The sequence below is a fragment of the Lagopus leucura genome, unplaced genomic scaffold, assembly GCF_019238085.1.
Source record: "Lagopus leucura isolate 7727_CA_CO unplaced genomic scaffold, USGS_WTPT01 Super-Scaffold_760, whole genome shotgun sequence".
NCBI lineage: Eukaryota > Metazoa > Chordata > Aves > Galliformes > Phasianidae > Lagopus > Lagopus leucura.
The window spans coordinates 7,960,052-8,206,383 of NW_024962257.1; the positions used below are offsets into that span (position 1 = coordinate 7,960,052).

At 43.1% G+C, this 246,332-nt stretch overlaps 1 protein-coding gene and 2 long non-coding RNA genes across 4 annotated transcripts in view; 1 reads left to right on the forward strand and 2 right to left on the reverse strand.

The window, feature by feature from the left end:
• Window positions 1-97,797, forward strand: part of XYLT1 (xylosyltransferase 1) — a 144,717-nt gene extending 46,920 nt beyond the window's left edge. Inside the window, exons 2-11 of the mRNA XM_042864299.1 lie at window positions 21,085-21,607; window positions 45,957-46,129; window positions 46,731-46,933; window positions 64,444-64,524; window positions 74,207-74,423; window positions 76,041-76,217; window positions 79,576-79,838; window positions 83,144-83,339; window positions 89,659-89,992; window positions 97,171-97,797. Of these exons, the coding sequence (XP_042720233.1) occupies window positions 21,085-21,607; window positions 45,957-46,129; window positions 46,731-46,933; window positions 64,444-64,524; window positions 74,207-74,423; window positions 76,041-76,217; window positions 79,576-79,838; window positions 83,144-83,339; window positions 89,659-89,992; window positions 97,171-97,493 (2,490 nt within the window). The 3' untranslated portion in view covers window positions 97,494-97,797. The remainder of the gene's footprint in view (window positions 1-21,084; window positions 21,608-45,956; window positions 46,130-46,730; window positions 46,934-64,443; window positions 64,525-74,206; window positions 74,424-76,040; window positions 76,218-79,575; window positions 79,839-83,143; window positions 83,340-89,658; window positions 89,993-97,170) is intronic.
• LOC122176062 lies at window positions 84,553-99,742 on the reverse strand. The gene is made up of 3 exons (XR_006177624.1): window positions 99,591-99,742; window positions 96,675-96,790; window positions 84,553-87,506 (listed from the first exon to the last, which is right to left on the reverse strand). It is a non-coding gene; the product is annotated as an uncharacterized LOC122176062 (long non-coding RNA).
• Window positions 99,743-108,775: 9,033 nt separating this feature from the next.
• On the reverse strand, window positions 108,776-239,255 carry LOC122176381. Of its 2 annotated transcripts, none has more exons than XR_006177708.1 (6): window positions 239,122-239,255; window positions 221,290-221,363; window positions 115,326-115,510; window positions 112,990-113,152; window positions 109,543-109,636; window positions 108,776-108,879 (listed from the first exon to the last, which is right to left on the reverse strand). It is a non-coding gene; the product is annotated as an uncharacterized LOC122176381 (long non-coding RNA). The 2 variants fall into 2 exon arrangements; XR_006177709.1 differs by lacking the exon at window positions 239,122-239,255 and adding an exon at window positions 238,090-238,121.
• Window positions 239,256-246,332: the final 7,077 nt, after the last annotated feature.

The following is a 246,332-nucleotide window of genomic DNA, read 5'->3' on the forward strand; positions in this document are numbered from 1 at the left end:
AGCTACAGAGAGTGTTTGGGAACCAGTGAGAATAGGGTGAGGCACAGCTGTGGGCTGCTTACCAGGGGGATACAGCACTGAGTCCCTGATTTATAACCTGTGGCTTCAGTACAAGGATTGGGATCTTCAGCTAGTGCTATACAGCCATCACTGCTCACCACAGGGTCCCTTGGATTTGTCCCTCCATGATGCCCTTTCTAGCCACCTCATAAGGGTTAAATGCAAATATAGAAAGTCCCAAGTCTTTTTTTTTTTTTTTTTTTTTTTTTTTTAAATCACCATAGGATCATTTCTATTTCACATGCAATTAAGCTACAAGAAAATATGGTGGGTTTTTTTGTGTTCTTTTTTTTAATTAGTTGGAATTACTGACCACAATGAGTTTTTCCTCAAGTATCAAATGTATTTCTCATTTATCTTATGGCTTGAAAAAGCTATTAAATTAGCTGCTGAGAAATTACATGAGTTTGTTCTTTGCAGCTTGTGTATGAGCTACAGAGCTGCTCAAGCTCCAAAATTTGGGCAGAGCCTGGGCTGTGTTGAGCCCCGGATCCCATCCAGCACAGCTCAGAGCTGGTGTTTGAGTGTTTGGCTCTCTTCTGCTTCTTGGCAGCAATACATGGATCTAGGTTAACTTAGTCAAACATGCTAATCAGAAGTAGCACCTGAGCAGTCCTTTCTCCTGTGAGTTTTCCCACATCTCTTCTACTTAAGAGATATTTTTCAGTGCTGCTGTGCTTCTGTCTGCCCCCCTGTTTTGTTGGTAACTTCATAGCCCGGGCTGTCATCCTCAGTGTATCTATGCGTGTGAGTAAGTAAGGCCAGTAGAGTTTTGAAGGTCAGTAACTCAGACTTAACTGTTTAAAACGGCATTATATTTTGGGACCTTTTTGCAATGAAATTGATTAATTCCGTTCTATATTAGGAAACTTCTGCACTTGAAAAGTCCTTGTGTGGAGCTAAAAAAAAAAACAACCAAAAAGCATTCTTGTAATAGCTGATTTGTTACAAACATGCAAAGCGAGGAGTGGTCACTTACTAGCTGTAAGTGAATCTTTATGCTCTTTCAAATGACCACAGGAATTCAGAGCCATGTTTATTTAGTGTTTTACAGTTTGTCCAAGTTGCTTCTTACCTTGTTTTATTCTTTGTGCACATCAGAATACATGATGACGATGGTTCACATTCACATTCCCTGCATTGACAAAAGTAATTGCATGTTGCTTTATAGTTAGTTTCAGGAGAACCTAACAAATTGGTGAATTTTCCAAGCTAATCTATGCAAGAAGTTTCATTGGCTTGTACGTCTGGGTCACTACGAGAGTCTGAAAGCCTGTGGAAATTTCTGTTGGCAACTTGAAATCAACTACAAAGAGGTATTTCTTGACAAACAGAAGGTGCTTAAGGCTGGTGTCCACTTGTCAGTAAAGTTCTGTCACTTCCTCAGAGGCTGCAGTTCAGGACTCTGGGTCACGTGGGCACAGTGCGTGAGGTGAGTCCTGATCCAAAGTGTGTGTGAAGGAGACAAACATGGGTTATGGACAAAGATAAGAATGGAAAAGTTACATGTTCCTGTCCACAGGACTGTTACAACTGCTGCTGGGAGCTTATCAGGTGAAGATATCTTCATTAGATGCGTAAATAATTGCTAGGATGTGCCTCACTTCGATGTGATGTTTTATTTAACTGCCCCTGACATGTAAGGAGAGTGAATTGGTGTCCTTAGGCTTCACCTGAGTGAAATACATCATTATGCATTTCCTGTTGTATTCCTGGAAAGGTGCAGTACTGAGTTGTGCTCACAGCATTGGTGTGGGACTCAGTGATGGGTTGGCAGCCAAGAAGAGGCCAGCAGGCCTGGCAGGCAGTGTGCTGGGCTGGAGGGACCCCACAGTTCAGTGAGGGAATACGGCCTGTGGATTGCTTGAGCCGTGGGAGGCAGGCTGGGAAGGAAACAGCAGTTGAGAATGATGTCAGCAGCAATCCCGAGGTTTAGCTCAGGTATGCAGAGGTCATACAAGCCATACCAGCAGCTGGGCTGGTTGGTGGCAGCGGCGTGTTGTGTGCTACGTGGCACTGGAAGATGCACTCCCAGCAGCTGTGAAGCAAAACAGTGAGCATTTGTATCACGTCTGTTGCCTGTATAACTCGTTCTGCAGGTGCTGGGACAGTTGCAGCTTTCTGATCTCAGGCCCTGTTCTGGACACAGCAATGCCAAGGGCTGTGTATTCTCCGGTATAGAGCAGCAATTACTATTTATTTGATATCAGTTAGTCATAGTCACTTCTAATTCATCTGAAATTGTCTTCTTTTGGTATTGATGTACAGAAAAACATTTTTACTCTACCTTTCTTTTCTTTCCTTCTGTGTTTCTACCTTCTGTCACTACTTCATGTATGTGTTTTACATTTCTTCATGTAATACTGAACCCTAGTGCAGACCGCACTTTTCCTGGGAAGGACATGAGCTATTGAAAAGCTGCTTGCTCCTGATTTTGTAAGTCATTGAGTAACCAATGCTGTTGACTTGACAAATCATTCCTTGCTGCAGATGAACAATCAGGATGGCAGGAACTGTGAGCTTCTGTTCAGTGGTTCCTAAATTAATGGTGTCATCTGGGTAGAGCAGTTGTATCTCTTATTATAGTAACATACATTTGCTTCACTGGTGGCTAAAATTAGCTGTGGACCATATGGGTAGCATCTAAGCTTTTCTGGCTTTGCAGAAGTATTGCTTAATGACCATGTACTCAAATGTCTGGCATCACAACGTCTATTAGTTGGCCTACTAAATCAGTGGAACACAAGCTATCAGCTACCACAACTCTGTCCAAAAGATTTGATGACCCTTAGCTGGATTTACTATTGGTGCATGTTCCCATTTCTCTTTACATGGACTTCCATGAGCTGTGTGCGAAGGCTCCCTTCTGTAAATGGATTATAAGCCTAGCAGAGATTCAGTTTGGATTTTCTGAGACAGGGAGTGTTGGTTAGAGGAGTCCTGTTTTGATATTTGTATGGCACGTCTTTACTGGGAAGTCTTGCCCACAGGTTTCCAAAAAAGTTCAGAAAAAAAAATGCATTCTTTTAGTGGAAATTATTTATTGCTTGTGTTACAGTTGAAATGTGTAGTATTTCAGTGGAGATGTGTGTTGTGGAGTGTGTGGGATGAAAGATGCTGTATAAGCATTAGAAGTTTACTACGTTTTACCTAAAGCTGGCCACAGACTGCAGCAAGAGCTCAGAGATAAATCATCCTTGTTTTCTTCCTTTGAATTTGCTGAATGTGCAGGTTGAATTTGCTGTCTCCTGTTTTACTTCAGATGAGCTGTAGTTTTTCTGTGGAAATAACCTTCTGCTTCCCATACAGGCCTGTACGTCTTTCTCACCTGTTTCCTACCACTGTTTTTTGAGTTCTCACAGTGCAGCAGCTCAGCCCCATTTAATTAGGTACATGCTACTCCATGATTGTTTTGCTCTCCTGGTGCTGCACCCATAGGTCCAGGCCTCCTTCAGGGCTGGCTTGTGTCGGTGTGCAGTGCAAGGCTGGCTGCAGGAACAGCCCCTGCCTGGAGCTGTGCTCCTGCAATAACAGTGGGAACATCCCCTCCAGGCTGCTGCACTGAGCTGCTCCTGTCTGCTCCAATGGGTTTATTTGCTATTTTAGGCATGGAATAGTGTTAGGAAAGTGAGTGGCAGCTGAGTGGTAATTGCAGCTATCCTCACTTCAAAATTAAAAAAAAAAATGATAGCAAGAAACGCTAAGCTTCCTTGTGAGTCCAGGGTTTGTCAGCAGCCATGAGTCACTGTGCATTGTGTGAATGGATGAGATGAAGCAGTGTGATGATTTTTCCTTTGTTCTGTAACCTTTCTGAATAACAGGCAGGAATTGCCTCTCTGCGTCTTAGCACCTGAAATTCCACTGGTGTATAAAAAGCTTCCATTCACAAACCGTGTAATCCTGAGTCATCCAACACTGGGAAGATGCCACATCAGCAGCTTTGATGCTGTTACGAAACAGGATATAGATGTGTATCTTCTACATTTAACTAATATCTGGAGGTCCAACTTCCTTTAACTGGGTCAACAAAGAGGATGTCCAATAAAGAGGTTTTTTTCTTTCCACCCACACCTTTCTTTACTTTGTTCACTTGTTGCTTTATAGGACAGGCTGCAAATTTACGAGGTTGCAGTGGAGACAAACAGGCCTTTCTGAAACTTGGTTTTAGAAGAAAAATCAGGAAATGTGAGTTACGTGTAAAATGTAAGTGTATCATCATGTGAAAAAAGAGACACATGCTAAGTTTAATTTGGCCTTCAGTGCTTGTAGTATATTATAAAGTTGTGAATTTATGAGTATTTCCGTTGTGTGCATTTTCATAAGGACTGTAATGGTACTTAAAAACAGGAGGAAGATCTCCAGCATCAACATGAGTCTGCTAGAGGGGGGAATAATGCAGGAGAAACAGGGACTCTTTTCTGATGCGGCGAACTGGGGAAAGAAAGCTGTAGAAAGATGATGGATGTGCTTTTCCTGGCCCACTCTGCTGGTGGAAGAGTGCATAACCAGCAGGGTGGGCAGGGGCTTACAGCAAGTGAAAAACAATGAGTTGTCTGAGAAAGGAGTGAGGCATCCATTTTTGTTTTCTGTGATACCATAAGCCAGATTTTGTCAGAGAGAAAGCTGCTGGGTTGGAGCAGCTTTATCCTGGCTTAGAGGTGCCCGGTTAACTCTTCATTTTACACATGAAAACAGATAATACATGCAGTCTGAATGTGTTTTTTAATGCTACGTTTAATGCCTCTTTCTTACTTTTACAAGACCATCATCATATACACATGTGGGAGATATTAATTAATACAGCTTTACTGAACATTATCCACATAAGCTTTAAGATAGTGACAAAAATTCTGTGAATATCACGCAGTGCCGTGGTAGAGATCTGTTCTGCTGTGAGGGCAGGGAATGCCACTGGATCTGATGAATCCCTTAGTACTGTAGTTATGTGCTTTGCAGCACCATGGCATAGAGGACCAACTTGGGATACTCAAGTGTTTGGAAACTCAAGCTTTGTTGATTATGAATGGTGTTCTGTTCTGGTCCTCGCCTGAATCTGAATGCTTTAAGGCTGAAAAGTTTGGGGGATTTCATTAGCTTTCACTGGAGAAACCAGCAGCTGAAGAAGCCTGACTCATCCTGACAGCACTTCACAGATCAGTCCGCTGTCATAACAGCGAGCAGGATCTGACCCGTGGCTGTTCTTATGTTCCTTTATCCATTTAGAAAAGAGTCCTTTGTTCCTTGTCTGACAGGTCCTCAGATCTGCAAAGGTTGGAACCTGAGCAAGGGCAGCGGTCAGACAAAAGGTGAACTATTGAACAGCAAAGCAGAAGCTTTGACGAGATTAAAAGGAAAGCACGCAAAGAGCCTTGTACCTGGTACATGGCATCTGACAGGAGGGGTGCTGGGCAGCACGGTTCAGGATTGGGTCAGAAATTACAATCTAGATGAAGCTGAGGGCCAAATAAGTGTTGAGCAGACCCAACCTGGGGTTCATTTCGTTCAGCTGTCTGGGGCTTTGGGAGAATAACCATAACAGTGTTTATGAACTCCTCATCCTTTCTCATTGTTTATATACCACATACTTTCCACTGAATGTTTTTGACTTTACTTACATATATATTTGCATTTATTATATTTTATAAAGCTGTTTGCTTTGCATTTTCCTTCTTTCGTCCTAATTTTGCCTAGTGTTCAGGATCTTGGAGAGCTGAGCCCTTTATTCAACATTTCTGAAGGCTGACTGTCTACCTTCACGTCCCTATGTGCTGACGTCAGTATCTGCATTTCCTTGAAATGAGTTATTGTTGAAGGCTTTTTTCCCTGCATCTCCCATTTCTGAATCAGGCATTACTTTTGATTTTATACATTTTGCCATTCAGTCTGCCTGACCTTTTTTTTTTTTTTTTTTTTTTTTTGTATTATCAGGAGCTAAAATCTTCAGCCTCTGGCAATTGCACTGATCTTCAGTTGGGTTTTCTTAAATAAATAAAAAAAGCAATCCTCCCAAACACTTGAGGTTGTACCGTCATCAGCATGAAGGATAAATGGAATAGTCTGTTGTTGACTGATTGCTGACCTAGAATGGAATTCTGAACACAGGGACATTACACCTTGTTTCAGAACTCCTGGGAAAATGTAGCCATTGAACAAAGTGCTCCTAGACAGCATGTGGCAAGGGATTTTCTAAATCTGGAAAGCTGTTGTTTCAGCCCTGTTATTTCAGTGTTCCCTTTGCTTCGTAGTCTTTGTAATGAAAAGTGACAGTTGTTTTACATACTGGAAAATCTTGCATGATTGGTCTCAGCTCAGTATCTGCAGGAGAAAATTAAGATTACGCTACCCACACATTAATGATGAAGTTCCTGTGGCTTTTTAATGACATAATTGTACTTTAAGTACAAAGACGCTGTGTTGGTGAACAAGAGCACTACAGTAAGTCCTAGTGATCACAATCAGATCATATTTGTATGAATGTGATCTGTAATTAGGAGCTACTGCTTTGTAATAGCAATTAAAACAATCCGTGAGTAATTAAATGCTGCTTCTTAAAGACTTTTTGCATTTAATGAATGCTGAGCTTACAGTGAAGAGGGCTCGTGTTAAATCATTTCCTGCAAAAACTTCTCAACTAATTCTTTCTCCATCGCAGTGATTTCTGGGCAGACGCTGCTGGCACTTCACCGCGCTCTGTAAAACCAGCACTGAAGTCATTGCTCACGTACAGGAATGGTCGTGCTGGCTGTGTGCATTTGTAGTTCCAGCTGTTGTGCAGTGCTGGGATTGTGCCCCTCTCGCGGGCAGCCGGTGGCAGAGAGGCCACTGGGGGGATTTTTCAGGTGCCCCTCCTGGCTGTCACTGCTGTTTTCTGTTTCCAGGGGGATTTTGGTGACAGCGCACATTTACTCACAAACAAGGAAGGAAAAAATAATTCAAGTGATTCTGCTGATTTTAATTGCTTCTGTAACAGCCCACTTGTTTACTGGAAACTGTCCAACTCGTCATTGGGTCAGAGTTAAGAATGATAGTAATCTGATTCCCTTTTCAAGGTGTAGAGATTTCGATGCCAAGAGTAAACGTTGCCTGATAGATACCTCTGCCTGCTCTTTTTGAATCTTCTGGAGCAACTGGGAACCAGTGATAGCCCATGCAGATGTTAGCATGCTCTCAAAGGCTTTCCTTTTGGAAGAGCATAAAATTATTTTGAGCATGAGCTGAGAATCTGGGCCCTAGGCAGAACCTAACACTGTTTCTTCTCGCTGAAGGCTTTTGCTATGATAAAGGATAGTGCACGAGTTAAACTAAGTGGAGACGACAGCTCATTCTCGGCTTTCATCACATGCGAAATGCATCTTTTCACATCGGTATTTACAGCAGGCTTCTGCTTGGATCAGGTTTCTTCAAGTCTGCTCGGCTAACATAATTTGATGCTAATAAGGAATTATAAAAGGCAACAATTTCAGATCTGCTGACAAGAAGAAGTAGCCCTGTCTTTATGAGCAGTAGGAACCTGGAGCTTGTTTTCCTGGAGGAGCCATCTCTGTTGCACGTGCTGCTCTGTGATACGGCTGTGCTCAGAATTGCAATGTGTTACCTGCTGGGAGAGCTCATCTCCGGCTATTTGTTTCTTTAGTTTCTTTAGAGTGTTTTTTTTCCTCCTTCCTGTTCGCTGTTCAGCTTGTTGCTGGGCTGCATTGGTATTCCATCCGGCATAGTCCTGAGCAAACACTTTGTGCCATCCTTCTCACGTGGCCATGCTCCCCCAGCATGGTGCTGGCAGCAGGAGGGTGGGAAAAGCAAAGGGAGAATTTGGGGAGCCGGGTGCTCTCCTGCTTTGCCTCTCTTTGCTGTAGCTGTGTGTTGGTAGTGCTGTGGGGTCAGAGCTTTGCCCCAGAGTTTAGAAAATAAAATCCCAACAACTTGCCAACATGAGGAGCTTTTCTGGAGAAAGGTGGATATGTGCAAGGACAAAAATCCTGGAAACTTGCTAAATTTGCTGTTTCTCTCAGAGCAGCATTACATTACTGAGAGGTAGTGGATGAGCAGGCAGGATAATAGCTGCTGTTTGCCTTGGGTATAGGGAAAGAGCTAAGCAAAGTGCCAGGCCTTGTGAGCCAGCAGAGCTTTATCTGCAGCCATCACAAAAAGCACATGGAGCAGTGTGTGTGTCATAGGCTTTGCTCCGTGTAGTGATTGATACATCCATCCTTAAAAAACACAGATTAGAAACAGCTAGCTTCAAATTCCTAATGCTGATAGCTGCGGTAGGAAGATTTTTGGCAGTGCCCTCATCTTGGCAGCTTTTGCATCCTAGATAAGATTAGAGAGAGATTTTCTTCATTTCCTTCAAACCTTTTGGAAAGATTACTCTGCTGGAGTATTATTATTCTGTTGATAATATATAGCATTATACTTGTCAGGTGTCACTTTGGTACTTGAATTGGTTGCATAGTAAGAAATACTAATGGGAAATGCACATTCTGAAAAACAGAACATGGACCATATTATGTACTTTGTTGTGCTGTCTCTGCAAATGAAGCTTTCTTCTGCAATCAGGAAATTTTCAGGAAAGAGTTTTCTTTGAAAAGGTGCATTACAGGAGCACGTGCATCAGGAATGCTGTAGATTATTAAATATGCTTGTAATGGAGGCAAGACTGACAGCTCCTCCCTGTAAGCACTTTGGTGTGAATGGTGTCTTTGCCTTTCACCATTACCATGATGGTTACTGGGAGCTGATGACTGCTGCAAAATCAAGGGAAAAAAAATCCCAATGGACAGAAAAGAGTGGCTAGTTGGGTGGTTGATGGTAGGAACTCCATCCTGCCACTTCCTCTACCCATTGAAATCCACTTAGGTGGCAATAATGCCGCAGGTGCCAATTGCTAACATCATATTCCCACTCTGAGCTTGTTTTAGACCAATGCTGTTGATGTAGGGCATGACTAATCAAAATCCCAGGTAAATTTGATAAATATTTGTACGATATCTATTTGTTGACACAGGTTACACTTTATCAGACTCCATTTATGTTATTTTGCTGCTTTAGAATGGGAAAGATAGGAGGAAGACAAGAGAAAATTTCTAGACAGTCAAGCGGATTTCCATTGATCTTATTATACGTAGTAGTAATTTATTTATTTATTCAAATGAGACTTCAGCTGATTTGGAAGAGATTGGTCCCTAGCAAACCTTTAGGTGTGCTGCAAGCTGGTGCTTGCTCAGGTCTGTGCTGCTGAGGTCGCTTGCATGACTTCCCATGTACTGCTCATGGATGAGGTCTGCGAGTGTGGCTGTGGAGCTGCTAGCGCACAGTCCTGTGCTGCTTGAACAGGTTTCATAACACAGCCCAAACCTGCTGTTTCGATCAAATATTTTGTTAGCAATGATTTACTGTTTTCTCCCTGGCAGGTAGATTGTGAGAAGAATAGGAGGGGATATTCCTGGGGCAGCCACCAGGAATAAAGAAGCATTCTTATGGGCTGAACTTCCCCATGCCTTCAGAAGCAGTGCTTCCTTAGTGTCCCTGAGGCAAAGTTAGCTCTAGGTCACCATAAAAGCTGCAGGCTGTAAATATAAACCTTTGCTATGGTTGCTCTTAGAAGGAAGTACTTTTATGATGCACTAACAGTTCTGTTAGTTAAAATAATGGAGTGCATTGTGATTTGGGATCTTTGCATTCACAGGCTGTGAGAGTGACTGGCAAAGTCAATGTTACCCTGTGCTACCCGGGCAGTGCTGTCAGGTAAGAAGTGGCTGCTGCCTTAGTGTGAGCAGTTCCTTGTTCCTGACAGAATTCCAGGTGGGAGCTGCAGAGCGGCCTGTGAAGGCACAGGGCAGGATGTGACCCCTCTGGGCAGTCTGTGACAGGTCTGGGGATGTGACCTGTGCACAGCGTGACAGGGTTCATTCCTGATAATGTTAGCGCCTGAGCCTGATTTAATGGAGGCTTGAATTAATTCCATTTAATTAAATCATCTCTGACTACTGGCTGGCATACAGCCATGGGTCTGTATGAATCATGCCTGTTTACAGGGGCAGAAAATATGGCCAAACCACATGTAGCTATGACAGGGGGCAGACTATGGCTGTGATGAAATGAGCCTGGCCCAGGCACATCCGTCTCTGCCCCAGCAGGGCATGGCTGGCAAAGGTGAAGCTGCACAGAAGGTCTGGGGCAGCTCTGGGGTAACTTTTGGGGAAGGGGACTTCAGAGCTGTCCTTAGAGAAAGAGCAGTAGAAGAGTCCATCCAGCATCTCTTTGTGTTTGTGGAAGGGATGGAGAAGAGATGTTAGAGGGAAGATGCCTTCCATGGGTAGGAATTAAATGGCAGCGGTTGGTTTTCCACCAGCAAGATGTGGTGCCAGGTTTACCAGATCCATCCTACAAGAAAGTGCTGCAAACACCCATCCGTCCCTCGCGGTCCTCAGGGTCAGGGCAGTGCTTGAGACTTACATGAAGGGATCTGCTTGGCTCACCTTGAGCCGTGAATGCTGAGCTCTGTGCTGATGTGTTTCTAATGCTGGACAGCCATTGCTTACCTGCAGCTGCTCTACATATTTAAATGTTCCTATTTCAGTCTTACTCAAAATAGAGGAAATGTGGAGACCTTTCCTTCTAGAATGTTTGGTTCAAAGGCTTCTCGTGGTGCTGGGCAGCTGAAAAAGTCTTGGAATTAATCTGTTTCTTTTAGTGCTGTTTGTATTAATAGGCTTTGCTGTTCATGCTTGTCATATTGTAATTCTGATTTAACAGCGTTTATCGGTGGAAGATCACTGCAGGGTCTTTAACGATTATAGTTGTTCAAGCTGATAGTCTGAGACTATTAAATAAGCTCCAATTACTTCCCATTTATTTGTGTTGTATTTTCCCTCCAAGTAACAAAATGTAATCCAGAAGTTCATTATTATTCTTTGTATTGTATTTATCTAAATAGATTTTCTACCTAATTAAGGCTGAATATGTTTGTGTTAAACTGACCGTATTTTTACAAGGATATTTTCATTTGTATGTGAGGGGGTCTTCGGTTTCTACCATTCGTACTTCAATTATGCTTAATCTCCATAGCTGCCAGAAATATGATTGTGTTTCTCAGCAGTTCACTGTGGGCTGTCCGAGATTGTTTAGATGTGAGTTGGAGTTGTTCTCCAGTTGAAGTTAGTTGGAATCTAGTTAATAACAAATCATCAGGAAGCAATTTCAAGTGTTTACTACTCCTCTGAAAGACGTTAAGTGTATATGGGCTGAATTTTGGCTGAAAGAAATAAGGATGAAGGCAAAGAGTTCAGTTCACATAGCCACGTTATTTGCTGTGGGATGGATCACTGACACTGCAGTGCAGGAGAAGAATCTTCTGGTGAGTTTGGGAATTGACAAACAAGTTGGCAGGTGATGGGTGTGCAGTGTGGTTGTCGTGTTGGAGTTTGCATTCCAGTGGCCAAACTTTACCCCAGTAAACACTTGGTGTTCTTTATTTATACAGCACCGCCTTTCTGGGCACCCTTGTCACACAGTTAAGTGGTACAACTTGCTGTATGCACAAATACATAAATACACAAAACATTGTTTTCTTTTCATTACCAGAATAGCTCTCACTACCAGGGCCCGCTCCATGCTCCAGGGCCCAGAGCTGTGTTTTGCCCTCCCCAGAGCAGCCCCCTCCACACGTAACCATCTGTCCTGTAGAAATCTATGAGGCACAAGTGGCAGTTGCTTTTTTACTTTATGAAGGTGCAGCATTTTTCAAATGCTGCTTGAGGGTCCTGTTCAGTGAGCACAGGATAATGGGCATTAATGCAAAAAGTCACTTAAATCACCTTTCCTTTGAGAAAGTGCTGACTTCATGTAGGCTCCTTCACGTCTGGGCTTGAAGCTCCTTCATGTCTGTTGGGAGAATTGTACCATCCACCTTCCCTTGGGAAGGAGCTGTGGGGAGGAAAAAAAAAAAAAAGAGAAAAAGGACAAGCAAACCTCCAGGGTTTTTCCTGAGCTTCCTTAGAAACTGTATTTTGCCCTTCGGTTCAGTCCTCCCTCATCTCTTGTGCTGAGCTCTGTTCAGAGATGGGGTTGAGCTGAAATGAGGCCAGGAGGTTGAAAATGCCATCAGTGTTGGAGGGCAGCTGCTCCACCAGCGCTGCGAGCTGCCTGAGCCGGGGTCAGGCATTGCATGGAAGAGAGCAGCATTTGTAAGCTGGGGGCAGCTCCTGACTATAAAGCAAGTTCTGTTACAGACTGAGTAAAATAGTCTTAGGTATCTTCCAGGCCTTCTCTGTAAGTACAGATTTTCCTGAAGAGCCTGAGATAGCAGAAAAGAAGGCTGACAGTTTTTAAAATACTGCAGATGTTTGCTTTCACAGTTCCCTGTAGTTTTATTCCAGACTCTAATAGCCAGATGAACATTTGAAATTACTGTTAATGCAAAAGAGCTGCTCATTTAGGCACTGCACTGAGCTGCAGGAAATGTGAAAATCTGTTCCATCTCTTGAGGGGTGCTCTGTGGTGTTATTACATGATCCAAATCACTCAAAGTCAAATGCAAGCTAGCAGAAAAAAAAACACAGAAAAACTGTTCCGAGAAAAGCAGCCAAAGTTTTGAAGCTGTATTTATTCTATATTTTACCTTATTGCAAAAATAGCATGTATACAAAAGGAAAAAGTATGCACCTTCTATGAGAGCTGCTCTGAAAGTAATGTCACCTGTTTTATGTCAGCCCATGATGTCAGAGGCAGCTGTTGGTGGGATGGCAGCAGAGGTTGAACCTTCCCACCAACATCCCTTTACATGTTGTTGCTGTGTGACAGACAGCAGCAGAGGGGCACTCTGGCACAATGGCATCTGACATGGAAGGGTGGATGAAGCAAAGGGGTGGAATTGAATTCCTCCATGCAGAAAAAAAATGGCACCCATGGGCATTCTTGTTTGCTGAATATTGATGAAGACCAGCAATGGACGTAGCACAGGGAGGTGGTGCACTTCAGCAGTGGGGGCAGTGGGTCACCTTCACTGGTGCAGGTTTTTATATGATTGTGACATGCAGCTCTTGTTCATCACTGACAAAAATGCACAGCTAATGTTGGGGACTATGCTGAAAGATAGTGCTTTGTAGCTGGGAGTTTTCTCTATCACATAGTGCTGTTGTGCTCTTTGTATCTCTTGCAGTTTCCATAGAAATAAATAGGAGGCGTTACTTGCAGAGCAACCTATGTATTAGTGATGGTATTTGTTAGTGCTGTTTCCTGAAGGGCTGGTGCTTTTTCAAGTGTTGGAATTTCCCTTTAAGTCCAAGTGAGCACTTTTTCTCATGATCTTTGTACGTACTGGCGGACTGCATTTGATGCCGTTACATCTTTCATCTCTACCAGCTTTCAAGTTCAAAATCAATAAATTTGTTTCCACCCTTTGTGCCTTTCTCTTTAATGTCAGGCACAAAGTTGGTTCATACATTGCTCACAGAATGATTCTCACAAGTCTTCAGCCTCTGACAATTAAAGTACAATGTACTTATTACAGCAAAATGGAAAAGCATATGGACAAAGCTAACTGCTTTAACATCTGCTGTCGCTTCTCCATCTGCTCTCTGGCTGTGCTCCTGTCCAAACCTGCCAGAAGCACTCATTTTTCAAGGTCTCGTGGCCCATCAGCCACATCCTCAACCAAAGTCCTTAAGTTCATGTTCACTCTGACAGAGCAACAAGATGTCTGCAGTGTGCTGAGATTGGCAGCGCAGTACCAGCAGTGGTACCTCTAGCTATGCTCAGCCTTAAAAATCCTTTGCAATGACTTTTTTGCTAAATAAATAAATAAATAGATTACTATTTGCTACTATTCTGATGGTGACCATCCTTTAGTAAGCATCTGGCAGACGAGTTGGGATGACTCCATACAGGCACACTGTCAGATTTATTCTACAGTGATGGAGACGATGTTTTGGTGTTTTTTTTGTTGGTTTTTTTTTCCCATGGATTCTTACAGAATTATGGTCTCTTTGAGGTCCTTTCCAATCCAAGCCATTCTGTGATTCCCTGTGGTTTGACAAAGAAACAGCCCTCGAGTGTGCCAAGGTCCGAGCACAGGAGGAGGGCTGTGCTCCAGGAGAAGCCTTAACTTGTAGGGATGCCATCCGCTGACTTCCTTGGCAGTTGGAAGGTATAATTATTGAGTAATTAACTAGCATTACAAAATAAGATGTCACAGAGCTGTAATTAATGTTGAACAAAGAGGAGACTTTATTTAATTATCTTCCCATGTAGTGCTGTTAAATCCTTCCTGGTCTCAGGACCAGCCGAATAGATGGTCCTGTGCCCCTCAGGGCACTGCCCCGCAGCTGCACATCCTGATGTCTGTGTTACTTGTGGAACAATGCCAGCTTTGTGTGGGACGGAGCTTTGATAGATACGTGCTTCTCAGCGCAGCAAGCCCAGGGTTTTGTACTTGGAGAGGAAATAGGTCGTGCCAGAGAAAGACTGTGAGCGCTTCCATTCAGGGCTTGCTTGCACATGGTGCCTCCATCTGCGTGGCCTCTGTAGGACTTCTGTGATACTGGGATGGCAATGGATGACTCCTCCAGTGAAAGGCGCGTAGTCCTGCTGCCACAAGGAGCAGCTCTGAGCACTGCTGCCTGCCCAGCACAGCCACCGCTCGCTGGGCGCAGTGCTTGGGGTCAGAGCCCTGAGCCGCACATAAGCTGCCTGCAGTGCCCTCACTCTGTTTTCCCACTGGCTGCCCATTTGTCTGCATGTTAGCCGGTCTCTGATAAGCTATAGAAATAGTGGGCAGTGTACCAAAGCGTGTTCATTCTGTGTGGGAAATGCTTTAATAAAGATGGAGTTTAGCAAATTAAAGCCCGTTCAGGTTTTGGAGAACAACTCAGACTCTTGCTACGTGCAATAGCTTTGAGCTTCAAACATTACTTTTCAATAATGTTACATTGTTATTTTTAGCATCAGAAGCAATCAGTATGTAGTTGGCTGTGATCTCATCCATGCCCTGTGGTATGGAGCATTCCTTCCCAGTTTGGGAGTGTGTGTTATTGCTGAATCGCCATGTATTCACATACAGAGGCCCCAGTGTCATTCAGACTCTCCATGCCAGGGTTGTCGCCATGCAGCACGTGGCACTTTGCCTCTCCCTGACCTTCTGAGGACCAGATACAGTTAGGACCTAAACTTTGTGTTTGTGGAAATCCTTCTCTCAGGCTGTGTTTGGTGATAGACATGACAGTGTCACACCTGAGCTTTGAAATACAGCGCTTGCAAAGCAATGCGAGCCCTCCAAAGGGTTTCTTTAGAAGGGCTGTAAACAGAGCTGGCATTTAAAACGTGAGGAGAAAAGTATTTTGACCTGATTGGCACCTCTCTGCAGAAGCAGAATGGCAGCAGGAGCAGCATGTTTGTCAGCTGAGCTACAGACATTGCACAAGAAGGATGTGCAAATGCAGGTTTGTGGTTTGTCCCCCAAGAGAATCCACATGGTTCCCAGGCTGCAGGAGAAGCACAGCCAAAGTCAGATGGGGTGTGATGGAAATACGAGTCAGATTGCTTGGCTCTTGAGTGTTATGTGTTTGAAACCTGCAGAACTCAGTGATTGTTACAGGAGCCCTCTCAAATGAGGTGGATTTGGGTAGAGTCTGTTTTGATCTGTGTCTGTGCCTGAAAACTATTCTTTTGCAAATACCAGAATGGTGATTTTAATAATAATTTTCTGAGCATTCTATGAATGTGATTAAGTTTGTACAAAAGAAAAATAACATTGTTAGGTGTTGTCTTGAAAACGCTACTTTCATTTTTGACTGTGGATACATAGAGGCTATGTTAATAAGCTCTCTGCTTCTAATTTGGTTCTGGTATAATTTTCTTTTTGTTTTTGGTAATGTATTCAGTGTAATTTGCAAGTGTGTTGAGAGTTGGGAAGGTGCTGCTTACAAATAGTTGGTCCAAAGCTGGAAAGGATGTCTTTTTGAACAGCAAATCCTCTGATACAGATTGTGTAGCACTGCCAGAAGTGGCAACGCATCATTTCACCGTGATCTTTCTCCAGGATTTCTTTGTCCTGAATTGAACATATTTTATATCCATGGCACAAAGTCTGCAGTGAATCCAGCATAGTAAAATAAGTATTGCAGAGCAAGAGAAATCCATCTTCCTATAGCCTGGTTAAGCCCATATGTGCTGCTTTTGTCTCTACTCCTAAACTTTGCAGATGAATGCGATTTATTGTCAGCAGCTGCTGCTGTTGCAAACTTTTAAGTGCTGAGCTTCGTGTCCTCTCCCTGCAAAGCTTGTCCTGCTGACACGTGTGGGTCCTGCCTTGAAACCATTACATTGTGCATAGTTGGTGAAAGTTGCTGAGAAGGAATTGAGTTGTTGACAGGTAGAGACTGTGCTTGATGGCATTCCCTCTTTGCATCAGCAGGTGTGGGTGCACCAGGCTCACCTGAGGCTGCAATCAGAACGTGTCCAGCCATGGCAGTTGTTGGGTGCCCTGTTCGCTTTTTGTTCGGTATGCACTGATGTACATACACGCCTTCTGGTTGGCACAGCTGTTCTGCAGTTGGGCTGATATTTTTAGCCCTCGCTCCTCCCAGATGCTGTCTCTGCAGAGCTTTTGTGGTCTTCTCCGTGCCCCCAGGCAGGCAGCGATTAAAGCCCAGCTTAGTTTTGTGTCTGCCTTTGAAGCGCTTGTGATACATTTGTCTTCTCAAATTCCAGCGTGTACACTTGGAAAGGCATTTCCCAGAGGGGAGCAAAGCACTTGAAGGGAGAGAAGAGTTTGAAGAGGTGAACCTTATGCCAGTAAATCCTCTGTTTACTTTGCTTTTTTCTCCTGAGGTTTCATCAAGGCTTTCTACCACTCTCCTGTGTCAGATGCGATTTGTAAGAGGAGAGGCCCCACACCTCATCCTTGAAGGCTTTTTAGTGCTATGGAGGGGTCTGCATGGGGCATCAGGTAGGGGCTGAGGGCAGAGCGTTCGCACCAATTTCTTACTGTGGGCATTAGAAGAATTACTGGGAAAAAAAAAAAAAGCAAAAAATAGTGGAATTTTGCTCTCCTCCCTTATCAATATGCTGTTTGTGGTACAGCATATTTCTTTGTTTCCTTATTTTTTTTCCTTTTTTTCTTTTTTAACCTGAAAAGAAAAGTCATTTAGTGAGAGTCAGAGAGGGAAAATTGCTAAGATACACAGAAAGATCCCATCGCGGCCTTCGGAGGCTTTGGAAAGAGTTTGATGCAGAAGATAGACTTTTTCTCATTGTTGCAGCCAGGTATTTTGGCCGAATTTCTGAGTGCTGGAATGCTCCAGTAACAGACAGAGAGTGCCTTCAGCTGCATTAATGATGAGAACTAACCATAAGGGTGTTTGCATTGCTGCCGAGCCATGTCCCTGTAGCTCTCTGCACAGCTGTCATTGAAATGCAACACAAAGTTCTCATTTCCTCTTTCATATTTTCCTTCATATTCCATGTATGCAAGTTGCTGAAGTTTAAGGACTATAAATAGCTCAGGAAGTGTTTGGGACATAAAATTTATGCTAATAGTATTAATAGCATTCTAGATGAGTGTTGTCTTTCAGCTTCATATAAGCAGGTGGAAAAAAAAAAAGAAAAAAAAAGCAAGGGAAAAGCCTCCCTGTTTATTTTCATATGTTTGTACACCCAATTAACCGTTGCCATCAGGGTGCTATCTACATCACTATCTCGTAAGTATGAAACAAATGGCTGTAACACAAGAGCCACAAGATGGACCCAGCCCCATGTTGAGCAAGCACAGGCAGGTGCCCTGAGCCATCGCATCCCCACCACCAGGACATGGCTGGCCAGTGAGGCAGCCTTGGGGATGTCAGCATGACCCCAGCACGGCTTTGATCTCACCAGCCATGCAGTGACTGCAGCCTCTTGTGTCTCATTTCACTTGTTTAACCATCCAGGCATCCCCAGCCCCAGGTAGCTTGCAGTGGTTCCTGCCTCATTGCGAGGCTGGCTGCAGCTTATTGCCCCTTCTTAAAAGGGGTTGGTACGAATGCATTTGAGCATAGAGTGAGAGGGAAAGTTGAGCTCTAGCAACAGCTTAGAGAACGTGTGTCTGCAGAGTAGTTATGTTTTCAGAGCTGTTCTGTGTATATAAACGCAAGATGTTTCTATCATTGCATTAAAATAAAGCAAGATGAAGTGTGCTACTGGCATAGCCAACCTGAGGTTCAGAAGTTGGCTGAACAAGAAAGGAGCATGGCAGCTATCAAACATCTGAAGCGCTGGGCCATTACTCAGAGCAGCAGCACCTTGGAAGAGGTGTTAATAAGCTTCATATTTGTCTTGCTCTGTTTGCAGTTTGCTGCTGGGGTCAGGGGTCTTTTTCTTTTTGAAGATATATTGGAGATATAGGATACGTAAAAAGAGTTGGGCTCTGAAAATAGAGGAATTCTTTTTATTTGATCGCTCACAGGAGCAAGTGCTGTCTTGAAACTGTTTTTGGTGGGATTTTTTGTTGGTTTCTTTTTTGTTGCTCTTTCACTGAGATATAAATGTTAAAAATCTTACTCCTTTGTTTAAAAAATAGAAAAAAAATTGATTTTGTGTGCTTTCTACTCTTAAAAATGAGGCTTTTTTCTTAATTTTTTTTTCTCAAAAATAAAAATATTTTGTTTGAAAAACAGTTGTCTTGTGAAAAACCTCTGCATTCCATTTGCAATAGCTACTTGCAAGCTGAGATATTCATGGAAGAGAATCACTTCACCAGATCTTCTAATGAATAAACTATTCAAACATTCCTCGTTGCTGAGCTGCAGAGGTCAAAGCAATACTGGCTTGCTGTGTGACCTTGGACAAGTCATTATCTCAGCCTCCTTGTTGCTGAAATCTGACTGTGAAATAGCTCCTCATAGAAGAGGTGGGAGAAAACAATTAGCTAGCACTGCTGAAATGTTTGGGACGTGAGATGTGGTTGGTAGGTGCTAAGGATGGCTCCCATCAGTCATCGTTAGCCACTGCTGTGATTTGGCAAGCACTGCTTTCTGCCTGCTTAGTCTAGCAGGAGTGGAGAGAGTGCTGGGCAGAAAAAAAGTCCATCAATATTTATAACCTGGTCATCAAATGTTTTAGTAACAATTCCCCTTGCTTTTGTCTGCTGTTGAGCACTTTAATAAGTAGAGATACTGCCTGTTCCATGAGTCTAAAAGAGTGTTACCTGCTAGCCTGAGGGCTAGCTTCTGCGGCTGGAGCAGAGATTCCGATTTCATATTCATTTACGCATATAGGTGCCTCTTGTTCTGGTCTTCTGTGTCTTTCCTCTAACAGATTGCTGTGCTCTCTGATGTCCCTGGGATTGTCCTCCTTTTTCTTTTCTGTCTTATGGACTTTCTCCTATGAATGTGTTCATTCAATTTGTCAATTGCATGCCAGCCAGGAGAGGTTTGCGGAGGTCTGAAGGGAGCCACGTAGCCAGCTCTCAGCAGTTGGGAGAACTTAGATGTTGTACTGTTCTTTGTACATTCTCAGAATTAATTCTGCCCTTTTGCTGAGGATTTCTTTCACGCCTGTCTGATCCCCATGAGCAGCTCAAGACAGCATAAAGAGCGACAAAGGCTTAGAAGTGCTGGTGAAGGACACTTTCAGCTTTGGCCATCCTCAGCTTCTGCTGTGGCTGGAGGACATGGTGCCTACAACCTTCTGCTGTCGCACACCTCCCTTCTCTGCTGTTAGCATTTCTACGGCCTTAGAGTGTGCCTGCCTGGCTCAGGTCTAGGGTCTTTTAGGGATACTGTTCCAGATTGCCTTGCTCAGGCCCACATCTGTGTGGCTTCTGAACATCTGTAAGGCGCAGACCCCACAGCCTCTGGGCGTCTCACAGTGCTGAATAATGGACAGAGAGAACTCCTGTGCTCTGGGTGGTGCCCAGTGCCTCTGCTCCTGGCACCACTGCAAGGAGCCTGGCTCCATCCTCTGTGCACCTTCCTTCAGGTGTTAATGGATGCTAACAAGAGGTCCCAGAGCCACCTCTTCTCCATGCTCAGCAGCCCCCGCTCTCCCAGCACTCCAGGCCTGGCCTGGCTCAGCTCCCTCAACCTGAAGCACGCTGGACAGACAAACAGCCTCCCCCTGTGGCACAGTTTGCATCCCTCTGTCTGCAGAGAGCATGCCATGGTGCAGACCATGGTGGTGTCCAGGTGTAGGCTATGGAGTTGCCCCCCTATTGGGGTTCTTTCTGAGTTTAATCAGCATGTTTTGGAGATGATTTGGAGTACAGCTGCAGGAGGAGGCCATACAGCAGGCTCAGGAAGCCAGGGAGCGGTGTGGCCATTGCAGGGCTGGGACGTGGGCAGTACTGAGGTGGAGCTTGGCTCCCAGGGAGCCCATCTGCCAGTGCACAGCAAACAAGGGTGTTCTCTGATTTCACAGTCCTTGTGCGGCCTGTTGTGCTTTCCCCAGGAGTTGTCACCAGTGTAACCCGTCTGATGGCAAATAAAAATGCGACTTCTTAAAAATCTGCTATTGCAGTCAGTGCTGGGCTGAGTTTCCATGGTAACAGGTGGAGGGGGGAAATCACGAAGGCCATCGTTATTCTGCAGCAGACAAACATTGCACCATGTCCATTCCCTTTCCTTCATATAGCATGTTTTGAACAATACAGCCCATATGGTCAGGATGTTCATCCTGGCGAGGAGACAAGGGGTGCTTTGGTGAGGACTGGTGGTCAGGGCCTGGCCCAGGCCTTTCTGAGGGCTTTGCCATTGATTCTAATGGTGTCAGGATGAAGTCTTCTCCAGTCAACAACTGCTCACAAGCCTGTAAACCCCCTGCTCCATCTGAGATGGAGTCAGGCCCAGCTCAGAGATGAAGGGCAGTGGGTAATGTGGTTGCCTGCACTGATGTCGGAGCTCAGGTGACTTCCTCAGCCTTACCTTTCTGTAACATGACATTTTCCAGTACGCTGGACTATAATTTATTGATATTTTCACATATGAAATGCTTGTAATGCATTGCACATGAGTATTGTAGTAAGAAAAATGTAATTTTTCTCTCTATTTATAGGATGGCTATTTTTCCCACCGACCGAAAGAGAAAACACGAACAGACAGCAATAATGAGAATTCGGTCCCCAAGGACTTTGAAAATATTGATAACAGTAACTTTGCTCCCAGGACTCAGAGGCAAAAACACCAGTCTGAGCTGGTGAAAAAACCCCTTAGCAAGCAAAAGGAGCATTTGAGAAAGAAACTGGAAGAGGAGAAGGTAAAGGAGAACTCGCTGCTGGGGAAGAGCTCCAATGAGGTGGTGCAGTTGGGTGATAAGCCTGGAAAGAACAGCAGCAGCAGCAACCTGAAGGACTTGCACACGCCTCCCATACAGCAGCCGCTGAAAAAAACTGGGAACAGCTCTCCTGAACTGAGGTACGACCAGCCACCCAAGTGCGAGGTAACGGGCAAAGAGGCAATCTCAGCCATGTCCCGGGCAAAGTCTAAGCAGTGTCGGCAGGAGATCGCTGATGTGTACTGTCAGCACAAGCATGGAAAGCTGATGCCGGAGAAGGTGACACGTTTCTGTACGCTGGAGGGTAAGTTGGGAGGTGATGAAGGAGAAATAAAGCAGTGTCTTGGGAGTAGGACTGTATATGATTGAAACGGATTCCTAATGACAAGAAATGGACTTTGCTGCAGAAACATGTACTTCTGTAGTCTGGGATAGCTGGGGAGAATCTGAGGATGTTTTAAGCAGGGAGTTATATGGGTATCGCAGGATCCTTGGTAGATTTATGCTGAATTTCTTTTTCACTTCCCCCAGATTTTTATTGCACTTTGTGATATGAGAATTTATCTGCTACTTTTATTTCTTTTAGTTCTTCGTCTACAGATGCAGAGAAGCACAGTTGAGGTGCGTGTCTTGTCACTGAGTTGCCTGCTTTTCTGGGATCAGAGAATAACTGTAGTTAATTCTGGTGTGTTCTGCTAGCCAGTAAATGAGATATACTGTTGTTACAGCCATTTTTAATGGTTCTGCAGTGGAATTCTAGCTAAGAACCAGAGCCACTAAGCATTTTTGTAAGAGATAACTGTAAGAAACGTAACTATTTTTTTAAGCACAAAAAAAAATCCAGTTCTGTGACTCGCTTCTGTTTTTAATGATCTTTAATCAGCTAAAGTAATTTCCAAAATTACTACTGTAGAGAGCCAGGTGCCAACTGTTGCCTAAGTCAGGCTTTGATTTGTTGCTTGTGGTTCCTGTGTGCAGTCAGATACATCAGGCGTCTCACTGCTTGGTTTCACTTTGCATATTTCACTAGCCCATTTCTGCCTTTCAGTAAGAACGCTTCATGAGCCGCCATTTACTCAGCTGTAAACTTTCACCATAGTAAAGTGCTTGTTTGAAAACAATGTTTAGTTTATTTCATGAGGAATATTTACTTGCATCCTCTAACCCTGACAGCTTACCTGTTCATTGCACCGTCTCAGAGCAGTGGTTACAATTGGGTAGACTCAGTGTGGTACAGAGGGGAAGAGGAGGAGGATCGTGGTGCTCTTGGCTGAATTTGGAGGTTAAACTGTTTTCACAGAGAGTGTAAAAAAGGAGGTGCCCCAGAGGAATATCTCTCTCTAATAGAAGCTTAAGCTTTTAGCTTAGATGTTGCATATTACCACAGTGAATGGCATCAGCACCTCATTTCCCACCTCTGTGACTGTTGTTTTGTGGCTGTGGGGTTGTTTTTGGTTTGTTTCTTTCTTTTACAGCATGTATTTTGGTGTTTTTCTTCCTTTGGTAAAATGGGTAAAATTCATGGTAAAATTCCAAGTCTTTACACTGTGGGCCAATATTGGAGATAAAGAATTAATGGAGCGAGTAGAAGATGTAGTGTTCAGCGTGAATGGGAAGAGAGACAGGGAAGGCAGAACAAGTTATAGGGAGAGTAAAACCAGATCAGCAGAAAGGTAAGAATTCAGCAAAATCAGGCATCGATGGCAGTCTCAGCATCACTGAGTTCCCCTCCAAAGACGTAGTGAAATGGAGTCATTGTCCAATGTGCTTTTATTTTAAAATACACATGAATTTATTTTGAGTTATGGGGATATGCCACCTTAAAATATTAAGTGTAAAAAGACTGTGAATGCAGTTTTTTGGGTTAACAGTGATTAAGTTTCATTCAAATTTTTATTTTAGGCAATGAGGCCTGTTTAAGAAGTATAATTTGGGAATGTATTAACTTAGCCAGATGGATCTTTGTAGAAAATGTTGACTTTTCTTTGCCTCGGGGTTATTTCCTGCTGCCCATGCTGACAGCTGAAGTTTACTGCTTCAACAGCCAGATTTCATTGGCAGAGAATTCTGTACATCCTGTGTTACATATAGGGTGCTCTGGAGCAGACTTGGGAGCTCTGCTGTGGGGAAGTGATAAAGCAGCAGCATATTGAGTAGGACATGAATTGCTTGTGCAAGTGGTGCCAGTGCACAGGCAGGCTGGGACCTCAGAGCTATAGAAGAGATCCAGGCTTAGTAGTGACTTCTGAAACATCTGATAGGGGGTTATTAAGATAGACGTGTAGGAACGCCTGAATCGAAGGTGCCCAGTAGGTGTTAGAGTGCTCGTCAGGACTGGTTCCTGTTCAGCCATTAGTCTCTTTCTATTATAATGCCACTTGGTTGATCTGTTAAATTTTACAGCCCAGTTAAAGATCCATAGATTGAGTTCTGTTTTGTGGTCTCGGACCTTTCCTGCTGCTGCTGTTATCCACATCCTTGGTCAAAGGTGTCTTCATCAGGTCCAGATACGCCTGAAAGGCATTGATCTTCATTAGAAGAGGTTTGTGAAGCACTGGCTATCAACTTTTGGGAACATAAGACAACCTGTTGTCAAGATTGCTGGCGGGGGGGAGGTCTATTTAGACATTTTGACAGTTTATGCATCAAGAAAGCTATATGCTGTCTGTCAGCAAAAGTCAGACATCCAGGCACTTGTTAGCCTTTATTTTTAGCATATAACCACTATCCCTTTCAGTTTGGTTTGAAAAAAGATTTCCTGTCCGTTTTCAGCAGAGCTGTAAAGTTTAAATATTTATGCATTGTAGAAGCACATTCATCCATTATCTCTGTGTATAAATGTGTTCCCAGCGCTACAGTTTCCATTGAGATGTCATCCAGTATTTAATCCCGTTGGATCCTGTCTTGGTTGATCAAAGCCACAAAATTGTTCAACGTAGCTATCAGTCATGGACGTGACTCCATCCAGCTGGATTGTCATAAATGTTAAGCGATACAGTCACTTGAATTGTTATCAGCAGGAACAGGATCTTACAGGCTCTTTTTTTTTTTTTTCTTTTAAATACTTTATTTCCAATGGCAATAAAAAAAAAAAAAAAAAAAAAAAAAAAAAAAAAAAGGATGTAACCATCTTCAGCCTATAAGAAAGGATTGTTAACGCCAGTAGCATGTTGTTTGCCACCTGTATGAAATGCAGCATTGTTTCCATGAGAACAGGAGCAGGCAGGCTGTAGACCCTCTGAGGACATTGCAGTGTCTGCCTTGCAGCAGGACGGGGCCTGGAACAGGAGGAGTTGTCTGCCTTGCTCAGAATTTGAGTAAGCGTTGGCCAATGAGCCCAGCCTGAAAACAGGACACCAGTGCTGCAGACCAGGAAGCTGGTGTCACAGGCTTTGGGTGCAGCCTTATCTGAAGTCAAAGCTAAGATCAGGGCAGCAGGCAGCTTGTAAGTCGCTTCATTTTGAAGGGAGTGTTTGGAGCTGGTAGAAGTGTGTTTTGAGGGGAAATATAGTCAGTGAAGGTAAGGGGGGGGGGGAGTAAGTCTGACACCATCCCTCTGGGGAGTTCAGTTCTTTTCAGATGGGATATGGAGATTAGCAGCCTGCAGACAGCAGGGCTGGCTGCTTCCTTGCTGGGCCCATCTCCAGCCTGGTCTCCAGCCATGCAGGCACTGACTCCCCAGGTGAACTGGACTCAGCTGGTGCTCAGCAAAGCTGGGCCTGGATGAACTGTCGCTTTCCTGTCCATGGCCCTTCTCTAGGGCAGATGCACTGATAAGAAGTGGAAGTTGAAATGTGAACTCTTGGCTTTAAAATAATTTAATCTTAAACCTCTTTGGCAAAGCACAAGTGATATGTGCCACATTATTCCCCAGCAGAGTCCTTTATTCCCATGGGAAGGGTGCAATTTAGGATGGCCATGGTGACCCTGTGTGATTAAAAATTTGAGCAGCAATAAATTACAATTGCACAACTCCACAGAGAGGTGTGTATCAAGCTGGGACTTTCCCTTGCTGATCTTCTTTCCGCAATTAAAGTAGCCCAACTTCAGGCCTGCTGGCTGCATCAGTCCCTGAATTCTCTGCTTTTCACTCTGATATGGATTATGACAGCCCTCAGTTAGCTGGATGTGCAGTTCTCGTTGGTGCTTGGTACTGGATCTGTGAGTAATCAGGAGTGGTTTCTGCATCAGCCCTCCTTGTGGGCCAGCTTCTACAGGCTGCTACAGTCCAGGGGACACTCTGCCCTAATCCTTATTGTTAATTATCCATCTGGGTTTATGCTTGACCCAGATCTGTGGCCCTAGATAGACAAAAATAAGTAGCAGTTTCTTTGGGAGGTTTTTTCTAAGATATTCTGGCAAAAGAAAAGTCCCCAGAAAACCTGCCTCAAGTGAGCCCGATTTATTTTCTGTTGGCGCTACTGTAGTCTTAGCAGTTTTCTGCTACCTTCATTCCTATGGGGTAAGCCCAACTCATAAATAAAGTAGAAAAATAATCAAGCTACTCTGTTTCCACATAACTCACCAGCACTGAAAAAGTTCTTCACAGATCAGACTGCTTTCCCTTGAGTTTCTTAGTGATAATGCTCCTCTGGCACACCGAGGCAAGAGATCTGAATTTCTCATTTGCTGCTGAGGAGAGTGCTCCATTTCATTTTAGAAAACACCGCCTTCTTTCACTCTTCAAGCCATGAGAAAACTGGAACTCTGTTTACTGTATAATATGCACAGGTAGTAGCAGTCTGTATGCCTGCAGTGTGTGTAGCTGAACACTTCAAAGCACTTGGCAGGAGGAGGTTGATTTGCAGGAACAGAGTGGATAAGCCTCACAAATGCCAAATACTCACGAGGTGGAGCAGAGCCGTTCTTCAAAGCATGGAAATGGGAGAATCCTCTGTATAATTTTAGAAGAATGGGAGTTTCAACTAAGCAAATATTAAATTTCACCCTCTGTATATGCATGGGTAAGCACACAGTGACATGTAAATGTATGCCTTTGTTTAGCTCTCACAATTTTGGCATTGCGTTTTTGCACTCACTGGGTTTGATCTAAAGGTGGCTGGACCACAAATTTATCTTTTTCTCCTGGTTTCAGGATTGCCAGTGACAGTGCCTGCTGCTTTCCTGCACCTCTAATCTGTCAGTGTGACAAAATGACTGTGATGAGCTATGCACGGTTTAAGAAGCATATAAGAGCCACTGCACATACAGCCCAGACAGCGTTTTAATTTGCTGCACCATAGATGACTCTGGTTGCAATAAATTTACTGTGAGTAGACTAATTGCAAAATAACACTAATTGAGTAGTTATCAGTGAACAACATCCTGTGGAACAAAACTGCTCACAATTAATAGCATTTAAGCCATGTGCCGTTATTCTGCAGTACACCAAGATGTAATTACACCATGTACAGAGATTGTGTTCTCTTCTGGAAACCGTGTTCCAGCACTTCTTTCTTTATAAAAGGCAGTTTCAAGATTCAGTGCTTGAATTTTAGGTGAAGTGAGCTTCTAAAATGTGGTGTGCCTCCATTGTGCCCTTAGCTATGTGTGAAACAGAGCCAACAATACCAAAATCAGTGAAGCCATGACACTGTAAAGAGGAAAAAAAAAGATACCAGCAGTAACGCACAGACGTAATGATTCTCAGGTTAACTTTTTTGTGGTCACGTGTGCATGTTTTGACAGATGAAATTAGAATATGACAGAGTAATGGAAAGACACTTAGTTGTTTTGGCTGAAAATGAACCCTACCTCATTGTGTGAATGGAAACCAGAGAATAGCCTATGTGCCAAAAGTACATGTATATGCCAGGATCCAAAATGCAGAGAAGCTGCTGCCACTTGTACTGGATTTTCAGTCAGGCATCAGATGGAAGGGCTGTGGTTTTTACTGTGTGCCTGGAGCACTTGGTCACTGGAACAGAAGCGCAATGCTTCCTTGATGCAAAAGCTGCCCAAACACTTCTCGTTGCTCATGGAAGAGATGTTCCAGGGAAAGGGAACCAAATCAATGGTTTATCCTCAAAAGCTGAATCTGGCCAGTGAGTCAGAAACTGGATGTCTTTCTTTGTAGATGGAAAGTCCACACATCTTGTAACGGAGATGAACAGGGCAGCAAATTTGAGGGCAGACATGTGTTGGCGAATGGCATCTTAAGAAAATGCTGAGAGCAGTGCACAGCACTATAAATGAAGGGCATGAAGGCTGAAAAATTCACGACCAGCAGCCCTAGTTGTCACCAAATTGCTGTTCTGGAAAATACTGTCATTTTAGAGAGCATTAGAGGGGCAGCTGGGCAGGTGTGGGAGCAGCTAATGGCCAAATGAGCAGCAGGGGCTTAGTGAGCACTTTGATAAAGGTTGCTGTGTGTGTACAGCAATGAAAGCAAAGTGCTTGAGCAGTGGCTAATGCTCCCGTGATCCTGCAGTGTGCATAGTTGGAGTGGTGTGGATGAGATGGATATGATTGAAGCAAAAGGAGGTTGTTGGTGGGAGCTGGCAGGTTTTTCAATTAAAAATATAGTCAGAAAGTATGTTTAAAAAGTGTTTTGTGGTAGGAAAACTCAAACCATACCAGCAGTTTTGCTTGTTTTCATGTAAAATAGGTGTTGGGCTTCTGATATGGACTCATTGCAGTGATTCAGTGGATGAGTGTTTAAGTGAAAGCATTGCATCTAAATTCTCCTGGTTTTATTCAGTGCTGAGCAGGAAGCTGTGCAGTATGAAGCACAGTAGTGTTAAATCCAGCTTATGTTAAGGTTGTGTGAGCAGCGTCAGTGTTAGTTCTTCCCTAATCTGACTTTGCAACTGTAACAAAACTGTTGGAGTGTCACTGGTATGCATTAAATGTTAATGGGCAACAGCAACTTTCAGATTTGCTTTCAGTGTTCTGTCTGCAGTGTCACCAAAGGTAGAAATAGATTGCTGAGGCTGACTCACTACGCATTCAGCTCTGCATTTCTAACATTTGCATGTCTCTAAGTGTGGGAAAGAAATACTGGTTTTCACAGGAACCTCCATCTGATGAGCTGTTGCTTTGAGGAAAGGAGACTGCTGTGTCCCAGCAATCCCACGTTAGCTGCAGCTCGAGGCAGCCCCTGTTTGATTTGAGGACAGTGAAATAATCTGCATTGCCTCTAAAATAATTGGGGGGGAGGGAAAACCTTTACATTTAATTTCCTCTGCTCAGCTGGCCTAGAGAATTTTCCTGTTTTGTGGCTGCTTGGAATAGATGCCTTGACTGTTCACAGAGTTTGCTCCAGAATTTGGTACACAGTTAGAAGGAATATGCCCTGCTTCAGGCGCGTTTTCAGATGGGTACACGTAGTTGATGAACTCAGGGAATTACTGGGCCTTATGAGACCAGAGGCTGTTCTGCAGTGTCTTTCCCTGGGAATGAGGAGGAGTTGCTGAAGGGATCTACCCTGAATTAAAATGCCAACAGTCTAGGCATGAAGCCAGTCTTATAGGACATTAATGCTATTTTAAGAAAACCACGATTTAGTTGTTTCTGTGCAAGTATTTCTTACACAGAAGGTAGTTTTAAAACATCGGTCTTTTTTCTCCCTGAGTAATCAAGACTGGTATAGAAAAAGTGAATAACAAGAGACTGTAGCAGTGCAACCTCGGATAAGATTCTGAAATTGCTCTGTGTGTATTTAGTCTTCCAGATAAATGCTTGTCTTCAGTTGTTCAGGAGCTTGTTAGATGTGAATAGCCCTGATTCCCTCACTCTCTGCTTTAATATCCATGATAAGTCACTGATTTATCATCTGGTTGTGTCTAAGAAGTCATTCCTGATTGGCACCTGCGTAAGGAAGAGCAGTGCTCCCAGCTCCCAGTATCTGCTTTAATGCACACGCAACTCTAATGTATTCTATTTACAGTCTTACTCACAAACTGTTCCTGGCAAGATCTTGGGTTTCAAGTCCTGGCCTACTGAGAAGTTCGTGGCAGAATTCCATCATTTTCCTTCTCTGATTTTCTCACCAGCCTCCAGGGAGGCCAAGGAATTTTCCAGTTCCCTCTCCCAGAGGGAAGGCTCTCACTGGAGCCAGATCCTAACAACCAGTTCTTGTGGTGGGTGCTCGCCTGTCACCAAGGATGTAAGGATGGTGGGAGCTCTTGGGAAACCTCACTGCTGAGCAAGACAGCTCTGCAAGTAACTAATTCTAACTGTAATTGCTTGTATCATCCTCATTCTGCAAGGTGATTGCTTCTGTTTTCTGGAGACTTGCTCACTGAAACTGAGGGCAAAGTGTTTTGTTGAAGTCTTGATTCATTTGTGTAACTCCTCAGAATGTTAGAGAAACGCTTTGCCAGTGAGAATGCACCCTTCTGCTGTAAATTGCAGCTGAAGCGCTGCTCTTGCTGCTTACTCATCTGTGCTTTTAATTGGAAATTAAGACTTCCAGCCAGCCAGTAGCTACTACTACGCAGCAGAGTATTTTCAACTGCTGAAATCTTCTGTGTACGTTGTGTATTACTGTGCTGCATAATATTGGTGAGCTTGACAGTAGCATGACTAAACAGAACTGAACATTTCCATGTTCTCCATCTATTTGTGAGCTATGATTCATTCTGGGTAATTCACTGAATGGTAGGCAGGAAAAAGGAATTTTAAAGGAGGAATTTACTGCAATGCATGTTGTATCTGTTTGTATTTTTTCTTTTGCATGGGATCTAGTGCTCTGAAATAATTTCTCATTAATTGCACATCTGTAAGTCTCTGAACATCTTTGAAGATTTGGACCAAAGTCATTCCCTGTGTCTGAGGACAAATCATCTTTGATCACTTACTTGAGAGCATGGTAAGGATTACTCCCTTACAAAAAGGAGAGCTGGGCAGGAGAGCCAAGCCTGGCTCAGTTGCCCACCTTGCCAGCCAGCATAAGCAAACAGCTAATAAGAGCTGAGGCAGCTGCTGAGATTAATTGGGAATAACAAGTCTTCTGTGTAGCACATGCTGGGTTTGCCAAGCCACAGCAGAGGCAGCCTATGTGGAACTTAGGTATATTTTTGCGTAATTCTACTGTTTCCTGCCAGGAGATGAAGACAAACCCAAGATTCCCATGAAATATTAAAAGCAAAGTGTGTTAGTAGTATAGCTGATGTACATTACACTAGCTTTGATGACTCATTTAAACACTGTCTTCAGCAACTAAAACCTACTCCAGTATTTGTTTTCCCTCTTAAAAAAGCACACTTTTGAACTTGGTTCCATGAATTGCAGGTGGATTTTCCAAAGTCATGATGTTGTCTTCTCTCTTTACACAGCAGTCCAGAACATAAGTATTCACTTCTGTTTTGGATGCCAATAGCTTTATGTATCTATGTTTCAGGGGGCAGCAAAATGACATATCTCAGAAGGAGACTTCTGTTCCAGAGTCTGTTTTCTTCTGGCCTATTGTTCATTAGCTAATGCCAGAACAAAGGGTACTGCCTGCAGTGAAGCGCAGTACCTCTGACCACTCCATTGTCAAAGTTGCCTATGCACGCACACCTGCAGTCAGAAGTGGAGCCACCAGTCTTGGCTGCATTCCGTAAGTTATTCCATCGTAGCCCGATTTTGCTTTTTATGTTAGTTTATACTCTGCTTCAAGAGTGTGAATGAGTAATCCCGAATCTTTTGCATTTCTGGGAAAAATCCAGCTGCTTTATTTAGGTATCCACTCAAATCTAAGATCATGAGACAGAAATATCTTGGTAATTTTTTAAGATCACCAGTGAAAAAGAAGCTAGTGTTGGTCATATAGGAGCAAGCAAGGTTAAAGAAGAAAAGACGTCCACAGAAGCGTACGGTCCAAAGCAAGCATGTCCAACTTGAGTTGAGGGCATAAGAACCATTGTATGGCAGTTTTGTTTCTAGGAATGTTCTGCCAGCAGGTTCCTGAAAAGCAAGTGGGAAAATCACTTCTGTTGGGATCAAGAGAGATGCTGCAGAGGGGCTTCAGACACTTCTGGCAGTGTTCACCTAGCCAGGAGAAATGAACTCTATTCAGCCTGATCCACTTCTGAATGTCCGTGGTAAGAAATCCTGTTAGATTTAGCTCAGTCCTTTACAACAAACAGGCCAAAGTTCACACGGAAATCCACACATTTTTATTTCTCTCTATCATTTATAGCCATTTGTGGGCATAATTTGCCAAAATTAAGACAGGTACATTGTGTCTTTTTGCTTCCTTCCTATCGGTGCAGATTACAAAAACAAGAGAAGAAATGAGAGAGGAATGAGAGACCCCCATTGCAAGCCTGAAAGGGCTCAGAGAGTTACAGTGGAATTCACCCAACCAGAAATCTCACTTAAGGGAAAAAAAAAAAAAAAAAAGAGGTTCTCTTGTTCTTGCTATGATGAAAGAATATATTTTTCAGAGTCTATTTATTAGATTGTCACCTGAGGATACGATTACTCACAGAAGTCATTAAGGAGCTCCTGCCTAAAGAGTGAGAGGAAAGCATGCTGCTTTGCCGTATCATAACCCATCATATAATACTGACTTTGGGAGCTTGGATTTACCCCTTGATACATTACAGGCTTATTGGGACACCCTAGGCGAGTTACACCATGTACAGACCGGGGATAAAAGGTGCTTAATTCCATTGCAAATTATGTAGGTGAAAACATGATGTGTGGTGGTATTGTTGTTCACTTCCTGTTTAAGTGGATTTTAACATCTGATTATCAAAAGAGTTGGAGTTAATTTTGTTACAGAATAATGAGTTTTTTCTGAGTCTTCAGCAATGCCCAAATGTGAGATCGAAGCAGAATTCTGCTGCACTACTTCCCTGCTTTTATCTGCCCAGCCCAGCACCTTTGCCCTGTTGCAGGAGCTGCAGGGGATGCCTGCTGGCTGTAAGGTGTGCAAGTTGTGCCATGTACCGATCGATTGCTTCTACATCAGAGACCTGGGAGAGGCACAACCTCTCAATTTGGTAGCTGTTAACGTTCTGATATTTGTGCACCAAAACAAATCCATTTACTTTGTTTCAGGATGCCTGGGATGGGAGTTGTGTTTTTAATTATCATATATTTCAAAGACCGCCCCGGGCTGTGTTTGGTTTCCATAGAAATTTTCCTAAGGTAAAATGACTAAACAGTAATTTTTCATTTTGAATCAGCTATCCATGAAAGATTGGATTTAGGTCAGAATTTATTACCCTACAGAACTGAAGCCAATATTTAACATAATGTCAGCTATCTTGATTTTAGAGAATTTTAATGGCCATGCAATTTTATTCAATGATGAAGTTATTTCAGTTGTGTCCTATATGTCTAGGCAATTTGATGTACCGAGCCTTGAGATGGAAATTGGATAAACATGGAAAATGGTGATTGATTGGCAGGAGGTTGCAATAATGTCTGCCTTGATATACCTTTTATTGTTAAATTATTTATCTAATGCAATCTCCAACACTTTTAGGAGTCTTTAAGTTGGCATTAAATCGATGTTTAAATCTTCGCAGTCAGAAAGGCCTCATAACTCATACTGATAAATATCTTCTAACATGTCAGGAGGAATAATGATCCATCTTAATATTTGAAAGTAGGAAAGATATTATTCTTTGTATTTGCTATGAATCCCCATAGAAGGATTGAGCCATAAGCCAGAAGAATTAAGATTAGAAGATAGAAATATCAGAAGGAAAAAGAGTATGGCAGTAGTTTGTGTGGGGAGTTGAGGGTGAGCTGTTTTGCTTGGATGCTACTAAGAATGTTCTCAGTGAGCAGCCGAGAGCTGGCTGGCCTGGTTGCTGGGGGACCCACATGTTCCCTCAGGGCACTGCTGGCTGCTCCTCGTGGTACTGCTGGAGGATGTGGGCTCCTCGGGCTGCCCACACTGAGCCCTTCTCACATCCCAGAGCTGCTCTGAAGGGGTTCGTACCCATGTGTAAAAATAAGCAGGGGATCAGAAGAGGGGAGGGAAGCACTTGGTCTTGTGAGAACTGGAAACAAAACCACAGGATGGCATCTGGATTCGTCCCTTGATGGATAAGACTGGGAAAAGAAATGAAATCCTCATTCAGATGATAACTAAACCTAGAGGAGAGTGGACGAGCAGTGCAAGTTCCTTTCCTTTCTTAAGGAAGGACTTGTTGTTGAACACTAATGCTGCAATTTTCTTTAAATAATAGAAAGCTTTTTGGGTTTGGACATGGAGGTGGAAAATAGTACCGTACAGAGAAATGGGATGTCCAAGTGAGTTTGCATCTTTAAGCAATATGAATTTATTTCAAATTAATCTAAAGCTATCCGTCTGCAGTAGCATGAAGTTGCACTAAAAATACCTTTGAATCCGAGTTTGTCCAGAATTCAGGCAAAAAAGGAAAACCATCAGTCATCCCTGACTACGTTTCAAAGCTGAAAAGGTATATTTCATCACTTGCATGAATCTTGAGTAGAAATAATTGTGATTCAACAATTTCCATTATCTTAGTTGAGAACTGGAAGTGATAACTCGGAGCTGGTCTAAATTGTTGCAGCCTCCTTTTGGTGAAACACTGAACCTCACCAACACAGCAGCTTTTCTGAAATGCCCTCCTGTTCCTTTCGAATGGCATTTGCCGTTTGGCAAATTTTACATTTCTACAGATTAATTGGATAAAGCCAGACTGGAAATGGCACAGTGCTGTGCAGTAGGCATTTTGCATCCCCACAACTTCAGGCTTTGAAAGAACAGTTACCTCAGCGGGTTGGGCTCCCTACCTGGGCTTGTTTATTGCTTTGAACATCCAGACATACTTTTATGACTCATAATCATCCATAAAGAAATTTAACTGTTATTTAAAATGCTCTGTTGGGAAGGCGCAGTAGCTATTAATTAATTATGCATCAGTAAAGCAACAAAAAGGCAGGCAAAGAAGCAGTTAGAAGTGTTGGCTGGGTCTCTGCTGCCTTCAGAGCTGGATTTATGTCTCTGCTCCCCAGGGTTAGCTCACTGGTGAGCACTGGGGCTCTTCCCTTCATACTCCAGGCACTTTCCTTATAAAATACTGAATGATGCATGAATATATTCATTAATTAAAAGTAGATCTGAATGTATCTGATACAGAAGTCTTGCTGGTACTGGTGTGGATTAGGAGGTACAACCGACTCCTAACGTGAGCACGGTGCCAGAAACCATGAGAGGAGAACACAAGCACTTCACAGTGTCTTTGAAATGCATGAGACTGAAGACTTGAGAAGAGTCAAAAGCTCCACCCTAACCCCCCTATGATCTGCTGTTATACACTGCTAAGTGGAATTAGCAACTGAAGTGTATGCTTCAACTAACAAGGTTCACGAACATCAGTTTCACTACGGCATCACTGTGCTGGTGAGGATTAAGGCCAAGGAAGTCAGCACAGAGCTGTGTGTAAGCGGGATAAAGTCAGACCAGGTTACAGAGGCAGGAGGAGCATTCTGGAGATTGCCTACACCCACTGCTGGCTCCAACTTGAGCTGCACTTGGCTGTATTTGGTTCCCATTTGACTTCCATGCTGATTACCATGCTTGCAGCATGTCGTGTTTTTGTGCGGTAATTGGTAATCTGGAAAATTTGTGCGTGCAAAGATTGGTGTGCAAGATTTAATATTGGTTCCTGCTGTCATACTGACAATGAATTAGCATTCTGGACTCTGTAATATGTTCTCAGCAGGCAAATGTAATTAAAGTGAGCACACGTTGGATTTCATATTAACAGTCAAACCACCTTTGGCAAAAGGTCTCTGTTCCTTTGGGATTATACACTAAGGCAGTGTAATTGTGGTGTCAGGTGTAATTGTTGTTTTAAAAAATGTTTGCATCAGTGTATTAACCCTTTCCACAACGTTTGACTTTTGGATTTAAGAAGTGATTTTTTTTGAACGAAAGGGCTGCCAGCAGACGAGCATCCTCATTTCAGATCTCTTCAGCTCTGAGAACGTTCTCCTCTTGAACATCAAGCATTTGGTCATAATGTGTTGAATTAGTTTCCAGAAATTTCAGAAATTGAAATTGGTTTTACATTGAGGAGAAGATGGTACTTTGTGCGATGAAGAAGAAGTGACATTTGAAAGAAATTGCCCCTCAGTTGCATTTGGTTCTTTTAGATAAAATGGGGAATTGTTATGAAAGCTCGAAGTTGATCTGCATTTATATACACAAAGAATTGTTCAGAGCTGAAACATGAGTCAACCGAGCAGAATGTGGCTCAGATGTGCTGATTCTCTTTTGATACTGGTTTAATGCTGTCAATTCACCATTGATTTCAAATGAGTGACTCCTGCCTCATAGGAGGGGACGAACTGAGATGAATTCAGCAGATGAACCTCTTTGGCATGTTTTAGCCTTTGAGCTACAGAAAGAACAAATTCCACAGCTGTGCAAAGGTGCCTACAGCTGCAGCAGTAATTGGAGACCTGGTGATACCTGGAGACCCTGCTGGTCCTGTGCTGGTGACTTTGGGGTGTTTGCCCTTCTGTACATCTAAGGTGCCAGCATTAGGTTCCTTACTGATCTCCCTGGCATGTGGGGAGGCGTATAACCAGTTTCCTAACAGACTGTTGGGGCTTTCCCCTCATTTCTCTTCCCCCCTGCAGCTCCTCATCCCCCAGTTGCTGCTGTTACCTGCAGGCTGTGCTCGGTGCCCTTGGCTGCACAGACCTGCAGCTGGGCAGCCAGTGAGCCTGGAGCTGTCACTGCTGTGCTCTGCCCAGAGCCTGTATTTTTCCTGCTCTTGTTTTTTTAAATAAACATGCCGTTTTACAATCTGTGAGATGTTTCTTGTGTTTCACACTTTCTCGTCTCCCAAATGAGTTTTTCTTAGCAGTTTTGCTGCCAGTTGATGGTTTTTCTGTCCTGCTTTACCATGAAAGCCAAGTTGTGAGTGAATTGTTTAGTTTGGAGCTCCAGTCCTTAAGCAGAGAGGCACTGAATCACATCTGAGCATGGTGTGTTTTGTTTTTCAGCCTCCTCTTGTGACAGGAGTGGTCAGTTAGCTTGTGTATTGTGAGCCGGCAGGTAAAAGAATTCTATTGGAAGCCAGTGTTACCGGATTACACCTAAAGCTTCAAAGCACTTTTTCAGCACGGGCTTTCCCTAATTTCAACACGTAACTCCTTGGACTCGTGCCCTGCTCACAGTGTGCTGCACCACTGCATTGTGCCTGGAGTCCCGCGCTGCTGCACGGCTCTCACTCCTGCACCAAGCTCAGTGCCAGCACAGGTGGGAGCTGCAGGTGCAGAGCTGAAGTAATCTCGGGAATAATATCCATTGTTATCTTTGTCTTTAGAGAGAGGTCAGTGTTAAAATTGCAATTTTCAGCATTGGGCAGATACTCCTTGTATGTGGGAGAGGGCAGACTCCTCTATGGGTTGCTGTTGGAGCAGCTCCTTGACATCCAGACACATCGCAGCCTGGTTAAAATCCGTGGGAAATCTGGAGCTCCAGTCTGTAAATGATGGTGTTATTGCAAGAATGCGTTGCTCATATGAATTCTCCCCGGATGCTTTTAGCTGCAGCCAGTAACTTATCAAAAAAATACCACTTTTCTGCCTATTTTTTTTATTGTTGTTGTTGGCTTCTGTTGTTGTTTTTACAGCAAACTGAAATGTGTACAGAAAAAAAAACACTGCAGATTGCTTTTGTTGAAGAGTTTCCTGTGCCATCAATTTGAGTTTCTTCTGCTAGTGGTATGCTAATGGCACGGAGCAATAGAATGAAAAGTCTTTTGCTTTAGCGACAATACTGTGCTTTTTGTCTCTGTTCTTTGTCCCTAAATATAAGTGTTGAGAGAAACCAGTCCAAATAATTTTCATGAGAACATTAAAAAAATCATCCTAGCTGTGATAGATCAGGTAGTAACTTGTTGCTTGGTTGCAAACCCTGTTAGCTCAGGGGGATGGGTGGTGAAAGGACAGGATGCCCATCCACCTGCTGGGACCTCAGTCCTCTTACTGGTAATGTGTCTCAATAGCTGCTGTCCAGTTGTGAAAGCGGGAATTTAAATGATGCATTTTTTTTTCCTGCATGTTTAATTCTGTCTTTACGAATGAAAAGGAGTTTGGTGTTTAAGATGTGTTATCCATCCGGTGAGCTGTGGCCAGGGACTGTCAGGTGATGGACGCACAGTGTGTTGCAGTGTCGGCAGGGGCTCAGGGCTGTGCTGAGCAGAGGCAGGGGGCTGAGCAGGCATGGAAGCGGCCGTGCGCCCGCAGTGCCGATCCCGACACAGCGTGGAATTGAAGATATGATTTTCAAGGCTCCCTAATTGGATTAGAGGGATTGTATTAAAGATATGTTGACTATGAAATGTTTAGAGGATTAATGCTCCATGATTTTCTTCTTAAACCATCTGCACTAATCCCCCTTGATCAGCAGCAGCTTCTGGAAGGCATTGCAGCCAGGAAGGCAGCGTGGCCCCACTGCTGCCATCCCAGAAGTGCTGCAGTTTGCACTTGTGGCTTGTGTGAGAATTGCCGTTCCTCTCTTTCTCCTCTCTTTCGACCTATGCATGTATGATGAAATCCAGCTAAGGGAGTGCAGCGCTATTTATTATTCAGATGTTATTGTAGCTTTGCATACCGTATGAGTAATCTTCCAAAGTCTGCCAAAGGAACCACTGTTAATTGCTTACAATAGAATATATTTGCTGTTGGAAATGTCACAACATAATTATGTTCTATTTCTCTGTCTGACAAGTAATATACTGGAAGAAAATTGGTCCTCTTTTTCTTCCCTGTTGGGTAAAATTATTCACGCTTACCCTTTCAGTAGTGTACATGGTAGCAAGCGTTCTTGAAGCACAAGAGCTAATCAATGATAAAATAATTAATGTGTCACTATTAAGACAGATAAATGAAAAATACATCATACAGGGAACGTGAAGTGCATGGGGTAAGGTTACGAAAATTTAAATTGCCCAGAATTAGTTGCTCTGGTGCATATAATCCAGAGAGACATAAAACAAGCTCGTTGATGGATGCCAGTATTAAGGGAAGGTCCAGGTTTCGGAAATGTCTCGTGATTCTATCCGGCAGCCCCAGCTCCTGCTCATCAGAAGGCCGCCTTTGTTGCTGGGTGAGTCGATTAGGCCCGGTGGTCAGCAGGGCTGGAAACAGAAAGTGAATGATTGCGTAGTGCAGCTCTGCTGCTTGAAGCAGCCTTGGATAAGCCATTGCTAACCAGTGTCCTCTGCCACAAGGGATATTTCGGAAGAGTTACGTGTCAGCCCACGGGCAGAAGAAAAAGAAAAAATTATTCTCTGAATGCAGAAATTGCATTTATTTGGGAAGCCAGTTTCTGAGGTGTAGCATTTAATGTTTTAGTTTAAACATTTCAATTGTGATTATTTTTTTCACTGACCCACCAGTGTATACAGTGCATATGTATGCACACAGATTGTACGTGTATCCGTGGTACGTACACATATGTGATTCTGATGTCATGTGCATCTTTTATTTCCGCAATATGAGATTCTTACAAGCAATCAGATGCATTGCAGTGCTGCAGCTTCAGAAATCCATGGAGGTGAACTCAGTGGGATGTGGCTCTGGAGTGGAGCTGCCTGGGTGTGTGCTATTTATCTTTTGTCTCTATGAAGAAATTTCTGTTAATTCCACTTACAGTACAACTAGTGTCAGCTAAAATGTAAGTCTGAACTTTGGCAGTGTTTTCCAACACATGCTGCAGGTTTGCAGGTTTATTTTTGCTGCACTGTTAGTGTCAGTCCTTCTCAGTGCCTAACCGATAAACAAAAAACGATAAAAGTGTTCCCTTTTTTCTTCTGTCCAACATCATGTTCGTGGTCATCGTGGGCAGAGAATCAAGGCAGACTCTGTGCTTCAAAATCTGATTTTAAAAAAACAGGGGACAGATGTAATGGGAATCTCAAAGGAAGGGTGAATTTGTAGTTAGCAGCCCAAACCCTCATGTGATATAAACGATCTCGCTCCTACAGTTGCAGTGAAGTTACCCTGGCCTTACACCAGCTGGTCCCGGTGACTGACTGTTCATTTCTTAAGGATATCCAGGGAGACAGTCCTTGATACGGGATGTGAAGGATGGCAGCACAGTGGTAGAGCAGAGCAGGAAAGCATTGATCACCAGGTAACCAGCACGCATGTGTCTGCCTCTTCATTCCTCAGCAGTCTCAGCAGATTCCTCCTGGGCGGTTATGTGAAATAGAGGCTATTCTAACCATGTAAGTGCATTTGTATTCACTGCTTATTGATTACTTGTGCTGTGAGCATGACAGGAAGAGATGGAATAAAGGTTACAGATGTGCCGTTCTCCAAAACAAAAACAAAAATCAAGAAGAAAACACAACAGAGTGCTAGAAGAAAGAAAGATTGGTTTAAATGCTAATTTGAGGCTTGAGACTTGATATGGCTGTATTTCTGTTACAGTTTGTGTTGATGATTTTGGTGCTTTCTTGCTGCCTTGATTGCTCCGTAGCAATGGGTTAGTTTTCAAGACCAGTAATGTCAGGGAGGAAAAAAGTTTGGCTAACATGCTCCAGCAAAGCTACAAGTAACTGAGATGTGCCTCCTGGGAACATGGCCATTTTCATCATTAGAATGATCAGAAATGCAAACTTGATAGTTAGCATAGCAAATGAAGATTAGTGTGTGCTGTGAGAGCAGTGTAGCAGTATCAGATAATTAGACTGTCGTTTGCAAAACATAGGAATGGTTACAATAACTACTTGAGGCTGACTGCAAGACAAGGCGGAATTTGTATTTGGAGCACAGCAAACTGCTTCCAGACCCAGCGCTGCCTCTGTTCTTTGAATCCCACTCACACGATGTGTTGGTATAGCACACGCACACATGTAGTCTGAATTTCTGCACTGGGGTTGATTTTGCACAGTCCTGTGTTATTGCAACAGCTTTGGGATAGAAAAAATAGAAATCTTTGTTCTCAGGGTTCTTCAGTGTGAATCCTTCATATGGTGTAGAGACAAATATGGTGTGGAAAACCAAGTTTCCTGGTGCAGGTTTCTTTTATATCTAATAGACTGTACCCACCCCAATGGGGCAGTGGTTCTTGGATGAGTATTTGCAGTGGTGCACACAACACAAAAGTTAAGCAGCTCTGACAGGAAGGTGACAGAGCAGGGATGGAAATGTTCTCTTTCAATTTCCGAAATAGAAAATCATCAGATTTTTTTCCCTGGAAAAGATAGAAATAATTCATTGTCTTATGATCCAGTTGTGAATATGAAACAGTTCTCCATATGTCTTCTCTCCTCCTACCTTCCTTTCTTCACACACACTTTATTTTTCTGTTCAGTGAAGGTAGAGATCCTCCAGCACCAGAGTTACAGTGCAACTCAACCCAAATCCATGATTATAACCATTTTCCCTTACTATATTGTACTTCTGCAGGGGCGTAAAACTGCTTCACTGTCCACAAATTCACTGCGTAGAAACTTGCAATGATCTCCTGCAAGACCTTGTCCAGCTGTAAGGCAGGACTCCTCTCCTCTGGCTGCCTGCAGCCTGCACTGCCGTGTTTGACACCATAACAGCAGGCCCAGGCCCACATCAACCCCTTTGTTCCAGGCAGGGCTTCTGCTCAGCATGGGAGAACAGTACTGAAATCTGTCTCTTTAATGCTGAACGGACAAGTCATGGAGTGCTTGTACATCACGTTTTGCTGCTCCCCACCTACCTTGCATTGATTTTTGCTTACGGGTTACTTGATTGTGTGAACTTACAGAGGATCATAAATTGCTTCTGTAATTCATGGCAGAGGCTGGGAATGAAAAATACTCAAGAGTTGTTGAGATAAAACATTACTGCAAAAAAATTGAATATCCACTTTTCAATAGCAGCATAATTTCTGAAATTTTATCCAAAGTCCTCGATGCTAATTTGCAGATAGTAAGTACGGGTAACAGCAATTTAAAGGAAATCTGCAGATCATAACCAGGAGCGTTTCATTTTGTAAGTCATAAGCATTCCTCACAAATCCCTATGCCCTGGGGACAGCTGCATGGAAGATCTCTGCTGATTCCATCTCTTCTGCTTTGCTGAGTGTGTTGAAACCCAGTAAGAGAAGGCGTGTGTATGGCCAGCCATGTGAATGATTTGCAGCAGGAGCCAGGTGTGCTTTGCTAAAGGCAAAACCCAGGCAGAGGTGATCAGCAGAGGCACTGAGCCCCATGGTCTGAGCATTGCGCTCGTGGCCTGACGGGAGGCAGGGGGAGGCTGGGGTTCCTTGCAAGATGCATCAGCATAGAAATCCATCTGAATTAAATGTGCTGCCTGGCTCACGTTTTGATGAATACTCACCTGCATTGTGACAAAATCCTATTTGGGTTCTGGGTTCTGGGACAGCAAAATTTGCTTTCTAACCTGAGAGCAATTCACATAGCATGCTTCAGGAGTTACCTTGTCTGTGTAACATGTCCTCACTGGAGGGTACAGACAGGGTACTCTCCTGAGCCCTGTGGCTTTACTGAAATGGATCATTACAGTAACAGAGCTTCCTCTCTTGCTTTACACCAACAAGAGCGTCCTTGTAGATAAGTCCAGAGAAATTTTCCTATTTTCAGGTTGTCAAACAAAGGCTTCTCATAAGATCCTAAAGGCTCACCTGTAAATTGCCACAAAGCTGTTTGTTTTGTTGCTTTTATATGTACACACACTGCCAGCTACTTCTGCTAGTAGTTGTGTTAGAAACATGCAAATTTCTAAGTAGAGATATTTTTTTTATTCCTGTCTCCATTTGAACACAGCAAAACTGTCTTTGTTCTGTGCTAACCAAAATGGAAGAAGTTTCAGACGAAGCCAACCCTGGACATTTCCAGCCTCCTGGATTGTTAGGAGTGCTGAGGAATTAGAATGGAGGAACACAGAGAAAATCTGCAGCTACTGCTCAGTGGCAGAAGTGGTCCCAGGGCTGCTCCTGTGTGTTCAGGCAGGGATGCAGAGCTCTGCCTCTGTGGAGTGCTTAGGGCCGGGATTCCTGCTGTACTGGTAGCTATCTGATTGTGTTATGAATGTGCTATTGGTAAATAGTGTGCTGAACCACACAGCAGTGCCTCTTGTGATGTCCTCTGTCAGCTGATTCATGGTATCAAGGCCTGGCCCATGCACAAAGTGGTGTTCAGGTTGAGTCAGCAGTATCCAGGCATTCTGCTGAACAGACAGGACGATGCCAGACTTAGAGTAGAAATGGATGGATTAATTTACAAAAAAATAATATGGCTCACAGAATTCATTAAAAGGTTGCTTGGTGCTGCTAGAGAAGTCTGATGATCTCATTAATTAGCACTAGAAGTAATAGATTAGTTGGTTCTGAGTTCTTTTGGTGGATGATTGAGCATTATGTGGCACTACAACAAATAGGAAAGTGATTGCACAATGTTTATTACTCTGGCATTTAGTAATACTGCAGTGGTTGAAGAATAAACTCTTAATTATGAGTATTGATTTCTCTGGGGCTTAGAGAAGGCAAGTTGGAACTGCGCTGGAGAAGAGGTTTTCCTGTTACCTGCAAAAAGAGATGTGTTTTTCCTGGCAAACTTCAATGTAAGTTATTGAGCAGGAAGCCAGAAAGGCAACTTCCAATTTTCCAAGTAAGTTTACAAAAGGCATTTTGTCACAGAGCTGAAGACTGCTTTTTTTAATGTGACATGAAGGCCTATGGTGTGCCACATGCATGGTAGGTCTGTTAGGAACACTGTTGTTAGTGCTGTTATACTCTTCCCATTGTTTATACAGCCCTGAACTCCTGCTGTATTTATGGAGCGAAAGAATACTCAGTGTTTCACCTTATTCAGAAATCCAGCTGGTTCTCTATTTAATCAGCAGAGCAGTCTGCTCATCAGCCCCAGACTGAAAACAGAGAAGTGCCAGTATAGAGCTGAAGCAGCACATACTCTGATGTATGGAAAAGTTGCAATGTTCTTACCTTCGTGAAATTCCAGGCAGGCAGGGAAAGGATTAGAAGCCAAAATAGCGTGCAGGTGGAAAATGTGACTGAAAAAACCTGAACCTTAAAAGGCAGAAGGAAGAAACATAGGAAAAGAGGAAAATAACAGAGAGGAGAGTAAGTCACTGCAGGAATTTATTAGAGAAACCCGGTAAAGTGCGGTGGCATTTCAGATGCAAATTCAGGAGGATTTTGTTTTCAGTAATTGCTAGGTAAATGATAGTGTGGATATTGAAAGCAAGTGAGTTTAAAATAAAAGACCCACAATGCAGCTATTTTAAATTCCTGTCACCTTCTGCATATCATTGCAGAAAGCCACTAATTTCAGTAAAGAGGTATCCAAAAATGTAATGAAAACCACTAAAAATATTTGTGCCCACTGATGGGACATCGACAGCTTGAAATCAGAGCAATTTAAATGAAAAATTGCTTGTTTTAGCTATTGCAATTGCCCTTCAGTCTCCTGTCAGTTCTCCTTGTATATTTTTTTCCTTTCACGGTCACTTTGTGTCCCTGCTGCTGAGCTGAAGCCCTGAGCACACACATGGGGAGGCTCAGCAGTGATGTAGGAGGAACAGAAGAACTGAGTGTATGTAAATGCCACAGTAGACAAACTGGATGTGATAGAAGAAATGAAATTTAAATTCTGTTCTAATCTTTTAATCTGAGTTCATCCGAGTCTTAGTGAGTTAGTGGATGATTTTGTAAAGAAATGCCATTTAAGTTGGTGGTGTGCTTTTTAACGTTAGGAGTGATTCATGGCTAGAGATTTTTTGATAGGCAATCTGAACACATCTTGAGGCATTAAAGTTGCATTAATTTGTGAGCAGTACCACTCCAGATAGACTTTCCCTGAGGGGCTGCAAGGAGGTAAAGGTCTTTTACATGGGACAGATAGGCACATATCTGCCTTTCAACCCCTTATGTGGTACAGCAAAGAGCCTTACTGCAGAGATTGGATGCACTTCTCACATGGATAGCTTTTCTTGGCCTCCAGGACAGAAGAAACATGTTATCTAAGGCAAAGCACTACAGAAGTATGGCTGAGGAGAAGGACCTGGAGGGAGTGTCACTGGAGATGCTGAAGCTATTCCTTTCCATCACATGGTGCTGCCTTACAGCAGGATCTGTCTTGTGGTTGTCTAAAGAAACGTTTCGATTACTCAAACAAAAGTGCATAAATCTATTGCATCTGCTGTCGGTGTGTGAGCTGAGCAGAGGGGCAGCCCAGGGGGCAGGAGCTGGAGCTCGCCTCTCAGGACACACTCCTCTGCTCTTCTTTCCCACACAGCAGGGCTGTGGAGCACCCACGGGCTGAAGGACTGCTTTCCTGCTGGGGGGACCAAACTTCCCACCCAACTGAGTGCTCTGGTTGAGCTGGTTATTTATTGGATACATACAGGTGCATTGAATCTGAAGGATCCTGTTACGCCAGAGCACGGTGTATGGGTTAAGTTGATGTTCTTGCATGTGATCACTGCTGCTGCTTTCACCTGGCGTAGCTCATGTATGTCCATTTCTGCACCTTTCTCTGTAGTGTCAAGTGAATGTTTGAATCCTGCTCACATTCACTTCTATTTGCAATAACTAATAACTATTTCCAATATAATTAGAAGTTCAAGCTTTTCAGGACGGTCAGATAGATTTTCTTTTCTGACAAAATGAACCAGAAAGACAGCACAGATGAAAAATTGTACCTTTTTTTTCTTCTTTTTTTTTTGTTTTTTTTTGTTGTTTTTTTTTTTTGTTTTGTTTTGTTTTGAGGAGCTCAGTTGCATTTTAGACAATGATACTGCCTAGAAAAAAAAAAGTTTACGTTTGCAAGGGGGAAATGGAGGCAGGAGTGATTTGGAGTTTGTTAATCTTTGGGGTGCTTTCCTTCTGCTTACATGCAAAATTGCAAGTTCTTCCTAAAACATTTCTATTGAGAAAGATCCTGACAAGGTCAAAGGGATGAAGATGTTGTTAGATGAAGAGTGAGTGGTAGTTTTTAGGATAAAATTAGTGTTTTCTTCTATCATGGTCAGATTTTTGAGATGAAGGCATGTTACACGAAACCAAAACAGGGCTGTCTACATTCCTGAGTAAAAATGTCCCTTCAGCACTAATCAGTACATCCAGCCAAAAACCTACAGTGTGGTGTTTTCCTTAGAAAATTGAGACCATAAATTCCTCTGTTAGTATAAAAAAATAAAAAATAGATTTGAGAAAGGATTCTGAGGCTCAGTCTCACACATGGAGAAGCAGAGGTGCACAGGATGCCATTTAAATGTTCAAGGCTACTCCTGCAGTTGCAAATAGATGCTATCTGTCAAGATAATCCTCAGCTGCTGTTAAATAGCAGAGTTTTACCAGCCTCTCAGCAGAGCAGTGCTGATCAGAGAAATGAGGGTTGTTTGATGGAGCGAGGGGTCTCTTGCTGAGGAGTTAGCTTTGGTATTCTGAAAATATTTTGAACAGCACTTAGAAACTTTGAGGTGATTGCTTTGAAGGTTCAAGTGTGTGTGTCCAGGCAGAGCTTGGTGCGTCTGACTCAAAGAAGGAGCTCAGGCTTTTGGGTCCTTTCCTATGCTCATGTGGCTCGGTCTGGGTGGAAGCCTCCAGGTGGGGACGGTTTTGGTGCAGCATGGGCTGGCACTCCTTGGAAGTTCTCACTTCTCCTTAGAGACTGGTTTTTAAAAAATGAGCCAAGGTCAAATGCGTGCTGCTCTCAGATACACTCAGAGATGTCCTGTGTTTTGTTTTCAAACAGGAAAAGCCAACAACAATGTACAGTGGGATGAGGACTCCGTAGAGTACATGCCAGCCAATCCAGTCAGGATCGCATTTGTCTTGGTTGTTCATGGCAGAGCTTCTCGGCAGCTCCAACGCATGTTTAAGGCTATTTACCATAAAGACCATTTTTATTACATTCATGTTGACAAGGTAATATATCACTGGTTATAAATTGCCTGTCTCACCATCTGTCAGTCTACCCATCTTTGTCATCTTCTTCATCTTCTCTTTACCTCTGCCACATAAAGTGCATGTCACTTCTTATCTTTCCATCTGTTACATGTTTGGAGCCACGTTTTGTATAACTCTTTCTTGTTATCTTGTCTGTGTAAGAGCTTTCATCTCTTTTTGTATGTCTTTGAGTATCTATCCATGTCTGTCTGTTGTACACTTAGTAATTGACACGTTGCTGCAGTGGCCTCTTAAATGGAGAGCTGACCTGAGGTCCTTTGGGGCAGCTGAAGATGCAGGTGTTAACAGAGCTACCTAGGATCTACTGATGAGAAATTATAACTAAGCATTAATTGTACTGCTTAATAGTTACTTGAGTTGTAATGAAATGAGCTAAAAGAGGGAGCTCTACACATTTCATTATTAACATTTTGCAGAAGAAGGCTGTGCGCTGTAGCAGCTGAAGGACAAAGGTCACTACACTCAGGTAGTCAAGAAATACAGCTACTGGTTAGTCAATGCAGGGAGGGACAGTTTTGGACAGAGTAACTTGAATATGTCACTTTTTTCTCCTGTAAAGCGATCCAATTACTTACACCGGCAAGTGCTCCAGTTTGCTAACCAGTACCCAAATGTGAGAGTCACTTCCTGGAGAATGGCAACTATCTGGGGAGGAGCAAGTCTTCTGTCCACCTACCTGCAGAGCATGAGGGACTTAATGGAGATGAATGACTGGCCATGGGATTTCTTCATTAACCTCAGCGCTGCCGACTACCCAATCAGGTACAGCAAGTCTTTTAAGCACATTTAAACACGTCTCTTGTTCCTAAGGGAAGTAAGTACTGCTGTAAGGGATGGTGTTTCTGTGCTGCAAGAAGTAGAGGTCATAGGAGCAGTTTGTTCTGTTTTACAGCAGGAGACTCCTCTTGGTGAGGCTGGTGTCTGATAACCGTGGTTTTGCCTTGGAGACTGTCACCTTACTGTACCCTATGCATCTGTGGCTGCAAGCAGCTTAGCAGAACCAATTCTTCACTTTCAGTGAGGAAGCAGGTGCTGCTCTATTTAGTCCCCATTTCCAGCAAGGGGCACCTAGAAGAGAGGCTGAGTAAAGTAATGGGAAACACCAGAGCTAAATGAACTCCAGGCATGGAGAGATTGCTCCCTGCCAGGGCTCTGATCAACAGTTTGATTTGATGTCTCAGAAGGAGCTGAAGGTGTGAATGTAGATTCAGTGAAGGTAATGTTCTGTTCTTCCCTTTTTTAGTACTTTTTCTGTAAGGGATAATGATAGTAGAAGTGACAAATAAGTTGCTAGGAGTCAATTATATCTTCAGCACCAACCATTCCCTGAATGTCTCTATTCAGACACCATCAGGGAAGGAACTTCACACATCACCGCATGATAAGGCTTGTGATTTTAAGTGAAATTACGTTCTTTCTGCATTTACATAACCCAGGCAATACAACTGCATTCAGTGAAGTTTACTACGTTATGCAAAAGTAGGCAATAAAAAGGGGAAGGAGAGTGAAAACTACAGAAAGCAAAGAACAACTGTGCTTCAGCTGTTGTTTCTAGGCTATAAGAATTATCAAGAAGAGAGAAGGAGGAAGTTCTCCTTGTGACATCTGTTTCCCTTCATACTGAAAGGAATCAAGGAAAGGGAAATAACTTTCTTGGGTAATTCTCCTATAAGTGATGACATTGCATGCTCTTTATACTAATACAAAATAAATATATTAGCAAAAGGCAGTAAAAAGAGCTGATTAGATTTCTTCAAGATCTCAAATAATGGGACTTTTCTGAATCTTCCATCTCAGACAGGAATCCCCACAGAAGTGTGAATTGAAAACAGCATGAGCTTTTGCCTTAGGAGGGATTCCTGTGAGAAGTGGCAAAAGGCTTTGTCACTGGTGCCCATTTCTAAGCACTGTCAGTCAAATGCAGCGTGTTTTGGGGAGGAAAACTAGGCAAGAATATAAGAGTCACAGAGAGTGCACTGATATTGGACCAAGGGAGCTTGAACTTAGGACTCAGTATTTCACATTGCATCTGATTTGGTGTCCTACAGGAAGAGCTGTAGCAATTTTGGCTGGATGTTGTGTTGAGGGACATGGTTTAGTGGGAGCTATTGGGAATAGGTGAACGGTTGGACTGGATGATCTTTTAGGTCTTTTCCAACCTTGGTGATTCTATGATTCTAGGAATGTGTGAGCAATCAACTATGTGTGATTGTAAAGGAGAGCATGTAACATTCTCTGTGTCTCCTGAGTTCTGCAAAAAAAGTAGCTTCTTACTCCCTGTGACTTATTTTCCTGCTCAGGAGTCCTACACTGATGATAAAAAGCAGAATAATGAAAGGCAACAGAGGAGAAAGGCAGGTGATGTGACTTGTAATCAAGTAAGATAAATTATAAGTGAATAAATGGTTGGAGGTGTAGTGTAATTACAGGACAGTCCCAGCAGATGTATCCAGTTACCATGCTGTGGTATTGTGTTCACCCTAAACGTAATCTTGTAGCGCTGAGGCCGTGACCTGCAGCATTCGCAAATGCTCTGCGAAACAAGTTAAACCTCAGGGCCAAATGGGATCAGTCACTAACAGATGTGGCCATAAACAGCCACAGGATTTGTTGAGTAGGCTGCAGTCAGTTCTGCATTAATGGATTCTTTGTAGTATGCCGTGGTATCTTAAAGTCATTCAAACTCCAAACAAGTGCCATTCAGCTGGAAAAATTCCAGGCGTTTGTTTCTTCATGGTGGGAATTGTTGAAGGCTGCACTGCTGCGTTGCAGCTGCTCTGGGATTGCGTGGTGGGCTGCCAGCAGCTGGGCAGGCGCTGAAGTGCTCACTTCCCTTTCTGTCAAAGCTCTCTGTTACCAGAACTGTTGGATACAGGCTCCCCCTCTACACGATGCACTTCAACACAAAGTAAAATCCCTTTTTTAATGCTGTGACTTCAATAACAGTGAATTACAGGTGCTGTAAAATTTTTGGAATGTGGACTATTACAGTTATAAACCCTAGAAAATGTTAGCTCATCAAAAATATGTATGAGTCTATTTAATTTCCATAGTAGAGGTGCTATAAATTAATATTCTTTACGATCTTAGGAAGGCGCTACCTCTCTGCATACAGGACAGATTGTTTTTTCAAGAAACAGTAAATAGGGTGTTTGAGGGGTTTTTGCTTTTTCCAGACGTTAGGCCATGATTTGTTAGATAATGGGCTAGAGGCAGTTCTCACACTGGTTAGTCATATTGCAGTGTTTTTAGCTAGGCTTCCCTGCATAAGAACATATGAATTTTGTGGATTAATAGTTTTTATCCAGAGCTGCTTCACATTAAGCTTTCGTTTCCCATCTGCCATTCCATCTGTAACACTGAAACCTTTACTGCTTCTCTTCTGATAATAAAAGCTAATCCAGCCTTCTAAGTCAGGAGAACACATTCTATATGCGGGGTTAATTCTGTATGATGAAGCCTAAATCTGTCTGGGGAGCAGTCTGCTATGCTCACAGGCTACATTACAAGTACTGGGAACCCTTCATCTTATAGAAGAGATGCCTAGAAGCAGATGTCAAGGATCACAGCATATAAAGGCACAGGGAGAAAAAAGAAAGAAAGAAAGAAAGATCAGAACCATTCATTATGGGAGGGGAGCAATTAAAATAGAAATAAAACATATGCAAACTAAGAAAATGTGAATATCTCAGTTGCTGTAGTCGTGCCTTAGTGTTTAGCTTTTGAAGCCTTGGTGGACTCTGTCGAGCAGGTACATACAATGAGGTTCTCATTCACGTGCTTCTAGTTGTCACTGCAGTAGAAATCGCTCACACAGTCTGAGCATAGAGATACCTCTGAGAAAATACTGCATTTTCCATGAGGCAGTAGGCTGTTTGTTGGCCTGAGGGAAATGATTTGGAGCATCATCTAACTTGACTCTGCTCAACCCTGATAACCATAGTGAGTAGGAGAAGGAGCGATGAAATGGCAGAGAGATACTTTGGGATGGGAGTTTTCTGACTTTTTTCTCTATTTGCTCTAAGGCTGTGTGGTTTAGGGTCTTTTCGTTGTTTTAAGGGTTTAGAAAAAGGCACATGCTTTCACGTTTCTCAAGATACCGTCTCCCACAACCATAACATTCACAGAGAACAAAAAATATACCTTCCTTTTTCTTAGTTTTTTCATGATTATTTTTTTTTTTTGAGGAAGAAGTCTGTTCTTCTGAGAGTCTCTTTCAAAGCTCTGTGGGAAAGCTATCAATGTCTTTATCCTTTTATTTTACATGCGTATCTATTTGCATTATTTATTGCCTCTGACAAACAGCATCAGGTAGTCAACCTTACCTTCAGGGACTGAAATTTCACTCCCAACAAGGGGAACTATGGTGAGCATCTGTTGATGCTGAATGTTTAATGTGCTTTGCAGGAGTTCTTGGGTAATGGGACAGGTGAAGTGTTGTGCACTCAAATGATCTCCTTGAACTTCCTGATTTAACGGTGAATGTCCTGTCAGTGCTTACCTGGTCACAAAGCTTGTACAGAGGATACATGTAATGAAACATTTGAACTTCTTGTAATTTACAGTAAATCACTGAATCTCTATCACCAAAGGGATCACCAAATCTAATTGCCAGCTAATGCTCTGTCTTTAATAAAGGTCAAGCGAAATTATTAGCAGAAGCTTGGGGAGTGCTTCAGAATGGTAAGAAAAAAGAGTGGCTTATTTATGGAAATGGGAATGCAGACAATGCTGATTTTCAATTATGAGCGATTGGGTATAATAAGAAAACCAGTAAAACTATTGTGTTTTGGTAGCTCATGCTATGAAGATGAGTTCATTTTAGGATAAAAATTTTATTGAAATGTCTTCCTGCGTTGTGAAGACTTGGTCAAATGAGATAGTAGAGATTTTGGTGTGGAACTTGAATATGTATCAAAGTACTGGTAGCATCTGGGGAAGGGTGGATACAGGCTCTAAGAGAGTCAATTGAGTGATCTAACTGGGACCAGTACTTTCAGTAACAGGTGCCAAAATTCATGTAACTTGTGATGATCATCTCTGTCAGTCAGAATTGTATTCAAAAATCAAGAAACCACAGCTGACAGAGAGCTCTTGTTTTATTGTGTTCTCCTCTGATCAGGGGCCAAGTTAACCTTTTTAATGCTGAATAGCAATATTCACTACACATTTCAGGGTTCCATAGGAACTTTAAAGATTCCCTGTGAAGCAGGTGGACCTTTTTCTCAGGTCAGCGTTTCCAGTCCATCAGCCAGCAGCAGGCAGGCAGCCTGGCTCTCAGTCTTCATTTGCTCCAGCCGACCTGTGCTCCTGGCTCCCTAGGGGAATTGTTAGCGAAGATAACCACCCAAAATCAACAGTTTTGCTTGAATTCCTGCCAAATCTGAACATGGCAGGCAGCCTAGCAGTGATAAAGCTGTCCTTTCGTTCACCTTTCTTCTTCACAACTTTCATCTCTCGTAGCTTACATGTCCAGGTCCTGCACTTGGGCCCCACTAGGGACCAGAAATTGCTTCCTTTGGGTATCAGGAAAGGAAACAAAAGAGAAAATGTTTTGCCACTTTTTCAAGTTGTTTTTCAGGTGATGGGGTGACCCCAGGGATTAGCAGTTTCCTTATTTCAGCAGAGCATGGGTGGCTGACACTATGTAAAGTTCACTGGAGATGGGTTTTGTTCTGTATAGCAGATTTCCGATGACCTGATAAGGTTTGTTGTGGACTTTTGACCTAATGGCCAAACCTTTCAAGCGGATGACAGAGAAAGAAGTAGTGAGAGAATGCAGTTTGTACTGAGTGAGCAAACGAGACTCAAGCTCTCCATCTGCTTTTACAAAACTTCGCAGCTTTTGCAACAGGCAGACTCAAAGTGCGCTACTGGGAGCACAGGAAACTAAGAACTGAACTCTAAGGTAGAGCACTCTAGCTTTAAGAGAAATGTCTGAGACTCAGCTGTGCCCTCTTGTTGTAAAATTACAAATCCAAAGCCAGCAGGGCTGATGGAAGCTGTGTAGTAGCAACATGATCACCAGAGACATTTGCTCAAAAGGCAGTTATGCTCTCTCTCAACTTCTCATCATTTTTACTTAGCCAAACAATCATCTTTCACTGAGTTCTGACTTCAGAGCCATCTCTTCACAGCTCTTTCCTTCCTGGTAGTACATATTGAGCTGTTGCTCAATGTGAGAGCCTCTGTGAAGGATGCTGGTGTTCCAGGCCTGGGTTTGACTTTGCACTCTGATCATGCACCCCTTGCAGCGCTGCTCATAAAGTCAGGCCTTGCCAATAGAGCAAGGAATTGGCAGTAGGGAGATAATACGTTATGCATGCTTTAAAGTGTGTTTCAAACATGATCCTGAGCTGAAGCATGGGAAAATAGTATTTATCTGTTTTGATGGCAGAGCAGGTAGCTTTGGCAGTACGGCATCTGTTAAGATGCCAGCATCTAAGGTTTTTGTCTTGGTGTTGTAGCTGACATCGTATGCAGTTTTGTTTGCTCAGAATATCTTTATCTGGTAAGCCAGACATCAGTCCACTCTTAATGCTTCCCAGGAAATCTTCTTTCCTATCCAAAAAGGGACTTTATCTATGTTTTCCATATATCTGCATTCTCTTACAGTTTCAGATGTTCTTCTTCCTTAAATCCCTCAAATAACCTTTTCTCCTTCTCTTCCCTCACTTCTCCAGCACATTAGCCTGAGATTTCTTTTAAGGTTACATTTCTGGTCTGTTATCCCACTTCTCTGGTTTACTGCTAGATTATCCAGTGGTTGGCAAAGCAGAGCTTCTGCACATGCTGTTTGCAAAGGGTGGGGGGTGACATGTTGAGACTTTTATTTACATCTGGTGTTAACATAATATTTTCTTCAACCTGGCAGTGATGAGAGACCCGCCCTTGCTGTGTGCAGCCACAGCAGATGAGGCTGCTCCTTCTTCACTTCTCCTGCTGGGCTTGGAGCTACAAACAGCTTTTGTTTTTTGTAGGATTGTGACATCTACAGCACTTCGTAGCTTTGTGCCTTCTTGGAACTTCTGGAATGTTCCCTGTGGCAGCTTTAATCTGGCAACAAAAGTTAATGCGCCCCAGATTGGAGGCTGGTTTGTCTCTGGGTTCATCTCTGCTGTTCATACTGATTAAAGAGGTTCTCCAGTGCAGAGCCAAAGGGTTTGTTTTCAGCTCTTTGCTGTTTTCTTTCTGGATGCGATTTGTTTTTCATTTATTTATGACTAAGAAAAAAGGTCTGCCTCATAAAAGAATTAAGTGCATGTCTTTAGTGAATGACATTCAGCCTTACCTACAAACAATAGCAACGCAAACATTGTGATAATGTGCAGCATCAGTTCCTAGGCAACACAATTACATTTTTTGTCTTCAGGATGCTGGAAGAACATCTCGCGCAGTGTTTTGGTAAGGATAACAGATCTGTTAGGGCTGAGGGCTCTGAGCAGTATGAGGGATCTTGCCAGCTCAGCTGCTTCTCCTTCACAGCCCCAGGACTCTCTATGTGACCTGCGTTTTTCTTGGAGCTTGTCTTTGTGGTGAAAGAGTCAGGAGTAATCTAGTCAAAAAAGGGTCCTTAGTGCAGAATGGCACTTGTCCTTTAAATGTGTCACTATTGAAATTCCCCACTGGCTGGCTTGTATTTGCAGGCCCTTCTCACAGCATTCCGGCTGCTTAGTGCCTGTGGGCAAGAGGCTGCAGCAAGGTTTGTGGCTGGAAGTGGGTATCGGTCCTCAGGCAAGACGCTGTGTCCCAATTCCCCCCCCCGCAGCTTTGCTCCAAGCAGCCTTTATTCTATAGATGTAATTGGGAGAGGGGTAAAAAGAGCTGCAGAGAAACAGTTCCTTGTGAGTTTACCTGGGCTCTGGGAGCGGCAACTTAATCTCTACTGAGCTGTTTTTTATAGAACGTTCAGTAAAATGATTATCAAATTCCAAATGCTAAAACTGCTTGGAAAAGGGAAACGTTTCTGTTATAGCACTGCATTTTAAACATGCTCTCCCTTTGTAGCCCTGCAGAATTCTCTCAGGAAATTAAAAATCTGTTGAAATTGTCGTTAAGAAACTTCTTTTGTTTAGATTTCAGGATGCCACTCGCAATAAAACAGCTGCAAAATAATATTGGGTGGCAATTGAAAGTGAAGATGAAGCAGCAACATGTGCCGTTACCTTTCATAAGTCACTCTTAAACACTAAGGGGCCACGAAGGGGTGAGCAAAGGGTTGTTTCAGTTCAGCCTTTCAGTTGGAGATGCTGAAACTGAAAGGAGAGGGAATAGGTAAACTGTTTTCCATCAAAATAGGGCTAAAAATGTACACGAGTTGAGTGGTAATTGACGTTAAAGATTTTTCTGCCAATTTATATATAAATTCGGGTCTTGTAGTATTAAATTATGTGCTTTGACATTTTGTATGTGCTCATTCACCGCATATGAATGAGCGGAAGGGCTGATTGAAGGAAATAGTTTGCAACAGAATTACAGCTGCTTTGGAGTAACAGATCATTTGGGACATGCTGCAGAATGCATTTCTTTCTCCCAAGATAATTTATTTTTGCTGTGCTGATTAGTCAGAACTTTACATTTTGGGATGCCATGGAAGCTTTGGCCTGGCATCTCCTAGAGCAGAAATTCAGGACCTCTCCTTGCTGTGCCATCCCAGGTAGAATTAACATGTTGTTGGCTATTACAATCTCGTGTTACATTTGAGTACTTCATTTCTGCTTGCCCTGCACAGTCACAGCACATTTGTATGGTACTTTCCATCTGTATACACGAGTGACAAGGTGGTGCTGAATACAGCTGACTGTGTTTGTGACTGCACTTTAATTCCAAGCTGATCTCAGGGGAGGAGACCCTAAATGGTTCACTGCAGTAGGCATTCCACTCGGCAGAACACAGGTCAATTATATCCATCATTCAACCTTTCGTCGGGGTAATTGCACTCTTCGGGAGTGTTAGGAGCTGGTTTGGGGCCAGGTTGTTTCCAAATACTGAATCGATCTTTGTTTGAAAGCTTGCTTCCACAAAGTAATTTTTAGCAAGTAAACTTGCTACAATGCATTCTTTGGGCATCTGAAGTTCTTTCTTAGGTTGAGGTGAAGCACTGGTTCTCCTGATGAAACAAGACTTCATTGGTTGCAGCTCTAAGTGAGTGTGAATAGCAGCCTCCCGCCCCCCAGCTATTCTCTCTCCAGCCCCAGTGACACCAGCTAATGGAGCCAGACAGTGACTTTGATGTTTTCCTGCTCTCTGCTAGATGCTCATACCCATCATCCCAGTGCTGCATCCCTCACTGCCATACTCCAAAGAGTAGGGCAGGTCATCAGCTGGCCCAAATTGTCAAAATAAGATTATTGCTCAACCCAAATAAAGGTAACAAAATGTGACTTTCCGTTGTTAAAATCAATTAAGTTTCCTTCCATCAGCTCTCAATTCATTATCCCTTTTACCCTCCAGGCCCTGTTCTTCCATCTTTTCAGACTCGGTGTGGAATTAATGTTAAATCCCATTAGCCTGACCCCGTTTTCCCCATTTTGCCTTCTGGTCCTTTGAATTGATGCGCTCCGACAGGTTGCTCAGCAGCTCAGGGATCAAAGGGAGTGGCAGGCCCACGAGGAGCTTCCAAAGTAGAACTCGCATTGCTTTTAGCCAGGGTTTGTGAAAGGGCCTCTGCAGCAGGGCTGGCCAGACGGAGGCCAGCTGCATTGATGGCATGTGGGTGCCTCCTGTGCGGGGGGCCCAGGTGTGTTCCTCGAGGTAACCCGTGTTCAGGGGATTGAGATCATCAGGAATGAGTTTACATTCCATCTTGCCTATTCCTTGGAAAGAGTGGGCTGCTCAAAAGGATTTCTTTGTCTAGGTAGATCTTTCCCACTGCCACTCTGTGCTGTGTAGAGCTGTGCTGGCTGTTTTTTGCAGGTTTATGTTGCAAATTAACCAGGGAGGTAGGCAAGACCCAATGTAAATACTGGGTGACAGAGCTGTGCCTCTCGGGGTGTTCTGCTCCCACTTCCAGCAGTGTGATGGTGGTCTCAGATTTGCTCCTGTTTGCAAGGTGGTGTGAACTCCTGGGGTTTCATTGCCAGTGAGGTGCATTGGGTCAGCAGCACGGTGGGTGGCAGGAGCACTACAGCAGCACCTACCCCTTGTGCCTGCAGTGTATGCCATGCACGGGCCCTTCCCCCTTCTGTGGAAGAAAGTGAGCATTTTTTATTATAATCATAATGAGAGAATCATTTTTGTTATGACTTGCCCTAATAAAATTCAGTTGGATGAAGGAATAAATTCGGTAGGAAAGTGAAGTTGCCTTAAATTTAGGCTCCTATTTAATTTCTTCTGTTTTATGCCGAGATGCTGATAATTTAATTTTGAAGTTTGTGAAAGAAGAATTGCTGAATGTAAAATACGCAGCATGAAATATATACAGCGTACACAAACGAAAGGATCCCACTCAGCCCAATATTGAGACTTTTTTTTTTTCCTTTTAACCAAAGTCTCACTAATTTGAGTAATGGACTTGTTGATCATTTCTGCCGCTCACTCCACTTAATCAGTGATTATTGTTTTCATCCAAATGGGATGTTTCATGTAGGCAGATGGGGCTCTGCATGAATATGCTGTGGCAGCCAAACCCTGGAAGAGCACAAAGCAGGACATTGTTCTGTGCTGCATGAAATCCCAGTGCAATGATAAACCTAAAAATCTACCACATTTGGTTCTGATCATGAAATATCCCTGGATCAGGGAAGTTTCTCACACTTTGTTTTTCTTTTTTAAATTCAGCACAGGATAGTGGTGTGTGCCTTAACCCTTTGTGGTGCTGTGTCCTTGCAAATTATGTTCACAAATCGATAGATCAATAGGAGGCTGCTCTGGTTTGTTCCATAGGGACTGGGTTTGTTAGCTTGTTAAATAGGGTGCTTCTGTCTATTGACCTCTGCATTGAGGCAGTTTAGTAGTAGAATGCCTTGTTGTGATGGTAGGTAAGGGCAGCTTTGTGAAAAATAGTTGTCTTGGTGGAGGTGTTTCAGCAACTGTTAGAAGTCATGGAGTGACATCACTTGGGCATGTTAATAAATTGGGCTTGTGGGGAGAAAATGGGTGCTTCAGAAGTTTTCCTGTGGAGCACTACCTGCTGTGAAACACGTAAGCAAAGAGAAGAGAGCAGCTGTCAGAATGGTAGGACAGCGCTCATTTTAGGCCGTTCCCAGGCTGTGCACACAGTCCTGCAGCATTCCTCCCCAGCCCGATCAGCGTGGGGTCTGGGCTGCAAACCTGCAGTATCCCAGCAGCCTGGATCAGGCTCTGATTAGAAGTGTATGAACCCCACACTGCAGTATTTTTCTCTTCTCCAATCTGCATGATTTTACTTTCCAAATATGAATTAAGGGGCTGCCACTGGGGCTTGATAAACAGTTTTTGCCACCAATGGAAATGTCTTCTGTACATTCAGTTCAACTAAACTGACACCTCTTCTGAATGTGGTGGGATTGGAGTTTTGATTTGCAGCAGTGCATACCTCTAACAGGTTTTCTGGCCCTTATCTACGTAAGACACATGTCTATGCATTAACTTAAAAATATTTGTTGGAAATAATCAGTTAATGGACCTTTTCAGCAAAGGCTGTCTGGAAGGCACTCAAGCTCTGGGCTAGTAAGAAGGGAAAAAAAATGAACTACAAATGATACCGACTGTGATGTGCTGATCATTCATAAACTGGGAGAAAAATACATAATAAATTGTTGAACAAGTCAGGGTGAAATGTTTCCTTCCTTTCCAGCAGAATATCTCTGAGTTGAATGTCTGAACACCAGGTGGTTCAGGAAAATGTTTGTGCTGCTTGGGGTTGGGTTTCTTTGATGGTTTTGCACGTGTCTTATCTGTGCTGTTGCACATTTGGATCTTCAGAAGCTTCTGTTCCATTTGTATTTTTAAGCGTACATATAATTAGGCCTAGAGATTGCATAGAGATAAATGTATGAAGGGAAAACAGTATTTTAAGCAATGCATCTCCTAATTTTGTTGTGGAATACATAGGTTGTTTGAAAATTGGAGAAAACAGCTGCATATTACACAGCACTGCAGTGCAGTGCTTTCCTTGCTTCTTTACTTCTTGGTACAGCAGTAGGGGCATTCAGAACATGGGATCTGAGCAAATCATTTGGCTGTGGCAATGACTGTAGGGGTATTCCTGGAGCCATGTGGTATATCCAGGGTGGAGGTGGACAAACCAAGGTGCAGCTGGGTTGAGCTCCGTGGAAAAGCCTCCTTAGCACTGATGCATCCAAGAGATCTCAGTTGAATTCAAGGGCAGTTCCTAGCTGATAATTCTATGTGTAATTGTTGCACATGCTTCTTCCTAAAAGGTGCACATGCAGACCCTTACCCTTGAAACAATTGCTGAGACTATAAGCGTGGAAGCAGCAGCGTTTCAGAAGAGCCACAAGTGTGCTATGGTTAAGCACACACTGTTAAGTGCCTCACTGGATCAGGAGCACAGCGACTGCTGTAATGTGGTGTGTTTGATAAGATCCTCTATAATTTAAATGCTTCTGATGAAATTGCACTATAAAATAATTGGAAATTGAGTAGATTACTTTAAACCTAGCAAATAGCTAAAGAAAGTCAAAAGCAGCAAGTTAAAAAGTTTTAATGAGTGTATGCAGTGAGTGTTTTGTTATCGTAAAAGCCCAAGGGTTTATTAGCTGATACAGGGCTGGCGTTTTTCATTAGCCACAGGCATTTTGAGGCTTCGTGGGATAAAGCTGGAAAACGTTCCAAACAAATGAATATTCTATTTTAAAAGAATAATGAGACGTTGAGGGCTTTTATAAACTCCAAAGTTTGCTAAGCCAATATCTCTAATTAGATGAAGGAACCCTCTATAGAGCCTTTGCATCGAGGACTGTGCACACAGCAAATGTTTTAAGCATTTACATATCAAATAGTGCTGGCAGCGCTTTGGCTGCAGTCCAGAGCTGCAGATAGTTTTAATCACATTTGTTCATTAATGCTGGGTGGAATTCTGTTATATATGGTCTCTCCAGGATGCTCATTTTAAGCATGCGCCGCTGCTTGTCAATGGTGGGCTTCTTATTTATTTGGTTGGTGGATGACATCTGAAGAACTGAATTTGTGTAACACGTGTTATGCAGTGTCTCAGGAGCAGAAAATGGAGTTTATTCTTCTTCTCTCTTTTGTGCCCAGGCGTGTCTGTTCTCTCACTGGGTTTATTCAGCTATGTGACATTTAAAGAAGACTTTACCTCCTCCTCTATGACTCTGTTAGTTCTTTTCTGTAGGAGACCGAATGTGGTTGAATGGAAAGCAGTAATTGAAAGTGCTGCAAAGGTGATTGTGTTGCTCACAGAGAACCTGGGGGGTCACCCAGCAGTGGCCAAGCTGTGACCGCCCAGCACCTGGAGCACCCCAACGTGGCAGGTCCTGTTCAGCCCTGCTGCTGCTCCTCTGCCACCTGCTCCTCTGCTAAACACAGCTTGAAAGACAAAACAAACAGCTAAAGACAACAGTGCTGTAAAAGCAGAGGTGTTAATAGTCACCTGCAGCCTTCTGCATGCGGTTGGCCTCTGAAATCCCCTCTGTCGCTCTCATTTTTATGCTGTGTTTTATGAATGACTGGTCTTAGGGGAATCGGCTTCTCTGAGCAAACGCTAATATTTGTTCTGTGACAGATAGCAAGGGCTAAGTATAGCCTTCCCCTGTGCTTTTACACAGCAGAGTCGTCTCTCCTTGATGCTGCCTGATTCTCTGGCGCTCCCCTTGCAAAGGCAGCGCTGGAGCTGGGGAGATGGATGGGCTGGCAGCACCATGTGGTGACCAGGCTGGGCGTGCAGGGTCCCAGAATTGAACTGTGCAACAGAAAGTGGCTTTCTTTATTGTTCTGCTTGCATCCACATGGTTTTATCATTTTGCTTTAAGCATCACTGCCTTATCCCTCAGTGGAGCATTTTCCCTGGGTGTGGAGTTAGCTACCAGCAGTAAGGGGTGTTTGTAGGCTGATATGAGCAGTCTTGCAGCCAGCTCTCAATGTGATGTTGCACCGAGTTCAGCCAATACTTCTGTTCAGCATCTTGAGATGTGTATTCCTGTCTGTAGAGGACTGTGATCTTAGTCTTTAGTGACCTATTTAATGCTTTTTCTATCCTGTGAGCTTTCCAGGTCAGGAAACATTTTCCTTTCTGTGTTCTGTTTACAGAACAATTACCAGGTGAGATGTGGGTGCCATGAATGTCAGTTACAATTACACATGATGAACCTTCTGGTATCACTGCAGTGTTTGCAAATGGGCCTCAGCATAGTCACTAACTTAGAGCTTAATCATTTCTGCTTATAGCACTTTTTTTTAAAACACTGATTATTCTCAAAATTGAAGTTAGAAATAGCAAGTTCTAGTGCAGGACAGGTGAATTCTGTCATATGGTCAGAATGGCACTAAGGATCTGAGACATACGCAGGGAGAAGAATAGGTCTCCTCCTGTAGGGAACCTGCTTGAACAGGGCATTGGATTAGATGATCTCCAGAGGTCCCTTCCAGCTCCTCCAGTTCTGTAATTAATGGCTGGTGCTGGTAGCACAGCACACTGTGTCACATGTGAGCAGACTGCTCCCACTTGGTGATAAGGTTGTTAATTTCCACTTCAGCCTGGGCAGGCAGTGCCCAGAAACAGAGGTACAGCAGTTGCTCTTTTATTCATCTCATTCCTACACAGAATCAAACAGTATTGTTCCCATATATGTGTGCTGCCAAAAGCAAAAACTTTGAACTTTGAACATTTGATTAATGTAAGTCATGTTGTTAAGCAGTTGTGTAAGTTTTGGCTTATGATCATTGAAGAGGATGCTATTCTTTACATCCTTCGGGTTGTCCATGCGTTAAAGCACTTTGCTGAATCAAGGAAATTTATGTTAGACTTCACTGTCTTCCAAATGTAACAATTGCTTGTTTTCCTTCTCTCAGATTCACCAAAGACTTTTCTTAATCTATTTTCACAGCTGTAAACTAAGGGGATCTTTGCTCTTTGCATGGATTAGTCACCAGGACTGGGAAGATTTGTTTAAAACCAGCACTGCCCTTTGTTCTGTGCAGCACTGTGCTGTGGCCGTGCATGGGGAGATGCTCGTACTGCCCCTGGGCAGGTCGGCCTCCAGACAGTGCCAGCACTAAGTCACTGGGTTTCTTTCCCATTTTCCAGTTCGTTTCCCAGTGCACACGTTATTTTCTGAATGTACTGCAGTGCAAAGCGTGTCCGTATACTTGAGACCCTGGTGACTGCTTACACCCTCAGACACCTGAACCCTACAGTAGGGATGCTCGTGAGAAAAAGCTGGTGTCTGGCTTTGCTTTCCTTTGACAGTCTCTCTGAGCTCCATTCCTGCTGTACCTCTCACCTCTCAATTTCTTGAACCCTAAGCATTGTGTTGGTCCTAACCCTCTCTGAACCCAGTGCAGGCGTTCAGCCGTAACCTTTCAGGGCTGTCTTTGTCCTCTGAGCTGAGTCTGGATGGATTTGGTGGACCCCACCATTCCAGCTGGGAGTCCTGCTGTTGCGTGACCCTAAATCTCCATCAGAGATGTCAGAAATGCTTTGTTTCCTCTTCATTCTCCTTCACTTGTCTCCTTTTCGTGGATCCCCTCTACATGCGGAATTCACGAGAGGTTCAGTTTCACATCTCGCTCAGTGTGCCACACACCTGTGAGTGAGCACATTTCCTCTGCCCTCTACTCCCACATCACCCTCTCCACCCACTCACCATACAGGTGCTCAGTTAACTAATCCTTTTCCCTGACACCTCACCCTCCTAATTAGCTTAATAACAAAAGGAAGTAGAAGTGGGAGCTGTGTGAGTGCATTCACCACCGACTCTGGAAAGACTTCTTACATGGTGTTTGTGCTGCTGCACACGGGGGAGACTGATTGAAATGTAACACATGTACTAGTGTGCACATTAGCACAAAAATACTCTCCCTTATCCCGACTTTCTGATTTCCTCCGTAGGAAGGAAGCACTGGAAATGTGTTGCTCTCCTTACTTTCTCTTACACTGTAGTGGTTAGCAAGGGATTTTTTTTGCCAGGTTTGTGCTCCGTGAATTGCCCTGAAATGTGTGGAGTTGGAGCAGAAATTAATTTGGCATTGTGCTGATGATGTTGCTCCCAATGATGTTTACAGTTGGAAGTCTCAGCTTTCCATTGCTTCCCTCAGATGAAGCAGAGGCTCATTTCTCACAGGGTGCTGGGGGTGCTGTAAATAACCAGTGCTGCTGGCTCTGTGACGGTGCTGCCCCTGCACATAAAGAAGCATCTACAGCGTGTTGAATACCCTTGGTTTTCTTTTTAATGTGGTGTGATGGAATGGCTTGGAGGTGATGTGCAGCATCCTCATGGTGTCAGGGCCAGAAGAAGTGGTTTGAATGAAAGCTTAATAGAAATTCAGTGTGCTCCCATACTGAGCAAGGAATTGGTTGACTGCATGAATCTGAATGTCAAATAACTGAAGTGTTTTACCAAATGGAAATGTGATGTTTTATTTCCATGTTGTCAACACACGAAAAGAAGCATACTTAATAAATCCTATGGGGAGTTTTTTCCAAAAATACATATTTTACAGAAAGTAGGACCATGATGCCACCAGTGTTTTCAAAGAGTGGAAAGTTATCAATTATTAATTTTTTTAAGAACTAAAAGCCATATGGGCTTTTATAAGAAGTATCTAAAAAGTGGAAATGACTAAAAAGCTCATATGACAGCCCTGAACCCAGATGCATTCGACGGAGCACCACTGAATAGCCCACTATAGGTTGGTGAGCAATCCATACATGATGTTTTATTAAGTGGTGTGGGCTGTTGCTTCAGTTGATTTGATTTTTGTCCTGTAAGAAAATTAAAACTCAAACACTTCCCAACTTGGTTATATTTCTAAAGATCATCTTTGCGTGCCAGCTTTTGCCTAGAAACTCACCCAAAGATGTCAGCCATTGAAACCATTTCATGTGGAAGCATTGCTAAGTAAATTCACTAAATGCCTATTCATCCCAGTAAGATGGGGAATCACTGGAGCAGCAAATGTGAAAATCTGCACAGCTTACTATACAGAAAGCAGTTTTCTGAGGTTGCCAAATTGAGATGCATAGACTGACCCTGGGAGGTAGTAAAGTGTACATGAGTGAGCATAGGAGGAGGGTCTGAGGCTGCTCAGCCTGGTCACATAGGCCAGTCAATGGACAGAATCTCCATTTGGTCCAGATAAAATCAATGGCTAACTTGTTCTTGTAAGTTCAGTGAGGTAATGCTATTTATGACAACAAGAAATTGGGTTTTTAGATATGGAAATAGGCTACTAGTCTGCTAACACTTCTGAGTTGTTGCAGACCGATGCCAGAAGTTAAATGCATGTGGTACAATAGTCTTGTTTCACTTGATTTTCTAGGGCTTATACTAATAAAATGTTTTCAAGTTACAATGCTACTGACAGCTGGTTTTCTTAGTTTTTCTGCTATCAAGTTCATTTACAGACCATTTCCTTAACAGCTGTTGCACCTATAATGAGTTTTTGAATGCAAACCAAAAGGTGAAGATCTTTTTAATATGATTTCTTCTCTTTTCCTAAAATATGCTGACCTAGGTAAAAAGAGGACATTTTTGCTCCATTGCTAAAGAAATAACCAGACCACAAAAGCTGCCATGCAGAAGTACCTTCTCAGACGTGTCAGTTGAAATTCTGAAAATGCCAGTGTCGAGCTGCCAGTCATACAAACTGGAATTAACCTTCTGAATTCCTTTGTTCCTATTAATTTTATTGGGATTTTGACAACCAAGTTCTCCTGCTTTCTGCATTCCAGCTGTGGCATCTTTAGTACAAAGACTGAAACAAAGAAAATGCCAGTAGATACTTCACCAAATTCCCTGAGACAGACCTAGCAAAGCATGTAAAAGGGAACTATCAGTCCAGCTTTCCCGCAGCTGGATTTTCATACTTGAAAAGTGCTGAGCAGTATTTCTCAGTGTGTGCTCTGTTCCAATACTGAAAACATTTGCCAAGATTTGATGTGATTTTTTTTCAAGGCATCATATTGCTTCTTTCCAGGCACACCGTGCTCAATACAGGAGGACAGTGAAGCTTAGCAGAAGGATTTAAGTTTTTCAGTAACTGCTTCATTCTGCAGAGGGTTTCCAAATGAGAACAAGAAGTGCATAAAGAGCTCTAAAGATGGTACTTTTCATCTTGTGATTGTTCACCTTTTGTTCTTTCTCTCACAGAACAAATGACCAGCTCGTAGCGTTCCTGTCCAGGTACCGCGACATGAACTTCTTGAAGTCGCACGGGAGGGACAACGCAAGGTAAGGCAGCCCTTCACTCTGCTGTTTGACCTGCAGCACTGGGCTTCTGTGTAGCAACTGAGTGGAGAAATCCCTGCTCCAGCAAAGAGGAAGTGGGTGAGGAGGAGCCCCTACCTGAGAATGGTCGATCCAGGGTGGCTCTTCCTGATGGTCACATGTAAAGATGGTTTTATAGGGAAGAAGGCATGAAGCAGTCCATGATTGCTCCCTGCTTGTGGTCTAACATGGATGGCTGTTTTGGGAATGGTACTTTGGAATTAGTCCAGAATATTTGCTCCTAGTCTGCACAACCCCTTGCTGACCACTCTTACAGAGGTGGTTTATCAGAAATAATAAAACTTCCAAAGGGGCCAGAAGGAAAGTCTTGTGCAGGCAGCGAGTCTCCATGAGCTCTGGGCCAGCCTGCACATGCTGGCAGGGCTGGGAGTGATAGCTGAGGGTTCTGTGACCCCTATGATTTCAAGACCTCAGAGCAGTGTTCCTCTCTATCCACCCTGTGTGAGACTTGAAGGAAGGCAGATGTGCTCTTGCCCACAGTGCATCAGCTTTTGCTTTCAGGGAGCAGTAGTGACCAAGCACCACATTTCCAGGGCTTTAAACAGCATCTGTAGCTCAAAGAGCTTTACTGTCTGACTGTGATGCTTCTCTTTTCCTTATTATTGGTATTTTCATACTACATAACCAATCCTACATCAGCTCCAGCAACTCCATATGCTGAGTCCCAGTAGCTTTGCACCTGAAAATACTCTTTTGTTCTGCCTGGGTCAGCAGGTAATCTCTTTATTCTGTAAAATGTCAAGCGTGCTGTAAGGCTGGGTTCAGATAAAGTGTAGAGAGAATGTGAGACATCACATAGCATGTTCAGTGCTGAGGGTGGGTAGAATAGCTCACAGGTTTCTTTTCTTGACAGTTCTTGCTCTTGTCATTGAATTTATCAATTCTGTCATGCTCTGGTTTGAATGGAGTCCTCATGAGCTTTCATGATGCATACTAAAATTCCGTAGGACGTAGTAAAAAAAAGTACTGTGAGGGATAATATTTAAATTAGAGTCAGCAGTTTTCAGAGGAGATTCTTCAGCCTGGGAAATGCAGAGTGTCAGAGTAACTGGCGGACTCAGCTCTGCTGGCAGCAGTGGTCAGCAGTGGGGCTGAGTAAAGGAGGAAGAAGCAGTGGCCAGGGAGGTGCAGTCGGTCTTGTCCTGTCACTGTCAACCCATGTAAACAGTCATTAACTAAGCATGAAACTTCAGCTGGGTTAGAGCATTTTAGATCAATTAAGCACATAAATCTAGTATTAATTTAGTAATAAAGTGAGTTAATGTGTCACTTGCCCTCTACTCAAAGCAATAACTGCCCATTCATTAATTAATTGGTTCCCTTTGACTCTATGAACAGTTAAATACCTTTTACCTCATTACAGCACATCACCAGGTTTTGGGGTTTTTCTCCTGGAGTTCTAACAAAACCTCTCTGTGCATCAGGGAGCATCACGTGGGACACAAAGTTCTGCTTCCTCTGTCTGTGTGCTCCATGAGTCCCATTCCTGCTTCTGGCTGCTGGATGAATGGATCCCTTCATGTCGCCCCTTGGCAGCTCCCCAGAATTTCTACTGGGGAGATAGGCTGGCTCCCCTCCTGCATGCTCGAGATATCTGAAGGGACAGGGCACAGGCCAGCTGCCAGAGACCTCTGATTAATATTGGCATTCAGTAAATGTTAATGCATGAGTGTCAGAGGCTGATCAAAAAGCAGTTAGACCTCTGTTCGTATAGTAGATGAATTTCCAGCCTGATCTTTCAGTTTTAGTGTTCCAGTTACTCAGTTGTGCCTAAATGTACTGTCTGCCATAACCATTTGGCACACGGTTTCCAATGACTTTTATTTCATGCTCGAGCTATCTGAGCTATGGTCATACCGGCGAGGGTTAGAGGTTTAGCCCTATAGGCAGGAATCGGGAAATCCTTTGTCTGGCCATTCTTTAAATGTTACTATTTACTCTGCCTTGCCACATCCCTGTGTGAAACAAGTATCCAGTAGGGCAAATGGTGCAAACAGGAGCTCTGTGAGAGCTAACAAGAGAAGCTGCAGCCTAAAAAAAAAAAAGGCAAAAGAAAACAGGGCCAATTTGGGATTTTAGACACAAACCAATCTCTACCTTAGAGGGCGGTCAGAGAAAGCTTTGCCCAGGGACATCCTGTCTCTAAGCAGACTTAACAGGGCTTTTTCTCTAAAATGTCCTGCTGAAGGGATGATAAGGGAGAGGGTGCTGCACCTGACTGACTGGTGCTCCGTGTGCAATGATAACTTCTCTTCTGAGGTTTTTCTCTCAAAACCTGGTAAACTAATAATGCAGGAACTCAGCATATAAAAATCACTGCTGCTTTCTATTTTAATTTGTGAGTGAATACGACTCCTAAAAAGTAAGCCTTCCGACTAAATCTGCTTTGTAACCTCCTGCATATTTTCTGAATTCTGTCTGTAGATCAGAAACAAAGATCAGAAGTGCCATCTTAAAGCTGAAACGCTCGTAGAGCTCAATTACAGTGTGCTTTGTATTCAAGCCATGTTCAAAATCAGTACATGTTTTACTGCCAAATAAGGAGAGAAAGCAGGCTTCCTTTTTTAGAGAGAAGTTTTCTTTTAGTTATGCCAAAGTCATTAAAAAGTGCATCACTCTGATTTTCATTTAGTAGTTTCAAGAAAGGGAACGGATGTGAAAATGGCTCCTTAGCTCAGCTGGAGAAGCATTATTTCCTTAGAGAGCTAGATGTATGAGGGGAGATTGCGCACAGTGGCTGGAGTCATTACACAGCACTTAGTGGGCAACACATTTTCTCCTCTTTTCAGTGTCTTACACTATTAAAGAGAAAGAACAAGCCGGTAGTTGTGCAAGCTGTACCAGGAACAGCACCTGGATGATGTGTAATAAAATATGGAGATGGTGAAATGTGACATCTCCAGTGACAGGAAAATGACTTCTAAGAAAAAAAGCACAAACAGAAGCAAACATTAATCATTTCAGAGTGCTGTAAGCATGCTGCAAAGGTTGGATGCTGCTAAATCCTAGCAGAATCTGGAGCTCATAGTAGAAAACAGGTAACTAAAGAAACGGCCTCCACAAATTTGGCAGTTTGGGTGGAACCTGGGTTCTCTTCTGGTGTTTGTTGTTTTCTTTTAATACTAGAAAATACGGATTTATTATCCCTGCTGTCAGAACAGTTTAATCACTTCCCTTCCTGCTCACATCAAGTATTTGGTGGTTCATTTGGCTCAGATCTCACTCCCAGGCTTTTTGTGTTTTTTTTCTTTTTTTTGAACACTTCAGTATTCTGAAGCACACAGACTGGGAAGATCTATTTTTTGCTTGTAAGTAGCTCAGCCCCACAGTTGCATGTGAGCTGTAGCGACTGAAATAGCAACGTGCATCTTCTATGCAAAGAGTGCATTTGAAAATGTTACAGCTAACTTTCATCTGTTCCTTACTGCTTTATAGAAGAGTTAGGGGCGCCGTAAAGCCTTTGCTGTTTCAGTTTGACTATTTGCTTCCCTATAGGGCTTTTTATCCTGTTCTGTTTTTGAAAGCAGTGCTAAATGGCCAAGCAAAGGAAAGACATAGATAAAAGATGGTAGGAAGGTGCAGTGAAAGCAGCCTTGTGCTTTGACATGGGAAAAAGTGGGATTTTTTTTTTTTTTTTGGTTGAGTTTATTAATGTTGGTAGAATATATAAGCAGCAGTTCAGGAAGAAGCAGTACGTGGGAAGGTCTGAAGAAGCAATAACTTTCAGAGTGGGGTGGGAAGATGAAAATTGTGGCACGGAAAAGTAGTCAGAAATCTGATTGCTATCTAAGAACGTTGAGCTGCACGCTTTTTTTTTTCAGTGGTGTCAGTAATAAAATTTGTGTCCCTTCATCCAAGATCCTGAGACGTTTCATGAAATTAGCAGGGAATATTTTTTTGTCAGATGTTGTTGGCCCTGTTCTACCCACTGCTTAAAGAATCGGGGATGAATAACCTGATTTGGCAGCTTGGACGCCCATAGAAGCAACTCACACTTACCCACATCATTTGGAAAGTTTGAATCCCCATAGATGCACATGGATGAGATGACTTAGAGCTCAGCTGCACCTCCCCAGCAGCACTCCCTGGTGGGCATGGTTAGTCGTGTGGGTGCTGGGGAGAAGAAATCATCTGAGGAAGACATTTATCAGAGACAACAGATGGCAGAATGTCAGCTTTCATGTTGCTGAGTCCGTCTGCAATGAATTCATGCTGTCTCTCTTCATGTGCAGTTTTCTCCATATTTTGATTATTTTTATATTAAAAAAAACAAAACAACCACTGGATTTGCAAACTCCCATGTCGTGAGAGTTCACTGTTACATTTTTGTCCTTGGAAAAGCTGTCCCCGCGTTTCCTAAGAGACATTGGAACTGAGGAGTGGTGGAAACGCAGAGGCAAATCCTTGAAAGTTCCCTTGGAGCTTTACTCTCACAGGGGACTGGATGGGGCTGTTGTCAAAACAAGGCAATGCCTAGTGGAGTCATTACTGCAAAAATAGACTCTTGAAGTTTCCTACACTAAAAACAATTTTAGAATTTTTCTTATTTTTGGCACACTGGAGGAGTTTGCTCTCTGAGCCACAGCATCAAAATGTTAAGAAGCAGGAAGGTTTTTTAAGACTCCTCTGAGAGATTTCCAGAAGATGGAAAATAAGATTTTTCTAAGCCAGTGCAAGTTAACTCTTAGGAAAAGGTCGACAAGAAAAAAGTATCATGAGAAATGTCTTCTAAAGCTCGTATGAAGATGTGATATGATTAAAGCATCAAATGGATAGGATGAGGAAATTGCATATGAAGAAGCAGCAATAAATTATGTAGAGTATGAGGCTCTATTACAAAGCTTGAAAAATCCAATTATGTCCGTGTAGATATGGAATAATGGCCAGATAAAACCTGTATCCATCAGCGACGAGCAGCCCATCTCCTGTGGAATACCCTAAATCTGATGGATGTTTGGTTTCCATAATGATGCCATTGCTTGAGAAAGGACATGTGTAACATAGTAGTTCAGATCCTGTACCATATCTGCTACGCTGTTAAGAAGTAAATCTTCAGTGTTTGTGGTAGCAGACCTGTTGTCTGCCACAGATTTATTGCACACTGAATTTAAAACTGCTTAAGAGTGTTGGAAATCACATTGGTAATGCAGATGATTTGGAAATCCTTCGAGTAGTGCTTTTTGGTCTCACGGTACCCAACTGATGGCAGAGCTGATGCCTCTGTGTCTCTTAGTGCTGTGTGTCTTTTCCATGGCTCTGTGACCTGTGTTGTTAGCTCTGAGCTGAACCTTGGGCCCTGAGGCTGGTGCTGCTCCACACGGCCCAGTGCTCCTCTCCTGTAGGGCAGAGAGTGACAAATGGCCATCCCTGATCATTTTAGAAAAGCAACGTTCTAGTCAGCTTCTGAGCAGTTAGTGCAGTGGCAAAGCTACTAAAAGCATTCTGATTTGTGTGCTTACTTACGGGTTCGGCTTATGCCTGTGAAACAAGTCCAGTCTAAGTAAAGCAAATCCAGCCGTTCTCATTTTGTTGGTGTTTGTGCATTTGCATTAAAGCTTAAGGGATTGATAGGGTAGCACTGTGTTCATAGTTTTTTCAAGAATTTTATAAAGAAAGATAAGAAATAATTCTGCCTTTCACGTTATAAAATTTGCATTCAGGACGCTGCAATTTAAATGCATCAGGTGACATTTTATTTCCCCCCCTTTTTTCATCTCTCTTTTTGTTTTTATCTATTTATACCAATGCTCTTCCCTGACCTTTTTAAAGGGCCAATGTTCTGAATTCTGCACTTCCTGCATACTCAGTTGCCAGAAAGTTCCCTTCATTCATGGGCTTTGGAAAGCAGAAGGCAGCAGGACAAAAGCATGAGGTTGTGCAGTGTACCCAGTAGTGGGGGTGTCAGTGTCACTGCAGTGCACAGCACCACTTGGAGAAATCTGCTCCAAAAGGGAAGAGCTGCTTGAGGTGTCTGCTCAGAGTAGGTAACTGCAGCAGCATTTATTGGTAATGCAAACATGCTGTGGGAGCTTAGCTGCATGTTTATATTCACATTGCAGGAGCATGTACTAAACGTCTTACAAATGCTCTGTGGGGCACAGTTGTAGGTTCTCATTTGAAATGAGTTGGTAAATATTTAAATGTACTGCAAAGTAAGAGGAGTTCCCTGAGCTACACTGCAGTCATGAGCTGTCTGGCAATTAGCTAGCTGTACCAAATGTGACACAGTGTATAGCAGTCGATGTTGTTTTTTTAACTAAGTATAAAAATATTAATAGGGAACCTTGTAAAGCCCAGTACCAGAAACTGCAACATTCAGACCCCCAGCAGCCTGGTTGGGGAGCTCAGCTGGAGAGTTGCATTGCTGTAGTGCACTGTTTGCAGTTACTTGAGAGTAGAATGCAGCTGCCATGAAGCTGGAGGCTTCTGATCAAGAGTTAATGCGAAAATAAGGATAAAATGTCTTAGATGGAGCCTTATGTGAACTAAGGTAAAATGCGATTCTTTTTTCTTAACCCTGGTTTTATCTTAATTGTAGTTTCTCCTGGTTGGCTCTCTTTTCATATCATCATTATTTTCCTTCCATTGTTCACTTAGATCAGGAGAAAGGGACAAGTGTCTCCATCTGATGGCAGTCTGCATCGCGTTTGGCCAACCACACTGTGTCACTGTCCTGGCAAGTGCAACTGCAGTATTACCTGAAGTTCAGGATGCCAGAAAGCACCAGAACTTGTCCACACTGACTAACAGAAATGAAATATTATTGCTAATGCACTTTTTTTTAACATTCTTTCAAGAGAGGTCTGCTGGCTGTCCTACAAAACCCAAGAAAGAGACGTAAGGGAAGAATCATCACTTCTGCATTTTGTTGCTTTCTCTGAAGCTTGGCATAGCTTTAGAAAAAGCAGTGTTTCAGTATTACAGCAGGCATAGCAAGGAACTGATGAAATGCAGCATTAGACTATAGAAACAAATCAGTAGGTTATGGTTTTGCCCTCCATCTCCTTATCTTTCTTTTCAGGACTGGCTGCTGCAAGCGTTGCTGGATGGCTAGTGAAGAATCCTTATGAACTGTTTGTAACATTGGAGGGGTTTTGATTCCTTGAAAGGCCTACGTGGCATACAAATGGCACCTTTAGCTTTCCCTCAGGAAACATCCAGTATGCTTAGAGTAAGCTCTTTCTTCCCTAAGTGCCAAAATTGCTCTTGCCAGAGCAGCCAGTAACATCAGTCATCCTGGAGCAGGGCATGGAGAAAAAAGAAAGCCTCATCCACCTTTTCCACTTTGGTGTGCAGCTTTGTGCTGCACATGCCAGCAGCACGGCCTGGGCTTGCTGGGACAGCCCACTGCATCCTCAGGCAGGATCCCTTTGCTTCTGGCAGATCTGAGCTGCGCTGGGTCCCCTTGGCTCCCAAGGAGCATAAATGGATAACAAGCCATTGCCCAGTGGAGAGCTCTAACTTCAGAGTTCCTTGTATGAATTGCTGCTCTACAGATAAAAGGAAATCATCTGCTATGCAGCAAATTGCAATGTTAGGTGTAATAACTGTGTGTGAAGCAGGCTGAGTGAGCCTTCTGAGAAATGCCCTTTTCTTATTTGTTTGTTACTGCTATTTAGAACCTGATAAGATGTTCCTGGGAAGCATTCCTTAAGAATTGTTAGCAGGAGGGTTGGCTTTTGCAGATCCCAAAGGCTTTGTTGCTTTTCAGTTGGGCTACATTGCTTTGCTGGAGTATGGACGTTGGAAAGCGCATTTAGCTGTCTTCTGATAACCTTGTTGAATAGGATTTTAGGACTAAGATTTACTGCGAAAACATTTGTGCTACCAAGAATGGTCTTTCTTCACTCCATACGCCAGGATTTGCTTGTACAAGGCATTAAAAAAACATAGAACTGTGTATGTTAGCAAGAAAAAGAAGCCTTTAAACCGTTACGGAAAACACGAAGCTGTGAGTCTGGAGTTGTTGGGACCTTCTCATTTTGATCATGGCTGCGTTCTTCTGTTGCCAATTTCAGACAGTAAAGCTAAAGTGTTTGAGGATTTGTAGTGTTGGCTGAGACAGTTGTGAGTTGAGGGGTTTTGAAATGATCAGGCATTCTTCTGGGTTGGGGGTTTCTGTTGAATTCAAAAACCCTTCTGTTAGGAAATGTGAATACAGGATGATAAATCAGCAGAGATAGCAGTTGGAAGAAATGACTTCATGGGAAAGAACTTTACATCCTGCTTAAATATGGTCAATAAAATTCTATTATTTTCTTAAAATAATTAACTCAAATGAGTATTTAGTTTTGAAAGGAAATAAATAGATGACCGAACTTTCAGGCACATTAATATTTGATTTGGAGATAACTGCATAAATATTGAATTTGAAGATTACATTCCAGAGCACTGCATTAAAATTGCAAGACTTTTCTATTATCCTTCATAATGGAACATGAAATTAGAAACTTGTTCACGGAAAGAAAAATGTTGCCACTCGCATCCACACATTGTCCACATGGTTGTGTTAATAGAACAGAGACATCGCTGTCAGTAGGACCGCGGGAAAGACCCTGAAGTCGTTTCTGGTCTTTTTGAAAAGCAGTACACAACATTTTGTAATTCTCATGACTTTTTTTTGGTTCTTTGATTGATACAGAATGACACTTTAACCAGGGAATTAGCCTACAAGGAGCGAGACCCCTCATCTTGGCCCGTTAGCTGGGACATCTTCGTTCCTGCAAGCAGCCTGGCCAGCTGCCGTCTGCTATTGCTTGGAATGCACGGCATGTGTTCAGCACAGTGACTTGCCTTTATTAATGCTCTCAGCCCCCCGGGTAAACCTGTGCTAATTCATGGCAGTCCTGCTTCCCTTTGGGAGAAATTATTCTGAAAATCAAATAACAAATAGAAACCTGTGTCAGACTGTCCCCGAACGTGTGGGCATACAGTCCAGCATGTTTTCAAGCACAGATTGATTTTCCAACTCCTTTTTCTTATTATATTGGTCTCAAATAATTCATTTCCATAACACTGCAGTTCTGTGGTTGCTCCTCGTGTTCATGGTTCAGCAGTAAACAAAACATTGTTCCCTGTAGACTTGAAAATGAAGCAAACATACTCATTCTACAGCAAAGAGCAATGCAGTTGTATTTCTTCCTAATTAACTATACCCCTGTAGAAAAATTCACGGGGTAATAACATAGAAGGTAATTGGTCGTTTTGCCTTTATGTACAGTTAGCTGTTTTTCAGCAGCGCCGCGTTTATTTGGAGAAGCCAACGGCACAGACTGGTCGTAGTTCCCCTCTGCGCTCCGGTGGTTCCCCAGTGGTTTGCAAAGAGTTAATGAGCAGTGCAGAATTTCCTGCCGTTAGGCACTGTAATGTGCACAGTTCTGTCTTAGGACAGCAGAAGGTGTAAATGATGTTTAAAAGCAATCTGTTGTTCTTTCCCCTGTATCCAAACATATAACTAATGAATCATTTATTAAACCCCTCTGCGTTGTTTATGAGCAGAGCAGAAATACAAACAAGTGACCTCTTGGTCCTGTTTTGTTTGAGAAAGTAGCTTCATTATTTGTAGAGCTAGCGCCCATAACAAAACACAAATGAGCGTTTAATGTCCGGCTTTGCTTTCCCTCAGGTTCATTAGAAAACAGGGACTGGACCGGCTCTTCCTGGAGTGCGACACGCACATGTGGCGCCTGGGGGACAGGAAGATCCCCGAGGGCATCGCGGTGGATGGCGGGTCGGACTGGTTTCTCCTCAACAGGAAGTTTGTGGAGTATGTCACTTTTTCCAACGACGACCTCGTGACAAAGATGAAGAGGTTTTATTCTTACACGTTGCTGCCTGCCGAGGTGAGTTCTGAGAGGTGCCTCCGTTTTCTAAAGGGCAGCTTCGTGCATGTCTCAAAGATCACAAAGTGTGAGGATTTTTCTGATGTCAGTGGGCTTGGGATCGTCCTGCGGTCAGCAATGAGAATTTTACTCTCACTGAGTAAGTCTGTCAGTGTCAGATCTGCTCATGCAGTTTGTTTGTGGGACATCTTTGCCAGGAGTGGCTTTGTTTTATACTTTTAAGCCTATTAATCTGTCACTGAACAACCAGAAATCCAGCCGGGTGTGCAGATTGTTCTTCCACAAGGCTTCTGAGGGCTGTTGTAGCTGGCATATTGTCTTCCTAAGTAGCTTTGCTCACTGTTACCCATTCCTTCTGTTTAAAGACAAAAAGTCTCCAAACAAAGGTTTATTGTTCCATTCAAAACTGCTCTAGAAGGCATCGTTGCAGACGGGCTCTGTCACTTAGGGATGGTTCTGGCTACAGGTGCTGCAGGTCAGGAACTCACACCAGGCTGGGCTCTCTCCATGGCACTGTGTCAGGCGTCGCACAGTGTCCCCAGGCAGAGCTGAGCCCGGCAGGCAGTACTGTGCTGGCCTGGCGGCTGCGTTGCACAGGGCTGTGCTCCCAGGGAGTGCAGCATGCAGCCATCCTAGCAGCACCTTATGGCTCTCTTTAAGGTGGCAGCTTTTCTCCTTGCCAGCAGCCCCTGAGCACTGTGAGGGATTGATGAGTCTGATCTTGCAGATTTAGGCTTATTAGCTTGCAGTGGAACGCGGTGATTGTCATCTTATGATAGGAGTTTATTATTCCACACACATGTTGAATAATTCTGCTTTAATCCCGTTTCTGTTAAAAATCACCTTTTCTCTCAACTCTGATAACCTTTTCATCCATTATCTCAGAGAAATTTCTGTATCATTATGAAAGGACACAGGGCAATGGGTAATTGGGTAAGGTTTTTTTTTCTTCCTCCCGCTTGAATGAGAATGGATGCCTTTATGGGTTTAACTAAACAGTTCAAGCATAAAATCCATATTCACTGGGCTGTCATTTAACATTAAAAGGGTAGGGGGATTATTTGGGGGGCCAGCCATGGTAGTGTCATGCTGATTATTTATAGATCTTGCTGATTTTAAAGAGAAGTCTCTACTCCTAAAATTGTCTCTTACGGAGCTAAATTTGATCATATTCCATAGTTTCTATCTACGAGGTTTTCTTTGCAAGATACGTGACTGGCTTCTTAAAATCACCCTGCCTTCACTGACCTGTTAACCTGCTATATCAGTCCCCATTACACATGATTTATGTAATAGCTGATATTATGGAGATATAATTAGGATGGCCCAATAGGACTTCCTTGCTGCCTTGAGTCAGCAGATAAAGACTTACGATTTCAGACGTAATTGCAGAAGGCAGAACGTCCTTCTGATGCCTGGGGTGAGCTGAGTATTTCAGTGCAAGCCCATTCAACCAGCAGAGCATTTAGGAGTGTTGGAGGTGCACAGACCCACCCAAGAGCAGAGACTTCTTTTTATTCCGTAGTAACCAAGTTGGTGGTTAAGGTTTGAGAATAGTTTTAGGGAACAATTTGAGATTTATCATGTGTGTACTCATGTGTTCTGTCTGTTTTTCAGTCTTTCTTTCACACTGTTCTGGAAAATAGCTTGTACTGCGACTCCATGGTGGACAACAACCTGCGCATCACAAACTGGAACCGTAAACTTGGTTGCAAGTGTCAGTACAAGCACATTGTTGACTGGTGTGGCTGTTCGCCCAATGACTTCAAACCAGCAGACTTCCACAGATTCCAGGTAACTGAACCATTCTCTTTTCTGATACCCACAAAGGGCAGGTATACCCAAGCAAGGTGAAGAAAGAGGTGTGAGGATGCAATTATCTTCAGTCCAGGAGAAGGAGAAATGTGGCTTTCTGTATTTTAGCCTTTGAGACTAATTGCTGTGCAGCAGGGCCCCAGGGTTGCTCTTCAGACTGCATGGCATTGGTGGGCCTGTTGTACTAGAAATGAGGGAAGCTTGACACCCATCACACTGTACCACTTGGGCTGATGAGTTTTCACAAGTTCCAGCTCAGGTGCCTTCATGATTTCATGAAAGTTGTGGCTTAATGTTGTTAAGCATTCCTCATCTTCGGAATAAAGCTTTAAAATTGACTAGAATTGCTTGCATAGCACAAGGCAAATCAGTTTTCATTATTGTATTCTTTAAACACAATTATATTTCTGTTTGCCTCGTGGTTTTGGAAGCCAGAGTTAGGAACTTCTGGTCATGCAGGCTTGGCAGGACTGCCTCAAAAAGTTTAATTGGTTCCTTTGTGATACAGTATCCTCAAGGCAAACATGAGAGCAAATCCTTGTGCTCAGGGGAGCACTCGCTCTCCAGACTGTATCTGGCTTGTGTATCTTCTGTTAAGAATGAACAAGTGCTTGTTTCAAGGTCACCAGATTTGCAGTTCCATCCCTCCGGCTCTCAAGGCTCCTTGCATAAAGCATGTTTGTTCAGGCTTTGTGTGGGATAGGGAATGAGTTACCCTACAGCACAAAAATGACTGCTCCAAAACAGAGACTTTTCTTTATTGTGCTGTGCTGCCTACCAGACATGGTTGAAGTCAGAGACACAGGCGGTCAAAAAGGAGCAAATGAGATGTTATCTAGGAGGGGCTCTGCTGTCCCAGACTCCAATCCTGGGAAAGTCTCCAGCACAGAACACATGGGAAGCCTTAAAATGCTCCTGCAAATTTGCAGAGGTGGATCTGCTCCAGGCTGGGAAAACAACCCGCAGCAAGTATCAGGTAAACTGAGCAGTGAGGGAATGTTCAGCATTAGAATAGACATTAAAGGCCCCCTATGACACTGTGCCTGATGAGAGAGCCCCTCGGATGAGCGCACCGTGCCAGAAGTCTCACTTGTGGTTTCCACAGAGACACAAAGCAAGCTGCAGAGGAGGAGATCAGAGAGCCCACAGCATGTGCTGTCTGAGAGTGAAAACGAACATCCTCAAAAGAATTTTCAACCATCTCAGGCACTTTTGAACTCCTTGGCACGTCAGAATGCATGTCTGAATATGAGCAAGGCAAAACAAAGGATTTTTAAAAGCTTTTAAAAGTCAAGTAGCATATGCAGTAGTATGCCTGAAACTGTGTCAAGTGCAGAGCAGAGGATCTCTGTGAGACCGCTGACACGGAGGTGTAGGGTGCCTTCCTCATCCCTCCTGCGTGTGGAGAGCTTTCAGAGCAAGGCAGTGGGAGGTGGCCCCAGGCATGAAATGCTTGGCACCAGCAGAGAAAAATTACTGTTGTCATCTGTGCCATTTATATTTGTGCACAGATTATATTTGTTCTAAATTCTCCTGGTTCTTGTCAACCAGGTATTTGGGCTTAATACAGCTGCTGTCTCACAGCCTTGGTATCCAGATGTGTGCATTGCTTCACTAGTAGCTGGCCTTGAGACCTGGCTGTTCCTGCTGTCTGGTCTGGAGAGTTCGTTCTGAGCAGGCCGAAGCAGTGTTCAAGCACCAAGATAAATAAAAAGTGCCTTCTAAAGACTGTGGGTTTTTCTCTGAAAACATAAAAAGAATGGACAGCAGGGAAAGAACCCAAACTGCACAGTAATTCTGATGTCTTTGTGGGCTATGAGGATAACTGCTTTAGAAACCAGACTTGAAAGAAACTTGTGTCTGGTTCATTTTTAGATGAATCAGGTGACAGCACAGTTGTCATTATTTTGCCCTAAGTTGCAGTGCCCATTTTGCTTGTGTTTACAGCAATAAACCAAGCAGGACCAGGGTGTGGGGTAGGAACACAGTAATCCCCACACACCATTTAAATATTAGGATTCTTTGTGACATATTTTTGACTCGTGCCTACCAGCAGTGACAGAGTGTGGCTCAAGGGAAAAGGCCAGCTGTTGTTACCAGTGCAGGTAAATGAGTCCATTTGGTCTGTAGGGAATAGTCAAAGCTGTACAGATGCAGACTTCATCACACGGCTTGCCTTCAGGACCAGAGAACGGGCCCTACCCTGTTTTATTCACTAGCAAAAACTGTCCAAAAAGCCTGCTGCAGCTTTGTTTTCTCTAAGACTGCGTTCACACGTTGCATTTGCCATTGTGTCTGTTACCTGTGAGAGTATTTGCCTGCAGAGTAGTCTGTAAGTGATTGAGGAATTGTGGCTGAGTTTTAAAAGCACAGCTTACCGTGTTGACTTCTAGCGATATCCCAGCCATTATTTCAAAATAGCTGACCCACTTGACCACTTAATTGGATGAGTGAAATGATGGAGTTTTGCATTATTTGTTCTGTCTGTCCCCAAACAAAAGGGATACAACGCACCATAAGAGATAGATAGGAAAAAATTTTAATTTCTGATATTTTATTTGGCCATTTGTCACGCTCAATATTTTTCTCTTCCAAAAATGCTTTTCACACCAATAAACAATGTACAGTGCTCAAACATCCAATGTCTAAGGAACAAAGGATGCTTTTCTATCAGAAGAGTAGCAGTGCAACGTGTGATTTTCCTTAAACTGCTCAGTTTCTTTTAATTTGATTTTTTTTCCATATCCTACATATTAGTAACAGCCATAATGCCTCATTTTAATTCTCTAAAATGATTTAGCATTTTCACCTCGTTTGAATGCAGTGCTGCCTGAAAATTCAGGAAGATGTGGTTGTTTGTAATGACAGCGTGCTGAGTAGAGCCACAGACTGTAATCACCCTGTTCCTTTGAGGTTTCATGCAATGGGAGAACATTCTGTTAACACCTCAGCATAATCTCCACCAAGTCAAGACAGCCCAGTGGTGGAGGACCTCCCAGGGAGGGCAGTTGAAGCCAAGTAACGGGAACCTCTGCTGTGCTTCCCCTTCGGTCTGATCTGATCCTGTGCCTTTGCTGGTCGTTGAATTTGTTCCTGATGGCAAAGAAATGTGTTTTGAATGGGTGATGCCAAATCCAGGGCAGAGCACTCCTGTAGGGCTGGCTGCCTTGGGGGGACCTCGGGCCGACATCCAGGCCAGAACCATCTGCATTTTTGTTGAGTTACTGCATAGCTTTTAACTGAACCTTAACCACAGGTGCCGTTCAAGCCACCTTTATCTGCGGGGCAGTTCTGCTCACGTCTTCAGCTTGTCTCTTTTCCTTTCACCTCACCGCAGCAGACTGCCAGGCCAACTTTCTTTGCCCGCAAATTTGAAGCGGTGGTGAACCAGGAGATAATCGGGCAGCTGGACTATTACCTGTACGGCAACTACCCGCCCGGCACCCCCGGCCTCCGCTCCTACTGGGAGAACGTGTACGACGAGCCCGACGGCGTGCACAGCCTCAGCGACGTGGCGCTCACCATGTACCACGCCTTCGTCCGCCTGGGCCTGCGCAGAGCCGAGAGCTCCTTTCACTCTGCTGGGGACAACAGCTGCCGGTCAGTTGGGATCTTGTCTTTTTCTGGGTGTTTCTGAAGACCGGAGGAGGTTCTGCTGGGATGTGTTGGCAGGGAGTTGGTAGCCAGGGGTACAGCTGTGAGTTCCAGGAGTGTTTCTGCCTGTAACAAAGTGTTGGTTGTTCAGAGTTGACGTTAGGTGACCTATTTGCTGTGCTTATAAGGAGCTCTACAGCCTGATGAGGGCTGACAGGATCCAGCCGGGCACCGCTGCCCCTGCCGCTGCATTTTCTTTATTAATTTCAGCGAGTGTATTACACCCGCAGCTCCTAAAGCCTCCGTGTGATTGCAGCAGAGGTCATGCTCACCTCTATAATGCTTACCAAAGCAAAGGACGGGATTTCAGAATTAGTGTAATCCAGGCAGGTTAATGGTCTTTGCTTGTTTGCTTCCCTGGGCACATACACGGAGCACAGAGAAGTGCTTGCTTGAGCAGGGTTTGCTTGCTTGCTGCAGCCATCCGTGCCAAAAATGTTGCAACAAGTGGGATCCATTAACGTCGAATGAACAAAACATATGTATATATAAATACATACATATATATAGCAAATAAAAGCCATATTCTAAATTCCTTTTTTGTGTGTAAGCCTAGCAAATAGGAATTCAGTATATAAATGTTTTGAAGGGAGAATTCCTAGAGTCAGACTTGCATAGTGAGGGTTTACCTCGTGGTGGATGCTTGCTGCCTGCACCCACATCTCAAGCTGCTTAGCTCAGAGGGTTCATCTTTTAAAGTCTTACTGTGCAGTCTCTTAATTTCTCCATCAAAGTGTATTTTTGGGACCCTGCCTTTTGTAATCTTAATAGTAAACACATACAGGATGAGCTAGAAAGCATTTGAGACAGTCCTTGTAGTTTGACAGACGGAGCGAGCCTGTCTTGTGTTTTTGAATGCACTGTGACTTGTGAAAGTGCTGAGCAGTGTCCCGTTTAGAAAGATGTGGCAATGGTTCTTGGTTCCTATTACAGCTTTGCCATTAAAGGTTAGCAGTACAGAGCAGTAAGAGATCAATAACAATTAGTTACAAATAATCACTAGTAGCATAACTTCCTTATATGAAATAAAGGCAGACTGAAAGAAGTCCTGAGGTCATTTGTCCTGCAGAGTGAAGCCAGCAGAGAGATTGGGAGCTATGTATAGCCAGTACTGAAATAATGCAACAATTACTTCTGTGCTTATTTCTTTTGCTGGTGTTCCAATGATAATTTATATCAGTAATCAGTATCATTTCTGGGGAGCTTTTCATTGCACAGGAACTCAAGGTGCTTTTCAAGCTTGCTTCAGATTATAAATAGGGAAGTCACGTCATCCACTGCTGATTGCAGCTGTCCTCGGGATAAAGCCTGGCTGCCTTACAGTGGGCTGCAGCCCCACAGACAGCTCAAGAAGGAATTGCAAGCAGTGACAGGGAGTAGGGACTTTGTTTCATATCTACCTTATCCCCCTCTAAATGTCCGTGGCCAGTTTAAATCATGGAAAAGTGGATAATCTTCAGGTTACGGTTCACATCTCTTCTCTGTGGATATTCTGTTGTCTTTCTGCATGTGTGCATTTATGAACTTCCTCCTCCTCTCGTGATTCTGCATGTCTCTAAAGCAGTGACAGCAGGCATGCATTAGGGCTGAGCACCTCAACAGCATTCCCAGTGCCATCAGGGCTATCAGCAGCAGAAAGTTAGCTTAGCAGTCACCAGACCAGCTCATTTCACACTGCTGGAGGCACTGCGAGGAAAGCATCCACCACTCTGCATCACACTTAGTGCCAGTCCCATGCTGCTGCCCACTGCTGCCCAGGAGACATCTGTAAGAAACTGCCTTGCACGCTGTTCTAACAAGGGGCAGCCTCAGAAAGATGTGCCTCGTGCAAACTGCTCAGCTACTGCATTAGATTGCAGATCAGCATCTTCAGTGGGAACAGCGTTAATGTGCGCTTGAGATTTAATTTATTTCTCACCATCTCTAGATGTTTTTACTCGCTGCTGCCAAGAGACAATTTACTCAGACTATTTCAAGGGTATTGTAAATATTTGCTGCTGCACATATGAAACAGGAGGCCTTAGTGCTCAGCACAGAAGTCAGATTGTTGCTGGTATTGGCTGCATAGCTGTGCTGTGTTTTCACTCGGTCTGTCACTGCTGGCCCTGTTTGTAGCCAGTCTTGTTATGTTTATTTCTTGGGCTCTAGAGACTTCCTGCTGGCTGCTGCTGGGTTAGGGTAATGGAAAGTCATTCTTGGTTAGCTCTCTTACCACTAGTGTGAGGAGCCAGTCCTCCCCGACTTGAATGGGGAGACTTTTGAGACTGGTTGGCTTTGAATGTGTTGCAAACACGCCTTGATTGACAGTTAATGTCACTGCTGTGAAGTAGCAGATGACTTGATTTTGGAGCTGTGAACATATTTTTAGTTATTAATTCATCTGTGTGTGCACTCATGCATCATTTCAAATCTTACTGGGACTACAGCAGACAGTTGACCATAGATTTTAATACTCTGAATCAATGACTGCATTGTCTCTGAAATCCAAACTGTAGCAGGAAGTTTCCAAGTCTCCCAAGTAGTGGTTTTGTTTGACCTTTTTTCAGTTTCTTGTTAGTTGTGAGTAAAAAAAACCGTGGCAGAAGTCGTTTCAAATCTGTAAAGAACATGAAGGGTATTTCTTAAAACATGGGGACGGGATCCCAGCTCCCATCGCCGCTGCACAGCCCTACAAGTGCTGCCTTTGGGAGTGCATGGGGAGCAGATCTGTGTGCAGAACAGCCTGGGGCATGGGCTCACCCTCATCCAGCCTCGCAGCACCCTCTGCTGTCCCCAGCCTGCTTTTGTCCCATTGTCAGGTAGGAACTAAACCTGCTGAGGGCAGAAAGAAAGGAGAGAATCCAATGTAAGGCAGTAAGCACATTTCTTGAACATCGTTTTTTCTCTGTTTATCATTTATCCATTTAATCTGACATCTCTGGGTGACACATTTTACCCAGAAGAGGTAGAAAGGGAGGGGTGCTGGCTAGCATGGCACAAAGGTATCTCCTAAAGAGCTTATAACCATGTGGATAGCAGTGGATAGCTTCTAAATGAGTATATACTCCTGCTGACATTTTCTGCGTTTCAGGGTAATCAGTACAGCCTAAGAATGTTTGATAATGAGTCATGAATGCATTTGAAATCTCTTAATGTACAGCGGTGAATCCTCTAGTTGAAATGAATGCTTCTTAAGCCATTAGCTCCAAGTAAATGGAGATTTCATGTCTCTCTCGTGTAACTGATGAGTGTGTGCATGTGCTGTTTTGCAGATACTATCCCATGGGCCACCCAGTTTCTGTCCACCTTTACTTCCTCGCTGACCGTTTCCAAGGTTTCCTCATCAGACACCACGCCACCAACCTGGCTGTCAGTAAACTAGAGACTTTGGAAACATGGGTGATGCCAAAGAAAGTCTTCAAGATCGCAAGTCCGCCCAGTGATTTTGGAAGATTGCAGTTCTCAGAGGTGAGTATTCATAGCCACTCATTCACACGAGCCACGGAAGAGATTATGTACTAGTTCAGCAACCTATGGAAACTGCATTTCCATGTAATTTGTAGCTGAGAGCAGCTCTGTAGTGCAATGCAGTTTCTTTATCAAAGGCAATATTGTTTGCCAGCCCAGATCCATGGTTAACTCTCACTTATGTTACTCTCAGTGTCCCCTCATTCCCTGTTTGACAAACTGAAGGCATTCGCTGTTGTAAAAGGGGCTCAGAAGTTCTGTGACTGTGATTGTTGTGACTGCTGTGAGAGAGATGTGGGAGCTGAAAAATGCCGTGTTTCTGCAGCTCCAGATGTGAGCAAGGATGTGGTAAACGTTCCTCTCGAGAATATGCTGAAAACAAACCATGAAATTAGTGATAGTCAGGCACCAGTGCCACATTTGGGTAGAATATTGATGTTGTAACATGAAAGAGAAAATCATCACAGTAGTGGCTGAGATTTCCCACAAATCCTGTTATTTGTTGTAGGAATTTGTCTCGGTATCTGACATATAGTGGAAAAAGTGTACCCTAGAATGTATCAGGAAAGTTGACCACTAATAGAACCTGACATCTGTGTTCTGTTTTAAAGATACAACTGTCTGAGCAGTTAATTTTGTGATTTTTCTTGTTAAGCCACAAATTTCAATTAGGCCACAAAATTGATTGAACAAATGCATTCCAGTCATTATAGCCAAGTCCATAAATTACCATCTTCTTGGGCAATTAAGAAATGCCTGAGTTGGATTCAGTGTTTTGGTGTGCGTGGCAAATCCATGACATTAATGTGCCATTAAAGAGATGGATGGAAGGTGCGTTTCGTTTATCAATGTGTCCGATGGTAGACTTGCCATTTCATGCAGTGATAAATGATCATACAAGCTTTAATTCTTGTGATTTGTAGGAGTACTTCTGCTGTTTATTTGGTATTTTTTATCTCGCTTTCGGTTTGATGCCTTCTCTGAGTCCTTCTTTCAAAAGCAACAGGGCTGGCAGAATCTTTTTCTAATGAATGATAGAAACAAGCGCATTCACTCAGTATTTGAGAACTAGAATAAACATATTTATTAAGAATACATCTAACTTCATCTCACCTGTGGGGAGGGAGCACTCGTGGGACCAGAATTAACTCTCTGGCCACGCACCAGATCCCCTGTGGCTCCAGTGCATTAGCACCAAGCCTTTTTTCCCCCAAACCGGCCCTGCAGAACAGTAAGCCTGCTCTGCAGATGTCATGGAGCAGCAGTGCTCAGTGTCAGTGCCCCTCCTGGGGAAGCAGCAGTGTGTCAGTGGCCCCTTTGCCCAACACACAGGAAGAGTGTCACCTTGCAGGGAGGATGCCTGAACTCTGCTGCACTGATGAGCCCGTCTTCACGGCCTCATAGCCAGTAGCTGGGCTGCAGGTAGACATGGAGGGATCTGCTGCTGCAGTGACCTGTGTCAGTGCAAAGCATGGGAGGGATTTGGTCACTGGGGAGCTTTTTTCAGGCTGAGGAAAACTTTTCTTCTATTTGAAATCTGGGGAAAGAGTTTTGGTGGCTGCTTACATCTCTTTCTTGTTTTTTCTCACCTAAACTCTTGGACTGTCCTCTCTTTTCAGAAATGATCTAGGTTTTAAAAGACCAGGAGACACAAAGTCAAACATTTAATTGTTTTAATTGTTTCTTAAATGTTTGTCTTATTTCTGCCCTCCATTGGCCAGCAGGCATCTCTGCCTCCGAGCCAAATGATTCTCTCAGTTACCCTGATATAAATCCAGCATTAACCTCTTCAGCTTCAGTGTGGCTGCAAAGTCTGTCATCTGCTACAGCTTATTAAAATGCCACCTCTTTGTTGAAGTCCAACTAATGTAAAGCAGAGTTAGCAATTCAGCTCGGGTGAGGACATCGATGATTGCAGGTTAACCATCAAAACAGAAATTCATGATTTGGGCTCACTGGGACATAAATCTGCGTGGGTTTTCTTTTTCTTTCCAAATTTCATCCCATAATTTGGCAGAAACTTGAAACTGAATGGAGTCTTTTAAGTGGGAGTTTTGTCCCCAGCTTACACCAGTGGGATCTGCTGGGAAGAGCACAGACTTGCTGTGTGTGCAGGCTCCTGGGTGCCTTTGTGTCACTCAGACATAACCAGAATGGCAGCAGAGACAGGTTCTCTCTGGGCAGGATCAGCCCTTCCTGCCCTCTGCTCCTTGCCTTTGCTTCTCAGACTTTGCATCCTGAGTGGGGGATTTCACCATACGCTGTGTGAACGGGTTCATAATAGTGTTCCAGTTGCATTGGGCTCCTGTACTCAGTCTTTGGCTGAGAAAATAGAATAACCTTACAGGAAATCCAAGAAAGAAGATTTCCAAGTGTTTCCTCCTTTTTTCTTGGAAACTCCCACATCTCCTAAAACTGGCTTGTACATAATACACATAATATATGTCCAATTAGTCCAGATCAATGATAACTTTTACGTGGAAGGCAGAAGATTGATTTGCTGTAGAGTACTAAAAGTTTCAGCTCAGAGTGTATCAGTGGAACACTAAGTTCATTTCTAGTCTTGTTAAGACTCGTGATTCATCACAGAGAATAAAATAAACTAGGTGGCAGGCAATTAGTGCACATTGTGTGAACCTAATGGTCCTGTTTGTGGTGAGCAATGAGACACAAGCCCATAATCAAGGCATAATTTATCTTGGGAAAATTTTATCTGGGGACTGAACAGAGATAGAATTGGGAGTTATAAGCCAGTGGGTGAGTTCCAGCTTTCCAAATATCCACCATGCACAGTGCCTGCTCTTGAAGCCCAAAATAATGGTGATTAAAATAATGATATGGAAAATGTTGCTTTCTGTGCTGCATCTTTTCATATGTTATCAGTTCTTCATTACTGTTTGATTCCAGCCTGTACTTTCTGTATTCCATTTGAAAGTGAAAGTCTACTTCAAATATTTTAAGGGGCTGTGACAAATGTTACAGGACTGTAGTAACTTCTGACCTGTAACATCAGTCATCTCACAGTCATCTCAGTACTGGGAATTCGGCCATGTCAAGTTCAAGGGAGGAGCTGCAAGTCTCTCAATAGTGCTTTAAGTAAATTATTTTTAAAACATGGAGCTTCTAAAACTAGTTTATCCTGTAAGCTGTGCAGCACAGAAAGCATGTCCCCCAGCTGGCAACCGGTAATAAAGGGCAGATCCTGCAACAGGTGTCTTTAGCTCCATGCCTTCCTTTCTCCAGCATCGTGTGGCCGTCAGTGAGATGGCACTGGGTGCTTCTACCACATCTTTCACCCTCTGCTTTCCATTGTGGGCTTTGTCTGCATGGCAGGATTATAGCTCCACACTGGCTCCCATCCTGGGACTGGAGCTGCCGATGCGGTGGGTGATGGGTTGGTTTGGGTGGAATCTTCTCAAACAGAAGGCAGGGGCCTTTGGGTGAGGTATGTGTCATGGTGGGAGGATCCCCTCCAAGAGGAAAGCTGGCATCACTTCCTGAATACTGTTTTAGTTTGTATTTCTCTGGTTTCTCTAGGAAATCCTTGGATAGTAAGATCTCTGAATGATGCTATTCCCATTCTCATATGGTTTGTGGTCAGCACTGCTTTAGAGGGACTTCAGCCATAGACTGAAACACGACCTCCAGTTTGTCCAGGCCTGATACTGTTAACTGCTCTGAACATTGCTGGGTTTGGGAAGGAAGCCTTTAACGTATTTAATTCTTGAGGATAAAGCCTGCTTTCCTGAAGGAGCAGTTCAGTAAGAAATACCAGATGTGGCAAAAGCAACTGTTCCTTACAGGGTTTTCTTTGCCCAGGAGGGTGCAGGTTTGCTTCACGTGTTGTGGTTTCATTATTTCCAGGTCTCTTGAGAGGTAGGTGTGATATCAGCATACCCAACGAGGGTCAGTGGAGTAGGTGGTGGGATCTGATCAGGAAATTTTCTTTCTCAGCTTATTTCCATACATATTCAGTTGGCTTTGTCAGGAGAGTTGGCTCTGACAGCTCCTCAAGGCAGTCACTGCTGGGTCTGATATCTGGGCTGCACTGTCAGGTTTGATTAGCTGGTGTGTGAGGTGAAATACCTTGGAAATAGCAGGCACTGCTGGGCTGATGGCAGAGCAGTAGAAGGCTCGTTTTGTCTCTCATTCTGCTGTGTCATAGTCCTGTAGAGGAATTCATATGAAGAAGGACAAGTTTAGGATGTTAGAATTTTATTCTACTGGCCTTGTAGCTTTTTGCTAGTAGTCCTCCTGTAATTTGTCTGCCAAACACAGGGACTTATTTAAGTTGGTCTCAGGACCAGACAGTTTCCAAAATACACAACAGTGGTAATAAATATCAGGTAGTTGTTAAGTTTTCCAGATTTGAGGGATTTCAACATTAAATTGGGACCACTTATTTTCATCAATTAAGGTGAAATCTAGAAGAAAAATCTTTGAAGCAAATCAGCTACAATCATTCATTACACTTTCAGGAAAGCAGGTTCTGCCCATGACCCATGTGAGGTTAATATGAGGGACAGGACAGCATTGGGAAAATCTTCAGTATCCACATTTACTGAAAGAGAGGATCCTGTCTGCGTGTGCATGGGACTCCAGAGACCACCTGAGAGAACCCCATGGTTTCTGTGTAGGGAAAAGATCGACTCATAGGTCGTCACTGCTGTTTGTTTGGAGATTCAAGCCAAAGAGCACCAGCAGGACTACGAAGGTTGTGGTACCGGGTTGGTGAAGACATCTGTATGTCTCTCCAAGGAATGGCATCAGATGTCTGCTTGCAAAAAAGAGCCAAGGGCTTCTTCTGTTCTTCCCTTCCCATGAGGTCACTCAAATCTTTTTTGATACTGATTGCTTTTGATTTGAGGTCATGAGATCAGGACCTTATGGGACAAGGAAGACAGACACTTCAACCAAAGGCTAATATGTGACATTCAGTAGTGTGATCCACTCTGTTGCTTTTTTGAGAATGGATAGAATGGTTTGTTAACTGTCAGCCCCATAAGTACACGCTGTGTAAGCTGCTCTGAAAGTAATGCCACCTGTTTATTTGCATGGAAACTGCAACAGATATAAAGAGCATAATAGCACTGTTTAATAGAGCAAATTCTCCACTACAAAAAGCACAGTCACCAGCATTAGCTGTGCATTTTCACCAGTGATGAACAAGAGCTCCATGCCACGCTCATATAGAAATCTGCACCAGCAGAGATGACACACTGTCTTATAGCTGCTTGGATGGCACTGTTGCTGGAACGCACTACCCACTACCTCAGCTATGCTCACAGCCACTGTTTGGTCTCCATCAATGGTCAGCAAGTGTCCATGAATGTCAGTGGGCACCATTTTTTTCTGCATGGAGGAATTCAGTTCCACTTTTTTTGCTTTATCTACCCTTGCACGTCAGAGTGCCCCTCTGCTGCTGTCTGTCACACAGCAACACCATGTAAAGGGATGTTGGTGGGAAGGCTCAACCTCTGCTGCCATCCCACCAACAGCCGCCTCTGACATCATGGGCCGACATAAAGCAGGTGACATTACTTTCAGAGCAGCCCCCACAGACTTAGTGCTGGAATAGTAAAAAGTAAAGTTGACCTAAGAAGGGTAATTATTACATTTTATTGCTCTCTGTTTACAGATGGATTTTTTTTTCAGTTGTGTACAAGTGCTCAATGGCAACAGCTCGTAAATTTGTATCACCCTGTGGGTTATGGGTGAACCATTACAATTCATGTAAAGAACACTGAAATATGAAAGCTGCTAGAGAAAGGAAAGGTCTATTAAATAATTACACTAGATTGTGAATCAGCTGCTTTACTGCTAGTTAGGAATAATTAAAAAAACAATGTCACTATTATGACAGTGAGAAAAGAGTTTACCAGAAGTAATTGCATCATGTGGGGAGGGAGTGCAAGGAAACAGCATCTCATGCATAAATTGTAGTAAAGGGCCCAATGTGAATTGTCCTGAAGTCAGCACAAGCCTCATCTTTACTCTTGGCACTAGCTGGCTAGGTCTGTGTTGCAGGCTCCGTCTCTCAAATGTACTGTATGTGTTGATATCCCAGGAGATAATAGGACCTATGCATTGCAATAGTCAGTGTTTGGTCACTGGACTTGGTTCTTTATTGACTGCTTTCATGTGGAAGAAATGGAGAGCTACTGGAGCCTATTACATCCCTCTTAGTATGATAGTACTCATCTGTGTACCTTGTGGAAGTTGTTTGAGAAATACAGCTTGTGTCTTGAGAGCCCTTACTTGACGTGGCAGTCTCAGCTTGCAGAGATGATGCTAGCAGTGGTGTGGTCTCTGATTTCAGATTGGCACGGAGTGGGATGCCAAGGAAAGGCTGTTCCGGAATTTCGGAGGTCTCCTCGGACCAACAGATGAGCCAGTTGGCATGCAGAAATGGGGAAAAGGCCCCAACGTCACCGTTACTGTCATTTGGGTGGACCCAGTCAACGTCATAGCAGCGACGTACGATATCCTCATTGAATCCAGCGCAGAATTTACTCACTACAAACCGCCCTTGAATTTGCCCCTGAGGCCTGGTGTCTGGACAATAAAAATTCTGCACCACTGGGTCCAGGTAGCTGAAACCAAATTCCTTGTTACGCCTCTCACCTTCTCAAATCGGCAGCCTATCAAACAAGGTAAGTTTTAATATTTGTTACTGGAATAATACCGTTATTTTGTCTGTATTCATTGTAAATGCCACTGTTAAAAATGAAGTAGTGCAGCACTGGAAACAGCAAAAATAGAGGAATATTATAAATAGTAAATCAGATGAAATTGTTGCACCAAGACAAGTGAAGTGTCTGTATCCAGCCTGTACAAGACAGCCACTTTGAACGAAAGTCTATTTATATCTTTAAAATACACACTGTTCAAAATCCAGGGAAATTCAGACTCAGAAATAACAGCTGTCATAGAAGCCATCACTTAGAAAGAAAAATGGACCCTTCTCTGAAGCTGTGCGTTCACATTTGCTCATAAAGAGTTACAGGCGTTTAAACAGCTATCTTGGCAAAGACTGTGTGTTTAATGATATAAAACATTAATATATGAAATACTGAATCAAGGAAAATAACTCTAGGCCAGAGCTACCTGACAGGTTGTCATGTGCAGGCATTCGCTTCTGCCTGATCCCTGCCAAAGCCTGCTCAGTACATGCCAAACACACGTGTTACAGAAATACCAGTAGGTGCAGCAGCCCTGGTGTGTGCAGCATCAGACCCAGTCGGATTTCACACAGGGAAACCATTTTCCTTCCCACCACAGCAACACTGAGTCGCCGTAGGGCCAGCAGCAGCCCACGCACTGGGTGCTCAGCTCTTCATCCAGTGCCAGGTACAATGAGCTGGGAGGGAGAGTACAGTCTGCAGCCACACCTGTTCTCTTGTTCGCTGTGATCAACACCAGTTTGTTGTCAGCAATGTCTTTACTGTTATTCTTAATGCGCCCTTAAAGTGCTTCCATCTAATATCCCTAGCTTAAAATTGAGAGATACACGAATGGTCCTTTTAACTTTTCAGAAGTTGTTCTTCCTGATGAAGCAGCACATAAAGTGAGTCGGGCCTCCACCTTCCAGCACTATGTGCTGCTTCTGTAACACACGCACCACCAGACAGCTGCTGAGCGCTAATGCCGCCCTTATCGTGCTCAGCAGGAGCCTGATGCTACACATTTCTCACCAGGACAGCCAACATGCTGATTTCTCCTTGTAGCATTTGGTGACATCGTTCCTTAAGGAAAAACTGCACCACGGACAACCTGCTGCTCTTATTAGCTGCTAGGCAATGATACATTCTGAAAAACACCGCGTGTAGAAAGAATTTTAAGTTTGTAGCAGCCCTGCTTCTGAACGTGGCTGTTAGAGATTCATCTCCTGCAAGTGAATGAATTCCACGTTCTTTGCTAATTTAACAGTTGAGGCACAGACTGGATTGCAAATGTGGCACGTAGCCAGCAGCCTTGCTGTGTTTTGCTATGTGAGAGTGCTGAGCAAAGCCAAGCATGTGTGAGGCTTCAGCCCAGCGCCCATGCTTTGTGGTGGGAAGGCAAAAGCCCTCTGTCCAAAGGCGGAATCTCAAATTGTTCCACTGGAATCAGGGAGTCCCTGCATCTTGCCACAAATAAGAAAGAAAAAGTTGTCCCATTGATTCACTGAGAGAAGATCTGGCTCATATTTCTTGTTAAAGAGCCCTATTCATATGGTAATGAGAATCTACCATAGGAATGAAATACAAAGCCAGGGAACAATATTATCTAGGAAAAGCCTCAGGAGCACTTTGCTGCTGATGCTGGGATGCATAGTCTCCCTGTGGCTGAGGCACAAAGGTAAAGGAGAAAATTAATTACAGGGGCAGAGAGAGACACTTCACTCTAGTTAGAATGATATTTACAATGCAGATTTGTTTGTTTGGGTTTTTTCAAGGCTTTCTGTCTCAGTGATGTTACTGTGCTCTGTGCTGGCAATTGTCATTTAGCTTTGATTTCAAGCTTTTGTCAGTTTGTCACCACTTTATTACTTAAATATATTTCTCTGTGCCAAATAAAGGCATTGTGAGAATACGACAGAAGAATTAGAAGTTCTAAAAGAACAATTTCTGTTACTGTTGTAAACAATGTGAAAGCTGCCAAAAATCCTCTAAAATGAAGGAATAGTATTATTGTCTTGTCCCACTGAAAATAAAACATACATCAGCCTTAGCCAGGAGTTGTCAGCAGAAGAGAAAAGTATGTTTTATTAGGGATTCAAGTTTTGTCCTTCCCTCACCCTGAGCAAAAAAGAAAAGCTCTAAAGCTCTTGTCAGAAAGATTTCCACTGCAGATAATTTGCTCCTCCAGAAGCCTTTTTCATTCACATACACACTGATTTGCTTCATCAGGATCAGGCCCACTCTGTCTCACACATTCCAGATGTAGAAACCGGAGTCCACATAGGTACCTACATAACGATCTGCCCATATTTGTGCACAGTCTGACTGTCTAAAAAATATCTGCCCAAATCTGGCAGCAGGCTGTTGTATCTTGAGAGCAAGAACGTGACAACTGTCACTGTACTTCCTAAATCACTGCATATCCACTGACCAGCACAGAGCACAAGGTGAAGCTGATTTCTGTTTCCCTACACCATGAAGGGAGCAACTTGCTCCTCTCTTAAATGAAGCAGAACATGTTCATTCCTGTATCTCTCTCAAAATTCGTGATTGCAGTTCGAACTAAAAAAATTAATTCTGGGACCAGCTTCCAGCAAAGATGTTTCATTTAGCAGTTTATAAAAACAGCATATGCAGCTAGTTATCCATTTTCTATTCTCATTTATTTATTAGCTTTGGCCTAGAGTTCGTGCATGCAAGTAAAGCCACAAGGAGAAATCAGGGACAGGCTTTTTCCTGGCATATTATGTCCAGATGCACATAACTGGTAGAATGTAAATTGTTTAAAAACAGGCATTTGTTGCCCTTTACAAGGACTGGACCCATAAAAGATCCGAGATCCGTTCTCACATGGAATGATTGAGTACACTTGGAGGTTGGGGATGTTTCCACAGAAAATGAGGCTCCCAAAGCTATTTCAGTGGAAAGTTTAGAATCTAATGCTATTTATTCTTTATTGCTCCTCTTTCCCCTCCAGTCATTCAGATCTGTGTCTGTTTTCTCTGAGTTCTGTCTCTGATCAGTTCTGCCTTCAGCAGATCATTCTGGCCCAGGAATTTCTTCAGGTCTTTGCATGTTTGGAGGAAGGACATAAAGTGAATTATGTGAATTTGTCAAATAACCCATTTGGAAAAAGCAGGTTGAGCTTCACTTGGTCCACCAGTATCTCCTTCTCCCTGTGTCCTGCACAGCCAGATTCTGTTGTTGTTTTGTTTTTTCTTTAAATGGTGACTCAGAGTGTCTCACTGTATGGCTGACTGTGTTAGAGCCAAGTTCTCCTTGCTCACTGTAAGGACACAGGAGAGCTGCCACAGGCCATTGGGATGCCTCAGGCCAAGACAGAAAGGAAATGTAATGTGGAGGATGCAAGACAGGGAGACAGATGGCTAGAAGATGTGGCTATACACAAGGATGAGGGTTTCTTATTGTATGCTTTAGGCAGCAAATTCCGTGGAGGTTGGATCTGCTTCTCCATCATCTCTCTTTCTCTTTGCTGCACAAAGTCTGTGCAAGTGCTCCTCCCAGGTGGGACTGCACACATCTCCCTGAAGCACTGAGAGATACAGGGAAAAAGCCAAACCAATTCATTTTCAAATTTGAGTTTATATTCATACAAAGCTTTGATGGTGGTGTCCCAGCTGAAGTGGTACTAATGAGTTGCCATGTGTTTAATGTAGTTTTATAAAACCTAAATAAAGTAAATCAAGATGAAGCCCCAGACCTCAAGCCCATACTAGACTAGATTGAAAATAAATAAATTACTTGAAAACTTCTTCCCTCAAGCAAAGAAGGAAGGAAGGAGAGCATCCTTCTGCAGAGGCACCTTTCATGTTTGGTTCCTGATGCGTTTGCATGCTCCTGGCATGGAGCTCCTGCTGCCCCACAGCTGGACAGGGAGCCTCAAACACCACCCCATGGTCCCAGTGCCCTCCAGCTACAGGCACCTCTTTCAAAGGCTTGGAGGCATTAGCAGACACCCCACAATGCACACATACATCTCAGAAACCTGTTAACCTAATCCACATTTATGGATCAGCTTAATTAAGTATGTACTGGGAAACCTTTGTTTTGCTGTTGGTTATTTGCAGTGGCTCAATCAATTCTAATTGCGTCTGTATGGATTATAAAGTGGGTGGCAACTTGTGTCAGAACTGCTGTGATCTCTTTAAATTAACCAGCTATGACATGATACGTTCTTGATAAACGTGGTGACGGCAGCAGGCAGGCCTGTGTCTGCAGGAGAGTAGACATGCCCTAGAATCGTCAGTCCAAGAAAAACCCCGAAGACAGGGATTTGCTTTGAAATTTAGTTCAGATCCAGTTGACAAGGAGTCGATTAGCTTTGCAATGAGCAAATGCAGCACTGTCTTGTTTGCTGCAAGAGAAAACAAACCAAATGTCGATAAAAAATTACCTCTTTGCCAGAGGGCTTCAATGCAATTCAAGTAAGGAAATAAAGCTGTACGTTCTGTGTTCCTTAAAAAAAACCACAGGTCTAGCGCCTTAATGTGTACCAAGGTAACTGCTGCTTTCATTCCGTAGCCCACTCTCTGTCTAAACTCATTTGCTTTTTCTGCAAAATGAAGAACAAACCCACACAGAACTGCTGAGATCTCAGCCTGTGCAGCTGACTGCAGGCTGTGTGCTCAGCCCAAAGAAGTAATGCTAAGGAAAGTCAGTTGAGGAGGGAAATGCCCTCCCAGAGTGAAGTGCAAACGGCAGCGGGGCACAAAAAATAACTTATTTTTTCAAACTGTAATTTAAAGTCAGTGGAACATATTTTGCACTGGTAAGTCTTCCACCTCAAAGGACCATATGGATGTTTTCACTGGAAAAAAATATCTGGCTTACTGTCTGCAGTCCAGTTAATTTTGAATTGGTTGCTGTGACTGGAGTCTTAAATGTCCAAAACCACATCTCATGGAGGCAGGCCTTACATTCATTGCTTTTTTCATGAGCAAGGACTGAAGTGTAAGTAAGCACTTCAAAATGATGCACAGTAGCTCCAGCCTCCCTTTGTGCAGTGTTTCAGGGCTTGGGATCCACATCTCCTTGCTTTCCCAGCCCAGTAGGTTATAAAGTCATTATTATCTCTTCTTTTTTTGTCTCTAATGCGAAGAGGAATAGCACCCAACATCTCCCATAGTGTGAATGAGCAGCATGGGCAGCGAACAGGGAGGAGAGGTCATTACTTTCTCTTGTGAACTCTTGAACAAAGATGTGGAGGCTTAAGGAGAGGGTTCTGGGTTCAACCCTTAGAATTTTCTATTGATGCGTAGCTCTGCACTGACTGCTGTTAACCAGCTCTGCCTGATAATACTTGTTTGGGTTATTTTAAAAACAAAGGATTCCCTTCAGTTCCTTTATCCACTTTGAGCACTGTCTCTGCCGGCACATCCATGCAGCACAGCTGGTTCTGGAGCAGAGTGCAGCACTCACTGAGTGGTGTAGAATCACACAGCAGTGTGCAGGTGGGAATGTCTGAGAAAAATCTGAGTCAGGGCGAGTTCTGTTTCATCCTGTTGTTTGTCTGGAAAAACTTCTCTCTTGTTCCACACAGCAAACACATGCACAGCAGCTTTTAATTCAGCAAGCTCTCTGAGCTGCCTGTTTCAGTCAGATGATCCTGCTAGCAATGCCAAATCTTATTTGTTTGGGGATTTTTACTTATAATACTCCTATTTAATTAATATGTTGACAAACAATCTTCCATATTTAATTGCTTCCAAAGGAGGAAATTTAATCATGTGTACTCGTTCTGTTTCTTAAACTGTAGAGCTCTGGCAGAGCACACTTCTGACATAAGTGCATGGAACAAACTCCTTTTGACTAGAAGTTATTCTAGTCTATTCATTTAAAGGAAAACAGGCAGTAGATAGGTATAGAATATAGGAATAGTCAAAGCATGTATAATGGCGATGGGGATCTGCTGAACTAATTTAATTGAGGATTTGAAGTAATGGACTTGCGCTGCATTTGACATTAAAGACTTTGCAAATGTAACAGCAGAGCTCCAATTAAGTGTCCCTTTTCCCTCTAAATCAACATACTGATTTATTGCCAGTGCCCGAGATGCTGTCCTCTGTGTGGGAGAAAGGGCTCAGTGTGAGCAGCAAGGATATGTGGAAGGAATTGTAGACGTGAATATGTAATTCCTGGCCTCTAAATGATATCTGAACCCAGTGGCTTTCCTAGCCTGGAGTGCCCTGAATGGGCCCTTTTTGTGTTTTAGACTGTGTATGTTGGCAGAGCTGAACATATCCTCTGTGCTGCCGGGAACAAGGATGGTAGAGAAGTCAGCTGAGAACAGAAAGAAAGAGTTGAGAATTTACTCCCTAGAGGCACTGAGTGAATTTTTGTGGAGGCTCACATTCTGGGCGTATGAGCAGCACCTCAGCTACCTCCAGAAGTCAGCAAGCCTTAGACTGGGCTGAGGGTCTGAAGGTCTTTGAAGGTGCTACGCACTCTGACAGTGATTTTTTCTAACGATGTACTGCATTTGGCTGAGGTAGAGGAGTTACTCTAAGAAAAGCAACCACAATGCAAGGGAAATGGGTTTGATCCATTATTCAGTGCAAGTGCTTGAAATATGATTGTCTTTAGAGAGCGTTTTCCCAGTGAGACTGGAGTGCTTCCAGCAATTCTACTGGGGTCGCAGCTCTACCAGCCCTACCTGGTCAGTCCAAGGCCGGGTTGCTGTCCTTCCAGTGCCGGCAGTGTCACCACATGGCTTCTGGAGGCAGGTACTGCATACAAGAGTTGTGACTTCCATAACAAGGGAAGGGCAATCTGTTTAGAAGAAAACCAGGCTGAGCTCTTTCTGCTAGACAAGTCATTGATAACACTTGAAGTCTGACCACAGTTTCTAACACTCTCACCTCGGGTCTCCTTCAGCCATTCCCTCGTTTCAAAGCACAGTCTGTGTGGATGTTGGCGGGGTAACCAGCTGAACAGGGTGTATTTGCAGGCCTCCTCTTGGGGAGAGAGACAACATTGGCTTTTCCTGAATGCAGAATAAGTTCCTCACAGGAGGGAACTGCACGTTGCCCAGGCTCCAGCTATGGGCAGGAGCTGCGAGGCTGGGCCTGCCTTTTAGTTGTGCTGAACCCTTAAACCCCAAAGGTTTTCTTCGACACTCAAATTTTGTGGTTTGTTTCTGCCTTTTCCAGAGGAAGCCATGAAATATCACAGCGGGCCTCCAAAGAACGCATACATGGAGCAGAGCTTCCAGGGCTTGAACCCAGTCTTAAACATTCCTGTCAGCGCTGCTCGCGTGGATCAGGCCAAGAGGAACGCGGCGCTGGTGGGCGCCCGGCTGGACGCCTGGGTGGACTCACTGGTCAGCAGCGTCTGGTCGGCCGTGGACATCTGCAGCACCGGCCCCACCGCCTGCCCCGTCATGCAGGCCTGCACCCAGACTGCCTGGAGCTCCCTGAGCCCCGACCCCAAGTCCGAGCTGGGCCCCGTCAAACCCGATGGTCGCTTGAGGTAGCAGCCGGTACGCCCTCCTTCGGCATAGGGTCTTAAAAGGGAATCGAACCTTGCTCCAACATGAATCTCATGCTAGGTTTCACCTAAGGGAACGTTATACTTTTTTGTTACATATTGCAATGTAATTATTTCTTAAAAAATAATCTGACAAGGCCTTTGGCACTGCTCTCTCCATCAGTTCCGTTGGAGTGGCTTGGCTCACCGTGTGGGCCTCAAAGCAGCAGCAGCAGTGAGCCATGGAGAGGGCAGTGAGGGAACAGCTGCTAAAAGTGGTGTTTTTTAAAAATAAATTTGTCTGTACCTCTGCTGTTTCATAGGCTTTAATTATTTTGCTACCATAAATAAATCACAGCAAAATTCCCTTCTACTTATGCTTCCTGGGGAGGTTGGTTACTGCAGGCTGTATCCCATATGGCCGGATTACCTTACAGAACGTGAAATAATTATGGTACACCCTCATTATTATTTTTTGTATGTAACATAAAGTAATTCTGGACACAGCTAACTGCTGTGCTGTCTGTGTCATCCTAGTTAGGGAATGTGAGCCAAAGCAAGGGCCTTCAGATTACATTCAGAGGTTTTCAGACCAATTTTGTGATAAACTGTACGTGGCACTGGTGTTTGGCAGTATCAGCTTTTCATTTCTCATGTAGTCAGGTTCAGGATCTGGCTACTTCAAATATTATTTTGAAAGACCAAGAAGCAGTCTGGATTCAGACCTTTGGAATGTGCAGGGTCTTTCTAAGCTCACCAGCACTCCGTATTTTGCAGACTTCCTGCACAGAAGTGTGTGTATCACTGGGCGTAGATTGGGCAGTGACTGCTTACTTTTGCTGTATTTTCTCAAGCAGTGGAGTTGCTCAGTACCAGTAAAACAGTGGCATTTGCCCTTGCAGTTTAGAGTCGGAGATTATTTTTATCAGTGAGAGCAAGATTGGAACCTAAATCTGCAACACATTTCTTCCTTAAGTAGTGACAAATAAGTAAGTCTTAACACTAATATCCTCCTTTGGTCTCAGATCTGCTAGCTCTGCGTGAAGAAGGGTATTAAAATTTGTCAGGGCACCTAGAAAGCTGAGCAGGATATCAGAGTTCCTGACCAAAGCTGGACATGAAGGAGAGCAATACCTTGCTTCTCAGTGCTCTTGCTTTATTCTCTCAGAAAACTCTACCCTCCCCTGTCCTTAGAGTTTCTAGCAGGCTGCTTCCTGTTTGAAATAGGCATCTGTTGCATCACTTTTAGCTGCATTTTCTACAGCAGCAAGAGACTTCACTTTCTTATATTCCAAGAACTTCGTATAAGTTTTATGTAGATTCATCTCCAACAGATGCATTTTGCATTTACATAAAACATGCACTTTGTTGTTGTTGCTGTGGTAATCTCTTGACCCAAGAAAGCTATTAAGTGCTATTGGGTTAATTAGGAACAAAATCTTGTTGATTTAAACAGCAAGGTATCTGTTTACCCTTGTGTGTGTATGTCTAGCTCTCATTCCTGCTGATGAGAGTTAAGCTTCCACACCAGGAGGGAAATAGACCCTTAAATCATTCCATAATCGCATCTCACAGAGAGGTTGAATTCCCTTTTAAACAGCGCTTGCAAGATGTCCGTGACACAGAGATTCCAGCAGCTCGTTCTGTCTCTCTCCGTAGCATTGGTTTAAAGCTACTTGCAGTTTGCTTTGGACTTGAAATTGCAGTGTCAGCTGTGCTGGCATGAAGGCAGAGCATTGAAGTGTTTATCTGGCATGAAAATGGATGCATAGAAGGAACAATTTAGGTATTTATTATTTATGTTTTAGTCAATGACTAATTAGTAGGTGCTGCTTTTGCAGCTTGAAGATTATGTTATCTTACTAACTGAAGCTGCCTTTATTAAGAAAAGGCCTTCCTCCCCTCACATCTCCCTTTCTTTCTTTTTCCTCATTCTGACACTCATGAGAGCTCTAGGTTTAGGAAAGCTTGTAGCAATGAGAGCTGGTTGAAATATTTCAGTCAAAATAATGTTCCTGCTTTTCAACTGGCTCTAGAGGCAAATGTGTTTAAAACCAGGTTTGCCAACAGGTTTATATGATAGCAATGCGGTATTATTACTTACTCAGTATGTTTTTGATTTTTTTTTTTTTGTTAGCAGTGCTTGTTTTCAATCTAACATTCCATCGTGAAGTTCAGATTCTCTGGGGGCCTCCAGTCCTCACTGAGGAATCCATCCAGGGCTTCAGTCACATGGCAATGGCAGCTGCACAGTCAGAGCCCTGTGGATAAATGGAGAGCTAGTTAGGGCACACCATTAACAACCCCATCAGTGATTGTTCTCAGTACAGCTGCTGGGGTACTCACAGGCTGCTCAGTCTGTCTTGCACATTGGCATGTGTGTAAGGGTGCATCCACACACACATGCAGATAACTTGATTTTTAAATTTGATACTTTTTTATTCTTAAACAGGAGTGTTTTTAATTACTTTGTTAGGAAACTCTCGTTGTTAACTAGATGAAACAGAAGGTGACAACAACCCAGGCTTCTGTGGCTAGAAGAAAATCTGCCAGTCATTCTAAATGTAAGGCACAGATTAGTTTGCTGTAGTTCAGAAAGGGAGAAGAACTTAAGTGGTTGCTGAAGTATCTACTTACATTGTATACTAGTTTTTTTTTTAATATTAGTTTGTTTTCTGAAAGACAAAAAGCTCAAAGAAGTTGAGTAGCAAGCTGGCACTCCCAGTGCTGCTGTTACAGCATCAGCTTGAAACAAGAGGTCCTGCAGTCCTTCCTCAGGCAAAGCTTTCACAGGGTGCTGATCCTGAGTAAGGGCTCCAGAGTCAAGTCCACATAAATAAAAAGGGTGAGACAGTATGCTATCAGTAAATACTGTATGTGTTTGAAATCCTCAGTGGCTGAGCTGCTGTGTTTGGAACGTCATCTGGTGTGAGTGTTGAGCTTTGGACCTACACAACAGCATCTGCTGTAGCTGTCAGTATGTAGGCTCAGACAGAGGTCCTGTAGAGATAAGTCTAAGCTGGGAAGTGCTGTAATGGTGCAGCAAGCCCTGTGGATGCAAGACTTGTTCCATCAGGAATCAGAGCTTGCTCCAACCAAGTGGCTGTGGTGGTGCTGCTGAATAGCTTTTCTGGTCCTGAAATGGCAGGCACTTGTAGCCTGGGGTGAATATCGTATATTGTTAGAAGAGAATAACTTCACAGATCTTACATTTGGTGAAAAGGAGAATTCAGAGCAGGAACCCACAGTTCGTATAAAACAACCAAGTTGTGCATCGCCATCTGAGTGTGCTGGTGTCATTTTCCAATCATGCTGGCCATTCCTTGCTGAATGGGACTCCAGCTGAAAGCCAGCTTTGATCAGAATCCCTTCTGTGGCAAAGGAATGGGTTTCCATATGCGTGCATTTGCCCTCTGTGTGTAATGCTTTGCTCATTTAAATGCTGTGCCTGCTCTGCACAGTAGCCGTGGAACATTTCTGTGATCAATCTGAATTACACAGAAAGGAAACGTGGCCAAACGCAGAACTTCTACATACGTGATTTAATGAATTACATCCAAAGTCGGTCTTAGTGATATGCAAACCTGTTTATATGGTAATGTTAAACCTTGAGGCAAATAGAAACAGCTCACATGACAGTTTATTTTTAGAGGTGTCCAATTCTTTCTTTGATAACGTTTGGACATTAAGCGATTGTATTTATATTTCCATTTTCTGATATTCAAAGGCTTCTTAGAGTTGAAATTATGCCTTCATTTTTTGTGCTCTCAGCAAGCAGGGAATTTTAACAACCCCTCCATGATGGCAAGTATTATACAAGGAAGTCTATCTGTCTGTCTCTTGCTCAGTCTTCATTACCACTGAGCCTAGACATGGAGGTGTATGCATCTGTGTTACAGAGTGGCTTTCCTAGGTATCAGCTTTAATGCACAATGCATGTGTAGTTGTTTAACAACTTAACAATGATCCTGCAAGACCAACAGAAGGACCAACTAATGTTTATTCACCTTCTGTCCATCTCCTACAGCACTAATCACAATATTAACGAAGTCTCAGTCTCATATTGTAATGACCAGAGTAGTGAGTCAGAGCTGGAATATTCTAAACCTGACTGAAGGGAGAGGCAGAAGACAAAGGTGCTGAAACTGCAAAAGTTTGACACGGTTGTGCAGCAACAACACTTTGAATAAACTGAGCACCTTCTTTTCTGCACAGCAAGCCTGAGAAATGCTGATACCATGAGATCTTAGTTTTGACTTCCCAGATAAAAATAAAACAAAATCCAGATTTTAATTGTGGTCAGACAATGAGGACCAACTTTTGTTGATTTCCGCAGTTCTCTTCTTTCATCACAGCTGTCAGAGAGCTGCCAGCTTGCTGCTGGCTATCACACCCTCCTCATTTTCCCAGCTCCCAGGGCTTCAGGACTTGGCCAGATGGAACCTTGGCCAACTCTATTGCTTTCTGTTGGGCAGGAAGTTTTGTACTCGTGTGAGCCAAATCCCTTAGGCATCATCAAAACCCCTAGTTGTAAATCAGAAAAGTTTGCTTTTTAGAGCAGCCTTCAGTCAGCTCACTACTAATACATGTGAAGGAATCTGAAAAAATGACAGCAAGTACCTTTTCCCAATTCTTGGGGCATGGTTATTTAAGGTATGTAATAGTGAGTTTGGTTATTTCATCAGCAAAGACTGAGTTGGTAGAAAGCAGTTAGCGCTGTGTCCCACTGTCCTTAGCTTCAGTCTGGCAGTGAGAAGATAATGATATCCATGTGCTTTCATTGCATCTATTCAAGGCCTCCAAGATAGTCTTAAGGATTCTTAGGACACTGCATTAAACCCATATTCAATGGCAATTGAAAGCACTGGCCGACATCCGTGAGCAGAGTAGGAGCCAGCTGGCGCTGGAGGGGTGGGATGCTGCCCTTTGGGGCCCAGCAGCAGCTCCTGGGACAGGAGGCCCAGTCACACAGGGTGGCGGCTGCTGCTGCACAGAGAAGCAAAACCAGTGTGGAAGAGGGCAGGCAGGATGCTGCAGACAACATGGCAGACAGAGCCTTAGCAAGTGTGGGAAGGGCTGTATTGGGAAATACCGTTCTTCCTGTAGACTGTTCAAGAGCTCCCTGCAGAGGTGCAGCACGGGACAGGCTGGCTTTTGAAGGCCTTCATCATCACCACCACTGTAAGGAAAAGAGGAATCAGGCTGAGAGCACTGAAAATTGAGGCAACGAGATCTTACAGCCTATGTCACCCAGGACCACAACAGCATTAGGTTTCCTGCAGTCGAGCAATTAACCCTCACAATGTGAGGCAGCAGATTTTGCTCCTTTATACTACCAGTAGCTCATAGATCACTCTGCTCTTTGCTTCTGCCTTGGTTACCTTCTTTTGCTCATGGTGCTATCACAGCTGCTACCTCACTGTGTCTGCAAACATGTTTACCTGATAACAACAAAAAAAGGTACCAGAAGTCTCCTTGAACTGAATGTACAATCTATGCAAATTCTCTTTCTACTTTGTTAAAACCTAGAAGTATTACTTGTAACCTTGCCAAATAAACAGCAAGATACTGTACAGGTGCCTCTGATAACAGAGTGACAATTCTAGGCGCGGTTCATTGCGCTGCATTTGTATATTGTAATGACTTTGCTTGTCTTTGGTTCTGTTGTAATTAACACCCTCATCGAGAAGATAGTAATCTCTTGCTAGGGGAGCGCCTTCAGTTTGCTGGGAATATTCTGCAGGATGACTGTGGCATTTATTTTCCTACTTAGATCCAAAAGAAAGCACAGACATGTTGGCCAGAATTCGGGTGGTGGTTCAGATTTTCTCTGGGTGAAGCCTATTGGCTTTGAATTGCTCAGTGTCTGTTCCCATTGTGGCGTTCAGTGTGTGCAGCCCCTCAAAGAAAGCCTTACTTTCATCCTTTCTAAATGTGGCCTTAAACTGTGTTAGAAAGTTAGGTGTTGTCTGTGTCTTGCTCACTTTTTCTGTTTGTTGTGGAAGGAATAAAAGGCACCTTGAGGTTTCTATTACAGCTCAGTTGTGTTGCTGTCAGCTTACACTTCACAAATACAATAGAAATTGCTTACAAATGCAGTCTTTAAGGGAAGAAAATGACCTTCCCTTTGGGCAAAGGAAGGCTCAGAAGTTCATACAAACCCTAGGAAATTATGAGCTCTGTCTCTTGCAACTTACGGTAGATAAGGAAGGTTGATTTAATTACCTACAAAGTGCAGACATAATAGCTTTTTATTTATCTTCAGACTGTAACAGGACAGACTGCTCTCAGATGCATGAGACAAATACTGGAGCAGTGTCACTCATTTTGGCAGAGCGCAGCAGCATTCGTGTCAGATTTGTACTTGTAACTGAGAGAAGATGCTTCCTAACGGTACGGTCTTAAAATGTGAAGAACGTCACCACGAGGGGCCAGATTTTGAGTGGTGGTTGGGAATCTAACAGTAGGCATAGAAGACAGAGGAGTCTGGCTGTACCATCAAAGTTACAAATGCACTTCCAAAAAATCTGGCCTCTGGAGCTTTATCCAAAGGTTGTCCAAGTCTGCAGAGGCCGTGAACTTCTGCTAAGGCTTGGGTATGTTGGGTTTCATTGCTGCTGTTCTCCAAGGAATACTGTCAGGTTTCAGTAGCACCAATATTCCCGGCAGGCTGCAGTGCTTGTAGGAATCTCATATCCTGCCCTGTTTCAGTATTCTGATGCATATACAACCCAAAGGCAAATGAGAAGGTTTACACAGCAAGCAAGAATTGTGAAACAAAAATAACTGATTTGAGTTAATTAAATGATTTTTCTGACTTTGTTATTTTGGTTTTGTTTGGGGTTGATTGGATTTTTGTATTTCCTAACATAGTCCATAATAAGTTATTCCTATTCTGTCATTTTCAAAGACTGGTGGTAATATAGTTTTAAGAAATAACTATTTTGTTACAGATCATAATATGCATAAAGCTGTACAGAAATATTTTGTAAGCTATTGAATAGGGAGAAAAAAACATGTATATACAGCAAAGTTTAAAAAAATTGGAAATTCAAATGGAACACACTGAAAGATGTAGATATTTTGCTATTTATTTAAAGGAGTATTTTATGAGATATTGAAATGTCTTAAAATTGACTGGTAATCAAAGTTCAAAGTCAGAATGCTTTTCTTGTAGTAGAATGTGATTTTCAGCAATTATTGCACTACCCGTTTTTGCACCCTCTTGTCTTTCATTTAGCAGAAAACAACGTGCCTTAGCTGTATTCTTTGTCAATGGGAGTTTGGTTTTTTTGTCCAATAAAGCAAATTTTTTTGCAGAAAATGAAATGGATGTACTAAATACTGTATTATACCAAAAACACTGCAGTTGTATATAAATGCTTTCTGTCATACTGTGTTTTCAGATGCAGAATTTTAAAATAAAAAAAAAAAAAGCTGTCTTTAGGAGTGGATGTACACGTGTTATTTAAGCTCACTAAGGGAAGTCTTTATTTAAAGAGAACTTCATTATTTGCTGATATTTAGGAGTAAAAATGGAATGAAGCATTACTGATTTGTGATCCCCATGCTGATGCTAATTGCTGCCCAGCGAGTCTTTTCTTAGGCTCCATTTTGCAGCCATAGTAATTATAGAGGAGACTTTCACTGTTGGTCAAGATGATGGCTTGCACTTGTCAGGGCTAATGTCACCACCAGTAAGAGCACTGGGAGGCAGGAGATGGACACCCCAGTGCTCCCAATACTGCCCACAAGGCCCAGAGACGGGTCCAAACTTTTTGAGCCAATCACAGATGGCTGCTGTTGGGCCTCTTCCAAACAAACCAAGACATGGTAGGCAGAGGGGGTAGAAAGGGATTGAGAAAAAAGCCCATTGCAGCTCTCTCTTCTAAAGACAGCTACTGATGAAGTGCACTGAAGTTTCTCCCATCCATCCCCAAAGCATTCATCATCACTAAAGGAAGGTCACAGACATACAAATGGAAGCTGTGTGTAGCAACAGGAATTAATGTGAAGGCCTCCTGGTTACAAGAACAGCAAAGTGTGTCCTTTGTCTCTGCTGAGAGGATGAGCTCAGACAGACACACTTCTTCCACAGTTCCCCCACATGTGTTAAGGACACAAATTAGCCATTGTTTAATGGCCACCTGCTATAAGCACTTAACAGGCTCCAGTCTAAGGATGGGTTTCTTAAAGCTGCTTCTATAGGTGATGCTGAGGAAAACACCTAAATTCTCCTACAAGCGGGGTGTATCTAAAACAGGCTTCTCATGATGCATTGCAAGTTTCTCTCCTAGTGCTGCTTTTTGATGTGGGATGCCTGAGAAAAAAAAACCATCCTTGATGACCTTCCAAAAGTCTCTGACACCATCAGGAGTCTGCGTGACTTTTTCATGCACCCCCAAGCAGTGCTGCAGGTTCTCTTGGCAGCCAGAGCTGCTTTTGATCTTCTGTTTTCTTTTCACCTGCTGTTCTGGAATTCTACTTTTTTGGCACTTAGATGCAATGAGGTCTGCTGAAACAGAGGAGGGAACACAGTGCTAATATTTTAGTCCTGGCACAAAGAAAAGATTTTCTGTAGAAGGGAAAAAAATAACAAAACAGTCTGCTCTCAGTACTGAAGCCTGGTTTTATTTATATATAGCATAAGCATGCTGCTTTTTCTTTTTTCCTAGCTGAAAAGCTCAGCCTTTGTTTTAATTGTCTCCAAATGTGTCATCGGCCTTAACTTGAAAAAAGAAAAAAATCAAGCTACCAGGTGCTCATGCATTTTGCTTTCTTAGCAAACTTCAGCTAGGAGCTGAACGTTCCTTGTGGTTATGCACAAAAAGCCCAATGCATCACAGAAAGATCTGTCTGCAGCACCATGCTCACAGCCATGAGCTCAATGGACCACATAGCTTTGTCTCATTGAGATCACAGTGTCATCAGTTTGTTGTTTTTTTTTTCATCTGCCATGCCTAATCTGATCATCATTAGTAGTTATACAGAGTAGAGCATAGTTACTTAATTCACAATATCAACTCAAATTGTTTTGCAGATCAGGTGCCAGTAAGAAAGCACAAGAAGCCAAGTGTAACAGCAATGAGGTATTTCATTGCCTTGACAATAGGGATTTCTTTGCAGTGCCTGGATATTTGACTTTTTTTCATCTATTACTAAAGAATCTGTAGCCTGATTTCTAAAAAAAGAGTCCATAAAAGATGAAAAAGTGAGAGATTCATGAGGTCCTACTATACTTCAAAAACAGACGGGTAATTTTTTATTCTCTCACGAAGGATGACCTTGGCTGTTGTGGTGCCACATCGGCACTTCGGCACGATTTCTGCCTTCCCCTGGCAGCCCTGGCTTGTTTTGGGCAGCCCTCAAGCTACATGGTTTCATGCCAGGTTCCTAATGCCGTGCTAGAGGAGTCTCAGCCCCATATTTGTTAATACATTTATATGATCCAAAATGGTGCTGCTGTGGTCCCTACTGGGTCTTTTGTCAGTCTGCCCAAGTGGAAATGAAAAGCTTCTTGAAATGCAGCAGGAATAAGACACAGCCCTGCATTATAAATAAATAAAAATAGAAGAAAAATATATTCCTTTAACCTGAGAAGAGAATGGTGGTTTGGACACCAAGAACATCAAAGGTGTTGAAAAGCTGTTAGTGCCAAATCTTGTGACACAAGATGTGTTGCTAGGTTGTGGTCAGTTCCTGCAGGTTTGGGTATTGTGAAGAGTTGCATCTTCGCAGCCCAGCCCTACATGAGCCACTTGCAGGGGCTGCTCACATTCCCACTGCCATAAGCAGCTGGCAGCACGGCCACGGAGCAGCCACAGCCTCAGGCACTTCAGTGCTGCACAGTGCAGAGCCTTCAGGCTGGAGCAGTATTTCTCTCACGTATTAATGAGCTATAATAATTTAGTTCTCTTAGTCTGCTTCTCTAATTGTTCTGTTTTTCTTTTTTCTTTTTTTTTTTTTTCATAAATAGACCATGCATAAAAGATTTCACTAGAAACATAAAGTAGATTTTAATGCCATCTCATTTATGAACGTCTATCGCTGGGTACATATGGCCAGGAAATGAAAGTCTTCTTACAACAGATTAATAGCCAAGATCAAATGTTTCACTTTCTAATAAAGTCCGCCTATATGTGCTTTTAATTCCTTGCTCAATTTCAATTTAAAAGGACTTTTTTTGTGCATTGAAAGCAAGCCCCTGCCTGCCACACCATCCCTTGGTTTCCCATCGCTGCTCACTGATGGTTTGCTTTTATTAGCAGCTGGCTCCAGCCCTGGCCCTTCAGAAAAAGAAATAGCTTTTGCCTCCAGATAAAATAAAACAGGACATGAGCTCATCAGCAGCAGGCCATGGCCAGGGGTGGGGCAGGCAGCAGCCCCCAGAGGGACCCACTGGGCAGCACTCCCATCACCACACGGTCACCTCCCATCTCTCTCCTGGGGTGCCAGCGCTGGGCTGCTTTCTGAGCTCCACCACAGTCCCTTCTTTTTATGTGGATAAGTGCTGAATTAGTTTGCTCATTCGTTTAGCTAATTAACATAAATTACACTGGTTTCAATATGAGAACTCATTAAATAGTAGCAAAATGCTATACTTTTTAATTTAGCATGCCTCTGCATGTATGTTGATCAGTACCAAAGTGAACTTGATGCCATGTATCCAGTGAATGAAATGACACTGATTTATGCCAGCTGCCTCCTGACCCAACCTCAAAACAAAAAACTTTTTTCTCCCTGCCTTCATCCAGCCTTGAAGATGCTACAAAACAAACCAAGGAGTACCAACAGGAGCCTAACATGGCAGCAGTGCCACTGGTTTTCAGTCCCACTCTCTGGCCAGCACAGCTACATGCCACACACCAGGCAGGGCTCAGGGTGTGTGACAACAGCACTGCCACAGTGGAGCCCAGAATTCCCCCATCCCTCCCTTCCTTCTGCTGACTGCAAGAAGATGTTGAGGCTGCCTTCACCTGGTTCGGACAGCAGGTCATCACTCCTGAGCTCTCAGAAGAGGTTTTTTTAAGAGGGAAATCCTTAAACTGCATGCACTGCAAGGGCTGCCTGCCTTGTTCTGCTGTGCTTCTGATGCCTGGGCATGGAAAAAGAATGGGGACACTCAGCACTGTATCTACCCTTAAAAGGGGGGCAGCTGCAGAGCTTCCCTGTGCAGCAGAACAAAACACGAACTGGCCAGCAATGGTGTTGCACATTAGAGGAATGCTTGTAAGACTTAAGATTTCCTTTTCTCTGCTCTAGTGTGAGAAAAGTATCACTAACCTTGATGGTGCAGCTCTCACACAAGCAGGCTGATTTCTGTTGCCTGACGCTTTGGCTTGATTGCGGCCTGTCCTCTGCTTCCTCTTCTCACCAGAATTCACTTAGGACGTCTGCCGAATTGACGGAATCAACAACAAAAAATGCTGATTACTTCTAACATAGTGAAATAACCCAAAACCAATGAAAAGAGGAAACTAACAGTGCAGCAGTTTGTGTCCTCTGACAATAAGATCTACATGGTCAGTCGGGTGGCTCTGCAGAAACCTGAGCATTATCCAGCAGCTATACCAAGCAAAAGCACCATTGTTTTGGTTTTTTTTTTTTATATTTGATATAAATCACATAAAACTCCAGTCAGAACACACTCTAAAATACAACTGCAATGCAATTTTAATAAATCTCTCCCTGTCTCATGCACTACACACCCCTGTGTACACACCTCAGCATCAGCCACTTAACTTGACAAGAAGCATCTGTAAAGAATGCACAAATCGTGTAGGAAATGATGGCACCAAGTCCATGCCTTTTCCCATCCTGAGCACTTAAAAATAAGGGGGCAAATGGAAACAGCTCAGATGCATGCCAGGAGCACAGCATGGGGGATTTCAGTTGTCTTTCTTTTCCTCTATTAATTCCTAAGTCTGCAGCCTTCAAGTGCTGCGATGGCCTGAGGGCTCTGTGCAGGTACACACAAACCTCAGCTGAATAATGCTGAGCAGCACAACATTTTCTCTGTAACACTTTTGGCCATGCTGGGATGCAGCCTCCCTTACCTCATCCCTGCAGAGGTGTTTGGTGACATGGGGTAGAAGGAGAACCTCAGATAACCTGTTCTCATTTGGATTTCACCAAAGCCAGGCCTGGAAGCTGGAAGCAGATTTTGACACATACATGTTAGGGAAACAGCAGTCAATACACTGATGAGAAGGATTCCTTTTTCAGACAGGTTTCAACAGGAGCTTGTGAGTTTCGCTTACTATATGTGACTTCTTAACTATTCTGACAAAGCAAAGATGAGTGACAGTGCTGTCATGGCCAAACGCAGCAGGGAGCTGTGCACCAGGCAGCACAGCACCAGGACACGATGGCCTTGCATCAGTTTGCTGTGCTGAAGTCCTTGTGCTTCTGTGTTTAAATTTTTTACTCCAGAAATCAGGAATTAGCAGACTCTATGCATTATTCCCGTTTGCTGTGGTCCATGTGTCCTGTGCTGGACTAAGGCAGGCTTCATGCCCAGTATAAGGCAATAGAGATCAGATTGGGGGTGGAGGAAATCTTGTTTTATATCTGAGAATGTACTCAGCTAAGTCAGATTATTTGATTGCTCCCTTGCTTTGCATAACATCACAGCCTGAAGGAGGACCGAATGAATGCCAGTAAGAATGAAGCGTAACGTTGAATCTCACTGTTTCTTCAGATGAAACAAAATGCTCTTAACTACAAAAGCCCTTTTCATTATCTGCGCTTTCATCTAATATTAATGACCCGCCCTAGAGAATTACAAGCATGGCTGAATTGCCAGCACCTGGCTCACAGCATCTGCGTGTGTGCAGAGCCTCAGTGGTGTCACTTGCTGGCATTATCTCACACTATCTTACATGGGGACAACACTTCAAAGAGTCAGCACGGAGCACTCAGCACTGAAATGTGTGTCCAACCAGTTACATGGGTGCCTCATATTTTGTCATCGGCAGCTCTAAGTTTGGTCTGAATTTGAAGATATGGATTAGAGGATAAAAGCAAAAGGTTCTGAGGACCCAAGCCAAGTGTGGGTCACTGTTCAGAGTTTGCAGCTGCCATGGTATTTCCAGTGATTTTCAGCATTGCATTTGTATTCCAAAAAAGGTGCAGTTTAGAAAACATTTTGGAAATGCAAGCTGGTGTTGCAGTTCCTTCACACACACCATGTGCTGCAGCATGGCATCCTCTCTGCTGCCCCCCCGGCACCAGCACTCATTTAGCTGCGTATAAATGAAACATCACTGAACTGACATTCCTTATGAAGGTGCTGAAGCATGATGAGTGGGTTTATGCAAGGTCGTTCCAGCAGGTATGTCCTTTCCTTTTTCTGTTCTTGCACTTTGAGCCCCACTCCTCTACTAGCACTCCAAGAGCTTTCTCAAGACCCTTAATTTGAGGACATTGGGTGCATACCTGACAGATGCCCATCAACACCAGTGTGCAGTTGATGCACAGCTTTTAGGCAGTTCATCTTTTTTCATTTAGGCCAAGTGCTACAACAGCCCATCTGCATCTTGTGGCTGCAGCCCGTCACACAGATATTGAGTACCCAATTAGGTTGCCCAAGCACATTGAGTGATTTTGCTTTTTTCCCCACGATGGCTATTGTCAGCAGGGCACAGCCAGCAAAGACAGAGCAGCCGCCTCCTGCAGCTCCTGCTGTGGGCTCTCCGTGCTGGCAGGAGGCTGCCCAGTGCCCCCCTGAGAAATGCATATGGTGTTGGGCCTGACAGGAGATCCTGGCACAAAACCCACATCTAATGAGAAAGAAACGACAGGTTTGCCAGGGAGCTCCTACTTACAGTTGATCAGCTCCTCAGGAGGTTGCAGTCATGCTGCCCCAGGCCCAGTTTGCAGTTTTGGTCCTACAGATACCTGCACACAACAGTGGTTCCCAGCTGGCTTTGGGCAGCAATCACTTCATGACAGGGGAGGCAAACTCTCCTGCTGACAAAAACGGGTGCCTGGCTGCGTGCCATGGAGTAACCTGGGAGGAGATAACTTCCCCATGAGCAAACACAGGTGGTGGATCCCATAGCACAGGATTCACTGCATCCCAAAGAGCTCCCTCAGCCTGCTTCCCTGCTGATGGACATTTACATATGTTGCTTGTAAGAGCCTCCCGTACTACAGGGAGTGACTCTTCAGGTTACTGGAGTTTTCAGCTGACTGTGACGCACTTTTACTGCAGGTTCTTCTTTCCTGTGCAGTTTCAGAGTGGCCATCCCAGCACACGTTGCAGGTAGGAGTGCTATATCTATAGGTTTCACCCAGTGAGGCAGAGGTCAGGGATCTTCCCTGAACCTTGTGGCAGATGAAGAAATATTTCTGGGCTCATTCATATCTCAGGCTCATTCCCCGCCTGCTGCATCACTCCCTGCCTGTTTTCATAAGGCACAAGAGCTATTTTTAAAAGTCAATTTGGTTTTATTAGTGACAAGGACATAGACAAACACCCTGAACTCTTTGGTTCCCTGTGGGAAGAGCTTTGATTCAGAATCTTGCCATTTATGGGCAGAGTCAAAACTAAGTTCCCAAAAGGGAAATGACATCTTTTAATATTACTTTTCCCCAGGAGCTTCAGGGTCGGGTTCCTGCTGGGTGGGAGAATATAAGAAATCCAGAAAAGATGCTTCCTTGTAGCCCTGCTCTGTCCAATGGCTCAGCCTCCCCTGCTCACATGCTGAGACTCCTCTATACAGCATAAATCTGCCTCTTCCACAGAACCCTTGCATGGTCCCAGGGGCGCCAAACAGCCCCTAAGGCCAGCAGAGCAAAATTAGATTAGGGGGCTGCACAGTGCAGGGGAAAAGATCATTCTTTTTCATGAGCTGATTGTGGATGCTCTCATGAGAGAGCTGCTGCTTCCAGGCCTAACCCTGCACACTGCAGAACCTTTGTAGGACAGTGCATCTGTAGAATCCGTGCTCTTCGTACTACAAAAACTTATTTTAATTCTTTCACTTCTGAATAAAAAGGATGAAAGAGAATATAAAGAAATATCAACCATTTTCATTCCTCAGTGAATCCTGGGGCTTTCCCATTCACGGGAGCAGGAAATGACTTGGTGCCGCTTTATAAGAAGTTGACCAACATTTAAAGGCTTGTTGTTCAAAACAAAAGCCCCCCAAAACCCCAACAACTTCCGTGGCTTGGTTTCCTCAAGTCCTACTTAACTGCACGCTCTTCAGCAACCAGACCTGACATCCACATGCATTATGTGAAGCCACAAAAAGCTGTGGCTTTCTCCAAGCTGTATTTTGAGGGGGGAAATAATATAGAAAGCTTTCTTCCTGTGAGTTATTAACATGAAGCAAATGCATCTGCTTTCCCCATGGCCAGGAGCAATGTCTCCACGGGACTGCACTACTGTGTTCAGCCACCTGGCCTAACGTTGGGCTGAGGGAGGGCGGGTGGATGGGTGGAGGGCTCACCACCCTGGAATTTGGGTAACGTTCATATGTTTATGCTGTACTTACAATTATTGTCATTGGTCTCCAGCACATCTTTGCTTTTCAGTCTTGAGAACAGGATGGGAACATTTTCCTTCGGCTATTCCCCCTCAGACAACACAGGTGATATTGAGGCCCTTAGCCTTGCTGCTGGGTTTTGAAGCAGGCCTTTCCGAATATAGTTTAATTTCTGTTTTAAGAAAGGATGAAAGACAAAAAGGAAAAAAAAAAGACAATTTTAATTTCAACGCAAGAAAAAAATAAACCTTCTTGATGCCAAATGGGAATTGCAGACCATTTCCTTCTTTCCCCTTCTCATCTTTCAGAACCAGCTCAACCTACAGAAGTCTGTCATGTTTCTCGACTTAACCACTGAACAGAGACATCAGAGTCCAGATTAAAATACAAATGGAAACATAACCCTCACTGCACACAGCTCTGTAACACTGAACCTCTCCAGGAATGTCTCACAGCCATTTTCTATTTTCCCAAACACTCCCTATTTATGACTAAAAGCTGATCCCCATTTCCTCAAACACTGTAATGCTGTAAAGCTTTTGTTCTCTTCTAGGTAACTAAAAAGACAGAGAGGAGAAGAAAAAAAAAAATAACCAGGAGCACAAATTCCCATCTCTAGGCATCTTTCCCACATTCCAGTGGGATGGAATATCTCACCGAATTATATCCTAATTTGCTGCTGCTGTGCAGTTCCTACCTCCTTGTGACGGGAAACATATATATCCTTTACAGTGTAATAATACCTCTGCCTGATAAAGCAATAAATAATGGGAGATTTAACAATATGTGGCCTTTCCTCCTGCCCTGCAGTTTAGGCTTTGATGCTAATATGTATGCACTTGATTTATTGCCTTGATTTTTTGCCATTTTGAGGAACTCCTACAGTAGGAGGATGAATCTTCCTTACCTGAATGCTCTGTGCATCTGCCATCCCAGTAGCAAGCAGATTCCCTTGCAGGGATGCAGCACAGAGCAGCAATGCAATATGAATACACATCTGTATGCAAAACTCAGCAACAGCTCAATGCCAAGAGGAGGTAAGATAAGTTGTACCAAACAAGAAATCAAAGCAGAAAAAGAGAAGTAAATGATGTCCTTTTTCAAGAATGAAAGCTTTATTTAGCAGTTCCTAGCAATGTATCAATCAGCAGCTTGCACTGATCTCCAAGATGGTGAAAATGCCCCAGAGAAAGAAAGGGGTGAAGCCAGGAGCAGTGTTTCCATTGCACAGGCAGTGCTATGGCATCTGTGCACTGAGGACAAGTCCAAGGTAAAGTGCAGATCCAAATGCTCTAGAAGTGCCAGCCTAGGAGGCAGGGTGGCCTTGAAGACACTGCTAACAATCCAGATAGATACGGAGTCAGTCAGTGACTGCTGCACTGTGTCAGGTAAAACATAGCCTAAATTCATATAACATACTTTACATCTGTATGGAAGTAGACTTTGCTGTAAGGTCTCAACAAGCTAAATGAGCACAATAATAGCACATAAAGAATGGAGGAGAGAAGAGAGCAGAACTCATGAGCTAAAATGATCACATGTGAAAGTCAAGAGCCTCCGGCGAGCAGCTGCAGGCTGCTCTGTGCCACATCCACAGGACATATTTATCCCCAGAACAACAGCCTCTCTTCCATGCCTGCACCACCCTGCCAGGAGCTTCACTCCATATGTGTACGTTTATTTGTACCGAGACTGTATAAAGTACATACATAGTGGGTAGTGTGGAATAAAACCCCAGGCCCAAACTGGGAGAAAAGAGAAAAGCAGCTTGCAGTGTGCCTGCCTTGGAGGAATGGGACCCCTAGAAGGCACAAGTTCTCATATGGAACTTGGTTACCATATGCAAGAGCAAATCCAAATGCTTGCAGGCAATCTGATTAAAAGCAGACATTTGAACCTCACAAAAAAGCAAACATTAAACTGTTCCATGTTGTACACAAACATAAACAGGCTGGCAATGAAATCCACCTCAATCTCTGAGCATGCAATCACTTCCCAAACTCAGCACAGATAAAAACAAGTTTCCAACACAAGGGGCAACCTCACGCAGCTCTGGCTCTAGGGAACTTATTTGCTTCCTTCCATCAACTGAAGAGAAGGAATTGTCTCAGCCTCCCCCAGCCTAGGACCTGTGCTGATGGCCACACGAGAGCACGGTTCCAGCGAATGGGTACATGAAGCACAGGGCTCTGCAGGTACACAACGATGTCTAATATCCACAGGGCACTGGTGCATGCAAATACCAGCATTCCTGCTGAGCTGCAATGCTCACATAGGACACAATTGCAGACAGGCATTATTTAGGTTTCTGATGTCTTTATTCAACTAAATGTCTCAGTACAAACCTGCACAACGCAGGACGTGAGTAGCTCCACTGGGAACAGGTAGGTACGCTTAAGGCCATCAGGATTTGCGCAGCTTGATGCAAGCAACCCAGGGAAGAGGTTTGTCCTTAAATTCAGCGTGATCTAGAGATGTGATGTTGTATGGAAGCATACAGCTCAAGTGTTTCCTTTACGATGCAGATATCCTATAAGACAGATGGAAAGAAAAAATGACTTAATGTAACATTTCTATCAGAGAGCCCCACGAGAACCCTCCAGCCTCAGAATGTTCTGCAGAAGGCATCAGCGCTATCTTTTCCTGTATTTGGCAAGTTAGCAGTACATTTTTCACACAACCCTGCTGAAACACTGGTATGAGAAACTGGTGCTTGCAGAAAGCCAGCTTCTGTGATTGCACATCCCCAGAAACTGTAACACGACTGTGCTGATATAGAAGCTGAAATTTTGAATTCTTGGAGCACCAATTGGTGATAGCAAGGAACCTCATAGAAGTGCTTCTCTATGGAGGTTATGTTATGGCATGCCCAAAAAGCTGCATGTGCATCCCCTTCTCTGCAAATGAGAGCAGTAAGTGGCGGTGAGATCCCAGTGATCTGCAAGACAGCCAGTGCCACAGCCCGACAGTGATGCCAAGCACTGTTAAAGCAAACCCACAGCCCAGGCTGTATAAATACACCTGCTGCAACATGTACAGAAAGACCAGCAGGGAAACTGACACGGCTTTTGTTTCCTCCTGCATGCTGTGTCTGGAGCAGGTGTAGTTCAAAGTTTAATCTCAAGCATCATCACTGAGGCTGCAGAGAAAGCTGGATATTCACAGGAGCACATCCCCAAAAAATTGAGAATAGCTGTATTCACAGCACAACAGGAAAAGCACATTGAAGTACAAATGGGAAACTGTTCATTAAGCAAGAGCACCTCAGCATCATGCAATCATTAAGGTTGGAAAAGACCTCTAAGATCATCTACTCCAACTGCCCACCTATCACAAATATTGCCCACTGACCCATGTCCCTCAGTGCCATCTCTGCTGCTCTTGAACATCTCGAGGGATGGTGACTCCACCACCTCCCTGGGCAGTCTGCTCCAATACTTCACCATTCTGAGCAGAAGTTTTTCCTAATATCCAACCCAAACCTCCTCTGGCACAACTTGAGCCCATCACCTCTTGTCCTTTCACCGTTAACCAGAAGAGGCTGACTCCCACGTCACCACAACCTCCTTTCAGGAGCTGTAGAGTAGTAAGGTCTCCTCTGAGCCTCCTCTTCTCCAGACTGAACAACCCCAGTCCCCTCAACTGCTTCTCATAAGACTTGAGAGACAAAATTCAGCCATCCCTCCCACCACCTGCATCCTGGTGGTACACAGGCTGCTTTTTGAAAAGCAGGAAAGCACAGCAAGCAATATGGCATGGCTATGGACACGAAGACATGAACCCATCACGTACCTCTGACTCCTAAAGCCAGGCACTGAGTAAATATGGCTGAGTACAGGCAACCCCCTCTGCCTGGCCAGTGGCTCTGTGCCCTTTTACTGAGCTGATGACTGGTTTTCACCCCCAACACACCTGTAGAAATACTGCCTACTCAGTTACAAGGATTTTCACAGTACTGCCATTGGTAAGAATGTTCTGCGCAGTGGAAAAGACACAGAGATACCCTCAAAGCCTGCTTTCCTCCATCCTGTGGACAGTTCTTTTGTTAATAACTTTCTCAAGAAAAATGAGACTGCAAATGATTTTTAAATTGTTCTCAAAGGTATACAAGTACGTCATTTTTTGCTGACAGCTTTAATTATTCAACCTTGCTCAAGCCCCACATTAAACATAATCACAGGAAAGGACTTCCAGCACCACCAATAATAGCCAATTGTGGAGATGGCATGTTCAGATCAGCAGTGAAAAACAGCTTACACTCTCTGACCTCTACCCAGAGAAATCCTACTGTTGCTATAGCTGCTACCCCGAGCAGAGCAGTATTTCTGTTAGCAGGTTGTGAGAGAAAAGGAAAACACCGCCGTTCCTTGAATCATTTCTGTGCTTCCAACTTGTTGTATCTTATCAGTGGACTGAGTACTCATTTACAGCACAAATCCATTGAAGAGGTAATTTTTTGTTGAGACACACTTGGCATACATTTCCCATTTACTCCCGTACAGAGGCTGTGATTCTTCAGCATCTTTTAGTCTTATAAAATAAATTCAAACTGGAATGTGACATAGGCAATGGCTGTGCCATAGCCTCCCTTTGGTGCGATCATCTTGTTGGATTTTTACAGCACTTTCTATCTTACGTTTTTAAATCTAGCTTTGAAAGTTGTGGATGAAAACAGCAATACCATGCATTTCCTTGGACCTGTACCTGGACACACTTTGGTCCTCATTTCATTCTCCTGTTTCTGCTTCAGAACACCATTCCCCACACCTTTATTTCTGCCTGCATGCCGTTTCCTTTTCTGCCCTCCACGAGTGCCTTCCTATCTACCTCCCTTGGAATCACTGGGGGCCATCATTAACAGCCCCTTTACAGTGACAGAAAGAGGATCTGTTCATTTGATTCTCCTGTCAAAACTGGGGACGAGAGAGTCAGGAAAAAGAGGACGACTACAGTTGGGTGATCACCAAGAGGAAGCCCTCCAAGAACAGCAGGACATCAACCCTAAAGAGCTCCTCAAGCAGCCCCACAGTCACTTTCCAGAGATCTAGAAGGATAGAGCAGCTATTGAGTTCTGTAATAGCAACACAGGCCCTTTGGTGTCCTGTCTCCATCCACCAGAACTACAAATCACATCTGCACTTACAGGGATATTTTACCACCAAATACAAAACTGACATTTCTTTTTTATTACTTACGAGAGACTAAAAAAAACAAAACTTTTACTTTTCCTGCTTTTGGGATGAAGCTTTTCAAGTCATCTCAGCTTTTCTGATAGACTTATTACTTGCAATGTGTTGGAAGGTAAAAAATGCAGCCCTGAGCCTTTGGACACTGCATCCAGGAGGATGGAAACCCTCCAAAATGATCCCAAATGTAGAAGTGACCCACAACAAGGAAGAACATCAAAGCCCAAAAGTGAATGTTGTTAAGTGCACAAAATCTTGCTGAGATGGGGTATGAGAGTCACAGTGACAGGACCTTGGTTTGGATAAAGCCAGCAGCTGAGGAGCCCTAAGCTGGTTGGAAAGAGGACATTGCCTTGACTGGAAGGAGTACAGGACCTTACAGCATCTGAGCCAGTCCCTGCCTTGCCCACAAATATTTCCTTAAATGATTTTCAGTAAGGGAGAAGCTAAATGACCAGGCTGAAAAATAATTAAAAGCTAAGGATAAATGGAAGGATGAACGTGGTGAGAAGCAGGACCTTGCCAGTTCCATTTGTTGAAAAGTTCAGTCTGGTTCCTGTCTGGCAAAAGTCAGAAACACCAGCTGGGAAATTCACTTAGTTAAGAAGAGAAGGAAGAGTAAGTAATTAAGGTCCACATTATCCTTTGAGGTTGGCATCTACTTTAATTAGCTTGTCTGATCTCTACTTTCTCCTTTAATCCAAGTAGTTTTGAAAGCATTATTACAAGACACGGGTCTCTGTTCTGGTTTACCTCTTGGCCCTACTGTTTATCCAATTAATTTACTCGCTATGTATTTTACATTCCTTTGTCTCCATTTACCAGTTCTCTCTCTCAGCACTGTCTGGTCTTTCTGCCTGTGCTCTCAGCTTCCCCCCTGTGCAATGCATTTGTGTTTGGGGTGGTGCATTTTTAGGAAAGGAATTTCCAATGCTTCTCTTAAAAGCGTTGAGCCTTGCTTCGGTTATTCTAAAGCACAGTAGCACTCATTTTCCAGGTGCTACAGGCTACCAGTGTAAGGATTCAAAACAGATCTCTGATCTCTGCACCAAACCCACCTCTGTTTACTGCCCCACCACATTCTGTGCACTCAGGAAGGACGGTGGTTCTAAAATCCAGATGCACTCTCAATATTAAAATGAGGCCCATCGGATCTTATTAGTAATTTTCTATTTTGTTAGCAATTTCATGCTGCCTATTAACATTTGTATTTAATATATTTACCACTCATCACAAAAGAATGATCCTATTAGCACTTTCCATATGGTATTACCAAAAAAAAAAAAAAAGAACAACACCACTGTTATCCCTTATCGTGCTGCTCCCATGCACTTACAGACAGCATTTTCTTCCCTCCCACTCACAGTTAGTGCTGCCCAAGAGTTCAAGGCCCAGCAGTTTGCAAGGTGTCACACAAAACAAGCTCAAGGGAGCAAAACCAGGAGATGAGCTCTTTGCAGGCAGAGCAGAGCAACTTTCACACACAGGAACGTCCTGTTGAATCTAATTGAAAGTGATGTGCTTCCTGGTAGGATTTTTTTTCTCCAGGTACAAAACAGAATTTAACAGAAATCCTTTTGTTATCAGTTTTAATATTTTTAAAATATTGCCAAGAATCAATACCATCCTTCTTCAGTTTGATTTTTAGCTGAAAATTCAGATAAATTAATTGCAGTGAAATCACTAATGAAATATCTATTCTAAAATCTGTTCTAATTGATTCATCTCTTACTAAAGACTGTACGATATTTTCTTCAAGAGACATTCATGCATGCAGATGCATTTACAAACTACACTGAATGCAGAATTTAATGGAAGCGTTGCAGAATGGAAGCATTATATTCCTGTTCATTATGAGCAGGGGAACGTAGGTCAGACTTCTGGATATATATCCATGATCTCTAAACTCATCTTTCCCCTTTTAAGTACTTTTTCACCCTGGAATCTCATTACAGGATATCACATAGTAGCACCCAGAGATGGCAATTAGCAATGATGTCCCCAGGAGGTGCACCATGCTGCTTGGGATGGAAACTGCCTGTGATACTTACATTGCACTGAGCCCTGTGCTAGTCAAGTATGCGATATTAACATTAAGGAATAAATCACTGTGATATACTGCAATATCTTGCAAGAAAAAGAAAAAAAAAAAGGCCAAAAATGTTTGTACTATATATCAGGGCAAGTTTTCACCTTGCTGGTCCATTTACATTTATAGCATTTTATAGGCTTTGTAATCCTGCTTTCACTTTCATATCTGAGATATTAGCCTGGCTTCCATTCAATCCAGGGACCATCAAGAGAAAGAGAGGGGTAAATCTTCTGCATAGGGCCTGCAAAATTACCCTTATCCTTTGATATATTAAAACCAAAGTGCTGTAAATTTCTGTTGTCATGGAGATATTTTCCATGCCATACCATGATTGGCCGTCTGAATTCACTTTCCTTTGGGTTTTCCAGTCTAATTAACTGTTATATTTTTTGCCAGTAGACTGGAAAAACCCACATGAACAGTTTTTGATCTGTGACTGCATCCCTTACAGAGCAAATTTCATTTTCATATACTATTAAAGGCAAAATGTGTAAGCTTGGTTTATATTTATAGAGCAGAACCTACTTAGGAGTGGTGGGAGAACACAGTAATGCTCAGGGAGAAGTCAAGCGTGATCAGGTCAGAACATACAATTATTTACATCTCCATAATGCAAAGCAGCGCAACCCCAGTTAAGCCTACACTCGATGTGCTCCAAGGGCAGTGCTGACCCACAGGGTGCAGAGGCTGTGAGCACAGCAGGCAGAAGCAGCAAACTGGGCTCCCTCACCTGGCTGAGATTCAGTGATCCGAAACCAACACCTGGAAACTTCATCTGGAGCCACAGACAGAAAAGCACCTCTTGGCAAGGCTCAAAGCAGACCGGCATCGAGTCGAAAACACTGTTCACTTACACGCTTGTTTTCCTAACCCTCATGTCACTGGATTGTCCAGACTTTGTTTTAGAGCCTAAGGATGACTGAATCCGTCAGACTGGGACAAAGGGCAATCCCGCTCGTTGCAGTCATACCCCCACGATATTTTAGGCTACTGGTATCCTTCCAAGTGCCAGACAGAAAAAGTTAAAACCGTGTGGTTGGATGCTGTTTGAAGTAAAAGACTGGTGGTAGAGGCCCATCCACGTCCAATCCATAGTGACTGGTTGATAATGAATTCAAAAGAATTTATCTCCTGCAACAATGCCTGCAAAGCAGGCAGGCCTTGAGATCAGCTTCCTGTACCTTTTTCAAATTATAGTGCCTTTGATGTACTTCCCTTCCTGCCTTTGAACATTTGGAGTCCATTGGTAGGGAACTGAATGCTTTGGTACTGAATAGACTCTCTCTCTTTGCTCCCCCCTAAGAGGATTAGCATCAGGTCTTAATTTACTAATGGACTGGAGATATCCATTAACATAGCAATTAATTCAGTGCTAAAGTGCCTGTACGACAGAACCACGCTGAGTGCACGGGGAAAAACACTGCAAGTGACGTCTCACCAGTAAGCATCACAGGGCTAGGGAAGAAAAGTTAATTTAACAAAGAAATAATGAAGCACTTTATTCCTCTTCTGCATCTCTGTGTCTAATTGCAGCATTTGACCACAGTCCTACACTCAATTTTGAATTTCTGGATGGGCGTTCCGCTTCTCCCATCTTTCAGAAGTGGAGCAGAGCCGGCTCACAGCAGCACAAACAGCAGCAGCTCCGTCCCAGCTTGGCAGCACGCAGCTGGCAGCACGGCCGAGCGCCGGCGCTCCTCCCAGCTCCCACAGCACGAGCTTTGCGTTGAGGCGAGCAGCTGCAGCATCGCACAGCGGCACTGCGGATGAGTTGACGTGTGCCCCACCCTGGAGCATCTCACATCCATCCTGCCCAAAAGCAGCCTGTCCTGCAGCTCCAGGGCCAGCAGCACGTTTGGTTGTTCCCATCAAATCTGTCTTCATTCAGGTGCTTGAGAAGATGTCCTCAACTTGAAAGCCAGCGCTGCTCTTTCAAAGTGAAGCTGTGCATTCATCATGCCGCTGTGCAGCTGCTCTGTTGGTGTATTTTAAAAGACAGGACGTGTGCTCCTCACATTTCAGATACCCTCTGCTGATTGAAATTAGCCATCCTTCTGAAAATAATTGCTGCCAGTGGCAATTATTACAATTAAAATGTTTACTAATGGCTTGCAATGCCCAGACTAAGATAGGCGCCGTGTGCCAGGTCATAGATGAACTAATTAGAGATTATTTAGAGGCACGTCTTGGTTCATAAATTAAGCACCTTTCCAGCTCTGTTCATTTGTAAGGTATCCATCGCATTCAAATGAGAAAGACAAAAGAGCAATGGAGCAGTTCATGCTTGCAGCTGCTCAAAGAACCGTGACGTGATCAGAATTTTTTTTTAAATGCTAGATTACTGATTTCAGGAACACACCAGCCTATTTAAATAAACAAACCAAATTAATGAGGCATAACAATTACGTGAGTTCAGAGTTAGCTAACATGAGCTTTCCAATGGACTTGGTGCAACTTAATTTGGATGAAGAAACTGGGCTGCAGAGGATATTGCAACCTTGAGAAAAACTGCACCAAACTACTACTGCTAGATTTTTGGGTGCTGTTGATACTCATACACATGGCTTTTATCATCACTTGTGCTTCAATTCAAGAGCAAGCATGAACAAGATTACCAATAAGCACATCGCTCTTAACTGGTGAAATGTTGCAGAGAATGAGCAAGAACTGTGGTTTGATTATCAACAGGACAAGGATTTCATTCTGTGCACCAGGATGAACAGGATGATGTGGGTGCTCAGTTCTCAGCATTACACTCACAAGGCTCATCAGTAACTGTTCAAATAGGGCAAAGGAACTACTGAGCTAGGTATAGAGACAGCAAAGTACTTCTGGCTGCTTACTGTATATTTACAGTAATATCTGTTGTGTTATACCTTGCCTGGTCTGTAAGTCATCTGCAAGAGGTTTCTTGAGCTGTTTTTTTTCACCCAGTGCCAGCTTAGCTGCCTCTGAGCCAACCTCAGCATGTCCTAGAGTGCTCCCAACCTGAATTCTTCAGGAACATTTTCACCTCCAAGTCCGAGCTTCTCTCTAAAAACAGGTGAAGTAGTTGTACGTGGTGGATGTCTAAAGGTACACAGAATAGACGTGAACACACTGTTTGTGTGGGAATGCAGAATCTTTGTTATTGTAAGTCTTGGCATTATGAGCATCATTCGCTAATGACGTTCAGATGTGGCCTTACTTGAAGAATACAGTCTCACAGGCTGCAGACCAGGCATTTCAGAAAGGCCACGCTATTTTCTTATGAGGCTCTTCCTTCCCTGTGGCACCTTGTCTGGAAAAGCCAAGCAGAGGCACCAGCCCTCCCACTGCAGCACTGCTCACCGCTGAGCCTCTGGCAGCATCTCGGTATTAACACACTGCCCACACCTCCTCTTTATCAGCCTATTTATGGCTGAGTGCCATCCAGCAGCGGGGGACTTCACACCCCTTCTTTAATGCTGCGCTGTAACAAAAGTAGCTCAGCTCCCAAGCACACATTTGACTTCAAAGCGCGTGTGATCCGCTGGTGACACACATACGTTAGATTGGGAATCCATGTGTCAATCAGAGCTAATAGAAGGGCTCTGTACAGTGCATCATCCCCACCAGGAGCTGGCACAGCATGAATATGCATGCAGGAGGGTGAGCATGTTTTGTACAAGTGTATTTACAGGAGATGGGCTCAGGCAGGGACTTAACATTCTAGGTGGGATCGCCTGCGAGAGCCTCACAGCTAGCACTACACAGATGTGTCACACAGGAACAGCAGTAGAACAAGGACTTCTGCTGCTTTCCATGCCCACGTCTGCTTCTGGATCACGCCTTCAGGTACTTTTTAGAAGTTACAATAAGCATTAAAAGCATCAGAAGCACTTTGAAACCTGGAGTTCTTGGCATTTCTCTCTAATTCTGCCGCTGTGAAGACAAAGCTTTTTCTGTTAGTTTTTTTTTCCCCAAAACATCACTTCTTCAGTAGGAAAGAATGGATCAAAGGAGACCAGAGATGACTGATGCCTATAAATATCCTACTTAAATTCACCTCAAAAAGAAAGGAGCTGCAGGTTGCTTTGAGCTGCATTTACTCCTAACACTACCACCAGCCCAACTGAATAGGCATGGAGCAGGATAGGGAAGTCCCTCTTGAGGCTCTCACCTCCGTAGTTTTAATTGGCAATTCTGGCATAATATGACGAGTACATAGTGAATGATACTTAAGAAGTCCTATGCAGGCTTATGTTAATGGGGCAAGAGGTTAGAGGGAGTTAAAAGTCTAGAGAAGATGCTGCTGCTGTGATGGCCAAAGAACAGCCTCTTCATACCTTTTAAATTCATTCTTGGTCAAGGGGGAAGTGAATAGTCTGAAGAGAAAAGCAAGACACCTCTTGTGGCACTTGGGAGGTTGCTATCTTCATACAGCTTGTCAACTGCCATGATGTAGAGCTCATGATCAATCTCTTACAAGTGCAAAAAGGCACTGCACGTACTGTCAGTAAACTCATGGCTCGTCACCCACGCGGAGACAGCCCTTCAGCCCAGCCAGCTGTTTGTCTGGGAGCACTCAGCCATGTGGGAGCTCCATTCCAACAAGAACTGCCCCAACACACCCATAGCACAGCCCTGTGTCCCATCACCATGTGCTGCCTTTCAGTCTGCAGCAACTCAGCACTTCACAACCTGCGGCAGTCAGTAAAGCCATTTTCCTTTGGTCTGCGCTCCCTGTTTAACAACATTTTGCTTTTAAGCTTTGAGCCTCAAAAGGCCAAAATTCACCCCCAAAACATCACTGGTTAAAACCAACAGCGCAATGCACTGCTGGCAGCAGGATGGCTGCTCTCCAGAGCTCCAAACCCACACAGCCTGCTCTCCACAAACTGTGTGCATCCATCAGACCCAGGAGCAGAGACTCAGGAAGTTTAAAACATATCCCACAAGCTTTTCCCAGTCCTCAAGGCCAAGGAAAACAAACTGGCCTCAAAGTTCACACTAAGGAGGAAAACTGAGACCAAAAACGACCTAATTAGAGCGAAATTCAATAAGCCGTAGGCTTGTTTTATAATGAAAATGCTACCACGTTTTTGCAGCGGTGACATTACTTTCTGCCTTGAGGATTAATACAAAGCACAGAAGCATTCAGAGCTGAAGTTTTCAGCACAACTGCCTGAAAAAATTGCAAAGTTTGGAAGATATCAGCTTTCTGGGTCAGAATGGAGTTTTCTCACAGAGGTTTTGACTCTTTAACCATCAGCTCCACATTTCTCACCACACTCCTCTCAGCACCCAGCCACGGGGGTTTCCAAATACCCTACAAAAATAGCTGTTATATCCCACAGCTCCCTGTGGGGACAGCCCTCCATCCCAGGTGCAACACCAAACCTGCAGCCAGAGAGCAGTCAGGACTCGATTAGATTTAAATCAGACATGTTTCACTTCAGACTCATTTGCTGTGTATGACAGTAGATCGTTTCAATGCACCTGAACTGGGTATAATTAGCAGTGTATGAGAGATTATTCAGTTTATTATGTGAATGAGACAATAACTTTCCTATGGGTTTGTAAAACATAGGAGAATGAGAAGGTGCTAATCTGTGCTCTCAGCCCTCATCTGCCACTCCAACATCTTAACATGATATATGCAATATAAATACTATATTAAAATATGTGCTAATACAGTATGAATACTAACCCTGTTTTAAATGAGAAGCTCACAGCACGCACCCAACTCCCCCCGGGAAGCCCTCTGTCCCTATGACATGAGCACAGCATGACAGATCACTGAAGTACCTGAAATGCACGTGAGCTGTTAATGCAGAATTTCGCCACTTCTCTGCAGCCCCATTCTGCTCAAATTCATAGAGATGTCCCAAAATCCTACTCCCTCACACTGAGCTGTGCTTTCAGGATCACACGCTGGCAACAAAAGCTTTCTTCCTGCACTGCTCAGCATGCTCTGCTCTGCCTTTTGTCTACAGGATCCCTTTCCTGCTAGCACTGAACAATCTATGTAAAGTGCTTTGTGGTATCTTGAGCATGAAAGGCATTACTTCCAGTACGTTTCCATGTTATTTGGCTAGGCATGCACATGGGTGGCTGCCCTGTTTCATAGCTAGTGCCAGAACTGTGCAGGGGACGAGCACCTCCAAGCTCAGACCACTGCGCAGCACCTGAAAAAGCCACCCAAGGAGCTGCGCATGGTCATGAACATAAAGTTTGGTTCACAAACAAAAAAACAAACAAGCTCAAAACCCACCAAAATATTACAGAAGCAGCTGAGTAGACCTGAAGCTGTTTCCACAGCTTGTTTTATATCAGCCATAAGGCTCTATTTGAAAGGAAGGTTAAAGACGTTTTTTTCCTCTCCAGTTTCTATTACATGGTTTTCACATTTTTTTATGTATGGTTTCTATGAGAACTGCACACCTTCCAGCAACTAACAGAAAGACTCAGATAATGAAGAGTGCAGCTCCTGATAAAAAATCTCCAAGCAAGAATCAGCCCTAAGTAGTATTATTCTCTACTTTTGAATTCCTGTTTATACAAACACACAAAACAGAAAAGCTGGCCGATTTGGGGAATCACAGTTCCTCCACAAATTACAAGCCATATAATACTGTACACCTCAGAGGTGAAAGTTGGACCATTTTTTAGAGTAAGATAAGTGAGCAACATCTTTGTTTCTCCCACTCAGACACGTCCGTGTGCCAGAGCAGGCTGCTGCTCTGACATGTCATATTGCAGCTGTCTGTGTGTCACAGGGGGTTTTCCTCCTGATGCAGTAGTGAAAAGAAAATAAATAAATAAATAAATAAATAAAAATAAAGACCAGGACTGGGAACTTTAATTCTCTGTTCTTTTTCCTGCCTGTAGTTGGTAGATTCTCATGCTTCCTGCTATTACATAAATCCCAAGGATTTACACCTTGCAGGTTGTGCAGGTCACTTCTCCAACCAAAGTGCTGAAGCACTTTTGTGGCTGATGGATGCTCAGGATTCTCCCCATCTCATAACAGTACACAGCCTGCACTGCTGGAGTGGTGTGGGAGAAGGGAGGAAAGTAAAGCTTTTTACAATGAATTGTTGTGAGCACACCAGAGAACTGCATCAGCATCCCATTTGTACTGTGCGGCACGTTATCTTCACCAGCTCTGACTGTGAGATCTCTGCAGTGCTTTCAGTGATGCACATGTATAGACACAAAACGTCTTCATCATTAAAAGGGTCTCTTATGCACCAGAATAAAAACCTGAGGTTCAGAACTGCTCCAAATGGCTTCCCAGAATACGGATCGGGAAGGTTTATTTGCTTTCTCCCATCCTACTATATTTCTAATCAAAAGAGAGTCTGTCTGCTGTGTTCATTAAACTCAACTTCTGCAGTCTTCAGGCAGTTTTGCCAAAGCATAAGTCAGGGCAGCAGAGCTCTGTGTACTAAAGGCCATAGGGTTCTCCACATCCACTGTATTAAAATCCCATTGCTCCAGAGAATGTGCCTATTCATCCTCTCATATTCACCTTTTAGAGGAGCTGGAGCAGTAAAATGCCCTCTCTACTGATGTTTCAGAGAGAGAAGAAATAGCCTGAAAGAAACAGCCTGTAATTTTCAGATGAAGATACGGAGCCCAGATGCTATTCACATCCCACAGGAGGTGGCTGCTCTAGATGCCTCTGGAAATCCTAACTGCAGAATTCAATGTGTCACAGCGCCCAAGCAGTCCCCACATTTCCTCTGAGCTGTGATGCCATTTGTTACTCTTTTTTTTTCAGTGGAAAACATTTTTAAACCCTCTCAGCATTGAGCAGAGCCCACCTTCTGTCTCAGCTCCTCTGCCAGAGTTCATTCGGAGGGTCACCACCATTCTTCTCTCAGTTGACAAGTTCTCCACACCCATTAATTCAGGCTTCTGGTAACCAGTGGCTGCCTTAGGAGCACGCTGGGATTGAACACTGGGTGCTCACTTCGCTGCATGGGAGCCTCAGCTGGCAGGCAGTGCATAGCTGGAGGCGGAGGAGGTTCTACAAGCACAGACAAAATCCTGCTGCTATCTGGCACTACAAAGCCCAGCTCAGATGGCACGTCGTCCCTCGGAGGTACAGAGATGAAAAAATGAAGATGTGAAGAACTTGAATATTTCATCACAGACTTTGCTGTTTTGTTCTTCATTTACATTGGTAACGTACACTTTTAGACTGCAAAACACAGTGTGCTGTAGTTGTCTTGTTAATATTCAGGATGCTAAGGAGCACCACCCTCTGCATCCCAGAAGCAATATCAGCATCACCTAAGCGTGTTTCCACTGTAAATGACCACGTCTACACAGCTCTGCCATCAGCCATGGGCCATGTGCAGAAACATCACCCTGAGAGCCCAAGCCCAAGGCTCTGCTGTAAGGACAGAGGAGTGCAGCTGATGTGCTCTTTTCAGAGCATCAGGAAAACATTGTGAACTTAGGAGAGGAATGGGGCTGAAGGGCCAGAAGGAAAGGACAGCAGAATTGGAGTTAGTCACAGCAAGTGGGAAAGGAGCTGCTTTAGAGAGGAATGGCTGGGAAAGAATTAGAACTGGGAAAGAAAAGCCAAGCTAATAATGAGGCAGAGAACAACAGGATACAATAAAAGAGATTATGCAATAAAAAAATTGAATGTATTACTTGACATCAGTGCCAGAAGAAGCAATTGAAGGATGCATTTGCTCCACCATTATAAACAATCCCAGGAAAATGACTTTGCTCTCAAACAGCCTTCCAAACTACTGCTGTACAAACGCAGTTTCACAAAGCAACTTGCAGCACGTGGCTGGACACCTCATCAGCTCCAATAACACTCTGGTGAGAAGAGCAAGTATCAAATGCCCTTTTCACAGCAGAAGACCCAGAGGAGGGCTCAGCAATTGAGACTGGAGAGAATGATTCAAAACTTAATATCAGTTAATTATTTGTGGCCAATTTTAGAGCCTCGCTGAAGCCTCCCTGAGTCCTCCTCCACTGCACCACTGTGCCAAGAGCAGAGCTGGACACTAAATGTCAGCATCAACTTGCCTCATGCAGCGTGTGGAAGGAGGCAGCATCCAGAGGTCCCTTTCAGCCTCTTTTATGATTCTAGGAAAAACCTATTTGCTATTAGTGGAGTTTGTGAGAGCCACATTGCCAAAACCCAAAGAACTATGAAGACATTTTGGTTCTTAAACCTCACACACCCTTCAGCAATTCTCTGACCAATTCCCAAAGGTCAGTGCTATTCCTCCTTCGCAGCTGACCCCAAATAGCCCCCAAGCTGCCCAAGTGAATAGTTATTAAGCCCTGCTGCTCACGGAGCAGAACCAGTTAGAATGCTCTTACCAGTCTTTTTTTAGTGCAATGAAGGTGTCGCTAATTGCAGAAGTGGTACAACTGAAGTGCTAATGGTAGATTATTCTGGCTGCAAAACGTCACTGTGTTTGATGAAATTATCTGCAGGAGAAAACGCCTCCACTAGTTTTTCTAACATCTGTTTACAGCACAGCACAAGAAAGCTGAAGCCTCGACCCAGCGGTCTACAATAACTGAAAATCAGGGACTTCCCACCCAGAGGAGCACTCATACCCACTGCAGGTCACCTATTAGCAGAGCAGCTGCTCACCAGGGCATTGGAACTGCAGGATGGGAGTCCCCACTCTTCTCAGAGAAGCTGGCTTCGTGGTTTACATGTAGCTGCCACTTCAACACCTACCACCAACAGGAAGCCAAAGCTCATGCTGTAGGACTCAGAAGGTGGAAGATCAAGCAGCTAAAGAGCTTAATGTTCCCACACACTGAGACAGCATCCCTCAGGCATTAGCTGCTGTTTTACAACCATCTCCAAGCTGGGTGGTGCTCCCCCAGTGAGAGCAGTGCAGAACCAGAACCGGAAGGAAGAGCAGAGCCCCAGATAGCATTAAACAGCAAACATCTACAGACAAAATAAAATGCTTTCCCTGTACTCATTTTATCCCCAAGCAGTTCTGATGTCCTGGTGAGTCATCTCGTGCTTAGACTGTTCCTGGACAGGGCTATAGCACCAAATACTCCAGGAACCAGGGAAGGAAACTACCATTTTCAAAGTAAGTTTTAATTACATCCTACGTATTTTCGAGGCTTCAGATTGCATTGGGAAAAGAGTTTACAAACCACAACTTCTTCCCATTGCCACATCCTGAACTGAGGAAAAAAAAGACCATAGCAAAACTGCTCATGTAGCACATGCTCTAGGCATATGCTGCACTAGAGAACATCTCCTGTCCTCATGGAAATTTCCTGGTTAGTACATGAGTCACTGCTTGCTGGGCTTTAGTTTTAAGCAGCATGACTTCATATGCAAGTAATAGCTGCCATCTCCTGTGACTGAAACATGCACGGCAGTTGTCACTGTGTGCTTTGAAACAGGAATTGCTATTTAATTTCTCCCAGAAGTCAACAACTAATGACACCGCGAGGTTCAAGGAAGTGTTGAGTGTAGAGCCGACCGAAAGTACTGACTGAATTGATTGAAGCTGGAGACATTAACACTCATGACCATATACCTGCAGAAGTAATAATTAGACAACGTGAATATTGTCACAGATCAAAAGCCTGCCTTATCATAAGAAGAAATACTCAGCAAACCCAAGGACGCATAATAGAGATTATGCAACCTGCCCAAGCTCTCTGCGTGCTCACCAAAAAACCCTTTACATCTGTTTCCATTCTCAAGCATAAGATCCAGAAAATTATACTTTCTTTCTATTCTTTGTTTTTACACTCTCAGATTCAGGGACTGCATCAAACCATACAATTTGATAAGGGGAGTGTGTGATTTCACTGCAGTACTGGTGAGTCCTCGTGTACAACAGGCACTTTCAATTCTCACCAACTTCAAGTGCTACAAACCCAGAGCAGTTCTTTAAAGGATGCACTCAGCTCTTACCAGTGATGGAAGAACTGCATGGTTACAAAACTAGAACAGGCAGAAAATTGCACCATGTGCTCTCTACAGCCGAACAAACACATTGTCTGCAAGAAGGCATCTGATCTCTCTAAAAACGACAGGTACAGTGCACCTCTCATGAAAAGCCTACCTGTTCTGCAATTGATACTATAAGACCAGAACTTCAACATTTAGAGCTTGCCAAAACACTCTGTAAGCATACACATAACCCTAACACCAGTGCCTTTTAAGAACACAGCACAAGAATTTCACGATACAATGAGCTACACATTTCAGTAATCCTGTATCACTTCTTCCGTACGGCTTTTCAGGACGGAAAGCTGCCCACCATCAGGTTAAAGGTTGACTGCACCCTTCAGAAACGTTGTCAGCAGAAATGTCACAAACTGATAGATCAATCTCTCTGAATTTAATAAGAATTAGCATAAACCTTTCTTCAGTCCACTACCACACGAGCGTGAAGATAACCACTCCAGGTGCTCTAAGGCACATTGCTGGATTTTCTTTCATGCTTGCTCCCGGTCCCAGGAGCCATCCAGTAGGGCCAAATTCCCCCGAGGGCGGTGATGGGTTCTGGGGCCAGAAGCAGATGTGCTAAATTACCATGACAGCCTCATCTTGAGGGGTTTCCAGGCAGGCTGGAAGCAGAAGGCAATGAAACTCTAGAGTTCCTGCCTACGCTGGATTTTTCAGCCTCCTGTTAGAAAAGCAAATGAGGCAAAATCATTTGGGGGAAAAAAAAACAAAAACAAAAACGAGTTAAGAATAATATGCATGACACTTTCTCTCCTCTCCCTCACATGAGCCCTGTCGCTTCCCCTCATTTCAAAACCACCTTTTGTTCCATTTTCTCACACTTTTCTTCCTGGCTCTCCTGAGTCCTTCCCACACACTGTCCAAATTTGCCACACCCTCTGTATCCTTTTCAATCTGCTCAGATTTACTTTTTTTCCCCACGTGGCACAGATCGTTTCAAACAGCCCTTCTTCATCTTTTCACGTTATTCCTCTCCATTTATTTTCAAAACGCACTCAAAACCCAACTGTCTGAAATATTTTGAACCATTTTTTCTTTTTTTTTTTTGGTGGTTGTTTTTTTTTTTCCCCACTCAAGAGCTCTGCAGTGCTATTTATCAGGGATGCAGCTGAGCCATGTTGTGCAATACAGCGTCCAGGCAGTGACTCACCCACATATTCAGAACAACCCTGAAAGGATCGATCTTGGGGCTCCAGCTCCCACACTTCATGTGTGCCCCAATTAGGCAGCCTGAAGGCAGTTTATGGGCCTTTTTTCCTATTCCTGACTTTTTTTTTTGCCCAGAAACTGATGTCAGTAATGAGACTAGGGACTGGCTCAGCTTAATGCGTGGTTGCTTCAGTCCATTTGGACTTGACATGAAAACACTTCTATTTTCCCACTAAGGGAAAAAGTCTCCCCTTTATGTCTTCTTTTGAAGGTAGCCACCCTTGAGAACAACTTACATAATTAATTGTGTATTACTTAATTATTAATTTCTTGCCAATCAGGACCTCATCAGCTCAAAAACTGAAAACAAATGCCACAAAGCTATAATGAAAATGGGAGAAATACATCCAGAAGGAGCACAGCTCATGAAAATAAAATTTTACTAGGGTCAAACCAACTAATACCAGAAGAAGAAAAGACCATAAATCAACAGAGAAGAAAAGTAATCTCAGACTTCATTTTCTTATACTGTGAAGTTACAAGATAATTAAATTGGCACAACTTTCTGAAGTAAGTGATGGGGCAGGCTGAAAAAGACTTTGCCGTGTTCTCATGGCATAAACACTAAAATCTCAGCAGATGAACCAGAAGGTAGGAGGTGGTGTCTCACAGAATAATATTTGACTACGACTTATTTTAGTTCAATGACACGTAGACAAGGTTCATCACACAGACAACCCCTGGGACAATGATACACCCTGCTGAACTCACTGGGGTTAGACCATGAGCTGGCTCAGCCCTCGTTTTACCCCATGGAAACATGAGGCTGACCAAAGCTCTCCAACTCAGCTGTATTCTCACCAGTAATAGAAAGTACAGACATCCAGCATGAGTCATTTATGAGACTGATGTAATGGTCTGGAAACCGTGCCTTTCCCAAGTGAGACCTAAGAATACCCATGGCAGTAAGAACTTCCATGGCATCGTTCTTGAGTTGTTTTTGGAGGGACAATAAAGATTTGGGCTAGATGGAAAAGTCTACTCGATATTAAAATGGTTACACATGCAAAGTCTTCAGGATCTGTTCAGCTTTCCACAGCCACGTAATCAGACCACAAGTTGGCAGGTAAGTGTTAAATTGTAAATTGGGATGAGTGAGATGAGAAGGCGAGGAGAGGGGTGTATGACAGCAGACTGTGCTCATTCAGAGCTTGTCATGCCCCAGCACCTAGGGAAAGGGAGGAGAAGGGATGCTGGGCCAGACATGGTTGTGGTGCACTGATGTTTTCAAGAGTTTTGCCTCCGTAGGACAAAGCCCTTATGGACAGGTAAACCGAAGACTACAAGAACCAACAAGGCGGTGGGTTAATAAACACAATAACAAGTGTTACACCATAGAAACAGCCTCAGTGCTTTTTTTCCTTTTGTGTGTGTGTGTGAAGAACAAGCCAGAGTTTGAACAGGCCTTAGAGAACAATTGCTTGCATCAAGCACATTGGTTTTGAAGATACGCCAATCGGTCTTTGGAGGTCCAGGCAACTCTCAGTGTTTACTCAGCAGATCAGAATCATACTTGATTGAGATGTTCAACATTTCAGGCCTGGGGGTAAAAAAAATACATACAAGAAATACCTGTTGCAGCTCTTATCCGAAAAGCTCTTGGCGAAGGGGCAGAAAGATGCCCAATGCACGTGGCTGAGCTGAGATGGGCTGAGCCGTTCCCCCCATCTCCAATCTCAACAAGAAGGCAGCCACCTTCTACACAGGAGCGACAAGGTTGATGTACACACCTGCTAGTTGTACAGGTTTCCAGATACGAAATTCAGCAGTGCAGAGCTCCTCTCCCCAGTTCTTCATTTAGTGTAATTTCATACCAACTCAGCACATGGAGCTCTTTCCATGTCTTCCTCAGGAGCCCAGAAAAGAGTTAACTATCTGTGTGAGAAGAATGCCCTTGGCAAGGGGCTGACATCTGCCCTTCAATATGCATTCCCTGCTCTGCTGGAGAGGTAGATCAATGTCTAGCACAGCAGCCTTGACAGAGTGCTGTTAATAAAGATGCAGAGAGCAAACAAGAAAAACATCTGAAACGGCAAGGCCACATTATGCAGCTTGCTAGTCAGGGATCTGAGTGAGTTCGCACTGAATTTATGGCAAGCACTTTAAAAATGTATAAAATAAGGGTCCCAACCTTAATCTCCCTCTTTTCTATCTCCAGCCACTTGTCCCTGCATCCCATCCTGGCAGCGCTCAGCTACAGGTGGTGTTTGTTATTTGGCCTCTGTGGGAGAACTTACTTCCAGCACATATCCCCATGCTTGCACCACTGATCCTCTAGAATAAGTTGCCATTCACAAAATGCCTTGCTATTAAGATACCCAGCAAATACAGAAGCATACATCATATGCAGAAGAACAAATGGCAGTTTACACACACATAGAATTTTGATAGAATAGGTACCTGCTGAATGTCTCACACAGCAGGAAGTTTTGACCCTTTAAACCAGTACTGCAATTTGTCCTCAAAAATTAAGCTTGGTTTTCTGAAAATCTGCTCAAACAGTGCTTACCCAAAAGCCTGATTTGGAGCACTGAACATGTGCGTACACAACATAAACCAGGCAGCTCGGGGCTGAGCTCTATGCAGACACAAACTGATGGAGCACTGTAACTGCTGCTGCCCAGACCAAGAGACTGGGCAATACCAGGGCTGACTGCACTCTGCTGGCCTTCTGCACAGCCAGGATGTGGTCCTAGCCCCACTTATAACCAGCAACCATCTCTGCATCTCCTTCATCTTTCTTTCCGTTCATGACTTGGCCCTGCCTCAACCACTCTCCAATGTTGCTGTGAAAGCCACGTAACTCTCACAGCCCAGCCCTGCCTCTGCTTTACATCTCTGCTTTACAAATCACCTCTTCCACGAAGGCTCCTTCTTAATCTCCCCAACAACAAATTTTGTACTAAATCTCTGAATTGAATTAGCTGATTTGCCCAGGCTAGACAAGCCTGCAGGCCTATAAGCTTATCAGCACAAGCAACACAGCTAACACTTTGCCTTGTAGGCACAGTGCACTTTAAGGAGTTTATTAATATTGATAAATAATAAGGTTTTATTCTCTGTATTCAGAATAAACAAACCTCTAAAGATTTTTCAGTTCAGAGAGTTAACCAGACATCTGGATGCTTACTGCAGCTTCTCCAGACTTTCTTGGCAGGTACACTGGGCTGGAAATCATGAGATTTCCAAAGGATTGTTGGTTTTGCTCCAGTTGGAAATACTGCAAGAGGAATTTTTCCTTCCAGCCTTCCAGGGTTTCTAGTCCATGTGCAGGCTGGAATCAGCATATGAGGAGGAACATTAAAAAAAAAAAAAAAAAAAAAAAAACCTTGATTAAGAAAAGCTGCACAAATATCTGTACTTCAAAGGTATCTTTTCAGCTTAGGGTGATGGTTCTAATTAGTTTCTAATGAAGTAAAGCTGGTGAAGCCCTACTTTGAGGGGATGACCATACATAATTAGGAAACTAGGAGGATGCCAAGAAGGCAAGACCTGGGTCCAAGTCATACCACACTAGTGTTTCTGATCAGTGATGAGTGATGGTTATCTGAATTACTCAGAGTTGAACAAGAGATTATCTCAGTTTCTGAGCCTGTTTTCCAACCTCCAGGTCTCTGCAGGACACATGCAGGGACTACTTTTGTCACCCATTTTGCAACCTCCAAGGAAGGTGAGGGGAAGATAACTGCTCTGAGTTCAATGGCCTTTTACCATGCCAGCCCCCAGCAAAAGGGCATGGGGAAGCAGATCAAAGGAAAGGGAGAAAAAACCATGACAATCAAAGGGCAAGGCAGAGATTATAAACATTTGTGTGACAAATAAGGGAACAAGTGGAGAAGAATGAAATTGAATGAAAAACAGAAGAACAGGCACATGGCCTTCTACTTCCACAATAAAATCTGGGAAGATAGAGGGAAAGATAAAGGACCAAATTCATATGACAGGAAAAAAAGCGAAGAGAAACTCCAAGAGCAAGGGAAGCACTACCTTGAAGTGGAAAAGAAACATAGCTTGGTGAAGAACACATGCACCTCTGAGACAGTCTGTGCTATGCTATGGTTTGGTAGCACCACAAAGTACCCAGCTTCCATGAGCAGTAAGCAGGTTAGCTTTAGCACAGCTGCAGCAACTCCATAACAGAACCCTGCCAGAAGTTCTTCTGTGTACCACTTGGACTTGCAGGAAATCTGCCCTCAACTTATTAAAATCAAGATTCCAGGAAAACAGATTTCACACATTTGGAAACATTTTGCATTATATTTAGTTTCAACAGCATAGGATGAACCAAGAAGAGGCTTCAACAGATGTGGGCTCTGAAAGCCATTAACACACTTATCAGCAAATTGCAGGACACACAGCAGGCAGCACACATGCAAGGTCATAGGGAGGTGACAAACCTGCAAACATAGGCACATTATGTATCAAATGTGGCACTGAGGGATACTATTTAGTGGGCATGGTGGTGATGGGTTGATGGTTGGATTAGATGATCTTAATGTTCTTTTCCAACCTGAATGACTGTACAGTCCTGCCGTGGCTTGACACTGCCACTGGGACATTCTCTTCCAATTGCTGCTCATCCACAGCAGGTCAGGGAATGTTGCTTACGTTGATCAGAATAACCAAAAGTAGTGTAATTTCTTCCTCACAGAAAAGACAGATACCTGCTTGTGAAGGGATGAGTTTTCCTGATGGAGCACATAGGGAGCTGAAGGGATGCAGACCTTTTATTAGAGATACCGGATGTTGTGAAGCCTGTTGGGATTTCTGTGTACTCAAAAAGAAGAGCCATTTACTATACTAGATGCCATTTACTATAAAACATAAGAACTCTCAAAAGTTTAGCTGATTCACTCCCAGAGAACCATTCACAACATGTTTTAAGGCTTCTAAAGCCATCAGAGCAAACCAGAATTCATTAACAGAGAAAATAAGATTGTAATTAGTGAACTTACGGAAATTAAGAAACATGGACTACACTGGAAAGGCTGTGAATCGCTTTGCAAGATATTCAGTTAATCAAATAACTGAGCAGCAATATTTGCATTAATAATTGCACTGCAAAGTGCTGATTGCAATGTTTAATAAATCCAGACTATTAATTCTACAAACTCTATTTCAAGTCTGAGACACACGTACAAAAATGTATGGAATATAAAGGGGCTTTGGGACTTTGCCCCTGTGTTTCATGAACAAAAGCTCTCACTGTAGCAATGTGACAGTCAGTCAGAGGAACAACTGCAAACTCACCATCTTATCACAACAGAGCAACTAAACGTGGAACAGCAAAACAGACTGTGCCATGGCTGCAGAAGAAGCAATTCCCCTTTTGCTCTCTGTACTACAGGGACCGTGAGCAAACAGAGCAGATTAACACAGAGCTACAGACCAAGAAAATGACCATGGCGCTGCAGCAGCCAACACACGACACTTCCTAGCTATAGTTCACCTGCTAGCATCTCTCCACAAGGAGAGAACATTGGTGTCCACCCAACCCTGAGCACAACATCAGCAAATCTCATGGGGAGCCCCAGGCTGAGCAGTAGCTCAGAAGCTCAACCCATCCCCATGCTAACAGGGCAGGGACAACAGGCCCAGGAGCCCTCAGCACTCCAGCTGCCCGCTTCGAGCCCTCTCCCACACGCATCTCAGCTCTCTTTTCCTTGGCAATCCCATCCCAACACTAATCCAGCCCCTGGGCTGAAGTCTGTGTGAGGGAAAAGCAGGAGCCGGCCAACCAAGGCACAGCTTTGCTGCACTCTGGCAGCCCCATCCAAGCCCATCCTTACCACATGCGCTGGCTTTTGTTTTCTTGGATCCCAAACCCCGTGGAACTCTAAAGTTTTACGCGTTCCAGATCTGAGCATTTTATCAAGCCTTTACATCTCTTCTCAATCCAGACACAAGGAAACGTGATCCAGATGCATTCTTACTTTCAGGCCAAGTGGAAACTCCTGCTTTGCCTAAGAGGCCTTAATTTTATTTCAGTGGTGCTATTTATCTCGTCTCATTTCTCTCCTCCTGCTTGTCAGTGACTGGGACTTTTTGACTGTGGATAAAAGCAGAATGACAGTCACACGGAGTCACGAGGTCTCTCAAACTGCTTCCTATTGGAATCATTTAATTCACCCGCTTGAACAAATGCAAAATATTAATATTCCAAGTGCCCTGCTTCATTGCATCAACTTTCTCCCCGAGTCACAGACATACTTTACAAGCAATAGACCTGTAAGGTTTTGTTTGGTGACACCAAGATGTAATTTCTGCCCTTTTGTCTTTCTTGCTTTTTTTTTTTTTCCCCACAGATCTATTTGCTAAAATAAATTGAAACTGGGTAAAAGAATATAAGGCACAATTTATACTAGATATATCTGCAATTACTAACTCTGAATTAAACATATCCCTTCATGAATAATGAAGCAGAAATAGGCCAGAGGAAAAATGAGATAAGATCTTCAATCCATGTATTTTTAATTGCTTCATTATCTAAAATTTGGTATGAATAGCAGTGGATACAGTTTGCTGTTAATGCACAAAAAGAAATGAGAATTTCCAACCAAATCACAAAAGGCTATCAAAAATTAATTTTGTGTGCTGTGATCATTGAAAATGTAAGTGATTTTGTGGTAGAGTGACATAAAAAATATCATTTATATGCTAATAATGAACAATTCGTATTTTTTCATTTTGATGCAAAATAAATTTTATTTTCATTTTAATGAAGTGTAATGAATTATAAGCTGTTTCTTTCTATCTTTGGGTAAAAACTGAGGGAAAGATAATGGGAGGTTGACAAAAAAGACTGTCCCTGAATGAAATCAGGATGGGGCAGAGCATGACCCCGCTTTCAACCAGTTCAACTCCTTTGCTCACTTCACAGCCCGTGGGAGATGAGAGCCTTTCAGATCCAAGGTGTGCACTGAGCACTAAGGACACACTGCGTCAGTGGGTAAAAAACACCCACTCAGAAAAAAAACAAACAGTGGGTGGAGGAATCCACCCTTTATTTCATAGAGGAGCAGGCAGGCTCTGAAAGGGGTCTGCCACGTCCCTGGCCATGTACGTGATGCAGCTTTCAGCTTGGGGATAACTTCTGTAACTGCAGATAAAACCAGCGAGTGTCACAGGGTCTACTAGATTTGCAGCCCCTGACTCTGAATTAAACATGTTCTTTCATAAATTATAGAACCAAAAAAGGCCAGAGGTACTAAGGAAACTGATCCAAAGCCTATTAAAGCCAATGAAATGTCTCACATTGATGCATACCATATTAATAAATAATCATGGGATGGGGCTTTTTTGCAATAACTCTTAGAAGCACTACGCGCAGTCAGGATCATTATCAATTCAGTTCCTGCACACAGCGCAAGAGACAGTGCTGTCCTAAAGGCATTGCCATGGGAGGATAAGGCAGGAGACAGTGAGCTGGAGAAGAACAGCACGGGGAACCCAAACAAACCAGGAGATTACTGTGCTCAGTAATTACGCACAGCAGTCTCGGCACAGCAGCTGTTCCAACGTTTCTGAAAGTGTTGAGCATGCACCAGCACCAGTTGAAATCAATAAATACTGCAAACATTAAACACCCAGGAAAACTCTGCTCGGCTGTTTACAATGAGCCAACTATAATGAAAAGCCACTTTTGAAACTGTTCATCCTGTATTTACTGCTCCTCATTCCCACTAAGGAATTCCCTCAGGGTAGCTGAGCCTGCCTCAGCTTAAATGCGACTCCTGTACCTCTCTTACACATGGGTTGCCCACATGTGATCAAACTACAGGTTTAACTCTCTTCTTTGGGTCAGAATCATAGAATAGAATGGTTTGGGTTGGAAGGGACCATTAAGATCATCTCGTTCCAACTCCCTGCTGTGCAGGCAGGGACACCTCCCTGTAGACCAGGCTGCTCACAGCCCCATCCAGCCTGGCCTTGAATGCTTTCAGGGAAGGGGCATTCACAGCCTTGCTAGGCAACCTGTTCCAGTGTGTCACCACCCTCACAGTGCAGAATTTCTTCCTAATATCCAGTCTAAAGCCACCCTCTGCCAGCTTCTTAAAAAAATCTGTAGACTCTGGAGATAAAGCTGATCTTGGCTTCAAATTTGGACTTTCATGCACAAAAATAACTTTTAAAAGTTGATTCTAAATAACTCCATCTGAAGAAGAACCCTTCCACTTATTTGTGCTGGAATTGCAGCAGTAACACATTCATGTTTATTTATCCAACTTTGCCATGAGAAATAATAAGCACAGACTAAATCTTGGCAGTAGGACAAGCAGGAAGGGACACGAGTTATAATAAAGAAATTCTATGAGATACTAGGGAAAAAATTTTATCCTGAAGGTACTCAGCTATTATAACAGAGACACAGAGAGGGTGTGGGATTGCCATCCTTGGATGTATTCCGTGTGCTGGACAAGCACTGGACCTCTGGTCCTCCTCTGAGCCCTGGACCGGACTACAGATCTCTAGAAATCCTTTTGAAGTGAACAACTTTAACATCATAGTGACAGCAAAGTTTATAGCCACTGCAATGTCACAGCAATGACGGATAGATCTTACTGCTTAGAATTCATTTCCAACTCCACAGGCCTTGTACAGAAATGCCTTATCAGAGAGTAGAGCCCTGAAAGCCCAGCGCCTGCCTTGTTGGTTTAGCTAGCTACAAAACACCACGTTTGTGTTCCCAGTAACTGTTCCCCAGCACTGTTTATGTCTTCAAAGGTTATTATCAAACTCAGAAATTCCTTATGTTTTGCTTTGTTTTAGTGTCTGCTTTGATTTTTTTCTTGAGCTAAACGCTAAAGTTTCCTGTTGCTGCAGATGGGAATAGTTTAAGACCTCATTTGAAAACTGTTTTTTCTGCTTCTCATCTCTGAGACATACACAATAGTTGCACCACATCTGACAAGATCTCTAACACAAAGCTTTCTTGTAAATTCTATTGGTTTATTGCAATTATGTCAATTGTTATCACGACTTCATTTGAAAATTAATTAAAAAAAGAAAATGAAAAGAAAAAAGAGATGGACAAAAGACTGTCTAAATGAAGCTTGAAGAAGAATGGACTGTTTTAACTCTTGGAAATGTATGTTAAAAGGCTACATAAGCAATATCAGAAAAATAACAGATGTCTACATTTAAAAAGCAAAACTGAAGAAAACACACAGATCTGAATAAACACAATTTGACTCAATCAATTAGAAACATTTGTTTGGTCCAACAATGAAGCTTTGACAATCTTTATGACTTCTGTTTTAGTTACTATCCTAACATAGTTACTGAAAATTGCCGAGATTTTTAAGGATTTGTCCTAATCACATAAAATTGTACCATCATTTTCCTCGGCTGTTACTATGCTCAATAGGAAATCTAGCCAACAAGAGACATGTAAGTCTTAATCATGCTGCAACAAAAAAGACTTGCAGTTCACTTCTCAATGAGACATAATGAGTCAGAAAGTGACTGGCTTGTTCATGTTTGGGGGAATTAAAGTACTATAGATTTTCTACAAGCTCTACATGTATTTTTTGCAAAAAACAATTCTGCTGTTGTATTTTATGCCTTTACTATTTTCCTTTTATTACTGTATTAAGGCTTGCATATTTTGAGAAATAGAAACAAGGAAAGAAGCAAATTGTCTCCTTCCCCAGGAGACAAATCTTGTCCTGCAACATATTGGATGATAGACCTGCTAGGCAGGATGACAAAGTGCCAGGATGGGCACTGCTGCACTGGCACCATTCATGCTCTGCCAGTAGACCTCCCTAACTGGAAGGCTTCTTGATTGCTTCTTACAGTCATGCAGTCAACAAGTGTTGCCTTGGTTGATGTAGATATCTAAATTCACAGGCAACTAGACTAAGACCTTGACTTGCTCTTTTTTTTTTCTCAGCATATGACAAATAACAAATGATGGATTTAACTTTGTGCTCAAAAAGATGGCTTAAAATAGGCCCACAAGCAGGGCCTAGAATTGTCCCTCCTCCAGACATGCTTTGCTGTACAATACCATACTGGTGCTCATCACGCACTATATACGGCACCTGCACCATCATATTTTCTTACACAAAAATTTTGGTGTATAAGGAACAATACAAAGCCTGTTAAAAAAAAAATCCAAAATAATGACTCCTTCTCCAACACCATAAAATCAGTTAAGAAAGAGCATAAAACTGAGAGATGTTGATGTAAAAGACTGGTATTCATCTCACATCGTTTGAGTCTGCTCCCTTTTGGTGAGCACTGCCTGCAGATTTATGATGCACCAGGCAGCACTAAGGATGTCTAGGCAGTCTGGCAACAGGCTTTGAGATTGTTATAAAGAGAATGGAAATTGAAGATGAAAAGGATGCAGTAAAGTAATTGGATTATCAACTGCCCCCATTCTGAATAGCATGCAGGTGCATCCAGAAAATGCTCTTCCCTGTTATTTTTTGATACCTCATACCAGATATTTCCAACACACTTCACTGAATGCCCTACTTAGAGGAGAGGGGCTTTACTGTCTCCACGAAGGAGAGGGTTAGGAATTATTAGCCAAATTGAGATCTTTTTCAACCTCCTGCTAAAGACTCTATGACTCATTTAGAAAAAAGAAGAAATGTCTTCAACAAACTTCAAGCTATGTAACAGGCTCCCTAAATTTCCTCTTTTCTTTCAGATTTTATGTTTCACTTTGGCATGTGATCACAAGGAGCCCAGGAGCTGGGCATAAACCTCAAGAACCTGCTGATTTTCAAGTGACTACAGCAGGAAAGCAGAACCACTGAGTGTATGTCAGGGCTGATGTGCTCATGTGCACTGATAGAGCTGGTTTCCAGGGTTCCATCTTTGAAGCAAGCAGACTCCATGGGACTAAGAAACTCAGAGGCAAAAAATCCAATCAGACCAGTGTCAAGGAATCTCGCTGCATCGCTTTAATGAAGCCCTACAAACTAGTGCACCACACTGACTGAAGCCCTGAGAAGGTTTGTTACCACAAGTACAGCCAGTAGAGCTATTCTCTCAGCCAGACATCCGCACTACTCGCCAAACTACTTACTGCTTAAAACCAACAAAGTGCTGTGAAACAGTAAGTTAGAAGGATTTTATGATGCCTTAGTAAAAAGCAAAGCCATGGGAAAACATAGCTACATCCTGCTGAAAAGAGGAGAAATATGTATGTTGAAAGATGAGTTGTGCGTGTGAGAGTGACATGAGACAGACTAGTGCCTACACTACAGCAACCTTCCTCTCAGCTCAGTCTACAGAACAGGGAGGCACAAGGGAAGATGCACAAATGCTATGATGGCTCAGGGAAGACACTGTATTTGGGAGACACTTTAACAAGCGAGTTCCAAAAGCAAAACTGACAGCAATACTTTTTTAGAACAACAACAACAGAGATGTTATCTTGGAAGAAATTAATTACAAGAGGAATTTTGCATGCCAAGTATTTCAGATGCATATTTTTACCCATAGAATAGATGCTTTTTCTTCTTTTATTTTTAAGAGGAAATAAGCCTCAGGGAGCCTCATAACATCTTGGTATTGTGTCAGAAAAGATGCTAACATTTCAGACAGTCAGATCTTTGTGAAGCCTGTTCAGAGGGTATTATAACGTATGCTATTTGGCAAAGAGATTTTCAAAGTGTTGCCAAGTCCCAGTCAGTTATAGATTTAAGACCCTGGTTGTTTAAGACCCTGTTTACAAAGAAATACATCATGTCACAGCATGGCAGTGAAGTTGTAAATGGCTCCCAGATTTTGAAAAAGCTCTGTGCTGCAGTGGAATACAGATCACCAGGACACAGGAGAAAATGCAAGGATTTCCTACAAAACCAGCACATCAGATCCTAAGCGAGCATAAATCAAAGTGAACCTTTTTTGGATAAAGAGAAAAACGTTGATCTACATGTGCTGAATCATACTGAGTATCTCATTTAACACTGGCCTAATAGCTGCAAGATGGGTCCTAAGACAGATCTAGGCATCTAACTTCCGCACACAATTAGGTACCCAAATCCCCCCACGGATCTAAGCCTAAGAAATAGCAGCCTACAGATATGCTAGAAGCATTGATAAATACTGTATGCTTAATTCATATCCAAACTAGTTCCAGATTTGGCACCGGAAGAGCTGTGACAGGCAAAGTACAGGGCCTGCAAGAAGGGTTGAACTGGACTAACACAGATATCCCGTGCCCTGGAGCTCAGCCACTACCTCTGCTGAGCTCCACCTTATACACACAGTATCTCATTGCTTGCTAACACCAAGCTAAGTTACACATCATACTTTTGTAAGTGACACAAATCCATCCACTCAATGCAATACTGCCGGGATTCCCAAGTCTATGGAGAACTTTGCTGGCAAGACCACAAGGAGTCATGTGGCCGAGGGGAGCTGTGTTTGGGACATGACAGCTCAGGTGTACAGCCACCACATGCCATTGCATTGCTAACAAAGCCACAGTGTGCAGTCAGCTTGCATCCCTCTGCACACAACCTTCCAGGCTCCCACTCCCAGGTCAATGCAAGTGAGAAACACCCTTTATCTCTGGCTACCAATGAACTTTAGACAATGTTATCCTGTTTCAGCCCCCAGAATCCTCACATACTTTTCTCAGACAGGATTTGCTTGTGTCTTTTCATATCCAATGAAACAGAGGCTGCATTCAGCTGTGTTGTCTGCTGCTCCACAGGGTTGAACTGGCCCTTCAACTGAGTCTGTCTCCCACTCTCTTTACCCCCACCCCCAGAGTGATTGCCCCTCAAAACAATGCACATAGCCACATTGGGATCATAAGGATCACAGGAGGGGATCTACCCCCTCACTCAGTTCTGCTCAAAAGACTTGGAATAGGAAAAAAAAAAAAAAAATACAACCAAGAACACCTTGGTTCTTGGTTCTATGGAAGGAGGTGATTATCCACCTCTACTTGGCCCTGGGAAGACCTGTTTGGAGCTGTGTCCAGCTCTGGACAAGGAGATACTCAAACAAGTCCAGCAGAGGGTAATTGAGGTGATGGCGGCCATGGAGCATCTGGTATACAAGAGGCTGAGAGAAATGTGTTTTCTCAGCCCAGGGAAGAGAAGGCTTAGGCTGGGTGGGAGCTTATTAATGTATGTCAATACCTGATGGGGACAAGTAAAGAAGGCTGAGCCAGGCTCTTCTTGGAGACAGCACAAGAAGCAGTGGCCAAAAATTGAAATACAAGAAGATCTATTCAAACATAAGAAAAAGCATTTAGCTTCTGTGAGGATGACACTGCTTTCCAGAGAGGCTGTGAAGTCTCTACCTTTTCAGATATTCTTAACCAGAACCTGACTGTGCGCACCTCCCTCTACCTGACCCTGCTTTCCTCAAAGGCTTGGGCTGAGCCTCCCAACCTCAACCTTTCTGTCAGTTTGTGACAACTCCATTTATACACACAAACTATACTTGCAGATCTAAGGAGAGCAGCAAACCTTACAGGGAAGGCAAAGGACAAGCCAAACGTAATGTCTGTCTATGAAACCAGCACAGTTGTGACAAGGACAGACTGTGCACAGGCAGCTCCATGCTCCAGTCTGCAGTCTAAGCCATGCACAGTACCATGAGGCCAGCCAAGAGAAACCTCAAAGGCATCAAAGTGACTGCGGGAACAATAGGTGGAAATACAATATAAAGTGGGATTTAACTAGCACCTGATGGGGTAAGCAAATTGGGACGTAATTGCAGGACAGAAGTCATAATGAGTTATTCAGCTTTTAAGTTACTTGCCGTAGAGTTTCATTACATTTTTTTCATACCAACTGAACATGAAAGTTCCCCCTCTGATGATAGAAAGAGAACAGATAAAACTCAGAACTCTACGCAGCTTGCTGCCTTACTCCTCTGCTGGAAAACGATAATTATCTCAGGCCTGCCTAATACTGGAGGATTTATCCTGGAGGGCTTTAGTAAGTTCATTGTTCTATATAGCTCTGGGGTTTTTTCATCCACAGATCGCAAAGTGCTTTACTGCAGGGAAGGCAAACAGATCTCTTTAAAAGACATAAAGCTCTCCTCAAGCTACATACATTTTACGATGTATTCATCTCTCCTTGTGTGAGATTGCCAGAACTGGGACAAGTGCTTGGCAAGTCCTGTAAGGAAGACAGAAAACCTTTGCAAGACTTGAGGGGGAAAAGCAACAAAAAAAAAAATCTAAAAAAGTAGAACAAGACTTAGTGTCCATGCAGAGAGTAAGCACAGATTGTGCTGTAGGAGCTTTCAACTTGCCATCTCAAGCACCACTGGAAGGTCACAGATGGGCTGCAGCACCACACACCCAGGCCCGATCCCAAGGCCAACCTAAAAGGCTGCACTGAGGTTCTGCACAAGTACCCAGAGAAATGTCTCCTCAGCTCCTTCCCAAGAAATCTGCCCTTACCCAGCACATCTGTATCTTCTGAAATCGCTCCACGGAACAGGACTGAAGAACTCACTGAGCCTATTTTTGCTTAGAAGAAGCAAATGTATCCTGAGCGACAGAAAACATTGTGGACTTAAGACAACGAAGAAAGAAGAAAATGCTTAGACAAGTGCTTTAGTTAGCTGTAGCCTATTTCTGATGTTCTTGAGCTGTGGGAAGAAAAAGCCCTGTGCCATTGGAACTGAGGGAGACCAGCAACCAAGACAGGCAGTGAAGCTCCAAGAGCATTTGGGAGTCTTCTAAACTGCTTTACGGTGATGCCAATCTAAACTGTATTCAAATGAGTTTGAATTTCTTCAATCGTGCCAGGTTTTGAAAGAATACATTCTGAATTGGTGAACTGGTAGTAAATGATGCCTCCCTTCAAGCCACCGGGACCTGTATTCAGGCTTCAAACACTGGGAGCACCTCACTGCGAGCCAAAATGTTTCAAGTTTATTGCCCTTCAGCACTCTGATCTTCCACACACAAGTGTTAAGAAAGATTTTTGATCGGTGAAAAGCATATAAACTCAATCACAATGCAAAAATACTACCTTTCATGCTCAGTCATTTCAATATAAGAACATCCACACTGATCATATCAGTACCTCGTCTCTGTCAGCAATCACATATTTATGAAATAAGGAGCAGGAGCATGGTGTTTGTGGAGTGCTCCCTCCCCTGTGATCCCCCCATCTCCAACAGGCTCTGGGAGATCTTAGGAGTGGGTTGATAAGCCACAGATCAGTCCCTTAGAAACTTGCCTAGTTTCTTCCTTAACCTCCTTATAACTTTGGACTCAACACTTTCTGTGACCCATTTCCACATCATTCATGTAAACAGCACAAGAAATTTCCTTTTTCTTTTTTTCCTGTATTTGTAATATATCACTTTTTTTTTTTTTTTTTTTTTTTTTTTTAAGCTGTTTTTCATTTACTGGAAAACAATGAAAAAAAAATCATATCTCATTCACTTACTCTACAGCATTGCTGATTTTAGAGCTCTATTTGATCTTCTTGTCAGTGATCTTCTCTTTCACGATGAAGACTTGTAGCCTTCTCATCTGGAAGCTAAAGAATAGGATTCATACCTCTCTCCATTCTAGTCCTACTTACATCCTTTCAGAGATGAGGACTTTAATAGCATACCAAGCCAGAGAGATGTACACAGCTTTACATGGTAGTCTAACGTTCTGTGGTTTGTTCTCACTTCCTTTCCTAACAATTCTTAAGAGCCAGTGTGCTTTTTTTGACTGCTGCTAAAATTAGCTGATACTTTCAGAGAAATACTCACAATGGCTCTCAGAGCACCTTCCTCAGGGGAAATAGCTAATCTAGAGCCCATCAGAATGTAGGAATAGTTAAGTTTATTTTTCTCCATGTGTATTACTTTGCGTTGATCGATACTGAACATTTGGTTCTATGCTGCTATCCAGTCACTGTTATCATGTTCATTGTACATTATCACGTACAATGCAGCCAATTTCAGTTTCTACTACTTTGAATATTCCATTTCAGTAAAATTTAGCATCTATTAGTTGATCTTCTTTTCCCAACCATTTATGAATGCGCTGAATGACATGGGTTCTAACTAAAATCCACAGAAAATCCATCACCAGCATCTTTCCAGTGCAAAAATGCTATTTTTTTTTTAGCATTTCCTTGTTGCCCTTTAACCCTTATTATTTTAGGTTAATGTTTAGCGTCAGACTTTGTTGAAAGCCTAACAAAAAAAGGCCATCAGCTGAATCACCCTAATGTTCCTATCTCCTCAGAGAATTCTCATTTCATACCACTTCCTTCTGTGTAAAAAAAAAAAAAGCCTACTTTAACTCTTTTTCACTGTACAATATTTATTCACCAATTTTACTACAGCAGCTGATCATTTGCTTATTGAAGTCCCATTTATTGTTCTATTTTTTCTACAGACAATACTTCAAAAACCCCTCCTGTTCTTAGAAGCCTTAAGGCACACCAGCAGCCAGGTTTAGATTGTACCCATCCTTCCTGTTGTACCCATCCCTAAAATGTAAGACATTCTCCAACTTCTAATAAACTAGATTGAAATTGAAAGAAAAAAATGCCATTTAGAAGGAATTCATATGTGTTTGAACACACTGACCATTCATCTAGTCTCAGATGTGGCACTGATGCTCCATCACCTTCCTGCAAACTGAGCTTTTATATTTGTAGTTATATATTTTTTTTTAATTTTTCTAAAGTTTGGGCATAAATAACCTCAGAGTTGAAATCCTCCATATCTACTGCTCTAGCACTCAATTCCAACCAAAATGCTATCTCCAATATTAACGCAAGAAGTTTTTGCAACCTTGAAGATATTATCAGTGAGGCTAGATCAGTTTCTTTGCCAACAAGAGGTGATACAAGCCTCTTCAAAGTAATTTCCTTTACAGACTGACAGCACTTTTGCCTTGCTTCAGTCACGTATAGTAAAAGATTTCAGTCAAATTGGTAACAGGAGTGTGATGGTATGAAGTAAAGCTATATATTAACTTAATCTTTGAATATAAAGGGTGAGCAAAAAAAAAGAATGACTTTGTCTCTCAACTGATAAAGTCACACTAAATTGTTCTTTCAGATGCATCTCAACAGATAACACAAGTTGCCATTTTTATTTTTATTTTTATTTTAAAATCGTATCCCTAAACACTTTCTTCCCCTCTTGAACAGAAGTATCTGCTTTTTCATGGTAGAGTTTGCTGTAAAGCAAAGATCCTAGATTTCTGCTCCCTGCCTCTCAGTATCAGGAAATCATTATTTCCATCCTAGGTCTTGGACCAAACCCATCTAATAGCAACTTCATTTCAACAGATTTGAGGTTGGCCTTAGGTTAGCCTTCCTGTGAACTTCCTCAGGAAGACAGTGCTGTTACCAACTAGTCATTCACTAGACAGTAATATTAAGGGTAGATGTTCTAGCATCAATGAAACAGAAAAAAGAAAAAAAGATTTTTACCAATAGGCTGCTGCAGCCCCAAATAGCACCAACAGTTCATGAGACCTTTTGCAACGAGAAAAGGCAGAGCTTTTAGGCTAACCCTTCTTTTTGTTTTCCCTGTTCCTTTTCCCTCCTGCATCCAGAAATCCAGAGCAGAGTCTGGTCTAAGCTTGATGTGTATAAGCAGAAAATCAGATCAAATATTTTCATCTTCGTTGGGCTGAAACTTTAAGTCAGTCTGTAAGGATGTCAGTACCCTAACTCTGATTTGCAAGAGGGGCATGTGTGTTCTGTATTATCTGCTCAACTAACATATTTATACCTCATCTTCAGTTTTTACCTTGCCCAGAGTTGATTACAAATTTTCTTAGCTACTGCTAGAAATATGCAAGCTCTTCATTAGGTATCTTGAAAATAAATTCATTAAAGTGCATGGCTCCTGTGAAAAGTTTCTTAAAGAGTCCTCCCCAGGCACTCTTACAACTGAAACAAGCTGAATGCCCAGGAGCTGAAGAGGCTCGACAGTACGAGGGAACTAGAGTGCATAGCCCTCAGTTTAACAGGGATGTGAGATGAGTACAGTGAAAGGCAAGCGATCCAACAAACTCATGATGAAGAGGCCTCGCAGAATCTCTAACAGAATCTAGAATTTAACTTCCTTGAGAGCATTAAAAGCACGCAGAGGTATTTAATTACAGTGGTATCTACACTCTTTCTTGAAAATAATTCACCAGCACAAATCATAAAAATATAACACCACACCTCAAAGCTATAGGGCTCCATGTAGCTTGAAAATGGAAACACATGGAGGAAAAAGCCTAAAAAGGCCTCTTAAAATGCCAAGCACTGAAGCCATATCAGTTCCTATGTGCTGACAGACATGGTGCAAGCCTGACCAGCCTGAGACAGGTAGTCTCTCAGGTTAACCACTACCTCAAATTTCTTAATGTCTCTTTAACATTGCATATTTGTCAGATCACTGAATGGCCTTCAAAGACACTGGCTACACAACGTGGCCCCAGTGAAGCTCCGACCCAGCAGTGACAGCCTGCCTTGAACATCACTCGGTAGTCCTCTGGATGAAGTCTGCTCTGAATGTGCGTGCTGGCCAGGTGCCAACCAAGAGCTCTCTTGTGATGGCAAGGAAACTTGAACTAGTTGACACATTTTGTGGATTTAATTAAGGCTGCTATCCCTCATTCATTAGCATTTAACTGAAGCTAAAGTTTAGCCATCATTAGAATCAGCATAATTACCATGTGCCAGGGATCCATTCACCAAGCTATGTATCCCCAGTATTTATTTTTCAAGAGTAACTTGGAAATAGTATGAATTCTCTTTCCAATATCCCTTAGAAAATTAGGCTATTAAGATGATCATGCAGTGTAATATACACTATTTACTACTTTGGGTTTATCTTGCAGCACTATGGTTTACAGCTACCTACTGACTGGTAACCTAATTTTGTAGATGTGTAAAATGTTGCAATAAACAGATTACTATATATTTCAAACATTAATTGCCTTCCAAGGCCTAGGAATTTCTCAGTGAGCTCACCAACAGGTTTTATTGGCAATATAAAGTTTACTGTGTTGACATACTCTTTAAAACACCAAATACATCAGAGCCAGCAAAACGCTAGGGTGAGATTACAGAGAGTGTAAGTCAAAATTTTTATACAAACTTCTTCCCACCCTATGCCCCCCATGTCTTTTACAGAGCAAGCCAAATTAAGCCACAGGAAAAGTGACAACACTTGTAAAGAAAAGTAATCACTCTTTACCAGAAGCATTCACAGGGAATTGCTAATGAAGCAGTTTATTTATGCCAGAGAATTCTAAGACATGAGAAAAAGGCCTCATTATATCAGGTGTTTGAAATATCTCACCATGGCAAGACAGAGCAATGCAAGACCTTTCAGTTTGTCAGACAAAATGAACCACTTAAGGACACTGTTGTGAAAGTCCTGATTTACATTAAATGAAATTTATTGCTGTCTTATTAAGCTGACAGCTTCTGTAAAACCTCTCCCTGAGAAAGGCACACTAGCATTACACAGTTTGACCTAACTATTACCAGGAACTTCCAGTATGCAAAATGAAAGCATGCAACATGGAGGAGAAATCACAAAGACCACAGACATCTGAATTAAAACCAGAGCTGTAGAGTGTTCATAGCCAAAAAGAGCACATGAGATGTAAAATAAATAACCACATAGAAGTTCATAATGTTTACCTTTAGTAAATGCACGTCCTGAAAAACGAGTTCACAAGAAAGGTAGGAAAGGTCAGTAATCTACAGTTTTATGAGTATTTTACCTGTTTCAGCAAATTCAAATTTATCCATTTTTATATATCTCATTCTAATGAGGATCTACTATATCCGTTTTATTTAGTGGAAGAAATGGTCCAACTGAAAATGTCTATGCCAGATGGACTTGACTGCCTTTCATCCTTTGCAGCAGCTTCCAAAGCAAATTATTTTTAAGCCATTCCGGAGCACTTTGCCAACCCCTTGTGGAAAAGGAGGTACCACGGTCCCCCAGCATCCAAAAGCAGGAGACCAAAAGCAGCCTTTCCCAGGGGGAGAACATGGGCACAGGAATTAGGGTAAAGCCTAATTCCAGCTCTCTCAATAAGCTGTCATGGAAATATGCATCAGTACATACCCATAACTACCAGTCCGCATTTTCTTTCACAACTATGTGCACAATTGACATTCAAGAGCCATAAACAAAATTAGCAGCCATCATTCAAGCAGAAAGTTATCATCAAGTGGTGATAAACAAACATAGGCTCAAAGTGGAAAAGAGTTTTTTGGGCTGGCTTTTTTTTTCCCCTTCCTAATAATTGATGTATGAGTAATTTCACTAATCACTACAGTCAGTCTAGCAGAGCACATTTTTCTGGTACATAAGCAAACAAACCTGGGAAGTATAAGCACTGCACTACAAATTAATCTTAGAATATAAATGTCACTTGTGGAAAATTCCTAAATCCTTTCATTTTATATTTAAACTATAGGTTCCTTTCAGTTGTTCTGAAGGTTTAATCCGAATCTGAATTCTGAGAACTCAAATAATGGTAACAGAGGAGAAAGGAAGATGGCACCCAGCAGCCCAGCTGGCTGGGCACGGCAGCCTGCTCACACCCCCATGTGTGAACAGGAACAAAAGTCTGGAGCCTGGACAAGAGATTCTAGGTGTCCCTGCTTGAGGTGGGGTTTGGCCGTATGATCTACAGATATTCCTTCCAGAAACTGTAGAATCTGTGATTCTGTGCATCAAACAGTGCTGAGGACAAGGTCTCTGCAAAGCCAGCACCCAGGGAACAACCCAAATGCTCCTCTCCTATGCACAGCAGCGTGTGCCCTGCTTCCCTACCTACTTCAGAAGGACCAAGACATCTGAATCTTGAGCCATACTGGCATAGCATCCCGTGGCAGAATCAGGCTCTAGTTAATTAATTCTTGAAGGTTTCTAATGAGCTGAGATGGTTTGTATTCACAGACTGCATTTGCTGCTGTTTCATAATATATGCAGCAATTATGCAGCTGATGGAGCCTTATGTAGCTGCTACTTCTTTCCTATACATAAATTAACAGCAGGATTTGTGTAATGACAGGATAATGAAGGCCTAGGTCATTGGTATTCCTCTGTAGAAGGTCTTGAGAGGCTGGGTCAGAGTCAGAAATGTTACTTGGCTAACACAGATAGAGACTGTTGTTAAGGGATTCATAATCTTACTCCACTCAAGACCCACATTTAATCTCTCAGAAGCTTCAAGCATATTTGAGGGAAGCATTTTCCTCAGAAGAGCCTGTGCTGGATACATCTCCCAGATGGGCACGTCATGAGGTGAAAACCATCTGTAGCAGCCCTACATCTGGGTCCTGGCATGCAGGAGCAGACAGGGAGCTGGGGGACAAGGCCTTCAGGAACCCCAGCTTCCTTTTCTGGCTCCTGTGATTCTCCCTGCTCAGGGCTCTACTTCTCTGTGCCCCAGGACTGTTTCTGTAAGAGGCTGTGCTTCAGCTGCTTGTTTTCAAAACACTGGGCAGCAGTGTTTTCATTAAGTCACATTAAAACTTCTTGGTGTGTTTACTACCTCATCTGTTGGTTTTGGCACCAAATATCCATGTGCTGAGAGAACGTCTCATTCCTTCTCTGCATCCTTGGTGCACTTTCAGAGTGAGCCTTGGGGCACTGGTCAGCTCCATACAGAAGTAAAGATAAAGCAGATGTGAAAGGAGCAACGCTGCAGCAGTGCAGGGAACACCCCAGCCAGGGCAAAAGCTGCTGTTGAACAAAACTTGCACTCTGTTCCTGTTCCCCTCACCCTGCTCTTCTGCTACATGTGTGTTTCTGGGATGCAATTCTGAGAGCAGACCTGGACTTCTCTCTTCATCCATACATCCAGACCTGGCTCTTAGGTCCTTCATGTCCCTGTGCTTGCATAGTGAAAGATAATGGTAGTTATCAACAGCCATGCAAAGCTGCAGACCCCAATGACTGTGAGACAGCTGGCTGGGAGTGCAGGGAACAGCAGTGCTCGTGGTTGTGTTAGATGGGGCTTTCAGCTATTTTTTTTTTCCTCTCTCTCTAATTGATGAATGAAGACTTAAAAGCAGCACTGGATATTGCCTAGCGTGTTATTTGTGAATGGAACTATTCCTTAATGTGCTCCTCCTCAGCTCCCAGAAAAGCAGTAAAAGGCCCTTCTGTGCATTGTTATCCATATTGCCTTCTGTCTGCCTTCAAATCCTTTCCAGCTAAATGGGCCACAACTGACTCACTGCAGGGAGGGGAATAACAAGGGATAAAGACCCTCAAAGAGTTAAGGAAAAGCCATGCATGGATAATGCATGAGATAAAAAAAAGATACTCCAAACATCGGAGTGGAGAATTGTCATTGGTTTCATTGGTTTACACATGAAGTTGAGAGGCTCAAGCCTTTTTTATCCATTATATTTTCCACTGAGAGCACTTAAAATAAATATTTAGTTTGACAGAGATCTTTTCTTGATGCGTCTGATTTAGAAAGCCTTGGAATTCTGTACCATAGGCCTTAGAAACTTTTTCAACAGTTCTTTTTCCATGGCGCTATTTGAGAGAACAGCAGACACCTGAACTGATTTGTGCAGCCAGAGTACCTCAGGGGACAGTCTTCCTTCAATAGTTTTAATCTCAGGATTCACTCTTCTTTGATTTGTCTTATCTCTGAGATTTACAGCTCCTCTATTGCCACTGTCTTAAGTCACCTCTTTCATTTTTAACTGATAAATTTTCAGTTGTTTATACTTCCTACAAAGCCCCTTTCCTTCCTGTTTAGTGACACAGCACTGTTTATCATCTACATCACCCCAGCCACTGTCCAGTGTTCATACCTGTAGGCTTCCTAACATTTGCAGGCCAGTCTCAGACTTCCTATGGTAAGCTTTGCTGATTACATCCTCCAGCTTCTCTCATTCCCTCTTTCACGGTATCAAGGTTAAGCCTCACATCCTTGAATCCTCGAGAAGCTCCCCAGCTTGGCTAGGAAAGTATCTTCACAGTGAACAAAGCAGATCCAGCTCTGTATGAAATTGCATGAACATGGAACTTGGTTCTGTGGCTCATGCGACAGAACGATATGTGCTAATGGTGCTCTCCAGATAACAAAGCAAGTATTAGCAACAAGGATGCTGCATTAACAGCACAGTTAGAATAGAATTAATTGTAATAATAATTAACATCAGTGTTCCAGCCACTCATAATTCTTTTTTCTTTTTATAGTTCACTTAGCTTTATACACGTCTCAGAACTATGATCTCGGCAAACGCGCACATGCAAAATTTAGCACACCCATTTAGCAAGAGCTGCTGACAGCGTTTGAACATGGCATTGTATTTTCTGGCTCTACAACTCCAGTGACTCACTGGAGAGGATTTGAACTTCCCTGTCATTATTAGCTTAATGAGAATACCTTGGTGAGTTAGTGTCTTTCCAGACTAGCTTAGAGAAGTACATTTGGCAATGGTCACATCTCTGGAAAACAGCTTGCTGCCATTGAGGTGTGGTGGAGAAGAAGCTCTCTAATGACTCCACGTTGCTGAACAAACTGCTTTCAGTGTTCTGGAGAACTACCGGGGAAGGAAATAAGGGAACAGGGGTTGAAAATTGCAGGAAAGAACATATGAAGTGTAACATCCAAAGCTGCCAAATACACGTGTCCATTTGTACAAAGTAATCTACATCTATTTTTCTTCTCTGCTGAAGCTGTTATCTGTTTAGCATAAGTAGTGAATAAGGGACAGTTACAGCCTCACTACACCAACGTTTCTCACGCCTTGGTAATAGATTCAGGAGAGAAATAGAGGATGGGAAGGGAAGTAATCTTTCTCATTATAAACCTTTCCCTCCCTTCTGCAATCAACATGCACGCTTATAAAAAATAATACATCTCATTATATTTTGCAAAACAGTTCCCTAGACTGTTAGAGATGCCAGTGTGGATTACATCTATGGAGAGACATCCTCTAATAGTTTCCGAAGCTTTAAAAGCTTCGTATTTTCTGTTACATTCATTATTACTTGAGCAAAGTTACCAGAATGAGATGCTTTGCTCCTACTGTTGTTTCCTTGCTAAGACAGAAATCACCTTCCCAGCCTTTGAAGCTCAGGCACACAGGCTCTAACAGGAGTGACCACCACAGCCCAGAGTTCTGATCCTGCTGTGTGACCATCAGACAGCCCCAGAGAGATCACTAAGACCCCATCAAGCCATTTAGGCTTTGCCATGCTGATCAGATTAAAAGCTCAGGGCCCAGTAATATCCTCACTTAATTCGCTCATAATATGCTACGTCATCTACTATGAAGAGAGCAGAAGAGATAATAGTTTATAGTCTCCACTTTACATACAAATTTCAACTGTACATCTGTCCAATAGCCTCTTAGAGTATTTCCAAAGGGCTTTGATAAAATACATTGATCTAATTATTAATCACCAGGACATCACATCTGAAATGAGAAAAACATTGAGACATACCTTAAAATACACATTACAGCAGAAAGTGTCTATTTCTGACATGCTTTTGGAGCCAGGAAGTCCCTCAGACTTTCCTTTGCCAAGTACCACATTTGGTGTCAGTTCCACAATCACGCTGAATGCTCACCCAGCATGATACCAACAAAATTACAACCAAAGCCCCTATCTGCTCTCAACATGAAAGTACGTGAAGGTTTATAAATAAGGGAAGATTTGACCCAACCAGCTCCTTTCACAAGGAACAGCTGACAGCACTATTCCTGTTGATGAACTATCTTAGGGTACATTTATTAGGAACCTGTCTTTTGGTGTGATTAGGAGTATCAGCACACTCCCTGCAAACCAAACCAGGAACATAAAGGGGTTAGAAAGTATTTAAGCCTTTAAGCCCACAGATCTCCCTCTGAAGGTGTCCTGCTCTTCTTTTCTAATTCATTAGAGAATAAATCTGTGATAAGCAAAGTAAATTAGATTCAGTGACATTCTGCTAATTGAGTCATCTTCCTCCGCCTGGCTTGGCTAGGTTTTTAATTACCAGCTAATCTCATCAATATGGTGGATGACTGGCAGCGCGCAGATCACTGCTGTACAACTGCAGCAAAATAGAGAGGGAAGTTCATGGCTCATTGCTTGACCCAGGTCTCTTCTGTCATATACAGGAATAAATTGGGCAGATCTGCCAGTCATTTGGTGACCTCAAATATGGAGAACAGGGAGGAGGATTGGAAGGCAAACAAACAAGCAAAGCCAGCAGAGCTGCTGGGGAGAGAGGCTTCATGGAGCAGGAGGGAAAAAGGTTCTGCAAACACGCCCTGCATCCCAACGAGGCCTGAATGCAGCAAGGGCTGGAGACTGGAAATAGGATGAGCAGTGTGAGGAGTAACTGCAGTGGTTGTCATTTCCAAACTCAAAGCAATGCACCTTAGCTGGGAGAGGCACAACCTGCTTTCCTCAGCCCAGTTAGACACAGATACAGATTGTGAGATGCATTTTTTTTGCTGTACTTTCCCAGCAAGACTGACCCTGCTGTCAGATTAACACCAGTGGATCCCAGCCCATGGGATCTAGCCCATTTGCCAATATCTCAAAGTAAGATCAAGGCTTAAATTTGTCTGCATCTCCCTCTTTCTTTAACATGTATTTTTAGACATAGCTCTATAACATAAAAGCCTAGAGTAGCTCACTGCCACCAGTAAGAGATTTAAAACAGACATTTTTAAAGTAAAGATACGCAAACCTTAAATCAAACAGTTGTTTCATAAAGCAAAGAACAAAAGCATTTCTTCTGCTGTACAAATCTCCCAAGCCACTGGTGACATCTGCAGAGTTTTATGTCAACTTTAAAAGGCAAGCCTAGATTTTCCATTTTTCCAAGATATCTTTTAAGCTGACAAAGCCTGAAGCTTAAACCTCCTTCTATTTCTTTCTTACCTGCAATAACAGGTTTATTAGAGTAATGGCCAAAAGTAGCCCTTCTTGAGCAGAAATTCAGTTGTCTCTCTCTCAACAACGTAACTGTTATTGGCTTAGACAGTCTCTGGAAGTGGCCAAATAAATGGCTGCCCAGCATAAATACGTTCTGATTTATAAATCATCCATGTCGTCTAGGAGCCTGTTCACTTACAGCACTTTGTTTCAGTGGACAGCACTGACACTAAGTGCTAAACAAGTCAAAACAGAATGCAGAAGGTGTGAGCACTATTGCAGTGAAACCATTAAACAGTAGAATCAATGTTTCTATTTTAATCTCAGGAAGAAAGAAAAGATTTTAAGTACACACTTAGATATCTTTTCAAATGCATTCCTTAGAGAGCCTGTTTAGGCAATACATGCTTCTCCAGGAGCAGAGAAAGCAGCGTTGCTGTATGAAATAAAACAATTGCCCCTATTTCTTACCACAAAAGGCAGCAGAGCTGGCACAGCCATGCACAGAGCACCAAGGGGAAATGGGATGAGAACTGTGGCAGCAAGGGTCCTGCCCACAAAAGTACCACAGCCTGGAGCTCACACTGCAGGGTGCTTTGATGACCACTGTGCAAAGCAAAGAATATTTCACTCCAAAAGGCCCCTCACGTGCCTGGGCTTCCAGGGGCCAGGGACTCGCTGGCTACATCTGCTCTGCCCAAGATGGTTTGATGGTTGCCATCCTGAGATAGGAAACCCAGCAGATGATGACATCTCACAAGCTAACGGTGCAGAGCCACAGAAAACAAACAAATCAGTGACTGAAGTTAATTCTGCTAACCCTCTCCCCAGCATAAAACACACAGCCAGCTCCCACAGTCAGCAACCAGAGCAGGAGGGCTGGGCTTGGTGTTCATGGAACCTATTGAAGGCCACTGACTTCTGCAGAAAATGACTGCTCCAGGAAAATTCAAGATAAGAAATCACATTTGGCCTTTCCTAGGCACATGGACAACTCATCAGAAGAGCTTTTGGATAATTCTTCAACCTATTTTACATCCTACAGAGAGGAGGAGGAAGAGCTACAGCCACCTCTCTTGGCACGTGTGCTGTTTTCTTCTCCTGTTCTGTTATGGAAGCAAATTGACCTCAGCTGTTTGCTGCAATGAATCTTCTCCCATTTTCCCTTTCCCTCATTCTTTTCTGCTTAAAGTTATTATCATTTTTTTAACATTAGACTTAAATACATTATGTTCATTTTTCTAGGAGCTCTGACACAATGTTAAATGACTGTGAATCTATTTTAGTTGCACCTTAATTTATTACCTCCACTGCCTGCCTCCAGTGTTGGTGCCTCTATTGTGGGATCATAGGAGGTCTGGGTTGATTATCCTCCTAACTATTTCATATGCAGAGCCATTATTTCACTCTGCTCGACACTATTATTATAGAGCAAAAAGCTCTCATTTTTTCATTTTCAGCTCACATTGGGGGACTACATACCTTATTAGTTTCCTCTAAGTTTTTATATTCTTTTTGTTGTGCAGTGCGGTCAGAATACAGATGTATTCTGCCTATAAAAGTTGCTTTGCAGGACGTAGTGATGGAGACAACCTGAAGTGAAAGCATTTTGTATTTTTCTTTCTTTTTCAATCGAGTGAAGCAATGAACCTTAGCTCCTGACAGCTTTTATCCTCCATCACTCTCACCATGCTGCCCCATGTCTTTAGAGACAAGTATCTGCCAGCCTGCACACCAACACACTCCTGCCCATCAGGGATACTGGCATTAGTTTCAAGCTGCCACTCAGCCTCCAGAGTGCTTTGAATCCTACAGTGGACTTCAGTTTCTGCAGCTCAGCGAAGCCTGAGTGACCAAAGCACCAGTACTGCCTGTCAGTTTCCAGCCAGCATCCATGCCAGGCACAGCACGCCTCCAGCCTATCAACCAGGGCTGCTCTCATGGAGCCCTAAAGCTGCTCCCATCCCACTCCCCAAGCATTTAGCCCTCAACAGAACAACAGTCACAGTACCCCAATGAAAAAATATTCCTGCTCCCTTTTTAAGAGCTCCGTTTTACATTGATGATCTTTGCCTTGATCACCAGAGCTGCTCTTCAGTCTTTGACTCATACCACTGTTTGCAGAACTACTCAATTTGTAAGTGAACTGAAGTGACCACAAGTGGCTGATGAGCACTTGGTGACCCTGGGCAGCCTGTGTCACCTGTGAGGGGGTACCCTCAGCCACACCAGGCTTGGGGCACACAGCTACACACACCATGCTGCCTGCAATGAGCAGCCCCTCCTGCACACCCTCTCCTGCACACCAGAGCAGCTATTGATTTTTCTCAGCTCTTCTCAGGGGAACTCAGAAGAAGAAAATTATTTTAAGTTCAAGTGCAAGAGCCTGACTTGCTAAAGGGCTTATCTTTACATATAAGTCTCACCAATTCCACTTGAGCTGTATAATTAAAGTAGCGCAACCCCCTATAGTGTGGAAAATGCCATAAAAAACAGTTTATATGGAGATAGCTGTATGAATTTAAAGCACTCTCATACTAATATAAATACCTCCCCGCCTCCCCCTGAGAGCCTCTACAAATACAGTTACTGTCCAAAAGCATACATCAAGGAATTTTACAGCTCTTCAGTGATGTATGCCACCATATAGCATTGAACAGGGTCTAACTTAAGCTTCCAAACACAGGGAACAGATGAATCTTTAAAATCTCATGAGGAAAAAAAACACCTATATTTCACATCACGTATTTATATTTCATGCTAAGTGTTAATTTAAGCGCCAGTTATTTCTCCTTGGGTTTCTTGCTCCAGTTCAAACAGGTTTCAGCGTATTCACTACCATTCAGCCTATTTATTTAGCATCAGAGCTGTCTGAACTATTCACTACTAGTTTAGCCCACTTATTTGTTTTTATTTATTTATGGGATCCTCACCAAACAGATCCCAGCTCTCCTCCCACGGTGTTCCAACTAGCAGCATTCCCTGGAGAACGATTATTCAGGCCCATGGTCTGTTCAGATGTGTAATTCCCAGTTTATTCTCTGTGCTGTGTGCCTCAATGCCTGCGTGTTCGTGATGCCTCCCAGGAGTTCCTGAAAGCCCCTTCTGAAACAAAACATTATTTCCTATTGAGCTGCGTTAAAAACAAATAAGCAAACAACAAAACCCAATAAGTAAATACAACCACAATCCTCTCTCTCAGCCCAGTATCTAAGTGCTCCCACAATCAGTGCCACACAATGCCATGTATTATTGGTGAAAAGCAATGAGCAGCTCCCAGCCACACAAGCCTGGTTAATTGGCATGTTGCTAATGCAGGCTTCCAATTTGCAAACTCAAGCTCATCTGTCTTTTCTTCTTTCAGAGACGGAAATAGCAGAATATTTACTGAGATTTTGAATATTTTAATGAGTGGGCAAACACCTCGGATTGCCTCCCAGTGCTTACCAGCAGTAATATAAAAGACACTTTCCCATGGTTATTGAAGGAGAGAAAAAGAGGGACCAGAGAACATCATGTGCTGCAGCATATTTCCTTTCTGGCGCTTACTGTTTTCTCCATCAGAGTTCACTGATTCCATCTGCTCTGGTCTGTGTTATATATTGCCATGTTTATTTCCACCCACTTTAAAACACACTCCTGAATGGCTGCTGGCAAGATTTGAGAGGGCAGCCAGGTGCAAAGCACAGCTCATTCCTCTAACAAACACCCAGCCCTGCCTGCAGGGCTCCTTTTGCAGGAGTCTTGGACACTTCGTACAGCACTGCTTTCTTCTGTGCCACATGCCCAGCTCCCAGTGCCCCGACAGCAATAACAGCCAGAACTGCTGATCCTAAAAGCTCCTTGTAACCACAGCTTATGAAGTATACAACCCAGAGAACCATGAGGAAGCTCTCAAGCTGTTATCTCTGGGAGAAGGAGATTCCTACAGTGATCCTGGTGCCCTACCACAGATACAGCAGCACTGAACACAAGGCAAAGGAGACAACAGCTGTGCCCACAGCAGCCCTTGCTGCTTTGTCTCCTCTCAAACCAACAACTCAGATCTCCCAGCAGCAGTGGGTAATTTTTCCCTTTTAATTTACCTCTTTCAGCACTACCTAGTCATTCCATTTTTCTTCCCTGCTATAACCAAGAAGAAACAAAGTGAACATCAGCGTGTGACACCAACAGCAGAAATCCAGCTCATCTTTCAATTCCTGCCTTAGCAGAAGGGAAATGTTCTCAAGACGTGGCTTTGGGCAGCAGGGCATTCTCAGCTCCAGGCACACTCTGTGCAGTTTTTCTCATTCCCTGGAGACATCCTCAGATTCCTCCTCATTCATTCAGTCCCTGACCTTTCAGTGAACCAGCTCCGGATTTAAAAACACCAAGAACTTGAATATGCTGAACACAATAACAAGCACTTTCCCCAGCTGTTACTACAGCAAAACTGTTTCCATTTATTTACCTCATCTCATTCCTTCAGCTGACTAAAAATATAAGAGTTCTACCTGCTTGCCTTCTGCCATTTGACCTCCATTTTCAGAGCTAAGAATGCTGTGTCAACACATCATCTATTTTCTGTTTTAAAGTACAATTCGTTACCCACCCACACCACACTGGTGCTCAAAAAGGCAGTGGTTTCTGCAGACCTCCAGGCATCAGCTCCATTCTGTGGCATCCCAGAGCTTCCCTCCCACCCACACCATCAGCGTATCAGGTCACCCACCCATCAGAGACACGAAACCAACAGCCTGTGCTCCACGTGAATCTGATGCTCATTGCTTGAGTCAAGATCTTCCAGCAGACAATCTCAGGCTCAGGCTGTTTTATTCTGCATCCAGATTATCATGCTTATAGACTGCATTACTCAACAAGTTGCTGACATTTTCCATCCGCAGTAAATCCTGATGGGTCTGCAGCAGCTACATCCACGCTTGCACTCCTTCCAAATTGCATGCTTTTCTCACAGGCTGCAACATTAAGCAGAGTTGTGAGTCATCTCCAGAAGAGTTCCCATTATCTTGAAGACTTCCAAGAAAGAGTTGAGCTTGCGAGTTGATCATCTTGAAATTAAAGCTATGGCTCTGAGGTCAGCCTTCCCCTTCTAACCAATGTGTGGCTAGGATACAGTGACTCACGGTGAAATCAAGAGGGTTCAGTATACCACTTTTCTTTCTATAGGAAATGATTCAAGATCCTGTTTTTGTATAATTTGAGAAAAACATTTATTTTAACACTGGTTTTTATAGTGATGTTTCTGATCCTCTTCACTCTTCCAAGATTTCAGATTGCAGATGTTCAGGGTTAAGCACCACACAAAGCAAACCTGGTCATCAAAGTACAGTGCAAGAACACGCTTTGACAGAGAGCAGCAATGTTCCAAAAGGTTCTTGCAGCATTCATGAGCTTCAACCTTCACTTCTACCCGTGGTATCCAGGGATGGACTTATTCCTGATGAAGAAGGGGTGCAGAAATATCTGATTTCAGATTGCATTTACCAGATGTAACTTCAGTATGAAGTTTATCCAGCTTCATCTAAAAGGTGAGCTTCTAAGATTCATGCAAATGTTTATGTCCCAGCGCACCGCAGTAAAACTCCAAGGCAAACCTGCTCTGTCTCCGACCTCAGGACTTCTCAGCAATAAGATTGTATTTTATTTTTCAGTTCCATATGTAATTTGGAAAGGACAGAAGTTTCTCACACTGTATGCAGTGGCCAGGTCACAGATGGGCCTCTGTTTGCAGCAGGGGATGCTGGAGGGACTTTGCAAAAGGCCCAAAGTCTTGAATAATGCAGAAAGTGAAAAACACTTTAAACAGAAATAGTTTCTGACTAAGCCTTCTCATGGAGCCTGGAGCACAAACCTGCCAGTCCCAATCTGCATCAGGAGCCTGTTCCCAGAAGCTGGTGCCAGCATACCAGTTGCTTCCCATGAACTCAACTGGGAAACCACCAAACCCAAACAACAGCCTTTGGTGACTCTTGCCCTACCTTGATATCCCCAATCCAAACATACAAAGTAGCTTTTATTTGTTGATTAAAGGCAGGAAGTAGACCTAAATTACTCAAATTAACTCTGTTTCATGTAAAGAAACTAATTCTGGCTGAATAGAAGTTTTGTCATACTTCTCATCACAAGGCCCAACAGTGGTACAATTCAAGTGCATGAAAATGAGTGTCATGATCCCTACGTTTCCCTGGGAAACCGTAATCCCCATTCCATGAGCTTTCCAACTGGAGCCCTCACAAAGGAGAGCAATACATCTCCACCTTGCAATGGCAATAGTATTGGGTAGTCATGACTAATTAACAGGAGAGCAAGGTTGGAATTTTGGTATCACTAAATCAAAATCTGGTTTGATTTGTGCTGACCTGGATACATTCCCAAGCATTTTCTCCACTCAACTAGTGATTTAATTAACTTCTGGATGTCATAACCTTTATCTCTTCTCATTAAATAATTTATTTCCAAATCATTTGCCATCCCATGTGGGATGGGAACTACTTTGAGAGACTACTGTAATGAGCTGCTCACAGACTACTGTGTACACTGTGTCATGCTGGGCAGCTGTCACCCCGCTCAGGAAAACTATATCTCAGAGAAACTTCCTTCACATATACAAAGATGGAATCTCTGACATCAAGAATTACTTCCTTACATCTACTTTCAGGCTTCTTAAGCTCATCAGCACATTCTGGAATGATAACCCCAAATACATTACTGGTCTTACTTTAAAATGTCCTGATAAGGGCAATTCTGATTAGCACCATAACCAAAGTGCTGACTGTGCCCCCTCCCTTGTATCCATTGCCCATACAACCACCATCGTCAGGCATCATCAACAGGATCATTCTTGTCTGCACAGCACCTATACTACTGGAATATCTCTCACTTTTTGCAGTGAAGAAAATGTGCCCCATTTTGGTTTGCAGCTTTTTATTCTCAATACCTGAGGCCCATTCTTACTGAGATGCTGACCCTGATAAAGATCAATACACTTGTCACATCTCATTGGCTGCTGTGCCACCTTAAAATACGTTCTTATCACACCCAGCACTCCTCTGGGGAGCTGGTGCATCATTTTTACCTTATTGAAAGTCCAATTTTAGAAAGCAGGGTTCCAAGTCTGTGCTCAGCAAATCCTACTGACAGCCACTTACAGAGGTTCAGACCTCAGTACCCACGAGGCCACCACAAGCCATTTGTCCTTGTGCTGGAAAAGGCTCCAGCGTGAGGTAGAGGGCTGATGGGAAAGAATAAAATCCATCCTTGGGAAATTCTAAGGCTTCAAAATTTGGCTGCAGCTTGAAACATGAGACACATGAGCGAAACAAAAGGTCAAGAAGATGACAATATGTTAACAATGTCAAATGTATTTGGAGGGATTTTCATACTTTCCTTTTGACTCTTACGTGACAGATATGATGAATTCTGTAACACTGGCAATGTTGCCAGTGTTCAAAAAAAAAAAAAAAAAAAAAAACTTCAAAATCATTTAAGAAGATACATAAGAAGATACATTCTTAAAGTCTTCAGGTGGTATCTAATGTCCAGCAGAAGTTTTAGCCCCCTCAGATAACGATGCAAAGTTGTTATAGGCTCTCAAAGCCTGAGACACAGCACTGTAATGCACCATGTAGGTTAATGGCTTGCAGAGGAGTGAGGCAGTGTTTGATAAACACCAGCTCTGACAGACAATCCTATCACAACTGGGGCTTAGAGGCTTGTTTTGAAATGAGACTCCGAGCCGTGGCGCAAAGAAAACACAATCTCTGAGTAATAGCACTTTGCAGGATGATACAAGGAAGAATTGCTTTATTAACAAATAAAAAACCAGCAGCCTCAGCCAGATGTTATTTAGGAGGCTTGACCTGACAATTGATATATTGATACCTAGTTATTGCCAAAGCAGAAGAACTGAATGAGATGCATCTCTCTTGCATGGAAATAAATCAAATGATTCCCGCAGTGACACCACGAATCCTGCTTTGCATACTAGTAGCAAAGGCAGAAGGCTCAGGGAAGATACAACAGCAGATCATAGCACCCTGTGCAAACAGCAGAACAAAGCATGTGGGAACTGATGATGGAGAGTATGCAGAAAGTGAGACAGCTAAGTGGACTCTGTTGGCATTAAGGAGTAAAACAAAGTCACTGAGAGAGGAAGGACGAGCAAATGGTGTGACAAAAATAAAAATAAGACTCATGTCTTATATCGATGATATCCTTCTGTGTGGGGTGATCCAGATGAATATTGCTAATGAGCCAGCACTATTGCGGCGTTAATTAATTTGGGATCTAACAGTAAAATAACCAGATAGTAAATCAGACAGATGAGCGCAATCAGGTGGTGAAAATAACAAATCTATGCAAGAGAACTTCATACTCCATTATAATAACTTTATAATAGACAGATATCATAAAGATCGTATTAAATGTGTTTTCAGTTGGGAGGCAGAAATATATTCTTTTAGATTCCAAGGGTTGCCTTAGTGAATGAATGATAGCTGAAAAGACCTTCAGGGCGAGAGCTTAGGTCCTACCTTCTATTTCTCATTATTCCAGCACTGCAGTTTCATTCTGTTCACCTCCCCACAAGGACTGTAGGTCAGTGCCAGGGTACAGAAACAGTTAACAAAGGAAGGCCAGAGCTACAAACTGACCAGAAGCACCTTCTGCTGATACAATTGCTCCGATCACCGCCCCAAAAAACACACCAATCCTCTGCAGACCCAGCAGTTCAGTTTTAAGGAAGGCATTAAGCAAACCAAAAACTTACAATCACACTCCAGACTCAGCTAACATAAATCACTGCAGCTCCACCAACCGCAGCAAAGCTCTGGCTCTCTGCTGAGGTAACAAGCAGCATACTGCTTATTGGCCATTAGACATATGGCAACACTAGACACGAGGAGGACTCACCCAGATTGCAGAGTGCATCATGAACATCTTGCATAATGAGAAAAAAAAAAACCTGCACTACTGAGGATACAAAGGCGATGGGAACCAACACGCAATGCTCACACAGAGCCAGAACCCAAAGCAGTATCGAACAACAGAGGGCCATTTGAAGAAAGTACTTTTTCCCAGTAATCCAAGTCTCATAAAAGATAAGGAAGGATGGCGTAGGAAACAGCTATCTCAAGAAGATAAGGAATACCAGAAATACATCTTTTTCTGCCAAAATGAAAACTGAATGCTCAGCTCAAAGCCAAAGCCAGTTCAGCCTATGTGTTGCACTACCCGGTGCTTTAGCCATGCCCGTGTTTTTATGGAATATTACCACAGATGGATTTCTGTGCTCATTTGACAAAAGCTGCAGCGGCTAGAAAACATCATTACAAGAGCATCATATGCATTTGCTGAAACCTGCCTGCCAGAATGTCTTCGCATTACAAATGTCCCATTTTCAACCGATGCAGAAAACAGCTCCACAGAACCAGTAGCTGAGACTGGAACAGCAGCTCCACTGGGAGAGGAACCAGTGGGGAACAGCAGCAGCAGGTTCTCATCCAGCTATGATTTACTTTTCTATTGAAAAGATGATCACCTTTCTATTAAAGAATAACTGTCCCTCAAACCTCTCTTTTCAGAGCATTTACAAGTATTCTCCACTCTTCTTTTCCAAATAAGTGGAGAAGGAGTTGGAAGGATATTTTTCCCCTTGCATCACCCATCACTTCAGCCACAGAAAATCCTTCAGCTGAATATCTGCCTGGAGCAAGAAGTACTCCATCTTCCAAAATGGTATTTTAGAAATATCCAAAGCATGGTACCTCACATCTTTCTGACTGAAGACATCTAAAGCATTATTTCTGTATAACCCCAGCTCTACAGAAGAGCTGTTACTTCCAGGACAGAAGGCAGCAAACAACCAGATAAAAGGCTGCACTCTGTACAAGAGCATGTGTGTGCTGGCTGGGAACCTGTGGGGAAACCCCTCATCTTCAGGCATAAAAACTTAATCCTCCATTGTAGAGCAATGCAGAGGGTATGCTGCATTCCATAGAATACTATGATCAGGAAAAGTCTGCCTGGTGAAAAAGCTGTTGATGTCAGCATGTTTAGGCTTCTTCTGAACATACCACATGTGTACTTGATTCCCAAATGATGTTACCTCAGTCCCTCAGTTAAGGAAGAGGTGTTCAGAATTAAGAGCAAAATACCTGCTGGCAACTGGGGTACTGGAGCTGACAGACATCCCTGCACTTGGAAGCTACTTCAATTTGGAGAACATGGACATACAACCTCTATAGTCCCCTGTTTCTGTTGCCAAAGAGATGAAGAACTAATTTTGGTCACTAAAGCTTTATTACTTCTACCAGAGCACCAATTAATAATTTCTCTGCTTATTCCATCAGAAATTCTAGGAAGACTAAAGATACTTTCCTTCTAGGAGCTTCCTTTCTGGTAGTTTATTTTTTCCATCTAAGTAAAAAGCTTTTATTTAATACTTTTACATGTACATCCTAAAAAATTTCCACTTAGCTCAGCTCCCCATCCCTAGAAATGGCCAGCAGGCAGGGTGCAGCACAGAGACCTCACACAATGGAAAGTGGTCCAAACTCACATCACCTCCCTTTTTCAAGGGCCTTCAACATTCCTGGTTTCATGACAACTGAAATGTTGCAGATTAGCAAGCTAGAGCCCAGCAGAGAAGAAAGAGGCCTCAGAGTCTTTTTCCATGTCTTTTCTCAGTCTTATTTTCAAATGAGGCATTTTTACTTATCTTTCTTCATATACAAGAAACTCAAGACAGGATCAGAACAAAACAGTTTCTCCCAGTATGATTATAAAAATATCAAGCTCATTACATCTTCTGGTTTGAAATAAAAATATTTGGTCTAAGAAGAATATCTTATCTTCTACCCTGGAGGCAGGAAGACTGCAAATAACACTAACAGAGAGAGCCCAGCAATTTTGAGCCCTGATTAAAAAACTTCAGATCCAAGATCGTAAAGTGCAGGAACCTTCTACTGATGCACAACAAAAAAAAGAGACTTTCTTTTGACAACGTACGCAGCTGTGACAGAAGGTGCTGCTGCTTCATCACGCAGCTCTGATGGAGCAGGGAGATAAAGAAAAGGCACAGCACAGCAGCACTCTGAAATCTAAAGAAAAGGATCTTCAAAGAGACGTGAGTTCACCTGATGCTTAAGAAGTAGAGCTTCAGAAATGGAGAACATAGAAAAACATGTAACCAATTCCTCTTCTGGCTCATCCATTAAAGACATTGATGTCACTTCCACTCTGAACATTTCAGTCAAAACTTATACTTGCGTTGTGAGAACAGAAATGTACAGTATTGTATTCACCACAAAAAAAAAAAAAAGTTAAGATAGCTCTGGTTAGACACCGGCATTGTCATGGGATTATCGAGCCATTGTGAACCTAGAGCTTAATTTAAGCAATAAAAGAAGTCGTGAAAGGATGGGTTACAGCAGAAGCACATAGAACATTGTTCCACGTCTTGTTAATTCAACGTATTTTCTTTCCCAAAGATTCACTATGTACTGGAAATACAGAGCTGAGCAATGAGTACAGACAGGTCAGGTGAGGATTGGTTAAGGAGTCTGCTTAGCAATTTCACTACTTTTGTGAAGACTCCAGTTAAAGGTCCATCCCAGGCAACATTAAAAAAAAAAAAAAAAAGAATTTTTTGATGGTCTTAAAGACCAAGCTATGACATTCATCAGTTACTGAGCAAACAGCTGGAGGAGCAGTAAGACCAGGATCCCTCCCAGTTAACAAACCTACTGCCATCACCATACTGCCAGCTCCAGCAGGTGATGCACACAGGGATGTATCTGACCTGGGTGCAGCAGTCAGCACAGAGCTACTTCTGCATGTATCACCTGGTTTGGCCACTCTTCTCTCCAGCAAAAAAACATCAGGTGCACAATAATGCAGAACATAAATCACAGCTATTCAGCCTTGCCTTCTGATTTATGCAGGGCATTGAACAAAAGGCCCTCTAATCTGGCACAACCATACTCCTCATGAACGGGCACTGAATGCCCCACAAGAGCATCTCCTGTTATCTCTGCCACTTGGGGTTGAGGTCTCACGATCTCAGCAGTGCACATGTACGTGCAGTCACACAGCCATGACCAAATATATCTTAAAATATAGCTTACCATGCAGCAAAACAACCACGGAGCTGTACAGAGAGTATATGCCGCATATATGAGGAGTATTGCCTTTTATTTTATTATGCTGGCCCACAACACCAGACGCAAGCGTTGGTGCAGCAGTAGGGGCTGAAACTTCCCAGCATCATCCCGTTACATGCTGTGTGACAGACAGCAGCAGAGGGGCACTCTGACACAAGGACATCTGACATCAAAGTGGGTATGAAGCAGAGGTGTGGAATTAAACTCCTCCATACAGAAAAAATGGCGCCCGTTGACATTCACCACCACATAAATGTTTATGGAGACCAAATAGGGGATGTAGCAGGGTGAGGCAGTGGGGGTGCATTTCAGCAGTGGTAAAGGTGACAGTGGTCATTTGCACAGGTACAGATTTTCAAGAGCCTGCATACCATGCTCATGTTCATCATGCAAAGCTACATAGCTAACAGTAGTGACTATGCTGAAAAACAGCATTTCACTGCTGAGTTTGCTCTATCAAATAGTGTTATTGTGCTCTTTGTATCTGTTGTAGTTTCCATGGAAATAAACAGGATGCATTACTTCTGGAGCAACCTACGTACGTCAGTAACACACAGCACACACACTGGTGCATGAAGAACCACCAGCCTGCCTTCTGCCAACAGCCGGTTACAAGTCACTCTCCCTGATTGCTCACCCAGCTAACCTCAGAGTCATAACTTCATGAATTCACTCTGCAGCAATGAAACTTAAATGCCATCAGGTACACTTAAACGTTCTCACATAACAGATGCATTAAATGATGTTTTGTTTAGCAAGATATATGGACAGGAGCAGCACTGACTTATTCCCAGGCAACAGCGAGGACATTTCCCTTCAGGAGCTTTATATTTTGTTGATTTGTACCATAAAAGGAACATTTTATTATTTTTTTTAATGCAGTAATGGACAGGTGAAATCAAAGCTAAGATCTGTATCTACTTTGAATAACATTTTTCACATTATTTCCACCTGAATTTGCTTAACTCCATCATTTTTATGTCTTCCCATTATTTAAAGTCATCACATTGAGTTATAGCAGTCAGGGGAATAGGAAAGTGCTCTTCTGCATGTAGCTCTGTAGAATATGACAGAAAGCTGGAGAATGCACTCAGGCTATTTGATGAATAAAAATAGTTAGAAATTTACCACTGTTTCATCTCAAGAATGCTATTAATAACTAAGTCTCTATTAAAAGAACAGAAAGACTCCAATCAGAGAGTTATAGAATATGGAATAGAACAATTCAAAGGAAAAAATATTTTGATTTAAATGGCCTTATTAAGTGGTAACGAGTCACCTCTTCTTACATCTCTTTCAGGAATTCTTCAATACTGTTCTTAGTTCCAAGGGTGTTGCTCTTTTGAACAGAAAACAAAAGCAGATTAGCAAGAGTCAGTTACAGACAGTTACTCCATACTTGACTGCAGCTTTGTTTAAGAAAGCAAACTCATCTCTATGCTCCATTTGTTTTTATTTATTCATGAATCTTGCTTTCATTTCCTGACAACTAAACTGATGCAAACTTCTTAAAACTTCATGATAGTCCATTAAAAAATAATAACCAACTGGTGAATTATGGATCAGGTATTTCTTACTATGAAGTTTTCAAGAAGCAAACCACCAGCAGATACAAGTAGAGCACTAGAGGCACCGACACGATCCCATTTACTAACATACGCCCAAAGCAGATTTTAATTCAGAATTCCCTTGCTTCTTAGGCTGAAAATTACAAACCATTTCTGTGAAATTTGCAGAACATTTTCCTTTTGCTTCAGTGGAAAATTTGACTGACGCCACCAGCACGACAGCACTCTGTATTGGAAGACTGCCACTGCATTTCCTTCACAGCGTGTTTAGGGAGAACCAGCCCAGCACAGAAGTGCTTCATGTAAGAGAGCAACAGCAGAGAAGGAATGGAAGGGTTACCAGCTTTTGTTTTGTTTGCTACCTCTCACATTTTCTGTTTAAATTAATTTACCTACTCTGAAAAGCTCTGAGAGGGGAGATTTTGCCCACTGTCTTTGACACAGAAGTTATCCACAGGGCTGCTGTAAACTTGAGGTTGTGGGTTTTTTTTTTTTTAATAAATATACATTTCAGAAAGTTACTGGGATCCTTTTCAAAACAACTATTTGCAATGCCTGAGTATTAAGAACATTATGCATTCATATGCCAAACACACACAGACAACACTAAATACTAAGTTTCTTTGCATAATACAAAAGCAGTTCTGATGTCTTTAATGAATATTTTAGCACTGATTGAGGGAAACAAAACCATCTTCTGAAGGACAACAGATTTCACCCCTTAGTTAAAAATGTCTCTGAGTACAAAACTGCACCCAAACTAAAATGCATTTCATTTTCATTTCTTTTTTAAGGCCAAAGGCAGTCAATGTTATTGTTGTGCCTGCAGTTGCCTGGTGGGAGGGCTGTGATGCTGGGTGCTCTCTGGGGCACTGCTGGCTTCTTGCTGCTTCCAGAGCATCACGTTGTGTTTGGGTCCACAACTACGGTTCCTAACAGCAACTGCAATGCAACTGAAGTTACTTACATAGGCCGCAGATAGTTTATACTGGAGGAGCACAGCTGAGCCCTAGACAGAGACTTCAGGTTTGAACCACACCGACAACACAAGCACAGCAGTAAATTCAGCAGCTGGTGAAAGAGGGCATGAGTGTTTAGACAGGAATGTTTCAGCAACAGCAGAATGTTTAATTTTCATCCACCTTCAATATCCCTTGCTCTTCCAAGCTGTTCTCATGAGTAGCAATGCCTCATCCTGCTGGAGGGGGTTACTTCCAACGCTGAAGGCTTTCCTCTGGGGCTCTTCTGGCACATGCTGCCAATGGCTGGTCCTTTCAGTAACTGACCCCACACACTTAATCTCACCACCCTGGCTTCAGCTGCCACCAATTAGAAGTCACTTCTTCTTTCATACCACCCTACCAACCATGACTGAGAACACGCAGCCAGGTTTTGGTCATGCAAATTCTTTATGACTTGTCAGATTAATTATGGAGTGCTTTACAGCAGTGTGTGCAAAGAAGCAACTTGGAAAGCTTTAATTAACATGCAGGACGACAGCTTGAAAGCTACCTACAGGTGACTTGTATGAATCAACTCCATCCCGTTGCTTTGCTTGGGAAAAAAAATTTGTCTTAATGGCACTTTACTCCTAGTGACTCCAGGACTTGGTTTATCCTTTTATTTAGTCAAGGGGAGACTCACTGGCTCTAATGCATAGCATTTTGTATACCTACTCATTTGCTTCCATGTGCTTTCAGCACACACACCCAGTAGAGCTCATAATCCCTGCTCCATGCTCCTTGGGGAAGGGAGGTAAATGCGTTTACCACCCAAAAAGCGGTGACAGAATTTGTTATCGTACAGCCCTTTGCAAAAGAGTTGTACACTGTGCTAGAAACAAGACTGCTATTAGTAATGAGTACACATGCAGCTACCTTGTAAATCACAACACTAGGGAGGAATGAATGGTTGCAACGCAAACACTGGGTTTTCAGAAGAAGCTCTAAATTACCACCAGAAGGAATTCAGTGAAACGATAAAAGGAAGCACTGCAAGACATAGAAAGTGGGCCAGCATAAGGGCTATTACCGTGTCTCTTTATAGCTATTTAATATTCCTTTCATCTCCCCAGGCACAGTCAGACCATTATTTCCCCCCTGGTGAGGGTCTCAGTTTCAGCAGCCCAGCTATAAAGCCACAGATCAGCCCCCAGGAAGGTGAGGTACCCTCCATGCCCTAATCCCTTTTCTAAGTACTCCAAGTCTGTCAAAATTCAGTTTTTCCATCACTTGGCTCTATTGCATTATTCAGTGGTACCAACATACAGCCGTTTTAGATTGCTGAGCCTTTCACTCCTCAAAAACAAGAGCCCCTCGTGGAGGAGGCTGCTCCTATCTGCAAAGCTAACCCTGCCACATTTAGAGCCATCTACATCACGATTTCTCCATAACTAAGAATTGGTCAGGATCAAACCTTTGGAAAGGCAGAGTCCCACTGGATTTCAGAGATGCATTAAAATCATAACGCCAGGCCAGTGTCAGAACAATGATCCTCCCCACAGCCACAGGGTGCTCAGGCTGGGCCTGGCCAGTGCTTCCCAAACCAGGGAGATGCTGAGACTGGAAAAGGATATTTTTATTCAGAATTAAGAAGACAAAACATACGTTCCAAGTATCAAACAAACATCAGACCCTGGAAACTGTTCATTTTGCAGTTTTGAAATTCAGTTTCAGTATTTTGGAGTATGTCTAAATTCATCACTGAATATTTATATTATTTTCACATTTCCTACTAGGAAAACTGCACAGATGCAGCGCACAGCACAGCCTACGATAGCAAGACATAGGATAAAATCATATTAGATGCAATACGGCTCTTCAGAGTCAAGTTGATTACAGTACAGATAAACACTCACACACCAAAAATATTCTTTAGCTCAGCAGAATCTGCCTACAAATTCTTTTTAAAACTGAGAAATTATTTCATTGGTGTGATGTCATGCACATTAAGGAAGACAAAACCAGAAAATCATAAGTGAAGCGCACTCGATTCCCATTTTTGCTGGCAGAAGCTACATATTATTATGCCAACCCAACCTAGAAATCACCATCCTAACCCTGTTCTTGGACACAACACCCGCCCATTGGGCTGGGAGGAAAACAATGTATTTCTTATGTTTTTCTGTAAGAAATGCAGAAGTCATTTTCAACTTAAAACTGCAAACAAAAGTGTATTTTATTATCAAGTTAAAAGAGTTTGGCCCCCTTCATGCTGAGCTCGGTGCCTCAGTTACTGTTACTGCTTCTGTAAAATAAAATAAGATAAAAATAAAAATAAAATCCAACTCTGATTTTCTTGATTGTTGTAGACTTTACCAAGGGAAATAAGTTTCAAAGATAAAAATCACAAGAAAGACCACCGTATTAGCACACAAGCAAATCTGCATGATCCATGGTCAGCTTTCAGCAGCATACTATCTGCTCATGCTAAATCAAGATATCTAACATAATCCTAATGTTTACAGTAAACACTTAAAGCAAGATGAGTGTCAGGAAAAGGGAGATGTTCCTGTAAGCAAGTTTCCTAAAGCCAAGACTTATGACACTTTTCTCTCACTCACACAAATCTTTGGCTTAAAGTTAAGAAATTAAGTTCCTGGCCTCAGACGCACGGCTCATACAGCCCCTTGTACTTTGTGGGCAAAAACCAAGTAGATGCACACAGTACTGGAGAAAGGAAATCCCAATCATTACGACAAGGGCTTCACCCAACCCAACCAGCACACATTCTGCAGTACGCCTGAAGTCACTTTATAGCTGTTATATGCTGTACAAGATTTCCTCATGGTGATGGGCTCTCCTTCTCTTTGTAACCCCTTCTACTCTCCAGATGCCAGTTATGGCTATTTCCCCCCAAAAATGAAGCATTCAGCTTACATGGTAGCAAGAGAACAGTTTTCAATTTCAGTTAACCTTTACAGCAGTAACACTAATTTGCAGTCTGTTCATAGTGATTGCTAAAGCCTTTCTGTTTCCTGCTCTGAATTTCATTCTGTGTCAATTAGTGACATGAAGTCAGTCTAATAATGATGTATGGTTAACACGGGGTTTGCTAAGAGGAATGCATGGAGGACAGATAATTGCGATGGCGCCATCCGTGAGCTGTTCAATGCTTTGTTGAAGCTAAAGAGTATAGAAATGTGCCATAAAAACACATTTCAGCATGAGTGCTGGTAGCTTTTGGGGAACAAATTCCCAACAACTCTCCTGAAGTAAGAGATCCAGCAGCTTTTAACTGTACTAAGGTTGAAGACACAGAACTGTCCAAGTTGTTTCTATGTATTTATTGCTGAAAAATGGTGTGTAAGGAAAACACTCAACCAGTACCCTCCAAGACTACTTCTATGTTTGTTCATATTATCATATTCAAAATACACACAGATAAGCACAGTGTGACGCCTGCCAAGTCCCCTGGCTTTTTCCATACAACAACTACAAGCTCCTGCCAGGCAGTGACAAGCAGTGCTAATAAGCGATCCTGTCAAACGCAGAACAAGAAGATCATTGGCCAAATGTGTTACATAGGCACCAGCAGACAGCACAGTGAGCTCTCTCATCCAACACAAGGGAACAACTGGCAGCTTTGGAGCAGGTTCAGCACAGCTCACTTCAGCCACCAGCAGAGCCTGCCCATCTGGAGCAGCAGCGGTGCTTTACATCAGTGTAAATGAAAAGACCAGCATGGTGGGCCACTACCAACCCACACTGAGCAGCAAGGAGAACCATGGGAAGCACCTCCACTTCAGGGGCCACGAGAATGACTTTGCCTCACACCAGAGGATCAGTGAGCGACATGGGGAATGCACCAGAAATCTTTTTCTACTTTACAGTCCCTCTAAAAGAAGAACTGGCTGCATCCTGAGGTACCTCCTCACAACCAGAGTTGCATTCCAAGAGGTGAGTGATGATGGAGGATTACCCATGCTGGACCCTGTGCACCCACTGTGCCGCTCAGACTGCCTGAGTCCACGCCAGTCCAGGCAGGATGGCACAGGGCTTGGCGCAGCCACTGCTCCAGGCTTTTACTGACTTTGACAGTGTTTGCTAACCAACACATTCGGGAGTTTGCTGCACGCCACTCCTGATCGTTTCTGGCAATGGCACATTGCGTCTTCCAGAAAAATATAAAAATAAAAAACTTGCCAGTCTCCCTCCTATTTCCCTTCGTACTCTGAATTGTAAAAAGAGGCAGAAGGCAGTAATGATCTGATGAGCATCAGAACTGCACAGTTAGGCTAGCAGGAAAATGGTCTACATGTGCCAGGAGATGTAAAAGATTCAGCAAATAACGGGAGAAACTAGAAATGAACTTGTTTTCGAAGAAAAAGGGGTGCAGTTGCAGTTATGATGCTGTATTGGTATAATATATTAAATACTCAAATGAGTCTCAATGTCAGCCAACACACTGCCATAACAAATGAACATGGTGACAAAGGGTCGCCTTTGCTGCTAAGCTGACAAAAATAAATTAGTCACCTGTCACTACTTGCTTAGAATTCACCAACACATCAATTTTTGAGGAAAGAGCAGAAAACAGCCAGGATATTTTTTCATTAGAGCATTGTGCAGAGGGAGCAAAGCATTTCATCTTCATTTACGCAGCAACTTAATCCCCTGCTGCACGGGAAATGCCTCCTTGGGGCAGTAAGGTGCCAGCTGCGGCCCTGGGGACACAGAGCAGCCTGAGCTGATGAAGGCAGCCACAAGTATCAGAGGTGACCCTGCACTGGAGTTGCAAGGAACCATGCCAGAGCAAAGCCCAGCCCAAAAATTATTGGTAGGAAGGAACTGAGAAATCATTACAAGTAACAAGCTTGAGAAAGCAACAATCCTGCCACAGACAATTCACAAACCAAGAAAGGAGGCAGTGCGCAGTCAGTCAAGTGGTTTGCTACAAATTATTTGCCAAGGGCCGCTATTGCTGGTAAAGCAATCAGCAAAGATGCACCACCTGCAGCAATGCAGGAATACAGTTAAGACTAACAAGCTGCTACTCACAGCACTTTAATTAGGCCAAATTAGGAAATGATAATAAACCAGCAGGTCAAAAGAAAAAGGAGAGAGATCTGTAACTGAACAGAATCAAGCTAATGCTTTTTACTGTGATAAAACTCTCTAAAATGAGACTTCTGAAGTGCAATGATCCCAAACTTACACCAAATAGGAGCGCATGACAGCGAGCTCCCCGCTCAGCCAGCAGCACGTCAGCTCCAGTCCTATCAAACATGGCAATCTGTGGTGTTTCATGCTCAGCAACAAATAGCTGAGCAGAGCTGCTGCAAGCTGAGAGACAGGTGTGCAGCCACTGGAAATATTCTTTCAGGGCTCATGGCAAAGAGACTTCTTTCAGACTCAACCTGCAAGGCTGAGAAATATCTATCACGCTTAGCTATGGAAACAGGGATTTTATGAAGGTGTGATCACGAGGAATGTGATTGGAAGTTGATGTGTTATTGCTTAATTTAGAGAGAAGAAGGCGCTTTTTTTTTTTTTCCTCCAATCTGCCAGCCTAGAAACCCAAGGAATAAAGGCAGAAGCTGCAGATGACTTTTATAACGGCTGTAGTCAAGCTGCAGAGGAGCAAGGATAGAGGCTATACAAAACAAGCAGCAGGATTGCTGTGGCCAAGCAATAACCCAACCAACAGTGGCACTCAGCAAAAACAGAAAGCCAGAGAACTTCTCCAACCTGTTGCAGTAGGTTTTGCCTGCAGCAGGACAGGACACAGCTGGGCAAAAGGAACTGCCACGACCCTCATGCACATTTGGGTAGGACCCAAAGTTTTTCTTGGAGAAAGGAGGATTGCCCTGTATGCAGATAGGCTATTGGGAGCACAGTGCTAGTAGGAACCAGCAGAACAGTACGGCTGTACAAACTGCAGCCTCCATGAAAAACTGCTTAAAAATTGCATTCACATATGCAGCAGTTCTCAAGTTAACTCTTATCCTTTCTTTCCCCCTTTTTTCTCCCCCTAAAGGATGAGAGAAAGAGTAGAAGGTAATTTACTTATAGTCAGTAGAGAAAAAACAAGCTGGGATGAGAGACACAAGGCTCAGCAGGACAAGCACAAGCTTCTGCTGGCAAAGCAGTCCCTGAGCTGACTGGCTGAGCTCACTGGGTAGCTTGAAAGGGCTGTTCTGCTTATCTTGCTCCAGCAGAGCGTAGGTGTACTGGACACAGAACAGAACAGCTCTCAATGCAGAGGCTACTTCAATGTTTTCCTCTTAAATAACTACATCAAACAACCACATTTACACAAACAGTCAGAACTGAGTTTCCAAGTGGGACTGGTAACACATGGATTGACAGGGAACACGTTAGAAGAAAAAAAGTTTAATTCTATTTGTTAAATACATACACAATTGTTTATTTGCATTTTTTATTTTTCAACAATACCACAGTCTTTGCAGCATTACCTCAAAGCCAGAGTCGTTGTTGCAAAGCGCTCTCCTGCAAGGTGTCTATAGAGGTCTGCCTGGTGACATACCTGCAGGTAGGGTGGGGGACATGAGCTCTGCCCTCTGTGGGGACACTCACTAAGCAGAGCCCATCCAGCAGTGCTGGGGCAGGGGGGAATGCCACTTTGTTCCCACTGCTCAGCCAACGAGAGCCAGATGTGCCTGGGGAACTGGAACTGAAGACCAAGAACTCAGCCAATGGATCCTGGGCTTAAAGTCAGCATTGCTCTCTCATGCAATTAGATATCAACAAAACCCAATCAGTACTGAGGGCTGAACCTGCACCTCTTACTCCCCAAAGCTTTGTTTGCATCCCATCCACAGAAAAAGCCATTTCAGCTGGATAATTATATTTCTGCCTGATGTTACACCTATTGCATCTATCTGATCATCATGAGAGCGTGGGGTTAGAGCTGTTCAAAAGCAGTCCATAAAGCAGAACTGAAGACATTGAGCCCTCCATTAGGTACAGAGTGCCCTACATGCCAGCACTTCAGTTCCTGCCCTTAAGAATCAGCCCTGCCATTAAATCACGAAGGGCTGCTTTGGCACACATCAGAAGATACAGCTCAATTCTTTATGCCTATTCAAAATAAACATAAAACACCGGTGCATCAAAACAGCAGGACTCTGCAATTATTTTAGGTTCATAAAACCATTATTATAAATGTGCACAAACAGCTTGAGTAAATGTGTTGAGTAGAACTGGCTGTTGACTCCAAAGAATAATCTGTGAGAGATCTGTCAGTAAAACACTAAGCAAACCATTTTCTTGCTAAATACTCCAAATACTTGGCAAGATCCCAGGGACTTTGCCAGAACTTCAGAGGGAAGGAGGAGGGAAAAGCAGAAGGAATGAGGAAAAAAAATAATATCATTATGGCAATATCCACATTTTGTCTTATTAATCATACTTGGAAACATTTAGTTAGGCATGGGAGTACACCCTGTGATAGCAAACCAGAAATTAAAACAGTTTTGACTGATCCTACACAAGAGTGCTCTTGTCCAAGAAACTTTTCTCCCAGGGAAACTTGACTTTAAAAATTTCAGTCAGCTCTTGAGCAACTGGGTTCTTGTAAGACAGAGCAAAAGGGAGGATATCTCTGCTGTGATGACATTTTGAACTGATGCCAGTTCAGCTGCATACACATGCCCTTCAGGCTGAACCAGACCTGGCATATCCAAGATACGTTCAGCCAAAATAACACAGGAGACTCACGGATATCATGTCTAGATACATTCAATAATCATCTTCTGCAGTTCACAGAAAAGATTTACTTCAGAATAGTTTCAGAGTACTTAGAATCTACAGCTTTTTTCTTTTGCAGAGAATCAGATGTTTATTGGCTACTCCAAGACACAGCATTACCCTAGGAAATAACATACTATCATGGAGCGCCAATAACCAGGCTGTTATTTAAGGCCACACAAGCAAGTCCAGCAGGTCCCTCACCCCTCCATCCTGTGTGATACAGATGCATGAGATGCTGGGGGGGGAGGGAAGGGCAGTCAGGGCCATTGGCAGTGCTGGTCTGAGCCATTTGAGAAAAAAAAGCAGAATAGAAAACAAGTGTTGACACGTTCAGCCTGCCTTAGGTGAGGGCAGCTGCCTGCAGGGACAATGCTCTCCTGCCTTCACACGTGCCAACATCAAGCAAGTTCAAAAAGCAATGCATCAACTAAGCTGCCATCCTGATAGCTTTCACTATTAATTCATGACCCCTTAGAGTTCACTGGGATCAGAAACAAAGACTTTTCATGTGCTAGCATCCGTAAGTGGGGAAACAGGCAAGGAAAAAGCAAAACAGTGATGCAAGAGATGCCTCAAACTGAGTCTATCTATTATGACAGTGTGAGTTGCAAGGAAGCCCTGAGGTCATCTATGGCATATACACATGCAGACATAACACTTCGGGGAGAGCTATGTCCTTCATTTTAAGAGCTATCATTATATTTGTGTGAGGAAGAGTTTACCCTGACCTGGATATCTGGCCTTCACATGGTGCTCCTGGGGAAAGCTGACCTGCTCTTGTGTTCATCAGAAATCAGCACACGTTTAGACAAGTATTCCTGCACTGCTGCAGCTGCAAGTGGTAACACAGAGTTTATTCTGCACATCCAGGAAGGAAATGAAAAATACAACTAATCACCAGCAGAAGATTAACGACACCCTGTCTCTTACTTAAATCCCAGATCAGTGCAGAGGCTGCACACCGAGATGCTGCTCTGCAGTGCAATAGCACCTCTAAGAGAAGAGCCACAAATATTTTTCTTTGCTCTAATTCCACTCCATTGCAGCTCAGCTGCTTTGCTTTCAGAATCACCCAGCAGAGGACCCCCAGCACCCCCTGGCTGTAGGACAGTGCTTCCCTAGCGCCCCAGGATCAGCAGCAGTGGATTCTCAGGCTGACTGTGGTCAGCACAGAGGAGTGGCTCTGGGTTGTTGCTGTTCCCAGGGGGCGGTTGCACAAAGACCTCCCGTGTCAGGCAGAAGCCCAGACTTCCACTGAGAACATCTCAGGGCTCTACAAATCCCAGAATATGTATCCAGCTGCTGTAAAGAGGTCCTGATACATTCAACAGGTCTTATGAAATACCCTAGAAAACATTTCCTCCCCCCAGCCCACCCCAGGAGGAGGAGAATAGCCCCTCTTTGATGGCACCAGCCGAACAGCTGTTTCGTGTGGGCACAGTCTCATCAAGAGCTGAGGTCAATCGCTCAGCAGCTCAGCTGGGGTAATGTCACTAGCTTATTTTTCTTCAGAGATATTTCCTGACATGTAACGGGCATTTGCTGAAGTAATTCAAACAATCAGTAACTTCTTCACTATTCTGGTAAAAAGGGATTTTTTTTTTTTTTCTTCAATCTATTCTTAAAATCACCGCATGGCCTCAGCTCAGACTGCTGGCAGAGCTATTAAGAGTTCACCTCCACTAAAACCCAACCTTGAGTGCAAACAATCTGGAGAACTATCTCCAGGCCAAATCCTCCCCACGACAGCCTTCTTATCAAACCAAGGGACAAGGCCAAGGCTCTTCTGGATTCATGTAGAGCTACAGAGGTTGCATTAGGTAGAGTCACGTTTCCCTCGAAAGTTAGAGTAAATTCAAACATCAAGGCATGCACCTTTTAGGAAGAAAGAAAGGGAGGATCAAGATACAGAAAGGAAATAAAAATAAGTGTAATATAGAATTGAGAGGATATGCAAATATACAGAGGGCAGAAAAACACACTTATCTAGTGGAAAAGCAAACATGGAGATATAGCCCTCAAACGCCTATTTGTGTACATTCACAGCGTAGCAGAAACCACCTGTGTGCTATCGCTCCAATGTTTGGAAGCAGCTTCATATCAGTAGCTACCCTGCATGAGAGCAAAGGTGCTTGTGCATCAGCAAAGCTATTGCTCATTAACATTAATTCTTCATTTTAAAACACACAAACAACTTGCAAAGTAGCAAAAAAAAGACAGGCATAGCAAATGCTTTGTGTGTGGCATGAGTAGCAAACAATCAGCTCTAGGCAGGTTCCTCATAGATTAAATAAACGATAGCAAACCATGCAACAAAAATCACCAGTGGATTGGCTCATAAAAACTCCGAGAGTACTTGGTGTTGGATAACTTGTTTGCAAGGAACTTGCCTACCTGTAACGCTGAAGCACCTGACAGCTCAGTGCTGTATTTACCAGGAATCATTACAGCAAGAACCTTTTGTACCAGTTTGGATTGGCAGCTTTACCTATTCCTTCCATGTACCATGAATTTTCTTTCAACTGGAAGAAAAGAGATTTTAAGAGGAAACTGAAAGTAGCAAGTAGAAAAAAAAAAAAAAAAAAAAAAGAATAATAAGGGAATGCAATGGGCAAGATGAAAATAGTTTTCAGAACAAACAGAAGTGTTCCTAAGCGCAGGACTATTCATTTTCTTCTGCATGGCAAGGAGAAAAAGTGGCATGAATAGGTCTAAGCAGCATGTCCAGCCAGAACCAGGACCCCAGGACTTGAAGCACACCCATTTTTGCCTCATACACAGAAACAAGGAGAGCACCAGAGGGCAGCTTGCTCTGCACAGAGTTCACAGTGGGGGCACATTACTATTTACAACACAGCACATTAAATGACAGTGACACATACCACTCAGAGGTGATCATTATTACCGGCTGCTTAAGGGATGATTTGAGAAATGATCTGTAAATTTAATTTTTAATTAAGCCAGAAGCCCTAAGGGCCTTCTGAGTTCAAGCACTGAGGGGGAGAGAAGGGGGAAATCAATTCTTGGTGATGGAGAGGTCTAGCAGAATCTAATAGGCCTGGGTAATACATCAAGAAGCTTTTAAGATCAGTCACACAGCTCAGAAGAAAGCCTAAAACCCAATTTCAGATTAAAAAATATGCTGTAAAGTGGAATGGATAGTCACCATTGTTCAAGCCTCTGGAAAGCTACTGTCTTGAGCTCTGACACACAAATTACTCAGAAAATAGATAAATGATCAGCTCCAGTGTGCGGGACTTCACAGGAAAGCCCTTCTTCCCAGCTCCAACTAACTTGGAAAAGTAGCTGTATCCAAACGACCTTGCAACTACACTAAAGCTTTGGTATAGTCAGGAAAGCACATAGTATATAGTCAGGAAGATCTACATAGAATTACATGAAGATCTTCTTACAGGAAGATCTACATACGAATTAGTCATCAAAATCTCATGGAAGGTGACTGTGCTAAAAGAGGAAACCCATTCCCTTGGTGCACAGAACAGGTCCATCAGTGACTGTGCCTAGACAAGCCATGACACTGAGTTCATCCCTTCAGCACAGCACATTTTCAGTAAATCAGAAGTGGAAGATTTGTTTCATCCCATCTCTTGATTTCAAGCTCATGGGATCAGATGGATTGAACCCAAAGGTGACAACATGACAAGCTGATGTCATAGCCACTCCTGTCATATCTAAGTAGTTGTCATAATCAAGGGAGATCCCCAAGGACTGTAGAAAAACTAACATTGCACCTATCTTCAGAAAAGGCCAAAAAGAGAGCCTGGACAGTCAGCTTTGCATTGGTTGGTGTGAAAATCAGAGTCCTCTGGGACTGGGCTTAAAGTAGACGGCAGCAACTGAAATTGCTTACTATGGACTGGCCAAAGGTGAATTGGGCTCACTGACCCAACTGCCTGCTATGGAAGTATGACTGGAGCTGTGGATGAGAAGAGCAGTAGATACCATTTATCTTGACTCCCACAACTTCTCCCTTTCAACACATTTTCCCACAATCATTTATAACACTTAAGGTATGGTCCAGAACCCAACTAGATGGGTAAGCAGAGGGCTGGCAGGACTGAGGTAGGAGCTCATGAGCACTGGGAAGCCACTACTAAGCAGGGTTCTGCACAAGTCTGTTCTGAAACCTATCCTCTTCCACAGCTTATCAGGGACATGCAAGAGCGAACAACAGCCATCTTACCAGGCTTGTAAATGACATCCAGGTGAGGGGAAGAGCTGGCATGCTCAGGGCAGGGCTGGCTCTCAGAGGGACTCAGCCACAGGCTGTGGGAAACACCCAGCTCTGTCCTTGAGGAGGCATCTAATGCCATCTGTACGTTTTCAAGAAGAAAGTTGGGCAGAGAAAATAAGCAAGAAATGAGATGAATGGTCTTGTTTTCACAAACCTTCTCTTCTAAGAAACAAGTCATTTATCAAAGTGCTGTAATCCCACCAACTGTCATAACACTTGGTCTAATTACATCTGGAGAACAATAAGCTGTATGTTAAGGAAGAAACCATCTGCAATGCGGTTGGTAGGGAAATTCTGCTACATGTAATCTTAACCTGCATGTCCAAATGCAGGCACAAATACCATCAGGCAAGGGCTCAGTGGCATTTAAAACAGCTGCACCACGTTTTGCATTTAGAAAATTCACTTTTTTTTCCTATATTTTATGAAAATACCATTCTAGGGCATTAATCTACATTAGAAAAAGCCTGAAGCGTGCTTTCAGGTTACACGTTCATTGAGAGTGGGACAGAATCCATCTTTTGGAAAAACATAAACCATATTCAAATGTTTTTAAAAGTGCTAAAAAGCTGACTGGGCTGAGGCCACACACTGCACTTTGCTGAGAGCCATAACAAAATTACAAATGCTTAACTTTAAACCTTGGAGGAAATTGCCATCAAACCTCACATTTTAAAACCCACTGGAGATAAACCACTCCTTCCTGCAGGGGTTTCAGTGGGATATCGGGGACACACACTGCTGAGCAGGACTGAGCAGCAGCACGCTCACAACAGATCATCTGGTGTGGGGAGGACACAGTCTTGCTGTTCAGGTGCTGACACTGCCCAGGTTAATACCAGCTGCTTCAGTTTGCAGTGATAGCAGGACTGCACATTTCATTAATGCATTAAAGGCAAGGAAATAGAGGGGAGGAGGAGACAATCTCACCAGCAGCAAAGCGGAGTATTTAATAAAACAGTTCATCTGAATTCCTGATACAGGGATCCTGCCACACACGTGAGGTTCCTAGGACCACTTGCAAAGGGAAGGATTACGTGCATCCTGGAGACAGGTTCCAGAATAAGAGCTTGGTAGATCAAAACAAAATATACACTAACACAGACCAGTACGCACACAAAACATGACCATGGTTACAGTCAGACTAGATATCTTGGATGTTTTTTCAACCTCGAATTGAAATCCCTTGCATTCTGTGATTCACTGGAAGTAAGACAGACTGATGTTTGTGGGCATCTCAAAGTTGACTGGAGATAAAGCTCCTCCAGCGGGTTAGAGCATAACTTCATAACACTGAAGGAAATACTGCAGTGTGCAACTGTAGATTTTCCATCACTGCCCTAAATGTATCTAATCTTGTTGGCAGGTGCGCAAGGAAGAGGAAAAAGCATAAGGGCAAGTCTATAAGTCCTCTATGAGAAGGTATTTCCCAGTGCATCCTCTTCCTCTGACTTGTACTGTCTTTGGTCCCCACTGAAGAATATGGGCTATGGGGCCACAACAAAATGTTACAGATAAGAATAAAGATATTCACTGTCAATTTTGCAGTTTTGAAACTTAAAAATCTTTCTGATCTCTACTGAGGAGAATTGGAAGGATAATTTTACACAATTTATAACCTTCTTATAGAAAAAAATATTCTCTGATGAAGAAATAAGAAAGCTGAAAAACAGACATCAGAAGACAGTATAGTTTCAGACTCAGTCAAATCCAATTTAATTCAAAGGAACTCTGGCAGCAGCATGCCATCTCCAGTGCTGCTATTTGCCTGGGCAGATGCTCAGCAGTAGCTCAGCCCTCCCCAAACTCCCACTCCAGGATCCCAACAAAACCTGAGCCTCCTTTGCAGAGAGGGAAAGCAGGTCCCAGGGGATTAGAGAATTCATAACACAAATACAAAATAAAAATGAGCAGCACCAGTTGTTGGTGCTTTTGCAGAGAGGGAGGCCAGCCCCAGAAGCGGCGGGAGCAAGGCACCACTGGACATGCAGAGCCCCTGTTCCCAAGCACTGCCACTGCTCTGCCCACAACTGCAGCCTGGAAAGCCAAGATCTCAACAAGGCAAAAATTTAAAACTGGCCAGCGTGTTTGGGTTTTCCTTTCCTTGAGGATCAAAAAGGATGCGTTTGCTTATTTTGCAATAATAGAGATTTCTATGACCTAAACAAGGAACCAACAAAATAAACAAACCCAGAACTGTTGCCTCTTATAAGGAGAGCGAACTTGAGAAATCTTCACAAGTTCACTTGGGCGTGATGCTGGCTGGACTTTCGGCAGGGAGTAAAGGAGGATGCAAGAGAGGCCCTGGAGAGGGTGGGGAACCTCTAACATTTCCAGGGTTAGAAATCTCTCACCGTTTTTGGGAGAAAATTATCAACGTAAGAAAAGATTTTGTTACAATACTTCTTAAAAAGTGATCAACTGTCATTATTTTTCAGTTAAGATAAAGGAGAAAAGCTGACAGAAAAATCTGATGAGAAACATTGCTTCGTCTTTTCTTTCTCCCTAACTTCATTAGGAGGAAGCTGAGAATGCCTCCTCCATAAAGCACTACTTTTTACAGCTATTCCAACTCCTCCTGTGAAAGAATGAGGGGAGGAAGTGAGAAATAACAAGCCCTAGATTTGAGGCAAAAATAAGATTTCTACCAAAACGCATTACATAAAAATTCTACATATAAGTCATTAATTTTTTAAAATAAAACCCATTACTCAACAGCCTTTTTTTAAATTTTATAGATGTTTGACTACCAGTCTGGAATTCACTGATGCTTGGCAAGTATAAATTCAGCAGTCTGCAATTCCTTAAATTATGCATTTAAAGCTTCATAGAGATGCCCGTTATTCACCCTTTGCTGTTGCACCACTACAGAGTCTGCCAGTATCCCCCCAGGCAGAAAAGTATCACCAGCCCCAGGCACTCCAACACCCAGTATCAGTGCCCAGTATCAGTGCCCACTCACACAACCTCCTTGCCCACAGACCTTAAACATGTCTTAAGAAAAAAAAAAAAAATCTGTAAGATTCATGAACTGGCCAAAATAACTTGGAAACAGCTTTTGTTATTATTAAGATATGAATTAAGCTCCCCTGTAGATGCTGTCCTTGCTGCACCCACACAGAGCCCTCCTGCTTAGAGCCAAACCAAGCCCCAGCCTCCTTCACTCTTAGCTCATTTATTTCAGGGTGGCCACATCTATCTGACAGGATGCGTGTCTACGAGTCAGCTAAGAGAACAATGTCTAGAAGACAGCAGCTGTGTGGGTTTGGGTTTTTTGCTATTGTACCATATTGGGTTTCAGCTGGAAGCAGGACTACGAAAACCAGATGATGTGTCAGCAGGAACCGAGGAGTCTGAGTAACATAGATAGAATTAACCTCCTGAGGTGTCCCCTCGGAAAAAAAAGCCATAACCACTGCTTCTGCCTAAAGCCTACACTTTCCCAAATACAGCTTTAAGATCAGAGAAATGAGAATATTATTCAGGCTCCACAGGCTCCCAGAGCTGGCCCTGCAGCACAGGGGATAGCTGCAGTCAGGGGCTCTTTGCACCACAGCCCAGCTTCTGCTCTGAAGTGTAAATGTGGAATTGGTAGGAGCCATCCACTCATAGGATGCCATCAGCACAAATATCATAAATCCCATCTCCAGCTTAACACAAACCCTCAACTCAAACATAGGAACAATCTAGTCCCAAAGAGGAAGCCCCCAACCCAGAGTTATTTTCTTTCAAACAAGTGTATAAATATTTTCCTTTAACAAGGACATTAATTACGTTGATATTCAATGAGGCCAGTATGAGAGAATTCCCTGGTTACACATTGTTAGCATTGCAGAGCTCACAATTAAATTGCAATTCCTTTACAACTTGAGACAAGTTCCAGACTGTGAGATGAAAATACATTTCAAACAGATCTTCAGCATTCAGGACCATCTGTTTTCTTTTCACGTGAAGTATTTTTATTTGCTGCAAGTAATAAGCTTAAACAGATTTTTAAGAGGCTCGTTATTAATAAAGGAATTTGAGAAATTCACAGAGGAGTGAGAGAAACACATTCTGCAGCCTGGTTCTGCTCCAGAGGGGACTGGGCAAATGCTTTGAAGGCCCTGCTTTCTTTGATGGCCCTCAATCCAGTTTTAGGAATACAGAGGTGTATAGGAACTGCTGAGGCATGGCCTGAACCTCTGATTGATCACCTGAGGCAAGCAACGAGGTGAAGGCAATTCACCTGCACTGCTGGAAGGGGTGAAGCCTGGCTGCACCTCTCCTAGACCCATTTAAGAGCTGAGTACCAGTGGGAAAGGATCTCTTTTAGAGATCTACTCTGCTGGAGTTTTGTAAGCGAGCCCAGGATACAGGTAAGCTTTCTATCTATTCTCTTTTTGTTATTATAATCTGCTTTGCTTAACTCTTTTGTTTATTTTGTAATTATAACATCTTAATATTCATTGACTATCCAAGAGGAAAAATCTCCCTTTGTATAACACTTGTTAGGAGAGGAAGAATTTTTACATCTGAACTTTAAGCAGGGATATACTAGCTCACACGCAAAATGCAATTAGGCTGGAGCTTAGCCAGGACATCAGGGTTAATGGCCCAACTGCAGGCAAATGCCACAGACTCTTAGTAAGTACAGTGACAGAGAGCACCACGGGTCCTCACTGAAGCAGGGCACCCACTGTCCTAGCACAGACTGTCCTGTCACAGCGCCCCAGGGACCGCTCCTCTCACTGCCATGGCGCTTCACACCAAGACAGAGACTGTATGAGGGATACTTGTAATAGCAGACTGGGACCTGAATGTGGAGTACGGCCTGTACCCCTAGTCAGGAATATATTCTTTGCACTACACCAAGAGGCTGCATCAGTAGTGAAAATTCAGCAAGCTTCATGCAAAGATAGCAACCTTCAGCCACTTGTATGCCTATTATTAAAGTTGTGTTTTGGATGTGACATATGTGAAATACATCAACAGCAACCAGCAGAAAAAAAAAAAAGCACAATCTGTTTTATAAAATAATAAGTAAATAAAAGACCCTTGGTTCTCCATTTGCTCCCAACTAATCACAGCCCTCCACACAACTCAGGCTGTAATATTTTTCTCTCTCCCATCCACGCACTGCTGTAGTCCCAATTTCTCACCACAGAAGCCTGGAGGAGAGCCACCAGCAGCAACAGACCCAACACAGCACAGCCTGGGCCTCACATGCAGTAGAGCACCTCCAGCTCTCCAAGTGTCCTGGAGCAGCCACCAGCAGCACCAAGCCTCAAGCCCCACCACGCTATCTAACAGGACCTGCTCAGGCAGGAGACAGCACCTGGAAGCACGCTCACACAAGCAAACAACTACCCCCCAAACAAACTAATATAGAAAAGGAACTCCAGCCTTCCAGAAAGCTGAGTTCTTTATGGGAAAGACCAGGAGGAAAACAAGAAAACGATGCTTTCCAAGCAGCCTTCCAGCGGGCTGCCCAGCCAGACCACTTCTCACGACCCACCAAGCCCTACCCAGCTCCCAGCATCTCACCTCAGCCTCCCCTTCCCTTCCCAGGAAACCATCACTGCAGCAAGGCACTCACCAGGTCACCTGCAGTCCCATCACCACAGCTCCAAGGACAAAGCCCGACTGCCCAGTATTTCTAGAAGCAGCTCTCCCCACACCTCAGCACAGCCAGCTGAGCGCCTCCCCAACTGCTAGGGCCCACAGGTGCCACCTCAGAGCTGCTCGTTAAGGCCCACCAATCACTGAAGGGCCAGGAGCCACCAGCAGCTGTATCTTATTTGTCCCAAATGAACCGTGGGGGAGGGGGCAGGCACACAGTTCGTTGTACAAGTGACTCCTTGCTGTCCCTCAGCTGTAAGCACCCACCTGTGCTCTGCTTTTGCTTTCCACAAGCCCCCAATGCAGAGGTGCTGAGAGGCACCCAGAAATTATAGGTGCTGCTGTTAATGCCAGTGCCCAAACCTCTCCCGCTGCTGTTAGGACTTAAAATTTGCATCTTGATGCAATAGCAGTGGAGTGCTGAAGTGTTTAGTGTGTCTGGCTGGGCCACGTCAGACTTCTATTTACTGCAGCCAGTCCCTAAATCTGTATTGCATCTGCTGTCTGCATAAATAATGAATAAAGCAATAAATTTGGCAGAGATACCCAACACTTTCACTCAGCTTCTCTTGAACCTGTTAAATTCTGCTGTGATTCATCTGCGTGGCTGGGCTGCAGAGACACGTGGAGAAGGGGAGGGAAGGCGGAGAGGAGAATGAGGCTCTTTTAACTCAGGATCTTACCCTGTTACTGTTAGAGGTCTCAGATTTTGAGACAAATCTCAGGCAGTTTTCTTTTAAATGAAAACCTGTGTTGTCAAATTTTCTTCCAGGACAAGGCTGAGAGAGGTCACTTGTTATTGAAGCTTATTCACTTCCTCACTGCTGTGGTGATGCAGGGAGATGCTCTGGCTACCCACAGGACAGGCTAGCTGCTTGCCAAAGGGTTTGCACGGCCACAGCTTTGGCAGAAATACTAAGCACAGACTGATGGTGGTGTTGGTGCAGACAGTGATTCAGGAGTTGCAGATTTTCAGGTCATCCTTTAAAAAGTGATGCACGATATAATTGATGAGTTTTCCAGCTGTCTCCTATGACTATGGTGAATTTCTAATTTAAAGCATTATCATATATATTACAGGGCAATACCTTCCAGACTGAATAAGGATGAAATCCATTGTGCTGGTATCAGATAATCACATCCAATATTCAAGGCAAGAGCTATGCTATGGAATCCAATTTGACATAGTGTGAACAAGAGGAGGGAAAAGCAGTTTATTGCTTCTGTTTTCAGAACAGGACCTCCTCAACACTTGGCAGCTAAATTGGGCAGAGCTGAAAACACATCCCAGGCTGCTACCTTACCAAGACCACGCTCAACTATGGGAATTATATTTAGCACCCAAACAAGGCCAGAGACTGCCCCTCTCCTACAGAACCCTTCAGAAGTATTATTTGGGTAGGTATTTCAGAAGAGACCAACGTATATTTTCTTGAAGTGAACTTCAGTAGAACAAGAACAGTGCAGTTTCATTATGGGAATATTCCAGCAGTTAGATAGATCTTGTATGTGCCTACACCTCTGCAACACACTGTAGGGCCACAAATGTGGAGGATCTGGCAATGCAATCAAATACAGGCTCTCAACTCATTTCTTTATGTAGTGTGGTATTTTTTCTTACTGCTAGCTTTGCTTAATCCACCAGTCCAGTACCATAAACTTTGCACCAACAGTAAGACTGCTTACTCTGTACTCCCTACACTACTTTCCCTACCTCTGCTTTGACATTAAATTTCAAGGTGCCATCTGAGACCAAATGCAAAACAACAACTGATAGCACTTTATAGACCAAATATGCAAACAGACTTTAGAGAAAAATTACAAAATAAGTTTTATAAATATAAAGCCAGTTTTAAATTGGGAAAAAAAGTAATGCTTCTTCCAGCTTCAATTAATTTCCTTCATTGTATAAATTACTAAAGCTTTGCTTCTGCCACAAGGCTTTTTCCCCCACAGCACAACTGCTTTCTTTGCCATGCATTTTATCATTTTCTTCAGTCTTTATGCCTTTTCTGGATCTTATCACGCTCATAGCATTTTCCATAAATTTCTGCTTGTCCCAGCTGACTTATTTGTTAATAGATGCTCCATCTTTGGCATATTTATTTCTGTTTCCCCAGTGTGGAAAAAAAATTATACAACGTAGCAGTAAAATCACAGTTACACTAATGAACAGCTCCATATCACGGATTTTTCTTATTTTAACAACAGAAAATTCAACAGAAGCAATGTGCCATTCAGTTACCATTCCAATAATGTTTTTCTTTTTCAAAATAATTCCTATTCTTTTACTAAACGCTCTGCCAGTTTGTACCTTACACATCACTTTGTCAGCTTGATTGTGGCTTTGTTTTTTGCTTTGTTTGACGCTGCATTTTCAGCTGGCAGTATGAGAGGTTTATTCCTAGAATGCGTGAGACACTGGTACCTGTTTTTTACTCCAGAGCACTTTTTTGCCATCTTATGCAGGAGCACTCGATATGCAACGCTGCACATGCTGTCATGGAGACACTGACCTGGGACAAATCTCCAATCTGTATTTTGGTTTTGGAACCATAAACACAACATCCTGGGAGTGCAATCCTGCCTTGTCCTCCAAACAAGCATCTCTATTCACAATGGCAGATGCAGTCTGATTCACCTGACTGCACTTGTTAATAATATGGAGGCAAGGTGTACTTTATCAATGGATGTGAGTCATTGTTCCTTTCAAGTAAAATCCTAAAAAGATTTAATTCTTACCCGAGGAAATCTGCATTACACATATTCAGAGAGAATAAAACATCATCTTTTTCATTGTTCTTAGAAGCTTTTATAAACTACCAAAGTCAACCTAAGGCATGGCAGAAAAGATTTACACGAAAAATCTTAATGAAATTCATCTGGATCTATTTACAAGGCAGAATCTACTCGACAGGTATCTTTTAAGAACCTGCTTAGCAAAGCAGTGTATATATAAAGCCAGGTTCCAAAATTAAAAAAACAGCATGGTGCCATTCCCCACACATGGTTCTACTTAATGCTGCTTATGCTTAGCTGTGAAATTCTTTAAATCAACCTGAGTAAAAACACACTGATGCCTCTGCCTGTGCTGGGGCATTACCCTGCCGAGTGCCACAGAGTGCAGTTGAGAAGTGCTGCAGCTGGAGGCCAGGTTCTGCTCTTCCCACTGCCACCCACCCAAGCACAGTGGTCCTGCAGGACCTGCTTCAGCCCAAGTACTCCCAGGAGTTTGCACGTAAGCTGCTTGAATCCCACCCAAGTTTCACATGTCTGCAATGCTCCACTGGCCTTGACATAGACAAAATCCAATCAAGTAGAAAAGAGCCCATTTTATCTGCCCAAGGCAGGAAGAACTGATGAGGGGCACAGGCAATGTCTTTCCTGAATGTACTTTCAAACCCAAACCCCACTGATGCTTCCTCTAAGTCCCCCCAGTGCTAGCCTCAAACACAGGCAAGTAGCATGGACAGGAAGTTAGAGTGGCCTTCAGCCTGCTCAGCTGGCACTATAAATGCAGCAGGTCAGTAGGGAGAACAGAAGATGTCCTTGTCTCCCTGCTAACCTGCACATCCACTCTCACGCATCCAGAAGCTGTCAGCCCTTTATCAGGCCACACCATGACAGTTCTATGCTGCTCTGCTTTCTCTCTATCTTCTGGTTGCTTTGTGATCTGTCATCCACACATTATCCAAACAGATAGCAGCAGTTTACAAGCAATCACCAGGAAAACTCATCAGTCCTTCGGGGCAAGGTTTTGCATTGTCTCAGGCTGTCCTGCACCCTAAGAGGTGTTGAAGTGCTTCCTCCAATTGGCGTCAATGGGGAGTGGATGCTGTGCCCATTAGTGCAACTGCAGCTACATCAGAGGCATGCTTCATGGAAGCCATTAATATATTTTAAGCTAAGTACATTTTTTTCTACTGGCATTTTCTTTAATGTTCTTAAGCTTTAGAACTGCCTTCTTTCCTTCCTTCCTTCCGAGAATATTAGCCTTTCCCTGCCAGATCTCCAGCTGGAATAAATTTGGCCTCCAAACCCCAATTCAATTAAATAATGTGAACTTGTGCTTTTAGTTAAATAGGCTATTCACATGCTTAATGCTCACAGATAAATGTTTGGCTTGTGTAGGACGTCAGATGCAATTCAGAGAAGGACACACCCAAGCCCAGCTTGTTCACCTGGGAAACTATGCATGCCCCAAATAAGCTTTTCTGAACTTGGAAATACCCAACTTCCCAAGTGCTTAATTACAATCGGATATCATGGAACATAAACAGCACAGAATAACATAATAACTTCAAATGGAGAACAGTAATATTTGAGTAACTGAAGCATGAATATTGTTCACCTAGGCAAGAGATAAATTACATTACTAAAGTGCGGCAGTGTTGTTTAATTAGTTTCAGTAGGCATGACAGAAGATGGTATTATTCAGAAAAGCTCAATTTCCTGAAGTAAGGAGCTGTTTCTGTAGATCCCGATCTCTGTTTTGGAATGGTGTTTTTAACAGATTCATTTATTTATAGAACGTTGCTTAAAAGAGGACTTCACAGAACAGGCAAACATGAGCTTGTTAGCAGAGGCAGATGCCGCTGCCCCTGTCACTTGGTGTCTATAAACCACCTGGATCCATATCTGCTCTTCTCCAAACAGGTGCTACAGATCTTTGTGCTCAGATTCTGAAGCCGGTTCAGTTTGGGTCAGGTTCCTGCACCATGCTACCTGTTGTGTCCCTGGCTTTTAAAAAACAACACAGTGATTCCTGCTTCACAATGCACTTAAATTTTAAAACATACATCTGGGTACCCAAACATTCAATGCATCTTACTGGGAAACGACACTTGTCTTCAGAAACTGGTGAAATAGAATCACATTATTTCTGAACTCAGCAACTATTTTTCTTCTGACATACAAAACATACGGATTGTGGCTAAAATTTACAGATGATCAGTGTACAGTTCCAGAACAGCTTGCATTCCCAGACAGCTGGTCCTGCCAGAACACAGACATTTTGCTGTCACCCAACCCTAGTTTTGTAAGTCAGTTCCACTAAGGTGGATAAAAAGGTCTTTCCTGCCCATCGATCACAAAAATCCAATTTGGAGACCTGTTTTCTCAACATGACAGTTACAGGAGATAGACCTGATTAAATATTTCTTTTCCAATCAAGAAGCATCTCACGGGTAATCCTGTGGCTGCAAACCAGTCCTTCCCACAGCTCAGCCAGACGCTGCCCAGGGTTATGCTGAGCTCTGCTTCTTTCAGTCCTGCAAATCAGTGCACCTGGATACCAGTGCATGAGGCATCTGTAGCACAGTGAGCAGAGGCAGGGCTCCTTCACCTGTGTACTGGTATCCTTGGGATCTTGCAAGGATTGCTCACAATCAAAGAGCATTCAAGGCTTTCACATCTTCCCTATATTACCTGCAGAACAACACTCACCCACTCTCACACATCTCCCCTTAATGTTTCCCAGTTAAAACACTGATTGAATTGATGGCGTGCTTCATTAATGCCCGGCTGGCCAGATGTCAAGGCTCCAGGTGCTCCTAGTTACCAAGCAGCAAAGACAGTACTAGTATGGTGATGCTGAATTTGATTTACATTTCAAGGCAACCTGCTCCCTAAGGTACGTTCTGCTACAGGTCTCTTCATGGCACGGGAACACATTTCATGTCTGATCGAACACATTTCTTGAAGCTCTGCCAATGGCTATTTGCTGTGTTTGTGGCTGCTTAAGACTATGCCTTTGACATTGCTCTTAGCTGAATAATTGTGGATTAACTCCTACAAAACCAGTTACCTCAGCATTTCATTTTAAATTAGAATTGACATTAGATGAATAATCATCAAGTAAAGAATAGCAACACACATAGGCTTTGTTTTTCCCTCCAGAATGCTGTAGCTAAGGTCATTTTGGACCAGTACAACCAAAGATAGCATCCCCACCAACCCCATCTCTTCCCTTAGGCTACAGGTACCCAGAAGCACACAGGACTTCCCAGGGTGAGCACCAGTTTCAGAGCAGCTCTTTATTTCTGTCAGTCTGCTTCTGCGACACACAGCCTGCTGCTGTGCTGCCCTGACCAAATGTTCTGACAGGTCTGACAGTCTTCAGCTCCAATCGCCGCCCTCGTCCTTCAGCTCCTTTTACAACATCATTCCCTTTCCCCGGCTCACCATGGAACGCCTGAAAAGCCTCATGGCACACTTATTAGGTGGATGTGAAAAAGAAAAACGCTCCCAAGAAAACCCATCTTTGAAAAAGTGCCGTTTGGAAAACGTTTGAGTTCCCAGATCCCACGTTTGCAGCAGCGTTAAATAATCTCTTGGTTCCAGGCCAACTGATACATTTTCATAATTGAGGATACAATGTAAATGATCTTCTCTATTCTAAAAAATGATCATTTTCCTTCCAAAATACCTCATTTTAACTGTTTTTTCTAAAACCACATTTTTAGGCACAAGAAAAAATAAAAGCTCCCAAAACTCCATTTTCCAACAAACCCTCACTAGATTCCTTTTAAAATGGCAATCGCAATGACTCGTGCTGAAAGAACAACCCATGCAGGCACTTTCTGCCTCTCCCCAGCTACCCTTCACAACAGGCTGTCCACCAATCCAATTGTTCCATCTGTTTCCAAACAAAATTGCATTTTATTACTAGGATGTTCTCTGTCCAAATATTAAACAGCTTGTAGCTAAGTATTAATCCATAAAAACCTGGAAACAATATCTTATTAATTCACAAAAATCATTATTCCAGCACGCATTCTGGAGCCAGTTCATTACATTTAAGCCCTAAATTTATATCACGATCAGTGGAAAACTTTCCAATTTTTTTTTAACCTATAATGAGACAAACTGGTTTCTAAACTTCATTCTACCAAATAAAAGGTCTATGACAGAAGTCTGGTTAAGGAAAAAGAAGTGACCTTAAAGTATATGTAATCCTGATACAATAGTTATCTCTTCGTTAGTAAATAATGAGACAGGTATTCTTTGGTTTTAAATATACTGCAGACAGGACACTAAAAAAAGACCAAGCTCTGTTCCTAAGAGTTCTTCACAAAGGCTGTCCTTCAATCCAGTCCACTTGTCTCCAAGTATGTATCTGTCTGAGGTCCTAAAAGCAAAGGAAGCCTAAAATTCACAGAAATAGAACTTTACTGACATCCAACAGTTAATATATATATAGGCATATAGATGCATGGATATATGTGTATGCGTAGACATATGCAAACATAGATTGATTTTCTAATAACAGGAAAGCCTCCTATATTTATATGGAAGCCCTTTCATTACTGACTAACAATGTATGATCATTTTTCACGTGGTTACACCAGGCTCTAACATTTTCCCTCCTGTGCTTCCTAGTTTCCAGAATCAAAGTGCTTCATGAATCATGAAAGTTAAATAAAAAATCCAGGCATTACCACTCACAGAAGACATGTGGTTAATTGCTGTCTGCCTTTATTGCTAATTGCTGAACAACAGCACACAGGCACACCTACTACAGGCTTCTGAAGATAAACAAACACAGCATATGCTCTAATTGTTCGTGTTCTCTTTACATCACTTCTGTCTTCCAAAACAGAACAGCTAAAATTCACAGATCTTGTCCCTAAATCTCCTTTCCTTTACTCTTATTTTCAGCAGGTCAGTTCCTCTGGCTGAGAACTCCTCTGTTAATCCAAGACAGAGAAGTATCATGCTACACAGAAAGACTTCAAAGCAGCTCCTGTAAAGTCATCTGCTCTTTAGCCTCTAAGCTCTTCCTCCCTTTCTCATACACAAGCTGGGTTAATTCCACTCCTGCTTTTGTTGAAAATGCTGAGCTGATGTTCCTTCAACGCCAGAAAAAAGATGTTACCAGCCATATCCTGCACCAAGCATAACCAGAATGAAAAATAAAAGAGGCTTAACGCTCACCATAAGGTGGTTTAGGGAGATGAAGTTTCATCATTTGACCGACCGTCTCTTCCAGGTTTAAATCGGTTAAGGAAAGGAGAAAGTTTTGGCCGAGGGATGCAGCCTCCCTACTCCACTCTTCTGGCATTCCCAGCCCTTCTGGGCTCCCTGAGCCCTTGCCAACCCTTCTCCTGGGTTATCTTATAGATTTCTCATTGCTGTTAAGAAGGAGAAAAGAGGGATGCAATTCTTTTTGCACCCTGCAGTGCATTTTGTCTGTGAGACTGAGCCTGGCTGGTCATGAAAGCGAATCTCCCCTTTTGAAACAAATGTTGATCATGCAAGGAATTGTCCTTAACAAAAAGCACTCCAGCCTCCCTGCAAACTGTAAATACATCAGTGCCTTTGAGCCCGAGCCTCTGAATATGCAAATACAATTTGATTTACTAGATGAAATGTATTGTCAAAAGGTCTCCAAGAAAGGGGAGTGCATAGATTACAGACAACACATTTCTCAGATCAAATCAATGGATTCAGACAGGAAAATAGCGTAAGTATTTGCTGGAACGATATACCATCTGCATGCTGTTTCTCTTGAGTTTCCATATCACATTTGTGTTAACTTCCTCATTACTATCCCTGCAGCCATTTTATTTTTTTTCTCACTTTCCCATGACATTAACCAAGTTCTGCTGGAGAACAAGTGTTTCTTCACATTGAATTTCATTTTCTCTCTATAGAAGCAGACTAGCAAGAACCATATTTTCTGGTCTATTCTCAGCCATGCCATGTTCCTGACACACAAGCTGAAAACCTTGGAAGGCAAAAACCTTGCCAAAAAATTCAAGATGGCATGCAAAAAAGATAAAATAAGTAACAGAAGTAATTAAGGAGCTGTAGCTGCTACTTTACAAGAGAAGACTGAAAAAATTGAAATTGTGTAACCACGCTGAATGACAACTAAATTATCACATCTACAGGCTTTGAATCGTTAAAGCCCAAATCTCCGAAGAGTTGAGAACCAGCAGGATCCAGGCACTTGAATGGCTTCAGTGAGTCAGGTCAACGGGCCAGAAACTGTTTTTTCCTCATTCATTTGAGAAGGATTTTTAATTTCATCATCTCATCACTGGAACCAGCAGTTACTGGAACTTTAAATAACTCACCTCTTGTTTCAGGAAAAAACAACAGAATCACGGCCGAAGGAATTAAAGGATATTCAGTGTCATCTATCAAAGTGTTAACAACTAATGTAATACTGAAATTAAGAAGTCAAAGTATAAGGTGAGATTCTCTTATTTGCAGATCAGCATCAATGGAGAAAAGAGTAATAGCAGAAAATGAAATTATCAGTTTCTGATACACTTAAAAATAAGGCAGCCAAAATTCCAGTGAGGAGAGCGTTACTTTTGGAAGTGAATAGATTTTTATGTGTCATTCATATATATGGCATTTATAAACTGCTGTATCACTCAGGAGAGAGTAGCCAGCAAATTAGAAGCTAACCATTTGTTCAGCAGCAGAAGAGCAGGAAGGAGCACAGGTATCAGGTGTCAAGGCTTTGTCTCAAGGCTCTTGGCCCCTGAAACCCATGTCTAACAGTGCTCACAGTGCAGCCCAGGCTTGCAGTTATCAGGCCCAAACAGATCTGAAGGCTTCACTTTGTTACTCAGAAGTCAGCAAAACTCCCAGCAACTACAGAGAATGCTGAATGGGGAAGCATGCAAAAAGACTTTTGATCAATAGGGCCCAAAAAGGTGGTGGGTGGTCTAGATCCACCAGATTCAGAGTTAACACCTCAGGAAGGGATTTTTCCATGCAACACGTGCAAAGCAAGTCTGATAAACTAGAAAGACAAACTAGCTAGTATGAACATAGATATTTAGATAATTAGCCATCCTCCAAATCAGAGGTATCTAACAAAAATATGCTCTTCTAGCAGTTGTTTTTTTTCCACATTTCTTGGCTAGGACCCATTTACTATGAATATAAATTATGCATTTGTGCCTATTGCTTTATCTTTTCCATGCCTCTCGGATCAAGCTGTTATCCATCTTGCCAATAGTTATTTATTACTCTGTGATTATAGGCACAGTAAGTAGTGAACTATTAAATCACAAACCAACACTTATTATCACCAAAGCCAAACTCCTATTGCTAGAAAGGAATTGCTGAATTTTATACGTGGTTAAGAGTTTACTTTCTTTTGCAGTTGAGATAATAGATGGTCATGGCAAACCTTTTTCCCAGGAAACTGGCAGTTGGAGAAAGTACTCTATAGCTCATTTTTAGACTGTAAGCAGAGGAATTGTTCTTGATACATATCCTGGGCATAGAGCTATGTCCAAAGTATGTGAAAGCAATAGCAAATTTATTTTGGGCTTTACCTTATAACGTGCTCTAAAAAAAGCGTTGGCATTTGTCAGCTCACTTCTTTATCCTTTCGACTGGCTAGAGATGGATTATGCACGTAGGGGCAAGGCAGGTGATGCAGAGAACCTTCCTCCAATCATTTAGAACTCTCCCCAAAAACAAAGCATGACTGCTCTCATTAAAGAGAAAATACAGCACAGATATGGGCACGTTTCTCCACTTGCAGGAGAAACGGTGAGGAAAAAAGGATGCCAAATTTTAGCTCCATCTTTCCAAGCAAATGCACCTTGAAAGGAGAGCCAAGTACCAGCCCGCACCATCACTTGTGCATTTATGTTTTTGAAGATCTGGTTATATTACTTATATCAGCTCTGAAACACACACGCAGCCATACAGTGATGGAAACAAACAAGGCAACAGTGGGACAAAAAAACATTACAGACATTTAGATCAGGTATAAATCAAATGCACGTATTCTGTATGAGAACCTATGCTTAACTGATAATCAAATAACCCATCCAAGAGCCATTGCCAACCAGACGCTGACAAAACCTACTCTGAAAGAATTCAAAATCAAGGCCAACTTGTTTTGTTTTGTTTTGTTTTTTAAAAAAAAAGCAGTTAGGTTTGACATGGCGAAATGAAAGACTTTTTTTTTTTTTTTTTATAAGCAACTGCAAGCCTTCTGCCAACAGCTGACTCTCTGCCAAAAGGCCATGTTTATAAAGGTTGCTAGCACATCACTGGCTCGGTTCTCCCTCCCAAACCTACAAAGCTGATAAAAAACCATCTCCAATGCTCAGTGAGATACGTTCACCACTCCAAAAAGCAACCATAGCAGCAAAAAAATACTTTTTTAAGCACAGCAGGAAAACACTAGTGCAATAGATAAAACCTCTCTGATATCTGCACATAATACCTAGTGCATGAGTATTTCATAGTGTCTCCTCCAACAAGTGCCTTAAGACAGATAGTTACTATTTTCCTTTTGGAACACCGTACTCAGCGGTGAGGATTTAGCCAGCAGTAAAGCCTCATCCAAGTCACCATGGTTCTGGCACAAGCTCCAACTCTGCTACCAGGGAACTCTCCCCCCACTGCCCTACACCTAACCTCCCCCATGGCACGTTTCCTCCCACTCACCATCTTGGCAAAACCGCACACAGTACTGAGCCCCTGCACAGCACTTGTACAGAACTCTCAGAGTAACTTTGGCTTTCCAGATGAAAGAAGTTCTTCCTAATGTCTGTTTTCCAGGCTCCAACTTTTGCATCCTAACAGCAGAAGCCTGCGTACATTTAGGGAGGCACTAAGCATGCTTAGGAATAATAACCCATGTGCTGGTACAATGGGGAACTTTTCATTATAATACGAAATCATAACATGACTCTTTAAGCTCTTAGAATTATCCTTCCTTCTTTTCACCAGAATGTTTTACCTCTTGGGGGATTCTCTTGCCTCTGAAAATCCATCTTGGCAGGACTGAGGTTTTATTTTGGCCGAGATTGCTTATACAGCCTGAAACAAAACATGGTAGATCATGATTCCCAACCATTTTGGTCAGATTTTGCTGCTGTGGCAGCCTGAGATTTCAAGTCACTTCTTATGCTCACAAAATGGTTGAATCTTCAGCTGATATGAGCAGACACAGCTCTGCTTTGACTTCAGCACAAGATGTCTAATGAAAATACATGTTGATAGCTTTGGAACCCAAAGTCAGGTGTCCCTGCCTGACCCCTCCTACAGTCAGGCAGAGAGGAGGGTAAATAATAGACTTTCTTCAAATACGTTATTCATTTCTCTTCCAAAAATAGACCCTATAGACTATCAATAAAATGGCTTTTTTCTGATGCAGTTAATTATACAATGGAACACGGAGATCCAGCAAATCTGCAGAGTATCAGCAGAAAGCAATTATGAGAGACCTCAGCCCAGGAAAGCACGTAACACATATTGGTTAAAACATGCTGATTTCTTTCAGAAGAGCCCAAAGGTTCTCAGTTCCCAGAAAACACTTCTATTACGGGTCTGCTAATACCAATGTAAAATCAGGGTGCTTGGGATTTCATCTGTGCAAGATCTAATGGAGAGCTTAACTGTCCTTTTGTTTTTAAAGCCAATCTCTTGTTTTTCTTCTCCCCGTTACAGCCACTTTCAAACGAAGTCCTGGAAGAAACATGTACCAAGGGTTCTCAAAATCCTGCAGCTGGGAGAAAAGCACAAGGGAACTATTACTGTTTCTATTTATTTGTCTTGAAATATTACCCAAAATGTCATACAACACGATAGCAAGCAAGACCTCCACAGAGAATAATTCACTGTCGAAATAAAGAAGCCCAGCCAAATGCCTCCCTGGGTGCTCGTATCATGCCAGCCACTTCTTAGATTCTATCAACCCAGCTGCCATAGCCAGCTCGCAGTAACCACTGATCTTTCCCTTTTCTTTGCCTCCCGCTGCAGCTTTGCATTAAAGCCTCTGCACAGGAAGAGACACAGCAGAGACTGGAAAGGAGTCAGACTGATGCTGCCTAGATAAGCAAGCTTCCAGCCTCAAAGCAGAGGCACTCCTTGGCCGATGTTATGTTTTCAGGACTGTCCTGGCAGCTTCTTTCTGCCCTTCTTGTTCAGGCATAGAGGATTCTTCTACTTCAACATTATGTGGAACCCACACAAAGATATCACTTTCCAAAGGAATGTTTAGTGTGATTTTCCAATAAGAAAGATACTTCGTTAAATTAAACATTCTTTCAGTCCTCACTTGGTCTGCACATAGCTACCTCTCTTTAGATCTGGCGCACCCTCAAGGAGCAGTGCCTTGTGCAGACCAAGCCCACCCCTCCCAGCACCCTCACTGTTAGCTGCTTGAAGTTACCCAGTGCCTGTAGAATCCAACTTGCAGATCTAAGGGCACCAAATTCCCTTTAAAATATCTTTTTTTTTCTTGTGTTTTTTTTTTCTTCTTACCAGCTGAAGCAATTACTACTTGTCATAAATAAAAGCTGCCAGCTATGACAAACATTCAGTTCACTGTTCTAAAAATGTTTTATAATTGTTTCTCTCTCCAGCAAAGAATTTTCTAACTATTCTATGGTGCATCCAGCCAGCAAGGGGGATGTAATGCAAGGAGTACTGATAAGGCTATCTATCTGTCAGTCGGAGGGACTGGAGATCCCAGAGCGCGCTCACTAGATGGAAAGTTTTGCAGCACACCAGCAAATCCCTTAAAATTACATTACAGATGAGGACGCTCAAGAAATGCTATCATGCAGAATGAAAACATGATATCTAACATGCTAAAATCATGCCCTTTCCAGATCTGGGATATAGTTCTTAGCTTTTAAACTGTCATTTCACAAAAAACATGTATTATCGCATGAATGAATAAAATAGAGCCTTTGTTAATTAATGTGTAGCATAGAGTTGAAGAATGAATAGCGATGCAGAACAGGGCATTACTCTTGCAGATAGCATGGCCTGCAGATGAAGACTGCAAGAAATTAGCAAGAAAATAAGAAAATAACTCTTGATTTAGGTGATGACTTACTTGCACTGTCTGAAACAGAGCTGCTTAAAACTGACTTGTCAAGCAGTTGTAGATATTCTGAGAGATTTTGGTTTGCAAAAGTTCCACATTTCCATATTTTCTCTCTTATATTTATAGTTCAAATAATCCTTAAATGAAAAGAAACAAAAGTCTTTGTTTAAATGGATGGGGCCCTACAACAAGAAGTGATGTTTCACTGATCTTTTGAGCCTCCTCCAATGTATGAATTTTGGTGGAAAACACAAAATGGGAGAAGAATCAGGAAAAAAATGAGCACTAACGAGTGGCTAAAGGAGTTCCCTTTGTTTAATCTAAGAAATAGAAAGCCAGTGTGGTAGCCAATGATAGGCTTTCCATACATTAAAGGCTATTATAGAAAGATTATAAATTCCAGGTTATTCTCCACCCTTGTGAGTGAGAAAGCAGGAAGGAAGGAGGAGAAAAAATTGTGCTTTATTAGAAGCAAAAGTTCTTTTTTGGCACTAACAAAAAAAATCTCTTAGTAAAGAATTGAGATATGCTGCTTTTGGATGTGCAAAAAGCCCTTCACTGCAGTTGTTAAGAATAGTTAGATTGTGAGATGTCTTGGGAGCTGTGTGGGCTGACTTGATCCTTCCTCAGAGCAGCACCTTCAGACACAATTTCTCTGGAGGCTCTCTGCAGCCTTTCACTCACAGCTTTTTGTGTGATACTCTGGTGTGAAATCAAGTGGAAACATTATTCCTTGCCTTCCTGTGGCCAGTTACACCGGTAAGTATCTGACTGGGGAATTGAGAGGAAGAAGTCTTCATGCCAAATGAGAGAGAGGATGTCAAAGGCAGCCTTCAGGCCATAGCTTGGGCAATGAGGGAACGATCACATAAATGCTCACAGCAAATCCAGCTGTAAAAAAAACAGCCCAGAGTCTGTATAGGCAATACACCTTTAAGGGAGAGATTTTATACAGAAATTAGTACTGCCACATAGAAAGGCACAGCTTCTGCTTTGCAAAATGGAATACTTTCAAATGGGTCACAATTCCCACAGCTAGATTTTGATGGTTACGCAAATGATTACTGACACGATTAGTAAAATGCTGGCTGAGAAGGCAGACTGAGAGCTTGTAAAGCTGATCTCACTGTGCTCTCAATAAAATCCAAACTTCTATGGGAGAAGAGCTAGACCACTGCAAGAGAGCTATTTTGCAGCAAGCAGGTTGATTTTTCTCTCTTGTGGCAGCAGAAGTTTCAGGCACTCACTTCAATTGCCAAAGCAGCCACTTCTGGTGTCCACTGACATCTCACTGTCTGGAAGTCCTGCTTCCTTCCCATGAAACACCACATTGATGCAAGCAGTTCCTGCCATTTATTTATGCTTCATCCCCAGGAAAGAGGAATGGATGTCACTGCGTCTGCTCAACTGACAAGAGATGGTTGGCTGTCATTGCTCTCTCTTACCTCTGAGCTGTTCCTCTCTTACCCAAACCTGTTGGCTCTTGTAGGATATTCTGGTTTTTATAGAACACGTGCAGAAAGGAATCCTGCCCTCAAACCAGGTAAAACCTGCTGATTTTAAAGCATGCTGATGCTAAATCAACTCAGTCTTCTTACAAAGCATTGGGATAAAATAAATACTAATTAGTCAATTTTATTTTTTTTTACATGAACATAGGGAGAGCTGGATGAGAGCTAGTATTTTCCGAAAAGACATATGCTTAGGTATTCTCAGGTTCGGGAAACACTAGCAGCCCATTTTCAGAAAGCCCTAGGCACTCCTAATTTGGGGAAGGAAAAAAAAAAATCAGGATTTGTATCCCAACACCAGAGGCCATCTCAAAACAGCACACTCAGAACAGATTCACATACAAATTCAAGCAATATAAGCAATAGGCATTAAGCTGAGAAACTTCAGGCAGTAAGCTATCCTTCAGAGGCAGCTGCTGGCAGTCCCCAGAGCCCTCCAGCAACTTTGCTGACAGGGTAGGTAGCATGATGCATGTGCACTGCTCCTAATCAGTGGCAGGGCTGCAGCTCCGCAAAGTTCGTCGAACAGTTTAACACAACGGAGCAGCATAATGCAATTCATTGCAAAGTCGCTCTATTCCCACTTAAAATGACAGCTGGACCATGTTTACCATGAAATTGCATTTGTTCTTATAGTACTTGCTTTTCAGATACTGAGAAAACGTAAATCCTGTGGCTAATGCTAAGCCACTGCCTGGGTAGGTAACCATGGCTCTAGGCTTGTATTAGACACGGGGATACATTAGAGCCTCCGATAGAGCTCAGCACCGTACCTGTAAGGGAAGGTTGGGTTGTGAACATTCCCACTCCTTTTTCGTCACTGCATTTCTGATCCATCCAGACACAAACCTCTTCACTCAGCTCAGTGCACAACTGAGCTCTGTTTCACTGCCAGAATTGACGTGCACATACACAAAAAAACACTTCTACAACAGCGACTGATGCCCAGTGTCCCGGCAGTGGAGATTGCAGAAAGGCACTAACAACACAGTATCAGCCGAGGTGCATTTCAGCAATGGTAATATAGACCACAGTGAAAGAGAAGACACATGAAAACCTATTCCTTTACTCAGAAGCCAAAGAAAATAGGTTAGATATGTCCGATGCAGGGGAAAACTTGTTAGTTATAACGCAGCTTGGTTCAACTGGCAGCCACCTGGTGATTTGACTGCAGCACTCCTCTTCATCCTGTAGGTCCTCAGACACAGGTCCTTCACGCACCATCTACAGCCAAGCCTCACTGCAACACCTTCAGAGTTCTGCCTCTCTGTGACTGCCTTCCTTTACCGTGCATCTCCTCATTCAAAGGACACTCCTCCTGTCACAGTCCACCCACTCCCTTTTGTAGGCCTTTTCAAAGTTTATCCTCACGTTTATCTTTATCCCCGTGCTCACACTGAAAAACTCTCTGGAAAATCATTCTGGCCACAGAGAAATATAAAACACATCCAAGTTGTTTTCTGCTATTCCTTTTCTGCTAAACCTGGTCTGTAGGGCTGTGGTCTGACTCTGCTCCAAGCTCCTTCAGCCCATTGCCAAGAGAGTGAGCCAGTTCAGACTGTACCCTGGCTCTAACCAGACCTCCACAAGTCTCCCTCTGGCCTCACCTTTCTTCCTCCTACTGGCACGAGTGCAGCATCTTAAAAGTGCACATGGCCACAGAACATTATCCACACCGCTCACCTGAGCAGACTGTTGTTTTAAGGAACAAATAACAAAATATCAGAGGCAATATCGATATGCACAGTGAGAAATAGTACAAAATAAACAACAGGAATGTACAAATACATATTTCATGCAAAATGGATGTGGAAAGGAAAACATCTAGGTTTAGTATTTGTGCACTGAGGAGGTAGCTGCTGTGTTGGAAGCTCGCTTACTTGTAAGAGTTCTCACAGTTAAGACATTTAAATTCTCACAGCCTAATTTCCAGCAGTGCTCATCACCTCTCATCGGTTTAATAGCTTCAGGGGGAGCTCAGTTGTATTCAGTAAATGCCTGACTTTCAGACATACTTTAAATTTGTTGTTTTGCAGATCATAATTTGAATCCACAGCCTTTTGAAGTCTCAAAGGGCTGAAATTTGCACCGTCAGAGATGTCCAATTAGCCCCATTTGCACCTGCAATTCATTTACAGGCTTGAAGACACTGACCTGAGTAATTTCCAATGCAAAACTGAGCTTGGAAAAAATATATTGTTTCATAAAATCATTGTTAGGGAATGTAATTTGCTTGTAATGTGAAGAAATCAACCATCTCGAGTGACAGAACAGTGAAATGAAATACTGCTGTGCATTCAAACCACGCCAGCAGCTCCTGGTAAAAGCAGTCCTTACAAACAATTCCAGATCTTTCTTAAACAAACACATGCATGAAACAACAAGGCTAATGCTAAAAACATAGATACAAACGATGCAATTAGTCCAGAGCCCACAGAGGCAGAGTCATCCTGCCTCCGCAACCCAGCATCAGTGTTGGCCTGTTCCTCACCTCTTCATCTGCTGGCAGCAAGGATCAAACTCTTCACCCTTACACCAACACAGTACTGTAAGCAGAGCAACAGGAACACTGTATTAACAGCATATTCATATTTTGTAAATTTGGACTGACTTTGGCAGGGAGTTTAATCAAAGAAAGAGAAACACCAGAAAATCCTACTGCCCTACTGTGTTTTCCACAGTCATTACTGATATTACCTTTGACAGTTTCTTTTTTCAAAGCAAAAACTTAAAAGTTTAGCATTTGAAAATAAAATGAGCTGTTCACTTCACATTGAATAAAACATCTGGGTTGAAATGATGAGGGTTTTTTTTTCTTCTGCAAGGAAGAAAACTACCTGAATTTTGTCCCAAATACATTTTCTTATTTCTTGTTATAAGAAATAGTATCACGTTCATAGCACTCACTGCCTCTCAAGGAACCTCACGCCCATGCTGGGTTGGTGTTCTTTGAGCCTGTGAATCTGTATCTCAGACTATGTTTGCAAACTGATGCACAAAAGCCTGTATGTGTATGAAAGGAACTGAGAGCTACACTGCTAACTGTGTGGTGAAGGGGGAGAAGTATGCCCATAAACAGTTTAGATCTACTAAATAATTCTGCAATTCGTTTTGTGAACCAACTCATTTTGCCAAATTCCTTCAGCATTCTGCAAAGAATGGATCCTATCATATTATCTACCGGTACTGAAATCAGCTGATTATATTTCCATTATGACAAAGAGTGCTAGCAGAATCTATTACAGGAAGGTTTTTATTCTCCTGCATCAAAGCATTCAAAGTATTATTTACACTGTTATGATTTAGCATAACTTGAATACAGGTGCCCACACTTTTCCAAGATGCCAGAATGAATACAATGTTATGAAGATTAATAGGATAAAGGGATGATATCTGTCACCCATGACAGTACTTCTGAGGGAATAGTGCAGAAAGAGAACAACCAATCCGATTTTCCAAAGCGTAGAAATTCATACAGGAGCTGAGCTAGAGCTATAGCGTAGGATGGATTTCAGTACATGGAATGAATAACATGAAGGTATCTCATGTAATCATTATACCACATCCTTCATTCCTGGTTAGTGCAAAGGGAACCCCGAAGGGTAGGAGAGATTCACCCATAGCATTGCTTTGTAAGAATTTTAGCCTTAGAAGGGCCTAAAATGGTCACAGCTTTTTCCAACTTGTGCAAGATGGAATTCTACCCAGGAAGTCCTTTACCAGGCACATAACTTCTGAGCTGATCTTGTTTTTAGGAAAGGCATCCAGTTTTGATTTAAAGATTTAATGTGGCAATGAATCCAGCACAATCCAAGGTAAATTGTTCAAATGATTAATCCCCCCTGCAGCACAAACATATAGCTATTTCCAGACATAATACATCTGCTCCTTCTCTGGTTTTCAGAAACCAGGTGGGATGATTCTACTGGTGCCTGAAGAGCTCGATAAGGCCTGGTTGGCACTTGTTCTGTGAGCTGACACTGGCTTTGCAGGGGGAAAAAAAAAAAGGGGAAGCAAGCACTGCAGGGACAGAGCAGGAGGCAGAGTTGCCCACCCAAGGCAGAAATGCATGGGACAACAACCCAAAAACCACCTGGCTTGCCCAGGACAGGAGCCCCTCAGCTGTTCATCATAGCATCCCAACTCCCCACAGAGCTTCAGTCTTATGGTTTAACTGTGGACAGATTCAAACACAAAGGATACCAGCAAGGATAGTCAGCAGGGATGGGCAACTTCTTAGCCTTGCCCTCCCTCACAGGATATAGAATAAAACCTTCACAGTGCTAATCTGAAGGCTACAGTCAAGAAATCTGCCCCTTTTCTAGTGAGGATGAAGCAGAGTCCAGAGACAAGCCAAGAGCCTTGCTGTAGAGAGCATAATGGATGGATGAAATCTCAAAACTTTTCCATCTTGACAACAGCAGTGATTTACAGCAACACAAAAACTCTGTAGAACAACTTAAAGCAAGGCTCCAAGGAGCCAAGATTAGTTACCAGCCAGCAGAAAATAGGAGTAATCAATTTTGTTCAGCCTGGACTGAAGTTCTGCACCTTTCCTGCCGAAAGAAACACAAAGGTGTTAGAACTTTTTTTAAGAGAAGATGGTCCAAAAAATCACAGCAAAAGAAAGCACTGCTTGGCTTATGTTGGCACTTCAGGCTGTGTAAACCAAACGTAAGTAGAGGTTAGCACAGACGAGTATGCAGACAAGATTTTTTGGTTTCTCTTGGGGCTCCTTTCTGCCTCACTCTGTGCTATTAAGCAGGACCTCGCTCCTTAAACAGCTCCATGTGATCAGCAAGATTACTCAGAGAAAAACACTTTATACAAGAGGCTAAAATCAGACTGCAGGAAAAGCAAAGGCAGGATCTGAATAAGAGGGTGCTTTAGGCAATTGGACTTCAGCTGTGCTGAACTATACCCCGGGGTTCTCACTGCTCAGTGAGCCCTCTTAGCTGCAGAGCCTTATTTTATCTTCAGCAGGTGAGCCAGAAACAATGGGAAGCAGCAGAGCAAAGAGAAGGCTGAGTGATGATGAGGGCTTTGAACAAGAAGGGGTTTCTAGTTGTGCAGAGGTTCAACAAAATTTACCTACGTTGAAATACCCTGCTAGATTAAGGGCTTAGGCACATTTGCAAAACAAAAATGAATTCTGTATTTAATCATTGTATTATAATATTCATTAATATTGAAACAGCTTTGAATTACACAATTACACAAATATTTTGCATCCTATGATTTGATTCAGTAATCTCATTTATTTTAGATTTTATTAGCTGCTTGCCTCAAATTCATTCAGTCAGATACTCATTTGGTTTGCAGCAGTGGGAAGAAGGATTTCTTCTTCCTAATGCGAAGAACAGAACCAGCCCTCATATTTCAACGCTGCTCTGAAGACTAAGTTTTTTCTCCCTGGAGCAGTTACTTTCACAGAGGGAGGTGAGTTAATCTCCTACCTTTTCTCTTACTATCTTGAGGCAGAGAGAATGCACTGGATAAATAACTACAGCTTTTTGCTTGTGGAAGTCCTCCCAGCTCATCAAGGACCTTACTGCTCCCTCCTCTCAGCACTGTCCCTGCTGCAGTGCAGTGGACAAATCCCATCCTCTCCATTGGGCATCTCCCCCACTTCTAATGATTTCCCCTTCATTCCTACCATGGAGTCAGAACACTACAGTACAGACTCACAGACAGGGGACTGGTGCAGATTTTTGCTGCTGACACCTCTCAGATCTGCAAAAGAATGTCGGCAGCTGAAGACGGTTGGGTCTGTCCTTCTGCAATCACAATTGATTCTATGAACAGGTAAGGCAAAGCCCAAAGAAAGCAACCCTCAGGCAGGTCAAGTTATGCAGACACACAAACACACATATTCTCCATTCCAAGAGTTCTGAGTAGTTTGCTTCTTAGAGGGGGGTTAAAGAAGAGCTTAAGTCCCCCAAAGCCACTCCCTGAAGGAGAATATGTGGTAACTTTGAGTTGGATCATCAAAAAAACAGGGAAAATTGAAAATGAAAACAAAACAAAAATGAATACTGTAGATTCACAAGTAATTCTTTGTATGGGTTAAAAAAAGGATAAGGTAGGATTATAGTAGCCAGTTTTAGGCTTTGAGGGACTTTGAAGAGCAAGAGAGAAAGAGAAACGTTTCCAAGGTATAGGACTTCCTTCCAACTTAAAAGGCAGAGGGGGAAAAAAAAGAAATAATAATGGGTGTAATGTACCAGTTCACAGACAAATAAAATCCATACTCATTACAGAAGAATATGTCTGGAGCCACAATATGACATAACCACACAGAATTAATAACATTTGCAATCCAGTACTCCAGGGGCTGAGAAAATAAAACAGCTCTTTTAATGTTGGCAAAAGAGGGTCAAGTATATAAAATAACTGGGAAATACTAAATATCCATTTGTGAAATAAATCCCTATTCTGTGCAAATGTTTATAAAATAAGGATCCCATTAAAAAATAGCTCAGAGATAGAAAAAAAAAAAAACCAGTTTGTTAAACCAGTCACAAAAATTGCATCTCAGAACAAGTACTTCCACTTACCCTTAAGTCTACAAGAGCTGAAGATTTTAAAGCTTCATCTACAAAATGGTCTCAGAAAAAAATAACTATAAATTAACCAATCTAGTAAAAATACATATCTTTAAGACTCCATTACACTGCTGAAAAGTTCAACTACATAGTAATGGTCATATTTCATTTCCTCATCTCACTTTGGAAACTGATTGAGAAATTAAAGCCAGAGTACTTTTCAGAGTCCGTACTGTAATCGAATCCAAACTTTCAAGCCCCTACATAATAATGTAGCTCCCTCCAATAATTAGGGTATATACCTCAGCCTCCCCCCAGCACCTCGTTTGAACTGAAAGTAGATAGCATGGATGTGAACCAGAGTGAACAACTCTCTGCCCTGTTACTGCAGACAGCGCCGAGCTCTGCTGGCACCGGCCGCCCGCCGAGCTAAACTGCAAGCAATCTGCAGCGCTTGCTGTCAGCACAGCTTCTGCCTGCTGGAAGTACCCGGGTCACCTATCTAGTGCAAAACAATTCCACCCAGCTGCTAAATAGCAGGTCACCCAAACTAAGCTGCCCTGGCCGCCTGCAGCAGCTTGGTGGGCTCCCCTCCGTCCCACCACAGAAAAAAATACCCTCCAGCAGACCGTGGATGAACAGACTAAATTTAATTCAACCCCTAAGGGAAATTACAGCCTCAAAGGTGGCTTAGAACCAAAGAAGTGTCTGCCAGTAAGTTCTCAATTGTTACTAATGGCAGATTACACCACTACAGAACTTCTCGCTGCCCTTTTTCCCCTGATCAGGTTGTATTCAAACCACTTCCCAGCACAGACCCGTAGTGTTACAAAGACACAACTTCCACACCACTGAGAAGCCTGAGCTGCCTTTGAGATGGTTCTTTTTCTGCAGCACTGCAATGCCCGTTCACACTTGGGAAGCAGGGTGCAGGTAGGCTTTGTGACTTCTCAATGTCACATAGGACGAATTCCAAGTGCTAACATCAGCCTGGACAGTCCCTCCTTCATGTTTGCTGCTCTTGAAATAGCACCATGCAGCCATTCTCAGCTAAGTAATTCCTATAAAGACCTGGAGCAAGGCATGCATGACAAGAAAATGACCGTGCACTAGAGGAAGGGCGTTGACACTAAGGGGTATTTGAACTACAAAACCAAAACCAAATTAAAATTAAAGCTCCCTTATTAAATTTCTAATTGTTATGTGATGCTGTGCCATCATCTTTAAACCACCAGCATATTACTTTTATGTGAGACAAGTAGAAGAAAAAAGGGGTTGAATCCAAGTCTTTGTTTGGCTTTATTATGTGCGATTTGTTTTTAGCATTCTGAGCATTTAACCTTGAAAAATAGTGTTGTTTTGCCACTGCGTTTTCTGATTGTTACTCTCAAGGCATCTCAGTGGCATCTTTATAAATCTGCTGTAGCTTGTAAATATTTCTTGCAGTCCAGTGTTGAAGACTGAAAAACCCAGATCACTTTTAGCTGTCATGCAATTAATGTAATCCAGAGGAAATTAAAGGTGTGCACAACTGGGACTGCTTTTAATAACAGAGGGCTCCTGACTCACACTTGTAAGTGGAAGATGAGGCAGGGGAATGTTAGACACCACTAAAATAATTCACCAAAGTAGACTTTGAGTCTCTGAACGCTGTTTTATTGCAGATTATATGACAACTAATATTTGGAAAGAAAACATAATGAATGTACTTACTGATCACCTATTTCAAATGAGAGCCATAGCAAATTTACTAAGGGCCACATCATATCACATCATCAGTTGGCAGTTTTTCCTTTCAGTTTCCTTCCTATGTTTCAGCTACAGTCAAATACAGGAAAGAGGTATTTGAGTTTAGGGATGCCATCTGGGACTGGTGGCTGTATTCAAAACACTATGGGATAGAGGGAGCTCAGCCAGTGAGGTACACAGACAGTAGGACACAGGATCAAGACGCTCTGTACACACACCAAGATTTGAAAAACCTTCCAGGCTCTGCCCAGGGATGGGGATGAGATCACAGAGTGCAGGGATGAGGATCCAAGCACTTGCCCAAGAGCTTTGCTATCAGCAGCAGCAAATAACCAGCACATACCACCAAAGGCAGGGGGAACTGCCAAGCGTTCAGCGTGTCAGAAGTCAGATCAAGGCGTATGGTATGGATTTGGGAATCTAACTGCAGGTCTCATCTACTCAGTAATCTTTTCATTCAGTCTATAACCATTCCTAGCCAGGATTCTTTGCCCTCCAGAAGGGCAAAACCTGAGAGGATACAAGACCAAATATTCCAGCCATAACAGCCCCTTAAGCAAATACACAGGATAGTATCAGTGCCTGCACTAGCTGTGAATTTTCCACACGTTCCTCTGCTCTGTTCAGCCCTGAGCCACACTTCAGCAGACGCCTGCACCATCAGCAGAGTTCCTACATATGTCTCTGCAAGCCCAGAACTGCAGCATTCCCTTTTGCGTCTCCTGACCAGTTCAGCCTTCATCTTATCTTTTTTTTCTCCAGAGGAAAAAAGAGCTCTCTCCGTATAAAGGTGGCAGAATTGGGCCTTTTTATGAACTGCCAATATAGAATAATTAAAGCAAACTACATGAACATTTCCAGCAGTTGAAAATTAACTCGGCCATGCAGGCAGATAAAAGCATCGCCTGTTATTTGAAATGTCTGTGGAGCTGCACCTTTAAACGCCATGGCAACCAAAACTATTACTGAGCTCCTTTTTAGATCTCATTTTAAAAGTAGGAAAATTGATGCTTTATTCACTCAGGGTAAGGTTTTCTATTTATTTTTTTAATATTAAAATTTTTTAAATCTGGTATGGCCCTGCTTTTAACAACTAAATCCCTTTTACTACAGCAGCTTTTCCTCCTCTAGCTCCCTGCATGTTGAGCATTTAACCAGCACCAAACATTCCTCTCTGAGAAGCACTTATTGATCTGTTTGCTACTCTTTAGTGTAAGTAAGGCTAAAATAAATGGCTTAGCACGTTTTCTCCTTGGCACCTGATTCCATCAGCAATACACAAATGCTATACGTTTTTAATCAATGAAATAATCATTCATTAATCCTTATTACTAACTTACAGCCGAGGTACTCCCATGACTATAAAGTAGCCACGCTGCATCCTCTTCCATATACTGCAGGTGCTGGGAATTGTCTTCCTTGCCATGGTATAGCTTTGGATGTGTGGCTTACGATCAGACATTTCCTTCCACGCATCAGTGCAGGCATCAGCAAATAAAGAGAAAACTAAGTTTTTCTCCCAGACCAGTCTTGCTTTAACATCAGAAAGACTGAAAACTGTGTGGGAATTACCCTATGGGATCCACCAGCCTAGTCAAGCATCTAGTGACCGATCCCACATACCTCAGGAAAAAGAAGCAATTAAAATTGTGTCACGGAAACAGGCACGCAGCCTTTCCATCATCCTCTGTTATCCATGTCTGTTCCTTGCCTGTGCTGGAAGCCTCTACGAGATCTACAAGACATGTGAGAGCTGCTGAAGCTCTGACTGGTGCAGCCCTGCTGCAGGATACCAGGCAGTTCAGATCCATCAGAGAGATGCTGCCACAGCCCTGCAGCAGGGACACAGGAGAGCATCTTTTCATTTAAAAAAAAAAAAAGAAAAAAAAAAAGAAATGCCTCTTTCTAGCCACTAATCAAGTTTACTTTGGGATTTGACAGATAACATAATAATTCTCTTCCAAATTTTGCTAGTATTACCCTTCTGGATGTTCTTGCTCATTCAATTACAAGCCCAATGCCCATTTTCTTCTTGCTGTAGCTTGGCCACAGTGATGTTCCTCAGGAAAACTTTAACACAATTTCCATTCTGTTTGCTGTCATTACCTAAGTGTTCACAATTTTTTTGAGAAAGGCCAGAAATCTGCCATAAAACATGCAGTATACACCTACCTGAAAGACACAGGCCCCTTTCTGCACACTTCTAGCTATGATTTGCAACAGAGGCACCATACTCCCAAGTGAAACTGTTTATTAAATCAATGACTTGTTCAATAAATTTAGTTCTTCAGCTCATTAACTGTCCCCTCAAAAAAAAAAAACCAGATTAATTTTTATAAGTTTCTTCATTATTCACAGCTGATGCTTAATGTATCCAACACCACAGACTGCTTGCAAGGTCACCAGAGAGAACAAACTGTTGGCAGCTGTTTGGTACCCCATCTTTAGTTCTGCTTCTCACTGACTATTGCGTATTGATCCTCTCAGCCAATTAAAACATATCTGATTATTCCTAAAATAATTTTGTCACTTTTTGCCCATCTTCTTCTTCATCAGACACAGATACATAATTTTTCATGAGAACTTGAATTCTTATTAAATTTCAGCTGAACAAATGTTCATGAGCAGTAAAATAGAGGAGGAACAAGGCCTTGGGTGCATCTGGAGACTATGGGACTCACCTTAGCACTGCCATTGACTTAATGGGTGATGTGAGGCATACAGCTTCACCATCCTGCTTTTATTCTTGGTGTTTAAGATGTACAAGAGATCTTAATTGTTGCATAAATCAGTTCAAATTTACCATGTGAAACATTAAGTAAATATCAGGTATAATTAATGGTGTTAAATATTATAAATCCATAATTCTTCCCACCAAGAAGTTCCACTCTAAGCAACCTTTCCTCTGAGCTGTTTACTGCAAATGTACCTGCACGAGAACCTCAGGCTGAGCAACAGTGAGTTTAAATCAACAAATAACTTCTGCGAGCTTTTTTTCCCTTTTTAGTCCTCGAGAGAGCTAAAACACTGCTGCATAGTCCACGATTTGCACATTTTCACTCACTTAAACATAGAAGTGATGACATTTTCTACTCCATTCCAATCACTTAAAAAAGCAGCACAGGCCAGCTCTGAGCTTTCAGCTCTAAATACTCTTTGCCACTCCGGACAGCAATAAGACTTTTCAGGGATGCAATTTTTACTTGCTGGGTTGCTTATACTGCTGCCTATTAGCAAAAAAAATATGTATACACACACGGGAGTGCACAGGAGCCCAAAGTAAAAAGAGGTTTAAGCAGACCATTCGCTGACCACTGCAAACGTTATTTATTTTTCAGCAAACAACTAAACATGGACTTGAGAGAGACACAGCACTGCTGCAGTGCATACTTGTTCACTCCATACACAGATGCCGAGACAAAAATTAAACCAGCAGCTTTTAAACTTCCTCTTGTCTTCAGTTCCCAGGAAATCTAGCAGCAAGGCACGACCAGAATAAGAGCCCAGAACATAATGCCATCCTACAAACAGTACAGCAAACTGTAATGCCAGGGAGGGCTGCTGAGTGAGCACTAGGGATTTCCTTTGATGGAAGGATTTCCTTTGATTTGTTATCCAGTAGGATATGGATTGGTAAGGGCTATATTAAACACAAGGACAGGAAAAACAGCTTTACTTTCTTTACTACTGGAAAAGACATGGCCAGTCTGATTGAGGTGTTGCAGATGAATTCAATCTCAGTCAAAATCAGGACATGGGCATAACTCCAAAGCCATCTGCTATTGATGGCATTGGTGACATGGAACCAAACATCCCCAGTTACCCAGAACTCCCAGAATTGTCATACATAGTACCATAACTTTTGGTTCAGGAATATCTTACTGACCAGATGAGCTACTGAACTCATCTACCAGCAGGAATTTACATTAATTTTTAGCTTCTTCTTTTTTGTTTTTTGTTTTATTTATTTTGTTGACTTAGTGATGTAAAAGTTTGCAACCACAAAATATAAGCACATATGCATTATTTAAAAAGATTCTGAAGAACTGAGAAAAAAATGAAACACTGTACTATAAACCAAAATGCAGTCTTGTCAGACACCATCTTATTAAAATCTGAAAAGCAGCTTTTTTGTACTGTTCCTTTATTTATATACAGAGAAGGGCCAGATACCACATTAGCTCTCAGATTCATCCACTTCATTGTTTTTACGTCAAAAGCAGCGCTCCTTTTCCCACTGCCAAACAATACATACTCCATTTACATCTGTTATATCATGTGTGCTCTTATAGACAGTTGGCCAACTTCATCCCTGGAGTACATACATCACTACAATTGCAAATCACCAAACTTGTCTCCTCCAGAAAATAATTTGTCTTTAAAACTGGATATTTTGCTAGAAAGTGACATGCTTTCCTAGAACTGGCTTTGACTCCTTCGAGGAGGAAATAAGAAAAAACAGAATTCCTCCTGACTTCTGAATAAGAGCAAGGGATATGCATAAGAAGAGAAATTCAGATAACTTCACTCCAAAAAAACCTAACCAGCTGATTTATCTGACTGTGAAATGTCTGAGGAGCTGCCCATGACAACTATTAGCTGCATACCTCCTGCCCTCCATCTCCTCTTTAGCCTGGCTCTGATGCTGGACTTCATCTCCCACACACATCACTGACACAGAAATCCAGCAGCTCCATGAGAAAAGAGATATCCCAGCACCCAGAGAGTCAGCTGGAAACCAATGAGAGGGAGACATTCGCTGCTAAAAATGTCGTATCTCTGGCAGCTCATCTTAATATTTAAATGAGTCGTAGTCTTGCCTGTGTTATTTACTGCACATGTAATAATTCTGACAAAAAAAATACAAAAAATTCTTCTGAAAATATTTTGGTTCTGTGGAAGTAGAGGCAAGGAGTTTCTTGAGGATTTGACATTTACAAGAAATTTGCACCAAGTGATGTCCCACTGCAGTGGCAACACAAGCAGCTAAAAGCCACAAAATACACAAGAAACATTCTTCAATAATTTGTCCAAAGTAATTTATTATAAAACCCAGACACCATCTTACATAGGTAAAAACGCTTTTGTTTAAGCGACAAGCCAGCTCCATGATAATATCTTATCACGGTATTTCTAAGTGTATTTTAACTCTGTGTATTTTAAGGGTATTTTAACTCTGTTAAAATACACTTAAGTTTCTGTAGTACAGAAACTCAGAGGCATTGCTGACGTAGCCATCCTTTTAGCTTTAGCTTATCCTTTTTACTACATAAACCAGATGAAGTTTCATCACTTCATCAAATCAAAGAGATTTCTAAAATAAACAAGTGACCTCTAAAGAACAAAAAAACATTTCATCCTTTGTATGTAAACCTGAGCTATATGGCTGCCCTTTATGAACTCCACAACTGCACCTGAACTAAAAAGAAAAGTTTCCATAAACAATCAGGACTCGTGCATCCGAAGTAACGAAGCAGACATCACCTGAGGTAAGCAATACAGTAGGATGTATAAGTGATTATCCACTCTTCCCAGTCTGTGTTAACATCTACCTCCACAGCAATTCCTTACTCTCCTTCAATGATGTGCAGAATAAATGTGGCTTATGAAGTTTTCAATATACAAATTGCACCAAGAAGTCTTGGAAATGCTATTAGAAAGGTATTTGGCCCTGTTGATTACATCAGTTCTCCAGAAGACGGTGTAACTACCAAACATTTGCTACTGGTATCACGCCTTACCCACAACCTTCTTTTTAGGATGCTTGTGGTACAGTGACATGGAAACATAATCTGCTGACATCACAATGATATAAAACGAAATTCCACTATCATTTGGGATTCAATCAAGCAGGTTTGGCTATCAGAAATATTGCTTCAGACAATAAGCAGCCTTTATATTCACGTAATCAAAGAATGTAAGATGGCAGAGATGTAATCAAGATACAAGTCACTAGCATCTCCCAGGCTAGGCAGAGAAGGAAGGGACCAGCTCACCTGGAAATAGGTGGCTGCAGAGTAAGGATGAGAGCCTGACGGATCCTCCTCACTTCCACAAAGAGATCGGCACCTCACCAGCAGAAAGAGGTCTGATTTGCCCTCTGCCCAGTTCCACAGCCCTTTGTACCAGACTGTCCAGCACACAGTGCCCAACAGCCTATTTCACCACGTGTCTGTCCTTTTTCCTCTTTGTTTTTAAATCATCTATTTGGTTTTCTGCTGCTCCATGCTCATAAACAAGTCTGAGTAACAGATTCCTTCGCAATGGGATTTTCTGCCCTGGCAACTCACTATAAAGTTCTGCTCAGTCTGGCTCCACAGCATCTGTGTCACTTCTCATTACAACTTAAACAATAAGAATAAATCAAGTAAATGAAAATATGCATCCTGAAGGCCTAATGCAAGTGATTTCATCCATTTTAAGAGCCACCAGCTCTGATTTACCTTAGAACCTTGCTCCTGCCCTGAAGGTGTCTCTAAAGCACCCTGTGACTGATGGCCTTATTTTTAGTTTTGTAGCAGAAGCCAAGGAGAAATTAAAGAAATAAAATGGAAAAAGTAATGAGAGCTCATTTCAGCTTATAATGGTATTTTCTCAGGTGACTAAACATTCATTTGACTTTTGGTAGCATTGAATTTGTTCCCCATTAGGGGAAAATATGATTTGGAGGCTAACTTGACCTCTGGAGTATAGAACTTTCCTTTATCTTTATTGCTGGCTTCAGTTATTTATCAGGTTGGTGTGTGTGCTTAGATTCCAGGAAAACTGAGCAAAGAAATGAAATTAGCACTGAAGACAAACACAGTTGGAGAAGCCGGCTGTTGACTCAGATGAGCAATTTCTTTCAGGCCGTCACTGGCCTCAGTACAAGATGAGATACCTGTCAGAGTCTGGTATCTGTCATCTAAAGGTTCATTTCACTGCATGACCAGAATAAGAAAAAAGCAAAGGAAAAAAAAAAAGTCTGCAAAATTTGCAATGAATTTTTATGAGTCCCTACTCTCTTTTCTATGACCTTACACTGTACAACTTCCATAGGGGAAATCTTAAAAGTACAACAGAACTTGGGATATATATTTTCAGGAGACAAGATTACTGAGGAAAATACTTACTAATTAATACGTTTCATGTAGAACAACAGTCCTCCTTGCTCTCTAAGGAGGAACAGCAAGCTCTGTCTGTCCATCTGCAAGAGAGAAAAAGATTGATCATATTCCGATGCTTCAGGAAATTTTCCTGTTACAGGTCGAGATATGACTTTATCTCTCTGGCACATCCAAGTATGCAGATCAGGAACTGGCTTCATCAAACATGACACAGCCGCACTGCTCCTCTCCTGGCATTCCTCATATTATCTTTGTCAGGGCCATGCTGTAGCATACCACTAAGTTCACACCACATCCACAGGGGATAAAAGATTTTGCTAACTAGAGCATTGCTAACTTATTTAGCAAAAAGTCATCCAGGACAAGGACCTTGCTCAAGCCTGTTTTGCTGAGCGTCTGCATTATGAATAGAGAGACTAAAGCCGGTCGGAAAGCTATTAGCAATCCTTCCTCTGTCCCCTGAGAAACACTAAGCCAGATTCAACAGGGCTCAGAAGCTCCATGATGCGAGGAAAAATGGCTTCCAGCTGCAAAAAAAAAAAAAAAAAGGAAAGGAAAGAAAAGAAAAGAAAAAAAACCATCGTATGATTCCTGCTCTGTCAGGAGGAAGTGCTCCATTTAGCAAATTCAATTCTTAGAAATGCAAAGTGCAAACCGGAATGCTCCCTGTTGAATAAACGGTGGAACTGACAAAGTTCAGCTGCCCTATATGAAAGATGACATTTTACTATGAAATATTTCTTAGAAAATGAAGGTGATTTTAGTGGTTATTTTCTTGCAGATCACCAGGGGAATTTTGGCACCAGTGAAAGGTGCCAAAAGCAGCTGCAGATAGTCAAGTGCTATTTATTCCTTAGCTTAAACAGCAAGCAGCAATGCAAGCCTCTTGAAAACGTCCTTGAAAAGGGCCATTCCCAGAGCTGAGAAGAGAGCTGCAATTCCCAGCTCCATCAGCATCTGTGTCTGAGAGGGGCATTGCCAACAAAGGTGCCAAATATAGCCACTGTAGGGCATGGACACACATGGGAACGGGGGGACACTACAAAACATTTCAGCTATGAGGGAACCAAGAGTGTATTTCATGCACTATCCAAACCTGCATAAGGAGGTCTCCTGAGGCAGGGACCACTAGCAGCCCCAAGGTCCTCAGCTACTGGGCTGCTACCAGGCAGCTACAAGGTCCCCAGCCCTTGCTGGGCTGCAGGCTGAAAAACTGCTACACGTTTGCTCCCCACTCCCTTTGGGTGTGAAAAGAGGAAAAACGATCACCTTCATTAAATGAAAATAAATTATGTGAGGAATTATTTCTGAATTACTGTGCTGCTTTCAGTACACGTTACTTACCTGCCTGTCCTGCTGTTAGAGCTGAGGAGCTCATTTACACGTAGCACTTTTTTTTTTTGAGAAGATACATTCCTTTGAAATTAACACCACTCTACCACGAAATTTCTAGATATCATACCCATTTTGTTCCAACCCCGCTAGCAGTAAAGGAACTGTGACAATTTTCACACACAGTGTGTCCCCATTCATCAGGTACGCTCGGTTGTGTTGGTGGTTAACAAGTAACAGACAGCCTTCTTCAGCGCAGTGCTGCTCACAGGCTTTCTGTAATTAACACCAAAAGGATAAGGAGATCAGCTCAAGTGCTGCAACAAGGACCAGTATATGACAGAGCTTTGCTCTTCACATTCCAATAGAAGAGAAATTCACTTGCTTGAGAACATCTTGTCTGGGATGATAGGAATGACCATACCAGCTATTTCAGCATCCTGTCCCCATGAAATACAACAGAGCACAGGGCACAAAGGGAGAGAGAAAGCGTGAGATCCCATATTCCAAGGGTAGACTCAAAAAGATCAGATGGGGAACAGAACTACAGCAAATCCTGCAACAGGGAAATGCATTTTTTTTTTTTTTTTTAATCTTTTGCAGAACTAAGGCTACCTTGCAACAGGAACTCCCTTCTATGAAGAACTATATTCCAATTTTTTTTTTTTTTTTAAATTAATCTGTGAAGGCTGCCATTCTTCTCTGGGTAGGATTTCTGCTGTTTGATAGCTGCTCTTCCAGTTGTTTAATAATTTAAATTACGGCCACAGTGTCACATCTTCATTCCACTGGTCAAACGATTTTACCTCCCACAACAAATTAGAAAATGCACATTAGGAAAAAGCTGGTGGACAGATTATCATGATTATTTTAGCAGCAGGTATTTAAAGCTCTTTGTTGCTAAAGCTCCTCAGCAGTGCCCAGATTCCTTGCCACAGTCGTAAGGTCTGCGCTGCTGGGCTGCTGCTCTGACAGACATCTCCTCCAGAGACAGCTCCTGCTCAGGCTGCAAGTGTGGCTCAGCATATGCTAAAGCAGTGCCACGGTGACATAGACTGTTCATGGGAAGGTAAAGTGACCTGCCATCTGCTCATCCTATATTTTATGGTCCTTAAATTGTGCTGTAATAATTTCCTGGCTGTCGTCTTGGAAGGAGAGGCAGGCAGTTTGAGTTCAGGCAGCCAGCAAGGTGAGCAAAGCTTTCAGGCATTAAGGAGGAAAATCATCCAAGTATTAGGTGCTGGAAAGATGCTTTCACAGTACATATGGCTGTGCTGAGAGGAAAGAAATCTTCTGGCCTCAAGCCTTCTCCTATATTATTTGCTTCAGGCCACATAACAACAGAAGGTGTCTCTGACAGGGGGCACCTGGGACAGAGTCTGGTCCAGATTCCACTTAAGATAACTGCACTGAAGAAACAGAGTGAAATTCCTTGCAAAGGACTGGAGAGGAAAGGGGGGGGGGGCGGGGGGCAACCTCTCATCACTCAGTTACTCAGAGTTTCAAAGTATCTTAGCTCCAGAACTGCAAAAGGTACAAGAAAACACAAGGTAGTTCAGGGCCAGCATTGATCACAGGGTTGTCGCAGTGCATCACCCATGTCTGAGGCTCTGAATAATGAAGCTGCACCCCAGTCACAGCCCTGGGGGGAAAGCAAACAGGGGCAGCTGCCTGCACAGCAAGGTGTGGGAGGCTGAGCCAGAGATGTGCCTACTGAATACAAACAGCAGGTCAGAAAGCCAGCAGCAGGGCAGGACACCAAGGCCTGATAAGGAACAAGAGGAAGCCCGTCTGCCTCTGCATGAAGCTGTAGCTGATGCACAGATGAGGAAACACGCGCTCACAGCAGCTGTCCTCCAGGCAGCAGTTGGCATCCCCAAGGTGGGAAGGGGGGGATGGAAAACTTCCACAGAAAATAATAGCAGGTTCAAAAGCTGAAGTCAGACAGACCAGACCATAATTTTTGCCCTTTCTATTATTTTTTCATTATTGAACAAATTAATAGCAGTTATGAAAGCTCAAAAGTCAAAGGTCACATTTTTAAGAAGAGAGAAGAATATAGAAGTAACCAAATTCCAAGGGAAAACAGTGTTACACAGCACAGATAATGCAAGCACTGGAGCAAAGCCTAAAGAAACAGGATGCTAGCAAGAGAGTCAACTCATTTGGGGTTCCTTTAAATTTTAATTTCCTCTTTCCTCTGAAGGTAAATTGTCAGCTATTAAGGATGGAAAATATATTTTGTTTGCTTATCAAGTCAGAGGGAAAGAAGGCTTCATGAGGCATTTATCCAGCAGCACACAAGCACTACAGAATTAGTGATCCTCATATTTTGGCCTCTTGGTTATGTAAGGCCTTAGACTCTATGATCTGGCATGTCCCAAACCCACTGTGACAAAAGCAGCATTTGCTTTTTTCCCCCCCTCAATGCAGACATCTTCTGCCTGTCAGAAACTTGAGCTGCAAGTCTGCCACTTCATCGCAGCTTCCCATGCAGTCAGCATTAAGTTCTTCTCTTTTACAATTATAACGCCAACTCTAACCAGAAAATCTTCTGACAAAGACTCTAAGCAGCACCACACGACGGTGTGAAGGCTTTTAAATATGTTTTAGGACCCACACAACCAAATTCACTAGACTTGATAGCAGAACTACTAACACTGAAACCAAGCGTGACAATTTACTGCTCCCAGGGGACTCAGAGATATAAATAACACAACAGTTTAAACAAAGACATTTAAAACCATTTATCAATAACTTGCATGCCTCCAGGTTCCTTTCCACCGAACACTAAGTACTGATTCAAATTGAAGCTTACCTTCTATGCAATGAGAAAATACCCTCTCCAAACCTTGAAGGATGTCTGGAGGACATTATTTATTTTTTCAGAAAACAGATGTCTTCTCATTTAGCAGATTTGACAGCTAACATGATTCCATATTGTGTTGAATCTAATCTCCTGAAAAACTCGGTTAGGGGAAAAACCAACAAGCACTATTTCATTAGGGGAAAGGAGAAGAGCACAGAGAAAGTGACATTTAGACTCAATTTTAGAGCAGTTTAGATATTTTGTGAGGACAGATCAAAGTTTGTGCTCTAACAGTAGCATGGGCAACAGGCATTGTGTTTTCCCCTGCCGTACTTCAATTTTACATCAATCTGCAACTGAATTTGAGGCAGAAACCATACAGGTTTCAGTCATCTTCATTCACAGCCTCACTCTGGACTCGTGGAGTCCTTCACACGAAAGGCTTTGCTGCTCTGCAGTAGCCTACCCAGCAGCCTGTTTCTTCCTGACACTTGTTTAAGCCAAACCTGGAGCCAATGCAGAGGAGAAATGTGAGCACAGTACATCACACCCTCTTGGCAATGATCTGCAGCATTGTATCTGTCTCCCTTCCAGACATGTAACCTCTGTTCTCCAAACTGTATTCTAACTAAAAGAGGAAAACACCATAAGAAAACCTTCCTTTTTATTTACATCAACATCAATCACAGATATCTCTCAACAACTGGAAAACATGAACCAGCAGAGCATGTCCCCATTGCTCTGAAACAAGAAAAGGATTTCTTATCGCTATTTGGCCATCAATAAGACTCCAATTGAGGCTATTAAATAATATCAGATAATGACACAACCACTTGACATATTCCAGCTATTCAAGGGACAAAATTTTTAATCAGAAATACATTCAGTAAAGTTATATTACTAAAATAGCAGATTTTTTTTTCCCAGTATCTATTTCAAATGAAAGAAATTGTTCTTCAGACCTCAGTATCAGTTGTGGGTTTTCTGTAACTATTTAAAATACCAATCCAGTATCTCACATCCACTGTATATTTTCAGTATGGCTTCATGTGCTAAAAAAAACCTACACTCTATGATACCTTGTGTCCCAAGACCATTGCAAGGAACCTCAAGTTTCCCAAACCATGTTGGTTTGTGTTTGAAGTACATGCACTTCCACGGTGCTGCAAGAGGCCAGTCCATCCTGGCTTGTTTCTCCTCCCTTGTTGTTGTAGTTGTTGTTTTGGCTTGGTTTTCTTTTCTTTTCTTTTTGTGTGGGGGGTACATTCTATATTAGCCAGATTTTTGACTTGCACTGCTACAGAAGAATAAAGAAGAAAATCATTCCAGTGTCACCTCAGAGTAGAACTGGAATGAGAAGGGAGCCAGGCCCAAAAACTTTCATAACAACAATGAAGTGAAGGGCTCTGTGTGAATGTCTCTGAAGCAGACCCTAACATGGAAAGGAAGCTCCCTGTCAGCATCAGCTTCTCCATTGGAGGCATCGGTGTGGGGCTGGATCACTACAGATGCCACCTCCCTTGCCATGCAGCTCTCCCAGCCAGCAGTAACAACAACGCTGGCACACAGATGGCTCCTGTTTAGGTGAGACTAATTTCAGGCAAATTAAGAAAAACGCAGAGCGAAATCTCACAGGTTATCATAGCTAGGATAACTCTTTACCTTTCCTTGCCAGAAATGTCAACACAAAGAGGGTGAGCAATGAGCTCAGGAGAGCCGCTGGTATTTGCCAGCTGGCTGCATCAAACTTCGTACAAGATGTGACAGCAGACACACTGCTCTGCCTCCCATCCGCCAGCTTTGCTTTCCTGTCAGCCTCATCACAAGCAAAAATCAATATTTCTTTTAAAAATGCAAGTATTTACCTACATTTCTTCCTTTTTTGAAATCTGCACAAAGAAACCACGTGCACTTCTCCCTGTTTCCACCTTCCAGATCAAGGAAAATGGAAGTGAACAAGACTCCAACATGAGAGATATTCGGTCACTGCAACATAGAGATCACCCACCTCGAGCTTGAGAGGCATTAAAAATTAAAAAAAAAAAAAAAAAAGAAAAAAAAAAAAGAAGTCAAGGGATGGAAGGCAGTAAGAGCCACAGGCAGCCTTTCTGTGTAAGATGCAGGGGCTCCAGGAGCGTGCTTCTCACCATGGCACGTTGCTGCAGAACAGAAAGCAGCCTCTCCATCTCCCTGCACTGACCCCTTCCACAGACTGAGGCCATATCCTAAATGACACACAACCACCTCACCTTGTACCCTTCTCAGGGCAGCCAAGTGTGCTCCCATTTAATGAGCAAGTCATTGTGTTAGACCCAATTGTTTGAATTAATCCATTATTCCTGCATTTATTAATTTAGACACTTCAGCAATAAAGAAAATTTACAGCTGGATGTACCATGATTTCTTTCTGCTTGTATTTACAGAACATGCTATGATGCACTGTTCTCTTCCCAATGAATCACACAAACTGCTGCTGTCTCTCACGTGCTTGAATATATTAAATGCAACAGTCTCTTTTATATTCTCTAGCACAGAGGAGTATCTCACACTGGCTACGGAGATTGCTCCAAATGTCATTGAAAGTCAGCAATCAAAAATCCCCAAAGTACTGGATGTCACTGACAATATTACAGTGCACAGACAGATGAACTGATGTCCAGCTCAGCATCTACTTCACAAGTTGGAAGCAAAGTGTTACTTGGAGAGCAGAAGCCTGTGCAGGATGGTGACTGTACAGCAAAGGGATTCCTGGAGCTCCACCCATGATTGCTATTAAGCCACCAATCCTTGTTTTACAGCAATGCTAGTTAATTTTCTAGGAACCATCCCTTTGGCAATGAGGCTAACAGATGTGCAGAAGTAGTTATCTTCTACAAACCCACACTGCAATTTGAGCATATTGGAATCACCATCATACACGCCAGAAAAGCACAGTGCTGACCTGCACATCACCTTGCCTCAGAGCCATGGCACAGCTTTCCCAGCCCCTTACAAATACCAAGGTGACCTTCACAAAGTCAGAAGCAGAACATCACACCCAGCTGAGCACTGTCAGAGGTCATCCTGCATGGAGGAAGATGCCTGCAGAGCTGATGCTGAGTGCTGTGTCTGACTCCATCCCTGAGCAGAGGCGGTCAGCTAGGTGGAGAGGTTTGTGCCTCCCACCAGGAAGCCCAGCTAAAGCACGGTAACCCGAGCCTGATCACCAGGCAGAAACCAAGGGGACAAAAGCTCTGCCTGCCGCTTACATCTGCCCTGGAGAGAAGCACAGTGCAAAAACGAACACAACTCAAAGAGCTGTACCTGCGCTGCATGCAGCCCCTCAGCTCCCAGCAGGGTCTGACACTGCCACCTGCTGACTCCTACTTCAGCAGTTCACACTGCACCACCCAAACAGAGAGACAAGGTTAATTTTAATGCTTCACAAGTGAAACAGTGGATATATAAGCTGCCACTGAGCTAAAGACAGCTGAGAAGCAAGAAACCTTCTGCGTTTCACTAACTGTTGTTCCTGTTCCGCTCCAGATTTAGCCACCATTACAACAGGCACGACACAAATCAGTCAACAAAGATCAGTCATGGGAACAAGTTGATAGGCACGAGCATGCCAGAATGCTTTAAAAGCCATGATAACATGTGATACTCTTAGCTTATTTTAATTAACGCATGCAGAATGAACTAATTGTTGATGTCAGTGCAGTTGGTCCGGGAGCTGCACTAAGCTGGAAGGACAGCCAAAAATTTGACAAAGTGCATGTTGTTGTGTATGCTACCACGTTAGCTGTGGCAGGGGCGGGGAGATAATCAGACCACAGACTGGAAAATGAGTAAGCCAGAACACCCGTGCTCCCACCTTCATTAGCCAGTGCTTCCACCTTCATTAGCCAGTGCTCGCTTTTGTCTTAACAGCTCATAGTGACCCAGCACAGGTAACTTCACTGGTCAGGTCACATACAACTCTTCCTAATGAGGAAAAGAACAGTGTTAAAAATGAGATTTAGAGCACAGAGAATGAAGTGCTTCAGCCAGCTTTTATACCAAGTCAGGCAACAAACCTACCACAGCCAAAAAGGAACAGAATGCAATAAAGCAAGAATTGGCATCTGGTTTTTGCATCCTGTGCAGTTTCCAAATCCCAAGAGCAGAGGAATGCAGATCGCGATAGCTGACAGCTGCCTGCAAGCAGGAGGATTTGTGACTGCAGCAATGACGGAAGGGGCTGCCAGTGTCACAGCACCGAGCTCAGCCCTTTGCAGTTCCTGGCGCAGGCAGGGATGTTTCCTGCTATGCTCTTGTTCATTTTTTCAGCTGCTGTAATATTTACAAGCTGGAGAGGCCGGGTGATGATTTGACCAAGGAGAGCTCTGCCATCAGCCCCTTCCAGCACCTCCAGACCGGGCTACGTGGCAGGCTGCTCTGCCCACCCATCACCAGCTCCTGGCTCTGTGCTGTTCTCAGCCACACCTCAGCTCCTGCTCACGCAGGAAGAGTGTTTCGCCCTCTTCCTCCCCAGTCCAAGGGCTGTCCATATTCTTCTTTCTCAGATTTCCTCCCACTCGTTATCTGGGAGTTTTAAAGGAATGTATCTACACCCACCCCAAACCCAGCACACAGCCTTTCCTCATACAGATACCTCCTCCCCGTTGCAAATACCCACCTGAAATGGAGGTTTAACCCATCCACCTACAACATTTTGGGCTCCATCCCTTAAGAAAACGAGAACTCCGATCACAACTAAACATCTCAGTGTTAAAGCACAAATCCAAAGCAAATTCTCAGCCTCGTCTTCTGCTACTTGCATTTCACATTAAATGGGGAACCTCTGGACATTATTCACTCAAGAAACTAAGAAATTAGGAATTCTCCCCATGCACTGTGAGCTGCTTATTCTAGTCAGACCAGGAATTATTTAGGCAAGAAACTCACAAACAATTTGTTGCAATGAATCATTTGAGAATTTAGCAATCTGCACACAGGCCATTTTTCAGATAGAACAAAGGAGGAATTCATCCAATAACTTAATTGCAAATTATTTTCTCATGTGTAACAGAAAGACTTTCCACTAGCTGTACCTCCTATGCAGAGATCTGAGTGCCTTCACACAGAAATGCAGCAGTACAGCTACGCCGGGAGAGGAGAAAATTGCTCTGCTGTAGAAACTGAGAACAATGAATCCAAGTTAGATGCTAAAAAAACCCACTAAAATAGCCTAAGTGATGAGTGACTGGAAATTGTGACTCTCGGATAATGACAGCTCAATAGATGCGTAGAAATTTTTTTGTTGTTCTGAGATGGGGGAAAAAAAAAAATTGAGATTTTGCCCTTTCCCAGTTCAACTCAAGAAGCTGGGTCAAGATTTCTACATTTTGATACCCGAGAGCAAGCAAACAAAAACTATGAGGAATTTTGTCTGTTATCCTGTTATAGAATTAGATAGGTTTGCAAAATATTTTAAATGGGGATTTAGAATCCTATTTCTGCAGTTTCAGATGGCCGCAAACAAAACTCGGCCTCAGAGCCTTGCAGAAAATAGCACTCTCCCATCATCTCTTGTTCTGCAGAAATATTGAGCTCTTGAGCTCTGATCCCAAGGAAACCCCGACCTTTCTCTCTCCTCATTTCCATATCGTGTCTGTGCCCCAGAGTACAGAAGGACACTGCACAGGGCACTGATATCTTCAAACCTGATCTATTCTTCTCTTGTCTCCTCTTCTCACAGCCCACAGGGCATTTTTCCTGCTATTTTACATTGTGGATTCAGCCATTTAACGCAGTGCAGCAAAGAATCAGAGGAAATTAATAATGGATAGGCTCAATTGTCTTTGTCCCAAGAAGAGACAGAGCTTCAGCTTTCTTCATTTGAATAAAGGGAGTCTATTGGGGACATTTCCCCAGAAGGATCTCTTAAAGAACCAGTGGCACAACCTTTCCCTTATCCCATTTCCCAACTGCGTTGTGTCCCCTCCATTCCTCATCAGCTGAAGTACTCTCACCCAGTTTGGCAGCGAGCTGTGTAGAGGGGGGGACTCAACATGCTGCAAACACTGAGTGTAGCCTTAGACCAAGGAAAGCAGGTCATCCCAACACCTGCAGGTATCAGCTTTTAGACTGCTGTCTGACAAGCTTTCTGTTCCTCCTGCCCTGCAGAATATATACCTTGGTGTGCAGGACGCCCACAGCCACCAGCAGCAGCACTCAGCAAGAGTTTCCCAAGGTCAGAAGAGTCCTACACATATGGGCATTCACAACCCAGCCCAAGGCATTTCAGCTGAGAAATTAACCCTCAGGAAGGGTTTTGCTCTTTTCAGCAGTCAAGGTTAAATGTCAGCAGACACATCTTGTTCTCTGGGCTAGCCAGGACTGATGGCTGCACTTTGCTATGATACACGCAGCACTGTATGAAGGTACAGGTTACGACAGCTGTCAGTTACAACAACTAAAAATAGCTATTTACAACTTCACTGAAGCCTCAGACAAAGAGAGACCTTAAAAATAGAGTTACAGCCGAGCCTCCCTTCAAACAGAGGCTGTACAAGACAAGAATATAACAACTGTGCTCACAGCTACATCTGTGCTATAAGCTGTTGGTCAGCAGCAATACAAGCCAGTCCTCACGCAGCTTCATTTCTACTTTTGAGATTAGATATGCTTTAGTTTTTACTTGCATGGAGAAAGAGCTTTGTTCTTCCTCTGTGTTGCTGAAGACTACTCACTATCTGATGTGAGAAAGCAAGTAGTAAGTGGATGTATTCAACATCAACATGGATTCACTAAGGAGAATCACTCTTGACCAACCTGGTAGCCTTCTACAGTGTCACAACCAGCTGAGTAGATGAGCAGTGGATGTCGCATACCTCGACTTCAGCAAGGCTTTTGATACTGTCTCCCATAACACCCCCATAGGTAAGCTTAGGAATTGTGTGACAGGGGAGCAGACAGTGACGTAGACTGAGAACTGGCTGACTGGTGGAGCTCGAAGGGCTGTAATCAGCAGCACAGAGCCTATTTGGATGCACCCTCAGCAAGTTGGCTGATGCTACAAAGCCAGGAGGGGTGGCTGACACACCAGAATGCTGTGCTGCCATTCAGCAAGACCTGGACAGAGAACATTATGAGGTTCAACAAGGAGAGTCCTACATCTGGGTACGAGTCAAGAGAGCAGGGCTAATGAGGGCCAAAACACGTATTGCTATCCCCTGACTAGTCTAAGTCTAATTAAAACTCTAAGATCTCCAACGTCAGACACAAAATGAAGCTTGCATGGAAATTTATTCATCTAAAATGCATTTTTATATTTAGCTTACTTTAAAAAATGCTTAAGTAGAATATCACGTCAAAGGATCATTATGTTTTTAGCAAAATTAAGCCTTCAGAAGAGAATGTGCTGTTGTTTTAATCACCTACACCAGTTCTAAGTTCTATCATATAAACAAAATGTATTTTAATTGTGCCACATAAATTAACTCCACATACAAAAGAGAAATCAAGTAGTTTAATTAAGGTTTGTGTGGTAGAAATATCCTTATCTACGCTAACTCAAAGGAAAGTACTTTCAAGACTTTGAAAATCAGTTTCATTACCTCCTTATAGGCAGAATGTCTTTGAAACGGGTGTTGTGGAGGGACAATGTGCTGCTCCACTGATTCAGGGCACCCTCCGCACTTTGCAGAAGCAATGAGCCTTCTGGTCTCACTTCCCCACGGCTCCTCTGCACCTGGACAGCCACCTCACTCAGCCTTCAGCCCTCCTCCCCACCCTGCCTCCCACTGTGGTCAGCCCTGCACACCTCCCCTACCTCTCGCTGCACTCACTCATGGCCAAAGCCTGCTGATGCACACCAGTTGAGGAATATTTTTGTCCTTACCTCCTCCTGGCTGGGGGAGGGGGAGACCGTGGCACAGCTCACTAAGCGTCTTCCTAAGGATGCTGTAGCTGCCTTCATCTACAGCCAGCTCCTCTCTTGGCCCCTCACCCACACACACGTTAGAACTTATCTTCTGTGGAGGTAGCTAAGAAGCTCACTTACTAATTTGTCACTAATCCTACTGGAACTCAGTTTTTGTCCCAACAAAGCTCCCAAGTTGTCTTTAACCTTGACTTATACTCTTACACTGTCATCACCTAATATTCCCAGCTCAGACATAAAACCAGGGATTTTCTGATGAACTACCACTGGACTTCCTTAGAAACAAAGCACAGATGCCATCTGTAGCCCAAGATATTCCATAGATTGCAAACAAACAAACAAACAAACAAAAAACAACAAAAACTCAAATTCAGCCCCAGTCTAGACCTCAGAACTGCTGCTCTGGAAAGGGGCTCTCAGCAGCTGTTAAAAGCAGAGCAAGCCTCAGTTGTCACACAATCAGCACAGCCAACTGAATTAGATATTTATGTGCCTAACAAGTTTGAATCCTGTAGGTAGGAAAACCTGCTGGGAGTGATTTGAAAAGACTAATGAGACTTTTCCCATCACCAGCCGGGTATATTCTCCTTTAAAGGTTTATGAGCATGTCATTTAGTTTCACTACAGCTTTTGCAAAATCATTAATGAACTTGCAAAAACAATTAGAGAGATAGAAGGGCAAGAAATGCATGTGTTAGCTTGAAACCTGTGAGTAGCTGAAGCAGAGAAGAATGCACTGCTTTGAAAGCATCAGACACACGATCCTGATGCTTTATGCCTGTTAATATTATCATTCCTATTTTTGTTTCTGCTAATCTTAATGTGGAAAAATATCTTCATAGAACACGATCCTGGCATCTCTGCTGCTTATTGAAACAAGAAGGATGGCAGAACAACCTCACCAGAGTAAACAGAAGATGTGAATGTCAAGCCATGTGAAATGCACCTCATTAATATCTGCATAAACCAAATGGAAAAGGCACAGACGTTGTACAGACTGGGTCTGACTTTGATCCTTGGCAGGTACCTTTGAAAAACTCCCAGTCAAATCAGCTCTAAACGGCAGAGAGAAGTGAATGTTCAAGAGGAGAAAACACCTCGATTCACAGAAGTCTTTTCTCACTTTGGGTGCTCATGGGCTATTTTGGCTAGGAGAATCACCACACACCACAACCACTGAACACACTGACTCTTTTTTCCCCTTAGAAAGGCACTTTCTCTTTTTCTGAAAAAGGGAAAACGACAAGCAGGAACGGACACTGAGTGAGTGCATCTCTAACCCTGCTCTTCTTCAGGATGACACATTCCCACTCAACAAGCAAAGCCAGCTCTCCAGCAGCACAAATCGCCCATTGCTTCAGGGACCGCAGTCTGCCTATACTGCAGCCCATTTTGTGGAGCAGAGGGCAGCAGGAAAGGGCTCTCTGGAGTGGATGGAGGCACAGGACTGAACTGCAAGGTCCTGCCAGATGCACAGCAAGAGCCTGAGCTGCACAGGGGCTGCCAATCTCAGTGCAGCCATCAAGCTGCTCCCTCGCTGACTTCCAGCTGCTCGGCAGCCCTCGGTCTGCCTCTTCCAGCAGAGCAGCAGACAGCTCAGCACCTGGATACACCCAACAGTGTACACCTCTTTATTTGTATTTGCCTCCATTATGAAGGAGATGCTGATTAGTTTTAGAGAGGCTGTGCAGCAGGCAAGAGAAAGCAATGACCAACTTGCTTACCTCGAACTTTTCTCCTCTGCAATATTGTACTCTTAGCCTTGCACAACTGGGTACAATTCACCACACTCGCAAGTGATTTCTCCAGTTTGTCTGATCAGTTTCTAAAGCACTCAGACAAACAACTGCTGATTTAGAAAATGGAGACAGCAAGCTTTTTTTTTTTTTTCTTTTAATCTTGGAAACATGCAGGTTTGGTCAGCTGTATGGCAAAAATATAGCTAATACTGATCAGAATTAATGTCAGTTCTGGATTACTTAGAGGCTAAGTTTCAGGATTAAATGCAATAGAAACTTGCTGCCTCTAAGAAAGTCTGAAAACAAGTCCCTTCTCCTCTGCACATTAATGACCTGTAACTGGCAAATGGGATCACAATAGTCTGTCCCATTGCAGCCTGATGAGTTAGGTAATGTCTGGAAAGCATTTGGACCTCAGAAAGGGGAACGTTTTCTGAGCAGTTTCAGTTGTTATGTAACCAAGTCACATTTAGAAATAGAGCTTGGCTGCCTCAGTCATGCCATCACTTACATGTGATTTAACCTACGTGCTGGGCTCTCTCTTCCAGTACTATGGATAGTCCCAGTTTGGGCCCAGAATGCCAAAGTCTGGGACAAATACAGAGAGCTCCTGGCTGCAAGTCAGGCCATCCTGGAGAAAAGAAACACATACAAATGGCTAGAGTCAGCTCACATAGAGGAAAAAAAGCAGGATGTCTGCCATCCCCTACACCCACACTAACTGGATTGGACTGAGCAGGACTGGTCCACAGCCCAGAAAAAGTACTAGAAATCTTGGCAATGACTTCAGTCAATTTGAACCACGCTCAGCGACTCGCAGGTTTTAGCTGGTATGAAACGCTAGCTCCAGCCTCTGCTTCCAGGAACAGCTGCATTGTGCCTTTTGCTGCAGTGACCGTCATCTTGCACAGACTGCCCTGTGCATACCAGCAGAGACTGCAAATGCCTGCTGTCACTCCAGAAATCTGTTCACTCCAGTATTTGCTCCGCTGTATCCATTTGGTCCAGGCACTGTGCTTAGCAGGGAAAATTGCATTTAAAGGTTCTACAGAACAGTCATTCCTCCTTTCCACAACATGTTCCAGTATTAATTGCTTTGTTTGGATTCTCCTCTCATCTCTCAAACCTTTCTGATGGGAATAAAACATGCAGTAGATGACAACTTTCAAGTCATTTTCATGTCATCTCTGATAGCTGCTGTAAGAAGGTTACTGATACTGCTATTAATTCTTTAATTTCAATTTTCCTTATACATTCCTGCCCCCAGCAAGCCCTCAACATGAAATTATTTCTGAACCGTTTCCAGTCTGTTCCTGATGTTGCTCTCAGAATGATCTGAAGACAGATAATACAGCTGTCATTTCTCAAGGCTCCCCTGCCATGCTTTGATAAAATCCAAATCATGGCTTTGATAGTGCCAGATTTTACAAGCCTATTAAGCTGTCTCTGCCAAGTGATGGTTTTCTCTTTACAAGCTGTGGGCAGACACAGGGTTTCCAGGCTCCACAACGTTTAACATCCCATCTTCACCCAACTGCCTGCATTTTTTTTTCCAATCTGACTGCCCATTATACCAGCAGCTTCAGCATAGCCACAAGGAGCAATTACCTTATTTGTCCACAAATAGGATGATGATGAGAAATATTTGCATTTAAATAGGAAAACAAACCCTATTAGTGAAGATATCCTGCATTCCCATTCTGATTTCTGCTCCTATCCCCCCTTTATTTTTCCCCTCTGACAGATCTCCATTCACCAAGGCATCCAGCACTTAGTTTGGTCTCTCCTAAATATGATAAATTAGAAATTAAACCCATGTCCAAATGCTGCGTGAAAATCCCACCAGCTTCAGTGAGCCTCAGCCACAGTCAGACAGTAGGGAAGTGGAGCAGGTGGGATGAATGAGCTCTTCTTCATTCCAGCACTGTTTCGTAACAGTCAGACGCTCGCTATTCTGATGTGCAAACTGGCTCTTGTGGGTGGTAGCTATCCTTCCTTCCCCAGTCCTCCCAGATTTTGCTCACATGTCACGCTGCACAGGTGAGCAGACATTAATCTGTAATTAAACAATGACTCACTTTCTGAGTTGCCCACCTTGTGAGCTTTCACAGGGTTAACCAACTCTGATGCTAAATAGCCAAATAAGAGCTCAGAGCGAAAGAAATATTCATCACAAACAGCAATGGCTCTTCTGGCCAACAGCACAGCCTGCACATGGCAGATGGAGGCTCTGAATCACAGTCAGCAGCTTCTCTCTAACTGCTCACACACCTAGAATGAGCCATCTCCGTGATACCTAACGCCTCCATGTCAGGTATCAGACCCAGCTTCCCCTCCAACATTCCCATCCCCACCTTCCATCTTGATGGTACAAAATCCCACTGAAATGCATGGTCCCAACACAAGCAGTTCATGTTTCCCCACCCAGCTGAAGCCTAGCCAAGCCTGAAGCTAGCTGGAAATCATCTCATGTTGACAAAGGACAATTAAGTTGCAAGCAAATGGTTTTGAAACAGAGATCAGAGGGAGAACGTTCTTACTTTGGGAGTGCTAATAACATGCAGACAAGTGACCTGGTAGCAAACAGCAACCTGGCAAGCAGTGCTAATACTTGCTCACAGACCCAGCTGCACTGTGAGCACATTGCTTCACTGGATTACTGCAAGGCTGCAGATTTGGGAACCAAAAAAATGGTTACATTTACAAGACAGAAAACAGTGATTCACAGAAGCAGTGTTCATGGGAAACAATTTTTACTTAAACTCTCTGAGGTATTGATGCCAGTCTTACATGGCTGCAAGTTGGGCAACACGAGGGCAAGCTGTTTTGTATGAAGACCTGAGAAGTCCCCAGGAGAACTGCTCCCAGAGCAAAGAGCCAGCTTTCAGAGTGCAAGGAAACACAGAAATGAGCTTAAACAAAAGCCAAAACAAAACCACAGCCTGAAGAATTCCTGCAAAGACAGACTAAGAGTTTGATGTGTCTGAATAAAACAAAGGGACAACTCAACTGATACTCACAGGTACTTGCACAGGGAAGAGATAGCCAAGAGTAAGCCTCATCGAAAGAGGACCCAATGGGCAGAAACTGAAGTCACGTACATTCAGCCTTGAAATGAAAATTTGTTTACCAGAAGTGAAAGTAATTAAACCACTGAAATAGCTTCCCCGGGGAAATGGCAGGCTTCCCCACCAGGAAGTATATCGCTGCCGGGTGATGTACTTTAATCTTCTTAATCTACCCTCCATCCAAGCATGCCAAACAGACATATTGCAGTGGTCCCCTCCCACGTGGCCTGCCTCAAGGCTAATGGCCTTTGGCTTACAGCTGTCCTGCTGGAAACCAAGAGCCTGAAGCCAAGGAGAGCTCCATCCCAAGCCAAGGGTTGGCTCTGACTCCCCTGGCAGGCTCTGTGGAAACCCGGGGACCTCCAGACCACACCAGGCTCAGAGCTCCTCAGCTCTCGGCAAACTCCCAGAGCAATTTCCATCTCCACGCAGGGAGCCTTGGCTCAGCTACCCAGCAGTTCCACCGCATTTCAAAGTTTTCCAGTCTTTCCCCTGCCCCATAATTCCTTCTCCCAGCAAAGTCTGAGTTCATATGCAGAAACAGAACCTGTTTATTAATCATATTCTAGTCCAAAAAAGAGCAATAGCTGTAATGCTATAACACAATGGAAAGTGCAGCAATGACAGCGTAGTTGCAAAGTCCTAGGCTGCAAGTGAGGATATGCTCAATGCAGCAGCCATAGACACAGAAACAAAGGAAAAAAATCTTCTTACCTTCTGAAGGCCTCACGTACAGAGAAATCACCAGCAAAATACCCTTACCTCCACTGCCAACCCTTAAATGAGGTCTGGGAGGGCATAGATCCTGGCTCTACCCTTCCAGTCACTCAGGTACATTGCATGCAGCTGAGCTCTTCTGAGTTGGCCCTGTCTTCCCACCAGGTGCTCAATCACTGTTTCAAGCTGCGACTCAGCATTTCAGCTACAACGGCCCACCTCAGCAAGGTTCTCACTTCCTAGCAGAGTGCTGTGAGCAGAACTCACCTACAGGGCTGCCAACCAGGTCTCTCCAGTTGCAGAAAATGTCCAGAACTGTGAACTGGCAATGGGATAGGAGAGGCTGGAACAGCCACTTGCAACATGTACTGCTAGCCTGCTTGGATCCTCACAGACCAGTATGCTCTGCCTGTATCTCAGTATGGGCTTATCTTCCTCAGTGCTGTTGCAGAGGACCTCTCTGGGACCTTCTTTCCCAAATGAGCATGTGGGGCAGCAGACCAAAAGCTTGTACAATGGCTAGCAGAAGCAATTTGCTCTCAGTGCAAGGGTCAGGCAACATAGCTCACTCTGAATTCTTCCCAGGCTTTCCTGACACGTGGAAGAGGCCAGTTAAACAGCTAAACAGTACTGCTTGCCCACTTGCTTTTCCATTCATTATACATGTTTCCAAACAAGAGAATTTGCTGCAGCATACACAACAGAGCCACATTTGTGCTTGCCTCCACATTGCTGACTCCAGTAACCACTTTAAGATGGCAAGAAAGCCAAGTTATGTGGCAGTAATTTTCCAGCATGAAGAGATGAGGTCAGTATCTGCCTATTCTACTTTAGATTTTCCAGAACAAGCATGAGCCATTTCTTTTTATGCACTGCAGCACCTTTAAAGCATACAGTAGGTTGTTTCTTAACGACCTGGAACATCTTTCTTGATGAGATCTCTTCTCAAATTGTTATTTTCCTCCAGCTGGGTTAGGGCTGTCTGGCTTTGGCACAACAAGAAAAGCACACACATTTTCTGTGATTTAAGTATTGCAAAGACTCAAGCGTCCACGTGGCAGAAGCAGTGCTCAGACATCCATCCCTTCCTACCACTGTCCAGAAGGGAACATTCCCCTTCCTCCTCCAGATTACCCCAATTTCAGGAGAGCAGATCCAGCTGTCACCCACGTACTTGAGTATGCAGGTAATTTTCCGTCTGACCCACCAGACAATATGACAGAAACAGACAGCATCTCAGAACATATGCAACATATGCACAAGGTATGTGGTGCAAATGCCTTTCTCAGTAACAACAACCTGTGTGCAATACAGCCATGGTGCAAGTGTTTCTGCCAGATAAGTTCACCTGTCACAACTGATGGATCCTCTTTAAGCACCTGGCCAACTTGCAGTTACTTGCTTTTACAACACCTCCAGCTTCATGACAAATCTACCCATGCTGCCGCTTAAATATACGTATACTTCACAAATAGCCATGCAGGGCTTTTATTCTTCAAAGGAAATTCCCAGTGAGGCCACCGTTTCCACTCCACTACTCTCGCTCCACTGACACCAGGTGTCCACCCTCCCCAGCACGCACCAAGCAGCAGATGTGTGGCAGAATACATTGCACAATCTGTAAGAAAACAAAAATAATCCTGCCTGAACTCATGACTAAACAGACAGGTTTAATTACGAGTATGATTTGACAGAAAGAATTTCCCAATCAAGCCTTTCAAAGCACTCTCCCAAAAATAGACAAGGATCCCAGGAATGTCAGCAAACGTACACTTGCACCACCCCTGCTGGTTGCAGCAAAATCCATTTTACAGAGAACCTGATGCTGGAGGTTTCCACAGTTTGCCTAAAGAAGTCAATTGCAAGTGATTATCAACCAGTGACAGAAAGAGTCCAACACTGCATTTCATCCACGTGCAATACTCTACCTAAAGTACACGGTTTTTTATTAAGTTTTGTGCTGTTGATTTCACCCACAGAAAAACAGAATAGAGGTGACTCCTAACTTTTCTGCATCCTCCTGGCATGCCCTTGACTACAGAATACAGAAGCTAACTTATGTCTTTCCTAGCTATTTTCCAAAGATCCACCTTGAGTTTCTGAACAGACATTATTTTGTGGTCACTGCCACTCACAGAGTGGCCCAGAAAAAAAAGTAAGGACTCCTTCATCCTCATTGCAGTTTGAGACAAAGGAGCTCTCTGGGCTACTCAGAAGCATAGAACAAAGAAGAGACCAGATTGAGTGGTTTTTTTCTTAGACCAGATTTCTTAGAAGCAGGTACAACAGAAATTTCCATCTATTACTGCTGCTCACTACCAGATTGGTTTTTCAGATCAGGCAGGGACAGCCCAGGCTCAGCAATTTGGACACCCTGAGTTCCATCCACATCCACATGCACCTCTGAAGGCTGATGTCTAAGGTCTCCAAACTGTTGCTGTTCCCTGGTTTCACACAAAGCCAAGGACAGACTCTGCTACTTTAAGATCTCTGTGCCCATAAGCAGAGTTAGGCCTAAATCAATGCTCACAATCAAACTGCAGATGAAATTGGAAGAAATGTTTCCTTGAAGAACAGTTTCTTTCTTCTAGAAGAGACAGAACAGCTGGGGGTTATGTTCCCAGTGATCCTGAGCTTCCCTTTGCTACTGCTGAACAACCATTCCACGTATTTTGGTAGGTGAACATGCAGAGCTGTTGTTTCCATTATGTGGGCACACAGTCCTCTGGGGAGGGTCACCATGGTTTGACCCAGGCAGCACAGCACCAACCATTTCCCCTTGGGACACATAAAGCTTTCACCAAACTTCCTCTCCACAACTTCAAACCATTAGCAAAGACAGCGTAAAAATTCGGGTGGAACAGTTACAAGTTACATCCCTAAAGATGAAACACCAGCTTACAGGTACCGCACAGCAGATGGACCTATCTTTCATTCCAGCAGTTTATACTACAAGCAGGTCTGTGAGCACACACACAGGGCAGGCACTCCTGCATGGCTGTACCTGTAATTGTAACTTCAGGCTGCCTTAGCCTGACCCTTCTGCAGAACAGTGTTAGCAGGCGCCCCCCCCCCCCCCGTCTTTGACCTCTGCCTACTGTCTGTAGTGATATTTACAGATGCTTTAGTTTCCCCTGCTCCGTGGGCTGGTTCCCAAAGCCTTTTCATATTTGAGACATGTCAAGAAAATAGAAACACTGACAGGGAAACTAATTCAAGCATCGAGGGACCAAACTACCATTAAAACACTAACACACACAGGAACACATACTAATGTGCTAAGGAACGGTAGCCAATGAAAAAGAATAGGTAATTTTCTTCTGTCTCCCACTCTTTTTATGGTTCATATTACCTGTCACAAGCAGCTACTGCAGAGCCCATACTGAAGCACAAAGGAAAAGGAGGGGGCAGCTCAGCATATGCTATAAGACATCCACCCTCAAACTCTGCCCATCAAAGGGAATTTAACGTCCAGACATCTACCATTTAAGAAATAAAGTAAAATGGTGAGAATGGACTGCAAAATGCTTTTTCTGCCATTACACTCACTGCTGAGGGAAAACATTTTTGATGGGGTGACCTTTGCATGGAGCTGTGTTCATACTGAAATGCATTTTGCTGGCCATGAAAAAAGCAGCTCCTTCTGACAGCTGAACGCAATATATAGGGACTATTTAAGAGAAGCTGCTTTACAAACAGCAGGTGGCAGATAACAATTAGTTTTAGACTTCTATTCTGGTAGTGATAGGGAAAAAATATATCTGCGTTAGTCACAATGTGCTTGATACCATAGCAGAGACGAGGCTCTCCTTGTCTTCTTTCCCATATTTTATTAAGGCATTGCCTTAATTCCATCATACACAAACACTTCCGTTTGCACTTTTGTCGGTTCCCAAATCTATCACCCCACGGTTTAGCTCAGTCCTAAATACATCACATGTTTACATACATTAAATGCAAACACTAAGCTGTGGGAGAGCTTTACGACGCCTTGCAGATCAGGGTACAAACCTAAATCTATGGAGCGAGGAGAAGGAAGGCAGAAAAAACAAGCCCTCGCACAAGATTATCTTCACTCAAAGCCTGACCTTTTGCCTTACACCAGTGCCCCCAGCAGGCACAGGAGGGCAGAGCCGTGTCAGAGCCCAGCGCAGAGCCGTTCACATCCCTCCTGAGACACCGGTTTCGCTGTTCCCTCTCAGGGCTGGCAGTCTTGGAGCAAACTGGCCCTCGTGGGCCCGTGGAAGGCATGCAGAAGGAACCGTGCACACAAGCACCCCAAGCAAAGCCTTCCAACGAGGCACCAAACCACCCCAGCACACCTGCAGCCACACTGTGACCCCACAGTGGGGTCAGTTGCCATTACGTGCCCCAGTACCAACCCACCCCACAGGGAAAAGGGCCCCTCGCTCACCTCGTCCTCAGCAGGCAGAACCCAGCCAGCACTGCCATGCAGGTCACTTTCACCAGCCCACCAGGAGGGGCCGGGCCCAGCACACCTGTGAGCAGCCCCAGCTGGGGCAGAGCCGGCAGCCATCTCGGGTGGCAGCCCTCAGCAGCACAGCCCTCCTCATGCTGCTGGGCCGTGTCTGTCTACTGCCAGCTGCAGGGATATCTAATTCCTCCAAAAACATTCCTCCAAACTGGATCTTCCTTCTATTGATGGCCTAGTGTGCGAGAAGAAAAGCATGCAGCTGTTCTGGTAGTGGGCATGAGGCTCATGAAGGGCTCGGTGTGGAGGAAGCTGAGCTGCCATGTGAACAGGAGGTACGGAATGCACGATTGCAGCTCAGCAAAGGGGAGCCAAAATGGCGGAAGCAGCACTGTGACTGCAGCGGAGGGCAGATCCTGCCTCTCCAGAGCTCTCTGCAGGGCGTTCCTACATGCAGGCAGGTCAGTGATTCTTTCCAACTGGGTGTCATCTGCAAACTTACTGAGGGTGCACTCAGTCCCCTTGTCCAGTTTTATCAGGATGGGCTCCACTATTGGCCCCTGGAGAACACCACTGGTGCCAATCACCAGCTGGATTTGCCTCCATTCCGCACCACTGTCTGGACCCAGTCCTCCAGCTTCTTCACGCTCAGGCTGCTCTGAGTATGCACCATCATTTTGCTACAAAAAGCACCAGTTTCACCGTGCCATCTGCAGAAAACCGACCGTTTTCCTCAGCCTGTCAGACACTTGCTAGGAGTGATGGAAGCGAGGCCACGGTGGTGGCAGAAGAGCACTGTGTGGTCCGTGGGCTGAGGGTGCAGTGTGAGACACCAGACAGTGACCCACAGGGAGAGACAAAGAGATTTACGGAGCCCATTCCCATCCAGGCAAGCGTGTAAATGAAAGAGCAAACAAAAACTAATAAAAAATATATCTTGTAAAAAAGTTATTTGGCCATAAATGAACACCAGGGTGGCAGCATCAGACATGACAGTTCCCAGACATGTTTTTTCCTGAAGGTCAGGCAGCCCTTTGCCTAATAAAATTTGAGAAGTGTGCCTATAAAGTCTATTCCTGCCTCTGTTCTCTGCCTGCAGAGAAAATATATGTGCATAAGCCTGTATTTCAGATAGCTGTAGCCAAGGATAACTCAAAAGATCTTCTCTGATAAAAACATCCTTTGTTGCATGGCAGCTCCCAAACAATGATTTTGGTAGAACATAGGCACAGTCACATGAAAAGCTATATGCAGCCACAAAATGCAACAAACAAATGTATGTGAATTCAGACAACGCTTTAATCATTCTAATATCAGCTGAAGCATTGAAAATGTGATTAGCATATAGTTAGGAGACATTTCTCCTTTGCATCTAAAAATACCGTGGCAGCTCTGGAAGAGAGCAGTCAGCAGCAGACAGGAGAGTTGCACCTTTGTCTGTGAGAACCAAAAGGGCCCCAGGTGCTTTTCTGGTGTTATGGGAAATTGCACATCATTTTTCAAAGAGTTTGATTTTTATGACACCTAGCGTAACAAATTCATCACGGTCAGCCCAGAAGAATCCCAAGACATAGGTATTCACAGCACACATTGGTCTCCTTTGATAAAAGGCCAGGTATCACCTGTAGCTCAAAAACTAACATGTATTTTTAAACATAGGCTCTCCAAATGATCACCTAAAGCCTGAAGTGAGAAAAATCACATAGAGCCCAATTTTGTGACTCCAATTTGCACCACGCTCCCACACAGCAGCAACACCAACAAACTCCATGGATGGCTCTCAGCTGGGTTCATCGGGCAGCACTGCCTCTCAAAGCCATCACAGCCTGGTGGGAGGTGGATCTGCGCATGTGGAAGGCTTACCTTCAGTTTTTTGAGCTTTGGATCAAGACTGCTTGCACAGACCTTTAAACGTGAACTTCACTGAAATTCATTGAGAAAGATGAGTTCAGAATGTACTCTCTACTAAAGGTCACTGGTTCAGGGATGAACTTTACCAGGCAGGAGTGGGCACTGACCAGGATCAGCCCTTATCCTCCAGACTGACCATAGATTACCATATACTTCAGATTGAGTTTGAAAACAAGGACCTGAACAAGGACCATTCTCCACACTGCCCTGTGCTCCCCATATAATCTCAGCTGTTGTTCTAGGCAGACAGCTCTGTTTTTACTTAATTCTATGCCTTTTGTTATGTTTTTAATGTTAATTTCACCAAGATTCACTCCCACAGCTGCGCCTTATGCCTTCCTCCAGCTTTTGTCCTTTATTTTTACTGCTGGAGTCAGAGATGATTATTTCTAAGAAAAAGATTTCAGCTGCATTATGTTGATGCTAAGTGCTGTTTCTTCTGCCCTGTCTGATTTTCCATGCAAGATGCTTTCCATATAGTTTGAAGTGTTTGTTATTTTCAAATCGGTTGCCATGTCTCCAAGTTTCCATGTTTCCAAATTTGCCATGAAAAGCAGGGAAGAGAGGGCCACAGCATCAGCGCTGCTCTGGGGCACTGTCACCTCCCACAGTGGCACTGAGGTGGCTCTAAGTGTGCCTCAGGCAGCAGGAACCTTCCTGCACCAGGGTCTATTTTGCCGAGGCAGCAACAAGATGGCTTTGGCTGCCGGTCCACAAACTGTGACACTCTTGTCCCCAGCAGCACGTGCTCCAGCTGACATGGAGATCCTCAAGTCCTCAGCTGCTACAGGGGACACTTATCTGACTTCAGCCAATTCACTGCTGTAACTCAGCACGTGGGGTTTTACTCCCTGCCTACTTGTCAGGTCCCACATCAACATAAATCATCCACAGCATGCTGAAAAACAGCACCTTTGTGCCCATGAGACCCTCACCCCAGGCAGCATCCCATGGCCTTGTGAAACAATATACAGTCAGAGCCATGAAACTGTGCAAGAACTATTGAAAGCTACTGCTGGCTCAGCAGTTTTATTTTCAATCTAAGCAGCTGCTTTTTTTTTTTTTTTTTTTTTTTTTTTTAAATAGTTTCTTCCCTTTTTGGCATTTTCATTAGAAGACCAACAGGAAAAGAAAA